Genomic DNA, 288,358 nt, shown 5'->3' on the forward strand with positions numbered 1-288,358 from the left:
ACTATTCCTCCCCCCACTGACACCAACAATGGAGCACTATTCCTCCCCCCACTGACACTAATGATGGAGCACTATTCCTCCCCCCACTGACACCAATGATGGAGCACTATTCCTCCCCCCACTGACACCAATGACGGGGCACTATTCCTCCCACTGACACCAATGATGGGGCACTATTCCTCCCACTGACACCAATGATGGGGCACGATTCTTCCCACTGACACCAATGATGGGGCACGATTCTTCCCACTGACACCAATGATGGGGCACGTTTCTTCCCAATGACAACAATGATGGGGCACTATTCCTCCCACTGACACTAATGATGGGGCACGATTCTTCCCACTGACACCAATGATGGGGCACTATTTCGCTCCATAAAACACACTTGGGGGGAAATGTCTGTGCATCTTATGGAGCGGCCGGCCCAGTATTCCCGCCACCGTTGTATGTCTGCAGTCTCTGGTCATCTCCTGTACTGTGTCCACATTTGTTCATAGTTTTTTGTTTTTTTTTTAAACTATAGTCCGGCCCTCCAACAGTCTGAGGGACAGTGAACTGACCCCCTGTTTAAAAAGTTTGAGGACCCCTGCATTACACCATAGGTTCCCTTTTAAACCTACAAATTTTAACGTTGCAAGTCAATAAGCCACCACCAGTATTCAAGGGGAAAATCTTTATTGTTCACCAACATTCTTTAGAAACAGTTTCGTTTTTGCATCTTCTACATTGAAAACATTCTCTCCTTTGCAGGCTAACTCCACACTGAAATAAACAGCAGTATCTATCACGCTCACATATATATCAGTGTAGATTTGTATTGCCTCCGATCCCACAAGGAAACAACATTTTAAGGAACAAAAAAAATTGATTTTTATCTTTACATTAAGTTAAACATATTTCACTTTATAAGTTTAGCACCATTTTCAACGTACAGTATTTAACAGTCTTCTGTGCATTTCTTGAGGAAGTCTGTTGAGGCAAATGTGACTTGAGTGATTTTTTTTTCCATTTTTTTTTTAAACAAAAATAATTTACTGTAATATTTGCTCAGATATGGTCATAGTAGGAAACCAACTGGGGTTATGTAAATATATATTTTGAAAACATTCTAGCCTATCAGATGTAAAATTAGAGCCTTGTATCATTAACTTGAAAACACATCTGTATTTTTATATATTAAAGCATAAGTAAAAATATCTGCATTTTTTTTTTAGGTTTTTCGTTTTCCTTTGTTTTTTTTTTTGTTTGTAAGCTTTTGTAATGTAGTGTGTTCCAAATAAAGAACTGTTTGAATGTTCTATAGATAAGGTGAGTATTAAAACCACGTTTAAACAAATGTTTTCTCTTTATGTTTGTCTATTGCAAAGTATATGATGAGTGGGGTAGCATAGTGATCATGTTGAATGCTCATTGTCTATAGGAGGTTAGTGATGTCTTGCTAGCAGCATTTCTATAGCATTTCTCTAAAATCTTACCATGTGAAAAAAATATATATTTGCAGCATACACAGTACATACAAAGTAGTACAGAAAATGATCACACACTCCTTACCTTGGCAAATCTCCTGAACAGTGCACTTTACTTCTAACTTATATTGCTATTTAAAATGTTACATAAGTGAATTTATTCTTTACGTAAAACCAGTACTGTGTTTTATGGACCAGTTAACTTTAGAATTGTCTGTGTCTTGTGTCCTTGACAAAGACTGTACCCAGAAGTACATGACAATCCAGTGATTTCACATGGATCCAAGGCTCAAGGATTGCGGTAACCTTTAAAGGCACTTTGCTAAAACGTAGGACATCCTGGCTGTATTCTTCACTAACTGGAGTTCCTGACTCAAAAAAGTATGCTGATAAGGACCTCTAACTTCTCTGATTTGCATACTTGACTAACAAAGTCTCTAGGGAACATGTTACAATAACAAGAAGGCAACAAGTATCTTTACGGAGAGGGCAGCAATGCTAAAATGTCAGCAATCATGGAGTTCAGAAGCCATTTTTGAGAAGTCTCGTTGTAAAAGTTTTGGTTGCCTTCTAGTTTTCCTGGTACTGCTGGGGCAGTGATAATGAGACTGCCATGCATGGCTCTATCACCCCAAGCTTCCAGGATCTTGTATCCCAGAAGATCAATACACTTAACGAGACTATCAATTCAGTTCTTACAGGAAATACAGGTGTTTTTGGAAAACCAAAGTATCAATTGTTAATATTTATAAATGATTAGACTATTGCAGTTCCCACTCGTAATAATTACATTATACAATTTAAAAACAAAATAGGATATGAAGTTAAGAGTCCCTTAAAGCCCAACTTGATGCATGGTGTTTTTTCATTTTTTTTAAACACGTAAAAAATTCTAGAACTCCTGTTTTAATATTCTCTTGCTTGATTTGCTGTTGCTAGCTTCATCTTCACATTGTAAGCAGCTTTTTTTTAGCAAATAGTTCTATTTTTAGATACTGCTGCACTATGTTTTATTCTATTTGATTTCACATGGCTTCTGAGTATTTTGCGACATTGCGGACGTGAGATGGTGTTGGGTTAAAGAGAGCCGTCCTTGGAGTTCCTACATACTAGGTTTTATGTGAATTTGGTAAGGTGCATGATCTGAAGGGTGAGGAGTATTGCGCACCAGGGTGAGGGTACACATTACATGGGTGAATGAATCACAAATATAATGTGGGTGTATTTATGTAGAGGCACTTATTTTATTGATATAAATGACTACACTATGAGTATTTTTCTTTTTGGGCAGTTCATTCGGTAAGTAGATCAACAAGTGAAGAACAGAGGAAGGATAATATGCATAAATGTAAGAATTGTTTGGATGATGGTAAGAGTAGAGGTGGTGGACACCAGAGTTTTTTCATGTGGTGGAGATAGGTTTGGCACAGTAGTATAATTTTTATGTGAGTATGATTATTTGGTTTATTAGTCAATTTACTAGAGGAGATTATACTGTATAAAATATATATATTTTTACATGGTGGGAGAGAGACACGTTGGAGTCAAATTGGATATCTACGTATAAGAGAAGACACAAGTGTATGGACTGAAGGGCTTAATTAGATTCATCATCTGGTTAGAGCATGGGGAGAATATAACAAGTTCAGCATGGAATTTTTCCTGTGAAAATTAACTTTTAAAAATTGTGGACAGCACTGAAAGCACTGGTATCCATATAATATATATGTTTTTAAACTCCCTGAGCAGCTGCCAAAAATGAACATCAGTCCCCAGCTTCACCGAAAAGGTGTCCATGACCCTCACCGATTCTGGTGTTCTACCTCCACTAACTTCCTTTGCTTTGCCATTCACAAAGCACAGGCTGTGATGAATCTACTGTTGTGCTTTGAATATGGAAAACAGAGGAGGCAGAAGCAAAACATTGGAACTGGTATCTGCCACTATCACCTTTCTGGTGCATCTGGGAGCCAGAAGTCCAGTTCCTGGTGTACTTTTCAAAAGCTGCTCAGTAAAGTGTAGGGACAGCTTATCAAATAAGAAAACACCAATTAAACAGATGTTATAGAAATTTTTAAAGGTTCCTGGAGTTGGGCTTTAGGGTCAGAGTAGAAAAAAACAGAAGCTGATATAGGTATCTATGATTGATGTATAGTTTGCAAAGACTGATAGGCAAGTGATTGTTCAATATTTGGGAATGTTTAATGGTCCATAAAGCACAGTAACATAGGTCTAATAAAAAAAGGATTCTACTTAACAAGTACATATACATTCTGTACAAACATACATTGCAGATCCCCATGTCACATTAACATCTAGGAAGTGTAAAAAACTGAGCATGAAAAAAACATAGCAATGTGGTCCAAAGCAGGCAGTAGGATGCTCACTTTCAGTACCATTCTGACCCCCCAAAAAAACCCCTGGAATCTTGTTATGGGCCACACCTCAATGTTTTCTTAATAATAAGCTACATTACCACGAGTTCACATGCCGTTCTAATACTGTGACTTTCTGCATTTTTTTTTGACCTGTGCACCTTTCAAGAAACAGAAAGCAAGCATAAGGGGATGCCTTATTTATTGATTTTTTTTTTAATTTTATGTCTAAAAATATATTTAAATGAAAAAGATCATCTATTTTAGCCATTCCATTGGTCCTATCGGATGTGAGCATTTTAGGAGCTCTGTAAATTTGAAAACAAAGGATTTATAAAGCACAATTTACTTTACTACATTCTGACAATATAACACAAATGACTGGAAGTTTTAGGATTGTGATCATGTCTCCTTTTTAAACTTCATAACTGGGAAATATAAGAAAATAACGTAAGCTTCTGTTCTTTCTAAAAACATCAGTGCATGTTTTACTCACTTCTGAGTTTGGTATGTCATTTGAAGAAAAGCGAGTAATGAATTGTTCATTAAGAGAAATACCTTCCTTTAATCCCCTCTTTTATATATATTAGAGCTGTTCAGCTCATCCTACTGCTTTAAAGTAGACCTATACTCATCAAGATGGACCAATTAAGAACAGAATGGCTGGACTACCTTTCCCGGATAAAGTTGTGCTCCAGACTTTCTCTGTTGGTCACATAACCAAAAGCCTGGACATGTGGTCAATTGGAAGGGGTCTACTTACCAAGATTTACACAACCTTCCCACATTCTGATCGAATCTAATGTGAAACTTGGTTGAAAACATTGATAAATAGATCTGGAAGATCAGCAAAACTAAATCTGATCTTACCTTTCTACACAAGGTAAATACTTAGACTTTTCATTATGAGCGCAGCACTGGATGATGCCTGAAGCAGAAAGTTTTCAAGGAAAGGCAAGTATTCGGGATCTGGAGTAATGTAATAATTTATTGTTTTACTATACATTTAACCATCCCAACATAAGTTAAATTTAGCATTTGAGAAATAGGCCATCTTTAAAACCAGCAAAGTCACTGATGCAGGCAAACTGACACCGACTTGGAAGATATATCTGAACACCAGGGGTCGGAGGCCTGGGAAAATTTCTTTGTGACAGATTCCTTTTAAAGAGGAACTCCAGTCAAAAAACAACACATTGTAATAAATATGCTGTATTAATACCTGGCTGCCTGTGTTTTTTGCATATATTAGTAGAAAAAAAATATTATTGCCTCTAACAAACCCCATTTAATGTCATTGCCACCAACTTTTGCTTGTTTGAATTTTAGACGCAGACTTTGAACACAGTGTTATTTGATTCAACAGTGGACATATTAACAATGAAATACTAGGTTTTCTGCTCAGCTGTAGCACTGATATTATTACTGGGCCTATTCAAATACACATTAAAATATATCAAATGCATTTAACAAAAATCTGAATAATGTATTGATAGTGTTTGCCATGATTGGAGTTCTGCTTTAATGACAATTTCTTGAGTCTGGGAATTGTTTCAAACATAAGTCCTCATTTCACATTTGCTGTTTTTCCCTGTATTCTATGTAGAGTAATTTTAAACTGTAGATTTGATGGATTAGTACTGGTGTCTGCTAGGATCCTCATGTGCAATATGTGCCAAGACGCTTTTCTATTAAAGAAGGCAGCACCAGTCCACAATGTCAAAAAACTCTTCACTCTGAATATAATGTGCATAGTAGGATAGAAGATGAAGCCTGGGTAAAGGATGGTCCACCTGCCAGTCTGTGTTAGTTGTCACCTCAGAGGCTTGGAACATATTTGGCAACATTTTTGCCACTGGTAGCAGAGGGTTTAAGGCAGTTATTACTGATATAAAAAAGTAAAAAGCCAAATTAATTTAAGAGTTTTTATCATTATTGCCATTCACATTGGATATAATAAATATCCGGAGAATGATGAGTGGACATACTGCCCAGCGTAGAGTCCAGATGCTTGATCGGAGGGCATTTGAATGTATACTTTATCCCCAAGCATCAGTGGGACCACTGCACTGCCTGAAGCTTGGTCTAGGTAGCCCTTCTTATATTCATCATATGTGTACATTAATGGTTCATTGTTCTTATAGAGTGCAACCCAAACGTTTGCTCCTTTGCAATGGACATGGTAAGAGAAGTAGTAGATACCAGGAATTTCACAAGTAAATATGCCAGTGTGTGGATTGTAGCCTTGTCTACCATTATACAGCAGTCTTTCAAATTTGATAGGTTCTCCTACTGGAGGGAAGGCAGTGGTCAGTTCAGCTGTGAATGCTGGCATTTCGTGAATAGGCACAGTGCCTCCCTTCTTTCCTGTGTAACCTTGATAGGATTTTACTCCATCAATTGCAGGCCCCATGTTTGGTAAATACTGTCCCATGCTTTGTGGTGTGGGTGGGATTTCTGCAGGAAGCCCGGGTGCACCCGGTGGCCCAGGAGGACCTGGCAATCCACGTTGTCCTGGAGGCCCTACTGGCCCTGGTTGTCCTGCAGGACCCTGGGCTCCTGGTATACCATTCTTCCCCATGCCAGGTAGACCAGGTGCCCCAGGTGCTCCTGGCTCTCCTTTTGGCCCTGGAAGTCCTGGAGGTCCAATTGGGCCACTTGGTCCTGCAAGACCAGGAATTCCAGTTGGTCCTTGCACACCTTGGTCACCAGGCATTCCAGCTTCTCCTTTGGGTCCAGGAAATCCAGGTTGACCTGGTGGTCCAGTTAAACCTTTGTGTCCAGGTTCTCCTTTTGGGCCTATTGGTCCTGGTAACCCTCTAAGTCCTTGAGGCCCCACCTCACCTGGAAATCCTTGTTTGCCTGGAAGCCCCTGAATTCCTGGTTCACCTTTTGGTCCTGTTGGTCCATCAGGGCCCCCATTGCCACGATCTCCTTTGGGTCCAGGAAAACCAGCAACACCTGGTGGTCCCATAGGCCCAGGCAGACCTGCAGGCCCTGGCTCACCTGGTTGGCCTCCTATACCTGGTTCACCTACATGACCTTTTTCACCTTTTGGTCCCATCGGTCCAGGTGCCCCACCAAATCCTCGGTCTCCTTTTATCCCAGGAAAACCTGGCTTACCAATTCCAGGAAGACCAGGAGCTCCAGGTAAACCAGGAAGTCCTTGGTCACCTTTCACACCTGGTAATCCAAGTTCACCTGGAAGACCATCTTGGCCTGGTTTTCCAACACCCGGAATTCCCGGTGGACCCTGAAGCCCAGGTGGACCAACTGGTCCTTCCTGCCCAGGTGGACCTTGTAGCCCAGGGTTTCCTTGATGCCCCTTTGGTCCAGGGAAGCCATTCATTCCTGGTTTACCAATGCCAGGAAGGCCAGATGGGCCTGGGGGTCCTTGCAGTCCAGGGGGGCCTTTGAGTCCAGGTAATCCAGGAACCCCAACTCCCTTATCTCCTTTTGGGCCTGCAATTCCGGGAAATCCTGGTGGTCCTTTAAATCCTGGCTCACCTTTCGGCCCTGCAAGCCCTGGTAAACCTGGTTCACCTGGTTTACCAATGCCTGATAAACCTGATGGCCCAGGAGCTCCCTGTGGTCCGGGCTGTCCTATTTGTCCATACTCTCCTTTAGGTCCCTGATCTCCCTTTGGACCTGCTATTCCAATGCCCCCTGGTTTTCCTGGCATGCCTGGCATTCCTGGCTTGCCCATACCTGGAAATCCAGGTGGGCCAGGCGGACCGGGGTTTCCTTTTGCTCCTGGCATTCCTTGTCCTGGAGGTCCAGCAGGTCCTGGTGGTCCTCTTGGTCCAGGTTCACCAGGTGTGCCTTGTTCTCCTCTTCTGGCAGATAATGGAAGTTCTGGTAAAATAAATAAAAATGTTATAATAGTCTGTAAAAAAAAAAAAAAAAAAGTGGTAATGGTATGGCCAAAAACAGTCAAAAAATATTTGTTTCTCTTCTTTACCTAAATGTAACTACCTTTAGTCTTAAGGTATGTGTACTTTGAACAAGTGCAACAGATGTACATTTACCAAGACTTAAATTACCAAAACAGTATTAAATCAAAATGGTTCTTTCAATACCAGTAATAAACATACACTCAGAAGGGAAAAAAATGTATGATATAGTCTTTTAGTGTTTCCTGTTGTCTACTGTTCTGTTTTTACCTAACAATCTAACTTGTTATCTTGAACTAACATCACTTAAAATCTCAACCATACCGACTGTTTTACACTTTGAAATCATTCTGGCACTTTTGAAAAATCAGAAATTTCTGATTCTATGTCAGCACCACCTGCTGGTGAAATCTGGCTTCTTCAGTCACATATAATGAAATTCCTTTAAATAGTAACGCAGTATATGACAGTCCTTTAAAGGAAGGGTATAGTGTTTTTGTGTGTTATCTTCAAGACTGGAAATGTAAAAAAAAAATATTGTCTATATTAAATTAGTTATGATGTGCTAACAAGATGCACAGTCTTCCCCCACTCCAGTTCTAAGCAAGCTGTACAAAGTTTCAATCAAACAAAGGCAGTCAGAAAGTGAGAAATTACAGCTGAGCTTTCTAATTACCCTTTGCAAACACTCTATTACAAAACCAGCCTGCAATTATTGTTTTTTTTTTTTTGTTTTTTTTTATAAATTTTATGCAAGAATTAAAAGCTAAGATACACAGTTTATATACAAGAAAACATGCAAAACAACCCAAAAACTGTAGAATAGGGTGGGACAGCTATCGTTAAGGAGAAGCCTGTGGGGTGACCTTTCTCGGCATCAGAAATCCCTATAGTTACTAATTCACCAGTCACTAATCTTAGTTACTAAGTAAATACTGCTTCAACAATGACTACTGTTCAGTTAATGAACTTGAATGAAAGTCACATCCAGTTAAAGCACCAAATTGTCTTGTTGCTTCCTAACTTTCAACTCCTACTTTCAGACAAAAGACAAAACCTAATGCAGAACCATGTTGAATCAATGTTTAACTTTTAACTTTTTTTTTTTTTTAATTAAGTGAAGGGAAGGGGAGTAAATTCCAAAAGGTCTTGCTTTTAGCATTTTGTGAGTGTTTCATTTTACTATGCATCAGTTGAATGGCTAAAAGGTCCAAATGACACTTTCATAAATAATGGACAAAAATACCAGCACCCAAATTGCTGTTTTGGAAGGGATGGCTTTTTACAGAAATTTGACACATTTTCCATGGTAATTGAATGTCAAGGTGAAACAATTTTATTTTTTTGATAAACAGGTAAAGATTAAGACTCCTTCTACACTACTAAAAATAAATATATATAAATATATTTCCATCATATTTTCATCACTAGTGAGTCACATTACTGCTGATATCTAGCAGATCACTGGAATTATATTGGATTACATGCAAGCAGGGCTTTGCTTTCACAGTCCTTCACGGCGGCTACCTTATGGACTTTCACTTCTGGATAGCCATTCCTTCTATACCCATTATAAGCCAACTGCCATTTATTCATACATTGCTGTTGACCCATGTGTCTACAAGGATCTGTTCATCATGCCCATTGTCCTGTGATGGTTACTAGCCTATTTTTAGCATTTATCAGGACAGTGTCCTTATTGTTGATCCATGGCATTCATTTATCAGGAATACACCTATGCCTTATTGCCATCTTTTTTTTCATGTTTGATTTATATTCAGCCATATGGTCATTCCAGTCTAGCTCCGATGGCAATTCAGTTGGGCCCCCGATATCCATATTTTTGAAGCTACATATGTGCAATTGTTAATGATTGGTATACAGCCATTTTACATTTTTCAATGTCAATTTCCCACCACAGTGGTGCACCCTGTTGTGTTTTTGCTGCTGGTGCAAAAGACCAGTGTGTCATTGACCTCATAGCATAACAGGATTTTAGGCCTGCTATAATGTCTCTCTATTTTATTTTTGTTTTAAGGTTGTTTTGTGTATTGTCTTTAATTGAGGTGATGGTTAATTGCAGTCCTTACTTAAAGTGTCTTTCATGTGCAATTTTGCTAATAAAGCATATTTTCAAGACTATTTGAGTATCGCATTGTCCTTTTTTATAACCGCTTTTTCATGTGAATTCTCCATTCACAATATTTTTGTTGCACCTTCTTCCATTGCTCCTGCGGTCCAGTTCTAATGTTCACATGCCCATTGTAGGTGCTTATGGCTGTGGACATGGATCAACATGGGCACCCTGACAAGTTTGCGGCTATGCAGTCCCATACACAAACTGCAAAGTACTGTGTGTTCTGACACCTTTCTATTGGAACTAGCATTAACTTTTCCAGCATCCTAAGCTACAGTAGCCCTTCTATTGCATTGGACTACACAGGCCAGCCTTCACTCCCCACAGGCATCAATGAGCCTTGGTTACCTATGATCCTGTCTCTGGTTTGCTGATTTTCTTTCCTTGGACCACTACAGACTGGGAACATCCCACAAGAGTTGTAGTTTTGGAGTTGCTCTGACTCGGTTGTCTAGTCATTACAATTTGGCCCTTAACAAGGGCTTGCCCATTTTTTTCTGCTTTCAACACATCAGCTTCAGAGACAACATGTTCACTTGCTGTCCTACATATCCCATTCACTTTCAGATGCTGTTGTAACAAGATAATTAATGTTATTCACTTTACCTGTTAGTGGCTATAATATTATAGCTGATCGGTGTATATTTAATATTTTTGCCTGTTACTGTTGAAGAATTTCCCTCACTTCTGTCTGGTAAAATATCCACAGGACAGGAAGTGAGGGGAAATCTCACTAACAGAATCCTGGATAGCAGTAAAAACTATTTTAAAAGATTAAATTGGACAGTCTGATGAAAAATGCTGGGGTATAGTGGCTTGGATAATCAGCAAACCATCTTCAAAATTACAGAACAAGTCCAATTAAAAGTGATTACCAACTGAGAATCTTCCTAGTGATTTCTTGGGGGAAAATATGAAGCAAATAAAGAAAAATTGGATTCCATGTGGTCAGGGGTTTATAAATATTGTAGGTGAAATTGGTTAAGATTAATTTTTAATACATTTCCTATAAAAAAGCCCTTTTGGAGTTTTACATATTTTTACATTTTACAGTTTTTAAATTTTTTTTCATTGTTTTTGGAACAGTGCATCACAGGGTAAACCGCGTACAAATCAGTATGGTCAAACTCCTCTATTAAAAATAATATGATAACACGAGGACAAAGCAGTCCACAAACTGTCATACTCTCTTACGCCTCCTAGCGGGGCTTAGTCATAGAGACAAGGAAGGAACAGGTGAATGTATAAAAACTATTTATTGAACTACTCCCACATCTTTTTTAAAGCTGTTGTTCTATTAAATTCCTCTATACATTAGTAAACAATATAAATCCCATTACAAAATTATAGACTGAACTCCAAGTATGCATAGCAAACTAGTTTACAGCAATGAAGAAAAAAAAATTTGCAACAAAATTACCTATAATAAGGTCATGAACGTTGTAAGCATTCTCCCAGCCATCATTAGTTATCACTGCTGAATTACCTCTGGCTGGAGGTCATTTTGTGTAGGCCTCTGGCAGTGCTCATCCTGTTCCTTGTTGCACAAAGGAGCAGATACTGATCTTGCTGATGGGTTAAGGACCTTCTAGGGCCCTGTCCAGCTCTCCTAGAGTAACTGCCTGTCTCCTGGATTCTCCTCCATGCTCTTGACACTGTGCTGGGAGACACAGCAAACCTCCTGGCAATGGCACATATTGATGTGCCATCCTGGAGGAGTTGGACTGCCTGTGCAACCTCTGGTCCAAGTATCGCCTCATGCTACCAGTAGTGACACTGACCCTAGCCAAATGCAAAACTAGTGAAAAAAGCAGTCAGAAAAGATGAGTAGCGAAAAATGTCATTGGCCTCTACCTGTAAAACCATTCCTGTTTTGGGGGTCGTCTCATTGTTGCCCATCTAGTGCACCTGTTAAATTCATTAACACAAAAGCAGCTGAAACTGATTAACAACCTCTCTGCTATTTAACTGACCAGATCAATATCCCAGGAGTTCCACTGACTTGATGCTATACTCTGATTAAAAAGTGTTCCTTTAATTTTTTCGAGCAGTGTATGTATGTATGTGTGTGTATCTGGATTTTTTATTTATTTAATATTACTAATGGTGGTAATCAGCGACTTATAATGGGGCTGTGATAGTGCGGCGAGAAATCTGACACTAACTGACGCTGGGGGGGGACTGACTAACTGCCACTGACATCTGCAGTGACACTAATACGGTGATTGGTGATAATACTATACACGATCACTATACTAATGACACTGGCTGGGAAGGGGTTAACATCTTGAATAATGAGGGCGTTAAATGTGCGCCCTACAATGTGTGATTTTTACTAAACATCTATGTTTCTTTACCCTGCTTTGCAGGTTTGGACACCTTTCCTGTTCAGTTTGGCCCAGCATTGAGGCTTGAGGCAGAGCAGGGGATTAAAAACTGCTGCAGGTATTTGCAAGATGCCTTTATACATCTGCACTTTTAATCTATGAGCTGCTTCTTTTACATAAACATAGAAGAGTTACAGCAGAAAAAAGGCCAACTGGTTGAGTCTGCCATTTTTTTTAATTGAACTTATTTTTTAACTAGAAAATCATTGATTGTTTTGCCTATGTTTGACCCAAGCATGTTTGAATCCACTTACTGTTGACTGACACCCTACCTCTGATGGAAGTCTATTCCAAGCATCAACTACTTTTTAGGGAATCTTTCTAAGATTAGTTTTGAACTTTCCTCTTGCTAGTTTCAGGTCATGTCCCCTTATTCTAGATCTTCTTAATCTAAGTCTGTTATTGAAACAACTGCCCTACTGAACATTATTCACACTTAGTGTATTTAAAATTTTCAATCTTTTCCCCCTTTACCTTCTTTCCCTTAAATTTGTACAGTTCCTGAAGTCTCTCCACATATGCTTTATCCCTCAGACCTTATGCCATTTTTGTTGCCCATCTCTGAACTTGTTTTATCTTATGAATATTTTTTTCTAAGTGAATTTTCCAGAACTGGAGACAGTATTCTAAGTGAATCTGCAATAAGTGCCCCCAAATCTTTTTCTACTGTAGTTTTAACCAAGATGGTGCCCCCAATATTCTATCCCTATCCTAAGGATTTTTTCCCTAGGTGCATTATTTTACATTTAGAAACACTGAACTGCAATTTCCACTGCTTTGACCAATCTTCCAGCCATGTCAAATCATATTCCATGTTACAGACACCTCCAGGGATATCAGCTCTATTACACACCTTTGTATCATCAGCAAAAATCCATGCCTTACCCACCAAACTTTCAGTTATTGACAGCGGCCGAGTGGCGGCAGCCTCTAGCAGCCCACTGGCCTGGATCTCTCAGGGTGCGGAGTCTAAGCCTCAGTCTGCTGGTTCACCAGAGCCCCTGATGGTGGGGATGGACTTGAAGCAGCCTGAGACCAGGTCGCGACCCCCAAGAAACACCAGCTGTGGTAGAGGCGGATGCCAATGTGAAGATGTATGCGTGGTCAGACAGGCCAGGTTGGCAACAGCGGAGCAGACAGTACAGAGCAGTAGGCAGAAGAATAACGGATCACGAGCCGGGTTCAGCAGCAGGAGGTCAGGCAATCAGGATCAGGCAGAGAATAGTCAGGACTAGCCAGGGGTCAGAGCAGGAGAAGACAGCAGTATCAGGAACAGGCTGGGTCGGCAACAAGGTAATCAGGAACACAGGATCAAACAGGAACACAGGTACAGGGAACAAGACCATAAGGCGACTTGGAGATGCACAGGGCTGGTTTAAATAGGGCTTCCTGTGCTCTCATTGGTACGGCTGCGATCGCTAGTGCGCATGCGTGGCCGCCGCCGCAATCGCCTAGGATTCAGTGCTCGCCAGCTAGGATGAGTCGGCAATCTGCGCATGCGCGCACCGCCGAGCGGCCGGGATCCCTGACAGTTATATCACTTACAAATAGATTAAATAGGACAGGACCTAGTACAGAGCCTTGGGGTACATCACTAGTTACTGGTCTCTGTTCTGATGAACCCCATTTACAACCACACTCTGGTATCTATCCTTTAGCCAGCTGTATATCCACTGAGCCACCCAAGGGTTAGGTCCTAGCTTGTACAACTTTATTGTATTAGATCATTATGTGGAGCTGTATCAAATGCTTTGCTGAAATCAAGATATGCAAATGTCCACAGCACCACCCTGGTCCAAAACTTTGATTTAGTAAAAAAATTAAATCAGATTCTGACATGATCCGCACTCAGTAAAGCCATGCTGCTTTGGCTGCGGCAAGTCATGTGTTTTTATGCGATCGATGGTCCTTTCTATTTGAAGTGATTCCATTAATTTTATAACAGGCGTTAAACTAATTGGCCAGTAACTGCCAACTTCTACCTTCCTGCCCTTCATGTGGATAGGTACAATATTAGATGTCTGCCAGTCATGGAGAACTTCTTCTATTAGAAGAGATTGTTTAAAAAGATCCATAAAAATTCCAACAAGTATTTTTCGAAGTTCTCTTAAAACTCAGGGATGAATGCCATCGGGACCCATTGTTTTATTAAGGCAGAACTCCGGGCAAGAACTTCTATACATGTACTTGTTGCAGATTTCCTACCTTCACTGAAAATGTCATCCATCTTCTGGTTCACTCAATAGTTGCTCTGAAATAGCCTATTTATTTTCAAATCAAACTGTTAATTTGCTTTGTTTTCCTGTTTGTAAGACCGGTAGCTGCTATTCCCCCAGCCACTGGTCTTAGCACATGGCTTCTGTAGTTCTTTCTCCAGGAAGCAGTGATGTAATTCAGCCCCACTTGCAGATACAATTGACATGTACAGGCCTAGTGTACCCACCCACATTCACTGCAATTCCCTGTGGATGATGGGCAATGTAGTTTCCTTTTACTGCAGAGAGAGAGGAGAGGATATAATGTAATCTCTGCTGTTACACCTCCCCTTTGGCAGAGCAGAGGCTGTTATCTTTTGAATTACAGAGATGAGGTCCTGAAAATTCAATTAGACTTTTCTCCTAAATGGTAAGGATTGTAAACATTTTATTAACGATTTAGTGTTTTGTGTAGGGGGGGTGAACTAACCGGTGATTTTTTTTTTTTTGCTGCCTATCCTGGAGTTATTCATTAAGCTTTAACTAAGCTAACTCCTCTGCTACCTCTATCTTTAGAAATCCTAAAAATTAACCTTCATTACTAGAACCAAGGTTTTTTTGCTTTAATTATATTTTAAATGCACTGAATAGTTAGTGGAAATTGGCAGAAAAGCAACAAAGGATCTCACAACAGTGTTTCTAGTTTAGACAGCACTTATGTCAAATAAATAATCTTTCTTTTCCTTGGTCACTCACCAAGAATAGCCATAACAATAGATGGCTACTTACTTAACTAATTTTTCTAAACAACCCAAGCTTGGTGACAAAAAGCCTCTGTTATCACATCTGTGTTCCTTGTTCGATACAGTAGGATTAGCTTCTTATTGACCTGGAGGAAAAGTGCCAACTCAGCTGGTCAGAACCTTTCATCTGGTCTCTGAGGCTCACAACCAACTATCAGCAGCTGACCCTAACTACTGAGTTGGTATATTTAGGGCTGTCTTAATGAATGGGAACCCCATGTACACTGGGGGCCCCATGATAATTTTTCTTTACATCGTAATTGCCAACTGTCCTGGATTTTCTGGGACAGTCATGCAGTTAAATAAGCTGTCATGGGAAGGCCATGTCCTGGGCAGTGTCCCAGAATCTGTACTGTGCCCTCCTGATTCCCCCCCATCCTCATACTGTGCCCTTCTGCCTCCTCCCTCTATTGTGCCCTTTGTGTTAATTAGTCTCTGATTTATGCCATGTTTTCTTTTTGTTTAAAATGTATTTTACTAATGTAAATATAAGGTACTAATAAGTATATATTTTAATACTATCAACTATTTATACTTTAATTCTTGAGAGTAAATGTGTAAATTGGGGCAAGCTGGTAGTGGCCCCAGGGCATTACTTTGCCCAGGGGCCCATGATGCTTTTAAGATGGCCCTGGGTATATTAGTTTCCCAAGCTCAACCTGTTGCTGAAGGAAAGAAAGTCGTTCAATTCCCCCATCAACACAGTCAGTGTTGATGGGGGAATCCCTCCCACTGTCCTATTGTATTCTGGAAGTGGGAGATTTCCCCGCCATCAGAATTTAATGTTCACTGCTGAAGGTTATAGCTGCTGGCAGTGATCACACAAAAAAAACCCAAACCACCGGCTGGTTGGACTGATGTCAACTGGTTGACTTCAGTTCAACCAGCTTGCCCATATATCAGTCGAAATTCAAGCCAGTTCCTGCTGAACCAGCCAAATTTCGATCTGTTAAATTGTCTGAATTCTACTGATTTGGTTAGATTTTGCAAACAGGTTATTAGAGGATTAGTCTACCCAAATCCAATATTTTAATAATTGGTAGATGCTGAATGATTGAGTGACCATTAACTTCCTGAATGACTTTGGAAGCAAGAACCATATACTAGACTTGTAAAGTCCTCCCATCCACATTGTTAGGAGGGAAGTCTTGCAGCTGCATGTGGACTTTCTTTTATTGATATTATGAAGAATGCAGCAGGAGATTACAAAGATGAATGGAAGACTGGGAAACTCTATGGAAACCTCACAGATCAAGTCATGAAAGTACCCATCAGACCATGGGGATCTACCCATAGCTGAAGTGTCAATGTTTGAAAGTTAAACAAACAAGCAGAAAAAGGGCACACTTGCAATACAGTCATCCTTACATAAGCATTTGTGACTGAGTTAGGAATTTCAGAAGTCAAATCCGTGTAAAAAAATCTGCTTGTCTGTTTATCCATCCATCTCATCAGCCTGTTGATCTGTCCTATTCCACCAGTCTTCAAATGGTTACTTCTAGTGCCATGGCATTGCCACTAAATTTTTCATTTTACATTTAAGGTAAAAAATAGGTAGTATTGCCCCCTCACCCCCCCTAATACTTACCTGAGGCCTCATTCGATCCAGCGCTGTGCCTGTCTGTAGCGGCTCTCTCTCTCTTCTCCCCACTCTCACAGGCTTGGCTGAGAGCAGCAAAAGCAATTGTGTCAGGGATCCCGGTGTCAGGGATCCCTGTCCTCGCCGCAGCAGACTGAGACTTAGACTCCCCGTCCTGGGAAATCCCGTACTGTGGACCACTAGAAATCCCATTGGGCGGAGCCTGACAAATTGTCTCCTGCTACTGTCAGTCAACTCCTGTGACGAGGGAGCAGGACCGGGCCATGATGTCTGTTTCTACATACACAGGCAGCGCAGCTCAGGATTGAATAATAAGCATGTTATATTTACCTGCTCTGTCCAATGCCATTGGACAGAGCAGGTAAATATAACATGCTTATTATTTTTTTTAAAGAAGACTTTACAATCACTTTAGCGTCAACTGACCTGACCTTAAATTTTTACCAAAAGCAGAGCAATACAAAGCAGCATGCTGATGCTCACAGGTGAGAGATCTGTATTGTTTACATATAGACCTCTCCCCTGTCAGTGTTCCTCGGCGATCGCCCGGAGGCCTGGGCAGGGCATTGTGCCTTTTACCTGGAAATGCAAAATCACGTAAAAAGTTTTGCCTTTAGTTATACTTTAAGGCCCTCTTCTGCTGATACACCTTGCATCAGTGTCATTCATCCTGCTTCTGCCCTGCATCCTGTACCCCGCTGCCTTCTATCTGCTCCCCTTGTTCCTGATCACATTCCTGGTTCCCCTCTTCCTTACATAACTGGTATTCTCTTCAACCTGTGCTCCTCACCTTGTATATATTCTACATATTGCTGTTTGTACTTAGACTTCCTGTTGCTTAGGCATTTTGGTTATATGGTTGTAGTTCATTTGTATTTTTATGTTTGCTGGTGTGTGAATGTCTTTTGTTTACTGTTAATAAATTTACTTTACTATGTACTGTATAGTCCGGTCTCATTTTCCTTGTGTAGCTAAGCAGATCTGGCCTTCTCAGCTGTTGATTCCTGACACTAAACTTGTTTCCTTACCTCTTGTTTTCACTGTCATGGTGGCTTCCATAATTAAAACATATCAAAACTCCACAAACAAAAAGGTAATATTTGCTCCTTTATGCTCTTGTAAATATGTCATTTAAAGTGTTTCGTTATACTGTATTTATTTTAAAGGTTACAAAATACTGTATTTTTTGCTCCATAAGACGCACCTAGGTTTTAGAGGAGGAAAACAAGAAAAAAAATATTCTGAAGCAATGGACTGCAGACATAGTACAGGAGATGACCAGAGACTGCAGACATATAGTACAGGAGATGACCAGAGCCTGCGGACATACTACAGGAGATGAGCAGAGACTGCAAACATAGTACAGGAGATGAGCAGAGACTGCAGACATAGTACATGAGATGACCAGAGACTGCAGGCATAGTACAGGGGATGACCAGAGACTGCAGACATATAGTACAGGAGATGACCAGAGCCTGCGGACATACTACAGGAGATGAGCAGAGACTGCAAACATAGTACAGGAGATGAGCAGAGACTGCAGACATAGTACATGAGATGACCAGAGACTGCAGGCATAGTACAGGGGATGACCAGAGACTGCAGACATATAGTACAGGAGATGACCAGAGCCTGCGGACATACTACAGGAGATGACCAGAGACTGCAGACATAGTACAGTAGATGACCAGAGACTGCGGGCATAGTACAGGAGATGACTAGAGACTGCGGGCATAGCACAGGGGATGACCAGAGACTGCGGACATAGCACAGGGGATGACCAGAGACTGCGGGCATAGCACAGGGGATGACCAGAGACTGCGGGCATAGCACAGGGGATGACCAGAGACTGCGGACACAGCACAGGAGATGACCAGAGACTGCGGACACAGCACAGGAGATGACCAGAGACTGCGGACACAGCACAGGAGATGACCAGAGACTGCGGACACAGTACAGGAGATGACCAGAGACTGCGGACATAGTACAGAAGATGACCAGAGACTGCAGACCTTTGGGGAGTGGAAGGGGGGGCGGGTACCCAAGTTTGACAGGTACCCACTCCCACTTCCATGGAGTTGTCCTCCCTCCCCGTCTTCTGGGACACTGACAGGTCCCAGAAGACTGCCGGACCAGTCACAAAGCGCAGCTCTTCTCATGCATGCACAGTGGGCACCCGGCTGTCACAGCTGGGTGCCCACACTAAAGATACTGGTGCCAGGGAAAAAAGATGGTGAGGACACCACTGGACCGAGGCGCAGGTTCTGCTGCACAGAAGAGCAGAGCATCTGACTACAGGACAACACCTATCTATGTTATGAAGAATAGGAAAATAATTCCATAGTGCTAGCTTTTTTCTTTTGTACTGGTAAAATATGATGCGTGAGCATTGTCACCCTTGGAGAGGAAGTGTATTATTGGTAGTATCACCAAGTGAAAATAAAGGAAAAAGAGCCTGAAAAAAGAAAACTAAAGAAAACCACTTCATATAAGGACTGACAAACTGCAGTATATTACATTTTTGTTTTTGGGTTTGGACATATTTTAGAGCTGAACTCCATGCTAGCTAACTATATATTAAGGCCTATGAAGTACATGCCACTTTGTGGACTTATCTCTTTTATTGACTTCTGGCATATTAACTGAGCGCCAGGAGTTGAGCTATCGCCATACTCCCAGAGCTCTGGCAGAAGATACTCTTTTCACATATGACAGCTGCTATGCCAACCCCACCCCTCTGCTGTCCAACCCCACCCTTCTGCTCTGAAACTTGATCTGCTAACCCCAGGCATTTACTTGGCAAGTACTTATTTACCTAAACTTCTTTCTGTTATCTGTTTGCTGTGCTGTTGTGTTCTGTATATATATATATATATATATATATATATATATATATATATATATATATATATATATATGTGTTACATCTTCTTTCTGTAAATATTTTTACTGCACCCTTTCGACCTTTTGGTAATAAATCTTACTTTCTAAAAGTGTTGAACTGTTTCTATAGCTCCTGAATGTAACTTACGAGTCCCTGCCGCTGAAGAACACTACTATGAGTATTTAATACAGTATTTCTGTATAACCGGTCTGTAGAGATAGCGGGATACTGACGGTTAACCAATCATCCTAGTGTATTGCTGAGTTTCCTCTTTCTCTGTATAAAAAGGAGGTGGTGGCAGTGTGAAGGGTTAATTGCGTAATTAACCTGAACCAGTAACAATCGCATTCAGGCTGCCGGTACGTCGATCGTTGCCCAATTAACTGGAACATCGGTGTGCAGGGTGCAGCTGGGTGTGGCATTGTTAGGCACGTGACAGCGCGGTTTTAGATTGGCTTGTCCTACGGTCACAAGTTTGGTGAGAAGGGCTGGGGTCTGATGCCACGTCCGTCACACCGTACTCCCGGTGCTCAGCACAAATGTAAGTTATAAATTAAATTAGGGAGGTGGCATGCACCTCGTTGGAGTTAACCCATTTTAAGCCAGCACATGTTAGAAAGTGGCTGAGTTCTTCGAATTCAGCTTCAAATGCCTTCTTTTTTATAATTTATGTATTATATATTTTATTAAATTTTATTGCAATACATAAATCAACCATATATAATTTATCCAAACACATACATTCCCAAAAAACAGCTTTAACCCCGTTACCACCCCCCCCCCCCGCTAATCCCTCCCCTCCCAATAAATTACCCCTGTCCAAGTAATTCTTACCATCTGTTTCCTTCCCTGTTTATCAACCTATATCTACAACCCTATTTTCTGTTATCTAGTGATTCAGTTTAATTCTCCAACTCTGTTTTAAATTACCAATTAATCCAATCCTTTCAAAATGTTTCCATTTTGTCTTCCTCCATATGGCGTAACTCTTTCATCCTATTTATATATTCGATCCTATCTATCCAGTCCCTCATTGTTGGAGGGTCCTGTACCTGCCAAAATGTAGGGATTAGACTTTTTGCCGCACTGATCAGATGGTATAATATACTATTTTATATTGTTTCACTGACATCTCTGACCCATAAAAAAAGGCACACTCACGGATCCTTCTGAATAGATGTCCCCAAAATATACTGTATATATTGAATTGTATCTTGCCAGAACACCTGTATTTTTGGACAATGCCACCATATATGTGCCATTGTTCTCCTTGCCCCACATCCCTTCCAACATAGTGGTGATATTTCTCCTCATTGTTTATGTGCCACACTCGGTTTACAATACCATCTGAATAAACATTTATAATTTATTTCAACTGTTTTCATATTCATCACCCCGTGCATTAACTTAAACATTTTAATCTTCTGTTGGTCATTTATTTTTTATTTATTTCAGGTATTTATATAGCGCCGTCAATTTACGCAGCGCTTTAGATATATATTATACAGTCACATCAGTCCCTAACCCTCGAGGGGTGTACAATCTAAGGTCCCTAATTTACATTCATACATACTAGGGCCAATTTAAACAGGATCCAATTAACCTACCAGCATGTCTTTGGAGTGTGGGAGGAAACCGGAGTACCCGGAGGAAACCCGCACAGAGAGAACATGCAAACTCCAGGCAGGTGGTGCTGTGGCTAAGATTTAAACCAACGACCCTAGTACTGCCAGGCTGAAGTGCTAACCATTTAGCCACTGTGCTGCCCCATTTTTGTACCCAATTCTCTTTCCCATTTGTCCAAGAATAATGGAGGTTCAGATCTCATCGGTTCAATTAGGTTCTTATAAATCCTAGAGGTTACATGTTTATATACTATCTTAGAACTCAACATTTTTTCAAATGGAAGCATGTCCTTCAGCATCCTCAGTGGTTGGGGGGAGCATTGAGACAAAATATCCTAATTGATAGTATCTCAATTCATCTAATGCAAAAAATAAATCTTTTTTACTCTTTAACGCTTGAAAAGTGCATAACTTCCCCTGATCTACTATATCCCTTAACTGTTCATTTCTATCTTTAAACATTTTCCCTGAGATATTATCTCTCCCTGGAGGAAAAAAACTGTGTCCACCAGCGGCATCAATAATGAATTGTACTTCCAACCCATTGACTTATGCAAATCATCCCAAATTCTCAACACCTCCTGTGTCAATGTGCTACTATTTTCATCTATAACCTGAAACTTTCTTGTAATCCAAATTATCCTCTCTAATTGTGTATTACTTGATATACCTTCCATTTTAACCCAACATTTCTCTTGTGAATTATGTGTCCAATCTATCACCCGTGACAATAACACCAACATGTAATACTTCATATTTGGCAGATTTAATCCTCCTTTCTCTTTTTTATAACAAAGTTTCGTACTTAATTCTTGGTTTCTTATTAGCCCATATGAACCTCAGCATCAGTTTTCTTATTATCCTAACAAAAGATCTGGGTAAATATATTGGGAGCATTTGAAACTTATACCGGATTTTTGGGACTATTACCATCTTGACTAGATTGATACGTCCAATCCACGAGACCCACCCCACTGAGAGTCTTCTCAACTCATCTTTAATTTCATTTATTAGTGGGATATAATTAACTTGATAAACGTCCTTTATTGAGGAGGTTAACTTTATTCCCCATCCGAAAATACAGAATTTTTGAAGGGAAATAGTTCAACTTATTCAGAAAATCTGTGAGGTAAATTTTCAAAGAGATCCTTCGAAATGTTTATTCTACTACTTTGAGCCCGCATTGGAAATACATAAAAATAAAGTTATTTATCACTTGATTAGTACGGCAAAGGGTCTGATTCCTAAGTTTTGGCAGGTGATTGAGGGACCAAAAATCGGGGATTGGATAGATAGAGTGGAGAGTATCTGGAGGATGGAGGAATTATGTTATATGGAAGATGGTAAAATGGGAAAATTTAGGAAAATATGGTGTAGTTGGATGAAATTTAAAACCTCCAAAATATACACAGAACTAATTGGAACAAGGGGGGAAATACAGAATATAGAATATAATATAGAAGTTAGAAATTTGCTACCTAATTTTATAAGATAAAGAGATACTGAGACAGAAGGGGAAAAAAGAAAAATTAGATGGAGAAGTGAGGAGGGGAGGGGGAGGGATGGGGGGGGAGGGAGAAGTAGGGTGCAATGGATAATACAGGTTTCATGTTATAATGTTATGTATATACATGTTTTTCTTTGTGTGATATCTTTTTTATAAAATAATCAAATAAAAATTTAAATTAAAAAAAAAAACCTTATTCCCAGGTACCCTAATTCTTTTTCCCTCCATGTAAATAGAAAATCTTCTTGCAGGATCAACATCTCTGCCTTTTGACATGTTAATATTTAAGATCTTAGATTTTGAGGGGTTTATTTTGAGATTTGATAACTTTTCATAGTGTTTTAATAATCACATTAAGTTAGGCAACATCAATCTAGGATTCACAATATAAAACAGCATATCATCTGCTTACGCTGCTACCTTATGTATTACTTCTATCTTAATTCCTGTAATATCTGTGCTCTTTCTTACCGACGCCAAAAGTGGTTCCAGGGATAATACAAATAGCAACGGGGATAATGGACATCTCTGTCTAGATCCATTATACATTCTAAAGGTCCCTGACAGGGACCCACTGACCTTAACTGCTGCTGAAGGGTCATTATAAACCCCTTTATCCACCTCACCATTTTTCCTACTGCCTCTAGCGTATTTATCATAAATCCTCAATCTACCCTATCGAAGGCTTTTTCTGCCTCAATTGATAGTATAATTGTTGGCTGCCTTCCTCTTTTTGCTTTTTGTTAGAGGATCAGTGTTCTTAAACGATTATCTCTCCCTTCCATTCCTGGGATAAATACCACTTGATCTAAATGTATCCTCTCCGGCATCAGCTCTTTCAACCTGGAAGCTAGTACTTTCACGAATAGTTTAGTATCAGTATTTAATAGTGATATAGGTCTAGAACTGGCGCATTATGAACTATCTTTCCCCTCTTTAAGAATAATTGTTATATATGCATGCAGTGATTCCTCTGTCATTTTCGTTCCCTCTCCCAACGCATTCATATATCTACAGAGTCTAGGGACCGATACCTCTTTAATTTCTTATAATACCCCACTGTATGTCCATCAGGACTAGGGCTCTTTCCTCCTGCCATACTCTTCAGGGCTGCTCATCCTGGGAAATTACTTGTTCTAGGAATGCTAATTTATCTTCTGCAATTCTTGGTAAGTCTGCTGCCTTTAAGAATTCTTGTCTTTTCCTCCTCTTTTCTTCCTCTGTTGCTTTTTGATTTATAGGGTTCACCTCATAAAGCCTACTATAAAACTTTTGAAACATATTAGCGATACCAGTGGTGGAGTATATCAATTCCCCGTCATCATTCTTAATTTATTTCTATATAATTTATTTATTTTCCTTCAATCTTTTCATCATATGTTTACCTGGTTTATTCCCCCACTGGTGTCTTTCCTTTCAAACTCTATTACAGACTGTCCTAGTTTCCTGTTCCAATATTTCCTTCAGATCTTCTCTTTTAAGGGTAATATTCCAGTGCAAATCTATATCCTGCTTTTTGCATGTGCTTGTTCTAGTTCATATAACTCTTCAATTACCCCCTTTAATTTCCTCTCACGATCTTTCTTCTTTTTTTTTTTTGTTCCTGAGGCAATGAAGTTTCCCCTCATATAGGCTTTATGTGCCTCCCATATTGTAGCCGCCGATAATTACTTGGTTTCATTCAGAGCAAAAAATTGCTCTAACTCTTCCCTTAACCTTTTCTCTATTTCGGGGTCTTGTATAAGTGTCTCGTTTTAGTCTCCACATAGCCCTCTTATTTCCCTCACCTCCCAAACGTGGTCTCACTGTGACAGGAGCAAGACAGACATAACCTCTTCCTCTTTCAGATTTAACCCGGGATTGTTAATACATAGTCCAATCGTGAATACAAGCTGTGCGCAGAAGAGAAGAAGGTTTAATCTCTTTCTCTGGGATGTTTTACTCTCCATGTGTCTATTAGTTGATTTTAATGTAACCACCTTTTCAATATTCTTACTTTTACTCCCTCCCTCTGTGCACTCGAAGACGCATCCATACATGGGTCCAAACAACAACTGAAATCTCCTGTCAAGATCAGACCCCCCCTTTTAAATTCCATAATTTTCACAAGCACATCTAGAAGGAATACTTCCGGATTTTTATCTGGGCAATAAATATTCACCAATGTCAACTTAAACCTAAGTACCGACCTTTTGGATCTACCAGTTTTTCCTCAACCTCAAAAACCTATATTTTTTGCAAATCCAATTGCAACTCCTTTAACCTCTTATTGGTGAATCCGCATAATGCCAGGTTGGAAGGTACCGTGAGCAAAATTTAACACTGGTATCATAAGATAGACGTGTCTCTTGTAAGAATACCGCATCTATAGCATGTTGGTGCACTTCCCTAAGTATCTGATGTCTTTTAGTCAGAGAATTTAGACCTTTCACATTATAAGTCATAATATTAATCAAACTCATATCTGTTGACTATTTCTCTTCAACTCTACATTTCCATTTACAGGTAGGGAAACAAATGCTATTTAACTCCTGGACAGCAACCCTACCAAAAATTCCTCCTCCCCACACCCCTCACTTCCCTCCCCTCCCCCCACCCAGCCCACCCATAAAAACCCCCTGGCCTATGTATTGCCCTGGAATCTGCCATGGGAATTCCCCACTCGTGACTCCTACATTGGGGTATGGCTCTGAGCATGCACACTTATCCTGACCCCCTTTTATCAACATGGGGGCTTCTCTTTTCTTTTGTTTTCCCTTTCTCCTTTCCTGTACTTTGTGACCTGATGATAAGCCTTCAGACGCCCCGCCATTACTAGAAAACCAGATGGAGAACATAGGGGAAGGCAAACGATGGGAGGAGAGAAAAAAAAAGGGGGAAACCATCTAAGTTGGCATAGGAGACCCAACTCCCCAGTCCAAAAGTCAATGCTACAAATTAGCTTCCCCTTCTTCACCCCTCCTCTTCTCCCCCCCCCCCCCAGACCCCACCTCCGGTTACCTTCTTCTTTTATTTACTTGTTGCCATGTCTCATTTCTTAACTCCATTCTCTCATTAGACCCCTCTGTCCACCCCACAATATCAACAATCTGCAGTTCCAATTTTTCAGAAAAGTCTTCGTTCTTCTGGAAATCTCAATCTTGCCGATTTCCCATCTTTCCACCAAATCAAGCACTCCGGGAACCCCCAGTTGTACTGAACTCTTTTCTCTATCATCTGATCTAATAACGGTTTCAACACTCTTCTTCTGGATAAAGTCTTGGAAGCTACATCCGCAAAAACCTACAAATTTGTTTCTCCGAATTATATTTCAGGAGTCTTATGTAATTTTTTCCATATTCTCTCTCTTTCCTCGTAATGATGGAAGCGGACAATCATATCTCTTGGACATTCTGATGTAATTCCTGGTGGACGTCTAATTCTATGCACTCACTCACTTTTTAAAGGGTCTGTGTCTGATCTTCCTATCAAGAGGTTAAACACACTCTATTTTTTTCTCGCAGGTCCTCTTCTCTTGTATTTTCTGGTAGATCCCGGATTATTTTTCCTCTCTCTGTTCTCTTGGTCCTCCAATTTGTATGCTAACTTTTCATCTCTTCTACTTGCATTTCCAATTTAATGGTCTACTACTTCTTCCACTCTTGTTAACATTTGTCCCAGGTCCTTATGAATCGCCACCATTTCATTTTTCATGGAACATTCCAGTTTTGCGAATACTTCCACCATCTCGATTTTTGTAGAAATTTGACATATAGCTCCCTGTTGATCCACTACATTTTGTTCTATTACATTGTCAGTATTTATAGATTAATTCATCAAATTTCCATCCTGCATTCCAAATGACAGTCTAGTTTGTTACCTGTCATACTTTCTACTTCTTTCCTGTTGTTTCTCAGGTCCTTATATGTCAATACAAGAAAAAAGTCCAGAGATACATTTCTTAATTGTACTCATATTTGCATTCAATTGTGGGGTTTTTACCCCTCCTCCTTTAGCGGATCTACTCTTCATATTGCTTGGGCTTATCTGCTGGTTATATGTTCACTGCTCACATATGATATTATCGCACCTATGTAAGGCCCCTCCTCCTAGTTGTTCACTGTCACATGTACAGTCCTGGATAACTTTAAGCGAATATGTGATATTATCACACTCCCTTGACCTCTGAGATCACCCATCACCTTACTCTTCTGACTGCCCAGTCCCACTTCTCATGCATACATGCATACATTTAACTTTTCACACAAACACAGCAATATTGGCATAAACGTCTTGTCGTTGCCCATGGCAACTCACCATCACTGACCGGACCTGGTTCACTGGCTCTGTTCCTGTATGCACTCTTCCATTTCTTCCAGAGTCTCTTGGCCCTGCATACAGAATCACCATGGGGAGGGGGGTCTGTGTGGAAATGCAATCTGTCCAAAGTGTCCTGTAATTACAGATGTCTCAGGGTCTCATGCTCGTTCAAATATGATCCGAGTCAGTGATCTCTCCTGGGATCCCTCTGTGCTCAATCCTACCTGGGGATTCCTCCTTCCTCCTCACTCCTCACTCCTCCACTGACAGGCACTCCAGGGTCCCAGTGTCCTCTCCACTGCTCTGCTCTTTAGGCAGGGCTCACCATCACTGTCGAGCACCTCTCCACCTCCACATCCACCACAGGTGTCCCTCTGGTGTCCCCCACCTCCTCAGCACAGTTTGAGAACCAGAACCGTGCCAACACCATGGGAACTTCTTCCCACTCCAGCCAGCAAGACCGAGCACACTCCAGGAGTAAGGGGCAGGCGCGCCACAAGAGACATTGAGGGTCCACCCACATCAACGGCCATCAGGATCAAGTAGGTCCAGTTGTGGGGTGTCTAGCGGTCCAATTAGACAGCTGCCATAATGCTGGCGTCTGGAGCGCTTTCACCTCACAAGCTCACGGCGCCATGTTCAGGCCCCTGCCCCCTCCATGAGCTTCAACTTCCTTCTGATGATGCCAGCTGCCTGACCATTTTGCCAACCTTTTGGCTTCCAAATACTGAGAGAAATTATGCAAATAAGGATTCAAAAAATATTAACCCCAAAGGATCAGTATAACAGCCAAGCAAGAAATAGATATTTTCAGAAGGCGTTCAGTAATGCCTGCACAGATAATTTTTTATAACATTTTCAATTATTTCATTAACTTAGTAATCACCGGGAGTACAATGCAATCACACTGTCTGAATTCTTGACTTGGTGGTGTGTTTATAGAGCTATTCATCCTTTGAAATTTCATATACATTTGTTCTGTGTGAATGCCAAAACAATTGAATGCGGCTAGGCCATTTTCTTTCCAGGTCGGAGGTTTTTATTTATATGAATAATCAACAATAGTAAATATTTATTTCCTAGGCACATCAGATCTATCTATTGGCCATAATGCTGTATTTTGCTGAATCACTCTATTCTCATGAATGAAGAACATCTGACCTGGAGAGAAAACAGCCTAGAAACGTTCAATTTTGTTGGTATTCACAAAGAATGAATGTCCTGTATATGCAGTTTCACAGGATGGATAGCTCCTTAACATAGAACTGGTCAAGAGCAGTTCATACATAAGCTGCAATGTCAGAGTGTAAACAGGTTAAATGCTCTTTTCACCAGTATATATTTCACCAGTTGTCAGTAAACTTCTGTATTAATAATAATAATTAACAGAATGCAAAAATATAAAGATGGGAAAAGAGAAGAATTACATCTATTTATTGAGTCATTTTCACCAAAGTTTAGATTTGCCCATTTATTAAAAGGCTCATGATGTTGGTTCCAAAAAGAAATGGTATATTTCCAATGCCGAACATTTTTTAGCCATAGTTATGTGTAATAAACTGTGGCCCAAGGGCACTGCTGCCAACCTCCCACAGCATTTTTTACTGATAAAACATGGAATATTTACTGACGGAGCACATTTTTTACTGACAATGACATTAAAAACTAAGACTATCACTGTTTAAACAGTAAAAACACAATATGGAAATATTGACAAGTAACTTGACTGGTTTACACTTACAACAGTCAACACAGCATGACAAATTATCAGCCCCTGATATTTATAGACAGTTGTAATGGGTGTAAAATTCACAGATTTTTACAAACTGTCCATAAGTTTACTGATGGTTGGCAACCCTGCCCAAGGGCTGTATGTGGCCCTTTACTTTCTCTTAACTAGCCCATAGGACACTTTCCCCCCCAATGACCCCACAGATGGGACACAATTCCTCCCGCTGAGACCATTATTGGGGCACTATTCTTCCCACTGACACCCAACGATGGGCACAATTCTATCCACTACAAATGGGTCACATTTCCTCCCACTGACACCATTGATGTGATATTCTTCCTACTGACACCAACAATAGGGCACTATTCCTTCCACTGACACCCAACAATGGGCCACAATTCCTCCTCTGTATTCCAACCATAGGGCACTATTCATTCCCCTGACACCAATGATGGGACACTATTTCTACTGATACCAAAATAGTTCACTGTTCCTTCCTTTCACACCAAGGATGGGTCATTATTCTTTTTCCAATTGACCCTGGAGAAAGAATAATGCCTTTGGTCATTTTGTACTCCTGACTACAAACCCTGGGGCATTTTTACTTCCACTCACCACTTAGCCACTAATGCTGGGGCATTTTCTACTTCTACTGGCCACAGTCTGGTCCCCTAAAGCCTTCAGGACAGGGAACTAACCCTTTACTTAGAACATTTGAGGACCTGTTAAGTACAGTGTTTTTAATGTGCTTTTGGCAACAAAGAACATAGTACATTGAATAGTAATAGAATAGTTATATTACCTCGTCCAATACCTTTGCCGTCTTTTCTTGGCATCATGTCTTTGCCAAACATTGGCATCTGAGGAATGTCCTTTCCATAATGTGGCATGTGTGCCTTCTCCTTTCCCATATGCCCAAGTGGTGTGCCATCTTTTCCTATTGGCATGTGATGCATCTGTTGTCCGAGCTGCTGGTACTGTGGTATCTGTGGAGGTAATGGCTTCATGCCATAGTAGGCACCTCCATTGCTGAAATTCAGGAGGCCAAACAAGATGACTGAAAGAAATGGGATCTTCTGTGCAGGACCCTGTTGTAGCGCCATTACCTAAAGAAACAGAAGAACACAAGTATAAGAAGATAGGGAGGGAAAAAAACATGATTCTAATAGAACTGCTGTTTACAGTACAGCTCCACCTTTGTAACAAATTTGATATGGTGAAGCAGGGTTATAAAATAGTATGGCTTCAAGAAAATGGCACACCAAGTGATGATCCTGTAATCAACTTTATTTTTCACAGCACAGTCCGCACTATTCGCTCCTATGCTTTCCACTTGAACAGCTTAATCTTTGCTTTATCATTAATTTTGTTTTAGTGAAGCATGTCAGAACAATAAAAAAAAAAATGTGTGAACAATAAAATAGATTGCTGGCTTGTGGTGTGCGATGTACATTTTCTTGAATCCTGTGTGCATGCGGATAGAATGAGCCAAAAGAAGGCCAAGATCTGAGGTAAGGGAGACTAAATAGTTGGGTGTCCGGAGTGGGGTCACTATATGTATTTCTGCTAGTAAAATATCAGACTTTGCACATAGTCTCCATCATCTTTTTTTTCTTTTTTTTTTTTTGTGATGTATGTAAATACTTCCAATTTTTTTTACATGTGAAAAAAGGATCATTCCATGAGCCTATGCTATAGTACCAAAGTATGGATACCATCAAGAAGACTAGTTGGGGTATGGTAAGCAAATAATCTTCTCTAATGTAAGTTGTGAGATATTCTATAGCTAATTTGAAGGAATTCTCAGGCCAAAAACAAATATGACCAATGTCACTTGGCACCCAATTTAAAGAGTATGTCAACCCAAAATGTAAGATTACTGGTATATGCCTGCTGTATTTGTATGAAAAAGTATCCTGTTCTCTTTGTACTATATTCTTGTCTTTATGTGAAATCCTGTCAGGAGCGTGTAAACGCTCCTGTACTCTGACAGCTGCTGGTTTTATTCTAGTATCCTGGTTTAAGCTATGATGCATCCCTGTCTGTCTGTTCACCTGCAAGGTGATTGATGTGGCCAGTCTCTGGGTGGACACCAAACCTGATTTAAGCCAGCCAAGCCTGTAGTCTCATGCTTGTGATACTGCTTTTGTTATATGTGTTCCAAGCTCCCTGTTTGTCTGCTCTGCTAATCGGATTTCCCTGTGTATGACCTCGGATTGGTGATTGACTACTCTCAGAACTCTGTCTGCCTTTCTACTACGGTTCTGACATTGAGTACCCTAAACCTTGCCTACCTTGTACCTAGACTTTCATTGAACCACTCTGCTTGTCTGCCAGCCGCAAGTACCTGTTTGCTGTGCTCAGTTCACACCTGCCTCGGCATGGTGGTCAGGCACTATAGCATTGTGTATAGGTCCTGGGGGCAACGGAGTACCGGTAGGCCTGTTACCCTTTGGGAAAGGGGGCTGCTATAGGTGAAGAACACAGAAGCTAGCTATAGTGCCTGACCACATGAGTCAGGGCTAAGCTTGACAAATCTCCGATGTTACTGCCAGTCCTACTGCTCTCCTATTAAAAACTGGCCACACTAGCCAGGAGAGCTTAGTATAGTCAGTTTTCTAGCTGTGCTGAGAACTAAACCTGCTGCCCTTTAGGGCTAGTTCACATTAAATGCAGTCCAGTGCGGTTTTCTTTCTGCATGCATACTGTATTCTATGTATTGGCAGACTGATCACACCAAAACCCTCAAACGACACAGTCGTGCCCTGGAGCGACTATGGCGCAAAACCAAATCCCAACAAGCCTTCACCCGATACAAATCTGCCTTCCACACCTACACCTCCTCCCTCCATACTGCCAAACAAGCCTACTTCCTGACCCTCATCAAGGCCCTCTCCTCCAATCCTCGCCGACTCTTCTCCACCTTCAACTCTCTACTCTCGCCACCCCCACCTCCACCCAGCACCTCACTCACTGCCCTTGAGATTGCCAATCACTTCAAAAACAAGATTGACACAATTCGCAAGGACATTGCCGCAACTCACACGCCTTCTCAACCCGTCCCCTCTCACACAGCTACCCCCTCATCCCCCCTCCCCCTCGACATAACCCACAGGGACTTCGTCGCTGCTCAAACTCCCTCCAACCCCCTTCCCCCTCACTCAGCTACCCCCTCTACACCCCTCTCCCACGGCCCCACCACTGCTCTGACCTCCTCTCCCACCCCACCCTACATTCCTCATACTGAAGCTCCCCCAACACTCCGCACCTTTGACCTTACTACCATCGAAGAAGTCTCCAAGATCCTCTCTGATGCCCGCCTCAACACCTGCCCCCTTGACCCTATCCCCACACAACTCCTACAACCTCCCTCCCCCTCCATCCTACGCTACCTCACCCACATCTTCAATCTCTCCCTCTCCTCCGGCACTTTCCCTTCCCCTCTGAAACATGCACACATCACCCCCATACTTAAAAAGCCCTCCCTGGACCCCAATGACCCGAACAACCTCAGACCCATCTCCCTGCTCCCATTTACATCTAAACTCCTCGAGCGCCTAGTCTACGCCCGCCTATGCTCTCACCTCAACGAGAACAACCTCCTTGATCCCCTACAGTCCGGCTTCCGTCCCCTACACTCCACCGAAACTGCCTTACTCAAACTCTCCAACGACCTGCTAACCGCCAAAGCTAATGGCCACTATTCAGTGCTCCTACTCCTTGACCTCTCTGCGGCCTTTGACACAGTCGACCACCCCCTCCTCCTCAAAAAACTACACTCCCTCGGCCTCAGAGATTCTGCTCTCTCCTGGCTCTCATCCTACCTGTCACAACGCTCTTTCAGCGTTACCTATAATGCCACCACCTCCCTCTCACTCCCCCTCTCTGTTGGGGTCCCTCAAGGCTCTATCCTCCGGCCCCTTCTCTTCTCCATCTACACCTCCTCCCTTGGCCAACTCATACACTCTCACGGCTTCAACTACCACCTCTATGCCGACGACACACAAATCTATCTCTCAACTACCCACCTCACCCCCTCGGTCTCCGCCCGAATCACACACCTGTTGAGCGACATATCAGACTGGATGTCGCTCCACTTCCTTAAACTGAACCTCTCCAAAACCGAGTTTATTGTCTTCCCTCCAGCCCGGACACCACCCCCCATTGACTTCTCCATCATGTCCAACAACGCCACCATCAAACCCGCCCCGCAGGCCAGAGTACTTGGTGTCATTTTGGACTCCAACCTATCCTTCCAGCCCCAAGTCCACTCTTTAACAAACTCGTGCAGACTCCACCTCCGCAACATCGCCAAAATCCGCACGTTCCTAACTCCAGAAACCACTAAACAGCTCATCCACTCCCTCATCATATCGCGACTCAACTACTGCAACTCCCTCCTCACTGGCCTGCCTCGCCGCTGGCTATCCCCGCTTCAGTCCATCCTGAATACGGCTGCCAGACTCATTCACCTTTCCAACCGCTCCGTGTCCGCCACCCCCCTCTGCCAATCCCTCCACTGGCTTCCGATTGCGCAACGGATCAAATTCAAAATCCTAACGCTGACGTACAAAGCTGTCCACCATACTGCCCCGAACTACATCACTGACCTAATATCCAAGTACCGCCCAGCACGCACACTCCGCTCCTCACAAGACCTCCTTCTCTCTAGTTCCCTGGTCTCCTCCTCCCATGCCCGCCTCCAGGACTTCTCCAGGGTGTCACCCATCCTCTGGAACTCCCTGCCCCAACCCATCAGATTATCACCTACTCTCCTCTCCTTTAGGCGCACCCTGAAAACCCATCTCTTCAGGGAAGCCTACCCCACCCCCTGCTAACTTGCCGACCTCCTCCACTCTTCCTACCACTCCATCCCCCACAGCTATCTCCTCCTGTGCCGCCATCCCCTCCCTCCTAGATTGTAAGCTTGAAAGAGCAGGGCCCTCGATCCCCTCATGTTTTGCATTGTATTGGTATTGTTCTGTCACATGTTCTGTCCCCCTTTGTAATGTACAGCGCTGAGCGAACTATTGGCGCTTTATAAATACTGTATAATAATAATAATAATAATATTGGCCTCGTCTGGACCCACTCACCCAGACTGTGTGGTCGCAGAGGTGGTGGGGTCAGCATGCTCCTGTCACCGATGAGCACCTTCCAGGTCCTCCCTAACCCCCCTCTCTATCCTTCTCCTCCTTCGAGGCCCACTGCATCCGGCTCTTCTCTCCCACCCCTCTGAGGATTGCAGTAATCTATCAGCCTCCTGGACCCGTATCCCGCTTCCTGGACGACTTTGCCGCCTGGCTTCCCTTCTTCCACTCCTCTGAGCTACCGACCATCATCCTTGGAGACTTCAATATCCCCATCAACGTCAATAACCTGGCTACTTCCCAACTCCTCCTCCTAACCTCCTCTTTCGCGCTCACACAGTGCACACAGTCCTCCACCCACTCCGACGGGAACACCCTGGACTTCGTTTTCTCCCACCTCTGTACCCTCCACAACTTCACTAACACCCCCTTCCCTCTCTCTGACCACCACCTCCTCACGTTCTCCGTCTCCCCATCCTCTAACTCCCCCCCCCCCCAAAGCATCAAACCATCACCAGCCGTAACCTCCGCAACCTGAACCTGGCCCCTCTCCACTCGGCAGCTGACCGTCTGTACGACAGTATCCTTCCACTGTCATGCCCTGACCTGGCCACTACTGCGTACAACGACTCACTGTCAGCTGCCCTAGACTCCCTGGCACCCCTAACCACACGTAACATCAGACCCGACCGCTTCAACCCTGGCAGAATGACCATACTAAATGTCTCAAATGACGCAGTCGCGCGCTGGAGCGATTATGGCGCAAAACCAGATCCCCTCGAGCATTCTCCCTCTACAAATCAGCCTTCCTCACCTACACCTCCTCCCTCCACGCCATTAAGCAAGCCTACTTCGTAACCCTCATTAACACCCTCTCCACCTGTCCTCGCCGGCTCTTCTCCACTTTCGACTCCCTGCTCTCTCCCACCCACCTCCACTCAGTACCTCACTCACCGCCTACAAGATTGCCAATCATTTCCAAAACAAGATTGACGCAATCCGTAAGGACATTGTCAATTCACAATCTAACTCAACTCTCCCTTCCTCACAAACGCACTGCCCCCCACTATACCTAACGTCCCGCACACTATAACCTCCCCAACACTCCGCTCCTTCAGCCCTGCTACCACTGAGGTCACTAAGGTCTTCTCAGAAGCCCGCCTCACCACTTGCCCCTTGGACCCTATCCCCTCACAACTCCTCCGGTCACCCCCCTCCTCATTCGCTCCCTCACCCACATCTTCAATATTTCCCTCTCTACTGGTGCATTCCCCTCCCCCCTAAAGCACGCGCACATCACCCCCATACTCAAAAAAACCCTCCCTGGACCCCTCCGACCTGAACAACTACACTCCACCAAAACCGTCCTACTTAAAATCACTAACGACCTGCTAACCGCCAAAGCTAATGGCCACTACTCAGTCCTCCTACTCCTCGACTTCTCCGCGGCCTTCAACACAGTCGACCACCCCCTCCTCCTTAATAAACTACACTCCCTTGGCATCAGGGACTCTGCTCTCTCCTGGTTCTCCTCTTACCTATCCCAACGCTCCTTCAGCATCACCTATAACGCTGCCACCTCCCCCTCTCTCCCCCTCTCTGTTGGGGTCCCCCAAGGCTCTGTCCTCGGATCCCTTCTCTTCTCCATCTACACCTCCTTCCTTGGCAAACGGATACACTCCCACGGCTTCAACTATCACCTCTATGCCGATGAGTCCCACTTCTGGTGAGTAGAAGTTTGAGAAAGAGACCTGTCTGGGTGCTGTACATGTGCTAGAAGCTGCCAAACAACCAGAATTGGACTGCAAACCTTGGGGAGTGGAGAGTGCAGACAAAATCCCCCCCAAGTGCACAGATGCTTCTTCATTGCCCAACCAGTAGACGGGGGTGAGGATGGTAAAAAGCAAGAGAAACTTTTTTCATGCCATTACCCATAAGGTGGGGAATCCATAACTTTGACATGGTAACTAAATCCAGTTGGGTATCAGCTTGCAGCAGATTTGCATACTCGAAGCAATAGAAGATGGATTTTACTTGGCTACTGTTGCAAGTTACCACAATTCCAACAATGACCTGAGCCTTCGTGAATATGTACCATATAGCTGAGAGCACTTTGTTTGCAGAATCCTGACTTTGGAATCCAAATATCCACCTGGGAGGAGAAAGACCTTTTTCTGCATCCTTAAAGGAGGGACCTACCTACTGTGACCAGACCAGCTTTGTTCCTTCTGGATTGAGGATCCATGGGCTTTTGACATATACTGCTTATATATACTGTATATCTTCTTTCTGGAGAGTGCGTATTTCTGCTACTTCCTCACGGATCACCAACATTGAATTTCCACTTGTCACCTGACATGTTTCTATGAACTGGACTTGCAGTGGACTTATTTTGGATTTATTATGAATATCTTCAGCGCTGTACTGTTTTTTATGTTATTCTGTATAAGTACTTATCGGTTGCTTAGAGTGCTCAGCTGCTGTTTAGGACCAGCGCTCACTGTTTTTTTCCTTTTAAATTTCCTAAACACCTTGTCGTGTGATCTCTTAGGAAGAGAAAGGTCAGAGTTCAGATTAGCCAATCCTTTGCTTCATTGGAGATCATGTTATCAAATGCCTAGGCAGTTATTGAGTAGAATATGGTGATTATAAACATGAAGTGTGCAACATAGAAGAAAAGTATTACAAGCCAAATTAAGGTTTAGGTCTAGTGGACACTTTTTGTTGTTCGTTTTCACACTTAAGGAATCCATTTTTGTAGTGGAGACAAGAAACATTTTTGTCCCAATGGGGACAGAATGCATAAATTAGTTCCCCTAAAACAAAGAGGAGGCTATGTGTTACGCTAGCTACAAAGAGTCTGTTAAGTCACCCTATACACCTTTTAAAACTACCACTACAAGTTAAAATCTGTAAAATCTCCTTTAGAACTACCAACAATGATGTAGTGCAAGTGCCTGAATGTATTGCATATTGGTTGTGTGGATTAGACACTATATTACATTAATACATTATTTTTGTAAACCTAAAGCTGACTATATACTGTAATTTATAATCTGAGTATGCTCTGTAAAATTGCTTAACTATAACACTTTCTATTCAATTTACATTCAATCAAGCATTACATGGTTATTGGTAGATCAAAAAGAGATTGTATGTGCAATCACACTGCTAAGTGTATAATCAGCTTTAATGTGATATTAGAGTGTTACTAAACCCAAGCCCTGCATTCTCTATATCTGGTCTCCCCCAGTACACAGAACATGGAAATACAATTATTTTAGTAAATGTAAACTGCTAAATACCTTTTCTCATCAGCAGTTAGAGTAGACTTGTGACTTATATCAGTGTCCAGCTGAGCACTGGTTAAAGCTTGTAAGAGGAGTTTTCTTTCTCCTTTTTTGAGGATGCAGGACCCCTGACCTCTGTCTGGACAGTGCTGATTGGCCCTGTGCTGATCACATGCACTCTTCCAAGTAAAAAAAAAACCCTCTAGCAATACACACCAAACTGAGCATGTGCAGAGTGTCTCCACCCGCTATGCCTTATCAGCAGATAAGAGGGGGACACTGGAAAAAGGGGAGGATCAGAGAATTTTTACACAATGCAGAGGATTAACCCCTTAGGTTCCACAGTGAGTATATCAAGTATGCTTTACTGCATATACAGACTGATTTTACTGTTGTGGATTTAGTGACACTTTAAACCCTAACAAGTTTTTTTAGCACTTAAGCAACTGATTGAATTGCCTACTAAGTATGCAGTGTTTAAGTTTAAGAAGGTACCATGGCTGCTGCACCAGGTTTCCTGTTTCAGGGGGGCTCCTTTCTGTTGTATCATCCTGTGGAGACACCCTTGCATGCAGAGACTAAAAAATGACACTTTTGTGTGTTTCCGCAAGAATGTTACTAAACCCTGACCCCTGCATCCACTATATCTGGTCTCCCGCAGTACACAGAACATGGAATTGCAATTATTTTAGTAAATATAAACTGCTAAATACCTTTTCTCATCAGCAGTATATAGCAGTCTTGTGGCTTCTGTGTCCAGTCGAGCACTAGCTAAAGATTGTAGGAGGAGTTTTCTTTCTGTTCTAGGAGGATGCAAAACGCCTGACCTCGTCTGGACAGCGCTGATTGGCCCTGTGCTGATCACATGCACTCTCCCAAGAAAAAAAAATACCTCTCTAGCAATACACACCAAACTGAACATGTGCTTGCCTACAGTTCAGTCTGGAGATAAGTGGTGGTCGCTTGAAGAAGGGAAGGAACAGAGAAAAAAGGCTCAAACAGCCTTTTTACACAATGCAGAGGATTAACCCCTTAGATTCCACACTGAGTATAACCAGCATGCTTTACTGCATATAAAGATTGATTTTACTGTTGTGGGTTTAGTAACACTTTAACAAATTATTTACTGGAGAAGGTATATTTTATTGTGTTAGGCTAAAAATGCTCAGGGTTTAACACTACTGATTATACTTACCTTGTTAAACGGACAAACCCAGAATAAAGAAAAGCAATTTGGAAAGGTTGGCCAGTGATGACTCTATTGTCCTGCTCCCCAAGAAATAAATGTATGTGTTGTATTATATAGGTGGAGAGAAATATGTGCTGACACATGAAAGGATCAAAGTTCAAGTTATGCCATAGTAAGGAAATGTGTACAATTAAATATTGGCAGCTTTCACTGACACCTTTCAGGCTGCAAAACATAACTCAAGGCCTTTGATGTTCTGCATTATAGCGGTCTACCCTTAAAAAAAAAAGCAAGTTCCTTTTGAATTGATCTAAAAAGCTAGGAATGCTTCCGTGCTGACCCGATGATAGCTCCCTCCAAAATCCCTTTTCTAAGACAGCTGTAATGAAGGCTATGATTAATGAAAGTGACAAGTGGAATATTTTCCGGGAACGATTCTTACAAAAGCTGTGTCCAGGGAACACTGCAGAACAGAAACTATGTGTAAGAATCACAAGTCTGCCATGTGTTCATGAGATTTCACTTCCACTCCCTGAACCTGAATGAGTTTTAATTGGAAGTAAAAAAGGTTTCTGCTTTTCTTGTACAAAGTGGGTTAAATATTATTATAAGTTAATGTTGCAAATCCTTCCTGGACTTAAATTCTGAGCCCAGATCATTTAGAATAACTTCCTGAATGTGCTCTTTTATTTAAAGTGGACCTGTCACCAGTAGAAAAAAATCTATTACAGGGCAGCATCACAGCAGCACCACATTAAGTCCCTTAATCCCAGCATGTTTCTTCGTTCCAAAAAATTGTGGCAAATATTGAGTGCATCTGGGATACTTTTCTGCTCACCAACAATTGCTATCATAGCCTTTTTGTCAACTTAAACCAATCTGGCCATTCTGCTCTTAACTTTCAACATATCTGTCTACAGATATGCTGCCTACTGGGTCATTCTTTGCACTACTCTGAGTAAACTGTAGAGACTGTGGTATGTTCACATCAGATGTGGTGGAAATATGTTGGGCAATTATTCCAGCACAGTCCCACCGGAACACAAGGCAAAATGCCTGTCTCCTATGTGGCCAGTTCCCCCCCCCCCCCCCCCGCATTGCAGTGGTGTGCAGGTTCAGTGAGCTAAAAAAAAATATGGCAGGTAGGCCTGGACTGGAACAAAAATAGGCATTTTCAACTGAGCAGCCCCAAGCCCGGGTGCCCTTCTCTTGAAGCCCAGTCGCAAGTGCAACCTTTGTGACCCTGGCAGTTTGGCCACTGGTGCCAGTAGGTTTTTTTTTTCTTTTTATCGTTTTATTGTATTTAATTTTTTTTACAAATTTAATTTTTTTTTGTTTTACAATTTTTTTTAGGAGCCCCATTGGGGAGCTTTGGTGAGATATCGGGTCTAAACAGATTGAGACAGTGAAAGGAGATTGTGGACACAGCTCTCAATCTCCATCTCTGCAGCCTCAGTAGTACAGAATGAATGGACAAAAATAGCTCTGTACAGCACAGAGCTTCCTGTTCATTCCAAAACTGAAGTATAGTAAGCACAGTTTACTATGCCTCAGTTATGAATGGACAAAGTCAGTGATCGGTACCGATCACTGACTGTCCATTCAGACAAGAAAGAGAGCACAGGGGTACCAGGAGAGAGGACGTGGGCCCGGGGAAACAGAAAGAAGATGGATAGGAGGGGCGGCGACACGGCAAATAGAGGAACTGATCTGTCCATTTCTCTCCTGCATCCGCTGAATGCCTGCAAGAGGGAGAGGAGGAGAATAGGGCATTCAGTGGTGACAGGAGGGAAATGGACAGATTGGTGCCTCTATATGCCACCCCTCCTATTCAGGAGGCCCCGTTGCACAGGGCACAGTGGCTGGTGTGAACAAACCCTGAGGTATGAAAATTCTAGGAGAGCAGAAATTACAGAAATACTCAAACCAATCCATATGACCCCAACAAAAATACCACGTTGTTTCCCATTCTGGTATGTGAAAAATATTAAGGCATTTGACCCATATCTGCACAGTTTTGTGCAGCGCTACTGCATGATTTCCTGATTACATAATTGTATGAGTAAGCAGTGTACGGGTGTTCCGAATAAACGGTTTAATCAGTGCCTTTGACCTACGTAAAGACAATACGTTGTAAGCTCATCTGTGGTAATGATGTAATTGGTCCTATGTGCACTGCAAAGTGTTCTCCAATATAATGGTGTTACATGAATGCAAGAAAAAGTAATGTCTTCACATTTCCTTGAGAGAGACAGTTCAAGTCAATCAGGGCATCAGTACAATAATCAGGGCAATCATAATCAATATTGCCACCATGTCACCATGAAAGGGAGTAGCCTATCTTTAGCTTATGACTCAGGAGGCTGATGAATTACTATAATTTAGGTTAAAACAAATATATATATATATATATATACACACATTGTTATCACACCTGCCTAAAACGTTTGCCTCTTGCACACTACTATGTTATATATATATATATATATATGTATATAACACATAGTAGTGTGCAAAAGGCAAACGTTTTAGGCAGGTGTGATAATGATGTGTATGTATGTATGTATGTATATATATATATATATATATATATATATATATATGTATATGTATATATATATATATATATATATATATATATATATATATATATACACACACACACACGCAGTTTATATACTATATTTCCAAAGTATTGTGACGCCTGCCTTTAAATACACATGAACTTTAATGGCATCCCAGTCTTAGTCCATAGGGTTCAATATTGAGTTGGCTAAAACAGCTTCAATTCTTCTAGGAAGGCTGTCCACAAAGTTTAGGAGTGTGTCTGTGGGAATGTTTGACCATTCTTCCAGAAGCGCAATTTTGAGGTCAGGCACTGATGTCAGATGAGAAGGCCTGGCTCGTAGTCTCCACTCTGCTTTATCCCAAAGCTGTTCTATCGGTTTGAGGTCAGGACTCTGTGCAGGCCAGTCAAGTTCCTCCACCCCAAACTCATTCATCCGTGTCTTTATGGACCTTGCTTTGTGCACTGGTGCGCAGTCATGTTGGAACAGGAAGGGGCCATCCCCAAACTGTTCCCACAAAGTTGGGAGCATGAAATTGTCCAAAATGTCTTGGTATGCTGATGCCTTAAGAGTTCCCTTTACTGGAACTAAGGGGCCAAGCCCAACCTCTGAAAATCAACCCCACACCATAATCCTCCCTCCACCAAACTTTACACTTGGCATAATGCAGTCAGGAAAGTACTGTACTGTTCTCCCGGCAACCGCCAAACCCAGACATGTCCATTGAATTGCCAGACACAGAAGCATGATTGGTCACTCCAGAGAACACATCTCCACTGCTCTAGAGTCCAGTGCTCTACACCACTGCATCCGATGCTTTGCATTGCACTTGGTGATATAAGGCTCGGATGCAGCTGCTTGGTCATTGAAACCCATTCTATGAAGCTCTCTATGTACTGTTGTTGTGCTAATCTGAAGGCCAAATGAAGTTTGGAGGTCTTTAGCTACTTACTCTGCAGGCAGTTGGCAACTTCTGCATACTGTGCACTCCAGCATGTGCTGACCCCGCTCTGTCACTTTACGTGGCCTACCACTTCGTGGCTGAGTTGCTGTTATTCCAAGTCGCTTCCACTTTGTTATAAGACCACTAACAGTTGACCGTGGAATATTTAGTAGCCAGGAAATGTCACAGATGGACTTATTGCACAGGTGGCAACCTATCACGGTACCACGCTTGAATTCACTGAGCTCCTGAGATTGACCCATTCTTTCACAAATGTTTGTAGAAGTCGTCTGCATTCCTAGGGGCTTGATTTTAAACACCTGTGGCTATGGAGGTGATTGGAACACCTGAATCCAATGATTTGGAGGCGTGCCCAATACTTTTGGCAATATAGTGTATATACAGTGTTTGTGTGTAAATAAATATATATATATATATATATATATATATATATATATATACACACATATAGTAGTGTGCAAAAGGCAAAAGTTTTAGGCAGGTGTGATAACAATGATGTAAATGAAGAATGCTTCAGAAAGTGTTAATAGTTTACTTTTGTCAATTAACCAAATGGAAAGTAAATGAATGGAAGAGAAATCCAAATCAAATCAATATTTGGTGTTACCACCCTGCACAGAGTGTTTAAGAGAACTCGGCAGGTAGGTTGCTCCAATCATCTTGGAGAACTAACCATAGATATTCTGTGGAAGTAGGCTACCTCATATCCTTCTGTCTTCTCATGTAATTCCAGACAGACTGAATGAATAATGGTGAGTGCAAATCAAAAAAGTATCGTGGACAGTACTCAATTATTTCTGCTTTCTGCAGTGAAATACTCAAGAACTGAGCAATATACAATGCAAGGTTGGTAATTACCACTAGGTGGCAGTATTAAACTAGTGAGTGATACCAATGCAAAAATCAGTATTCGGCCCAATGGAATGCCTGACTGTCATATTCACAATATTTGCCATCATTCACTTAATCTGCAACCATCCTCACCATCATTATTTATCTATACATTCATCCCTTTAAAATTAATTCATCAATATCTGGGTTTATTTTTATTTTAAATGTTGGCTTCTATAATTATCACTGTATTCTTTTAGCTGTGAATATAACTTTCCACACCCAGGTTCGCCCATTAAAGCAGAACTCCAGCCAACACATTTTTTTTTCCAGATTTGGCTAGAGTAGGGAAGAATTAGAATATCTGGCAGAAATATGTAGAATGCTGTGAAAACCTGACAGATGTTCTGACGCTGCCTTATTCTTTTCCAGATGATGTCTCAGTTGGAGGTTCACTTTGTGAAAATATTTTTACCTTTCATAGGCTTCAAATAGTTTACAGATGGAAACAGACTTCTGGAAATGGAAAAATGGGCTCATGTTGTCCCAAAGTCTGGGCCCAGGTATTGTGATATGGAAGTTGGGAGCCTGTTTAACCCTATGCAAACATCAGCCATCGGAAAGGTGGTGTTTGTATAGGATATTTGGAGATGCTCTACTAGGGGAAGTATATTCTGGTGAACCTTAAAAACTATAGACAGAGCTGAATAGAAGATATGTTATTTCATGCACATGGGACAGTTTCAATAGCTTGATGGCCTTTAGCACAGGAGATATGCACTAACCTCTTCAGCCCCAGCCACTGCATATGTACGTTTGCAGGGTGGCATGGCTGCGCAAAACCACGTTTTAAAACGTGGTTTTGCAAAACAGGTAGGGGGCGCCCTACCTGTCCCGCGGGTGTCAGCAGCGGGTCTCCGCCGCCCGTCATGGCCAGTCATTACCGGCCGTTTCCCCACGATTCGCGGTGATCGCTGACAGAGAGCTGGGCTGCATTGTTTATACACAGCCCTGCTATCTGTCAGTTCCCTGACAGCTCATGACAAGCTGAAGAGGGAGAGAAGAGTTACTCTCTCTCGATCAGCCTGTCCCCCTCCAGCACACTCCCCCGCCCCTAGTAAAACACTCCCCTCACACAGTAAACCCTAAAAATGTTAACCCCTTCCTCCCCAGTGCCATTAGTACAGTGTCAGTGGGTTTTGTTTTCACTGATCACTGTATTGGTGTCACTGAGGATGTCAGTGACCCCAAGTCAGTTCCCCCCCAGTGTCAAAATGTCTGCCGCAGTCCCGTAGTCCTGCCATAAGACGCTGATCGCCGCCATAAGTCGCTGATCGCCGCCATATGTCGCTGATCACCGCCATTATTAGTATAAAAAAATTTAAAATCGCAGTATCTTTCCCGCCATTTGTACACGCTATAACTTTCATGTAAACCAATTAATTTACACGTATTGGGATTTTTTTTAGCAGAGACATGTCGCAGAATGCATTTTGGATGAAATTTGTGACAAAATTTGATTTTTTAATTTTTTTTACTGGACATGTTTTATAGCAAAAAGTCCAAAATATTGTTTTTTTTTCTCAAAATTGTCAGTCTTTTTTTTTTATAGCGCAAAAAATTAAAACCGCACAGGCAATCAAATACCACCGAAAGAAAGCTCTATTTGTAGGAAAAAAAGGATGTAAATTTTATTTGGGTGCAGTGTTGCTTGACCGCGCAATTGTCAGTTAAAGTAACGCAGCGCTGTAACACAAACCTCTTCTGTAACTGCTTCCTGACCACCCTACAGCAGAAATACTGCTACAGGGCGGCATGGGTACGCAAAATCACATATATATATATATATATATATATATACGTGATTCGCGCTCCCGTGGTTTTCACACCCCTCCCAGATAGCGTCAGATTGCCCATCAGTACACCAATCATCACATTTAACCCCTTGATTGCCAGGAGCATGCTCATGTACAATAAACCTCCATTGCTAGTATAGTGTCTGAACGGGTCAATATCTTTGATCAGGTCAGCACTATACCAGCGTTCACATTAGTATAGCGTCCCCAAAAATGCAGCGTTAGCGGGATCAGCCCCTGCACCTGCCAACACCTGTGTTTAGCCCCTACGCTTACCCCCCCTTCTCCCCCAGCAAGTGCAGTGTCAGTAGGTCACTGTCACTTGATACATTGCACACAAAACCGCAGTTTTCGGAGAATCAGGCCTGATCTCTGTTAGCATTTGCTGGTAAATTTTGATGACTCATATGCAGCAGAGTGCCAGTACTAGTGCCGCTCTACCTTTTGGTGAACTGGCAAGTACCAGCGGTATAGTACATCTTGGTCTTTCACATACCTCCTTGATTTTTGGAGCTGTTTTTCACGGAATATCTGTATGCGTTGATTGTGGATCAAAGCAGTTTATATGCACAACAATTTATCGCCGCCAACCAAAATTCAAGCCTTGCCAGACCATTCGCATGGAAACTCATTGCGGTTTTCAAATTTACATTTTTTTGGGGCCTAACCCTCAACATGGGCATTACTAAAAGAAATGAATTGCAGTTGTATTGGTCCGCAGACCCGATTCATCATATGCCGTGTTCTCTGCTGCCATGGCCAGGCATAGATATGAGAGTATAATGTGTTTTATGCATTTCAGCGACAATACACTCTGTCATCCTCGGGGTAACCCTGAATTTGACCGGCTCCACAAAATTCAGCCCCCGCAAATCACCTTAACCTAAAATTTGCAGATGTCTATACTCCCCAGCAAAACATCTGCGTTGATGAGTCCCTCATTAATTTTTCTGGCCGCCTTGCATTCAAACAATTTCTCCCCTGCAAGTGTGCCAGATATGGGGTCAAGATGTAGAAGACCTGTGAGAGGACAACAGGCTATACTTATAAGTTTCGGATTTACGAGGGAAAAGATAGTCACGAGGAGCCCGCCCGGATGCCCAGACTATATGCTGAGCAGTGACAAGATAGTTTGGGACTTGGTGTCATCATTTCTCCATATGGGGTACCACTTATACGTGGACAATTTTTATTCAAGTGTGCCACTATTTAGACTTTTATTCAATCTTGGAATTGGCACTTGTGGCAAAGTGTGACCTAATGTGTGCCCACCATTAGAAGTGGGTGGATGCAGGGAGGTATATTCTAATGGTGGGCATACCACACACTTTTTCTGGCAGAGATTTCTTCTCATTTTTTCATTCAGTCCACAGGCTGCATACAAAAAAAAAAAAAAAAAAAAGAAGAACATAGCATATATACCCAACAAGGACCAGCGACGTACTGGTACATCACTGGATTTGAATGGTTATACCAGGATGATGCCTACAGCTGCAGGCATCATCCTGGTGTCATTTTTTTCAGCCGGTGATCGGCTTTCATGTAAAAGCAATCCTAGTGGCTAATTAGCTGCAAGATTGCTTTTACAAGCAGTGGAAGATTATGTCGCCCCTCCCCCGCTGCCTTCCCCGGCCTTCTCGGGCAGTCCCGTGCCATCAGGGGAACCTGAGAATGCAGCCGGTGTTTCTGCCAGCTGACCATAGAGCTGATTGGACACCAGAATGGTGCCAATTATCTCTATAGTCTAAGAATTCGGAAGCTACAAGCATTTCATCCCTTCAGTTTCGCAGGATATAAATAGCACCATTTGTAAATTGGGAAAGCATCTGATCACACCGATTTTGGTTTGATTAGATAATGTGAGGGCAGAGGAGATATCTAGAGTCTGATAGACCCCAGATTTCTCAAAAAAGAATATATGACAATGCCCATTGAAGTTATAGGGGATATTTGCATTCCCTTCTATAGCATTAAAAGTGATAAAAAAAAAAATGAAAAGGTACAGTGTAAAAATAATAAAAAAAAAATCAAAACTAAAAAAAAAAAAAAATTGCCCCTCCCATGCGCGCACACCTGTGTGCACAAGCCTTGACCCTGTGCCGTTATGTAAACAGCGGTCGCACTATGCATGTGAGGTATTGCCGTGAACGTCAGATTCACTAGGGTGTCTGCTTTAAAAAAATATATAATGTTTGGGGGTTTAAATTAATTTCCTAGCAAAAAATACTGATTTTTTTTCATGTGAACAAAAAGGCTTGGTCTTCAGGTGGTTAGAAGAATGAATGATGTGTGGCATAAACTTCTAATGCTGGGCATAAAACGCCCCCACCCCCCAAAATGACCCCTTTTTGGAAAGTAGTCACCCCAAACTATTTGCTGAGAGGAATGTTGAATCAATAGAAGAATTTATTTTTTTACCACAAGTTTTTGGAAAATGACAAAAATAAATATTTTTTTTACACAAAATTGTCACTTAAATGATTTACTGCTCACACATGCCATGGTTATATGTGGAATTACTCCCCAAAATACATTCTGCTACTTCTCCCGAGTATGGGGGTACCACATGTGAGAGACTTTTTGGCTGTCTAGGCAAGTACAGGACCCCAAAATCTAATAAGCACCTTCAGGCTTTTAAAGGGTTTTATTTCCTCATTACACTTCCAGACTACCTATCACAGTTTCGAAGGCCATGAAATGCCAGGATGCCTAACCCCCCCCCCCAAATTACCCCTTTTTGGAAAGTAGACGCCCCAAGGAATTTGATAAAAAGCACAGTAAGTATTTTGCAGATCTCATTTGTTGCCACAAGTTTTTGGAAAAGGAAGAAAAAAAAACAACATATTTTTTCTATTTTTTTTATATTTCAAAACCTTGTGAGAAAAAATTAGATCTGCAAAATACTCACCATGCCTCTTTTTAAATTCCTTGGGGTGTCTACTTTCCAGAAAGGGGTCATTTGGGGGGTTTGAGGCTATCCTGGCATGTCAGGGCCTTCAAAACTGTGATAGGTAGTGAGGAAGTGTAATAAGGAAGTTACGCACCTTCAGGCTTTCAAAGTGGTCATTGGATTTCAGGCTCCTGTATGTGGCTAGGCTCCCAAAAAGTCTCACACATGTGGTATCCCCATACTCAGTAGAAGTAGCAGAATGTTGTTTGGGGTGTAATTCCACATATACACATGGCTTGTGCGAGAAAGAAATCATTTAAATGACAACTTCGTGTAAAAAAAAAAAAAGAAAAAAGTTTTTGTCATTTTCCAGAAACTTGTGGAAAAAAATAAATCTTCCATGGACTCAATATGCCTCTCAGCAGATAGCTTAGGGTGTCTAAATTCCGAAAAGGGGTCATTTGAGGGTGTTTATACTATTCTGGTATTTTAGCACCTCAAGAAATGTGATGGGCAGTCAGAAAGTAAAAGCTGTGTAAATTCCATTATCTATACCATAGTTTGTAGACTCTATAACTTTCACAAAAAGCAATCAATATACACTTATTGGGATTTTTTTAACCAAAAACATGTGGCAGAATACAGTTTGGCCTAAATTTATGACGAAATTTTAGTTTTTTTAGATATTTTTTATGACCAAAATGAGAAAATATTTTTTTCAAAAAAAAATTTTTTTCTTCAAAAATTTTCTGGTTATAGCGCCAAAAATAAAAAGTGCACAGGTGATCAAATACCACCAAAAGAATGCTCTATTTGTGTTAAAAAAAAGGACATAAATTTCATTTATGTACTGTATTGCATGACCGCGCAATTGTCCGTTAACCATTAGCCGCCCGGCCTATAGCCGTTTGGCGGCGGCAAAAATGCTTCACCTTTCTGGGTGCACGCCATTTGGCGTGCTCCCGCACATGCGTGGTTGCAGAGCCGCGCAGCGGCGTGATCTGTCACCGGCCGTGTACCTCGGACACGGCATATGACAGATCTGAGTACCGGTACCATGTGACCTGCTGTGACCAATCACAGCATGTCACATGACAGTTGTATACAATGGATGGCTTCATTCATGCCATCCATTGTATACTAGTGCCTAGCTGTGAATGGTCACAGCAGGCCACATGCACATGTCATGTGATTAGCTGTGGTCAAATCACAGCTAAGCACAAAAAAAAACAAAAAAAAAACCTGAATGAATCAATTTCATTCTGGTAAATGCTTGCTTATAGCAAAGTAATTCTTTGCTATAAGCAAATTGTGTAAAAAAAAAAAATACTGATCACTTCCCCAAAGTAGTACAATGTTACTATGGTAACATTGTACTACTTTGGTCATAGTAAAATATGAAAAAAAAAATCGTAAAAAAAAAATGTAATAAAAAATAAAAAAAAAATAAAAATTAAAAAAAATATATATATACATTTTTTTTCATACTGTCACCAGTCAGTGTCCCTGTTCACCGCCATGCCAGTTATATGATGACGCTGTAGTGCACTGGTGACGGTATGTAAAAAAAAAAAAGTGAAAATACTTTTTTTAATTTTTTCATTTTCCGAAAAATTATGACAAAAAAAATACAACTTCAAAAAACGCGCCATTCCTCTTATGAAATACGTCAGGCTGTCTACTTTGCAAAAAGGGGTCATTTGGGGGATATCTGTACTGTTCTGACATTCTTGGATCTCAAGAAATTAGATTGGCTGTCAGTACTTCAGGATTGATCAATTTTCAGATCTATACCATAGTTTGTGAACTCTATAACTTTCCTACAAACTAAATAATACATCCTAATTTGGGTTATTTTCACCAAAGACGTAGCAGAATACATCTCGGCCTAAATTTATAAAGAACACTTATTTATTTACAAACTTTTATAACAGAAACAAAGAAAAACGTGTTTTTTTCCACATTTTCGGTCTTTTTTTGTTAATTTAGCAAAAAATAAAAACCCTAGCGGTGATTAAATACCACCAAAAGAAAGCTCTAGTTGTGTGAAGAAAATTATAAAATTTTAGTTTGGGTACAATGTTGTATGACCGCGCAATTGTCATTCAAAGTGTGAGAGCGCTGAAACCTGAAAAATGGCCTGGGCAGGAAGGTGTAAAATTGCCCGGTATTGAAATGGTTAAACTAGCGCAGCGCTGTATAGCAAAAATTTTTCGTAAATTGCAGTATCTATACCATAGTTTGTAGACGCTATAACTTTCACACAAAGCAATCAATATACACTTATTGGGATTTTTTTTACCAAAAACATGTAGCAGAATACATTTTGGCCTAAATTTATAACCAACTTTGAGTTTACTATATATTTTTTATAGCTGAAAGTAAAAAATATCGTTTTTCTTCAAAATATTTGGTCTTTTTTTGTTTATAGCGTGAAAAATAAAAAGCGCACAGGTGATCAAATACCACTGAAAGAAAGCTCTATTTGTGTGAAAAAAAGGAAGTAAATTTTGTTTAGGTGCAGAATTGCATGACCGCGCAATTATCAGTTGAATTCGTGCAGCGCCAAGTAGCAAAAAGAGGCCTGGTCATTAAGGGGGGTAAATCCTCAGGAGCTCAAGTGGCTAAGAAAACGTCAGCAAAGTTTCCAGGGTATATCTCCTATGTCTTGCCCTTCTCCCCCACCACCTCTCCTCGGCAGTCACAATGACAGAAAACTACCCCAGAGCTTAGTAAATGAGGTAAAGCTTCACTTTGCAAGGAATACCCAATCACGTACAAGGAATATTTTTTAAAAACAGCATTTTTGCTTGCACATGATTGGATGATGAAAGTCAGCAGAGCTTCTGCTCACTAAGCTCTGGAGCAATTGCACTTGTAAGGTGCACAGTCTACTTGCCTTTAGTAAATCAATCCTAATGTCTTGTTTCATTGCTTTTACTATTGCATGTCTTGTATATATAGAACAAAAAATGTGGCCTGTTGATGTGCATATGACATTTGTGAAAGCAACATTACAAGTAATTTGATTTATATATAATATTTTTCTATTTAAACTCCTAATCCGCCCTAATACAACCCAACATTTCCCCCCCTCTTTATTATCTTTTGGTTATTTTTTCATTTTTATTTTTTTAACCAATAGCATTTAAACCTTTTCGATCTCATTCTTTTGTTATTTTTTCAGAATCGCAAAAAAGCGCAAATTGAAAAAAAGAGGCGCTTTTATATTTGCAAAAAACTTTGCCATGCTTTGTTCCAGGAATAACAATGTGTCATTTTAAACAGGGGAAACTTTAGGACAAAATGCATATGTTTTATTTACAGTAACACTACTCCTTTTTTTTTCTTTTTTAACCACTTGCCCTCCTAAGGATTTACCCCCCTTCCTGACCAGGCCATTTTTTGAGTTACGACGCTGCATTACTTTAACTGTCAATTCTGCAGTCATGCAATACTGCACCCAATTTAAATTTTCATCCTTTTTTTCCCCACAAATTGAGCTTTCTTTCGGTGGTATTTGATCGCCTGTGCGTTTTTTATTTTTTGCGCTATAAAAAAAAAGACCAACAAATTTGAGAAAAAAACTATACTTTTGGCTTTCTGCCATTAAACATGTCCAGTAAAACAATTTAAAAATGTAAAAAATCTAATTTCATCATACATTTATGCCAAAATGTATTCTGCTACATGTCTTTGCTAAAAAAAAAATCCCAATACATTGGTTTATGTGAAAGTTATAGTGATTACAAATATATATATACTGGGATTTTTGTTTTTTTTTTACTAGTAATGGCGGCAATCAGAGACTTATAGCAGGACTGCGGAGGACATTCTGAAACTGGGGGGAACTGACTTTGGTGTCACCGACATCTCCAGTGACACCAATACAGTGATCAGTGCTAAAAAAAAAAAAAAAAAGCACTGACACTGTACTAATGGCACTGGGCAGAAGGGGTTAACATGAGGGGCTATCAAAGGGTTAACTGTGTGTAGGAAGTGTTTTACTAGGGGGCAGTGTCAGTGTGCTTCACTGTAATCACATTGTTTTGGATGGCTGTGCTGTGCACCCGGTGTGCCCGAGCTGACAGGGAGAACTGTTAGTAAACAAAACAGTTCTCCTCCCCATCGGAGATCGTCGGAAATCACCATGCGCTGGCAAGTAATCACCGTCTGGGACCCGGTGATTGACAGCCGTGGCCTTCTACCTGGAAATGCAAAATCACGTATATCTCCGTGATTTTGTGCACCCATGCCACCCTGTAGCATTATTTCTGCTATAGGGCAGTCGGGAAGCGGTTAAACTCTGATCCAGATAGAAAACAAATCCCATGTTTTTGGTTTTTTTACTGTTTTTTTTTTTAAGAGATAGAATGCACAGAAAGGAAACAAAATACAATGTTACCAAAAGAAGGCCTTGTGTGTCCCCCTAAAAAACAATGTTAGTTATTTTAGGTTATGACAAAGTTAAAGCCAAATAAAAACAGACCAAATAGCAAAGTATTAATCTAGTCCACAATGAGTATGTTCAAGCCGAAGTGGCTAGAGAAAACCTTTTCACTTTACTGGTGGCCTCACACAGCTTCTGCCTATAAACAATATAGATTTTGAAGTGAGAAAATGAAGAATTGACACTGAAGAATCAACACGTTTCACCCAATTGAAAACTTCTTCAGGATCCACTTTCGTTCTATGATTTATGGTAATGTAGCTGATAAATGACAATTCATAATTAATATAGAGTTCACATAACAAAAAATAAAAATGCTAAAATCATCCATAACAATTCCTATTAATTGTGAATTTTGTAATTTATCAGATACAATATTACCATAACTCATAGAACGAAGTGGATCCTGAAGAAGCGTTCATTTGGACGAAACGCGTCAATTCTTTGTCCTCTCACTTCAAAATCTGTATTTTTTTGTAGCTGGAATGGATTGTTTGTACAATATATAATTTTGAGATTCCATTTTAACCTGTATCAATAAATATTGCTTTTATGTAAAATATTTTGGATTTGAATGTGGTAAATACAGCACCTTTCATAAGGCAAGTTTCACATAATGTGCTAGCATGCGATGCATACTAGCACATTATGCCTTTGTCTTGCAGGGTTTTTTTTTAAATAAAGGTCGTGGTTTACTACTGCTTTAAGCCTCTCACATCCCCTTAAATGCTCTGACTTGTACAACCATGAATTGCCTATTACTAAATACTAAGTTATTACGAATTATTCAATATAAAGAGCGAAGTGAAAGCTTAGCAATCCATTTATTGAAAGTTGAAATCTAATTGGGTGCTCTGGGTTACTACACTTTGCTTTAACCCATACTTAAAAAGGGTGAAAGTTAAAGAAAACACATTTGTCTCCTTTGTGGCTGTGCACCCGCCTCCTACATAGACATCTCAGATGTTGACCACAAGTGTTCAACAAAACACGATTAATACCAGAACAACACATATATCAATTGCACCAACAGAGTCCTTCAGGAAATTCACAACCTATAAATAATTCTCAATAAACAAAACTTTCAGACTGTAATTTCCTATAGGTTACTGGTTACTTTTTTTTTCTCTAGAAACTTTTAGCAGTTTTGGTTAGGTAGCCGGAAGAAGCCAGACAAGGCTGTCTCTGGTGGAACACAATGAGGATATGTGCAGTGACAGAAATTTACTGACAGATGAAGAGAGGAACCGGGAATATGCGACTTGTATCAGCTAGCTGCCATTTCTCTCACGTCTGCTGTTTGTGTGCTATAAAATACTATTCAGGCAAAAATGTCACACATGCGCAACCTTATATGCCCCTCTTAGAGGAACAGATAGATACGCAGCTAAAGACAAATAGATAGATAAAATAGTGTAGACATTTTTTTTCTACCTAGAAGACAGCAATCTTAGGATACTGGACTGCTGCCACATCTACTTGTAGGAAAGTGACAAATCAGTCATCAGGCTCAGTTTGAACTTCCGCATTCCCAGTTGCCCCAGGTTTAGCCGTGTAACCTGAAATGTCATTCCAATTTGATTTTGGTTAGCTTGACAGGTGTCTTTTCAGAGTGCTCTGCAACCACATTTTGCAGCAGGTTATGTCATCCTACCATGCCAACTAGAGAGTTGAGGAAGCAAGTCCAGCGGAGGACACCTGCTCAATTTGTCTCCTGGCAGACAGACAGTGAGGCATAAGTGTAATATATTTTTATTATATAGGAGTTAATGACGTTAAAAATAGAAATATGTCCATAAAATTCATATGAACATCACTCTTCAGCTGTTTTAGAAGATAAAAATACCTACAGAAGCAGATAGGTATGTGTCAGGAGACAGGTGCGACTCCCCATTAATTGTATCCCCAGAGAAGTTCTAAAACAACCATGCTGCAATGTAGACTGTACTAAATACAAGATACAGTGGTCATTATCTTTTCATGAAACAATAGTTTGTTTTTTCTACTTCACTGTCCCTTATGGCTCTTCACATTAAGCAAAGCTGAAGCTGGAAGCTGACCCAAGGATTTTCTGGCACATGCTGCTTTGGTCACCAATAGTGCCACATTCTGATTTAAGCACAGGGGATACCTTAAAAAAAGTCAGAAATGACGAAACGCATCGGAGCATGGCTTGGCGGAAATAGGAAGTGACTTAACAGGAAGTGATGCCATACTGATGCAAATCATTGTAGTAAGACCTAGACAGTCCTGAAGTGTGGTGGCATGGGAATTCACATGTAGCATTTATGGTTTATATGTTCCATATGATACATTTAATGCCAAGAATGTATCTGGTGAGCCTAATTGGTATGGAATAAATTTGGGATTTTATATATACTTCACTATTAAAGAGATTTACTTTTTATGTGATATCCAATATACTTATCCTTACAATTTCCACACGTAGTTATAGATCCAAAAACAAGGAACCAACTGCCGAGTACCTCATTGTCTAAATACTGTGAAAAAGATTGATTCCATTATACTGGAAATAGTGCAAAGCTCCAACAATGAAGGAATGGCTCACTAAAGTTCAAGATACTATGGATGCTGAGGAAAGGATATATAATGAGCAGGACTGTTATGAATAGTTCAAAAAGTCTTGGGCTACGTGGATTAATTTTACTACAATTGTCAAGAAAATTACCTGTGGGTCTTAAGCAGTATATTGCTCATTAAATGGGAATCACATTTTGATATTTGGTACTAGCTCCAGGATGTGTGATGACAGGAGGGTGGCTCTTTGTGTTTCTTTTTTTTAATCTTCTGTCTGTCAGGGGTCTCTAAACTTTCCAAACAAAGGGCCAGTTTACTGTCCTTCAGACTTTAGGGGGACTGGATTGTGGCCAGTGGGGGTTGAAAAAGTCTCAAGCCCAACATTAGTGAGAGCAAACAAGGTCTCAGGTGTGGTGTTCAGTTGTATAGTGCCTGTGGTCAGTAGGAGGAGGAGTAGTGCCCCATCATTGCTATAACTGGAATGAATATTGGCTAATCATTGATGTTAGTGGATGGAAAGGGCCCCATCATTGATATTAGTGGGAAGAATAGTGTCCCATTGTTGGTGTTAGTTGGGGGAATTATGCCCTACTTTTGGTGTCAGTGTTAAGAATAGTGCCGCAAGGGCTGGATAAAGGCCAGCAAAGTGCCACATCCAGCCCTCAGGCCGCAGTTTGGAGACCACTGGTCTATGTAATGGTAATTACGGTATGTTTCTATGCTCCAGATGAGAGAGGACTGCTACTTGGCTTGGCATTTCTTCTATACAATGCTGTAATAAGAAATATGTGGTTATATGCCATGATGTGATTTATGTGTGCCAGACTACATTGAGTGCTCACTGTATGGCACCCATTTCTTTTTCTCTTTATAACCCAACAAAAAACATATATTCAAAAACACAAAAACAAAAGATGTCCTAACCATCCCCCCACTGTATGTCTACTTACTCACTTCTACTGTACAAGAAACAGAGAGGTCAAAAGGCAAAGCTTAACAATGTGATTATGCTTGTAATAGCGCACAATATCAATGACTGCTGTGGTCAGACATCAAGGACCTAAAGCAGTGGGATCTTTACATTGAAGCTCCAGATGTACTGTGAGTTTGACAAGCTGGATTCCCCCAACAGTGATTTTTCTGTAATTGTTGTTTATACTTTTCTACGTATTTTTTTTGGTTGTAAGCCAGCCCCCATCTCCAGATCTGCAGAATATTCATGCCAGCTATAGCAATCTGATCTATATCACAGTAATTAAAAGTATTCATGTATGTTAATGAAATCGGAGCTTACTGTACCAAAACATTCCAGTTCTCTCTGCTGAACACAAACCACCTTCATTATAGAATACTTTAGCAAATGACACTTGTGGTTTCCTGCAAGGGTATACACAAACCATAAGAAGAAGACCAAAACTGTGCATTGAATTTGTAAAAAGTGAAAACCCTGTAAGAGAATGAGGTCCATAAACACTAGAAACTCTCTGGTTGCTTTCTTTATTAATCCTGTGGTATTAAAGTAATGTTTCTTCTGGTTTATAGTCATCGCAGAAGTTCTGGGTAATGAAGTGAAGAGTGCTTAAGAGAGGCTATTAAATGTTGTTGAGAAAGTTCATGTGTAGATATTGAGATTTTCTGCATAGAGCTTAGTGTTACTAAACCCAGGACCCTGTATCCACTATATCTGATCTCCCACAGTACACACAACATGGAAGTGCAATTATTTTAGTATATATAAATATAAACTGCTAAATACCTTTTCTCATCAGCAGTTAGAGCAGTCTTGTGACTTCTATCAGTGTCCAGCAGAGCACTGGTAAAAGCTTGTAGGAGGAGTTTTCATTCTCCTGTAGGAGGATGCAAGACCCCTGACCTCTGACTGGAGAGTGCTGATTGGCCCTGTGCTGATCACATGCATTCTCCCAAGAAAAAAAAAAACACTCTAGCAATACACACCAAACTGATCATGTGCAAATTGCCCCTTAGCCTCTGTTCTATCAGGAGATATTTAGGAGACACTGAGAGAAGGGGAGGATCAGAGAAAACAGGATCAAACATCCTTTTTACACAAGGTGGAGGATTAACCCCTTAGGTTCCACAGTGAGTATAACAAGCATGATTTACTGCATATACAGACTGATTTTACTGTTGTGAGTTTACAAACACTTTAATGGGTCAAAATTGGTTGAACTAGTATAAAGCCATCATCCATATATCTTATATGAGCTTACTTTAAGGAGAAATTATTTTTAGGCAAAAAGATGTTAGTACTGTATATGCCCTTGATGGGTCTATGCTTAAAAAGGAAGTTTCATAAGTACTTGTTTTGAAGTTTAAAGTGAAACCGTTTTGTTGAGAAAAGGGAAAAAACTCCTACAGGTAATCAGTATACATTGTAAGGATTTCAGCAAACTTTATGGCAGCTATTGACTTAAAATGGTATTAAACCCAAAATCAAAAACATAATATATTACAGCTTACCAATCATTAGATGTGGTGGCTGCACCAGTTTTCTTTTTTAGACCTTTTTTCTTCTGTTTTGACCTGGTGATCTGGCCAGTGACACACTTCCTGTCTTAAGCTAGACACATGGAAATTCGAATTTCAATCCATTTCTTGGTAGGCTGGTTGTATTGAAGTCAATCTGTTGACTGGCTTTAGTACAACCAGCTCGTATCTGCCGGGAATGATCATTGTATTCTGACAGTAGGAAAACCTCCAGCTGTCAGAACACAACAGCACAGAAGGAGGGGTTCCCCCATTAACACTGACTGTGTTGATGGGGGAATCAAGCAATTTTCTTTCCTTCAACCTGTGGTTGATGAAAACAGCATAATCTATGGCCACCCTTAAAGTGCCTACACTTTGGATGAAGGAGCACAGAGACACCTTTGGACAGCAGCATTGTTAGTTGGGAGAAGAGGAATGTTAGGTGCGCTAGCAGATTTAGATACATTAAACAAATTAAAGATTTTTTAAGCAGTTACAGCAACAGTTTTGTTCCTTATGTGATGAAAATTTTACATGTATAAATAAAACTGATCATTGTAAGAACCCCTGTCAGTGGTAATGGTTTGTCTGAACCCCCTAACTGCTACATCTGCAAGAAAGCGTGTTCTGTTGAAAAATACCAGACTTACTGACTGGATCACCAGTTGAAAAAAAAAAAGAAAAAGCCTGAAAAAAAAACGAATGTAGCCAGCACATCTAAGAACTGATAAGCTGCAATATAATAAATGTTTGTATTTGGGTTTAATACCACTTTAAGCACTACCACATCATTTCTCAAACTGCATAGTGGGTCTGACTTCATTTTCACCACTTGAGCAGTTTCAATGCTGCAATAAGAAAAAGACTATCAACATAATTTTTTCCCTATTTAAAAAAAAAAAAGTATCTCAGCACAAATTGAGCCCTTTTTGAAGGGAATTTCTGTAACCTGACTACAGAAACTGCGCTTTTTTTGGAAAGTAATAAACCAGTTACAGGTAATGACATTTCTTCAGGGGAATTCTGCTAGATGGCTATAGTAGCTCTAGAACATAATTTACTTTTCTTTGCCAGTTTTAGAAAATTATATGTGACTGAAGTTTTTTATGTAAAGGTGGTTTTTAACAGAAAACGCTTATATATACACAGTATCTCACAGAAGTGAGTACACCCCTCACATTTTTGTAAATATTTTTTCATGTGACAACACTGAAGAAATGACACTTTGCTACAATGTAAAGTAGTGAGTGTACAGCTTGTATAACAGTGTAAATTTGCTGTCCCCTCAAAATAACTCAACACACAGCCATTAATGTCTAAACTGCTGGCAACAAAAGTGAGTACACCCCTAAGTGAAAATGAGCAAATTTGGCCCAATTAGCCCTTTTCCCTCCCCGGTGTCATGTGACTCATTAGTGTTACAAGGTCTCAGGTGTGAATAGGGAGCAGGTGTGTTAAATTTGGTGTTATCATTCTCACTCTCTCATACTGGTCACTGGAAGTTTAACATGGCTCCTCATGGCAAAGAACTCTCTGAGGATCTGAAAGAAAGAATTGTTGCCCTACATAAAGATGGCCTAGGCTATAAAAAGATTGCCAAGACCCTGAAACTGAGCTGCAGCATGGTGGCCAAGACCATACAGCAGTTTAACAGGACAGGTTCCACTCAGAACAGTCCTCGCCATGGTCGACTAAAGAGGTTGAGTGCACGTGCTCGGCGTCATATCCAGAGGTTGTCTTTGGGAAATAGACTTATGAGTGCTGCCAGCATTGCTGCAGAGGTTGAAGGGGTGGGGGGGTCAGCCTGTCAGTGCTCCGCATATGCCGCACACTGCATAAAATTGGTCTGCATGGCTGTCGTCCTAGAAGGAAGCCTCTTCTAAAGATGATGCACAAGAAAGCCCACAAACAGTTTGCTGAAGACAAGCAGACTAAGGACATGGATTACTGGAACCATGTCCTGTGGTCTGATGACACCAAGATAAACTGATTTGGTTCAGATGGTGTTAAGCATGTGTGAAGCAGAGCCTGATCCCCTCCCTTCGGAGATTGGGCACAGGGCAGAATTCCAACATGATAATGATCCCAAACACACCTCCAAGACGACCACTGCCTTGCTAAAGCTGAGGGTAAAGGTGATGGACTGGCCAAGCATGTCTCTAGACCTAAACCCTATTGAGCATCTGTGGGGCATCCTCAAATGGAAGGTGGAGGAGCGCAAGGTCTCTAACATCCACCAGCTCTGTGATGTCGTCATGGAAGAGAGGAAGAGGACTCCAGTGACAACCTGTGCAGCTCTTGTGAACCCCATGCCCAAGAGGGTTAAGGCAGTGATGGAAAATAATAGTGACCACATAAAATATTGACACTTTGGGCCCAATTTGGACATTTTCACTTAGGGGTGTACTCACTTTTGTTGCCAACAGTTTAGATATCAATGGCTGTGTGTTGAGTTATTTTGATGGGACAGCAAATTTACACTGTTATACAAGCTGTACATTCACTACTTTACACTGTAGCAAAGTGTCATTTCTTCAGTGTTGTCACATGAAAAGATATAATAAAATATTTGCAAAAATGTGAGGGGTGTGCTCACTTCTGCGAGATACTGTATATACAGTGAGGAACAGAAGTATTTGAACACCCTGTGATTTTGCAAGTTCTCCCACTTAGAAATCATGGAGGGGTCTGAAATTCACATTGTAGGTGCATTCCCACTCCGAGAGACAGAATTTAAAAAAAAAATTTCAGGAAATTACATTGTATGATTTTTAAAGGTTTTATTTGTCTTGCACTGCTGAACATAAGTATTTGAACACCTGAGAAAATCAGTGTTAATAATTGGTACAGAAGCCTTTGTTTGCACTTTCAGAGGTCAAACGTTTCCTGTAGTTCTTGACCAGGTTTGCACACACTGCAACAGGGATTTTGGCCCACTCCTCCACACAAATCTCTAGATCTGTCAGGTTTCGGGGTTATCGCTGAGCAACATGGAGTTTCAGCTCCCTCCAAAGATGTTCTATTGGATTTAGGTCTGGAGACTGGCTAGGCCACTCCAGAACCTTGATATGCTTCTTACGGAGCCACTCCTTGGTTATCCTGGCTGTGTGCTTCGGGTCGTTGTCATGTTGGAAGACCCAACCACGACCCATCTTCAATGCTCTGACTGAGGGAAGGAGGTTGTTGCTCAAAATCTCACAATAAATGGCCCCATTCATCCTCTCCTTAATACAGTGCAGTCGTCCTGTCCCCTTCGCAGAAAAGCACCCCCAAAGCATGATGTTACCACCCCCATGCTTCACAGTAGGGATGGTGTTCTTGGGATGCAACTCATCCTTTTTCCTCCAAACACGACGGGTGAAGTTTGGACCAAAAAAGTTCTATTTTGGTCTCATCTGACCACATGACTTTCTCCCATGCCTCCTCCAGATCATCCAGATGGTCATTGGCAAACTTCAGACAGGCCTGGACATTATTATTATACAATATTTATATAGTGCTAAAAGGTTTGCTCAGCACTGTACATTATAGTGGGTGACAGAACATGAGACCATACAGTAACAAAACAAAACTCGAGGGGTTCAAGGGCCCTGCTCTTTCGAGCTTACAATCTAGGAGGGAGGGGATAATGGTACAGGAGGAAGTGGCTGTGGGGGATGGAGTGGTAGGAGGAGTGGAGGAGATCGGCTGTTAGGTGAGGGTGGGGTAGGCTTCCCTGAAGAGATGGGTTTTCAGGGTGCGCCTAAAGGTGAGGAGGGTAGGTGACAGTCTGATGGATTGGGGTAGTGAGTTCCAGAGGATGGGGGAAGTCCTAGAGAAGTCCTGCAGTCGGGTGTGGGAGGTGGAGACCAGGGAGCTAGAAAGTAGGAGGTCTTGTGAGGAGCGAAGATTACGGGTAGGGTGGTATTTGGGTATCAGGTCGGTGAGGTAGTTTGGGGCAGCGGTATGAGTGGCTTTGTATGTCTGTGTTAGTAGTTTGAATTTAATGCGTTGGGCAATTGGGAGCCAGTGGAGGGAATGACAGAGGGGGGTGGCAGAAGCGGAGCGGTTGGTAAGGTGGATGAGTCTGGCCGCTGAGTGCAGGATAGACTGAAGCGGGGATAGTCTGTGATGAGGTAGGCCGATGAGAAGGGAGTTGCAGTAGTCCAAACGTGAGATAATAAGGGAGTGAACGAGTTGTTTAGTAGTGTCTGGGGTTAGGAATGTACATAATTTGAAGATGTTGCGGAGGTGGAGCCTGCATGAGTTTGCCAGCGATTGGACATGGGGTTGGTAGGACAGGTTTGAGTCTAGAGTGACACCTAGGACTTTGGCTTGCGGGGTGGGACTGATGGTGGCATTGTTGGTCGTGATGGAGAGGGTGGGGGGAAAATCAGGAGCTCGGTTTTGGAAAGGTTTAACTTGAGGAAATGGAGTGACATCCAGTCTGATATGTCGTTCAGTAGGTGGGTGATACGGGCGCACACTGAAGGGGTGAGGCGAGGGGTGGAGAGGTAAATTTGCGTGTCATCGGCGTAGAGGTGATAGTTGAAGCCGTGGGAGTGTATCAGTTTGCCGAGGGAGGAGGTGTAGATGGAGAAAAGAAGGGGCCCGAGGACAGAGCCTTGGGGGACCCCAACAGAGAGGGGTAGAGAGGGAGGTGGTAGCGTTATAGGTAATGCTGAAGGAGCGTTGCAATAGATAGGAGGAGAGCCAGGAGAAAGCGGAGTCTCTGATGTCGAGGGAGTGTAGTTTATTAAGGAGAAGGGGGTGATCAACTGTGTCGAAGGCCGCGGAAAGGTCGAGGAGTAAGAGGACTGAGTAGTGGCCATTAGTTTTGACAGTTAGCAGGTCATTGGTGATTTTGAGTAGGGTGGTTTCGGTGCAGTGTAGGGGACGGAAGCCAGACTGCAGTGGATTGAGGAGGTTGTTGTCAGTGAGTTGGGCACTTAGGCGATTGTAGACTAAGCGCTCAAGGAGCTTGGAAGTAAATGGTAGCAGGGAGATGGGTCTAAGGTTGTTCAGATCGGTGGGGTCAAGGGAGGGTTTCTTGAGTATGGGGGTGATGTGCGCATGCTTTAGGGGGGAGGAGAATGCACCAGTAGAGAGGGAGAGATTGAAGATGTGCGTGAGGGAGCGTAGGATGGAGGAGGAGGGTGACCGGAGCAGTTGTGTGGGGACAGGGTCAACGGGGCAAGTGGTGAGGCGGGCTTCTGAGAAGACCTTGGTGACCTCCTCAGTGGTAGCAAGGCTGAAGGAGCGGAGTGTTGGGGAGGTTATAGTGTGTGGGATGTTAGGTGTGGCGGGGGTAGGGCGGTTGCGAGGCCTGGACATGTGATGACTTGAGCAGAGGAACCTTCTGTGCAATGCATGATTTGAAACCATGACGGCGTGGTGTACTACGGACAGTGACCTTTGAAACTGTGGTCCCAGCTCTCCTCATGTCATTAACCAGCTCCTCCCTTGCAGTTCTGGGCTGATTCCTTACCTTTCTTATCATCAGTGATACCTTACGAGGTGAGATCTTGCATGGAGCCCCAGTCCGAGGGAGACTGACAGTTGTCTTTAGCCTCTTCCATTTTCTAACAATTGCTCCAACAGTTGATCTATTTTCACCAAGCTGCTTGGCAATTGCCCCGTAGCCCTTTCCAGCCTTGTGGAGGTCCACAATTTTGTCTCTTTTGACAGCTTTTTGGTCTTGCCCAATTGTACCTTTGGTCTGACTGACTGTGGGGTGGACAGGTGTCTTTAAAGAGCTCAGACAGGTGCTACTAAGTTAGATTAATGAGTGGAGTAGAGGTGGAGTTTTTAAAGGCACAGTAACAGGTCTTTGAGAGCCAGAATTCTTGCTGTTTTTTAGGTGTTCAAATACTTATGTTCAGCAGTGCAAGACAAATGCATTCTTTAAAAATCATACAATGTGATTTCCTCAATTTTTTTTTAAATTCTGTCTCTCAGAGTGGGAATGCACCTACAATGTGAATTTCAGACCCCTCCATGATTTCTAAGTAGGAGAACCTGCAAAATCACAGGGTGTTCAAATACTTCTGTTCCTCACTGTATACTCACCGGCTACTTTATTAAGTAACCTTGCTAGCGCCAAGAAAATATCACCCACAGCATTACATCACCAGTCTGAACTGTTGATACAAGGCAGGATGGAGCCATGCTTTCATGTTGCTTACTCCACGTTCTGACCCTACCAAATGAATGTCGCATCTCAAACTAGTTTGCCCATTCTCCTCTGACATCAACAAGGCATTTTCATCCACATATTTTCTCTTTTTCAGACCATGCTCTGTAAACCGTAGAGATGGCTGTGAGTGAACATCCCAGTAGATCAGCAATTTTTTAAATACTAAGACCAGCCTGTCTGGCACCAACAACCATGCCACATTCAAAGTCACTTAAATCCCCTTTCTTCCCCATTCTGATGTTCAGTTTGAACTTCAGCAAGTCATCTTCACCACGTATAGAGGCCTAAATACATTTCGTTGCTGCCATGTGAATGGCTGATTAGCAATTTGTGTTACCAAGTAATTGAACAGATAATAGCAGCAGTTAGATATATCTATTATGTTTGGGGCTTTTTTTGACATTTTTTAGAAACACAAGCATGACATACCTGGTATATAGCTGCAATTATATTGGGGTTGATTTACTAAAGCGCTTTGTTGGTGAATTGGCGCACACCCGTGCACAACCGTCTATTTGTTGACGCGTGCTTTAGTAAATCTTTTCTCCTTCTAAAAGTAGACGCAACTGCGAATTTACTAAATGGGCACAAAACTTAGCGGCCATCTAATTGAGTTCACCTCCAAGAGCCAGGTGCACAGTAAAGAAAAATCTTTTTAATAATATGATCTCAAGCAATTTATACTTCCTATACATATGTTGAAAATTTCAAAGAATAGTTTAAAGAATTCTAAATTTGTCTTTATAAAGTGATATATTTAAAAAAAATCCAAACAGGCATTGACTTCACCTAGTTCAAATGTCTCAGTAGTGACATGATTCAGCATGACCAGACTAGGAAACCTAAAAAGGGCCTTCACACTGTTGTGTTTCGGGATGTGTTATACTAAATGCCTTTGTTTGAAAGCCAGGAAATATCATTCAAGAGCATGAGCCTGTTTTTGCAAAAGCGCAATTAATAACCACTTGCCTCTAGATTTACCCCCCTTCATGACCAGGCCATTGTTTGCGCTACAGCACTGCTTTACTTTAACTGACAATTGCGTGGTCATGCAACGTTGTACATAAATAAAATGTATGCATTTTGTTTTCCATAAATCGAGCTTTCTTTTGGTGGCATTTGATCACCACCACTGCCTTTTTTAATTTTTTTTGTGCTATAAACAAATAAAAAGCCCAACAATATTGAAAAAAAAACAATATTTTTTTACTTTCTGCTCTAAAATATATAAAAATCAAATTTCATTATAAATGTATGCCAATGTGTATTCTGCTACATATTTTTGGTTAAAAAAAATCATAATAACCTTACATTGGTTTCTGCAAAACTTATAGCAGGGGTTAAACATCTAGGGTGATCAAAGGGTTAATTGTGTGCCTAGCTTTGTGTTTTGTGTACTGTGTGATTATATGTGCTGCTTTTCAGGGACCACAGGATCAATCACTTCCCCCTGTCAGAATGGAGCTCTGCCTTGTTTACATAGGCAGAGCTCCTTTCTGTGTCTCTGGCTGACGATCAGTGGTGCCGGAGGACATCCATTAGCTGGCACCCACTGATCGGTTTCTGCTGTCAGCAATCACAGTAGAAATGGCCGACCCCCTAGGCAGAAGAAGTACATAATCATGTTTATATACATACACTTACACAGTATATCTGCTATGGGGCAGTTCTGAAGTGGATAAACAGGCTAATATATATATATATATATATATATATATATATATAAAAATGTTAGCCTGTTTATCCACTTCAGAACTGCCCCATAGCAGATATACTGTGCAAGTGTATGTATGTAAACATATATATATATATATATATATATACACACACACACACACACACATTTATTTAACAGTATACGTCAATACTTGTAATTAAAGAACTGTTACTATGCAAAGAAACAGCAACATAGATATGCTTACAACTTTTTATTTAGCTGGGTTTTTTTTGCTTCTTACAATACAATATTTATCTTTTCTCGTTTTTTTTAATTAATGCTAGTACTGTGTTTTTTTGGTTTTTGGAGCATATATTCTCTGCAGTATATATACTTATGTAGGTGTATATTTTGAGATATATAATGGTAAAACTAAATGGTAAAAAAACTTTACTTAGTGTTCAGCATCTAACAAAAATCTAAATCAAAATTCCCACAACTGTCTTCATGAACCAGACACAATACCAGTGCTGAAGCAAAATTTAAAGGAATACAAATGTTGCGCCGTGTTACTAAATTCAATGTGTGTTGGTTATATTTATCCTAATACAAAGGATCATAATGTTATTCAAAAATAAGTTATATGTGTCCCAACATCATAAATACACATAAAAATGATATATATAAAAAAATAGAGGGGTGACACCACTATTCCACAGTGACACACCAATAAAGGAACATATTTCAATTCATAAATCAATAAACATAATGGGAGGTCCACCACCTATATGTAAATGTCCAGATAAAATAAGTAGTTATGTGTAGGAGGAATGTCAATAAGCAGCCTTGTGAATTCCACACCAACACCAATTGCAGCTTCTTACCAAGCAGTAAGACCCATAGGTGGTCATATAGCAGCATGTTGTCAGTAATCATTCATCACCATCCTTGGAACCTTATAGCAGATCACAGCAATAGGTTGTTCAATGGCACTCAGGAACTCCAGAGTACATCAGCAGGGATTCACTGTTTGCATCTCCACTCACCCATGTACATTACGCCATGTAAGAGATAAGCAGGCATTCCATACACGTCATAGTGCAACCCGCAGATTTTGTGTAATAAATATCATTCATCTACTCACACAAGTACAAGGATAAATCACATGGCTTAATGTACATGGCGGAGCAGAGGTGAAAACCGTGAATCCTTGCTTTATGTTTTTTTTCTTGCATGTGTCACTTTGGAATAGTGGCATCACCCACTAAATTGTTTTTAATTTTTAGCTTTTTGTTTGGATAATATTATGATTTTTTGTATTGGGATACATATAGCCAACACACATCTGATTTAATAAGACAGTGCCACATTGTATTCCATTTGAGATATATTGCTTGTTACACTGAGCACTCCCAGGGACTTAGGGCTGGTTCTCACCACAGAGATGAAGTCTACATGCATGTGACAGCACAGTGGTTAGCACTTCTACCTAGCAGCACTAGGGTCATTGATTTGAATCCCAACCATAGCACTACCTGCTTTGAGGTTTGCATGTTCTCCCTGTGCTTGTGTGTGTTTTTCCCACACTCCAAAGACATGCTGGTAGTTGATTTGGCTCCTGTCTAAATTGTCCTTAGTATATGAGGGTGCGTTAGGGACTTTAGACTGTAAGCTCCTTGAAGAGAGGGACTGCTGTGAATGTACAATATATACACTCACCAGCCTCTTTACTAGATACACCTGTTCAATTGCTTGGTAACACACATTGCTAATCAGCCAATCACATTACAGCGACTCAATGCATTTAGGCATCTAGACATGGTGAAGACCACTTTCTGAAGTTCAAACTGAGCATCAAAATGGGGAAGAAAGGGGATTTAAATTACTTTAAAACTGGCATGGTTGTTGGTGCCAGACAGGCTGGTGTGAGTATTTAAAAAACTGCTGATCTACTGGGATTTTCACCCACAACCATCTCTAGGGTTTACAGATAATGGTCCGAAAAAGAGAAAATATCCAGTGATCGTCAGTTGTGTGGATGAAAATGCCTTGCTGATGTCAAAAGCCAGAGTAGAATGGGCAGACTGGTTTAAGATGATAGAAAGGCAGCAGAAACTCAAATAACCACTCGTTACAACCAAAGTATGCAGAATACCATCTCTGAACGCACAAGACGTCAAACCTTGAAACAGATGGGCTGCAGCAGCAGTAGACCACACCGGGTGTCAGCTAAGAACAGAAACAGAGGCTACAATCCGAACAGGCTCACCAAAATTGGACAATGGAAGATTGGAAAAATGTTGCCTGGTCTGATGAGTCTCGATTTCAGCTGCGACATTCAGATGGTAGGGTCAGAATTTGGTGTAAACAACATGAAAGCATGGATCCATCCTGCCTTGTATCAAGGGTTCAGGCTGGTGATGTAATGGTATGGGGGAGATTTTCTTGGCACACTTTGGCTCTTTAGTACCAACTGAGCATCGTTTAAATTCCACGGCCTACCGGAGTGTTGTTGCTGACCATGTCCATCCCTTCATGGCTACAGTGTACTCATCTTCTGATGGCTACTTCCAGCAGGATAATGCACCATGTCACAAAGCTCAAATCATCTCAAACTGGTTCCTTGAACATGACGAGTTGACTGTACTCCAATGGCCTCCACAGTCACCAGATCTCAATCCAATGGAGCACCTTTGGGATGTGGTGGAAAGGGAGATTTGCATCATGGATGTGCAGCCGACAAATCTGCAGAAACTGCAGACGTTATCATGTCAATATGGATCAAAATCTCTGAGGAATGTTTCCAACAACTTGTTGAATCTATGCCATGAAGAATTAAGGCACTTCTGAAGGCAAAAGGGGGTCCAACCCGGTACTAGCAAGGTGTACCTAATAAAATGGCCGGTGAGTGTATGTAAAGCACTGTGTAGGTTCACAGTGCTATATAAGTACCTGAACTAATAAAAGTGCATGTTTTTATGTGTTAGTGATTTTGGGGGGAAGCTTCACTTATTTTTATTTTTTGGCCATGGGGTTCCCCTTCAAATCCATGGCAGACTGAAGGGCCCATGCTCTTTTGGTACATGTTGGCTATGCTGTTTTCATTCTGCTATCATTGGGGATGAGTCTCTGGTTGTTATAATGCCAGCAGGTACCAGCTCCTAACAACCCACAGAATTTGCAGGCAGTAATGCATGTCAGTGCGTTTAGGAGGTGCCTGGCCATATCCCAGTGTAGGTCCATGCAGAACACATTCATCATGTTCTCATTTGGTGGGCTGCACAAGAACACGCTGCACTGGGGGGAACTAGAGTCATTGGAGTAGATGGGAAATACTGGACATGTGTTTGGATGACAAATGTGCTTGTCAGCAATTTGGGAGAAGCAGCCCTCACATATGTGAGATTTCCTGCTCCTCGCCCAAAGACTTACAACTTGTATTTGTTTTTTTTTGTAGCACTGATAGGGACTTGGACATTTGACATTTTCTCATTTTCTGTCACACTGCTCAGGTACCTATGCTTAGATAACTGTAGCTTTCTTTCTGTGCATGCTAATGGACTTAGATCTTTGGCCTCCAGTCTGTGAATTGATGCCCATAGCCAAAGGCTGACACAGTTGGAAAAAGTATTTGTGCCTGCTAATCAGGTATAAGCATTCGAGGCATACATGGAGAGAGAGATCGAATGACACTGTTGGGCATGTCCTTCATTGGGTGATCGTAGGCGTTTGGCGCGCTAACAATACAACCTATGTTATATAGAGGACAGCAGTAGTGGGGTTTGCTTGGCCTGAGAAGAGGCCAAATTATTTGGCTTTTTAAACATTTTTTTGGGGATATTGTGTATAATGACTAACACCCCACTAAGGCTGTTTGATGTTTGTTTTGTGTGTTTGCTATAATTGCATTTTTTCCCTCAAAAGTGGATTTTTGTGGGCATGGCTTCAATTTTGTGTGTATTTTTCCAGTCTAACCATGCGTTTATTGTTTGTGAGCATCTTCTGACCCCTGTTACTAACAAATGTTAATTGTTCTACTCTTACAACCAGTGGTTTATGTAGGTTTTTTGCTGCTCTAGGCAACTAAAAAATCGCCCCCCCACCTGACAACGACCAACGCCACCCCTGTGGAGGAGAGAGCCTGAGACATTGACTAACAACACCCCTGCCCCCACCCTCACCCAAGAGAGCCTTCACACTACTATTGCTCCCCATACACTACCTTCCCCACCCAGCGTGAGAGAGAAAGACACTCGCCTTCACAGCTCCGGACATCCTCGGGAGTCAGGCTCTGCATATACCATCAAGCAGCCCGCAGCCTCTCTTGGATCCCAGCTGATCCCCATGCCACGTGTGTCCCTTCTTCAGTCCCTTCTTCCAGGGGGCAACACGGCGCCCCTGAAAAATGCTGCCCTAGGCAAATGCCTTGTTTGCCTTGTGGTAAATACGCCCCTGCTTACAACCCCTATCTTTGTGTTATGATCCGCCGGTGGTGCCTCAGGCTGCCAACTGGCGGACCTACTCAGAGCGTGGGGTCTAAGCCCGGGCTGTGCTTTCACCAGGGCCCCTGATGGTGGGGATGGACTTAAAACAGTCCCGGGCCAGGTCACGACCTCCGAGCAGGCCCCCCAGCGGCCGAGGAGACCTTTGGGGACAGGTACCGGGAGAGCCAGATGTGAAGTGGCTAACGGCCCTAGCAGGGTAACAACTGATCGTGAGCCCGTGAGGCAAGCGGGGTACAGGATCGGTAGGCCAAGAGTAGTCGGGTCACACGCAGGGTCAGCAGGGGGTATCAATCCGTAGAATGGTCAGGGCAATCCGGGTCAAACGCAGGAGCAGGCAGAATAGTCAGGGTCAATCCAGGTCAAAACGCAGGGGCAGGCAGAATAGTCAGGGTCAATCCGGGTCAATCACAGGGGCAGGCAGCGTAGTCAGGGTCAATCAGGGTCTCAGGCAGGTACAGGAACTTCAGGATCACAGGAAGACCTTGCGGCAACTTGTGACAGTGCAGGGCATCTTTAAATAGTGCGCCCTGCACTGTCATTGGCCGGCTAGGACGCGCCCCCGGCTGTCATTGGACGCCTGAGGCGCGCCCGCGGCTCCTACTGCGCATGCGCGGCGTCCTGTCAGCCGCGGCTCGCCGGGCCCTGGTGCCTGTGTCCCGGCGCGATCTGCCGCCACCGCGCATGCGCGAGGGACGGAGCCGCGATCGCGGCTCCTTGGGCCGTGATCCCTGACATTGCCCCCCCCCAATGGGCACCCTCCGGGAGCCCCACTGATCTCTCCACCGCGGGTGAGCACGAAAAAACTCCCGGATGAGCCTGGGCGCGTGAACGTTCCGGGCGGGTTCCCATGAGTTCTCCTCAGGACCATACCCCTTCCATTTTATCAGGAACTGCGTCTGGCCTCCCCTCCTTCGGCAACTGAGGACAGTCTCCACTTCATATTCCTCCTGGTCACCTATGGTGACTGCCTCGGGAGGTCTAGATTCACGGTCCGGGAAGGGATCCGGTCTAGATGGCTTCAGGAGGGACACATGGAACACAGGATGTATCCTGAGTGTCTGCGGAAGCTCGAGCTCGTAGGCCACCCTGTTGATGACTCGTTTTACAGGAAACGGGCCAATGTACTTGGGTCCCAGCTTCCTTGAAGGGCACAGCATCTTCAAATTGGTTGTTGCTAGCCAAACCCGATCTCCTGGTCGAAGCAGTAATTCTCCTCTTCTCTTACCGTCGAATGCTCGTTTACTGTCCTCTTGGGCTTTAGCGATGGCTTCCTGAATTGTCTTGTTATTGACTGAAAGGAATTCCAAGACGTCTTGAGATGCCGGTACCGGATTCTCAGGCATAAGGTCAGGGAGGAATGTGGGATGATACCCGTAATTGGCATAGAACGGGGATTGACCCGTAGCTGAATGACTCGAGTTATTGTACGAGAATTCCGCGGAAGGCAGCAACGACAGCCAGTCATCCTGGAGGTAAGACGTGTAGCACCGCAAGTATTGTTCCATCGTCTGGTTGGTCCTCTCAGTTTGGCCGTTGGTCTGTGGATGGTAGGCGGATGAAAGCGATAGCTTGATTCCCAGCGATTTACATAAGGCTTTCCAGAATCTGGAGGTGAATTGGACCCCCCGATCGGACACTATATCTTCGGGAACCCCATGAAGCCTCACCACTTCCTTGATGAAGATCCGTGCCGTTTCTGGTGCTGATGGGGTCTTCTCCAAGGGCACGAAATGTGCCATCTTTGAAAAGCGGTCGACGACCACCATTATTGCAGTGTAGCCCTGGGATGGTGGAAGTTCGACCACGAAATCCATGGCTATCATCTGCCAGGACCGCTTGGGTATGGGCAATGGACGTAACAGTCCCCATGCCCTAGTTCTGGAGGGCTTGTTCCTTTGACAGGTGGGACAGGTTCGGACGTAATGCTCACAATCCTTGATCATGTCTGGCCACCAGAACGAGCGCCGTAATAGATCCAGAGTTTTCGTTACCCCGAAGTGGCCCGCCATGGGATGGTCGTGGCAGTGCCCCAGGACCAAGGTTCGCACTTCTTCTGGGACCATGATCCGGTTTTCCTTCCAAAACAGCCCCCCCTGGCTCTGGAGGGGTGACCCAGACGGAACTGGTGATCCTACGGAAGCATCGAGAAGCCGGGAGCGAAGTTCCGTTTGTAGAGCGAGGAAACTCCCAGAAGGCAAGATGGTGTCCGGCAGCACAGCGTCGTCGGGGTCCTCGAACATGCGGGACAGAGCGTCTGGTTTAGTGTTCTTAGACCCGGGTCGGTACGTTATATGGAATGAGAATCGAGAAAAGAAAAGGGCCCATCTTGCTTGGCGAGGTCTCAGTCGTTTCGCCGTTCTTAAATATTCAAGGTTTTTGTGATCTGTGAATATTAGAATTGGGTGCGTGGCTCCCTCCAATAAATACCTCCATTCTTCAAGAGCAGTCTTTATGGCCAGAAGCTCCCGATCTCCAATGTCATAGTTACGTTCCGCTGGTGTCAACTTCCTGGAGAAGAACGCCACGGGGTGCAGTAGTTCCTTGGTACCATTCCTTTGGGATAACACCGCTCCTACCGCATTTTCGGAGGCGTCCACTTCCAAAACATATGGGAGGGAAGAATCTGGATGGCAGAGAATGGGAGCAGAGGTGAACAATTCTTTGAGTCTTTCAAATGCCGTCTGCGCTTCGGGAGTCCACTTAAAGCGGACCCCTAGTTTCGTCAGTTGTGTGATTGGGGAGACCAGACCGGAGAAGTTCCTAATAAACTTCCTGTAAAAGTTAGAGAACCCAATGAAGCGCTGTACCCCTTTTTTGTCGGCGGGTATTGGCCAATCCAAGATCGCCGTGACCTTCTGGGGATCCATCGCGACCCCCGCGGAAGAGAGAACCAGTCCCAAGAACGTTATCTCGTGCTGTTCAAAACAGCATTTTTCTGCCTTCGCGTATAGCCCGTGTAGACGCAACCGTTCTAGTACCCGTATTACGTGACCCCGATGAACCTCCCGTGAGGGGGAAAAAATTAGGATGTCATCCAAGTAGACCACCACGAAAATGTCGAGAAAATCACGAAAAACATCGTTGATAAAGTGCTGAAAGGTCGCCGGAGCATTACAGAGCCCGAACGGCATCACCAAATATTCATAGTGGCCGAATCTCGTACGGAATGCCGTCTTCCACTCATCCCCTTCCCTGATACGGACTAGGTTATAGGCCCCCCGCAGGTCTAATTTAGTAAATATCGTTGCGGATCTCAATCTCTGGAGGAGCTCGGGGACTAGGGGCAAAGCATAACGATTTTTTACTGTTATTTTGTTCAGGTCACGGTAGTCAATGCAAGGCCGTAACGATTTGTCTTTCTTCTCTACGAAGAATAATCCGGCCCCGGCTGGGGATGTGGATGGACGAATAAATCCCTTCCGTAGGTTTTCGTCAATATAATCCCTCAGCACACCCGATTCTGTTTCGGACAAGGGGAAGATACGGCCGAATGAGATTTCAGATCCGGGTAGGAGGTCTATGGGGCAGTCGTAGGAACGGTGCGGAGGGAGAACATCTGCTCCTCGCTTACTAAAGACGTCTAAGAAGTCGTGGTAGGCCGGAGGAATAACCTGGGATAGATTGGTGTCGCCATCCAAGCACAGGAGGAACCGGGGCACTATGGGTCCTGTGACGTGGCAGTGACTCAAACAATAAGGGGAGCGAAATTGAATTGTCCCCCTTTCCCAGTCAATCTGGGGGTTATGGGCCCTCAGCCAAGGGAGCCCCAGAATGACTGGAAAAAGGGGGGATGCGATGGCATCCAGGCGGAGGAACTCCTGGTGATGGTCTGCCATTGTGGTGAAAATGGGTGGTGTCTCCTGGTCCACCACCCCTGATTTTATACGGGACCCATCTGCCAAGAAGATGTTGAACCCCCTTTCTTTGGTCTGGAGTGGGATCTTTTGCCGGTGGGCAAAGGTCAGGTCGATGAAGCAACTACAGGCTCCTGAGTCAACGATTGCGGTCACCGACAATGTTCCTCCGGGGAGCTGCAAAGACACAGGAATGGCCAGGTAACTCGACTGATCATCCCTTCCTGCCGGTAAAGTAAGAGAAACGGGCGTGGACTTACTCATTTTAGCAGGACACGAGCGCACCTGATGACCAGCTTCCCCGCAGTACAGACATAGGTTCCGTGATAGTCTCCTCTGACGTTCCTCGACCGATAAGTGGGAACGGGCCAATCCCAGTTGCATGGGTTCCGGGTTGTCCCCTGTTTCCGTGCTTCGCGGATGGTTCCCTGGGGTTGGAGCTGTATCTCTGGACGGAATCCATGCCACCCTTTGACCCTGGCTGCTCCTTTCCAGCCGACGTTCCCTTAGTCTACGGTCAATTTGTATGGCCAATTCGATCAGTTTTTCCAGGGTGTCAGGTAGACCTACTCGTGCGAGTTCGTCTTTGAGAGACTCAGACAGCCCGATGCGGAACTGGTGACATAAGGCCGCATCGTTCCATCTGGTGTCTCCCATGCAACGTCTAAAGTCGGCCGCATATTCCTCGGCTGCCCGGCGGCCCTGCCGCAGTGAGTATAGGGTAGTCTCTGCGGATGCAGCCCGCTGAGGGTCGTCATACAAGACGGCCATGGCCCGAAAGAACTCGGTCACGGAGTCAAGATGTGGGTCGTGCCCCTCCATCAGACGATGAGCCCAATCCTGGGGCTCATCCTGCAGGAGAGAGACTATAAACCCCACCTTGATGGACTCGGTGGTGAACGTGCGGGGCTGTAAGTCAAAGTACAGGGTACACGCACTTCGGAAGGCTCGGAAGCGGTTCCGGTCACCACGGAATCGCTCTGGCAGGGGAACGCGGGGTTCGGGAGCTAGGGGTGTGGCAACCGCTCCGGATCCCGGGTTAGCGGGAGGTTCTGCAGGTGGAGGACTCTGCGCAGGGGGAGTCAGGGGAGCTAATGAATCCATGCGGTCCTCCAGTCGGGCGCAGCGACTGTGGAAGTTCTGGAAAGCTTGGGTCAAGGTTGCCAGGTGCTGACAAATATCCTCTAGGGACGCCGGTACACTTCCTGGCTCTGTCACGGCCGCAAGGTACTGTTATGATCCGCCGGTGGTGCCTCAGGCTGCCAACTGGCGGACCTACTCAGAGCGTGGGGTCTAAGCCCGGGCTGTGCTTTCACCAGGGCCCCTGATGGTGGGGATGGACTTAAAACAGTCCCGGGCCAGGTCACGACCTCCGAGCAGGCCCCCCAGCGGCCGAGGAGACCTTTGGGGACAGGTACCGGGAGAGCCAGATGTGAAGTGGCTAACGGCCCTAGCAGGGTAACAACTGATCGTGAGCCCGTGAGGCAAGCGGGGTACAGGATCGGTAGGCCAAGAGTAGTCGGGTCACACGCAGGGTCAGCAGGGGGTATCAATCCGTAGAATGGTCAGGGCAATCCGGGTCAAACGCAGGAGCAGGCAGAATAGTCAGGGTCAATCCAGGTCAAAACGCAGGGGCAGGCAGAATAGTCAGGGTCAATCCGGGTCAATCACAGGGGCAGGCAGCGTAGTCAGGGTCAATCAGGGTCTCAGGCAGGTACAGGAACTTCAGGATCACAGGAAGACCTTGCGGCAACTTGTGACAGTGCAGGGCATCTTTAAATAGTGCGCCCTGCACTGTCATTGGCCGGCTAGGACGCGCCCCCGGCTGTCATTGGACGCCTGAGGCGCGCCCGCGGCTCCTACTGCGCATGCGCGGCGTCCTGTCAGCCGCGGCTCGCCGGGCCCTGGTGCCTGTGTCCCGGCGCGATCTGCCGCCACCGCGCATGCGCGAGGGACGGAGCCGCGATCGCGGCTCCATGGGCCGTGATCCCTGACACTTTGATATAGTTTGCTTACTCATGTAGACAGAAATTAGGCTTTCTGCTTACCATAATCAGAAATGTAAGTTTGTGGGAACCAGGGGGTTGTAGTTTGTTAGTATGCTGCATTTCTTTTAATACCCTGTTTTGTTTTTGAGAAACTTGCACCTAACAAACTGATGGGGGTGGGGTGTTTATTTATTTATTTTAGGTACTTATATAGCGCCGTCAATTTACGCAGTGCTTTACATATAAATTGTACATTCACATCAGTCCCTAACCCTCAAGGGGCATACAATCTAAGGTCCCTAACTCACATTCACATACAAGGGCCAATTTTAGACAGGATCCAATTAACCTACCAGCATGTCTTTGAAGTACGGGAGGAAACCGGAGTACCCGGAGGAAACCCACGCAGGCACAAGGAGAACATGCAAACTCCAGGCAGGAGGTGCCGTGGCTGGGGTGTTGAGATCTGTTGTATTTTTAAAATATGTTACCTAGTTAATATTAGCCTTATTTTGTTCCCTGCTGTACACTGTGAAAGTTAAGTTGTGATCCCTTTTAGATTGTAAGCTTTTATGAGCAGGGCCCTTCTAACCTATTGTAATGTGATATTCAAATTGTAGCACTACAAATACAGCAGATTCTTTTTACACAAGAAAATGAATGTACCTAATTGTGTTGCTGTTGTCAAAATGTACAATATTGATCTATTTCTGTATTAGTTGCATTAGCCACTTTCCCTCCAGAGGATTTTCCCCCCTTCCTGACTAGGCCATTTTTTGCGATATGGCGCTGTGTTACTTTAACTGACAATTGAGCGGTCATGCAATGCTGCACCCAAATGAAATTTACATCCTTTTATTCCCACAAATAGAGATTTCTTTTGGTGGTATTTGATCACTTCTGCATTTTTTATTGTTGCGCTATAAACAAAAAAAACCTGACAGTTTTGAAAAAAAAACCTCTAGATGTTTGCCTTTTTGCTATTAAACATGTCCAGTAAAAAAAATGTAAAAATCTAATTTTATCATAAATTCAGGCCAAAACGTATTCCGCTACATGTCTTGTGAAAAAAAATTTAAATACATGTAAATTAACCGCTTCCCCGATATACTGCTACAGTGCGGCAGGGGTGCGCAAATTCACATATATATAGTGATTTTGCTTTTCCGGGTAGGGGTCGAACCCTACCCATGCCGCCATTCACAGCTGCAGCTGTCAGTCATCGGGTCCTGGCTTGTTGGCTTGGGCACGCTGCTCTGGATGGCTGAAGCACCAACACACCGCCCCCTAGTAAAATAGCTAACCCTTTGATTGCCCCTCATGTTAACCCCTTCCTCCCCAGTGTCAGTGCTTTTTTTTTTTTTTTTTAGCACTGATCACTGTATTGGTGTCACTGGGGATGTCAGTGACACCAAGTCAGTTCCCCCAGTGTCAGAAAGTCCGCCACAGTCCCGCTGTCCCACTATAAGTCGCTGATCGCTGCCATTACTAGTAGAAAAAAAAATTCCAGTATCTATACCGCCATTTATAAACGCTATAACGTTCATGTTAAATATTTAAAAAAATTTTTACTAGACATGTTTAACCACTTCAAGTCCGGACACTTTTACCCCCTTCCTGTCCAGGCCAATTTTCAGTTTTCAGCACTGTCACACTTTGAATGACAATTGCGCGGTCAACACTGTACCCATATTAAATTTTTGGCATTTTTTTAGACAGATAAAACTTTTAGTTTTGGGATTTTTTTTTTTTTGCTATATAAATGAAAAAGTCCAAATGTTTTGAAAAAAAGTGTTTTTCTTATAACATTTTGCAAATAAATAATCTTTCTTCATAAATATTGCCCAAAATTTATTCAGCTATCTTTTTAGTAAAAAATAACCCAAATTAGTTTATAACCAATAACTATAATTTTGCTAAATTTTTTTTTTTTTTTTATATTCTTTATTTTTATTTTTTTAACATAATGTCACCCTAGCAGTACAGTGTCACGATAGTGACACTGTACAACTTGTGGGGGGTGATGAAGATTTTTTTTTGTACATGTAAAGGCTTTAAAAGCAATCATTTCTCCTTTTCTCTGGCTGCATTCTTGCAGCCATTGAGAAATACTGTGAGAGCTGCGATTGGTCACCCCTTGTCACATGGTACAAGGCTGTTGTGAACAGCCCTGTACCATGTCACCTCTGTGATCATTCACAGATTTCACAAGTATTAAGCAATGATGTCAGAATTGACATCTTGCTTACTACTCTTCATGTGATCACTGATTGGCCAATCAGTGATCACATATCCGGGACCTCACACACAGGTCCCGTACAGCAATCGGTGTTCTGCTGTGTCCGGAGGAGCGCTCCCAGGCTGAAAATACGGGCACCGTTTATAAACGGTAACCCGCTCCTGCGCTGCTCCAATCCGGCCGTTTATGTACATGGGGCGGATGGGAAGTGGTTAATAGCAAAAAGTAAAAAATATTGTTTTTTTTCCTCAAAGTTGTCGATCTTTTTTTTTTCTATAGTGTAAAAAAATAAAACCGCACAGGTGATCAAATACCACTGAAAGAAAGCTCAAGTCGTGGAAAAAAAGCACATAAATTTCATTTGGGTGCAGCTTTGCATGATCGCGCAATTGTCAGTTAAAGTAACAGCACCGTGATGCAAAAAATGGCCTGGTCAGGAATGGGGGTAAATCCTCAGGTGAGCAAGTGGTTAATTATTTTATGTGAAAGTTATAGTGTTTACAAATAGCGGGTTTTTTTTTTAACTAGTAATGGCGGTGATCAGCAACCGGGATTGCTGGAGGGAAGTTACTTGGTATCACTGACATCTCCAGTGACACTAATACAGTGGCCAGTGCTAATAAAAAGTGCTATGCAGAGCCATACAAATCAGTGTGCAGGAGCTGACAGCAGAGAGATCTGTGTTGTTTATACACAGACCTTTCCTCCTCCGTCAGTGATACTCAGCGATCGCCTGGTGATGGTGGGGAATCACCGGCTGGGACTCGACGATTGACAGCTGAGGCCGCACATGGCGGCGCGGCTAGGTCGCGACCCTTACCCGGAACTGCAAAGTCACATATATATATATATATATATATATATATATATATATATATATATATATATATATGTGATTTTGCACACCCGTGCCACACTATAGCAGTATTTCTGCTATAGGGCGGCATGGAAGCAGAAAACCCCTATTTCCTCAAGTGGAATGTATTGTTAACATCCATACAAATAATAGTCTACAAAATAAACATTTTATTCTGCACATGTGCAAGGTGTTAAATAAAAATAAAAACACTCCCAAAATAACCTTGAACAGCTCCAAAGCTGAACTTCAGGCACCATTAAATCCAGCTGGGGGATAGGTAGAGTGATTTACATGTCCACCTGGGCCTTCGGTTTTTTTTTTAAATTCACTAGTTGCAATCTGAGGAACACCAATCAATTTGTTAAAGTCACATAGTTTTCATAATGTATTGTTCGCAAATGAAAATCTAAGACATAAGAACAAAGGTCCGTTCCTTGGCCAAAAGTAAATACCCAGCAGCTGGAAATAAGAGACAAACTCAAAAATGCAGGGACACTAAACAGAGGAGGGGAAAAGTAATGGGGGTGAAGGTGGGGGGGGGATGGGGGGGTGTAGGGGAAAGGAAGACACAATCAGGCAAGGCAAACCAGACATAACAAAGACCATTTGCTTCGGCTAAAGGCACACTATGGCAGCTGGAGACAGGTGAAAATGAGCAAACTTAAACACACAGACACAAAAAAAAGACAGGATGGCATATTAAGTGTTGTTAAGGTAAGAAAGATGTGGTTATAATATAACATTGAGAGGCATCTGTTAGGTAACAACATGGTAAGCTTGCCATACCAAAATGCTGAACAGAAACATGAAAACAAGAAGTAAGACCCTGGAATGCCAACAAGCTCCAAACACAGAGAATTAATAATTGCCATAGACCTACAATTTACAGTTTAATTGGCATACATGCATGCTCTATTGCACTCATTTATTTGCGCCAATGACCACTTCTGCCTCACTTCTTGCAATCATGGCTGAAGAGGAGAAGGCGCTGCTGATGGGGATGGCTATGTTTGCCAGAGCCTTCTGCAAAGCAGAGAGGAGGCACACAACCAAGCTGGTGCTCTGGGCATGGAAAGCATGCGGGAATCTGATGTCCGTTGCAGGTTTCGCTTTGGAAAAGTAGCAATTATGCACCTCTATGAGCTCATCCCTACTCTCAAGGAGCTTAGAATTTAAGGTCCCTAACTGACATTTATACATACACATACTAGGACCAATTAACCTACCAGCATGTCTTTGGAGGATGGGAGGAAACCCACACAGGCACAGAGAGAACATGCAAACTCCAGGCAGGTGCTGGGATTTCAGCCGATGACCCTAGTGTTAGGCAGAAGAGCTAACTACTAAGCCACTATGCTGCCCATACTGTTAACAAGAATATATAGTAGTACCATTAGTCAAGAATTAAGATATATAATTATGAGTAGATATTATAAGAAAATTTGAATTAGACATTAAACATTATTTGCTATATAACAGATATAACTGTAATTTTTGGATATATATTTAACATTAGAAAATAGTTTGCATTACTCTGTAATACTCATTAAAAAATGATTTTTTTTGCAGAATATGTAAAAACCACTACAAAACAGGAAAGAGAATTAATAATAGAATTAGCATCAAAAGAAGCCAAACAACAAATCACAACTGCCACTTGTTTCTTTTTACACACAAAAGAGATCGTTGCTAAATCCTGAACTCTTGCGCCCCCTAGGAATCACATTTAGCATTGCTTATTATGTAAATGTGAATATGCCAATACGACATTTAATAATAATTGTTCGCCTATTTGATGGCACTTTTCCACTCACCACGGCAAGGTCTTAATTGTCTCAACTAGGTGTAATTAGGTGTCTAATGTCTATTGCTTCACCTTATTCTTAGTAAATCATCCCCATTCTGTCTGCCATATTTCTAACACAGAACTGAAGACATCAGAAAGCATTTGGTTGCTGTCAGCAATGCCATCACTTTTATTGCTTATATTTATAAACAACATTAAAATTAAAGTAGATAAGAATAGCAAAATTAACAATTTTGCAAGTTAGGTAAACCCACAACATTTCAATCAACAAACCCAAAAACCAAAAAGCACAGTCCTAATTTACTGATACTTGATTGATAGCATTAGTCTGCTAGCTGGACTGGGTTCTTTTCCTTGGACCTAGATGCTTCAGACTAGACCAAAGAGCCTGTGATGGACAGCAGCCTTGTATATTGACTAGTTGCACAGAGTAAGGTAAAGTCAACTTTGATGCAACAACATTGGGGTTGATTTACTAACGGCAAATAGACTGTATTTTGCAAGTGCAGTTCCTCCAGAGCTTAGTAAATGAGGTAAAGCTTTGATTTACAAAAAGTACCCAATCACATGTAGGGAAAATTAAAAAAAAACAACAGCATTTTTGCTGGCACATGACTGGACGCCAACAGAGCTCCCCTCTTTTACCAAGCTCTGGAACAACTGCACTTTGCAAAGTGCAGTCTATTTGCCTTTTAGTAAATCAACTCCATTAAGTCAGCTTCCTAAGGCCCCATACTATGAAGGGTTTCCATTAATATTAACATTTACAATTCCTAATCTGTACCGCATGATCACCTCAGACTCCACAATGCAATAAGCCATAATGGGTTACAGTACCCACAGATGAGGATTCTGACTTGTCATTTAGGAATAGTCAGTCACTCAAAAGAGAAAGATGAAAATATCCAACTGTTCTCCTGTTTGATATTTTCTTCTGCTTATCAGCTTTAGTGTTGACAACTTCTAATCATTCCTTGGGTTTCCATGATTGTGCTGATGTGACTTACACTGTGTGATGGTTATGGGTAGGTTTGAGGTGCTCTTAGGCTGGTTACTAAACAAATTAAGCCATTGTGTGCTGTGATAATCACTCACATGGCTAATCCATTTCTGTTGATATCAAATGACAGGATGCAGAAGATGTACAGTATCTACTAAAATATGACTGCTTACTATCTCCTTGAAATTTAGACTTGGAAGTGTAGCTAGGATTTCAAACTTCTGGAATGTGGTTAAATCTGTATATAGACAAAACTTATGAAAGCATAAGTGAAGTTTAAGGTCAGTGCTTGCTGAAAATAACTAAAAGGTAAGCCCATGTTGAAGAGGCCTACTTAATCTTTCCAAACTGTGCAGGACATGCACAGCATTCAGTTCAGGTTGTCATACTTCCATGGATGAAGGAGATAGGATCTGTGCTAGGATGGTTTGTACTGAGTAACGACTGTCCTGTGAAGAACTGCTTCTCTATGCTATCGCACATCTGTAGTCCATACACAGTATGATCTCTCTACCACTCAGGTTACCAGAGTACATTGATTCTTATCACCAGGGATGGTCCCTCTATATATTTGCATTCTGCTTTAAAAAAACTCAAAACAAATTATATAAAAAAAAACCCATTCCCACATCCATGTGTGCCAGCCCCGCTAGACGTAAAAGGGTTGGTATCCCTGGAGGTGTCTGTAACATGGAACATGATTTGGCATTGCTGGAAGATTGGTCAAAGAAGTGGAACTTGCAGTTCAATGTTTCTAAATGTAAAATAATGCACCTAGGGAAAAAGAATTCCCTGAGAAAGTATAACATTGGGGGTAAATTGTTGGCCAGCACTACAGAGGAAAAGGACTTGGGGGTACTTATTTCAGGAGACTGCAAAATGAGCAGTGTGGCCGGGCAGTGGGGAAAGCAAATAGAATTCTAGGATGCATCACTAGAGGGGTCACCAGCAGGAGGAAGGAGGTCCTGATTCCCCTATACAGATCTTTAGTTAGACCTCATTTAGAATACTGTGTCCAGTTCTAGAGACCTCACTTACAAAAAAGATATTGATAAGACAGGACAAGTCTAGAGGGATCAAAAATACTGCAAATAATATCCTTAACTAAAAAACTAATGGGGTTTTGAAGGTACCATACCACAAAATTGATATAGTCCAAATGTTATAACAATCACCACTTTATTGATTAAAGAACCACAATTGTGGTGATGGAAAATAGCATGTGAACACATGCATTACTCTTCAAAAACATAAAATGCTTATAACAAACATTTTTGGCAAACATCATTACAAAATCTGGCCTTTGAGAGCATAAATATCATAATTAGCATAATCATTCCAAGTTGATACTTTGATTCTCCAACACGTTTCACAGGATGCAGCCTGCTTCTTTAGGGAGACAAAGTAAATAATTCTGAAATTGCACAACATGTGCCAAAAGAAATAAACAGCCATATGTATATAGCATATTGGAATCATAAAAAATATAACTAACATAGTCTCTGTTAGTATTTACCTATTGGTAACATCAATGACTCTATGGAAAGCCAATGAAAAAGCATGAGCATTATGTCCAAGCACTAATGGAAGAGGTCCCTCAATCAAGAGTGTCGATGTCCGCTAGCTAAATAAAGTTACCCATCCATAGTAGAAAGCTGAAAAATCATCAAAAAATCAAGATGTTTAAGGTGTCCCAGGGCATTACAAACTACACCCCTACTTCCAGAAATAGTTGTATATCCAGACCCTAAAAGTGGGAAAAGGGGAGGCAAAGTTTTTCTTTCCTTTTTTTCTTCTTTCTTGGGGAAAATTTGGGTCAAATGTAGGATGTTCTGCCAAATTGAATTCATGAATTGAAGTTTATATTTTAATATGAAGTTGACAGTTTTGGGGATATAACATACATCTTGTTCCCCTTTCATTGGTCTGGATATACAACTATTTTGGGGAGTAGGGGTGTAGTTTGTAATGCCCTGGGACACCTTAAACATCTTGATATTTTGATGATTTTTCAGCTTCCTACTATGGATGGGTACCTTTATTTAACTGGCGGACATCAACACTCTTGATTGAGGGACCTCTTCCATTTGTGTTTGGACCTAATGCTCATGCTTTTTCTTTGGCCTTCTATAGAGTCATTGATGTTACCAATGGGTAAATACTAACAAAGTCTATGTCAGTTATATTTTTTATGATTCCAATATGCTATATACTTATGTCTCATATTTAACTTTTTTTTCATGTGGCCTATTTTGCGCAATTTCAGAAATATATACTTTGTCTCCCTGAAGAAGCGGACTGCGTCCCGTGAAACATGTTGGAGAAACAAACAAAGTATCAACTTGGAATGATTATGCTAATTATAATATTTATGCTCTCAAAGGCCAGATTTTGTAATGCTGTTTATCAATTATGTTTGTTAGAATCATTTTATGCTTTTTAAGAGTAATGTATGTGTTCACAGGCTATTTTTCTTCACCACAATTGTGGTTCTTTTATCAATAAAGTGGTAACTGTTATAACATTTGTAAAACATCAATTTTGTGGTTTGGTACCTTCAAAACCCCATTAGTTTTTTAGTTAGGGATATTATTTGCAGTGTCTTATCAGTAAGGGGTGTGGCACCAGTAAATCCTATTAGCAAGGAATAGGAGACTCTAGCATGGGGCTCCATCTCCAGCTTTCTTTCCTTCATTAATAGAGATATCAAAAATAGTGAAAGGTCTGGGGGATAAAACATATCGAGAGCGACTTCAGGAACCTAGATTGGTAGTAAACTCAAAAAATAATTTTGCTTCCTGCTGGGTTCACGGGCTGTGGCCACTTGATTAGCCAAGCTGGGATGACGGCAGTCTCAGCTGCAGCACACAGCTCTGAAGGAACGGCACGGGTATGCTGTTCCTTCAGACGCATGCACCAGTGATTTCACCTGCTGCTGTTCGCTAGAATCTCTCCTAAATGGTGCACGTTTTGGAGATATTCATTTTACTTACAGGTAATCTTTTGTATAACCTTACCTGTAGGTAAAAATAAAAAATTAGAGTTTACTACCACTTTAACATGTACAGTCAGGAGAACAGAAGGGAAAGGAGAGACATGATTGAAAACTTTCAACACATCAAAGGGGGTGAATAAGGTTCAGGAGGGGAGTATTTTCAACATGAAAGCAAAATCAAGAACACGGGGACATGACCTCAAACTAACTGGAGGAAAGTTCAAAACTAATCTCAGAGAGCATTATTTTACTGAAAGAGTAGTTGATGCTTGGAATAGACTTCCAGCAAAGGTAGTGAGCCAGTCAACAGTAAATAGCTTCAAACATGCCTGGGACAAGCATAGATCTATACAGAAAAAAAAAGGCAGACTCGATGGTCCACTTGGTCTTTTTCTGCCGGCACTTTTCAATGTTTCTAGGTTTCTAAATGCTGCACTGGCTCTGTACAGGCTGAGTATTGTTAAAAAAAGGCCTTCTGCTAACAGGAATATGGGGTGATGTTTAGTTATTTGCAGAACATAAGGGATATATTGCAGCCCTCAACTTGTCTGGAAGAATTGTTCTAGTTTTTTAAAAATACTATACTGCTGAGTCAGACATGTGTAAAGCAATATAATCATACATTGGATGGGAAACTTCAAAATATACAAAGGTGAGCATTACCCAATCCTGCCTTTCTGTAAAAAGATATAATAATCATGATATATCATCAGTCAATTGAGGATGAGGCTTGAAAGATTTTTGTCCTAGTTGGGTTTTCCTGCCAATAGCTTTAGAATTTGTGGCATATGCATGGTCATATGATATGGATTTATATGTTATATGTAGATACTGTATCTATCCAGTAAAGGAGTATTTGGTGGGTGGATTCTACAGACACATCTGATTTCCATCTATAGCCAGCTTTTAGCTCATGACCTCCCACTGGGCATGCTGTGGCCTTCCTATGTCTCCAGTACTTCACACAGACCTTCAGATTCCATTATTTCCAGTCTATTCTTCCCTCTCTCTGTATGTCACTGTATACTCAGGGCTATTGTCCATGGGAATGTAACCCAAAATAAATACAGCTATAAACTTAGGAATGGGTCCCTGGATTGAGGAATGCAGCATTTACCTTGCCCTAGAAAAGTAAACTTTACAGTGTGTGTTGAAAGAGTAGCGGGAATGTGAAAATTCTTCGAGTTCACATGAGTCTGGAGACAAACCATCTCCATCATGTGCTCAAGACATTTATGGTGCCTGTCCTCTTTCTTTCAAAGTCACACATTTACTAATAGGACAAGTATGTGGATGCTGTGTTTATATAACACCCTCAGATGTGCGGGAGAGAGAAGATATTCCATGCACATTTAATAAAAACAAAGACAACTTACATGTCTGATATTTGTGTTATGAATCAGGGGCACCGCTATAAAGCCCTATTTGTGTAAGTCTGCACGTGTATATTGTAATTCTTACCAGGAAAAGTTTATATTTATGTTCTTTAAAAATATTGTCAGTGTTATGGCTGAAAGTATTCAGGCACATTAACAGCGGCAGATGAGACGACTTACAGGGGAACAGTTGGGTTGGGAATGCTCAGCTGAGCAAATAGCCATGGAAATCCTGTGAGATTCTATAATAATTGTATCTCAACATCAGAATCAGGCCTGCTTGTGAAGATCAGGCTTGGTTCATGTAAATGGTGTAGGCCTTTTTTCTACACAGGCAGGGCCAGTGCTACCACTAGGCAAACTAGGCAGCCGCCTAAGGCACACATCCGCCACAGCTGCTGGTTTCCCTACTCTATGCCATGGTCGGATCTAGGAGTGTACTGGGATGGGCTTTGGGGGAGACTGGGGTAAGGTGGGAGGATTTTATGCTGGGAAGGGTAATTTGGAGGGGATTTAGCTTGAGAAGGGATTTGGAGGAATTTGTCCTAGGTGGGGGGATTAAAGAAAAAGGAGTGCTGCTGGGAGGGGGAATTTGTGCTAGGAAAGGGGATTGGTGGGGGATTTGCGTTAGGAGAGAGGATTGGGGGGGGAATTTGTGCTAGGAGAGAGGATGGGGGAGATTTGGGGGGGTGCTAGAGGGGAGGACTGGAGGGAGATTTGTGCTAGCAGGGGGGGATTGGGGGGTGTGCTAGGAGGGGAGGTTTTGGGGGGGAATTTGCGGTAGGAGAGGGGATTGAGAGGAAATTTTTCCTAGAAGGGATGGGGGGATTTATATTAGTAGGGTTTTTTTTGGGGGGGAGAGCGGGAATTTTGCTAGGAGGCAGGATTGGGAGGGAATGTGCTAGGAGGGGGGGAATTTGTGCTAGGATAGGAGATTTGGGTGGGGAGAAAGGATTCATGCTGGGAAGGGTCATTTGGAGGGGTTTATGCTAGGAGGTGGGATTGGGGGGATTTATGCTAGGAGGGGGGATTTTGGGGAAAGGATTTGTGCTGGGGTGGAAAATTTGAGGGGAAAGAGGACGTGTGCTAAGAGGGGTGAAGTAGAACTATAGGTGAAGTTTTTTGTTTTGTTTTTTTGGGGGGGGGGGGGGCTGGTCTTGCCTAGGGCACAAATTAGTTTAGCACCGGCCCTTTTACAGCCAATCACGATATGTGGTATCACTGCAAAGATATAACAGAATTTGCTAAAGGAAGCAACAGGCTGTGTGTTTTAAGCACAGTGCTAAAACTGGTCTACCAAGCAAGAGACTGAAGAGAAGGGGGACATGATCACGTTACCAGTACTGCAAAGAGTCTTGTGTGTCCTCTCATCTTCAGTTCTGCTCAGGGGCGGACTGACAACTCATGGGGCCCCCGGGCAATATGGGATCATGGGGCCCGTGTCCTTGCCCAAACTTAAAAAAGCCTATGAAAAGGTACCAGGGGCATCTCATGGGGCCCCTTACTAACCCCGGGCCCCTGGGCAGTGCCCGAGTTTCCAAATGGTGAGTCCGTCCCTGGTTCTACTTCTCAAATTATCTGCCTGTGGTGGCCAAACATGTAAAAAAAATAAAGAAACCATTTGTTTGGAATCACATCCCACTGTAGTACATCCCTGTTCTGAACACATTTTACTGCAATCAGACTTCAGTCTTCTGCAATGTACCACTGCCAATCTGCAACAGCTGAAGAATGTGTAGAAGTGGGAAATGATATGGGGCCATGTGATCTCTCATCAACTGCCAACTGGAATCGGTCACATAATCTCTCATTAAATATCACTTCTAATTAGAGTTCTAATTAGTGTTCATTGGACTCCACTCTAACATATATAATTTGTATATATTTAAATATCTCTGACATATTAGGAGCACTACATAGCATGCACAGATTCATTCACATCAGTCACTGTTATCCATAAGAGCTCAGAATCTAATATCCAGTCTAGGAGAAATCATTGATAAACCTATCATTATGTTGCAGGAGTATGGAACACCCAGGGGACACGCATGCAGACACTGGGAGAACATAGATGAACAGATGACATTAGGAGAACATAGGTGACATTTGAGCACAGAATCCGGAGCTGCAAGTCAAGCTCACTAAACACTAATCAGAAGCCAGGAAAATGAATTTCTCATTCTTGCATCCAGGCAACAATAGTAGTTCTGTAGGCTCACTATATCCTGCTCTTGAAATTGCCTCACTGCATTTAACAGACATCTGCATAAAGCTCTAGTCCAAATTAGAGGCAGACTTGTTAATAAAATATAGTATTCCTTATTTGGTCCATAGATGGGCTTTATTTCAGTGGGAACGCAGGAGAACTTAGTTTCGGCACCTCCAGCACTGAATGTATGTAATGGCCAAGGGTGAAGGGTCCTGGAGGGTCTTTTGTTGCTGGTTGCTGGGGGATCTATCATCACTAAGGGGAATTTATTGTTGCAGGGGTGGTCTATTGCTGAATGAGGAAAGAACAAACAGAGGGCTCACAGGCCTAGTGCATTACCATAAAAAATGTTTAATAAGAAATAAAGTAGGTGTTGTATTCACAAATGACAATAAAGTCAAGGTACGTCATAAAAGAACAGCTGAGTCAACACCGCGCTGAGTAACAGTCCGCAATAGGGAGTGTAGACATCCAATAGACTGACGCGTTTCGAGGACTTGCCTCTTCCTCAGAGCCATCTATTGTTGCTGGTGGGAGACCTAATATTGCTGGGGGAGGGGGTCTTATGTTGCTGGGGGATCAACTGTTGTTGGAAAGTATCAACTATTAAGGGAGGGGTCTATTGTTGCTAGCTGCTGGAGATTCTATTGATGCTGGCTGCTGGGAGATCTATTGTTGCTTGCGGGGATCTATTGTTGCTAGGGTGGATCTATTGTTACAGGGTGTTTATTTTGTTGGGTGTGTGGGGGGTCTACTTTTCCTGGGAGTGTATTCTGCTGTGGGGGGGTCTATTGTTGCTGGGGGTAATCTATTGTTTCAAAGGAGTCTACTGTTCCTGGGGGGTCTGCAATTGCTGGGGGGTCTATTGTATCTGGGGAGATTTATTGTTGGGGGGGGGGCTGTTGTTGCTGGGGGTCTATTGTTGCTGGCTGCAGGGGATCTATTTTACTACTTTTCTTGTTATCATTAACAAATTCCATACAAGTTACTTAACACCAAAAAATTATACTTGCTTCTGTATCTTTTTAAAGGGGCAGTACTGGGAGGGGGTGAAAACAAGGGATCATGCTCAGAAGTGGGTAGAGAGAAAAGACAAGGGGGTGACTTGGAAAGGGAGGGTGCTTGCACCTATTCTCTGAGAAAAATAGCCCTGGTCTTTAGAATTAAATTGGTAGTTTGGCATGTCTAAAGGAATGCCATGGATTCTGTTTCTTAATATAACCCCAGAAATGATCATGCAGAAAACACCGAACCTCCCAATATTACGTATTTACCATAAACCTTTATGTCCAGACATAGCTGGAGAACCTTGATGTTTTTCTCCAACAAAACCTGATATCCCCTTGAAGTTCTCTGAAGTATGGGATGTGTGCCTTTCCAGAAAACCAATAGTGGCAGTACAGATAATACATTTATATGTGGAAGGTTTTGGCTCATTCATGTGTCTCTTCTGCAAATTCCCAGAAACATTACAGGATGATGCCTGTCCACTGCACAGCCCCATATTTGCAGCCAAGTCACTCCTATATGTCACAGTATAATCCCAATATCATCTTCCCACTATTCTTTAATAGGAAAATAGGTAGACGCTACCAATGACACGTGTGTTTCCCTTAAATGTAGCAGCTGCTGAAGATGGAGGAAAATCAGAAGTTCAAAACCAATCAGAAATATGATAACAGTGGGTACTTTAGCTGGAGCTACAATGCTACAATGTGATTTGCGAGAATCAGGACAAAGGTCTGCTAGGGACCAGTATTCTACAATTATTGGTTTAATGAAACACATTCAACTCTGAGCTAACGTTGAAGACGCTCGCAGAACAAAAGGCCTAAATTGTGATGACTTGGATGCATTATAAAACCAACAATCTAGCTTTCATCAGTATTCAGTAATGCATAGCAAATGCTACATTGAGTGCTGGTGTACTGCATGTGTACAATAAGGGGTCTATTTATAAAAAATATTGCTGGGTGAATGTCTCAGCATTCACACAGCCTTTGTGAACAATCTCCTTAATGTGTCTAATTTGTTATTTCCTATGATTGTCAGCTCCATCCAGTGGCCATAGGTCATTTTCTTCAATAGCTCAGTCAGGAAACTCTGCATTATGGCCTCTAGTTTAAGCTAATAAGAAATAAAGATATTTAGACACATTATGGGGAATATTCATGAAGACTGTGTGAATACTGAGGCATTGACAATTTATTATAAATAGACCCCACAGCATACACTGAACACAGGAAGTGTGGACAGGACATGGGACAGTTCTGAATTTCTGTCATGATCAATAGCTTTATTTTGTGCATATTGCAGAGATATTTCAGATATAGAAAAAAAAACTTTTAATGGTATAATTATAAAAGAAAAGGAGAAAGGAAAGCAAATAAGAGAAATTGTCAGGGTTTCCATAGGTGTAGGGATGTATTTATAAAAAATGTGCATAGCTGTTTGTCCATTGAAACTGCATGTTAATTAAATCTGTGAGAATGGGGAAAAAATGAATGTTCTCATGCTATATGCTCTACAATAATTGTAATATTTATATATATATATATATATATATATATATATATTAGATTGTAAGCTCCAAGGAGCAGGGCCCTCCTTTCCCTCTTGTATTGAACTGTATTGTCTCCCGTTATATTGTAAACCGCTGAGTAAACTGTTGGCACTATATAAATCCTGTATAATAACAATTCAAATGTGTGAGTTCAGGAAATACCTCCTTATGGCCACTAGATGGCTCTGAGGAGCATACATATTTCCTAATATAGTCAGCATCATCTTGTGACCATAATGTGGTATGGCCACTGGATGGCGCTGACTGTCATAAGAAAATAAGTATGCTCCTGAGCACCATCTAGTGGTCACAATGCCATTTTATACATTCACACATTTGAATTGCAAATAATGCAGTTAACATTAAGATTTGGGATGTATGCACTCTAAAGGATGAACACTTAGAAACACTTGGAGAACTCATGAAGGAAAAAAAAAACTCTGCATCTATTTCTAGGTATAAGTATGATCTGCTTGTAGCCCTTCAGCAGTTGAAGAATGGCCAGATATGTTGGGACTTTCAGATCCCACATCAAGTGGTCTTTTCTATTTTTCTGATTTACTTATTATGTTCAGTTAGTTGCCAGCATTGTTAAAAACAAATCCAGCTGCAGAAGCAGCTGTAAGCATACAGTCTTTTCTCAAAGAGTCAGCAATGCAAGAGTTAAATATTTCAGTAATGTCACAATTTTCTCTTCCAACATATCTTCTAGTGAAGGAACCATCTGTACAATGAGGACGTTGTCTGCCGAAAAGGCATCCAAGCTATCCATTATCTTAGATTACCTATTTATGTCTGGATTCTGGGAGTCATATTGGAATAATGATGATCAGCATAAAACATTTATTTTTTGCATTTTCCCACACAGATTCCATAGTCAGTCAGGGCTATATACTGTATATGTACCATATGGCAATGGAAGGCCACTGTCAAGGGCAGCAGAGTAACGGGGAGGGGAAGTCGGCACCAAGCCTCAGAATGCACAAACTATGATCTTCTTTTTGTTTCCCTTTATTGGTCAATCTTTGGATGTTTTTAGGTACATTTAACAAGAGAGCTTTAGAGGTAAAGGGGTGGGTTTTTGAAGAGTCAGAAGACTCACTAGAGCTCAAGAAACATGAAACCCTCTTTTCTTTCTCTTGTTTGCTGGTTTGTACAGTTATAAAAGCTGTAAAAGACAGCATGCAACATGCTTTCTCAAAAAGCACATTCTAGAGTTCATCTTTACTAACATAGTCACAATGACGCAAGGCCCCAGATCAGCCCCAGTTCCCTAAAAAAACACAAAAACAAGGAAGCTGGCTTTACATGCCCCATATTTCAAGGATCACAACTTTCAGACCTTTCCAGGTTCTGGTATGTTCAGAAAAATGCCAGTAAATGTCCTTCTTGTAAACACTTTTTGTGAAACCCGCCAACCCAAACCAATCCATGCATGCCTGTATATCTTCACAATAAATCTTACGGATGAGCAAGACAAACAAGGGAATGAAGTGGTCTCATTTTGCTGAATTTTGTTGAACAACTCCTTCTCTGCACCATACAAAACACAGGGGTTTTACATTTATATCTGCTGCAGCTAGTGATTCCACGAAGGACGGGACAAGGTGTGGGAGGAAGGGGCAACTGCCCTCGGTACATTGGCTTTTCGCAATGATGGGGGCACTGCTGGGCATACAAAAAGCTTGCACGTCATGATGGGGGGGGCGCAGTTTGGCATCTTTGCCCTGGGCACTGGATAACCTTGTCTCAGCACTGGATTCCACCAGGAGGGGGAGGAGGTTAGGTGGGAAGACTTCATGTAATGACCTGCTAAGCCTCACGTGGGTCTATGCTGATACAGGAAGGAGGGCCTGCCCCTGAATGCCAGTGACAGAAGGCAATCCTTTCTGAAATATCATGGAGGTAGGTGAACAACTGAGCCACCGAACGAGCAGGCCAAGCCTTGTAATTGACAATCAAGTGAGCAGTCAATCAGAGTTTATGTCAGGAGTCCTGTATTAGTAGAGAGTAGGAGCCTACAGGAGGATTCTTAAGTGGGCCAATATGAGCCTGTGCATGTGCCATCTGAAAATGTTGTGGGTGTCACTGAAAACGACATTGTGTGCCTGTCCTGGCACTCATGCCTTAGGTTGCCTATCCCTGCTCTAAATGTTTGGAATTGCCACCACAGTGGCTAAGTGGTTAGCACTTCTGCCTAGCAGCATTAGGGTGGTTGGTGTGAATTTCAGCCATAACACCTGCCTGGAGGTAAGGCTTTAATAAGGCTTGCCTGTAGGTACTGTAAAATCTCCTAATCATCATCATTATTATACAGTATTTATAAAGCGCCAACAGTTCGCTCAGTGCTGTACATTACAAAGGGGGACAGAACATGTGACAGAACAGTAACAATACAATGCGATACACGAGGGGTTCGAGGGCCCTGCTCCTTGGAGCTTACAATCTAGGAGACCTATCTATGCACCACTTAGGATATATTTACTATAGAAGCGCTGGTGATGTCACTGGTGCATGCGCACTGCGCTCTCAATGACAGCGTGGTGTCCATTGAGAGAGCCGTCCCACGGCCAAAACTCCTTTTGCGCACACATGGGAGTGACGACATTGCAGCACGGCCAATCAGATGCCTGCAGCTCGCAAACCCGGAAAGAAGACAGGGTGAAGATGGAAGCTTCGGGCAGCCATGACAGGGCTCTGCTGGAGGGCTTCGTTTTCAGGTAAGTCTTTCATAATGTGCTAGTATACGATTCTCTTAACTTGATTTTTAAGAATGTTTTTGGTCGGTTTACGACTGCTTTAAAATGACCATATTAAGATGTGCCACTGTTTCAAAATTAATAATTATAAACTTTTAACATGCATAATAAGCAATATAGAAAGATTAATAAAGTTTTTTTGACCCTCCAGAACACATGATGGCGCAAGAACTGCAAATTATTAAAATCTTCCAGGTAGTCACATGGCTGAATTGTTCACAATCGTGTTATCTAGGGCCTTTGCTGATCAAGGTAGATAGAAGGCTTAGGGCGCATCAGTGAGAGAAAACTGGAAGAAGGTTTAAGTCACTCCTGGAATTCTTAGAAGTGCACAGCTAATTACCGAAAAATGAATTATGGATTATGGGCCAGTTCACACTATAGAAACGCAGTCCATATGCGTTTCGGATGCATTTTTGACATGTTTTTGATACGTTTTTGACGTGTTCCAGTGCATTTTTTATGCATTCCAGTTAATGGTTCCCCCTCTCTTTTTCTTCAATTTAAATAGGGACGTGTGTTCCAGTGCGATTTGGTGTGTTCCAGCGTGTTCTGGTGCATTTTTAGTACAGTTGCGTGCAGAAAAGATGCAGCATGTTCTACTATTTTTCTGCACCCGGAACGTGCTGGAACTGCAAGAACTGATGTGAACGATGACATTGACAACCATATAACCTACTTTCTGTGCATTTTGGATGAAGAAAAAACACAACTGAAAGGCATGTAGTGTAAACCAGGTCTAATACCACACAGGAAGCTTTAGTAAATGCTCAATGCCTAAATGTAGTGCATATGTTCAGCCTGGTATGTGTATTGCGGTGACAAGTTCACTTTATGGACCTGTGTGATATTATTTGTGAATTGACCTCATTGTAACATTCATATATAATTAGAAGGCTTACGTTGATGTTTCTGGATGTTGACGAAAGTGCTCTTTGCTTTTCATATAAATGTACAGTACAAGTGTCTGTTTTGACAGTCAGCACCTGGAATGAACAAGATATGGTTAATCAGACCCTTTATGTTGCATAAGATGATCCAAGAAGATAAATTATGCAGTCCATGCACTGTAGTAGGCCTACCATACACAAGGTTATTAAATAAATCAGATAAAAAAAGCAATTATGTGCAAGATGCAGTACACAATGGCATTCAATCAGAATTCAGCGCCATGCAGCCGAATCAGAAAGGTGATCTCTGATTGGTTACTGTACATCATCTCTGCTTTATATCACGGAATAAGCGCGAAGATGAAACCAGCCAGAGAATTTTCGGTCCCCTACATAACAGTGTCATTGTTGTGGCAAATGATCAGATCATATTCAAGGCAAACATAATTTTTTTTTATTTAAAGTAATCTGCCAACTGATATATATTTGGGCACTTTTGTTGCACCAAATCTGTTGCTAAAATTATTTCTGCATTTTCCAGTGCAGGCTTAACACTTGGACAAATCTACCTATTGTGTTGTGCTTCCATAAATAAAATAAAGTGCATGTGCTTGACAGAAATAATTAATTTATAATGCAAATAAATAAAGTAAATAAATAACCTGCAGAAGTCCCAAATTCATATATACCCAATCAAGACGTTCATATATATATACAAATAAAGTGCTGAAACAAAAATCTGAGTGTAGAGAGTAAATAAATCTATAAAACAGTCCCAAAATCATGTGTAAACCCAATCAGAAAATTGCTATACAGTATATAAAGTGCTGAAGTAAAATACAAGTGAAGAAAGTGCATTCATAAGCCATAGGAATCTAAGTGATCCTATAATTCAGCAGACTTTTCACCACCGTGAGCACCAACACATAATCCAGGGCCGCTTACCAGAATTTCAGACCTCAAAGTATGAGAGGTCTGACCACATGTAGGGAAAAATCCCAAAATAGATGGATGATCACTTCCTGACCAAGTAAGCACTCCCTTAAAGGGATGGATGGAAACAAAGTAACGCTTCAACCGGATGGATAGATGAATGGGAAGTGTGCCTCCGCAACCTCCACCACTGCATATCGCTTACACCGCCATCCATATCAATCCACCACAAATCAAGCCAGCAATTGGTCACAATGGAATAAAACATGAAAGAGGAAGAAGAGCTCTCATGGTGCAGTATAAAAGTACAGGTTTATTAAAAGCTAGACATCTGCTCACATATAACAATACGATCACAGCATATCAAACAGATTACATTCATCGTCTCGGGGGACATGATGACATCACCATTGTACCTGATGCGTTTTGTCCAAATGGACATCATCACTGGGGCAATGGAGCCCCAGTGGCGACATCCATTTGAATAAAATGCACTTTAGCACTTTATGTATATGAATTTTCTGATTGACTTACACATGATTTTGGGATTTTTTTTATTGATTTATTTACTGTCTACCCTATGATTTTTGTTTCAGCACTTTATTGGTATATATATATATATATATATATATATATATATATATATGTATGAACTTCTTGATTGGACTTGTATATGAATTTTACAGTTTAATTTATTTATTTGCATTATATATCAATTTCTGTCAAGCACATGCACTTTATTTCGTTTGTGGCATCGCAACATAATTGGTAGATATATTTAATGTATCAGGTGTGGTGATATAGTGAGTGCTGCTGTGAGCAATTCTATTTATTTTTGATAGTTGCTCCAGTGAGACTTTAGCACAAGAATTGTATTATTTTTAACGCTTGGACACCCATTGCATTCAATAGATTTCCTGCCAACGTGCTGCTTTACTGTGCTTTGGAATCAAGTGCTGCATGGACCCTTTTGAGAACATTAACCTGTTGTTTATCATTGAAGTAATTTCAAATATAGTCTTTCAAAAACACCACCTAACATATAAAACATGCGTTGTAACATGCACACTGTTGTGATGGAGTCTTGGTTATTGACTGCTGTGCTCCTGACATGGAGAGAACATTACTTCTGGTAGCTCCCTGAAGGATCACCTTCCCAATGCTGATCTACTGCTAAAAGTACAAGTTGCTTGGCTGTCATACTGACACTCTAGCTTTCAATTTCATAGTCAATGACCAGGAACACATATGCAGATAGTTCTAATTTAAAGCATTACTAAGCCCAAAAGCAAAAAATATACAGTATTATATTGTACTTTACCAGTCCTTAAAAAGGCTTTCTTTATTTGCACCTGGTGATCCTGCCAGTAAATCTGTTATTTTTCAGTTTCCTTTAACAGACCAAGCTGTCCAGCAAAAAGGGTTGAGACAAACTATTGAACACTTACAAGAGTGCTTACAATGGTTGGCTTTTATTCAGTTATGTAAAGCATTTTTCCAAAAAGGAAAAAAAATACTGTTGCTGTAAGGGCTTTAAAAATGTTAGCTTGAGTTCAGCTTTGTTAGTCAAGTGACGTCCAAACAAATTTGTTAGTGCATCTTAAACTACCCTTTCCACAGGTTGATGCTACTGTCTAAGGGTGTTTCCATTGCTCTTCAACACATTAGAGATAGCCTAAGACAGGAAATATTTTAATGGCTGAAGCACCAGGTAAAAATAAAGCCTAAAAAAAGAAAACGAATACAGTCACCACACTAACCGCTTGCCCGGCGCCCTATAGCAGAGATACTGCTACAGGGCTGCGCAAAACCACATATGTATGTGATTTGCATTACCGGACACAGCACACAGTTAACCCTTTGATTGCCCCAGATTTTAAGCCCTTCCTGCTCAGTGTCATTAGTACAGTGTCAAAGCTTTTTATTAGCACTGATCACTGTATTAGTGTCACTGAGGATGTCAGTGGCAGTTAATCCGTTCCCCCACAGTGTCAGAATGCCCGCCGCAGTCCCATTATAAGTCGCTGATCGCCGTCATTGCTAGTAATAACAAAAAAAAATTCCGGTATCTATACCGCCATTTGTAAACGTAAACCAATTCATCTACAAGTATTGGGGTTTTTTTTTTAGACATGTAGCATAATAAATTTTGCCATAAATTTATGATGAAAATTGATTTTTTTTACTGGATATGTTTAATAGCAAAAAGTCAAAAATATTGGTTTTTTTTTTCAAAATTGTCACACTTTTTTTGTTTATAACGGAAAAATAAAAAAACGCAGACACGATCAAATACCACCGAAAGAAAGATCAATCTGTGGGAAAACAAGAACATAAAATTTAATTTGGCTGCAGCGTTGCATGACTGTGCAATTGTCAGTTAAAGTAACGCAGCATCGTGTCACAAAAATAGCCTGGTCAGGAAGGGGGGTAAATCCTCTGTAGGGTAAGTGGTTAAAGAACTCGTAAGATGCATTATATTGTATTTTTGCTTTTGGGATTAGAGATATCTAAATTTTAGCTTTATTTGACTGCATGATTTTGCTGAGCCAGTGACTTGGAGAGTAACCAGGAACAGCCAGATAACTAGCATTTTCACAATGGGGTCAGCAACAGCAACCCTACTATTTCTCTTCTGACAGGAGACAGGTTTCTTCTTGGTTCAATCACAGGAATGGGGTCTGGATATATATATATATATTACAGTATGTGTGTGTGTATTTATGTATTTTAGCTTTTCATTTCCCTGTGTGCCTGGTACTCCCTTTATATTGAAAAAATGTGTAGGTGTGACCAGAAAAATTCAATATACTACCTTTTTTAGCTATTTCTTGTTCCACCAGTCAGAGTCTGTCATTATCATTTGGAACTCCTGAGATTCCCAAGTCCAAATATATTTAAACTGTGTCCGCTTATACAGTGGATACCCTTACAACCTTCTGATGTCGAGTATTCAGATGTGCAGGATCATGTGTATGCTGCAGGAAATTGAACAGATTAGAGGCATTTAATGGAACAGCAAAGCTAAAACAGGTCTATGAATACTCAAAGTTCCTGTTTTAAGCACAGAACAGCAGTTTAATAGACATTAGTGCAATATAACATTGTTAAATCTTTGCTACAAAGCAGATCCAGAGATAAAGGAAAACTGATTTCTGCCCTTCTGAAATGCTTGCATAATACATATGTATAGCAATGTAAAAATACCAGACATTATCCTGGCTATAGCTAACAAAAGCGAAACTACAGGCAGATAAAAAAAAACAAAGTGATTCTAAAGGTGCATTTTTATTATTATTTTTAAAATTAAATTATTATTAAACGTCATATATTTTACCTACTCTGTGCAAAGGTTTTGTACAGAGCTGCCCCAATCCTCCTCTTCTGGGGTCCCCGCTGGTGCTGCTGGCTCCTCCTCCTTTCTAATTCGATTGCTGATTGCTATGGGGGCATTTGTGCAGGCTCGCTCCCAAGCAGGGCTATGTGTGTCCATTGACTCTTCACAGGATTTGATTGACAGCAGCAGCCAATGGCTCCTGCTGTTGTCTCCATGTCCGCGGAGAAGAGAAAGCTCTTGGGCACAGCACTGATCAAGATCAGGTTCAGGTAAGTATTTAGGGGGCTGGGGGAGACTGATCACAGAAGGTTTTTTTTTTTACATTTTTTACGGTAAAAAATCTTCTGCCATTACAGCCATTAAAGTGTTACTAAACCAAGGACCCTGCATTCACTATATCTGGTCTCCTACAGTACACAGAACAAGGAAATACAATTATTTTAGTAAATATAAACTGCTAAATACCTTTTCTCATCAGCGGTATATAAAGGTCTTGTGACTTCTATCAGTGTCCGGCCGAGCACTAGTTAATCTTGTAGGAGGAGTTTTCATTCTCCTCTGACTGTCCTATGAGACTGCGTAACCCCTGACCCTCTGTCTGGACCCTGTGCTGATCACATGCGCCCTCCCAAAGAAAAAAAAACTTCTCTAGCCATATACACCAAACTGAGCACGTGCAGAGTGACTCCTAGAGCGACAGTAAAAGAAGAAAAATGGATAACCAGCCATTTTACAAAATGTGGAGGATTAACCCCTTAGGTTCCACAGTGAGTATAACAAGAATGCATTACTGCATATACAGACTGATTTTACTGTTGTGGGTTTAGTAACACTTTATTGTAATAATGTAGTTATGCATTTAGTTAGAAAAAAAAAACGTGAATTTTAAAAGCTATGAGTGTTAAAATCAATATTTTATTTGCCAATTCCCACACTCAGACTGGGGGAGGGGTGGGCAGCACTAAAAACCAATCAGGTATGCTATAGTATATGCAGACAGGAGAAGAGAGCAGAGGGATGGCCTCATCAGTCTACTCCTTCTCCATCCCTATACAATCACAGGTTGGGGGCAGGAAGGGGACTAACCTGTATTACTTAAATGCTTTAGAGAAAAATGTGGTCACCAACCTGACTCTGCCATCTAGAGTGATGGATGAACAGAAATCCTTTAACAAGTCAGATAGCTCCAATGTATGCAAAGAACTATGTACAACTGTGCATAGCTGTTTTCCTGGAGTTCAGTTTTAACTTTCCATCTGACTGAGGTCTAAATGTAAATTAACAGATTTAAAACTATAAGATACATTAATGAGTTAATCAGTGAAACAGTATTACTATCATTATCACAATTCATGTTTGTAATATATGAAATACTAATAAAAATCACAGCGTCTAACTTATACACTCACCGGCCACTTTATTAGGCACACCTGTTCAATTTCTTAGTAACACAAATTGCTAATCAGCCAATCACATGGCAGCAACTCAATGCATTTCGGCATCTAGATGTGGTGAAGATGACTTGCTGAAGTTCAAACCGAGCATCAGAATGGGGAAGAAAGGGGATTTAAGTGATTTTGAACGTGGCATGGTTGTTGGTGCCAGAGGGGCTGATCTGAGTATTTCAAACACTGCTGATCTACTATACATACAACCATCTCTAGGGTTTACAGAGAATGGTCCGAAAAAGAGAAAATATCCAGTGAGTGGCAGATGTGTGGATGAAAATGCATTGTTGATGTCAAAGGTCAGAAGGAGGAGGAAGAGAATGGGCAGACTGGTTCGAGATGATAGGCAGCAGTAGCTCTAATAATCACTCGTTACAACCAAAGTATGCAGAATACCATCTCTGAATGCACAACACATTGAACCTTGAAGCAGATGGGCTGCAGCAGCAGAAGACCACTCCGGGTGCCACTCCTGTCAGCTTAGAACAGGAAACAAAGGCTACAATCCACACAGGCTCCCCAAAATTGGACAAAAGAAGATTGGAAAAACGTTGCCTGGTCTGATGAGTCTCAATTTCCCTAGAGATGGTTGTGCATGAAAATCCCAGTAGATCAACAGTTTTTGAAATACTTAGACCAGCCCGTTTGACACCACCAACCATGCCACGGTCGAAGTTACTTAAATCCCCTTTCTTCCCCATTCTGATGCTTTGTTTGGTCTAGTTTTCATCACGTCCAGATGCCTAAATGCATTGAGTTGCTGCCATGTGATTGGCTGATTAGCAGTTTGCATTACCAAGCAATTGAACAGGTGTACCTAATAAAGTGGCTTGTGAGTGTATTTGTTCTATTCTAGCCATAGATGGATAGATATCTTCCTGTCCATAGAATCAGAACCTGCTGTTGTCTCTCCTGCAGCTCAGCCTACAGATTGAAATGAAGCATGGGCTGATCCATACCACTTTTCCCTCTTCTGATCGAGGACAGGATAAACTAGGATGCATAGAAACTGTCACACCGAACGTTGGAATCAGGGTATGTGGCCATTTATCTTAGGCTTGGATATGATAATCGCTTACTGCGGATCTGGATTAAAGTACACTAACCTTAGTAGAAGATTACTTTAGTATAAAGCATTGCATCTAGCAATAATCACAACAAAAACAATAACAATACAAATGGCAGAGATAACCTTTTGTGAAATTGTGTCCCTTTAAGTCTGTGTTGAATTATTGCCTCTACCCCTTTCAAGAAATCTACTTCCGCCTGAATTAATACTCTTAAAATATCTGCAAATCTACCACAGTAGCTGCTTATGAAACAATAACACCTTTTATTTCACAGGGAATTAGGTAACCATTTACTTCAGCAGTCTGGCAGAGCACTTAAATCTGACAGTTTGTGCAAAATCCACTGCAAATGCCTAGAACGTCTGGAATTAAAAAGCCTGATCTTTAACTAAAGTGTTCTGTTTGCATCAATATTAGGAGTCTCAACCTCTAATAATATGTACAGTACTTAATCCAAGCATTGCTGTCAGCACTCAATGTTTTCTTAAAGTGGCAGATATGTCTTTGCTTACAGCATTTAAAGGACAAGGAAAGGATAACTGTATAATCATATAAAAAGGCAACACAGCTGTAATAAAATAAGTTCCTCTAAAGCCCCAGTGCACAACCTGCAGCTGGATGGTGGGGAGTGCTGACTGTGCAGAGATAAATGACGGAGTGTGTTTAGTATGTAGAGGTCAACAGCGGGGTGTCCTGAGTGCCTAGATGTACATGGTGAGTGTATAGGTGTGCATGATGAGGTCTGCTGAATGTATAGAGGTGAGCACTGGGTGCTAAGTGTATAGGTGGGCATGATGGGGTGTGCTGAGTATAAAGGGATGAATGGTGGGAAGTGCTGAGTGTATAGAGGTGAACACTGGGTGCCAAGTGTATAGGTGGGCATGACGGGGTGTGCTGAGTATATAGGGTTGAATGGTGGGAAGTGCTGAGTGTACAAGGTGAATGGGGGGTTGCTGAGCGTATAGGGGTGAACACTGGGTGCTAAGGGTATAGGTGTGCATGGAGAAATGTGCTGAGTGTATAGGAGTGAACAGTGAGTGTACTGAGTGTATCAAGGTATGTGGAGGGGTATGTTGAGTGCATGGAGGAGCATGTTACGGTGTGCTGAGTGCTTGGAGGAGCATGGTGGGGTGGGCTGAGTGCATAGAGGAGCATGGTGGGGTGTGCTGAGTGTAGAGAGGAGCATGGTGGGGTGTGCTGAGTGTAGAGAGGAGCATGGTGGGGTGTGCTGAGTGTATAGAGGAGCATTGTGAGGTGTGCTGAGTGTATAGAGGAGCATGGTGGGGTGTGCTGAGTGTATAGAGGAGCATGGTGGGGAGTGCTGACTGTATAGCGGAGCATGGTGGGGTGTGCTGAGTGTATAGAGGAGCATGGTGGGGAGTGCTGACGGTATAGAGGAGCATGGTGGGGAGTGCTGAGTGCATAGAGGAGCACGGTGGGGTGGGCTGAGTGTATGGAGGAGCATGGTGGGGAGTGCTGACTGTATAGAGGAGCATGGTGGGGTGTGCTGAGTGCATAGAGGAGCATGGTGGGGTGTGCTGAGTGCATAGAGGAGCACGGTGGGGTGGGCTGAGTGTATAGAGGAGCATGGTGGGGAGTGCTGACTGTATAGAGGAGCATGGTGGGGTGTGCTGAGTGCATAGATGAGCATGGTGGGGTGTGCTAAGTGCATAGAGGAGCACGGTGGGGTGGGCTGAGTGCATAGAGGAGCATGGTGGGGAGTGCTGACTGTATAGCGGAGCATGGTGGGGTGTGCTGAGTGTATAGAGGAGCATAGTGGGGTGTGCTGAGTGTATAGCGGCGCATGGTGGGGTGTGCTGAGTGTATAGCGGAGCATGGTGGGAAGTGCTGAGTGTATAGGAGTGGATAGTGGAGTCTGATGAGTGTATGTAGGTGTACAGTGGGGTGTGATGACAGTACAGGGGTGAACAGTGGGGTGTTCTGAGTGTACAGGGGTGCATGATGGTGTGGCTGAGTTTACAGAGGTGCATGATGGAGTGTGCTGAGTGTACAGGGTGCATGATGGGGTGTACAGGGGTGCATGATGGTGTGGCTGAGTTTACAGAGGTGTATGATGGAGTGTGTTGAGTGTACAGGAGTGCATGATGGGGTGCACTGAGTGTACAGGGGTGCATGATGGGGTGCACTGAGTGTACAGGGGTGCATGATGGTGTGGCTGCGTTTACAGGGGTGCATGATGGAGTGTGTTGAGTGTACAGGGGTGCATGATGGGGTGCACTGAGTGTACAGGGGTGCATGATGGTGTGGCTGAGTTTACAGGGGTGCATGATGGAGTGTGTTGAGTGTACAGGGGTGCATGATGGGGTGCACTGAGTGTACAGGGGTGCATAATGGTATGGCTGCGTTTACAGGGGTGCATGATGGAGTGTGTTGAGTGTACAGGGGTGCATGATGGGGTGCACACTGAATGTGCAGGGGTGCATGATGGGGTGCACACTGAGTGTACAGGGGTGCATGATGGGGTGTGTTGAGTGTACAAGGGTGCATGATGAGGTGCACACTGAGTGTACATGGGTGCGTGATGGGGTGTGCTGAATGTACAGGGGTGCATGATGGGGTGTGCTGAGTGCACAGAATGACTGGGTGTGCAGAGTGTATAGGAATGCATAGTGGGGTGTGTTGAGTATATAGAAATGAATGGCGAGGTGTGCTGAGTGTAATGGGAGAATGGCGAGGAGTCCTTTTCATACATTGTGTCATTTTCCAGACTCCTCCACTGGGGTGCTTAGTGTGGTGTGCTAAGTGTATGGAGCTGCATTGTGGGGTGTGCTGTATGTATAGGCATGAATGGTGTGGGTATTGCTAAGTGTAGTGAGGGAAAGGTGAGCGTTTCTCCCTCTATACTGTGTTTTTTGCGTGAAATAACTGCAGACTGCCCAGTTCTGTATACTGCTCTACTCTGAATGCCGCGATCTATTTAATACACTCCAACCCACTAATGATCACAGTCTTTCATTTTGATAACCAGAAAACATGCATTTCACTGGCGTGCCCAAATTTCTTCATTCAATGAACGGGCAGAGTTTTTCTAACCATTCACAGGAAAATAACTTGGAACCTCCAATGACTGTCATTTAAGCTATAAGGCCTCATGCACACTGTGACATAAAACATTGCAACATTTTATTCTCTAGGGTCTCTGATAAAAATATGCATATAATGTTTGGGGGTTTTGGGAGTAATTTTTTAGCAAAAAAATGATGATTTTTACATGTGGGAGAGAAATGCCAGATTGGCCCGGATGGGAAGTGGGTAAAATACCTGTAAAAGCTCATGTGTCCAGGCACATAGGTGTTTACAGGCATATAAGAAGAGGTGCATTCGCAGGCTGAAAAAAACATCACCAGCACAGTCAGGAGAGGAACATTTGAACAGGAAAAATGCTTGACGTTTGAGTGTTAATGCAGTCTAATGGCCAAAATAGATTGATATTCTGACCAACGGAATGCATTAATACTCAATGCGCTTGATGCTCCTAAACGCGTCTAAGCACTTGTCCAATGCATGTTTTTAGGTGCAATTTTCATAAGCTTTTTCCCTGCATGGAGTAAAGGTGTTCAGATGGTCTGAACAAACGTCCAGTGTGCATGAGGCCTAAGTTCTATGAGGCCTAAGTTCTGTGAACCCAGCAGATGCAGTAAATGAAAATTCTGCCAATTACTGTTGGTCTGATGCAATGAGACTTCTGTGCTCAGCACAAGGGGGGTGATTAACAACATCAAAAAAAAAAAAAAAAGAGACAGACATAACAAACTTACAAACAAATTTGACTGCACCTCCTAATCGTATTTATTACATTGGGCTGATACGTAAATTTGGCTTTAATCCTTCCCAGTATCCCGCAAAGCATCCTAGGAGTTACAGATAAACACATGTTAGCAGGACACAGGTTGTCTATGAAAGATCTAGTCTAGTTCTGCAGTATTTCAAGACAGGAATGTACACATGATCCATGTTTGCCTGTTTGGAAAACCTTACTTCCCCTGATGAATTGCACAAAAATGTAGAAAACATGAAAAAGTGAGTCATTTAGATATCTATCCATCAAATAAGCTCCCGAGTAATATCTGACCTTAATTTCTGTTGGCGAAGACTGAGACCAGACTGGCTGATCACCAGACTCGGAGCTAAGAATTCTGACATCAGGGTTACAGATGTTCATAAATACCACCAAATGTTTGAAACACCAAAATGCTGAAAATCAATGACGATAATCCGAGACAAGCTAATCAGTTCGATCCTGTCTTTAATTACTGGGCTGGATTTTTCTCTGTCTCTTTGGACTATTAATCCAAATCTGACTTATTTTGACTGCTCCAGTTGTACATGTGCATAAACAAGGTTTGAACTCTATGTAAGAAAACAGATTAAAGTGTTGGGAAGAGAGAATAGCAATTTTCGGCTTTGAAAAATAAACAGAGATTTCACCAGTAATGATGTCGACGATTTGGCCGAGGGCTAAGCCGGCTTGGAGATGGGAAAAACGTGTCTTAAAACAGGATGATGTCGTATTCTCTGAAATGTTTTCATAATTGGATCTGCTGGTCCCTGGAGAAATGCACAGTATGTAGCACCGAGCAACACAAGCCAATGACACCCTTGTCTAGTTTATTTCTATTTATTCAAGCTCCTGGCCAGTAAAACCCAAAAGTCAGGTTATGTCTGGAAACTCTCCAGGAGTTTTGCGTCTGGTTGAGCTCCAGTAAATAATAAAGTAGTATTCCAGAAATGACAGTAATGCTACCCAGAATTGTAGGGTAAATAAAAGCTGGACTCTATACAAATATAAAAGACACATTAATGTAGATTTTTATTAATAAACATTTACATGCATTTTTTTATGCAACTAAAGTAAGTATTTTAATCCCACAGAAAGAAAAACTATTGTCAGAGGTTTAAAATGCTTGTTAAATCCCACAGGGGTACTCGGTCCTGTTCAATTCTGTGCAGTGGTTTTCAAGTAAAAGGCCATTTTTCTTACTGTCAGTGCTGGCTGTAACTTCACCCCAGACTGAATGGGCATACCGGTTGGGTAGGTACAGTCAGCACTGGAGCCACCCCCTCTCTTCTTTCTGCAGCCCTTTGGATCGTCTGCCATCTCCTCTGGGCATGACAGAGTTTGACTGCTTCCCGACCGCCCTATAGCTGAAATACTGCTACAGGGCGGCATGGGTGTACAAAATCATGTATATATATGTGATTTCGCATTTACGGTTAGGGGGCGCACGCGCCCCACACGCGCCGCCATTTTCGGGTGTGGATGTCAATCACTGGGTCCCGGACGGTGATTACTCGCCGGCACCCGATGATTGCCGAGCATCTCTGACAGGGAGGAGAACTGTTTGCAAACAATACAGTTCTCTCCCCTGTCAGCTCCTGCACACTGCTTTGGATGGAGGTGTACAGCACAGCCATGCAAAGCAGTATGCTTATAGTGAAGCACACACACAGCACACAGTTAACCCTTTCATCGCCTCATATGTTAACCCCTTCCTGCCCAGTGCCATTAGTACAGTGTCAGTGCTTTTTTTTTTACCACTGATCACTGTATTGGTGTCACTGGGGATGTCAGGGACACCAAGTCAGTTCCCTCCAGTGTCAGAATGCCCAATGCAGTCCTGCTATAAGTCGCTGATCTCTGCCATTACTAGTAAAAATAAAAAATCACAGTATATATACCGCCATTTGTAAACACTGTAACTTTCACGTAAACCAATTAATTTACACGTATTGGGATTTGTTTTTAGCAAAGACATGGAGCAGAATACATTTTGGCTTACATTTATAACAACGAAATTTGATTTTTTTTTTTTTTTTTACTGGACATGTTTAATAGCAAAATGTCAAAAATATTGTTTTTTTCTCGAAATTGTTGGTCTTTTTTTTTTTAGCGTAAAAAATTAAAAAAACAACACAGAGGCGATCAAATACCATCGAAAGAAAGCTCAATTCGTGGGAAAAAAGGACATAAATTACATTTAGGTGCACCTTTGCATGACCGCGCAATTGTCAGTTAAAGTACCGTAGCGCCATAACACAAAAAATGGCCTGGTCAGGGAGGGGGGTAAATCCTCTGGAGGCCAAGTGGTTAAACAAAGCAGTCCCACACAAACCCTACCTCTTCCTGTACTATGTCCCTATGACAGCTTCATAGTAGTAAACAAATTTCTGTGTACTAAAGAGAAAAACTGAGCCGAGATCCATCTGCCCTCCACTAAAAACCTCCACGTGGTATAACCTCAGATTCTGCGCTGTGCTCATTCTCTTGCTGAAATACGCTTGTATTTCAGCAAGAGAATGAGCACAGCGCAGAATCTGAAGTTATACCACGTGGAGGTTTTTAGTCAATGTGAGGGCAACTCTGGGCTAAATCAAGATTAAAAACAGAAGATGTTTAGGATATAAAGGTGAAAATCCAAACAGCTCTCTCTGAGAGCATCACCTTCCACAATGGCTGGATGAACCAAGGGGATTTTTGACGCCTGTACTGAACCCTGGGAATTATTGATCACGGTGAGACGGAGGAGAATATAGAGTGCGATCTGACCAGAACCCTATTGACCGAGATGTTTTGAAGAACATATATCTCTCTACATGCGTATTTTATACGCACTTCTGGTGAGTGCGCAATCTATCTGTTTTAAGGACCCCTACCTCTGAATTGCAACATATCCCTCACAGTAATTGATATGGGAATTTGGACTTTTGTGCACTGAATAGTGAACTGTATTCTACTTTGCATTTTCTGTTTCTTTTTCACATTTGCCTATACCTTTAGGGCATTTATATTGAGCACTTAGTTTACGGTACCTTAATCCTAGCGCTGCACCGATCTCTCTCTTCTTTTATAATGTAGTAGCTTGCTTGTGTTGGTGAAGGCTTGTGTTTTTGTGAATGGCAGCGTTCCTCTCCAGCGGCTGTAATTCACAACATAAGCTTTCTATACATAAACTTTCTGCTACCCCGTATTGTCTAATAGCAGTGATTGGGAAGAGAGGCAAGTTATCTGACCTCACACCCACTACATAAGTTTCAATTGGACCAAAAGTGCCTAGCGACACTTTGTTAGTTTCAGCATCTTTCAATCCCCTATATAGCATCACTGAGAAGGAACAAGTAGAAAAGAGAAGAGATTAGAGTGAGCAGAGAAATTACCTCACCAATCTCCTGCTGCTCCTTCACTGTTCAGTAAGCAGACTGTCACAGCAGATGACACCATTGTACTGCTCTAATGTAACTGTGTGTTGGGGTTGTGTAAGGGTAGGTGTAGAACGTAACGGATAGAAATGCAAATCATTTGGCGAGTAGAGCAGCTCCTTTATATTTATTCAATCTGTTTATTTAGCTAATTGTCTGGAGTTAAACTTTGCCAATTATTGGAGCATGTTTGGTGAAAAAAATTACTCTCTTGGATTGTTGTCATTGTTGACACTGAACAGGCAGGATGACTTTAGCACCATACATACAGCATATTGTGTAATTGTGCTGTATTTTGTAGCACTTTGTAAGATTTGGCTATGTGATTGTTCAACCAAAAAGTTAAATATGCACACCCTATGACAGCTTCATAGTAGTAAACAAACCTCTGTGTACTAAAGAGAAAAACGAATCCATCTACCCTCCGCCAAGTCAGGTTTGAAAGCCTGGTTGTTAGTTGTATGGAGGGCCATAGATAGTGATCCTCATGATTACAAGCAATTGAAATCATGCAACTAGAGGTGCTTCTACAGAGGTTTTCTAGAGAGAATAGAGGAAAAGCCCTTTGTAGGAGCCACTGATTAGGATGGGTCCTCTGTTCTTTGCCTCAACCTTTTCAAAAAAACCTAAGCTTCTCTAACACACAAAGTTGAGTGTACAAACATTGAATATCAATGGAAATAGTTGAAGGTAACACCAGTTACTCAGTACTACCCAGTAGTAGTACTAGATCAAAGAAAACAGGCACCAAACCAGGTAGTAAAGGCAAACCTCATAGATTGTCACCCAATATGGTTGGTAACTAGGCAATCATAACATGGATTCACAATGGTAAAAACACAATTTAGCATACAAAGTGATTAACAGTAGGGAGTAGGCATAGGATGACATTGAGCTGTAGTAAAGTTTCATCTATCAAGTGCTGGAACTATGCCAGAGCACATTTATCCAGAGATGCTAGTCCTAAACCAACTGTCTATGCACTGTCCAAAAGAAAAGGAAAATGAAAGCGGAGGGGTAAGGGGAACAAAAGAGTGCTTGAATACAAATTATTATGGAATCGGCAGTCCTTTGCGATGCTCTTCTTCTGGCTATCACTGGGGTCCTTTAAGAGAACTGACGCACTTAACGAAGGTCCCAGTTACCTGCATGCAGTGTAGATGCATTGGATACGCAGGTAGCTCCACAACCATCATTTTTGGGGCAGTATTTTGGTTGGCTGTATCAATCCGAACCTTCTGATTGTCAAAACTCAGTAATGCTTTGTCTATAATTGAATATGTTAGCTTGTAGCATCCCTGCAACTAGCGGGCTTCTTTAGGATGAATATGCAACCAGAAAAATCCAAGTTATATATTTTAAAACATTGGGTGGAAGGTGATCTGTTGGAACAATTTTATCAACACATTGATGACTTCCACCACTTCTATTCACATTTAAAGTATATCCAAATCCCAAGTCTTTTTTAGTTTTAGAAAGAGTAGGGAAGAGTTGAACACCTGTCAGCTTTGCTTTTATACTTTTGTTTCTTGTGTCCCATTGGGTGATTTCCCTTCACTTCATGTCTTGTGCACGCAACAGGAAATGAGAAAATGTCTGCAAAGTTAGAAAAAAAACTCTCATTGCTGGATTGTCCCCACTGAAAAACCTTCCCTCACTTTCTTTTCTAATGACAACTCAGATTTTGGTATATGGAAAAGGTTTCTATTTTATGACAATTTCATTCTTTCAAAAGCAGAGGCCATTGATGCTTATATACCCTGGCCAAATTTGGTAGGGTCAGAATGCATCAGCTGACTGCATTTTATCAGTTTTACAATGGGGCTAAAGGACTAAGAATGTGCATAGGTGGGCATTCCTGCTTTTCTGCTGCAATGCTAATTGTTGTTCTCACAGTACAAGTCATTGTGCTTGAATAAAAGGCATACTCCACTCAGAGATTTACTAAAATGGGTGCACACAGAATCTGGTGCAGCTGTGCATAGTGGCCAATCAGTTTCAAGGTTTTATTGTCAAAGCTTAATTGAACAAGCTGAAGATAGAAGCTTATTGGCTACCATACACAGCTGCACCAGTTTCTGAGTGCTCCAGGTTTAGTAAATCCCCCTTATAGTATAGAATGCAGCTCTCACCTGCAATTCAATGATGCCAAGCACATGCATTTGAAGAGCTTTACGCTTCACTCCCATATATAGAAAATAGCTCCTGGACAGCCTGAGGTGCAACCTGGCGGTGTCGGATGGACCGAAACATGATATCCCAGAGGTGTTCGATTGGATTTAGGTCAGGAAAGAATGGGGGACATTCAGTGGTATCAATTCCTTTATCCTCCGGGAACTGCCTGTATACTCTCTCCACATGAGGCCGGCCATTGCGGTGCACCAGGAGGAATCCCGGACCCACTGCACCAGCGTAGGGTCTGACAATGGGTCCAAGGATTTATCCCGATACCTAATGGCAGTTAGGGTGCCATTATCTAGCCTGTAGAGATCTGTGTATCCCTCCATGGATATGCCTCCCCAGACCATCAGTGACCCACCACCAAAACGGTCTTGCTGAACGATGTTATAGGCAGCATAACATTCTCTACGCTTCTCCAGACCCTTTCACGTCTGTCACATGTGCTCAGGGTGAACCTGCTCTCATCTGTGAAAAGCACAGGGCGCCAGTGGCAGACCTGCCAATTCTGGTGTTCAGTGGCAAATGCTAATCAAGCTCTATGGTGCCAGGCAGTGAGCACAGGGCCCACTAGAGGACGTCCGGTTCTCGGGCCACCCTCATGTAGTCTCTTTCTGATTGTTTGGTCAGAGACATTCACACCAGTGGCCTGCTGGAGGTCCTTTTGTAGGGTGCTGGCAGTGCTCATCCTGTTCCTCTTTGCACAAAGGAGCAGATACCAGTCCTGCTGATGGGTTATAAGGACATTCTATGGCCCTGTCCAGATCTCCTAGAGCGGGTGTCGGCAACCCGCGGCTCCGGAGCCACATGCGGCTCTTTTTCACCTCTCCTGCAGCTCCGGAGCACACTGCCCACCAGGTGACAGGCAATAGGGTCGGCAAGCCGCGGCTCTTTTAATGCAGCTCTTCTGTGTGCCGGGCGCCCGCTGGCAAACATTGGCTGTCAGGATGTAGGCGGGGCAGCGTGACGAACTCCTCTCCTTTCACAGTCCGCCCTGAAGACCAGAACGGCGCGGGAACACAGCGAGAGGAACGCGTGGAGCAAAGGTAAGTGAATTGACACAGGGGGGACTTGGCTTACTACTTGCTACTTACTTACTACTACTATATGAGGGATGAATTAATATGGGGGATGAATTACTATGGGGGATGAATTACTATATGGGGGATGAATTACTATATGGGGAATGAATTACTATATGGGGGATGAATTACTATGGGGGATGAATTACTATAGGGGGGATGAATTACTATATGGGGGATGAATTACTATATGGGGGATGAATTACTATATGGGGGATGAATTACTATATGGCGGATGTATTTTCAGTTTTAAAAATGTTTCTCTCAAAATAAATTTCAATCGTGGTTTTGGCGAGATTTGGCTCAGTTGAAAAAAAAGGTTGCCCACCACTGACCTAAGGCTATGATTGTGATTATGACGATACACTGTGGCCCTGATTAACCCTTTGCTTACTGGGCCCTTAAACCCCCTTCATGACCAGAGCGCTTTTTGCAATATATGCAGTGTCGGATTTGTTTTAAATGTTGCAATGGTTTTGCGGCTCCCAGTCTTTTTTTCCCTCTCGGAAACGGGTCCAAGTGGCTCTTTATGTCTTAAAGGTTGCAGACCCCTGTCCTAGAGTAACTGCCTGTCTCCTGGCATCTCCTCCATGCTCTTGAGACTGTGCTGGGAGACACAGCAAACCTTCTGGCAATGGCTTGTATTGATGTGCCGTCCTGGAGGAGTTGGACTACCTCTGTAGGGTCCAGGTATCTCCTCATGGTACCAGTAGTGACACTGACCCTAGCCAAATGCAAAACTAGTGAAAAACAGTCAGAAAAGATGAGTATGGAAAAAAAAAGTCGGTGGCCTCCACCTGTAAAACCATTCCTGTTTTGGGGGTCATCTCATTATTGTGCATCAGTTGTTAATTTCATTAACACCAAAGCAGCTGAAACTGATTAACAAACCCCTCTGCTACTTAACTGACCAGATCAATATCCCAGGAGTTTATTTGACTTGAGGCTATACTCTGATTAAAAAGTGTTCCTTTAATTTCTTTGAGCAGTGTATATATGAATATATATATATATATATATATATATATATATATATATATATATATATATATAAAATAAATGATCAATCTAGTCATCAAGGTGTTACTATTTAGACAGGATTTTACAGTATGTCTAGTTCAACTTTGTATCCTAGGTGGCAATGGTTCCCAAAATACACTGGCCACATTCCCAACACAGGACTGGATCAAAGTCCAAGCTAAATGCTCTGATCCAATTTCCATTGGAGTATGGAAATAAAGAACATCTTACTGGAGGCTTACAGAAGATTAAGGGCCACGAAAACGAATAATTGGGCTTTTCTTAAATATGAAACAGAAGAAAAATGTGGATGGAAATCTAGTAACAAAACATACTAATATTAATGCAGCAATATTTTTTTATGGCAAGTCATGAACCTAAAATGAAGAAATTAATGTCCTAGTTGGCCAACTCATGCACCTGGAAGACATGATGATCATGAGACAGCATCCCACCAGCGTAAATAAGATTTTATTATGGCAACTCTTTCTAATGGAGAACAGCACTGAAAGTTGGAACAATGATTTGGTGAGCATCCACATTCCAATAGATCAACCAACTGTCAGAAAACACACCCTCAGACCGAATAACAATTCTTGATTTAGTATGTGGTAGGCTTAGTTAAGATTTATATTAAAAATACAAAGTCAGGCTGCACCATTCACCAATCCCTGTTGTAAGCTTCAGCTAAAGTAGTTTTGGGGTTTTTCCTCTTCTACCCATACAGTTGGATGGGAACATTGTGGAGTCCCACTGAAAAGTTTAAGTAAACCTATAGATGTGTTTAGTACACTGACACTTCAGGGCATAAACAGGCACCAACAACTATCAGCACAAAGCACCCAGGACCCATATAGTATCTCTCTCTCTCTCTCTCTCTCTCTCTCTACATACATACACACATATCAAGCGTAGGCGAGCGCTGGAATTATAAAGCAGCTAGCACCAAGGTATAGGTAACAACTCCTTATGGATAAATATATAGAAAGTGCAGCACTAAAATAAGTAAATGATATTATAGTGAAAATAAAGTGCAAAGTCAATCTGACATATAGCGGGGAAAAAAAAATTGATCAGAGGAACAGTCAAGTACAGCATATAAAAATCAAATATATAAAAAATGTCCAATAAATCATTCAATAAATTTGAAACAGTAAAGTGCACCCGAGCCGCACTTGCTGACGTCACGCCGCTGTTGCCGAAGGTCAGAACGGCGGCCATCTTGGTACTGCATTTACCTTCATTCTTACTTGTTTCCACGTGGATTGTCTTTTATTCATTATTTAAAAAAATACTACACTATATACTACTTTTGGCTCCTGTGGGGAGCTATTCCTCATAGGAGAGGGTCCACCTGCGTTTTTTGCCCTTGGCTGAGTATCCCTTACAGAGGCTTCATTGCTGTTACCTGTACCCAGATGAGATGTGCTTACATGTTGTTTACTGGTAGATGTCTGGTGAGTGTACATCTGACAGAGGTGGTGGATTCCCTACTGGATCACTTCACAATATTTCCTTACGGACTCTTTGTAGCTCTTACCCCACTGATATTTTATGGACTTTATATAGTCTCACTTTTGTGCTGCACTTTACTGTTTCACATTTATTGAATGATTTATTGAACTTTTTTTAAATATTTGATTTTTATATGCTGCACTTGACTGTTCCGCTGATCTTTTTTTTTTTTTTTCGCTATATGTCAGATTGACTTTGCACTTTATTTTCACTATAATATTATTTACTTATTTTAGCGCTGCACTTTCTATAATATATATATATATATATATATACACACACACACACACACACACACTATATTGCCAAAAGTATTGGGATGCCTGCCTTTAGACGCACATGAACTTTAATGGCACCCCAGTCTTAGTCCGTAGGGTTCAATATTGAGTTGGCCCACCCTTTGCAGTTATAACAGCTTCAACTCTTCTGCAAAGGCTGTCCACAAGCACATTTTTTGAGGTCAGGCACTGATGTCAAACGAGAAGACCTGGCTCACACTCTCCGCTCCAATTCATCCCAAAGGTGTTCTATCAGGTTGAGGTCAGGACTCTGCAGGCCAGTCAAGTTCCTTCACCCCAAACCTGCTCATTCATATCTTTATGGGCCTTGCTTTGTGCACTGGTGCGCGGTCATGTTGGAACAGGAAGGGGCCATCCCCAAACTGTTCCCTACAAAGTTGGGAGCATGAAATTGTCCAAAATGTCTTGGTATGCTGATGCTTTAGAAGTTCCCTTCATTGGAAGTAAGGGGCCAAGCCCAACCCCTGGAAAATGACCCCACACCATAATCCCCCCCTCCAAACTTTACACTTGGCACAATGCAGTCAAGCAAGTACCGTTCTCCTGGCAACCACCAAACTGAGACATGTCCATCAGATTGCCAGACAGAGAAGCGTGATTGGTCACTCCAGAGAACACGTCTCCACTGCTCTAGAGTCCAGTGGCGGCGTGCTTTACACCATGCCATCCTACACTTTGCATTGCACTTGATGATGTAAGGCTTGGATGCAGCTGCTCGGCCATGGAAACCCATTCTATGAAGCTCTCTATGCACTGTTGTTGTGCTAATCTGAAGGCCACATGAAGTTTGGAGGTTTTTAACTATTGACTCTGCAGACAGTTGGTGACTTCTGTGCACTGTGCACTTCACCATGCGCTGACCCCGCTCTGTCATTTACGTGGCCAACCACTTCGTTCCTGAGTTGTTGTTGTTCCCAGTTGCTTCCACTTTGTTATAATACCACTAACAACTGATCGTGGAATATTTAGTAGTAAGGAAATTTCTTGGATGCACTTATTGCACAGGTGGCAACCTATCACAGTACCGTGCTTGAATTCACTGAGCTCCTGAGAGCGACCCATTCTTTCACAAATGTTTGTAGAAGCAGTCTGCATGCCTAGGGGCTTGTTTTTATAAACCTGTGGCCATGGAGGTGATTGGAACACCTGAATCCAATGATTTGGCAATATAGTGTGTGTGTATATATATATATATATATATATATATATATATATATTGTATATATAGTGCAAATCCTGAACAACAGTTACACATTAGGGAAATCATTAAGCTGCTCATAAACCTAGCAGAGCAGTGGCAGTGCAAGCTTGTCAAATGGCTGGATTACCAGAATGTACATTTAGGTAGGTGAAATGGGGAGAAGGGAGGTGAACCAAACACATCCAGTGACAATTGTCCAATACCTGTATTGAACTTGATGTTGCTTTTTACTTAGCACTTTTTACACTGTAGCTTGGTCCTTGAAAATACTGATTATAAGGAGTTTCAGAGGCCAATGGATTTCCATTCCTGGATCTGGCACAGCCTACCTGCTAAGTGGATCTAATTTTCATCCTGGAATTCAACTTCTCCTTATGGCTGGTCTGCTAACCAAATTTCAAAGGTTTGTGCTATGCTTATATTTTCAATTAGAGCCTTGAAAATACATACCAGTGTGTTCAATGATTCCAGAATCAACACTGTAGGTGGCAATAAACAAGTAATAAATGTATAAACAAATGAGAGCTAATATCTATGAGCACAAAAAAGTGCTTGCCTGCATATACTGTACCTATCAAGCCCATGCATCTGTCATTTCTTTGACATTTGAAATTGGCTACAGCAATGTCTTCAAATACTGCATTTCTAAACATTTCCTCAAGTATTGTTGCTTGCAAAACTGAAGTCTGGTCCCTCCCCTACCAGTTGTTGCATTTTTATTGGTCAGAAAGGCCATCTATCATAATGATTGGATTGGGTAATCATGCAAGAGGCAGTGGGTAGTCTTTACAAGCATATGGAATTTTCATGTTACATCACCCTGGGAAGTCCCCATGATGCTTGAGTAGACATTATTACCACACTTTACTGTAAAACAATAGTATCTGTACCTCAAATCCTGCTTCAGATTTAAGTTTTATACAATTTTCTGGGAATTTTGTGACTGTTCTCTGGCCAGTGATGTGCTGCACTCACGTAATGGTGTCAGCTCCGTTCTCTGTAACACTGTACTGTGAGTGCGGTTCACCACAGACATACACTCCTTGGGGGTGGGTCCATAATGCCCTGGGAATCATTTAACATGGAAGAGCAGGACAGAGCAGAATGGGGGGCGGGGGCAGCACTGAAGAGGAGGTGAGTATTGAAATGAAGTCTGTTTTTCTTTCACAGGGACTGACCTATACAATTTAAAAAAACATTTTAAAATCTTTAAGAAATTTTTAAACACAAACAAAAGTCAGAAAGTCTTTTTGGTTTAGCTTTCAGCAATGTTCTAACTTGGGCCTGCAGAAAGATGTGGGTGGCCAGCAGTAGAGATACAGAGGATGACAGCAGAGGGTACAAGTGGATGAGGCTTTTGTTGTGATAATGTGTCCCCACACTCCAGGACTAGCAAGGGAAGGATGAGAAATACCCATACAAAACAATGAAATCGCACAGAAATTCCCAGATCTACAGCTTGGCTTGGTCAACTACATGAAACAGGGAAGCATTTGGCTGTCAGACTCCTCATACATTTTCTGGTCATATCTTTGGTGTTGGCTGAAGTACAACTTGAACTATTACTGGTCTGAATGCTTTTTCATGGTGACATATTCAATTTAAGGGTCAATCCAGTGTCACCATAGGAAGAGAAGACCATTTTACTATGCTTCATCTGTAAAAAGAAAGCTGTCTGAATCTACATGAATGAAACTTACATAACTTTGCCCACCCTGTCCATTTATTATTGGTCAAAATAAGTATGTTTTTATTAATTAGTATTAATACTGCATGATTACTCACAATCACTATATGAAAGATGGCAATAAAAGTGGACTTCGCCACCTACCACTGTAAAAATTCCCTGCTAACAGTAGGTGTAAAAGAATTTATACATACCCCTGTCTTCTGCATAGCCAGGAATGATGTCCTTCTTCTGGGAAGATTCCTGGGGAATGCAGTCCAGACAGGGTTAACTGAGTATGAATCTATCTTTTTTTTTTTCGGTACCCCTTACATCTACTGACATCAGATTATTTTTTTCAGGGGAGGGAGCTACTACAGTAAATGCAGTTTACAGCAGCAAGGCCTGCTGTAAACATTCAGTAAGTTCACCCATTGTTTGCACAATAAGTGCATTTTTTTACTTTTGCATCCAGCCAATATAACAACTCATATTTGACATGTTCTTGAATTCCTAAAGTAAATGTTTCAAATTTAGTAAACATTCCTTGGACAGATCATTGTTGCATTTCCAAATCTTCTACAATTAAATTTGTTAATGTTTATTGAATATCTCAATATTTGATCTCTAATCCCTAGATTATCTGAACACATATCAAATACTAACAGAATCTAAACAACTGAGAATGCCAGCCACATATGCTCAATAGGATAAAGGAACCATAAGAGAAAACCAATGGGGGGGACCAGATGGTCAATAGTTAGCAAGACTCTTTAATCGTTTAGGACCTAGATTCTAGGTTCCTTTGTTAAGAGACTATAGCAGACCCCAAGGCTCCATGCACACTGGGATTAAAATCAGTTCCCTTGCCAGAAAAACAAACGCTGATATAGAGAATTTTGTACACAATTTAGGTGACGCTAGGAGAGTTTAGTCATTTTTGTGCCAGAAAGCTCCAATCAAAAAACACAAACCAGAAGGGTTTTTCTCCTGTCCCTAAACGTTGAACTTAAAGTGATACTAAACCCAGGACCCTGCATCCAGTGCTAAAAGAGAAGCAAAAAAGGCATCATCCACAGTGCTCCTTATAAATTCATCCTGGTGTTACACATAAAGGCTCAGGCAGACCCTGATGTTGTGACATCATCACACACGAGGAAGCTTTACCGATCGGGTCCAAAGTATTTTTTTGTACAGCACTTTTATTCAAAATACACGTGAGTGCATATTGCCGATTTAATAAAGCTTTTAGTTACCGAATTTACACTATTTGGAGCATTTAGCATTTTTAGTCCCTGTACGTCTGGAAGACCTTACAGGAATCCTTATATGAATGGTGGCATTCCATAGGCATGTTGACATCAAGAAATTGCTGTGAATTATGTGCATTTTGACTACTCAATAATTTTGCAGTCATAGTCCTTCTGGTAAGCCTTTATGTGTGACACTAGGGTGATGTGGAATTTATAAGGAGAAGCACCATGGATCATCATTCTTTTTATTTATGTTTTGGCACTGAATTTTCTATTTTAAATATTTTTGCACCATATTTGTTCACACTGATATCTAGATTTATTTAGAATAGGACATCGCTTATTTTTATATTGCCCAAAAAGCTGTAATTGCAGGATAGCTAAAGGGATATAGCATGGGGGAATGTGCATATATTGCAGAAATGTACTTCATATGTTTTTGGGGGTTTGTTTTGCCCCTACATAGGGGTTCTCACTTTTTACTAGAAATGGCAGGACAGTGGTCAACTAATGGTAGTAACATCATAAGAAGTATTAAATGTGTAAGAAAACAAAGACATATGTGCAGCTGTATGTTGAAGTACCCCCACGAGTCTCTAATATAGTCAAGCTGGCCATGCATATTAGTGGGGCAACAACAACGAATACAAACCTGAGCTCAAACTGTTTTGTGCTTGGCCACTCTTCAAAACTGTATCTACCACTGCAACTTACCAATCACAATGATTGCTCTTAACAAGTGGATACATGTCATACACAATGATGTCATCCAACGATCAACAATCCAACATAATGAATGCATTCCTAAAAATATGTCATCTCTGAAGAAAAGAGCATTTTCCATGCCGCCATGTATTAGTATGCAGAGCATGGCTCTCCCTCTACCAGTATGATACAGTAAATCAGCACTAAGCTCTCTGCCCGCTTCACTCAGGTCTTTCATTTCCCCTTGTCCTCCCTGCAGTTATAAAGGAACCATGTCAAGTGACAAAGCAGTGGGCACAATTCTGCGCATTAATCTGTTTTCTAGGAGTCATTAGGGACTTGTCAACAGAAGAAACTCCCTTCTGTTACAGTCTACACTGCATTTCTGGGGTCTTTAGTTTAGGGGGGTCTGGTCTGGGCATGGAGAAGCATGGTGCTGTATGGATGCCAGGAAAAACTTGACAAAATCACAAAATCCCTTTAGTATTATTTTTCTCATGAAAACAAATCTAGAAGTGATGAGCTGCCAAAATAAGAAAGTAACATTATTTCTGCAAGCAACTGGCATTCCAATGACAATACCTACATTTCTGAAAAACATAAATGATAGAGGAAATAAAGAATGTTTGACATTTTTCCTGTTATTAGTAAAGGTTTTAGACTGTTCCTATTAGTATTTATATGAAGGACTGTCCATGCAGACTATGTAATGGAACTGCAAGTACAATGATGATTGGGTTCTCAGTTTCTTTCTTCTCTTCCTCTAACATAATAGAAGGCTTTAAAGAATAGGGTTAATTCTAATCAAACCTCCCAAAGAGGTCCCTGAGTGTACCTCAAATGAAGCTACCCAACAACTGGTGATGCACTTCCAAGGTCAGGTTATGCCTGTAATAAAGGCTGGAATTAAAACCGATGGGTTTCCAAAATCCCACCAACCCACAAATAATATGAAATGAGTAAACAGCTGGTTGGGATGTGTTCTGACATATTAATAAAAGAAAAAGTAAGCTCATGAGATAGGTACATACATCTGTTTTTAACATATGTCTACAAAACCTGTATTCAAACAATGTTATGGAAACTACACTACAGGGTATGGCAAGATGATACATTTCACACAAAGAGTTTACAGTTTAAAGATAAAGGTTATACTATCCGTAGGATAATGTTTTCTATGCTTTTAGTTAATATGATCAAGTTCCCTCCGGTGCTTACATTTTTCTTTCAAGCTGGTGGGCAAGCAGCTCATACAAAGCAATGGCCCTGTTCTCATTCACAAAAAATTTGCAGCAGGAAAGGATCATTATCTTACTTCCGGCATACTTCTGATAAATCAGTATTGCTGGACCTTGGCTTTCTTAGCTTCAAAGTGGCTCTTGAAGGTGAAAAGAAGGGTATGGGTCATTGCTGCAGATAGCAAAGGCAAAAACAGATTCACAGTATGCATCTTCTTATCTTACATCCAAATTATTTATTTGTTTAACAACATATCCATAGTTTTGTCACTTCTGTCTTGTATGACAATATGGCCATACATTTGTCAATGCCATTCCATATGTAGAAGCCCTATTTAAGACTCCCATGGTATGGTTTTGGTTGCTAATCTGGCATTTCCAAAAGGGCAACAGTGTGAGGTCTTGTGAGCTGATCAGCTTCAGATGACCTAGTTGTAATTAAACAGTAACTTTCACTACAGTCTATACACATTGCATTGTGTTCTCAATACCGTCACCTGTTGCGAATGCAGTTCTATTATCATATAAAAGCGAACTGGTGACATTTAGTCTATGAAGTGGCCTTTTCAATGGAAGAAATCAGGAAGAATAAAATAGTCCACTCTAGGGCAATGTGAACGTCTATAGAGAAGGTTAGTGATACATGCACCCCTATATATTTAGCTGCACTGGAACCTATGATTCTATAAGTTATTTAAACAAATGGATTGCAATCCTGACATGAAAAGAATACACTCACGTATTTGTAATGGCATTTGCAAGCCTATATATAAAATTGCTTCCAAAAAGACACCTTTTCCTGATGGTTGACATTCTTATTCACTTTGAACAGCTTGTAATGCATGAACTGTTTAGGTTTTTTCAGGACCAGAGTGTAGATGCACATTTACTGTTATGGTTATAATAGAGAATAATTTTTTTGAAGGCTAATTAGACATACTGTGCCCACAAGCATTTCTCCTAAATGTCCATATTTTCCTAAAAATTAGCATAATGGACATGATTTTTTTTTACAACCTCAATTCCAAAAAACTTGGTACACAGTGTAAAATTTACATAAAATGGAACCCAATGATTTACAAATCTCATCAACCCATATTTTATTCACAATAGAAAGTAGGAAATGTATCAAATGTTTAAACTGACAAAATGTACTATTTTAAGAAAGAAATAAGGTAACTTTAAAAATTGATGGCAACAACATGTCTCAAAAAAGTTGGGGCAGGGCAAAAAAAAGCTGTCAAATAAGTTGTACTAACAAGGAAGAGCTGGAAGCAAGGAATAACTAGTTAGGTCAATTGGCAACAGGTCAGTGGCATGATTGGGTATACAAAGAGCATCTTGAAGAGTCAGAATGTCTCAGAAGTAAAGATGGGCAGGGGTTCACCAAACTGTGAAAAGCTGCATATAACAATTGGCAAACAATTTCAGAATAATGTTGAACTAAAAAGTGCAAAGACTTTAAATATATAATCATGTACAGTACATATGATCAAAAGATTCAGAGAATCTGGAGAAATCTCTGTCCGCAAAAGGACAAGGCCCTCAGATGGTCCTCAGATGGCACTACTTTAAAAACAGGCATGCTCCTGTGATGGACATCACTTCACGGGCTCAGGAATACTTCAAAAAATCACTGTCTGTGAACTCAGCTCGCTGTGTTATCCAAAAATGCAAGGTAAAGCTCTACCATTCAAAGAAGAAGCCATAGCTTAACATGATCAAGAAATGCCACGGTCTTCTCTTGGCCAAAGCTAATTTAAAATGGTCTGTTGCAAAGTGTCCTATGGTCAGATGAATCGAAATTTGACATTCGTTTTAGCAACCATGGGTGCTGGACTAAAGAGTCTCCTCTTGGGCTTGTTATCAGCATTCGATCCAAAAGCTGGCATCTCTGATGGCATGGGGGTGCATTAGTCCGTATGTAATGGGCAGCTTGCACATCTATAAAGGCACCATCAATACTAAAAGTATATCTAGGATTTGGAGCAGCATATGCTCCCATCCAGATGATTTCTTTTTCAGGGAAGGCCTTGCATATTTCAGCAGGACAATGTTACATACTGCATCTATGACAACAGCATGGCTTCATAGTAGAAGAGTCTGGGTGCTTAACTGACCTGCCTGCAATCCGGACCTTTCACCAACTGAAAATATTTGGCACATATTGAAACAAAACAATATGACAAAGAAGAGTCAGGACTGTTCAGCAGTTAGAATCGTTTATCAGGCAAGAATAGGACAACATTCCTCTCCCAAAACTCCAGCAACAGGTCTCCTCAATTCGCAGATATTTACAGTGTTGTTTAAAAGCAGAGATGCTACATTGTGGTAAACATGGCCCTGCCCCAACGTTTTTGAAACGCGTTGCTGCCATCAATTTCAAAATTACCTTATTTTTTTCTTAAAATGGTACATTTGCTCTGTTTAAACATTTGATAAATAAATATGTTTTCTATTGTGAATCAAATTTTGGCATATATTTTTTTGCATTTTAACACATTGGGAACTATGAAACAGCACTAAACAGAATCAATTCAAAGTCTGAGATTTTTTTCACTATATGTATATTAAACACAATAACTAAGAAGCTATTAATATGGGGGCTGATTAAAGAGTTTTAGGTCCTTTTATTGCCCTTGACATGAGCATTATTTTCTTTTAATCAATATTGGAGTATGATCACTCTCAATCCCAAACACACACACACACACACACACACACATATACATATACATATATATATATATATATATATATATATGTGGTGGTGGGAGTGTCATGGTCTGGGGCTGCATGGATGCTGCCGGCACTGGGGAGCTACGGTTCAGTGAAGGAACCATGAATGCCAACATGTACTGTGACATACTGAAGCAGAACATGATCCCCTCCCTTTTGGGCTGCAGGGTGGTATTCCAACATGATAACAACCCCAAACACACCTCCAAGATGACCACTGCCTTGCTAAAGAAGCTGAGGGTAAAGGTGATGGACTGGCCAAGCATGTCTCTAGACCTAAACCCTATTGAGCATCTGTGGGGCATCCTCAAATGGAAGGTGGAGGAGTTCATCATGGAGGAGTGGAAGAGAACTCCAGTGGCAACCTATGAAGCTCTGGTGAACTCCATGCCCAAGAGGATTAAGGCAGTGCTGGAAAATAATGGTGGACACACAAAATATTGACACTTTGGGCCCAATTTGGACATTTTCACTTAGGGGTGTACTCACCTTTTTCCAGCGGTTTAAACATTAAATGGCTGTGTGTTGAGGTATTTTGAGGGGACAGCAAATTTACACCGTCATACAAGCTGTACACTCACTACTTTACATTGTAGCAAAATGTCATTTCTTCAGTGTTGTCACATGAAAAGATATAATAAAATATTTACAAAAATGTGAGGGGTGTACTCACGTCTGTGAGATACTGTATATATATATATTGTGATATGGAGTGATTAGCTCAGTGTGGTAAACGCATGTGTAGTAAGTACATGTCAGTTAAACTGTAGTTAGGGCTTTCTGAACCAGTTTTATTAGGCAAAGCATAAAGAAAAATTTAATGAGGATTCCCACGCAGGGGGTTTCAGTTTCACAAAGCAAACAGTCAACAAAAATGCCGAGGCACTAGGTTCTCTTGTCAGCCTCATTGCTCCTCTTATATCTGGTCTTCCAGACCACCGACTCTTCAGACTCACACAGCGTTTAGTTATAACACCTCGCTTCATGGGCCCAGTCCTGGCCTCTAGATAGGGCTTCTCCCGATACACTCTCAATCCTTTGAGATTTAGGTTCCCTCAGCCCCAATGACTCACCTAGTTGTCCCAGCCTTCCCAGTCCCAGACCCTCTTTTGGTCTCCCAAACTCACATAGCTGCCTCAACTCTCTGAGTACCATGGACATAGAACCCCTCCAACAAAGAGCACAGTCTCTTGAATAGAGCACCTTGGTCTCCAGACAAGGTCACACACCTGTCTTCACACAACGCCTCTCTCTGCAAATGGGAGCCCTGAGCTATGCTCTGGCTTGGCTTATAAGACCCTGCACACCTGTGTACTCCCATAGCATGCAGACTTAAAGCAAATCCCAGACACAGGATTGAAGGCTTCGTCCCTTTCAAGACAGTTTGATGCCTTCAAGCTCAAGGCTCCAATCTGGGATTACAATAATGCCTAAAAACAGAGCTTTATCTGCTCACAATAAAGGCTCCAGAGCTTCTCAAATTGTAACTTTAGGAAATGGATATAGAAATTACACAGGATTCTCAAGCTTGCATCGTGACAGGGTCTTTTGTTTCCCTTGATGGCGAATTACAAATTCTAGCACAACCATTAAAACAGTTCAGAACCATTAGAGTGCATATTGCAGTATAGACAATCTGATTCTTTCCAGTATTGGCCTATGTCATGATATAAAACAGAAATCAAGGAAGCCTACACTGTGTCACACCAAGTCTACTACAAAGACTTATTAAACATAGTAATAGAAGACATATGTCATGGAACAAGAAGAAAGATATTTGTTTAGCCCGGCACTTACTTCCAACATATCAATTCATCACCATGGCTGAAACACTGAAATATTTTGCTATGATCAATGAGGCAACATGTGCATAATAAATGTAATATTAGCTAAATTGTGTAAGTAGTTCAACCCATCAGAGTCATTGTTCCTTCAAGGGAACTGTTACATTTTAGGACTGACTACAGGGCTGGAATACAAATCCTGCCTGCAATATTTCTAACTGATACTAAGCCACAGCTCATAACGAGAAAAATTGGTACTTTTGTGTTTAAAGGACAACTGATGTTAAAAATATTCTATGCGGTTTACACAAACAATGGTAGTATTATTTCAATTAAATCAAATCTTCATTATAGCCCTTTAAAAGTTCTAAGAACAGAGCTGTATATGCATAAAAAAGAATGCCATGTAAAAAAAAAAAAAAAAAAAAAAAAAAAAAAAAAAAAAATCACAAAAATAAAAAAAGTCCATACTATTTAATTATGTTTATTAAAAGGTTATAATAAAGAGGCTAAGGACCAAAGCCATCACTGAAGGATAATATTAGTCCAAGACTACTGATTGTCGAGATATGTTGCAACATGTCTGTTATTCTTTCTTCATATTTACGGTATACACAGACCAAGCTTCCTTGTGCGACCTCAGAAAGACCTTATCACCAGAACTAAGAATGTCTTATAAATTAAGAGAATTAACTCAATTAGAGATTTCAATTGACTTATATAAAATGCAAAATTATGCAGCTCAAAAAAAATAAAAAAAAGAATGCAACACTTCCAGATATGTGGCCAATATTAACCCCAAGGATCAAGTGGAATATCCAAGGGGACAATAAATTATCTTGGGTTAAAAACATGCCAGTAAACATCTGGGGTATCAGTAGTTGGTTGATAAGTGATAGAACGTTGATTGGCGGAAATAATTCTTTAGACGTCTCTGTAGAGCTTAACCTCAGTCCCTAGTCTTGAAGATGAGGTGGCTAGCAGCCAGAGAGTGCTAGCCAGGGTTGAATGGTAAGTCGCTAGAGAGCCCCTGTCATCTGTGTGTTATTACTGGCCTTATTTATCAGTGTGCTCAAACTTTGTTGGACAGCCAGTAAGTATACCCACCCTACACTCTATTGCAGAACTAGTGAACACACCCATCTCAAACTCTGTTGGAGTGCCAGTTAGTAAATCAACCTTAAGCTCTGTTGGAGAGCTAGTGGGTACACCCACCACAAAGAGACTTGGAGAGCCAGTGAGTATACTAACCTCAAAATTTGTTGGGGTCCAGAGAGTACACCCATCTCAGACTCTATTTGAATGCCAATGAGTAGATGCACCTCAAACAGTGTTGAAGAGCCACTGGGAAGCCAGTGAGTACATCTATAGCGATAGACACAGTGCTGATTGTCTACTGGGAAGCCAGTGAGTACATCTATAGCGATAGGCACAGTGCTGATTGTCTACTGGGAAGCCAGTGAGTACATCTATAGCGATAGGCACAGTGCTGATTGTCTACTGGGAAGCCAGTGAGTACATCTATAGCGATAGGCACAGTGCTGATTGTCTACTGGGAAGCCAGTGAGTACATCTATAGCGATAGGCACAGTGCTGATTGTCTACTGGGAAGCCAGTGAGTACATCTATAGCGATAGATACAGTGCTGATTGTCTACTGGGAAGCCAGTGAGTACATCTATAGCGATAGATACAGTGCTGATTGTCTACTGGGAAGCCAGTGAGTACATCTATAGCGATAGATACAGTGCTGATTGTCTACTTGGAAGCCAGTGAGTACATCTTTAGCGATAGACACAGTGCTGATTATCTACTGGGAAGCCAGTGAGTACATCTATAGCGATAGATACAGTGCTGATTGTCTACTGGGAAGCCAGTGAGTACATCTGTTAGGCACAGTGCTGATTGTAACAACTAAAATGGCAGATGCCAATACCAAAAAGAAGAGTCAAAGGAAGGAAGTATACACAAGATTATTATTATTTGTATCACTATTATGAATTAGAGTAGTATTTATTATATTAATATGATATTATTACTGTTTGGGGGTCAATGAACAATCTGATATTTATTGGAATGGTTGATAAGCTAAAGAGTTGAAGGACTCTTTCTGTCCTGGCAGCAACATCACTCTGCCCTGACATACTGTAGGCATTTAACTAGTAAGCTAGATATGTCAGGCAAAGAGCTCTCCGGCTTGCAGTTGGGAAGAGGTGCAATAGTATGTTGCTATGTGCTGTTATTGTAATGTTTCGTTTTTCACAATTAAAAGTTTACTTTATGTATAGACAAAGAAACAACAATGTAATTGGCATATACAATAATGTACAGCTGCTTAGATTTTAGGAAAGAAATCAGTCAAAGATTCTTCTCTCGCTGTATGTATCCCTGGTTTACAAGGTACAGTTGCAAGAAAAAGTATGTGAACCCCTTGGGATTACGTGGAGTTTTGCATGAATTGGGCATAAAATGTGCTCTGAACGTCATATAAATCACAACAATAGAAGAACACAGTCTGCTGAACATAATACTACACAAACATTAGATGTTGCCATGGTTTAATTGCACATAACATGTAAACATTCACAGTGCAGGGAGGAAAAAGTATGTGAACCTTTGGACTTAATAACTGGTTGACCCTCCTTTGGCAGCAATAACCTCAACCAAACATTTCCTGTAGTTGCAGATCAGACCTGCACAATGATCTGGAGAAATTTTGGACAACTCTTCTTCACAAAACTGTTTCAGTGTAGCAATATTCTTGGGATGTCTGGTGTGAATCGCTCACTTAAGGTCATGCCACAACATTTCAATCCGGTTGAAGTCAGGACTCTGCTTTGGGTCATTGTCCTGTTGCATCACCCATCCTCTGCAGAGCTTCAGTTGGCAGACAGATGGTCGTACGTTTTCCTGCAAAATGTCTTGATAAACTCTGGAATTCATTTTCCCATCAATGACAACAAACCGTCCAGGCCCTGAGGCAGCAAAGCAGCCCCAAACCATGATGCTCCCTCTGCCATGTTTTACAGCGGGGATGAGGTTTTGATGTTGGTGTGCTGTGCCTTTTTTTCTCCACACATAGTGTTGTGTGTTCTTCCCAAACAACTCAATCTTGGTTTCATCTGTCCACAGTATATTTTGCCAGTAGTACTGTGGAACATCCAGGTGCTCTTTTGCAAACTTCAAACGAGCTGCAATATTCTTTTTGGACAGCAATGGCTTCCTCCGTTGTGTCCTCCCATGTACTCCATTCTTGTTTAATGTTTTCCTTATTGTAGATGTGTCAACAAAAATGTTAGCATGTGCCAGAGATTTCTGTAGGTCTTTAGCTGACACTCTGGGATTCTTTTTTACTTCATGCAGCATTCTGCGCTGTGCTCTTGCAGTCATTTTTACAGGACGACCACGCCTAGGGAGAGTAGCAACAGTGCTAAACTTTCTCCATTTGTAGACAGCCTGTCTTACCGCGGACACATGAACATCAAGGCTTTTGGAGATACTTTTGTAACCCTTTCCAGCTTCATGCAAGTCAACAATTCTTGATTGTAGGTCTTCTGAGAGCTCTTTTCTGCGAGGCATGGTTCACATCAGACAGTGCTTCTTGAAACCAGTAAACCCAAAACAGGTGTGTGTTTTTTAAGGGCAGGACAGCTGTCAGCAACACATACAAAATCATCCCACTGATTGGAGTCAAGGTTGGCTCACTCCTGGCTCCAATTAGCTCTGGGAGAAGTCATTAAGCTAGGGCCTCACATACTTTTTCCTCCCTGCATGGTGAATGCTTACATGTTATGTGCAATTAAACCATGGCAACATCGAATGTTTGTGTAGTATTATGTTCAGCAGACTGTGTTCTTCTATTGTTGTAACTTAGATGACGTTCAGAGCACATTTTATGCCCAATTCATGCAAAACTCCACGTAATCCCAAGGGGTTCACATACTTTTTCTTGCAACTGTATGTACCCCACACCAACCATTCAGGAATCATTTTTAAACTGCACCTGTTACAATAATTTCAAGGCAAATGCTGCACTTTGCACATTATCATTGATCTGATTTATTAAATGCCCAATTTTCTTTAAGAATTGATACATGACGAGTGTACAGAACATAAAAGAAATTCATAAATTGTGACATTGCACAGCATCACATTTGTTGACAGCCGGCATGAGCAATGTTATAAATCAAGCTGAGAATGTTTATGTTCTACTATCAAAGGGAACCTCTTAATTCCCAGACACAATGAATTTACGCCATACAGACTTCAATAAAAACTTGCTTTCAATAGATTTATTGACACTGAATTCCATGGACACAGTGAAACGTGAGGACAGATGTGTGTTTACGTATGATAATAAATAGCAGATTACAACTTCTTGTTCTCCTTATTCTCTGATCTAATAGCATATATTTATCTTTTTTAATCTTTCTCTCATGCCTGCTTACTCAACACAATAGTTTCAAAATGTAGTTAAAGTGGACCTAAAGTACAGACTTGACACTGACAAATCTGAAATGTCTCCTGGTCCATTCAGTTGCTGTTTGGCTACTGAATGGGCCAGAAACCAGGAACCAGGAGGGACTCCCCTGAAGCAAACATGGCAGCAGCAAGGTGGGAAAGAAGACCTAAACATAACATGCTTTTTCCTATTGGTTGAATTAGATGGACTTGCTATGTAACTATAATATTTGACTGTACGTCTACCTTAAATGGAATACAATTTCAATTCCCTTGAGACCGTGATACCAATCTATAGGTTCAAATCTGGAATGTCCCCTTCTGTGAGAGCATTAGATTTGCAGAACAAAATCAGTAATGTGCAACTCTGCATGCTGCTAATTTTCAGGCTGTTGTAAATTAGAAAAATGAGTCATAGAGTTTTTGTCAAGTTACCAAGGCAGCTTTCAGTCCCTGTTCCAATCAGAAGTTAGAGGCGAATCATGTGATCACTGTGAGAGCCAATCATAGTGATCATATGATTAGGAAGCCCACCTCTGGCTCCTGGGATTAACCACTTCAAGGGCTGGCAAAAAAGGGTTAAAGAGAAGTATGGAATTTCGTATTTTTTTTAAAATCATACTTACCTAGGTGGATTCAGCATTGTTGTGATGCTGCATCTGTCCCCCGCTGGCTGTAATGGCGATAACTCAGCAATCAGCGGTCATACAATTGCTGAGTTATCACCCTTACAGCCAGCAGGGGACAGATGGTCTGAGCAGAGAGCAGGACTGTCAGTCACCGCTGTCTGCTCTGCCCCCCCCCCCCAATGCTCACTGGAGCAGTGGGCTGTGGAGGGGGAGGGAGTGGCTGGCTCAGGCCCTCAATGGATCATTGACAGGCTGAGCTAGGTGCCGCTCCAGACTCTGGGGGGGATCCTGACTTTACAGTTCGGATCTTTCCCCAACCTGGACCGGCTGAACGATGTCAACCGACAGTAGACTTCAGCCTGCTGTCCGAAGAAAACGGGTCACAGGAGTGCAGAACGGGAAGCTTGTAACCACAGCTAAGAGACCCACGTAGGGAAGAGGCAGCAGATTGAGGCAGTTTGCTAAAGTGAGGAGTCAGGTAAGTAATACAGCCACTTCTTCAATGCCCTAGACTTAACAAGCATTTAACCCTTGCATTGTAAAAGAAGTAGGGAGCACTATGAGGGCATTTTTGTTTTTTGTGCCTGTTGGACTTCATTACTAATTACACAAAATAAACTTTAAGGAACATATGATACTGCTCAAAATACTTGAAAAATGTTACAGCATTTCAGTTCTTTCTAAAAAAACAAGTGTGAAAGTTAGAAAGAGCCTGGGTGTCAGGAAGATACTTGCCATAGTTCGGCTGAAGACTCTGGACATACATGGCAGTGCAGACGCCCGTTCTGCTGTGCATAGTCATGCGCATTTGCGCTCGTGCATGTGCATTCGTGCACCCGCGACTACCCACTGTTAATGTTGGAGCCAATGAGACTATTTAAACCCAGCAATACTTTTAGCCTGTGCTGTCTGATCTGCAGCTCCCCCCCATATTCCTGTGTCTGTTCCTGTGAGTGATACCTGTGATTGACCCAGGCTGCAGTGCTCTTGTGGTTGCTGTTCCACCTTCAGTGGCCCTCGAGCCGGAGCTATACGAGAGGCCTTTCTCTGCCATCAGGGTCACAAGCAAGGTATGTGGCTCTGGGGAACTAGAATGTTCCACAGTTTACTATCCTTTCTTAGTTTGAAATACATTTTAAATACCATCTGTACCCCTCTGTGGAGGAGATTATGCTTCTCTTCCTTTCTATTCGATGGGTGTCAGAGAGAACAGGAAGTGAAGGGAAAGTTCCCCTAGAAGGACACCAACACAGTGGGCATGGTAAAAACCACCTGTCATGTTTTGTCCCAGTGGTGGCCAAAGTCACTAAAGGGCTCCAGTGTGAAAACAACTTTTGGACTCTGCATCAACTAGTGCCCAAGAACAAACTCATGGCTCACATGTATTATAACTAATGACCTAAGTTGCAGAGAGCATTGTGCAGCTGCAGAGTTGGAACAGTCATTGGCACATTCATATATACAGTATATGTATCAATTACCTTACACATAGTTGAGAATGTTGGTAATATCTTCATTAAAAAACACAATTCTTTAATACATTTTCTTTTAAAGGATGAACCAACCCTAAAGGCTTACAATAATTATTACATGATATGCTTTTCAAATTGAAGATACGGTACGTTTGTAGCACCCTCCTAGATAGGTGCTAGTTGTAGTTAGTTAGATTTAGTTTGTATTTTGATAGGTACATTTAGTTGTTACACTGTAGACCGTGTGGATGTACAGTAATTGTTGCTAGGTAAAAGCATAACTTGCATACTGTAATCAGTGTTGCTGTGTTCTGCTAGTTAGGTCTGCTCAGTTTGCTCAAGCTGCAGCCAGCCTGATGACTCCCTCTGCTTCCAAAAAGCTTGAGAAGTTTCTGGATAATAAGTGTGGAGCTATGTAGATGTCAGCATGAATATTGATGCAGCCCCATGCTATCCCAGAGAGACAGGCTTTGAAGGCATGCTGGGTAACTCTATTTATTCAGCGCGCACACTGAGTTCTGCGTCTTTCCTGTATAGGATTGTTCCAGCCTTAGAGAGGGCATGTTGCTTTCTTAGGTAACTACTGCAGTGTGGCCTCAGGTGGGAGACCTGAGGGACTGAATACTGAGACCTGGGTTCTACTAAAACTGACTGAGGGGCTGTCTACTGGAGATCTGGTCTGATATCACAGAGGAAGGCATCTGGCTGCTCTTGGGCCTTGTGAGTACAGTTACCGCTAAAGGATCTTAGAAACTGTGTGCTACTTAACTCCCCACTGGTGCTGGAGTCAGCTGTGGGTCTAGGCTAAAGGGTACACTGGCTGGTGTTCGGAAGAGCTTTGTCCACTTAATCCCCCTACCTAAAAGGACTATGCTCAAGCTTACTGCTTTTGGAGTATCCCACCAATTACTCTCAACCCTATCCAAGTTCAACAAAAAAAAAAAAAAAAACAAGACTAGAGTGGTCATTAAAGAAACGTGAATGAGCCTATCTGCCAGGTTGCAGGGCGAAGATTTTGGTTGAAGACCTGGACAGTATTCCTGTGGCTACTATGGGAGTAGTGCTACACTTTGATAAGGCCTTTTCTGCTCAGTAGAACAGCTCAACCAGGGCTCCTTTCTCCAAAAGTTGTTAGGTGTGCCTTGAGCTGATTGACCTCCCATATGATGGTGCCTGCATTAATCTGGATCCAATTCTACATGGTAGAGCCAGCGGCATGACAACAATTATTTTCTTAGCTGTCCATAGGGCTGGCATTCTGACCACCTCTGTAAGAGGGATACTTTTCAAACTGGCCAACACTGTAAGAATGTAAGGGCATTCTTCCCCTTGACAGCAATTGGTTAATTTTGGCAACTATTTCAAGGGTTCCTCTGGGGTAAAAATGTTGAGAAAGGCTGGTGTAAAGACATGTCTTCTACCACACAGGTGTCATTCTTTAATTCAATAAAGGATATTGTAAGAGGTATTCAAACATGGAGAGATGGAGAGATGGAGAGATGCCAAAGGGCATCAAGTCAGGGTTTTCAGGTCATAGGAGGTGAAGGAGAAGAAAATGAGCAGTGCAGCTACATTGGCAATCAGGTCTTTTAATCTAACTGATAATTGTTCTCCTTATAGTGAACTGCCAGTAGCCACCTGCTACACCCATGGCCATCCTCAGATGATCATACTATTATAATACAACAGCACCCAGTAGGCAAGCAAATAAATTCATTCACCCCTGCAAGACATCACAGCCATGCCCCGACCTAACCTTTCTCTACTGCAGTTACAGCAAAACAGTTTGGTCCAGGAACAACCCAAGCCTGTGGTTGGACCTCAAAGGAAAAGCATCTCCCTAGTGAGGGCATCCCAGTGTTCCCTCCTCCTATTAGCATGTTTTCTGTGTGAACATCACAATTTTTTTTGCATTCCGTTTTTATTAGAATTTTTCAAATGTTTACACAGAAGAATCAAATGAACAAATACAAAAATAATACAAAAAGGAAAAAAGTCAAAACACACATCAACTTTAGGCATTCCAAGGATATAGGGTATCAGTATGCTGGGTCCTCATGACAAGGAAGGTCTAATATAGCAGGTTTTTAAATATATTAATACTGTAACTGGATTAAATATGTGTTTTTTTTATAGCTACCTATAGTAACTTCATGTTTCTGCCACGTTAAATAGTTTTTTTGGATCAAACTTCCATAAATGAACTTTTTAATGTGATAGAAAAGATGGAGTTGGACTTTAACCTTTAGGAACAAAAATGTATCATTTTCCTCTGCTGGTCTTATTTCCTTCCATGTGATTGAATTTGGGCGGCACAGTGGCTTAGTGGTTAGCACTTCCCCCTGGCGGTACTAGGGTTGTTGGTTCAAATCCCAACCATGGCACCACCTGCCTGGAGTTTGCATGTTCTCCCTGTGCCTGCGTGGGTTTCCCACGGGTACTCCGGTTTTCTCCCACACTCCAAAGACATGCAGGAAGGTTAATTGGCTCCTGTCTAAATTGGCCCTAGTATGTGTATGTATGAATGTGAGTTAGGGATCTTAGATTGTACGCCCCTTGAGGGTTAGGGACTGATGTGAATGTACAATATATGTGTAAAGCACTGCGTAAATTGACGGCGCTATATAAGTACCTGAAATAAATTTGAAGCCTCCATGTGATGGCACTGACCAATCAGAATCCATCTGAGCTGTCCTGGCAGCGTAGGGTAGAGAAGAGAGAGCAACAAATATTTCACATCCTCAAACCGGTGCACTGCCGGCAGAGGTCCGGTGTTAGGTCACCTTTACATTTTTTCTGTAAATGGGAACTAACACTTAAAGTGAAGCCAACAAAAGGTTTAGTCTAAAACCCCTGTGCACAGTATGCATATGAAGCTGACTTTAGATTGAGATGGTTGCTTAGATTGAGATGCATACTCACGAAAATAAATGTATACAGGTGTTATATGACACTAAATCTCAATCCAGTGCAGGAATAATTGCGCTGGCAAGCTGATGCATTTTGGGGGGGACACTCTCCTCTTTAGTGTTATTTGTCTCAATCCAGAGCATTGTCATTTTTCCTTACTGTTCTTACCAAGAGGTAAAAAAGGTGGGAGCCCCAGCACACAGTATGTGATTGACAGCCTCAGCTCTGTTCCTGTGTGCTTTGTGAAGGGGGGTTGTCCATTCCCTCCAATCAGCTCTCACTGAGCACCTCCGAGTATAGCTTCAGAGTACCAAAAATAAGGTCCTTAGGTTGCAATCAAATCTGAGCACAGCAATTTTCAGACATTTTTATGTTAACATTTTTGCAAGCTTATATTAGCAATTAGAGAGTGTACTACAAGCGTTTTACATGTGTATTCAAGCTTCAGTTAATTGATGTTAGGCAATGGAAAGCACTAGGGGGAAGAGACCAGTTCTTACAGGCTCAAAAATGGCGGAAATGCGCCTGAAATAAATTGTTCGAAAAGTCTTGGATTTAGTGTTTCCATTAAAGTCTATGGGTGCATAAATTCCCAACTCTGGCTCAGCCTGCATTCACACTTAGCATATTGTAACATATATGTGCATTTTTTGCACATTATTTCAGGGCAGTCGATGCACTTGAAAGCACAAAAACCATGAGTACACTGCGCTGCACCTGGGCTAGAACTCACAGTGGGGCAGTGTGAAGCATTCTTAAAGTATACCTGTGCCCACCCTGGAAACATCTACTATATGTTTACATCAGAGGACTGGCAGACTGCCAAGATTTTGCTGCAATATAAAGTAATAGAAAAAGAGGTAATATTTCAATACTTTTAATTTTGAGCTTTGATGATTAATATTTCCATAAATCCTATAGCTACAGAGCTGAATAATGGCTTTTAAGTGCTTTTACTGTTAGTACTGAATATGTAAATACCTTAGCATGCATAGTCTGGACACAGGTTCACTTTAACTGCATGGTGACACTGTTAGGTTTGGCTTGGGCATCTAAGCTTCAATACCCTCTTGTCACAAAAGGATTCATGCAGAAGCAGAGCAGGAAAAGCTATAACAGCATCCCGTTAACAAAAAAAAAATTTTAGACATGAACATGACTGTGGAATAGGAGTACCAAAGGGAAGTATGTTTCTTTTCTACAAAATGTTTATTTTTTTTGTGAAATTATAACCGTTATATGTTATTTAGCTATTTTATATACAAATTAAGCACAGGGTAGTTCTTTAGACCAGAACTTCAGTCAACAATCAAAACCGCAGGATTTCAGATATTTACCCTACATATAGCCCTACCTTACCCTTAAAGGCATCCTTCATGCATTGAGATTCCTCAGAAATATCAGCCATGACACAATGCCACCTGCTTTGCTATTACTAAATTTCTTTTTCCTTAATTAGCCCTCCTCCCCCACACCTTGAATGGATAAACAGGGTCCACAGCACACTGATAAGGTCAGTACTTTGCTCTGTTAACATGTTTGTAGGATTTGACTGACAGCACTGTGCAAAGCAATAGAGTCCCGACTGGCTTACATGCACTCCTAGCACTATGCAGTGGTTACAAGAAGCTAATATAGAGACAAATTTAGTTACTTATACTAGCTCTATTCAAAATACATTTACAGGATATGTTCACTTTTGTAAAACAAAATAATGAATGCACATCTTTTTGTAGAAAAAATGTGCATTTATCATTTATTTTATTAGGAGCTTGTAAAGCATTGCACCAAAGATCAGCAATCTGCTGATGGTGCAAACTCAGGCTCCTGCAGACTGTCAGTGTAGCTGTCTTCCTGTATCTTGTACGGGTAGGCAGTTACTGAATGACAGGAAGCATCAAAGAACTACCAAGAGCACTCATCAGCGCTCTGGTAGTTCATTGAGAAGTACAATTTTTTTTATTTGTGACAACGGGTGCAGGGAAAAGATCCCCAGCTCACTGTCACAACAAGAGATTGGGGGGGGGGGTTGCTGCAACAGCAACATGTTACATGTTACACTCTGAATACGTGTGTAACGTGTAAGAAAATGTGAGCCTATTCTATAAAACTAAAGTTTAGGCATGGCAATTTACATAATTACATTGGCCTTGCTTGGACCAATGTAAGTATGTGTGTGCTATACCTTTGGGATCACCATGGAAATTGGAAACCACTGCAGTAGACACCAGACCTACACTGATTCCACTGGCTTCCGGGTCCTATGCTTATTGGCTGCTCTTCTGCATTGTGATCACAAAAGTTCTCTTGCTAGGTAGAGACGCCATTCAGGGAACATTTTGCACTTGATTTCAAAGTATTTTCTGATTGGACAAGGTGGAGAGGCAGGTGGTGATGTCATGATCTCATGATGTCATGATTTCCACCTGAGAAAATGCAAAGGGTTTTCTGAATGGTGTCTGTGCTGAGCAAGCAATATTCCATGTTCACTATGCAGCAGGGCAGCTGCTCGGCATGGGACCCAGGAGGTAGTGTAGATTAAAGCGGAGTTCCAGTGAAAATAAAATAAAAATAAAAATCAGCAGCTACAAAAACTGTAGCTGCTGACTTTTAAAAAATGGACACTTACCTGTCCCTTGATCCCGCAGTGTCCTCCCTCGCAGCCCATTTCACTAGCCGCCCTGTGTTCCCTGTGCCAGCATCTTCAGTGTGGGCACCCGGCTGTGACAGCTTGCGGCTTCACAGCCAGCTGCTCACTACGCATGCGCGAGAAGCGCTGCGCTTTTGAATGGTCCCGTAGTCTTCTGAGGACCGGTCACATGTCCCAAAAGACTACGGGAAGGGAGGGGGGAGGACAACTTCTGCTTCTGATCACCTAGGCGATTGCAGCAGAAGTGTGAGAGAGGGTACCTCTCAATTTCGGGTACCCGCTCCCCCCGCTCACTCCCCAAAGGTGCCAATCCCTAACGGGGAGTGGAGTACAAGTCCTTAAAGCGGAACTTCCCCTTTTGGGTGGAGCTATGCGTTAATGTAGAACCTACTAAAGTGATTTCCAGCTTCTAGAGTGATCCCACAGGTATGGCATATACATACTTACAGTCCAAGCTGCTATACATAAACTTAAGTTTTGTTTTTTTTAATACATACCTGTAATAAATTATATATTTGCTTCTAGGATTACAGCTTTTACTGGCTTACAACTCACAACGGCCCTCTCCACTTCCCACTAGTGCTGCACAGTGGATTGCAGAAAGGCAATGCAAAGATAAATTCAGGTACTTGTACTAGCTGTATTTATATCACATTTCATTTTTTTCATAAATACCTAACTGGATCAAGTGATGTATTTGTTTATTTTCCCTCAGGTTTATTTTGATTTATTTATGAAATAGGGAAAATTACGGTTTTCTTACCTAATATGTTAGTAATACCTATTATAGGTGGACTTTTTAATAGCTGCCTATTTTTAGCATTAAACAAATATTATTCTAGACAGTTTAGCGAATAAAATCTTTTCTTAATGTAAGGAAAAGAACAGTTAGTGATCCTGGCATCTGACATAAGATCTGGGACAATGCTTTCACTTCTCACGTAAGAGAAACTATGGACTTGTGGTTGAGAAAGGTTCCAAATTCACACACATGGCAGATGTAGGAGCTTAACTGCAAAATTCCAGAGGAAATTGACTCCCCAGACAGTACATCTGCTGGAAGACCACACCAGAGTTTCAAATTCTGCACCTCTGAAAATAGGGCTTTGACAAGGGCGTTATCTAGGAAGAACGCTTTATGAGGATGAGCTGCAAGGTTACATGTTATTTGCCTAGGTCAGAGGGGCTGAGTAACTTATTACAAATCCTTAGGAAATAAGAAAACATGATAAATACTACTGGACTTAATACTACTGGAAAGTGCTGCAAGGAGCCTTGATGTGTGAAGAGCATTAACCCATAGCAATATCCAGATTTCTGATTGCTCTATTCAGATGACCAGAATTATTATGATAAACTGCCTATGAATAGCTGCACTCTGTTCAATGCTCTTTGCCGTAAAAATGATTATAAATAGTCTTTAAATATATCACTGAAAATGTTTTGTTATATCTGTTCAAGTAAGGCTAGCCAATCATGCTTAGATTTCTGTTGTTCGGCCCCATAAGTTGTAGGAAAAAAAAACTATTTTGATTCCCCCATCCACACCAAAGAGTATGAATGGAGGGATCTCCCCTGCTGGTTATTGCATTCAGACAGCCAGTTGCATAATTACCTAAATGTATTTGATTGGATGCAGTCACTGGTCAGCCGACACTGGTCCACATTTTTCACCTGGGCTCCTTTGACCTGAAAACTGCCTTTTGTCAAGCAAGGTGGTGCTGACAGGACTACCCATGTCTTGAATTTTGGCTGAATCAACAGAAATCAGCCACAACTTTAAGCCATGTAAGGTGGCGAAAATAATTATTTGATCCCCTGCAGATTTTGTAAGTTTGCCCACTTACAAAGAAATGAAGGGTCTATAATTTTTATCATAGGTGTATTTTAAATGATAGAGACAGACTATCAACTGAAAAGCAAGAAAAAAATGTATACAAATGTTATAAATTGAGTTGCAGTTCAGTGAGTAAAAAAATATTTGATCCTCTACCAACCAATAATAATTCTGGCTCCCACAGACTGGCTATGTGCTCATGTGGTACACAGATTAGTCCTGTCAATATAAGAAGGTGCTCCTAAAGGCAACTCGTTATGTGTATAAAAGACACCTGTTTACAGAATCTTTTTCTTCCATTCAAACCTCACCATCACTATGGGCAAGACCAAAAAGCTGTCAAAAGACATCAGGAACAAGATTGGAATGGGCTACAAGACATCAGCAAGAAGCCTGGTGAGAAGGAGACAACTGTTGGAGTGATTATTTGCAAATGGAAGAAATACAAAATAACCATCATTCGCCCTCGGTCTGGAACTCCATGCAAGATTTCGCCTCATGGGGTAAGGATAATCATGAGAAAAGTGAGGGATCAGCCCAGAGCTACACAGGAGGAGCTTGTGAATGATCTCAAGGCAGTTGGGACCACAGTCACCAATCAAATCACTGGTAACACAATATGCCACCATGGATTTAAATCCTGCAGCACCCCCAAGGTCCCCCCCCCCCCTAAGAAGGCACATGTACAGGCCCATCTGAAGTTTGCCAATGAACATCTAAATGATTCAGAGAAGGATTGGGAGAAAGTGCTGTGGTCAGATGAGACCAAAATTGAGCTCTTTGGCATTAACTCGACTCACCGTATATGGAGGAAGAAAAATGATGACTATGACCACAAGAACACCATTCCTACAGTCAAGCATGGAGGTGGAAACATTATGCTTTGGGGCTGTTTCTTTATAAAAAGGCACAGGCTGACTTTGCCACATTGAGGGGCCAATGGACGGGGCCATGTATTGTAAAATCTTGGATGAGAATTTTCTTCCTTCAGTCAGAACATTGAAGGTAGGTTGTGGATAGGTCTTCCAGCATGACAATGACCCAATACTGCCAAAGCAACAAAGGAATGGCTCAGGAAGAAACACATTACAGTCATGAAGTGGCCTAGCCAGTCTCAAGACCTTAATCCTATAGAAAATGTATGGAGGGAGCTGAAACTTCGAGTTGCCAAGTGACAGCTAAGAAACCTTAAGGATTTAGAGAAGATCTTTTAAGAAGAGTTGACCAAAATCCCTCCTGAGATGATGTGTGCAAACCTGATAACCAACTACAAGAAACGTCTTCCCTTTGTGCTTGCAAACAAGAGTTTCTCCACCAAGTACAAAGTCATGTTTTGCTTGGGGATCAAATACTTATTTTACTAACTGAACTGCAACTCAGTTTATAACATTTGTATCATGTCTTTTTTCTGGATTTTCGGTTGATATTCTGTCTCTATCATTTAAAATACACCTATTGATAAAAATTATAGACCCTTAATTTCTTTGCAAGTGGGCAAACTTACAAAATCTGCAGGGGATCAAATAATTATTTTCCCCACTGTATGGGCAGCTTATATACAAAAAAACATTGATAATATTAGAAATTGTCAGCTGACAACTGTGGCAACCTGTGTTCTCTCCTGTCTGTCTCCAACCCCCCATCCCCCCCTATATTATATAGGGGGGTGTCTGTAGGCCTGTTCTGTTTTTAATTAAGCAGAGAGAGTGTTGTCTTCCTTGGACAAGATGTATGTTACTAAAGGAATCTCCAGGTGTAGCTAAAGGGAAAAAAAACCAAATGCAAACGCTACATCTGAGGCTTGGAAATATTCAATATATTACAATTGTGTTTGGTTTAGATACACATAATACCTAAAAGTAATATCTAAAAGGTGCTTCACAGTCATACAGGCATATTTTCTTACAACTCACCTGTTATACTGGTGTTATACCTGTTATACTGTTTTCACCTGGCATCAATCTTCAACTCCTGCTTGCACTGCTATATGAATGTAATGCCTAAATTTGATGGGTAAATCCATAGGAAATGGTCAATTCCAGCCACATTTGTCTACCTGGATGAGATCACGTTCCTTAGCTATCTGCCAGCATTCGCCCCCTTTTTATTGGGGGTATTATGAAAAAAATGCATAGTCCTGTGCAGGGATTGAAAACTGGCCTAAGGATGTTTGGTTATTAGACTGCAATGAACATTTAAAAGCAACGGTTCCAATCAACATAAGAAGGGTCGTATTATAAAAAAGGGTTATAGAGAATTGCAGCTACCATTAATGAATGAGAAATCAAGATACTGGTGAATGGTGGTGATTGTCTTTTACTCAGCTTAACAATGACAGTGAATGTGACTCATAAATGCAACAAATCATAGAAAAGCACTAAATCAATCATTCACAATTATTTTATATGACTCTTAGCCACTGAAACTGTAGTTCTAGCACTTCCAAGCTCAAGTATAAGGCCATCACAATCATCCTTACACATACCGTAACATGAATGGGAGTTTACCTGGCACAAAAGAATGTGACAATAGACCAGATAACTCTGGCTACAACATATTATACAACACTCAGGTAAATTATTATTATTATACAGGATTTATATAGCGCCAACAGTTTGCTCAGGGCTTTACAATATAACGGGAGACAATACAGCAACAATACAGTTCAATACAAGAGGGACTTCCTGACTTTAAAGCAGATGTAATATTTCCTGACTAGAGTTCATAATTCATCCATTGATGGTTGCTGGCTCTATCTTGTCCCCTCTTGCATCTCTTTCTCACCTATCGCTGTTCCAACCAAAAGTAGGGTGCTGTAGGTAGGAGGTATCAGGTTTTTAACTTGCATGGACAAGGCACAGGTTCAATTAAACTCCTAGCGGGTGTGTGATACATTTACAGAAGCAACAAGTTTACTTTACAGACTTTTTTTTAATTTTCTTAAAGAAAGAACATTCTGCCCAGTGTGGAGTCTACCCAGTCAGAATCCCAACTCTCAATTATTCCTCGTGTCAAAAAGTAACTCAGAGGCTATTTATGTACTCTCATCCTTGGCTTTCCTCATGAAGACATGACTACAGCCCTGGAAACCAAGTCTATTTTTTCTTGTGCTTGATAAACAAATAATTTTTTGGAATCAAGAATTGTGACCCAGAACATGTTTATAGATCAGAAGTTCTGACACCACTTAGACTTTTAGGCTCTAGCATTTGCAACAGGCTAGAGGTGGCCTGTATGCCTTAGTTTTGGAAGCTGGTGGCACACTGGAACATTTGAACTGATCATGTGATTATAATAGTTGGATCCTTGACGTGACAATGCACAGAATATTGACAGAAAAGCAGCAGGAAGAGATCAATACACATTGCTCAATTCTTGTAATTATTATTATACAGGATTTATATAGCGCCAACAGTTTCCGCAGCGCTTTACAATATAAGGGAGACAGTACAATTACAATACATTTCAGTACAGAAGGAATGTGAGGGCCCTGCTCGTGGAGCTTACAATCTAAAGGAAGGGGAAGGTGATACAAAAGGTGATAGCTGCAGGGGATGATCTGGCGGAGGTGATTAAAGTACAGTTCTTAGGTGGAGGTGGGGTAGGCTTCCCTGAAGAAGTGAGTTTTCAAAGATCGCCTACAGGCAGACAGGGTGGGGGCTGACTGGACATGCTATGGTAGGGAGTTCAGGAGAATGGGAGAGGCTCTGGAGAAGTCCTGGAGGCGAGCGTGAGAGGAGGTGATGAGGGAGCTAGAGAGGAGGATATCATGGAACTATGTAATATACATAGTTGACTGATATTTTCTTTCACAGAAGTTTAGGCTCAACGATCTATCACCTTAACACCAGTGATAGTTGATCTGGGAAACATCAGACCGCTCTAGGGTATTAGGAGAATTTCTTTCCACTGTTGGAGCAAATTGGACCATGCAGTGTCCCTCTGGATGAACTGTGGGTACAGGGTCCTGTTTATGGAGGTTTTCAGGTTTTGGTGGAACTTGCTGGACTTGTGTCTTTTTTTTTTAGCTTGATTTGTTACTATGTTACTTAAAATCATCACTATTACATAAACGTATCATATAACCTCGAGCTTATTATTGAAAAGGTAATAATTTTTATGCAACCTTAAATGTTGTATTTATCTGATTTACAAGAGGAAATACTGAAGATTGGTAATTTGTGGAATCTTTCCGAGTGTGCATGATATTGATATCTACACAAATATGTAGACTCCCTTTTTTGGGAGTATAGAAGATATTTTTTTCTCAGAAAGGCTTTATCAGAGATCAGAGATATGTTTAACTTAGCTTAAATCCTTCAAATATAATCAAAGAAATTATTCACATCTCCAGTCATGACTGCTTTAAATGTTGTAAATCAAATACGTTTTTGAACCCTTTAAAGGATCATCTTTTTAAAAGAAAAATTAATGCACATTTTTGTGCAGGTAAAATAATGTGCATGTATAATTTTTTTTTTTACTGGGAGCCTGTGAAGCATTGCACCCACGATCAGCGGGGGCCAGTGTAATCGTAACGTTACATGTTACACTGTGAATATGGGTGTAACATGTAATATCTTACAAAAGGTGAACATATCCTTTAATAATTCAAGCTACGAAGCTGTAGTAACAGAAAAGATGTCAAATCAGAAGCAGTGCATTTGACAAACCTATCCAAAAGGTACAAATAATGTGAATATAAAGCAAGAACTTTATTTTTGTTTTGGATAAAATTGTTGGGATTTAAACCACTGTGGTTTTTTTTTTATTGCTGCCCATGTCCTTGTTTGAGAGATTAAGGGCCTCATGTACACATGAACTCCCTTCGACTTGTAGCTCTCCTGGCAGCAAACAAAATTGGCAAACGTGGCAAAAACACGTGTGGTACAACGTTTAGCGCTTGGACGTTTATTCATTTGATTGGCCAGATTATTTTCCATTGACATGAATAAACGCCTCAAAATTTTTGGCCAAACTGTTCCTCTCCTGAACGTGATTCTTCTGCGTTCAGGAGAGGAATGTTTAACTGCTCCTAAACTCTGCTGATCCTAAACTCTGGTAAAAGCCCATGTGTACATGGACACATAGTCTTTTATTGAGTTAAGTTCAGGGGATTTGGCAAAAAACACTAAAAGCTCCTAAGTTTACGCTTAGGAGCAGCAGTGTACGTGAGGCCTAACTCTCTCTATTTATCCTGGCAAGAACTGGTATTGATAGCACTGATGGTGAAAGACAACCCACAACTTTGGGTTGTCACCAAAACAAGAAAAGAAGGGAAATCTTCCACTGGACAAACTTGTTCTGATGACAGCTCTCTAAGTGAGGATATCCCTTGCTTTAAAGAGATTTCCTTTTACTTTCTGTTGTGTCTGCAGGACAGGAAGTGAAAGGAAATTTCTCCAATTGTATACAGATGGTAAAAAAAAAAAATCCTCTTCATCCCACCCAATGTTCTGAGCCAGAAGGAATTTAGGCATCTTTACTGTAGTGCATATACACCAGTGCTCCACTACAGAGAGTAATAGAAAGTCTATCTCCCAGTGCTAAACAAAGAGACAGACCTTGCAGTTTATGTATGCTACAGAAGACGTCTATGGTTCACAATAAAGAAGGATTCCAGACACAGTATAACTTGACATTGGTCCAGCATGTACCTACCATACCTGGATGATGCCCCTGGAGGCTGGAAATCACTATGCCTGTGATCTCCACTTGCTTCTGAGTCCTGTGCGGAACAGCTGGCCTGTTTGCTTTGTAAACACAAGACGTGACATCACATCTCCACTTTGTCCAATCAGAAAACACTTTGCAATCATTTAGAAAATGCAAAGCATTCTTTGAATGGTGCCCATGCTGACCGGCCAACTTCCTGTATTCATAATACATCAGATACCAGTAGTAAGTAGAGATTGGTCCAAGCTGGACCAATGTATCCATGTTTAAAATACACTATATTGCCAAAAGTATTGGGATGCCTGCCTTTACACGCACATGAACTGGCATCTCAGTCTTAGTCTGTAGGGTTCAATATGGAGTTGGCCCATCCTTTGCAGCTATAACAGCTTCAACTCTTCTGGGAAGGCTGTTCACAAGGTTTAGGAGTGTGTCTATAGGAATGTTTGACCATTCTTTCAGAAGCACATTTGTGAGGTCAAGCACTGATGTTGGACGAGAAGGCCTGGCTTCCAGTCTCTGCTCTAATTCATCCCAAAAGTGTTCTATCTGGTTGAGGTCAAAACTCTGCGAAGGCCAGTCAAGTTCCTCCACCTCAAACTTGCTCATCCATGTCTGTATAGACCTTGCTTTGTGCACTGATGAGCAGTCATGTTAGTACAGGAAGAGGCCATCCCCAAACTGTTCCCACAAAGTTGGGAGCATGAAATTGTCCAAAATGTCTCGGTATGCTAATGCCTTAAGAGTTATCTTCACTGGAACTAAGGGGCCAAGCCAAATCCCTGAAAAACAACACCACACCATAAGCACCCCTCCACCAAATTTTACACTTGGCACAATGCAGTCAAGCAAGTACCGTTCTCCTGGTAACCGCCAAACCCAGACACGGCCATCAGACTGCCAGACAGAGAAGCATGATTCGTCACTACAGAGAACACGTCTCCACTGCTCTAGAGTCCAGTGGCGGCGTGCTTAACACCACTGCTTCCAATGCTTTGCATTGCACTTGGTGATGTAAGGCTTGGATGCAGCTGCTCGGCCATGGAAACCCATTCCATGAAGCTTTCTATGCATTGTTGTGCTAATCTGAAGGCCACATGAAGTTTGGAGGTCTTTAGTTATTGACTCTGCAGACATTTGGTGACTTCTGTGCACTGTGTTTTTCAGCATGAGCTGACCCCGCTCTGTCATGTGACGTGGCCTACCACTTTATGGCTGAGTTGCAGTTGTTCCCAGTTGCTTCCACTTTGTTATAATACCACTAACAGTTGACTGTGCAATATTTAGTAGCAAGGAAATTTCACGGATGGACTTATTTCACAGGTGGAAACCTATCATGGTACCACGCTTGGATACGCTGAGCTCCTGAGAGCAACCCATTCTTTCACAAATGTTTGTAGAAGCAGTCTGCATGCCTTGGTGCTTTATTGTATACACCTGTGGCCATGGAGGTGATTGGAACACCTGAATCTAATGATTTGGAGGGGTGACAATACTTTTTGCAATATAGTATATCTATACTTGGAATTCCTCTTTAACCAATGTCATTCTTAAGTACCTGTACCTATTCTCCGCTCTGGTAAAACAATTCATTCCATACAAATTCACAGAACTTACATTTTTTTTATACTACACTGTACAAAATAATTCAACATAATCGGATTTTGACAATCTTTGTGAATAAAGGTTTTGTGCTTGAGATGCTTTAGAATAAATTCCTTATTTAAAGCCAAACTCTAGCCAAAGCTTATATAGTATTATTGGAGAGGGGGAACTATTGCTTTGTCCCCTTTAGAGGGATTTACTGGGAGTGATGGGATGTTTCTCTGAAGAGGAGAGAGACAGCAACAAAAGATATTTTATTCTGTAGTATGGAGAGGTTAGAATAACTGTTTTTATTCTGCACTGTATATTCCTGAACAGTTCTCTCTTTTGTGTCCTGTAACACCAAGACAGAGGGAGAATCCCCCAAAGGTGGGTACAGTAATAAAAACTTACCGGGAGTTCTGACTCCTACCTATTCTATTAAAAGAAAAAGGATGTGTCTGGAATTGGGTTTTCATTTTTTGTTAAAGTGCCATTGTAAGCTTCATCTAAGAGACTATCCTCTCTGTGGTTGGTATGGTTGCGTTTGCTTATCTATCTATCTATCTATCTATCTAAGGAGATTTTACTTTTTCAAACCCTTCACTCTATACTTGGAGTTTTAATTCAATTTCTTGGGTAATGGATGTGCCACACGTTACTATTTGTCTGCTCAATCAGAGTTTATAATACTTACTTTTTATTAATTATCAAAATAAAATCTTCATTAAAAACACTTTTGATATATTATGTTTTTATACACATTTTCTTTTTCACCCCTATTACCAATTAGGAGGAAGACACCTTCTATTTCTATATTGAGATCTTACTCCTAAACCACACCATCCCCCTCTCACTAAAAAATACATCAGCATAAAGCTCTGAATGCTAATGGGAAATCTTATTATATTAAGTTAGGTAAACAAATATATTTTTGCTGCTACATACAGTGGTTTCTTACTTCCTGGTTTCTTGAGGCACTGGTGATGTAACCATGACCTCACAGCTGCATCCTGGAAAGTTCCTGTCACATGTTCCAGGAGGCAGATTCAGCGCTCTAAGCAGAGTTCCAGGAAGTAAAATAAGATGGATTAATCTGCCCTTAGTTAAAATGGCCACAATGAAAAGAATGGGGAGGAAATGAAAACAATTATGCAAGCAATAACAAGGATGTCATTACAGTATCTATTTGTTAGTAGATTGTCATTACTAAACATTTCTAAAGGTGCCTTTGTTGTATTTTCTATGAAGTTCCTCCTTAGGGCTGGCCATATATGGAGTGAATTTTGGCTGGTTCCTGAGGGTGGCCCTGTCGGCTGCCTTCTGCCTGAGATCCTTGAATTGAAGAACCTGGGTGGTAAATTGTCGACCAAGCAGTGGCTGCATCCAATCAGATGCAGGCAATGTTCAGATATTTTGACAACTGGTGAAGCTGATTGTCAAAATACAAATGTATTTTGTTTAGTTTTGCCCATCCATGCTGTGTAGCGCCACGTAAATCTATGATAAAATGGCAATCTTTACTTCCCAAGAAATCGCTGTAAAAAATCCTTATCTTTCAACATCTAGTTTTCAAACCTCATCTCATTTTCTTTAATTTTTTTCCCATCTCTCTATTTTCTTTCAACATTTGTATCAATTTAAAGATTCTTCTGGATATTTCACAATCTTTCTTCCCTTATTTCTGTATTTCCATTTTCCTTTAGAATTTCATTTGCTCTATACTGCCTTCTTATATCTGTAATACATTGCCTACTCTAAATCAATTTTAATTTCTCCTTCTTTCTGAAGCTCAAAACCCAAACACCCAACAATCTGTGACAAAAAAAAGTGACATGTGGGAAGCCAGCCTCATTTTCCACCATAGGAGAGCAGACATTGCTGTCCCTCAATGGTCACCTGAACCATTAGTTCCTCAAAATCAGCAGCAAACATACTATACTCCTCAATACAAGAAAAACATGTCGGTAGCATGCTGCCAGTCCAAAAAAAGAATGCCGGTACATGCTGTCCTGCAACAGGCTAAGGATTTTTGGCTTGAAATATCTAAAACAGGAGTTGACCTTACACCAGTGTACAGTATCAGAAATGTGCTATTGTTGGCAAGGCAAAAGAGCCTAAATGCCATCAGCGGACATATTTTACATATAGTGTAATAGCATAGCTTGACAAGCAGAAAGGAGCACTCAAGAAATGGGAAATAATATATAAAGCTTTGGAAAAACACAGCCGTCTGATATAACCTTTATAGTAAAACTGAGCTAACAAAGGGGTCACTACGGGTCTAAAAACCGCCAGACTTTAAATCACAGAGTATAATGATACAAAGCAGAGACGAGAAGCCCAGAAATGTTATACTGTATGAAACGGCCACAGAAACAAATTTGGAGCCAAGCACAGCTTTCATTGCCTCTAGGCCTTATCTTCCAGAGTGCAGTGTTAATTTACAGTGTGCTGGAGCAAAGTTAACTTTTATTGTCTGACAAGGGTTGTAATCCAACGGGACATTCACTACTGCTTCTTAAAACTCTGGAAACAATATTTAATTATAGTTGTACAGCTGATACTGCTCTAAAACACAAAATGTAGATTCCCAGAAGACTAGTCACTCTGGGCTGTGTAGGTGAATTCCTTTTCTGACACATTCAGAATTTATTCAGATTAAAGGCATTTCTATTGTGTGAGCTTAGTGAAGTACATTAGATCAACAGAACTTCACATAATGTTGCAATATCCAAAACTAAACACTGCAATATAAAAAAATACATGGATAATGCAAAAGACAAAAGCAGTTAACTGGCAATTTATATGTATATCACATGGTAATTACTTCACATAGTTTGGATAATTTATAGTCACACAGAATATAGTATTTACAGGGTTTTTTGGACATATACAAGATCACCTTGAAATGATTCATAACGCTATGGTGTGCTAATGCTTTAAACATTGTATACATAGAAGCTGCCATATAGTTTTTACATAGAAGCTGCCATATTAACTCATCATATACTCAAGCTCTTTTTTCTGCTCTGCAGTGGTCATGCTCTAGGTGCACCTGCAGATATGTGTAGCTCATATCTTATCTCAACAGTTGTTAAACAGGAAGGCTGAGTGATGATGAGGTAAAGACACAGCTCCTACTAGTGGATAATTAACAATACGCTCAATTCATTAGGGTTTACATAAGAAAAAGGATTTTTATGTTTGGCCATGTGACTATTATTTTCAGATTTAATTGGCTGGAAATACACATTTTTATGTATTTTTTTTAAAGGATTCTTATTCTGGTGAGTTAGCTTTGTAAATTGAGCCTAATGCCTGTATTTAGTACAATAAAAAACATATGAGAGAGCAAGCATGTAAAATGTAAAAGTTAGACAAATTGGATTTTTGTACTTACAGTAAAATCTTTTACTTGGGGTCCATTGAGGCACACAGGAAGTCTTTTGCCTTATGGGTATACTGCTACCTATGGGAGGATTGGCAAACAAAAAAACTGCAAGCCAGACCAGGATAACCCATCCTACTACCAACATGCTTCCGTTTTGTAGCAAAGCAGTACTGAGAGCTTGATCATAACCACCACAGAGGGGTGGTCAATACAGCTCCTAAAGGATCTTATGCTGAAAGCTAGCATTAGATGAGGATAGCAGATTCACCTGGTAGAATTTAGAGTACATGTGAACTGCAGACCAGGTTGCAGCCTTGCAAACCTGGGAAACAGTTCTTTGACTCTGAAAAGCCCAAGAAACCTCATAGTTCTAATATAGTGTGTCTTGACAGGAAAGTGTGATAGCCGATCCCTGAGACCATAATCTTTTGCTGGTGGAACGATGCACCCTTACATGGTCCATCTCAGATACCTGGTTACAAAAAGGGTATCAGTCTTCCCGAAAGAAACAGTAGCTGAGACACAGCCCAAACAACGGAGATAATTTTTCTTTTTGTGGAATGAAGCCAGACAGAGGGACAGATGAACTAGGTCCTGGTTAAGGTGAAAGGCAGAATCTACCTCAGGCAAGAAGGAAGTCAGGGCCTCAACATATTCCCCAAAAATTAAGTCAGGGCCTCAACACCATTTTTTCACTGTGAAAAACCAAAAAAGGGTTCCTTGCAGGAAAAAGCCACCAGTTCAGACATTTGCCTCACAGAGGTGATGTTCACCAGAAAAAACCACCTTCTAGGTGAGAGCAGAGAGAGGAAAGTGTCCTAAGTAGAACTCAGTGCCCCAAAAGTCGCTCCAAGCCTATCCTCCCAACAGCCTCTAGTCCAGTGGAGTCCAGATGCAGCTAAGCCATGCTAAGGACGACCATGCCGAATAGCTGCAATTGCCGAAGATGGCTCCATCAGCAATGTAAAGAAGAATGTTGACTGAAGAAAAACGTGCTAGCAAAAATTTAGTCTTTATCACATTGGAGCTGCAGAAAATATGTTTATTGTCCTAGGAAATTAATCACACCTTACTGTTCATTCCCTTCTGTATGCTGTACACATACAGTAGGGTGTAATTCCATCCACATGTCAAAACCGCCTAATACCACATTTCACCAGCAGGTGACACTGCAGGCAAAGTATGAAATTATAACCTCCTGTTTTTTGAGAAAACATGACACTGCAGTTTTTGTGATCTCTCCATATTGTCAAGAGCAATCACAGTAAGTGCAATAATAACAGTCCTTGAATTTCCTCTTCAAGTATACAATGTAGAATTCCATTCAAAAGGATTAGAAAGTATTAGGTTGTTGTCTATAGTGACCATTCAGATTACTTTTTCATATTCCCCAAAAATTAAGTCAGGGCCTCAACACCATTTTTTCACTGTGAAAAACCAAAAAAGGGTTCCTTGCAGGAAAAAGCCACCAGTTCAGACATTTGCCTCGCAGAGGTGATGTTCACCAGAAAAAAACACCTTCTAGGTGAGAGCAGAGAGAGTAATGTCTCTAATGGGTTCAAATGGCACACAGAGTGCCTGCCAGCAGTCTTACCACGTCAGCATATCACATACACCTGGGTCAGTCTGGAGCAATGAGGGTCACCGGGATGCCCTCCATCTCAATCCTGCAAGGCAGACAAGAAGGACGGTTGAGAGCAGGATAAGCATAGATCAGGGTGTACTTAGTTCATGGAGCCACCAGAGCATTGCACTGCTTTCACTAGAGGATCCCTGTACCTGAAGACAAACTTTCCAGCTTGTTCAACATAGAGGCCAGGAAATCGACATATGGCATCCTTGTTTGTAACATCTCTAGGTGCAGAGACCATTCCCCCAGCTCCAGGCGCTGTCAGCTGAGCTGTCCATCTGCCAATTGTCTATACCTGGGATGTATACAGTATGGTGGATAGGGTAGGAACATGAAGTTCTGCCCAAGACAGGATCTGATTTACCTTGCTTGCCTCGACAATACCTCTGGTTACTCCCTGATGGTTGATGTATGCTACTGATGTGGTGTTGCCTAATTGAATCTTGAAAGTGACCTCCCAGAGGATGTTTCAATGCTTCGGGAACAGCCAAATCACCGGAAGTACTGCAATGTTGTTTGGAGACAAATGACCAAGTCCCCTATAGTGACACAGTGCATACGGCTCCTCCCCTGACTGACATCTGTCATTAAGATTTTCCAAATGATGGGAAAAGGAGCCAGCTTCCTGAACCACCGTGTCAGAGACAATCCTGCCCTTGGTGCCAAACAAATCAGTCTGCTCATTGACTTGATTGACTTGTCCCTGGGAAAATGAGACTGCCTGGAAAAAGGCGATCCTCATGTCCAAGACTCTCATGCAAAAGCAGAGAGTTAGACAAATCCTGAAATGGAGAGCTTGAATGATCGGAGATTCTGAAGTCTCTAATGCTGAAGAAACATTTTGATCTGAGCTGTGTTCAGGACTATACTCAGATACTCCAAACAATGAGTATCCCTGGGATACCTTTGACATCCACGTTTTGAAGATGTAACCAGTCCAAATGTCTGCAAAGGTTAACAACCCCCCCCCCCCCACTCTGGAAAGTGTGGGTGCAACTTCATGCAGACCTTGAGCCACAGACCTTGTGGCAGGACTGTGTGCCAAGTTTGCGGGGTCTTGATGTAGGAGTGGACAAATGAAAGAGATGTTCTTTAAAAGATAATGGGGGAAGACTGGGCAGTGTGCTCCTTAAGCTTCTTCTGCTCAGGAAAATAGGTGCTCTTGCCAACAGTGTCATCCTTCATAGTAGTATCAATAACTGATCAAAAGCCAAGAGGCATAAAAGTTTCTTAGATGCAGGCTCCACAGTTTAGTTCTTTCATCAAAAAGCCCTACGCATGATGTATTGATAGAACATCCGAGACATGAGGTGGGAAACTTCCAGTATTACAGCCAAAATGAAAATCTACAGCCATTTGCTCTACACATTTTATAATCAGGGGATCAATTGTAGCAGTGGCGAGATCTTTAAGGGATTTTGACTATTCAGCCATAGTTTGTCAAGGTAAAGTCTCTGCCTGGATGTGGTAAAGAGTAGGGCCAATCAGCGAGAACAGAATTTTAGAGAGGACTTCAAACTGCTTATCAGCTGGGTCCATAAAGACAGATGCATCCTCCACTGGTATGCTAGTTACCTTATTAAGGTGGAATACGGCCTAATCCTCAGTGAGAATAGACCATTTTTGCACAAAATTCTCCCCAAAAGGGCATATGGATAATAATCATTTGGGGATAGCAAACAGCTTGCCAGGGAGTTCCCGGTCTCAATAGAGAAAGAGTTGAAAAAGCTGGTGAAATGGATGCAAAGACTTTGCGGTCTTAGCAGCTTTAAGGACCCAAAATTTTAAACAGCACTGGTAGGAGCAACATGGGGGTTTGCATAGCATTGCCAAGAGCCAAAACAATCTATTTTATTAGGGAGTGATAGCAGCAGACTGCGACCCCTCAGGGGCAAACTTAGTCAAATTAGGGAATAAGAATCAAACTCCAATGGATTTGAAGCTGCTAAGGTTGAATGCATATCAGAGATTCTGCAGGGTAAGAAACAGCGACATGCTTGTGGTCTCTTGAAGTGAGCAAATAGCTGGGTAATTTTGGCCATAAAGTAATAAAAACATCATTTGAAAGGGCAGAGGAACAACCACACCCAAAAGAACTACAGTATATAAGACTCCGATAAGCAACATGCATGCAGACATCAGCACCATCAGTAGGCATGCTGCAAACAGTGCTAGAGTCAATAGTAGCATGACTGTCATTGGCACCCACTACAGCAGGACTACCCCCCCCCCATGTTTAGAAGCAGACATTTTGCAGTCACATGGTGGTAATGCAACATAAGGCTCAGGGTATAAGGCAAGGCCTCAAGTACTCCCAAAACACAGGCAGCTGGTAGCAAATGATGCTCAGATGGCTAGAGGTGATCAAAGTCAGTGTAGGTGGGTAGAAGAGAGAGATCAAACATTAGAGTCCTACTTGGATCTTGAAACCTGGAGCAGCAGCAGGGAGATGCTTCCTCAACACTCAAGAAAGAGAGCTTGGAGAGCACGTAGGACATTTTTCCCAGTGGTTAATGTGAGTGTCAGACTGACCTACTCACACAGTGAGTATTCAGAAACCGGGCAAGCACTGAGGAAATGCCAGTGGCTCTGCATCTGGAATTCGCTCAACAGCTAAACTTTTATCAGAAGGGAGTCTGGAAAGTGTCCTAAGTATAACTCAGTGCCCCAAAAGTCACTCCAAGCCTATCCTCCCAACAGCCTCTAATCCAGTGGAGTCCAGATGCAGCTAAGCCATGCTAAGGACGACCATGCCGAATAGCTGCAATTGCCAAAGATGGCTCCATCAGCAATGTAAAGAAGAATGTTGACTGAAGAAAAACGTACTAGCAAAAAATTAGTCTTTATCACATTGGAGCTGCAGAAAATATGTTTATTGTCCTAGGAAATTAATCACACCTTACTGTTCCATCCCTTCTGTATGCTGTACACATACAGTAGGGTGTAATTCCATCCACATGTCAAAACCGCCTAATACCACATTTCACCAGCAGGTGACACTGCAGGCAAACTATGAAATTATAACCTCCTGTTTTTTGAGAAAACATGATGCTGCAGTTTTTGTGATCTCTCGTTATTGTCAAAAGCAATCACAGTACGTGCAATAATAACAGTCCCTGAATTTCCTCTTCAAGTATACAGTGTATAATTCCATTCAAAAGGATTAGAAAGTATTAGGTTGTTGTCTATAGTGACCATTCAGATTACTTTTTCATATTCCCCAAAAATTTAAGATTTTGCTTTGGTTCCCATGTCCTTTCCTTCATTCTTACTTTTATACACACACACACACACACACACATATATATATATATATATATATATATATATACACACACACACACATACAGACATACATACATGTCCCTCCTTTTGTGTAATTACATAAACAAACAAAAAAGTGTAATTAGTTTTGCTAGAAACATTTTGTAAATATACATTTCAAAAAGAATATTATCCAAAATGTTATTGTTCATAGAAAGACATTTGTTACATTAATATTTATAAATTTGACACTAGAACAACCAGGACAACTCAAACCACCAGCATATTATATGGTCAGCCTACCTACAAACAATAAGAAAAGAGACACATGCTTTTGAACAATAAAAGTGTTCAATATTTCCTAGATTGTAAGCTCGAAAGAGCAGGGCCCTCGAACCCCTCGTGTATCACATTGTATTGTTTTCGTACTGTCACATGTTCTGTCTCCCTTTGTAATGTACAGCGCTGAGCGAACTGTAGGCGCTTTATAAATACTGTATAATAATAATATTATAAAGAATTATAAACAAACCAAAATACTATGGAGGGGATCAGGATTCTGGTGATTTTAAGAAAAAATTACAGTTGTGTACTCAAACAATAAAGTCATGCACAACAGTCTGGGGAAAAAGGGAGTAGAGGTTGAGGAACGTGGAATATTCATTATTCACCAAACTATGGAATAGAATGGTTAGGGTTCCCTGTCCACACAAAAGTTAGTGTCTCAGTCAAGGCTACTCAAAAATTTATTTGTCAACTCTGAAGGGATTCTTCTATAGGATTAGAAAATTAGACCTCCAATGATATCTTTGCAGTATACAGGTATAAGGGTTCCCAGTCCATAAAAATATGGTATCCCAGTCAAAGAGTATGTGAAAGCTCATTTGTCAACTCTGAAGGAATGTTTAGTTTGTTACGCAAGATTCTGCTACTTTCTAAAGCAGGTAAATATGTACATTTGGCAAATGTAACTCAAGGATACACCAACTAGTATCTGAAACAGCAAATAATAGAGTGGAAAATGGATGTAAAAGAGGGATAGATGCTTTGTTATATTATAGCTAGAAAAGGAGGAGGAATGCATGGACCTCCGGCCTCAAAACAATGATTCCAGGAGAGGGTATCTTTAAGCACAGGAAAGGTCTGTCTGGTGAGCATGTAAAGATGTGATATTTATGCAAGGTGGGTTAGTGTTAGGGTTGCAGGGAGGTGAGTGTGGGAGTTAAATGGAAGTTAGGTTTAGGCTTACAGGGATGTTTGGTGTGAGGATTACAAGAGGTGTTAGGGTGAGCAGGCTTTTGGATAGGACAATGCCTTCTGCATCAGGAACTCTGCTCCAAAAACTATCACCTCTGATCTTCTGCCAATGATGTACCTCATGAGCTCCATCAAAGCATAACACTATGTCCCTCTTTTTACCCCATGTACAAACTGCCGCACTTCAGGTAAATAACTATAAATGTTGCTTGGTCTATTCATACTCACCACAATCAAACCAAAGTAAATTCATTGACTGCATGGACAGTTTGGATCAATTTTTGCATCGTCAAGAAGCCACCCGCCTCAAAGCTGGTTTTCCATTTATTTGATGCTTAAAGGATTTCACATAGATATGGGTGAATGCTGGTAGAGCAAATCAAATACTCTCCCCATTCAGGATAAAATACCAAAAAAGGGAGTACCTTCACAATAGTTTCTAGATCTTAAAAAAATGCCAAGAGCAATAGCAGCCGATGGTAGGAAATCTGGCAGCTCAGGTGCCGAGAACCAACCTCTGGTCACTCCAACAGATAAAATAAACCAATGGCTGATCCAACCCATAGGCATTTACTGAGATAATGGTTTTGGATGAAATTACTCCCAAAAAAGAAAACCAATTGCTTCTATACAACTAGTTCACATTGTTTTTACCAAGCACAAGAAAGGACAATCAGAGATGTCTGTTTCCCATTGGAGTGGCAATATTTAAAGTTAACAGAACATTAATAACAGATGCATGGGTGAATGAGGGATATGTTACAGTAGCTGAAATCTCATTTAACATCCATGCAATGCAAGAGCTTCCAGTAGATATTGTAGCAAATTTCCTTTGTATTATTATTTTGTGGGCGATTTTCAATGCTGTGGTGCCCCAAAGCAAAATATTGCTATGGTTTTGTTTTAATGTCAGCGGCTGGTTATTATAAAAAAAAAGCTCTATAGAAATGTAAATTATAATAAAAGACAGAAGTTTAACCAAATATACTGCCAGACCTCCAAAAAAAATCAGTTTAGAAAAATCACAAGAGTTCATACAAGAAATGAAAGGACAGCCTGATAACATCAAAATGGAAACATTGTTCTGTTTTTTTTCAGAGATCCTTATATTTGAGACACAGCCAGTAAAAATTATAACACACTGTATGCCAGGGGTGCAGTTGGGTAAGGTTGTAATAAGCACTACAGTTATTTCTGCGTAATAATAATTTTTTGATTGCACGGGGGTGGCTTTTAGTGAGATTTCTATTTATGCACAGCATAATCATTTAGAGAACTTTTCCTATAGCAAGGACTACCTAGTAAAACAGATATATGTTTTTGACCAGCCCCACCTCGAAGGAGGATCTATCTAAGGTGTTCTTTTCTAAAACTAAGATCAGTGGCGATCCTGAGGATCATTGCTGATCTCAGATCATTAGTGGTTTAGGAAACAGAGATGATCAATGGTGAACATGTTCTCTGCTGATCGTCTCAGCACACAGATTCTGTCACTGATAGAAACGGACAGTTTATGAAGGAGTGATGTCAGCCCTTCACTGGCGATCTGTGTGAAAATTCTCCTTCCCAGATTCTCCAGCCCAGAGGTGGAGAATCGGGGAGAGAAGAGTGAATCCCGGGAGAACTGAGGAGGAAGGAGCAAGATTATGGACTTCCTTCTTCCTCAATTAGAGTCCCCAAGACAGTGGAAAAGCCCCCCTGCCTTTCACAACCCCCAATGGGGTAGAGCAAGGGGTGTGTGTGTGCAGTGTAGTGAGGTACTGAGTGGTCTCCTCTGAGAAAAGCCGCAAATGAAGCAGCGGTAATTTACCGCTTCTTAGTCAACTGTATGTTTGACTGATCTCTTACTGTAATCTCATGAAATTACAGTAACAGCAGCCATTTTCTAGAGTTCAAAGCATTTGTAGATCGCTTCTCTCCTCATTAGTAGAAGCGATCCACACCACTTCATGAACAGGCATTCAGAGGAGAACTGTCTCCTCTGAGAAATCCAGAGAACTGAGCAGAGGTCATTTACCGCTGCATGATAAACGGACACCTAAACCATTTCTATTTTCTGTAAAGAATCTATATTGAAAGATATAATTCATATTGCCATTAAAAGATTCTCAGATCTCATGCATCATTTTGCACCGCAGGTTCAAAAATGAAATAACAAATGCATATTGCTGTCTTGGACAACACAGATAGTATTAGAGTTCTATCAAAAGCACAGAAAGAAGAGGTCATGATTCAGGCAATGGAAAAGGTTTGGAAGAGTTAAAACCCTTTTTTTGTTGTACCGCTAGGTAGGTTTCCCATTATTTCATCTCCAGGAGATTAGATGAAATCTCCCCAAAGAGACTCTTCTATCCGTCCACCAATGGGGAATTTTCATCTTAGACAGCAGTCACATAACATTTATCCCCATTGGATGATTAACTTTCACCTCTTTCCTCTGATGACAACTGTAATTTTTTTTATTTTCTCTCACTTCCTGCCATGTCAATGGTCTACAGGATGAATAGAGAAGGTAAATCTTCTCACTGGAAGCACAGACAGCAATAAAAACCTTACTTACGTACTTACTTTATCCAAAACAAACAAAAAACTAAATGTAACGCCTTGTGCTTGGGTCTGGCTCAAACCAGCGAAGGATATGTTGTATTTATCTGTGAAGAAGAGGGAATATTCACTTCAACCAACAAGATTTCAAGTGATTGCAAGTGTCCATCATAAATCTGTATGGCCTAACTATGGCAAGAGATTCTTCAACTGGTTACAGATATTAGACCGCATGGCAAGCCTTATTAATGAAGACATTTATTCTACTTCAGCATAAAATAACAGGATAGTAAGTTTACAATAAAATAAATGTCTAGGATTATGTAGGCTTAGTGCAGGATGTATACCACTTCTACTGGAAACAGCCATTGTAAAAGAAGAATGTTCTATGGGTATTGACCCAGTAAAGCATCCTTGGAGTCTTTTACTGGGTTCATATTTTACTCTTTTTTAAATTCTACCCCCTGACATAGTGCTGCTTTTTACCAATAATATACCTTGGCTAGAATGAAAAAAAAATATTAAATGCTTTTTTTTTTTTATGGGGAACTGAAAATCCTTTAATAGATAAGTCTTTATAGTACCGCCACATTGATGCTTGTTAGTTTTCATTTGCCAGCCTATATGAGTGAAAAAAGGCAATGACAGAACAGACAACTTAATTTACTAACTATGCCAAAGTCAACCACACAAGTAGCTTGTTGATGTACTCTTTAGATGCATGGCATCACAGCTGTAAAAACTTAAGAAAGGACAATGACAAATGTTAAAATTACAGAACTTCTTTCATAACTAAGAATTCATTAACAAGACCAATCAACAGAACAGAATCATGAAATTGAAATACCCAGGACATGCTAACATTGTGTAATATTGAACAAAGATCTAGCTACAGGAATCCATCACATGATCTGGTGCCCATCATATATTAAAATAGTCCATAAAAACTAAAAAATGGCACAGCGCATTCGTTTTCACATCCCATCCCAGCTGAGGCCTTTACACATTTCAAGCTGTCCTATAGGATTACGGCACCATGGAACAACCAATTGAAACCTAATATTTTTGTTTTAAGAAGATTGATCCTTAAGCATATCTTAGGTAACCAAATGGTGAGTTCTATGTAACTGGGTTTCTAGTGATGTCTACCTGTTGCTACGATTGTGGCATGATCTCACTCACTGTGTTGGATTCTTCATTTTACATTATGAAGGTTCCAACAGAAGAAGTGAAGTCAGGCAAACATCAAGCTTGTGGGACTCCACTGGAGCCTGGGACAGTTGCTGAGCATTTCCACCCACTGGCATCTCATGGAAGGCCTGATTAGTAATATATGGTTTACACCCAACTAAAGCCGGCCATACACTAGTAGAATTTTTTCCAAAATGTTTCATTTTCAGGAGGTTCATTTGACTTTCTAATCGTTAATGTTGTCAAATCAGTGTTCGTGTTGGACCACAGTAACAAGAAATCTTGAAGGACTGGATGGAAAACTTTTCACAAATGAATACATTTCTAACCGTGAATGTGATTTTCTTCCGGGAAAGTCCATTTGTTCCAAACTTGAACATTAAAGACAAACAAAATTATTTTCAAATGACATTTGCCATTGACAATTGCCAATGACATTTAATGTACTGAGAATTTTTGGACACATTTTTGTATGAATGTTTGTTCAAAATGAAGAATTTGTTCAAAATTCTTTAGTGTATGGCCAGCTTAAGTTCTAGAAAGTGTTCGTTACCCAAAAAAAGACTGCAAGATGATTGATAGTTACATAGAACTCCTTTCAATGCCTTCAAGGAAATAATAACTTCTGCCAAACAAATTTGCCCTCATCCATTCAAACAGGGAATCATAGGAAATAAACTAAACAGATTTTAATGGCAAAAATCCTTTCATTCTGTTAGAAAACAACATTTAAGAAAATAGCACATATCCAGGTAATGAATAACACATTGACATGCAGTATTTGAAAATGAAGATCTGTCCAAATGTGCTGCTGAGGATAGAATAGTTCCTTTATTTTACATGGTAATTTAATTGCAGTTTTTGGTCTGAGAAAAGAAAAACTTAAATTAAGTATGTAAAAATCTTCTTAGAGATTGTTTAAATTACGTACAGCAGTGTTGTATGCCTGGAATCTAGCTGTGTCATAAAATGGGTAGTTCACGGATTTGCACTTTTGTACTAACTGTGCACCAAGCAGTTGTGTGCACAAACGCACTGCAGTCGCAGTTTGCTTTTCATTAATTTGCTAACCCTAAGCTGCTAAAAGCTCATTTTGATTGGTTGCCAGGGATTACTGCACACCATTGCTTTCACTACACTAATAAAGAAAGAATATTATTACAATGTATTATTGTACAAGACATACAGCCAGATGTGCAGCCACCAACTGAGACCAAAAAGTCATTCTATCTCAGCCATACTTGAATAAAAGGCAGAAAACATATATCCTACTGGCTGCTATTGGTTACCGCAAGTCATTTGAATTATGATACTTTATATATATAAAGCTTCAATAGAATATATTCCAAGCGAAGCTGAAAGCAGCAACCCCTGTTGATTATTTTTCATTGTACATAACAGGTTCTCTTGTCCAAGATTAAAGCGTACCTAAACCCAAGAACAAAAACTGAGAGTCCTACAGCTTCCCTGTCTTTACATATGGTGGCTGCATTGGTTTTCTTTTTTCACACTTTTTTCCCTTTATTTTAACTTGGTAATCTTGCCACTGATACACTTCTGGTCCTAGGGTGACAACTGTACTGAGCAGCATTGTTACCCTAGGACAGGGAGTGTGTTGAGACTACATAATAATGTGTTAGGGCTATGTAAACCCTCCCTCTCTTCTCCAAAACAGGGGAGGTGTTTTGTAGTCCACAGAGCTAGCAGGGAGCCATTGTTCCCTACATGATAACAGTCTAGAGAGCACAGGGCTCATTTTGACTTGCAGTTTGGGGGTGGGTGGGCGCATTATAAACACGTGGGTAAACCGCATTTTTTATGTTACCTAACTGCCCACCTTAAGCTGCAAAGGCAGTGGATTGGATGGGGGTGTTCACATTCCACGGTTTTGGTGCTTTACTTGGTGACCACGACAAAAATTATCGCTCCTGTGCTGTCTTCGGCCAGCAGTACTGCTGAATGCAACCAATTTAAGTAAATGGGGATGTGCCACAATAAACATGGCGGCAGCGCTCTGGCACAGCACAATGGTAAAACAGGCGGTAAGCAAGTGTCATATCACCTTCTCATTGTCTGTCAAATGCCTCTGAAGAGCGTTCTGAATGCGGATCAGAGGAGCGACAATTTAGCTGCAGATCTAAATGTAGTATAAGTTATCAGCTCATTAAATTTCTGGTTAAAAGAACAGCGACTTTTTTGCACTCATTGAACAGATATAATAAAATACTTTCAATCAGATATTTAACAGACCATAAGAGAACAAACAACATAAATCTAATGCTGCACTTTGCATACACTTTCATTTTTAAAGGGGTAATTCTATACACAACGGGTATTTCAGTTATGAGTGGACCCCAGCTGGAAGAATCATGCAGTGGCTTTTTTCCAAGACAGAGATCTGGCTTTCAGTGTATCCCCCTCCCCATCATGGAGTCTCAGTCCTCTTGCAGCAGCAGTAGCAGTGCTGCTACTACATTTTCCCCAACACCATGTCAGTAGGCTAAAAATTAAGGATGAGAGGTCTTAGTGCTTCTAATGTATTCTCCAAATGAAGAATTCCAAATGAGAGTCAGATCATTGGTAAAGGCTGAGATAGATGGGCAGAGCTGGGAACTCAATGATTTTACTTCTAAAATCACAGACAGCTATTTAAAGTGTATGTAAACTCTAATAATGCATTCCTCCCTTTTGGTCTGTTACATATACCACTGAAAGTGTTTCTGTTTGACAAGTGCATACAAAAAGTAGCAGAAATCTTGTGACCTAATAACTTCCTGTACTCTGCCTCTGGACTGTTATCAGTTAATATTGCTTCCAGCTATCTCGGTGGACTTCAAAATACCTCCCATGTTATGGAGCTGAGAGAAAGGTGTAATGTAGTCTTAACACACTCCTTGTCCTAGGGTGACAACGCTGCTCAGTACAGTTGTCACCCTTGACTAGGAAGTGAGTTCACGGTAGGATTGCCAGTTTAAAATAAGGGGAAAAAAGTGTGAAAAAAGAAAACGAATGCAGCCACCACATCTAAGGACCGGTAAGCTGCAGAACTATCCATTTTTGCTTTTTACCTTAGATTTGCATTCATTTAACTCATCATCAGGGCTGGACAGCTTCACAAAAGGGTTTCTGTAATGACTAAGGACAAGTTTATTCTTAAGAAAAAAATGTTTGTTTTAATTTTTTTTGTTTTAAAATGTGATGGTTCATTAGGCTAGGTTCACACCTATGCAGTTTGCTTTTGATCCGTTTCTGCAGTGTGATTTGTGTTTTTGACGCATTTTTCATTTTTTTTTTCTTGTTGCTAGACAGATTTAAAATGCAAAACACATCAGAAACGCGACAAAAACGCAGCAAAAACACACTACATTCTTTTCTTTTATGCAGCGTTGACATTGTAATCTATAAAACCAGAAATGCAACTTTTTGTGTTCAAAAAAGTCCCTGACCCTTTCCAAAAAACGCATCGGATGAAAATGCGGAGATGTGAACGTGTCCCATAGGAAATCATGTTAAACTGACTGTAGTGCATTTCTGCAAAACGCTGCAGAAGACGCTTCACTTTGAACCTAGGGTTACACAAGAAGACCAAAACATAGGAGATATGTGACCATCTGCCTTTCCTCTGTATTGAGTGCAAGTGAGCCCAATGCTCCCAGCCTCCAGCACTGTCCAGGGAAGTCTCAGTACACCTGCTGAACGTCTGTGCGGGAACACAAAGTGCAGAATGTCACATCCCCTCCCTGCACCTTCTTAGCACTGATGTGTCATTTACAATCTGCAAACAATGCAGCTGCCCTCTCCCTACTCATACCTGCTAAAACTCATTTTTAACTCTTCCCATCATCTGACTACACCTCTACCAATCAGATCTGAGAAATAAATGAAATAGGCAGAGATCTGATTTCACTCTATCAAGGAGAAAACAAAAACTTTAAAACAAAGTAATTGGAATAGGCACTGCAGCAGCAGCTGATCTGTCTGGTCTGTATGGACAGGTGGCCATTATTTTTTTAGGCTGGTCTAAAGTCTAAGAAATAAAGCATGCCATCTTCTTACCTTGGTTATACAAGATCCAAGGGAAAGGTATGATGCCGACATGTGACAGTGAGGGACTGAGAAAGTGCTCTGATCAGCTGCTGTTAACATTCTCTTGGCTTTTATCTGCAGGTGGGAGGGGCTGTCCCCTGGAGTAGGTGGGCTGTCAGTGCAGCAGACAGACAGGCAGCAGGCACACTCAGTCCCCCCAGCCCCTCTGCACTGTGTGTTTTCCAGGGAGCTAGTCAGGAGGGGAACGGAAAGGCAATTGTGCTTTAGAACAGGCTTACATTATAAAAGAAAAATGCAAATGGAACAAGACGTATGCAAAATTCATCCAAACCCCATGGAACATTTTGAATTGATGTTTAAAACATGAGAATGTATAGTATACACCAGTACCAGAGCAGAAGCATCATTCAGTGCCACATAGGACAATATTTAGGTTACTAACTCCATGGGATATGAAGAAAGTAGTCATAAACGCTCTTTTGTTTTAGCTTAACACACAGAGCACATAAACTTTCACCAGTAAACTATTCGTTAAAATTCTTACCCCAGCACTTGTAGTTTAAACTTTTATCTGCTGCTGGCTCCTGCTTTCTCAGTGCTGCTTCCCTAAACTTCAAGTCTTCACAGAAAAGAGTTAATAGTGGACAGTGCTGTCAGAAGCTAGTGTGTCAGGTTGGAAAAGGGAGGGCGGAGGAGGGAGGAGCAGGGGAGTGTCTTTCCATCCTAGGCTATGGGGCTGTGGGTTTCTTTTGATGCACATGGTGTAGACCAGTGTTTCTCTGCCTTTTTTCAGTCAAGGCACCCTCTAAAACTATGGACAGTCTTGAGGCACCCTCTAAAACTATGGACAGTCTTGAGGCACACTCTAAAATTATGGACAGTCTTGAGGCACCCTCTAAAACTATGGACAGTCTAGAGGCACCCTCTAAAACTATGGACAGTCTTGAGGCACCCTCTAAAATTATGGACAGTCTTGAGGCACCCTCTAAAACTATGGACAGTCTAGAGGCACCCTCTAAAACTATGGACAGTCTTGAGGCACCCTCTAAAACTATGGACAGTCTTGAGGCACACTCTAAAATTATGGACAGTCTTGAGGCGCCCTCTAAAATTATGGACAGTCTAGAGGCGCCCTCTAAAACTTTGGACAGTCTTGAGGCACCCTCTAAAATTATGGACAGTCTTGAGGCACCCTCTAAAATTATGGAAAGTCTTGAGGCACCCTCTAAAACTATGGATAGTCTTGAGGCACCCTCTAAAATTATGGACAGTCTTCAGGCACCCTCTAAAATTATGGACAGTCTAGAGGCACATTCTAAAACTTAGGACAGTCTTGAGGCACCCTCTAAAACTATGGACAGTCTTGAGGCACCGTCTAACATTATGGACAGTCTTGAGGCACCCTCTTAAATTATGGACAGTCCCGAGGCGCTCTCTAAAATTATGGACAGTCTAGAGGCACCCTCTAAAACTATGGACAGTCTTGAGGCACCCTCTAAAACTATGGACAGTCTTGAGCCACCCTCTAAAATTATGGACAGTCTAGAGGCACATTCTAAAACTATGGACAGTCTAGAGGCACCCTCTAAAATTATGGACAGTCTTGAGGAACCCTCTAAAACTGTGGACAGTCTTGAGGCACCTCTAAAACTATGGACAGTCTTGAGGCACCCTCTAAAATTATGGACAGTCTAGAGGCACATTCTAAAACTATGGACAGTCTTGAGGCACCCTCTAAAATTATGGACAGTCTAGAGGCACCCTCTAAAACTATGGACAGTCTTGAGGCACCCTATAAAATTATGGACAGTCTTGAGGCACCCTCTAAAATTATGGACAGTCTAGAGGCACCCTCTAAAACTATGGACAGTCTCGAGGCACCCTCTAAAATTATGGAAAATCTTGAGGCACCCTCTAAAATTATGGACAGTCTTGAGACACCCTCTAAAATTACGGACAGTCTTGAGGCACCCTCTAAAATTATGGACAGTCTTGAGGCACCCTCTAAAATTATGGACAGTCTTAAGGCACCCCATTCTAAAATGTAAAAACTATTCTAATAGTTTTATATAACGCAGCAACATCCACACATGGCCTCCCAATGCTAGAGGTAATTTATTCTTCCAAATAAAATACATTCATGCATGCTGGTCCTGAATAGTATTACAGTGTTTTTCTCCATCACTGAGGTAATGTGACCCCAGCACTGACGGAGAGGGGCAGGAGAGGGTCAAACAAGGATGCTGTGCAGGCAACTGACATCCTCCTTATCAGCTGAAGCTGTCATTGGTTGTCAAGAGGTCGGTGGATAGGAGGTTGTAATGGTGCATAATAAAAACCTGTGGCTTTGTGTAACTAAAAGGCAGGATTGTTCCACCCGCTGGCTTGTATACAAGTTTTGTGCAACTTTTAGACATTTTGCCAAGGCACCCCTGAAGAAACCTCAAAGCACCCCAAGGTGCCTGGGCACTCTGGTTGAGAAAGGCTGGTGTAGACTCTAGTCCTTGCATGCAAGGGTGCCTCCATGGGAAGCTGCAAAAGAAAGGAGCCACCCTGAAACAGGAAACCTGAGGTAGTGACCATGGCACCAACTTAAACTGAAACCTAAGCACGGATCAAAAGATAAATAAACTGCACATGCTACTGAGCGATTATGGCTACTTTCACACTGATTATCAGAAAAAATGCATATGCATTTTTGTCGCGTTTTTACAGCGTTTGCGGTGCGTTTTTTTAAAGGACATGGGACTCAAAAAAAGCACAAAAATACAATGCAGATTCAACTTTGATGGGCTGTACCACATTTTCTATTGATTTCAGTAAGGGAGATATATTTTTGGTGTAGTTTTTTTACTGCACCAAACCTGTACCAAAAATGCAGCCAGCAGGACTATGAAAAACGCGCAGGACCTGCAACAGATTAGTGTGAAGAAAAGTGGAAGGAAAACAGATCAGTGTGAAAGCAGCCTAAATCATCTGTGAACAAACTATCTGCCTAAATCATCTGTGAACAGGGGTGGACTGACCATTTGGAAATTCGGGCACTGCCCGAGGCCTGGGGACAGTAGGGGGCCCCATGAGATGCCCCTGGTACCTTTTTCATAGGCTTTTTTGAGTTTGGACAAGGACACAGGGGCCCCATGATCCCCTATTGCCTGGGGGCCCCATGAGTTGTCAGTCCGCCCCAGTCTGTGAATAAACAATCTGCCTAAATCATCTGTGAATAAACTATCTGCCTAAATCATCTGCTGAAAGTGCTTACAACTGAGCGTTTAATGTCACTTTAAGCTTAACTCCGGGCACAAAAACCTCATTCATTTAAAAAAAATCCTCAATAGCCACAAATGATATAAATCCACTGTGTGTGAACCGGACAAACCAAGATATTACCTTGTAAAAGTAGTGGTGACAGCATCACTGAGCTGTACACAGCCTGTGCAGAGAGAGGAGCTGTGGGAGGGACCCAAGACCTAAGACAACATACCTAAAGGGGTTGATTTACTAAAGACAAATGGGCTGTTCACATTGCAAGGGAATTTTTTTCTTAGCTTAGTAGATGTGGTGAAAATTCACTTTGCAAAGAATACCCAATCATGTGCAAAGATGACTTAAAAAACTATATTTTTGATTGCAGATGGAAGTCAGCAGATCTTCACCTCGTTCACTGAGCTATGGGAAAATTCCCTTGCAAAGTGAACAGTCTATTTGCCTTTAGCAAATCAATGTCTTTTGGTATGTTGTCGTCGGTATACATTAGGGAATGCATTATTGGAGGGGAGCAGGATCTATTGGCCATCCTTGAATATTGCTCCTGTAATGCCAGGTGTAAGCAGGGAGGCTAGCCCACAGGGACAGGTGATGGCTCTATTGTATAATCTATGTCACAGCCTGTGGAAATCATCTATTAAAGGGTTGTCTGACCCCCACCTGCATCGGGCTGTGCTCTGGATGGTTTGCTGCACACAGTGCAAAGTGTATGAATAGGGAATGTTCCTTATAGAGATGCTTTATAACAAATGGCGCTTGGAGGCTCATAAAAGCCATTAACGCAAGCCCTAAGGGACCCCTACATGTTATGTGTTCTCATACTGTACATCCATGGACTGATTCATTTTTATTTAAAGTTGTGCTCCAGTCAGAACTGAAAATGAAGACATTTGATGTACACAAACTACCTACTTTTGAGGTCTGAATCTGGAGATCCTGGAATGCAGGAAGCTGTCATGTATAACAGTGGTAGTAACACCGTTATTATCCATGACGTTCATCTTCCACCATACAGGGAAATGTTACATTTATCCCTAGTGCTGGACAATAGCTAAGTTACTGAGTTCTCTTGGAAATTGTTCTTTAACCTCTTGGCGCCGGCCATACGCAAATGTGCGGCCTCCCGGAACCTGGGCCTTGACGCCGAGCGCCCGCACATTTATGTGCAATTAAGAAAAACATATGTCCTGAGAGCACGTGCCCTGCACACTCCCAGCACACATGTCCGGTACGCACGGAAAGGTCCCGATTTCCTCTTTCGATCGGGACCTTTCCTGATCACGTGACCGCTGTGATGGCGAATCACGGTGGTCACATGACCTTAAAACCCCGCTTCTGAAACCCTAAAGGGCCGGTAGGCACTAGCGCCAAGGGGTTAACCAGTATGCTGTTTTTCCGTTTTCAGTATGCCTAACTAAATCTTCAACATACAAAGAGAGAGAGGACACAACCACCCTAGTGTAATACCGTTTTTTTGTAATAAAGGTTAAAAATTTTTTGATTGCACTCACATTTTCACATAGGTATCAAGCATGTCTGCATGTTAAGCGATCCATTGTGTGGTCCCTGTAGAATTTGAAGCCTCTGGGTGATCCACTGCCGACTGCAAGCAAGCGAGGGCTGCGCTGGAGACACAGTGACAGACTGTTGGTGTCCCTCCCCACTGCTCATGCGCCCGGTCCAGCCGGTCTGTAGATGGCTAGTAACCCTGAGGGAGGGCAGATCTCAATCTAGGAGCACACATCACGACTACGTCATGGATGCTATGATGAAGGGTTTTCGGAGACATAGCCTCCTTTGTCAAGTCACCTAATTATACCTTCTAAAGACCAACATTTTTGATAAAGGGTGTGAAGGACAGAGTATTGCTGTTTTTTCTATACAAAATTGTGATGGGAGTGACTTTTGGGGGTGGGGGGACCCCTGTCTTAGCTCCCCATATCCCTATTATGTGTAAGTCACCCTGTGCCTGTTAGGGGTACAGGGTGGAATGTTCTAATATTGGTGTGGGGGTTGTTCATTGTTCACTGCCACGTGGTGCATCTCATTGTTCTATTGTGTGTCTTGCTTGGGAGCAAACTATTATGGGATGTATTGTTTCCGGCAGCCCTTTCCCCTGATGGGAGGACCTGCTGATGTGTTTCCTGTCTGGGTGTGTATTTCCCCGCCCTGTATATATATCTTGTATCTATGTTAAAATAAAGCAGTCTATTTCCTGTTTGGTCAGCGGTGGTGTCCGTGGATCTGTGTTCAGACAGGGAAGCAAGAGTATAACGGAAATACCCAAGTGCAGTCGGGGTCCGGTTCAGTTACAAAAATGAAATGTGAACACATCACAGGTGAATGAGGAGGAAGACCAGGTATGTTCCTGACATCAAAATCTTGGGGATGTTACACTGATGTAGTTGCCCTGTGAACCCCAACTACTGTACTAGTTTTCTATAACAAGCAAACCAATACTGAACTGTCAAAAATTTTCACTAAGAGGCTTATGTGCACTGTAAATTCTAAAACTGAATTTAAACTTAAAGTGTTACTAAACCCAGGACCCTGCATTCACTATATCTGGTCTCCCACAGAACATGGAAATGCAATTATTTTAGTAAATATAAACTGCTAAATACCTTTTCTTATCAGCAGTATACAGTATAACAGTCTTGTGACTTCTATCAGTGTCCAGCTGAGCACTGGTTAAAGTTTGTAGGAGGAGTTTTCTCTAGGAAGACGCAGAACCCCTGACCTCTTTCTGAGCAGTGCTGATAGATCCTGTGCTGGTCACATGCATTCTCCCAAGATTAAAAATAAAAACCTCTCTAGCAATACACACCAAACTGAGCATGTGCAGTGTCTCCACACAATCTGTCTTATCAGAAGATGAGAGAATGACACTGGAAGAATGGTAGGATCAGAGAAGAAAGGATCAAACAGCATTTTTACACAATGCAGAGGATTAATCCCTCAGGTTCCACAGTGACTATAACAAGCATGCTATACTGCATATATAGACTGATTTTACTGTTGTGGGTTTAGTAACACTTTAATTTCATAAATGAATGTGCCAGTCTTTATGAGAATGATTTAGGGTAAGCGCTCAAATTAAAAAAAATTTAAGTTTACCATCCATGCCCTAAAAGAGGCACTCGACACCCAATACCAAGCACTCCACTATACAACAGCATGCTTCCTAATATCTACACTGCACAATGCACCCCAATACACCCATCACATACACCAGGGTTCTCCAAACTTTTTAAACAAAAGGCTAGTTAACTGTCTTTCAGACATTAGGGGCCAGTGAGAGTAGAAAATTCCCTGGAGGGTATAAGAATGCCTTTGGTGGTCTGTGAGAAAAAAAAATTACATAGCATGTGTGTACAGTAGGAGGAATAGTGACCCATCACTGGTATTAGTGGAAGGAATAGTGCCCCAGCCTTAGTTTTGGAGGGAGGAATCGTGCCCTATTATTGGTGTTAATGGAGGAATAGTGCTCCATCATTGGTGTCAGTGGACGCAATAATGCCCCATCATTGGTATCAGTGGAAGTAATTGTGCCTCATCGTGGATGTTAGTGGAAGGAATAGTGCCCCATCGCGGATGTTAGTGGAAGGAATAGTGCCCCATCACTGTTGCTAATAGGAGGAATAGTGTCACATCATTGGTGTCATTGGGAGGAATAGTGCCCCATAATTGGTATCAGTGGAAGGAATAGCACCATATTGTTGGTCTCAGTTGGAGGAATTATGTCTAACTGTTGGTGCCAGTGGAAGGAATGGTGCCTCATCATTGGAGTCAGTAGGAGGGATAGTGTCACATATCAGTGGAAAGAATAGAGCCCCAAGGATAAAGACAAGAAAATGGCTGCATCTAACCAGAGGCCACAAGGGAGGAGACCACTGGCTTACATCCATATAATATTGACATGTTACACTCATCTTCGAGCTCCTATGTTTGGTTCAGTAGGTTTCAGTTCAGCAGTCTTCATTCTTCCCGGGCTCCTCACTGACCCACTTCATTATATATTCCTGCAATGCCTGCTATAAACACACAAGGTTCATTTTGATGCATTCTTTCATTTGTGGACTGTAATGCATCAGCAAGCATTTACAAAATAAATTTTAATTAAGGTAAATTTTTGGATAAACTTTAAAATGTTTAATTCAGCTTTTTTGATGCTTTTAAAAGCTGTGGCACCAGTGTGCTCCAATTATGCAATAAAACCTTCTTACCTTCCTGCTCCAAACATCTCCTTAATGTCCACTGAGCCAAGCATTCACAACTCAGTGTACATTCTCTACATTCCTTGCTGCTGGGATGAACTAACTCCTATGTATATATGTGGGAGTTAAGTCATCCTGGCACAGCTTATTATTATTATACAGTATTTATAAAGCGCCAACAGTTCTTATGAAAATGACTGAAGATGACAAGCCTGGAAGAGGCCATGCCCATGAGGAAGCTTTCAAATATTGCATTGTTGGGAAGGAGGTGAGTATTGGAGCCTTTAGCTCCACTTTAAAGAATATTTAAAGACAATACTTTTGTTTCATTTTGGGTCAAGGGTTGCACTTTCTGTCCCACTCCCAGAACAAAATTGAATCAGGCTGAGCACTGCTCAACCATTTACAGAAAGCCTTGTATGGCATCAATGAATGCAGGTCTTAATCTGATTGGCTGACCCACATGGAAGAAAACTATATTTGAAATATATTTTAAAAATATATCCCAAATATATTGCAAAATATATGAAAAAATATTTAAAAAAATACATTTCAATTATACTGTATGTCTTTAAAAATACAAATCTACATATGTACAATCTACATATGTAAAAATATATGTTAAAATTACTTTTTTATATGTTAAAAAAAACTGAAGATTATTTTAAATATATTCTTCAGATTTTTTTTAACCTATAAAAAAGTTATTTTAACATATAGTTTTACATATATTTGTAAATGCATTCCAAAAATGAAGATTTGCATTTTTAAAGACATGCAGTATATTAGAAATGTATTTTTAAAAATATTTTTCATATATTTTGTAATAAAAACCACATTTCAACATACAGTGTATATATATATATATATATATATATATATATATATATTTTTTTTTTTAAATATATTGAATATGGCCAAAATTGTAGCATTTCAAATATATGTCAATATATTTGGGAAGAATATTTTTCAAATATATTTCAAATATATTTTTCTTCCATATGGGGAGGTAGAGAGGTAGGTGGATGATGTCACCAGATCCATCTCAACCAATCAGAGGTAGCATTGTATTCATTGATGAAATGTAAAGCTTCCTGTAAATGGTGGAGTAACACTAAGACTGACTCAATTGTGTTCCGGGAGCAGAAGGGGAAGTCTCCATCCCACTGCTGGAACACAGTGTTGTATAATGTATGTAGCCAAAGCTACAGACAGTTCATACAGCACTCCCAGCAGATGCATCTGTGATAGAAGCAACACGTTTGTTTTGATCAACTTGGTCCGAACAAACTATTTTAAAGTCACAAGAAGGCTATAACCATTCTATAGTCCATACAAAAAAAATTACAAAGCATTTTGGCTATACATGCACTTTATTGAGAATCCTGGAAGTAGCATTAAATTAGCATTAAATTAGCTTTTAACAAAATGAAGCTTGCTAACAATTCTAATCATTAGACAGCACTCCAAATAAAAAAAACCTGTATAAAACACTCTCAGAAAGGAGTTCCTTAGGATGTCAGAAAGCTGGATGAAGCTTGTTAAATGCTTGATGAAGTTCATGCTTTGTTTTCAGGCTAACATTTCTAAGCCAAGATTATACAAAGCAAGTGTATTTAGGGCCTTAATGTGAAATAGCTGCTGGTAATACAAAAACACATGTAAAATCGTCTATACCGATACAGAAAATAGGGAGAAGAATAAAGCTACAATGATTGACTGAGTTGTCCTTTTACTTCATTTTTGCCAAGACTGTTTTGGGAAAACGTTAACTCCACTTTAATTGTAACATAATTACCATAAATCACCTTCAGACAGTTAAAGTTGAACTCCAGGTACAAAAAAGTTTCATTGAAATGAATTACTCAGTAGCCACTAAGGAAATGAATCCACTTTGTGTGCACTAAATGCCTTTTGAAAACCCAGATATTGCCTTGTACTACAGGCTGCTTGCAGAAAACTAGAGGAAGGGGGTGGAGAAGAGACCAGTCAACCTGCACTAGGAGAGAGAGCAGCAGTGACCTATCTTTATTACAGGAAGCTCCTGTGCTAAGGTAAGATTTCATAATAAATTAATGCACAGATCTGGAAGAAATACACAAAGCATACCAAGATTCAAGTTCATTGAGTACATTTAAATCAGCAAACATCTGACACTGTGTGAAGTATAATCATTTGTAAGCTATTAAACACAATATGGATATGAGGAACACAAGAACATGTACTGTATATTGCTTTACAAATCTTTTGGCAGGTAAATTAGATTATATACAATATACTGTAAATGTCTCAACTGGGGCACAATAACAAGGGCAGCAGAGGTCACATATGAGACTAAGCCCCTGCTCATAAGGGCCTCTTTGTCACCCCTTTGCCCTGTGGTGGTATGAAGCTTTAGGATTACCATTGTATGTGGTGTCTACAAAGCTGTGAATTTCTCTGTCCAATGAACGAAATCTTGGCACAGAATGATCTCCCACTCAGACATATTTATTAGCACAGAATGTATTGTTCATTGCACGGCAGGCCAACTGGCACCCCCTGCGTTCCGCATCATGTGATATGAGTAACACGATGCACAGTGCCAAGGGCTAAAAGTCCTGGCAGTCCAATGCAATGCTGACCAATAGTGAGTGAGTAGGGGAGAACTACTGGGAAACTCCATTCCAATGTATCCCAGAGACGTGCTATGCTAAATATACAGTATACCGTTTATTTAAGTAGTACCACTGCCCTAAATACATAGGTCTGCATAACTTTATATCTTTCATTGGGGCCCCGCAGTTCGAAGCTACGTTACTGGTTTCAGTAGTGTGCTTAGATGTTGCTTTCACGTTTTTATTCAATTGAGCATGTACCTGCATTATATCAGAAGATATTTCAGAATATCAGATATATTAGAAGTGTAACATTTTTAGCAAGACTGGGTCTTATAAAAGATGTTTAATATAGTGCCTTAGACAAGCAACTGCATGCTTTCTGTTGTAAACTACAAATCGCTATATGCATTTCTTATATTGGATAACTGAATGGTTCTGATTATGAAGGTAATGTACAGTAGAAGAGGGTTCACTAATGGCTAGCTTTTTGAGACACACAACAGCACAGCACATGGTCTCACACTACAGGGAAACTCTAGAACTGTAAGAATGTGCGATTTCTCCCAGAACTGAAGTTATATGGACAGTCATGTCAATAAGCATTTTTTGGAAAGCAGGATTTCATTAAATACACAGTGCAGCTCGGAACACTTGAAAAGAACACTTAAATAACTATATTGGAAGATTTTCAATTACATTCATATTGTGATTTCAAATAAAAATGTTTCCAAAAGATGGAAATTCCATTAGTGGTGTGCACATTCTAACCCAAGACTGAAATGCTCTTGATGCTGTGGGAATATAGTACATTTACTGTATATTATATGACATCGATATGGAGTTATTTTACAATTATGTCTTTTGCTGTAAAGATTTTTTAATTTTAGATGGATTTTAGGTTAGCTGGGTGTTATGCTTTCCCAGAGTGCATTACCTAACACTGCATGTCATGACTCTGATCTGGTTTGGTGATGACAGCAACAGACTAGGGTTGCACAATCTGTGTCAGTATGGCTATTTGTGACCTACACCAAGATAGCATGTCACAGTGTAACAACACAGAAACACAATTGAAAGACAGCTGTAGCCTCATGAAAGGAAGTGTCTAATCATGGACCTTCATGGCTGGTTCACTAGGTATTCTTTGAATAAAAGCTGCATGAAACCTGCTCCTGGACCAGGTTCCCTTACTACTGCTAGGTCACCTTCTTCTCTATTATATTCTTCTTAACTCACATCCTAATTATTCCCTCTCCATCTTCCCCTCTGCTCTAAAACTTGCACTGGTCACTTCCATACTTAAGAAAACCCTTACTTGACCCCACCAGTTTGAACTCTTTAAGATTGAACGTCTCCTTGATCCTGTTTACTTCCAAAATTCTTGAACACCTTGTCTACAACCATCTGAGCTGCTACCTCACTATTAACAATCTTCTTGATCCATTACAGTCTGGCTTCTGCCTGCAACACTCCACTACAACTGCCCTACTAAAGCTCATTAACAAAATACTAACCACTAAAACCAATGGCCACTTCTCCATACTCGGAAATCTTTCTTCAGCCTTTGATACAGAAGACCACCTGCTCCTCTTCAAAAAAACTCTCACTCCCCTATGAGACTCCGCTGTTTCTTGGTTTGTCTCCTACTTATCTCAGCACACCATAAGTGTCACCTACAACTCTTCCTCTCCATTTCCTCTTTCTGTAGGAGTTATCCAAGTAGCTGTCCTTCTATTTTCGGTCTACATCTCTGTCCTGGGTCAGTGTATAACTTCCCACAGCTTCCAATAATATCTCTACACTAACAACACCCAAATTCAATTACTTCTCTAACCCTCTACTTCTCAGCTCAACCCTTCACATCACTAACTAACTAATATTTATACAGTATATGGATATCAAATCACTTCTTCAAACTCGTAATCCAACTTTTCCATTGAGATCATTAGCACAATTGCAGTCCGTTCACACATGTTAGGGTGCTATGTGTAGTCCTGTACCCAACCTTTCCTTCAGGCCACATATCCAATTACTGTCTTACTGTTTTACCTCCATAACATTTCCAAAATTCACTTCTTATTGAAAACTATACCATGAAGATACTAGGTAACTCCCTGGTTATCTCTCGCCTCAACTATTACAATTCTCTTTCATTGATATATCTTTAAACATGCTATTACTTTATTACTTCTTCAGTCAATCCCGAATGCTGCTGCCAGTCTCATCCACCTTACCAACTATACCTCCATTGGCTTCCCCTAGCCCAACATAAAAATTGTTAAAATGTATCAATATATAAAGCCATACACAATTACATCACCATCATCATCTCAAAAAACTATCCAAACTGTCTACTCCACTTCTCCCAGGACCTATTCTCTCTAGCCTCCTCCCATCACTTCCTCCCATTCTTGCCTCCAAGACTTCTCCAGAGCCTCTCCCATCTCTTGAACTCCCTTCCCCAAACTGTCTGGCTATCTCCTACTTTGGCCCCCTTCCAATTATCCCTTAGGCAATCGCCAGGGAAGTCTATTCCTACCTCCTGTTTGTTTTTCTCTATCAGTTCACCTCTCACAGTTATTACATTTTGTAGCACCTGGCCCTTCCTTTTTGGATTGTAAGCTCTCATGGCAGGGCATTCCTAATCTTCTTCTTGTATTAAATTGTATGGTAACTGTACTTTTTCCCTATATTTTGTAAAGTGTTGCACAAACTGTTGGCGCTATATAAATCCTGTATAATATTTAGGGAAATTGGAAACATATTTTAAAATTGCAGAAACATTTTAAAGTTTGTAAGAAATTTTAGTGGTTGGATTTAGATTTACTAGACAAGAACACAGGTATATACTGGAAAATATAACTGTCACTATAGCTAAGTAGCTAATGATGGCACCCTGTTTTTCTTGCTTCTGCATCAGTAACTAACTTATAATGACATAAGTTAGATCAAACAAAAAGTCAGTTTTCACTACCAAGGTAGTTAAAGCTGCATTGAGCCTTTGCAGGTGAAATTGTGAAAACCGACTTTTTTGATTGATCTGTGGAATGCCATTATATGTCGATTACTGATGCAGAGGTTGGGACATTTGGGTCTTGCTGGTTTATTTATCCAATAAATATATTCACTTCTGATGGAACACATTTTCATTGAATATTATTAAAAGCTCTTTGACTTAAATCTACTCATAATGTATGTTTAGTGAGCCTTTTCCAGAACACAGAAAATGCATTTAATTAACTGGAACAGAGTGGGTCTACATTTGAATGAATTTGCACACATTCCACTAGACTGGCAGCCATGACAAGGGCTAAGCTTTGCAGGTCCTAGGTTATCTTCCCCTGTCAATAGCCCTATTGAATTATAAACTAACAGGCTATTCTTGTGGTGAGGGCATTTACATTTTCCCTCACTATGATGGATGCCATTCATTTAGTTTTCAGGACAGATTGACTGCAATCTGCAGTAGTTTGTGACATTGCTGTTGTTTTCTCATCTGGTTTTGCTTATTTTCATTGGACTGCTAGTTTACCGGTAAAATAAATGTGCTTTCTTAGAGGTTTACTGAGAAAACATACAAACAATTCAATTAGCAAAAGGAGAAGGGGACACTTGACGTGAACCGCATGCTTGAATAAAACACACTCTTATAGGTACAAGCCATATACACATGTGTGGCACCTAAAATGGAAAAGCTCTTAAAGTTTTCCTCAGAAGATATAATAGGTAGTCATAGTAAATTACCAGATTCCTGGTATTCTAGTTGATTTTGCAGTCAATTGGAACAATTGACTACTGTCCGTGATACTTTTTTTATTTGCACTAACATACAGGACAAGCTTTTGGGTATGTCCCCTTCTTCAAGGTCCAAGCAGTACTCAGTACTGCTTGGACCTTGAAGAAGGGGACATACCCTGAAAGCTTGTCCTGAAAATTGTATGTTAGTGAAAATAAAAAAAGTATCTTGGACAGTACTCAATTGTTTCTGTCGCAAGTGCACAATTGACAGCAGTCAATTGGAAAACACAGACAAAATTCCACTCATTGTGACCTGGTTTACTAAAGAACCTAAAGCACCATTAAAACCACAAACATACATTTACTATTTTGCAGCTTACCAATCCTTAGAAGTTGTGACTGCATTCATTTTCTATTTCCAGGCTTTTTTACCTTTATTCTCATTTGGGTGTCCCCACTCTGGATGGAGGAGCACCATGGACACCCTTAGACAACAGCATGTTCACCTTGTGGAGAGGGTGGTGTTAGATGCACTAGCAGAGTTTGATGGACTTGACTAACAAATGAAAGCCAAACTCTGGCTAATTACAGCAATATTATTTTCCTTTTGGGATAAAAGTGTTATATAAATGAATACAAGGTGTTAATTGTGTTGTCTCAACTTTCTAACTGCCACTTTTGCCGGATAGCTTGGTCCAGTAAAGGAAGTTGAAAAATAGCAGACTTATTGGCAGGATCAACTGGTGAAAATAAAGGAGAAAAAATTAAAAAAGAAATCTGATGCCATTTAAAGTGGTAGTAAACATCAAAAAAGAAAACAAAAAAAAAAAAATCTCCCTGCAAGTTAAGAGTATAATGTGCTAGTATGCATTACATACTAGCACATTATGAAAGACTTACCTGAAAATGAACCCCTCCAATGGTCACCGCTGACAGGGCTTCCATCTTTACCAGGTCTTCCTTTTGGGTTCATGGGCTGCTTGAATGGCCGAGCTGCAATGATGTCACTTCCATGCATGTGTGGGAGTCACGGCCGTGGCATGGATCTCTCAATGGACGACATGCCGTCCATTGAGAGTGTAGTGCGCATGCGCAGGTGACATCACCAGCATTGCTAAAGTAAATATCTCTAAATAGTGCACGGTTAGGAGATAGTTGCTGTACCTACAGGTACGCCTTATTACACGTTTACCTAAATGGAGAATTTACTACTGCTTTAAGGGCCAGTACACACTACATGTGTTTCAGTTGGTTTTTTCTGCATCTAAAATGCACAGAAAGTAGGTTATATGGTTGTCAATGTCATAGTTTACATCAGTGCTTGCAGTTCCAGTGTGTTCCAGTTGCAGAAAAAAAAGTAGAACATGCTGCATTTTTTCTGCACAAAACTGTACTGGAACGTGGTAAAACGCATCAAAAATGCACTGGGGTGCACACATCCCTATTTAAATTGAAGAAAAAGAGAAGGGAAAAAAACTAACTGATATGTATCAAAAACACACTGGAATGCATGAAAAGCGCACCGGAACATGCCAAAAACATGTCAAAAACTTGCATGCAAAAACGCATCCGGAACGCATCTGGACTGTGTTTCTATAGTGTGCACCGGCCCTTAGGATTGGTAATAATAATTTTTCACACTACTGTGCTGCATTAATGTGCATTGTTGCACTGCCAAAAATGCAGTGTGCACCTCTTCGATGTGTTTTGGTGTGTTAGGTAACCCATTCAAAATAATGGTCTGCTTTAACTCAACACACATTAATGGGCAGTAGTGTGAATGGACCCTAAAACTGGGCCCATGCAGGACAATTATTTAACAATTTCAACCTATTTCAATCAGCTTTTGGTCGCAAACACAACTGAACAGATCAGATACTGACACTTTTAATTGTCTCATTATTTTGATAGAAACTGTTGGTGGTAGGTTGTCTCCATCCATTTGATTGTTTTTGCAATTTCCTGAACAACGCATCATAAGAGTTAGTTAGTGCTCCATTAACCACTTGACCTCCGGAAGATTTACCCCCCCCCCACTTCCTGACAGGCCATTTTTTGCGATACAGCGCTGCGTTACTTTAACTAACAATTGCGCGGTCATGCAACCCTGTACATAGATGAAATTTAGGCCAAGATGTATTTTGTTACTTATTTTTAGTTAAAAGAATCCCAATAAGTGTATATTGATTGGTTTGCGCAAAAGTTATAGCGTCTACAAACTATGTGACATATACTGGAATTTTATTTATTTATTTATTTATTTATTTATTTATTTATTACTAGTAATAGTGGTGATCAGCAACTTATAGCGGGACTACGATATTGTGGTGGAAATTTTTATATTAATTGACACTTTGTGGGAACCAATGACACTAATGCAGTGATCAGTGCTAAAAATATGCACTGGTCACTGAACTAATGACACTGGTTGGAAAGTAGTTAACATCTAGGGCAATCAATGGGTTAAATGTGTGCTTAGCTATGTGTTTGGTGTACACTAGGTGGCGTTGTTACTACAGGAAGTGAAGGATCATGTTCTCAGCCTTTCAGGGTCAAGGTCCTTCAATTCACCACCTGTCAGAACAGAGCTCTGCCTTGTTTACATAGGCAGAGCTCTGTTCTTTCTCCTGCCCAACAATTGTTCCGTTCGCCGGGATTTGAAGATCGGCTTCTGCTGTGAGCATTTACAGCAGAAGCAAGCCACCACCAGAGTGCGCATGCCCCTATGGCAGAAGTGCAAAATCACATATACTGTATATGTGATTTTGCACAGGAGGACCACCCTGTAGCAGTTAAACTGCTATAGGGCAGCCCACAAGTGGTTAAAGAATATTCAAGTGTAAATATACTAATATAATTAAATTAAATTTAATCCATTTGGGACCACAGTACAACTTTTTAAGCTCAAATGCAAAATGTCAATCGACATGAGAAAGGTAAAATAAAGTATATGTAAAGGGGAAAAGGGAACTCTACAATGCATGCACATTTCCCCGTGTGTTATCTCTTTAAACATTCTGCAAGTACAAAAAAGATCCAGAAATATACGAGAGGCATTCAAGTCAAACCAGAACTTTTAATTTTACAGGTCTAAAAAGAGACGCTAGCGTGGCGGTACTACATGCAGTAGTAAGTGGCAAGTGTGTCCTATTACTGATAGGCAATGAACAAGTTGCAGGCCAGTCCAGAGACTATTAATCAAGATGGCATACAACAGTGTTAGTGCGTGTGTAGCACTATCCTCATAAGGGCCGCTGTGTAGTGGGTACCCCTAAGCCTCTCCCTACACAGCCACATAAAAGGTGTTTCTCACATAGTCTTGCATACAAAGACAATGTCCAGTCTATGGGCCTGGTTTTATTGCTTTATTCAGGGAAATCAACTTGGATAGGGAAACAGGGATTATGGGATGCCCAGTTTGGCTTGAATCAATGGAAGGGGGACACCATGCCCCATGGGCATGATCTACTATCTCATCATGTGACGTCATCTGAATGAAAGGAATGTATTTGTTAATTTCGTTATAACTTTTTTCAGATTCGTTGACATTCGTTCTTGTCCATTTGGAGATTCGTATACATCCGAATCTCCAAAAATGAAATATTTGTCCAAAAAACAAATTGAAACTAAACACATATGTCCAATAACCACATATTTCAGTGTTTGGGTTTATATGTACTTTAATTACAATAAGCTCAGAGTTGGCTTATTGAATATATTCATTCTGCATAGGTCAGCTTGCAAAACTGCAAAAGCAGGAATTCCTTCAGGAAAGTTGTAAGACTGATTGCCATGCTTTTCCTTGAACAAGTCAGCACATGGTACTCAATAGTTTCAAATTAATATAAAGTATTAATGTCAGGATAGCATGTTTCACCATGTAACAAGTGTGTCATGATTAGCCAGGCTACTTTGTACCGTAATAATATACAGCTGTACAAACAAACATATTTTTCATGGGCTTCAGTGATTTGTAGAAATACGGGCCCTTGCAAAGCCATAAAGAGATCTTATATTTTCCAAAGTGGTAGCTTTTCTCCATGTTAAAGATTGTTTAAGACTTTCTGTTTATTTAGGATAACTATTTTTACAAAGGTCCTTTTATGCTGGGGATAATCTCAGCCTTCTGTCTGGTTGCACATTGATTCATTATATTTATGTACAGTAAATGTATTATTTTAGTCTAGACTGTTTTTTGTCACTTTTTTTTAAGACTAAGTTCACACTCTTTAGAATAGCTTATAATGATTTTACGGCTGTTACTTCTTATCCATTCCTTTTAGTAATGCATGTAGTTAAAGGAAAGCTTAAAGCCCCACTCTGGGTTCAATGTATGGTGACTTCATTAGTTTTCTACATTCTTGTTCCCAGGTAGATTTGATATGGCTTTAACTTTGCTGGTTGTTGTACCTCATAATTTACCTCCCCAACCTTTTCTATGACCTCAAATGGCTCCTAGCCAGGAAGTTACTCTCAACTGTGGGTATTAGCACCGCCAGCGGTCCCGCTGGTGACCTTATCTTTCATCTGGGATATATGTTCCACCGCTTTCTAATATGGAAAAGATTTTCACTCCCAGGTGTTTTTTACCAGGTCAAGAAACTCCCTGTGGGCTTAGACTCAAACAAGAAAAACCCAGTGGAAGCTTAATGTACTTCTCTGAAGGCAAACATGACTGAGAGTAAGCAGTCCCAATCCTTTCCATCTTTTTTGTACCACCATTTTGAGCATGGATATTAAGGTCTTACTGAACCTTTCGATCAGCCTGCCTCTCTGCGGGTGATAGACTGAGGTATGCAATTGCTTAATTTGGAACACCTTGCATAGGTCTGGCATGACATGGGGTGCTTTGGTCCTTCAAGATTTCCTGAGGGAACCCCATCCTTGAGAACATGTTGAACAACTCAATAGCAATTGCCTTGGAAGAGATTTTCTTCAAAGGGACCGCCTCTGGATACCTTGTGACATATTTGAGTATCACTAGGATGTATTGGTGTCACTGAGCCGATTTCACTAAGGGGTCTACAAGATCCATCGCAATACACTCAAATGGTACCTCAATATTGGGCAGAGGCACCAAGGGGTTTCCTAAAATGCAATACTGGTGCAGTTAACTGACAAGTGGGACATGAATTACAATATCACTTCACCTCTGCCGTAACTGCAGACCAGTAGAACCAGTCTGTTATCTCTGCCTCTGTTTTCTCAGCCCTACGTTATTTCTCAATGCTTCATTAGGAGTTAGGTTGAGCACCATGCATCTAAAAGGCTGAGGGACTAGTAACTAGTCACTTCGGTGACTCAGTATAGCAAATCACTACTAACCGCAAAGTGTCCCAGGGTTCCTCAAATAAAGGACAGCCATGCCCCATGATGATATTGTTTATTAGGTGGGTACCATCACAACCTCCTGGGTAACTGTGCAACATGCAACTGTTAGTGTCACTGGTACAAGTGGGTTTTCTTTAATGTCCCCGTGTATACATACTACTTGCAGGATCTTAGATACTGGGCCTACTCTCCTAGCTACCCCAGTATGAACAATGGTTACCATACTACCTGAGTCCAGAAGAGCCCAGACATGAAGTTGGTTACCCAGAGGTCATGCTCAAACCAAGATCTTCACCAATATACCAGTCTCATACCAGTGTTTAGGGTTTCCTGTCTGTTTTGGGGTACAGCAAAAGGTAGCAGGAGCTCAGCAAACACGGCCTCAGCTACCAGACAGTTCACACTTGCCCATTGCTGTAAACCATTCTACTCACATGTGCAAACACCTGCTGGCTGTTTCCTATTTCTTTTACTTCCTTTACCCTTTACTTACCAATCCAGTACATCTGATTGGTGCTATACAGGGTTTCTGACTGGCCGATTTCAAGAAAAATCCAACTGCATTTAAAACATAATGATTTAAAGACTGAATACATAATTGTATTGATTTTTAGTATCTGCCTGGAGATTTGCTTTAAAAGATGAGTTTACCCAGGTAGAAGACAGCATAACCTCTACCTGTGAGCACGCTTCCCAGCTGGGGTGTGTGCATCTTTAGACACACACAGAGTGCCCCGCCCTGGCATAGCACTTGATAAATAGAGAGCTCAGGTAAGTGTTTGGGGATGGGGGGAGTAGCTAGTGGAAGTTTTTTTTGCCTTAATGCAGAAAATGCTATAAGGTGAAAATTATTTTATGTTTAAAACCACTTTAATGGTTCTGTAATCTATTTGTCAAGAAATTGTTTCTTACTGTGTAACATCCTCTGTGAGCTCCCAAACCTTTCCTTTTCCACACAGCCTTAGGCTAGTATTTATCAAGTAAATAGGAGGCAGAAGAGAGTACCTTACAGAATGGGTATCATTACGCTCTATTACACATTTACATTGAATATTTTTTTTAAACAAACTTTAGTGTGCAGCACCGATACTCTGCTCTCCCATAGTGTGGAATATGCATGCTTCTACACCCCAAGCCTGCAATGCAATGTCCCATAACTAACCTGTTAGCAAACCAGTGCATTGTCAGGTGAGAGGGATGTGTTAGAATACATTCCTAATTTGTGATGTCATGTGTTTCATTATCTGATTCTTACTGTCATTAATTTAAAGGATAAGTTCACCTTTTTACAAAAAATAATAGTTGAACTTTTTTTTGCAGGTAAAAAAATGTGCATTTATTATTTTTGTTTCTGGAGCTTCTAAAGCATTGCACCAGCGATCAGAAGATTGCTGGTGCCATGCAGGTCTCCTGCAGACCTGTCAGTGTATCTGTGTGCTCGTACATCCCGTACGGGAAAGCAGATACTTACTGATAGGAAGGCTCAATGAACTACCACAGCACTGTGTTAGTTCATTGAGAACTACAGGCCGACAGCCGTTAAGACTGCAGTGTTCTCATTCACAGAATACTGTTACGCAAAGCCCCGCTCAACACATTTTTTAAAAATTGAGACAGCTATTGGGGGGGAAGAACTCCCACTAGCTGTCACAACGGCGATCAAGGGTATGAGGGGGGTGGTCCATTCATAACATGTAACATGTTAAACCCTGAATATGGGAATATGGGTATAACATGTTACAAAAGGTAAACTTATCCTTTGATATATGTCAGAATTTATATTTTTAACAGTATTGTTGTTGTAGACATTTTACTTTTTCTACTACTGGAAATAATGATTAATACTATATGCTTTCTATGTCATTTGGCATTGGCTGTTGTCAGGTGTGGGAGAACACTGTATTCCAACATAATGCCATTCCTCCATCATTTGTATAGTGTGTGCCAGTCTGTGGTCTACCACCATGATTACCACTGTGTCCCACAACCTCTCCCATGTCTAAGCAAATCATTTCAGGTTGGCCTGGCAGAATGCTATGTTTTTTCAGAGGCCTGCTTTTCACATAAGGTTCATTGTAAGGAATTATTCCTGAAAATCTTTTGGACTTTTCAGTATTTTCAGACATCCTAAAATGTGTCCAAATGTTCCAGACTCTCCTGTTTTATAAATGGAATCATTAAGAACCACCCATGAGATACCATCTTGTGGTATATCATATTTAAATATAGGGAACATACTTTCAAATAGTTTAAACACAATGGCCTGGTTTAGGAAGCCTTTAAGTAGTGGCTGCAATGCAAAGTCTCGGTCTACAAACCAAAGCTAATGTTTATGGTTCAGCCTCAGTCACATTAGAGATGTTCCTGGCATGTTACATATTTGCAGTCTTCATGACTCACTGTACCCAGTAGTATAATATCAATTCTGTCACACACTGTTGTGACTGTCCCCATTGGTAAATCTTCAAAGTGACACTAAACTTTGGTGTAAAAAAATATATATTCAAGTAAGTATACTTAAAATATAACTAAAGACAAAACTGTATTTTTCGTTTTGGACAGAGTTGAGAGAGATTAGAACCCCTATCAGTTTTTATTACTGTCTGTGTTGGAGATTCACCCTCTCTATTTGTATTGTTACTGTTTTCTCTGAAAGTGAAATCCCAAATTTTAGGTTGACATTAAAACAGTAATAGAAACTAGGGAAGTCTTCCAATAGCAATACTTGTTCTGGTGACCCTGACACCTCAGAATTCGATCACTTTAGATGAATGTCCTCTCAGTTCCAGTTTTGACTATGGAACAGGACAGGAAGTGAAGGGAAATCTCTCCAATGAGATTCAGATAGGCAGAAAACAAAACTGACTGGGGTTATAACTCTCCCTTACTCTAACGTAAACAAAAAAAGTTACACTTTAAATAAAGTACCTTTTATTGTTTCCAGTCCCCTTCAAATATCCAAATTCCTCTTTTTTTTATAGGAACATGGCTAAGCTTTCTTGCTCACTCTGGAGATGGTCTATGGACTAAGGGATTTGTAGTCTGCATAGAGAAGAGTATATGACTGCAAACAACATGCATTGCTCATTTCAAACAAATGGAAATTAAAGTGATTGTAAAGCCTGAAGGTTTTTTTTTACCTTCACGCATTCCATGCATGAGGGTAAAAATCTTTTAGTATACCACTCCCCCTACAGCCCAATACTTACCCAATCCGGTGATGTGCACAAGAGCGTCTGCTGTCCTGGCACTCTGCCTCCTCATTGGCTCAGAGACAGCAGCGGGAGCCATTCGCTGCCACTGCTGCCAATCACAGCCAGTGAGGAGGGAGGGGGGATGGGGCTGAGCCCTGCTCTGTGTGTCTTATGGACATACAGAGCGGGACTCATGAGTGAAATTGCAGGATTGCACCCAAAGCAAGCTGCTTGCTCTGGGTGTGCTCGGCAGGGGTGAGGGGCCAGGAGCTCCAGCAGGGGACCCGAAAAGGAGAGGATTGGGGCTGCTCTGTGCAAAACCATTGTAAGGAAAGTATAACATGTTTGTTATTTTTTAAAAAAAAACCTATAATATCACTTAAGGGGAAAAGGAGAGATTTGGTAGCTCAGAGAGGATGATAAACTGAAGCAGAAAAACACAATAACACAAAAACACAAGAAGCCAGACCAAAACACAAAAGGGTTTATTTGCTAAAGCTTGTTCACTAAGAATCTTGTGCACTTCTACATGGAAACCAATCGGCTTCCAGGTTTTATTGCTAAATCTTAATTGAGCAAGCTGAGGTTAGAAGCTGATTGGCTACCATGCACAGCTGCACGAGATTATGACTGAACCAGCTTTAGTAAATCTCCTCCAAAATGTCTGCATGTCTCATTACCTTTACAAATTCAAATAAATGGGGACTTTATTCCTCATTTTAGAACAGTGGGCAGAGCCATGCAGCTCATCCCTTTTACACCAAGGCAGTTGTACATCCAGAATTCTGGGATAAAAATACTGCATCATTTTAAAGTGATTTATTCTAACTTTCATAGTGCTGCTTCAAGCTTGTTGATCATCATCAGTGCAGTATGAAAGACTAATGCAGGCCATAGATGGGTCGAAAATCAGCCGATTTTTCTTTAAAAAAACCGAAAAATCGGTTGTTCAAGTGGCCGACGTTACCAGCAACGGTAAAAAAAATCGGCCAATTTTCATCCCGTCTACAGCCGGCAAAAAGTGTCCCTGCAGAGAGCTCCGCTATTTCTTTGACAGTTCTTTGACATTTATAGCGGTTGCAACAATGTATCTATTTGTATCCATTTCAGATACAGATGTTTTTTAAATGTCAAGGAACTGTCAAAGAAATAGCGGAGCTCTCTGCAGGGACACTTTTTGCCGGACTGGAATTCCTCTTCTTCTTCATCCTCTTCTTCTACTTCCTCTTCTTCCTCTTCTTCTTCCTCTTCTTCTTCTTCATCCTCTTCTTCATCCTCTTCTTCCTCTTCTTCTTTATCCTCTTCTTCATCCTCTTCTTCTTCATCCTCTTCTTCTTCTTCATCCTCTTCTTCTTCATCCTCTTCTTCTTCCTATTCTTCTTCTTCCTCCTCTTCTTCTTCTTCCTCTTCTTCATCCTGTTCTTCATCCTCTTCTTCTTCTTCTTCATCCTCTTCTTCTTCTTCATCCTCTTCTTCATCCTCTTCTTCTTCCTCTTCTTCTTCCTCTTCTTCATCCTCTTCTTCTTTTTTCTTCTTCTTTTTGTCTTCCTCTTGCAGGTCACTGCTCATGTGAAGATTTTTTTTATCGGTAAAAAGATCGGCCGATTTGCCCATCATTGCCGCGAAAATCGGCCGATTTTTTTCCAACTGTACCGATTAAAAAAATCTGCCAAAATACTGAAAAACGGCCGAACAATTAGCCCACTAACGATCCGAAAATCTGCCGATTTTATTTTCGGCTAAAAAATCGGCCGATTTTCTACCCATCTATGGCCTGCATTAGAGTGTTATAAAGCCTTAGCAACAGGTGATATTAAATACAATAACTGCACATTCTGGCATTAAAGCCATACTACATATACAGAGATTGACATTCAGTTTCAAAACCTGAGCTCTTGCATGCCTCCCTTAAATTCATTAGACTCAGAGAGGCTCAGGGATGCAGGGGCCATATTCTGAGCATGGATATCACCGTAGTAAAGCCTTAAAGTGTTAGTGAACCCACATCATTGAAAACTATATTGCATGCTGTTCATACTCAGACACTATGGGATTCATTTTCTGTATTCTGCAAAAAACCTGGTTGATCCTGCTGTTCTGTATCTCCCCCTCCTGGCAATGTCCCCAATGCAGTTGGGATTTTACACAGCAGTGGTGGCAGCTACTGCTCATGCTCAGTTTTCAGTGAGTTTCTATTCTGAGCATTTCCTCCATATCACATCTGAGAAGCCCATGTGACTATAGAGTCACACATTTGGGCGTACACACAATGGTATGAAAACCCAAGCCCTCCCTCCTCTTCCATGCCCACTAACCAGCTAAACACAATGGGGGGGGGCGGGGGACATGACACAGGCTAGTGGGACATGACACAGCCTGTGACTGGCAGAAATTCCACACCCTGGTATTGCCAAAAATATTAAATATTTGATTTCAAATATATATTTTATGACATTTTAAAATAAGTTTATTGATATTAATTATTTATTTTTACTCTGTATCCTAAAGGCTGTTTTTTTTTTTAACGTGATCAGTAGCAGAGGACTAGAAGCTCTTCCTGCCACTGTTTCCCTGCAGTCAGGCTGCAAAGCTTAAATCCAGGTTTTTCTTTTTATAGTTATATTGGTCCAGTAAGGAGCAATGTAAATGCACATATTCCATACCTGGCCGATCCTTGTGGAAGCAATGAATTATTGTAGTAGTCACTGCTACTTCTGGGTCCTGTAACATTACTGCCCCACATCTCCACCTCGTGCTCTCAGGGAATGCTTTTCATTCATTTAGACTTAGAGTGACTCAAAAGAAAGATCTGACATCAACCTTTAATTCAGCATGTTATGGTGAGGACCAGGGGCGTCCCTAAGCAGGTGCTGGGGGTGCGCTCCGCACCGTGTGACACCTACCACAGATTGAGCATAATGGATCGGAGTCCGATCCATTGTGCTCCCCAATCCGCAGATCCGATCCATCCTGCGGGGATCATCGGCATGCAACCTATATGGGGTGACACCAGACCCACTCTACGAAAAGGTAAGTTGTAAAGCAAGCTGACGATCTTCGCAGGATGGATCGGATCTGCGGATTAAGGAGCATAATGGATTGGACTCCAAATCCATTATGCTCAGTCCGCAGATCCAATCCATCCTGCTGGGATTGTCGGCTTGCTTTACAACTTACCTTTTCGTGGAGCGGGTCCAGTGTCACCCCGTGCGGTAGGTGTCACACGGTGCGGCGCGCACCCCCAGCACCTGCCTAGGGACGCCCCTGGTCCTCACCATAACATGCAGAATCTGCGCCTGAAAGGATAACTCTTTCAATTATTTCTAGCCTACTCATATTACCCTGAATTCAAAAAATTGCAGCGCTTGAGTGTATAATACAGGGAATTAACATGAATAGCAGATTTAAACATTCATATTTCAACATGCACCAGATCCCACACTCTTAAATTGTTGTAAACAGTAATCAGATAAGTAATGAAGATCTATCCGACTAGTCAAGGTGCCTATAGTGATGGGGATGTTAAAGTCATAAGTTCTGTGATGTATCCAAACAAATCCGTGACTTCCGTGATAGGGGAATAACTGTATAATGCACTAACCAGATAGCGCAAGTAAATGCGCATTGGAGTATAATGACCTACTCCTGGTCACAGCCAGATGGTCCTCAGCGTGAAGCCCTCAGGAACACCAGTGCACCACTCTTGCCGTCTCCTACCACCAGGGGGAGTGCGCCTCTTTACAGTAACACGAAATCACTTTATATCCTCTATCGCCAGGATTGGTGTGCTTTCATATCAGGAGATCATCTCAGGGGCTCAGCAATAAGACCCAAAAGAAAGAAATCTTGATAGTGTAGTATTTTTATTCAAAGGTAAAAAGTAAGTAATACACTTACATGGTAATGTCCAACATTGCCACGAAACGCGTTAGAGATAAGGACACCTCTCATACCATTGATCATCTACTTGTTTCATGCATCTGACTGTCGGCCATCTTTTTGGATTCTATGCATCAGCTTTTGTTGGACATTACCATGTAAGTGTATTACTTACTTTTTACCTTTGAATAAAAATACTACACTATCAAGATTTCTTTCTTTTGGGTCTTATTGCTGAGCCCCTGAGATGATCTCCTGATATGAAAGCACACCAATCCTGGCGATAGAGGATATAAAGTGATTTCGTGTTACTGTAAAGAGGCGCACTCCCCCTGGTGGTAGGAGACGGCAAGAGTGGTGCACTGGTGTTCCTGAGGGCTTCACGCTGAGGAGCATCTGGCTGTGACCAGGAGTAGGTCATTATACTCCAATGTGCATTTACTTGCGCTATCTGGTTAGTGCATTATACAGTTATTCCCCTATCACGGAAGTCACGGATTTGTTTGGATACATCACAGAACTTATGACTTTAACATCCCCATCACTATAGGCACCTTGACTAGTCGGATAGATCTTCATTACTTATCTGATTACTGTTTACAACAATTTAAGAGTGTGGGATCTGGTGCATGTTGAAATATGAATGTTTAAATCTGCTATTCATGTTAATTCCCTGTATTATACACTCAAGCGCTGCAATTTTTTGTATTTGACTTTTGATGAAGGGGGTATACGAGGTTTACCTTTATGCTAGCAGCTTGAATCCTGTCATATCCAGCGCTCGTTCCTCTCTTCATATATTATATTACCCTGAATGATCTTGAAGTCTGCACATTTACTTTCTTGAATTCTGTGACATGTATTCGCTATGCTCTGTTAGTAAGCACTGTTGTGTCACACATTTCACAGAGCCTGCCTTCCGAACTACAGAGCTGCTGAGAGGAGGAGTTTCAGGAGGCGGAGTCTTACAGGATTCACATTCTACAGGCAGCAATGTACCATGGGATATTAAATTAAATTATATGCTGTGAATATACAACTCCTTTAGGTTACGTTCACACTTGCTAAAAATACTAGCGCTGACAGCAACACAAAGCAACACACCTGCTGCGTTAAAAAATGCACTGTGGATACCCTCACCTCTCCACCTGCTTTTAAAGTAAAATTATTCATCTTCAAGATCCTCAAACATCCCAACAAAGACAAGGACAGACAGGCAGCCTTTTTAGCGATCCTGGCTATGGCGATTCATCTCCAGCGGTAAAATCACCCATCTAACATCAACCTTTAATCAGTCTTCCTTCTTTAATAAATCAAGGAGCTACACACAATATGAATCCAAGTTAATTAATGCCCTGGAGCAGAATTTTAATGCTCAAATCCAAGAAAAGCTGCTATTTCAGTCTTTGGTATAAGATCATTTTTTCTTGCTAAATATTTTTTTTTTTTTTATAGTTTTCCATCAGTACAGGTATCAAAGATATGCTGAGTCATGTTAAAGAATGTACAAACTGATAGCAATTAACAGCACATTTGAAGAACATGAAAGCTCAAGTTCAGTAGGGGTTAGTAATGAAAATCTTACCAAGAGTTGGTGCTCTCTGGTGAAAGTACTGGGCAGAACGTTCTCTACCATTTTTTAGTGATCACTGTAGAATTGGGTACTGAGGACAATCTAGGGGCTGTTCCAGTGGTGGATTTATATAAGAGGAGCTATGGATCCTTGTTGGCCCCAGATGCAATAAGGTTATGCCGTGACTTATATGCTTGCCATTAATATCTGGATATGTACCGTCTGACTAATTGAGTGAGCCTTAAGACTCTGACCCTAGATTGACCCAGGTCTTTACAAATACTTACACAAGCAGTATTCCATCTGGTTGTGTGCCGTAATCTATGGGTGGACTTCTCCCTTTCTTTCCCCCCTTTATTTGCCATGCCATATTCTTCCAAACCACAGATGCATCTGATTCTTCACACGGTTTAGCTATTCAGCACCCAAAGAAGCTCCTGAAGAAGCGTTTTCCATGAAACATGCCGAGCAATCTCTAGCAAGAAAAAACTATATGCTACCTTAAGCCAGCAGGCATGGGAATATGTAAATATATATATCGTGGTCTACTAAGGGTGTTTATTATGCGTCGTCACTGCTCACTGATTTCAGTGTTTTTAAATGCATATTAATAAAGGTGGAATTTAATTTTATATACTGTACCTGTAGTTTTGTGCCTATAAAGGCCATGGATTTGGTTAAGTAGTTGTATTGCTCTTAAGTGGTACATGGCACATTTTATAAACTCTTTCTGGGTCTTTGCATTACCACGCGGCACATACCCGTAGGTTCTCTTTATCACATTTGCCAGGTGTTACATCAGCAATGTTTTAGTCCAAGCATTACATAATATCCCAATGTAGATAAATGGACAGGGTATATTGGGCAAAGGGATTGAGAAATGAGGAGAGAGGAAAGGGGCTAGGGAGAGGCCAAGAGCGTACCTTATTTTAAAGATACATTTGTTTAGTAGATAGCTGCAGTATTGAACTTACCTAGAGTCCAGCTGTCATGCGCTGCTGGCGTGACCATTTCTCTGAACCTGCGCTGCTCTGTAAGGGGCCACCTTGAGCCAGAATTATATGAATCATTAGGACCATATTAGAGGAATTCATTAACACACGTTCAAAGAAAAGAAGGCACTGTAGGGTAGATATACAGTATATATGCCACAACGGTAAAATGGTTGAGAAACCTGGCTTAGAAACATCTGCTGTTTGTTCACATTAGAGGGCTGGCTGCTAAGATTTGTTTTCATAGGTAAAATCTGTGTTAATTCTTTTGAAAATACATTTCTCCACAATACCTAGAAATACGGAGATGGATGAGGGCCTGTTTTAAAGTGCTTACATTGTTTGCTCAGAATATTTAAATACTTTAGTGTGCATTATATAGGCACATGTTCACTTTAAATTGCATGTATGCAGCTAAAGGAGCATTGCCTGCAGGTCCTTTTATTTACATTGCTTTCTTAGTTCTATCTACTTGAAGCGTATCTGAACGCAAAAAGTGAAGATTTTTTTATGTCATAGAGAACATTTAGAAATGTTAACTGCACCTCAGGGACCTGAAATATGTACTGTTTGTTTTGAATTCCTCCTGAAAAATAGCACTTCCTGGTACTTGAGGGTGGCTCGACACGCCTGTGCCCATAACGTAATAGCTGTAATTTTGCAGTGTAATAATGCACTGTTGCCTATGACTGCTAGTCTCAGATTTATTGGAACAAGATTTGGTGATGCTTATTACTGTACTCTGTCAAGATGTCCACCTCCACACAGAGAGGCAGTGCAGAACAAGGCATGGTAAGTCATGTGGAAAGTTTGGTAGCAGGAAGACCACAGGCAATACTGATAACTAGTCCCTTGCTCTCTGCCTGCCTCTTTGGGCACAGCTTTCATAGTTCAGTTCCTCTTTAAATGTTCATATTCTGTCCACTTTCATAGGGACTAGCTTAAGATATATTTAGACTGTAGGTTCATGACAAATATCCCACTTCTGTTTCCAATACCTTGGAATAGCAGAGGTTACTTGCAATTTGAAAAAAAGTATTAGGTTTTATAACAGCAGATGCAGAGTCTAAAAAAATATTACCAGGCTCTGTTTTATGGTCTTTTTTGGATCAATAAATCTTCTGTTCTTATTGGCCTTAAAACTTGAAAGATGCTATTCTTCTCTGTGGACAGTGAAATCCTTTGTGGGAACAGTTTGGGGATGACCCCTTCCTGTTCCAACATGACTGCGCACCAGTGTACAAAGCAAGGTCCATAAAGACATGGATGAGTGAATTTGGGATGGAGGAACTTGACTGGCCTGCACAGAGTCCTGACCTCAACCCAATAGAACACCTTTGGGATGAATTAGAGCAGACACTGCAACCCAGGCCTTCTCGTCCGACATCAGTGCCTGACCTCACAAATGAGCTTCTGGAAGAATGGTCAAACATTCCCATAGACACCCTCCTAAACCATGTGGACAGCCTTCCCAGAAGAGTTGAAGCTGTTATAGCTGCAAAGGGTGGGCCAACTCAATATTGAACCCTATGGAATAAGACTGGGATGCCATTAAAGTTCATGTGCGTGTAAAAGCAGGTGTCCCAATACTTTTGCCAATATAGTGTTTATATACAGTAAATTCCTGTTTCATGTACTGAGGCATGAGGTGTTTGTTTACACCTTGAGCATTAGGTTTCGTTTAGGCCTTGATGGAACAATGGCTTGTAGACAGGTGCAGTTTACTCTCCCCTCTGTAGGTGGTGCTGTGCTGCTGGTCGTTGTACAGAGGGAATGGAGAATGAGAGGAACTTTGTGCACCTGAAGCCTTTATAGGTGTCACCAGAGGAGAAGTGGCCCAACTGGATGCTACAACACTTCAGTGTCCTTCTTTAGTGAGGACAATGCTAATAAATAGCCCGGCCCCACTGTAGTTGGCATGCATTTTGCAAAGTGGATAATGTAGGGACAGGATCCACTCAGGGAAAGGTTCCTGTTGAGAAGTGGCAGAATAGGGATATCGCTGCTGGCTATGCTATCTCTGGGACTCTAGAGCGATACAATCGTCTCCACCCTATTACTCAAACATAGGAAAAGAAAGGAGACCAGTGAAACTGCTTCCGCACTATTGCAAAAGATCTATAAGACTACTCAATGAACCACAGCCCTCACGTGATCAGAAGCATATGAGTATAACCATTACAATAATGAGCTTGGGATGATGCATTAGTATGCATTAGACTCAGTCTATATATGCCATACTTTATAGAACTTAACCAGGCAGCCTCAAGACTCATATGTTACTTTGTATAGGGGGATGGAGGCATTTACTAGGGACTTCCAGAAGATGGTATCTCCGGCATCTTCAATTTCAGCACTATGGCCTTTCTTGCATTATATAGGAGGAGGCCAAGGGTGGTACTCGGCTAAAAGCCAATTGACTCACCAATCTGAGCAAGCAGACCTTCACAGTCAATGGTATGGGCACAGTCAGTAGTGTATTTAGGTTTTGTGCTGCCCTAGGCAACACAAAAATCGTCTGCCTCCACAGACACTGACCAACATCACCCCCCCCTTCCCCCTCCCGCGGAGAGAACCTGACAATGCTGACATTGACCAACAACACCCCTGCCCCCCACTCGGGAGAGCCTTCTACTACCCCCCCCGGTGATAGAGAAAAAGACACTCATCTGCACAGCTCCCCAGGAACGAGAGTCAGGCTCTACATAGACCATCAAGCAGCCTGCAGGCTCTCTCAGATCCCACCTGGTTCCCATTGCAAAGCGTGTCCCTTCTTTCATCCCTTCTTCTGGGGCGAGGTGCTGCCCCCCTGAAAGTTGCCACCCTAGGCAAGTGCCTTGTTTGCCTTGTGGGAAATACACCCCTGGGCACAGTAGTCAGCTCAGAGACAAATTTCGTAACTTCATCCCAAAATCTATGAATCTGAGAGCAGGTCCAAAACAAGTGTATGAAGTCAGCATCTGGGTACATTTCCAGTGATGGGGGTAGGCCCCCGTATAAATTATTTTTAAATGCTGAGGTGTATAATATGTCCTGTGTAATATCTTAAACTGTATAATCCTATCCTTAACTGCTACCAATTGCTGAAATGGGTATTCCCAGATATCCTCCCAGTCCTCCGTATCAATTTGTGGAAAGTAAACCTGCCACTTAGCATGCAGACTCTCCAAACCAATATGTATGGAAGGTAGTAAGGCTTTATATATCTGAGAAAGAGATTAAATCAAGGGATCTTCCTGCAGTAGGGATTCCATGTGAGACCTGTGAAGGACCAGGCATGTCGAACCCAAACTGAGAGGAGAAGGAATGTCGTATCTGAAGGTAGTGAAAAAAGTGGTTGTTAGTTAGACCAAACTTCAGCTTCAGAGCATCAAAGGACCTAAGGGTGCCCCCTTCACATATGTGCTCCAGGGTCTTGATTCCATGGTAGGCCCACACCCTAGCATCAGGTATTGACTGGAATTCAGGAAGTCGTGGATTGAGCCATAAAGGAGTATCAGGAGACCAGGTGTCAGTGGTGTGAGATTGTCTAGTACCCATTGCCATGCTCTAACACAGTCCTCATAGACAGAGCAAGTAAGAATGGAGCCCTAGTGCCTCTATATAGGAGGTTTCTCAGTGCTTCATATGACCCAAAATAAGCCACCTCCAACACTACTGATGAGTTAGAATAGTCTGAAACCAACCAGTTGTGGGCATAAGTGAGCATGGCCGCTATTTATTATTATTATACAGTATTTATAAAGCGCCAATAGTTCACTCAGCGCTGTACATTACAAAGGGGGACAGAACATGTGACAGAACAATACCAATACAATGCAAAACATGAGGGGATCGAGGGCCCTGCTCTTTCGAGCTTACAATCTAGAAGGGATGGGATAGTGGTACAGGAGGAGATAGCTGTGGGGGATGGAGTGGTAGGAAGAGTGGAGGAGGTCAGCAAGTTAGCAGGGGGTGAGGTAGGCTTCCCTGAAGAGATGGGTTTTCAGGGTGCGCCTAAAGGAGAGGAGAGTAGGTGATAATCTGATGGGTTGGGGCAGGGAGTTCCAGAGGATGGGTGACACCCTGGAGAAGTCCTGGAGGCGGGCATGGGAGGAGGAGACCAGGGAGCTAGAGAGAAGGAGGTCTTGTGAGGAGCGGAGTGTGCGTGCTGGGTGGTACTTGGATATTAGGTCAGTGATGTAGTTCGGGGCAGTATGGTGGACAGCTTTGTACGTCAGTGTTAGGATTTTAAATTTGATCCGTTGCGCAATCGGAAGCCAGTGGAGGGATTGGCAGAGGGGGGTGGCGGAAACGGAGCGTTTGGAAAGGTGAATGAGTCTGGCAGCCGTATTCAGGATCGACTGAAGCGGGGATAGCCAGTGGCGAGGCAGGCCAGTGAGGAGGGAGTTGCAGTAGTCGAGTCGTGATATGATGAGGGAGTGGATGAGCTGTTTAGTGGTTTCTGGGGTTAGGAACGTGCGGATTTTGGCGATGTTGCGGAGGTGGAGTCTGCACGAGTTTGTTAAAGATTGGACTTGGGGCTGGAAGGATAGGTTGGAGTCCAGAATGACACCAAGTACTCTGGCCTGCAGAGCGGGTTTGATATTGGCGTTGTTGGATGTGATGTAGAAGTCAATGGGGGGTGGGGTTCGGGCTGGGGGGAAGACAAGGAGCTCGGTTTTGGAGAGATTCAGTTTAAGGAAGTGGAGCGACATCCATTCTGATATGTCGCTCAGTAGGTGTGTGATTTGGGCAGAGACCGAGGGGGTGAGGTGGGGGGTTGAGAGATAGATTTGTGTGTCGTCGGCATAGAGGTGGTAGTTGAAGCCGTGAGAGTGTATGAGTTGGCCAAGGGAGGAGGTGTAGATGGAGAAGAGAAGGGGCCCAAGGACAGAGCCTTGAGGGACCCCAACAGAGAGGGGGAGTGAGGGGGAGGTGGTAGCATTATAGGTAACGCTGAAAGAGCGTTGTGACAGGTAGGATGAGAGCCAGGAGAGAGCAGAATCTCTGAGGCCGAGGGAGTGTAGTATTTTGAGGAGGAGGGGGTGGTCAACTGTGTCGAAGGCCGCAGAGAGGTCAAGGAGTAGGAGCACTGAATAGTGGCCATTAGCTTTGGCGGTTAGAAGGTCGTTGGAGAGTTTGAGTAAGGCGGTTTCGGTGGAGTGTAGGGGGCGGAAGCCAGACTGTAGGGGATCGAGGAGGTTGTTGTCGTTGAGGTGAGAGCATAGGCGGATGTAGACGAGGCGCTCGAGGAGTTTAGATGTAAGTGGGAGCAGGGAGATGGGTCTGAGGTTGTTCGGGTCATTGGGGTCCAGGGAGGGCTTTTTAAGTATGGGGGTGATGTGTGCATGCTTCAGTGGGGAGGGGAAAGTGCTAGAGGAGAGGGAGAGATTAAAGATGTGGGTGAGGGAGCGTAGGATGGAGGGGGAGGGAGGTCGTAGGAATTGTGAGGGGATAGGGTCGAGGGGGCAGGTGGTGAGGCGGGCATCAGAGAGGATCTTGGAGACTTCCTCGATGGTAGTAACGTCAAAGGTGCGGAGTGTTGGGGGAGCTTCAGTATGAGGAATGTAGGGTGGGGTGGGAGAGGAGGTCAGAGCAGTGGTGAGGCCGTGGGAGAGGGGTGAAGAGGGGGTAGCTAAGTGAGGGGGAAGGGGGTTGGAGGGAGTTTGAGCAGCGACGAAGTCCCTGCGGGTAATGTCGAGGGGGAGGGGGGATGATGGGGTAGCTGTGTGAGAGGGGACGGGTTGAGAGGGCGTGTGAGTTGCGGCAATGTCCTTGCGAATTGTGTCAATCTTGTTTTTGAAGTGATTGGCAATATCAAGGGCGGTGAGTGAGGTGCTGGGTGGAGGTGGGGGTGGAGAGAGTAGAGAGTTGAAGGTGGAGAAGAGTCGGCGAGGATTGGAGGAGAGGGCCTTGATGAGGGTCAGGAAGTAGGCTTGTTTGGCTGCGTGGAGGGAGGAGGTGTAGGTGCGGAAGGCAGATTTGTAGCAGGTGAAAGCTTGTTGGGATTTTGTTTTGCGCCATAGTCGCTCCAGGGCACGACTGCGTCGTTTGAGGGTTTTGGTGTGATCAGTCTGCCAGGGCTGGAGCGGTCGGAGTCTGATGTTGCGTGTGGTTAAAGGCGCTAGTGAGTCAAGGGCTGCTGACAGCGCGTTGTTGTAGGCAATCATAGCCAAGTCGGGGCAGGACAGGGGGAGGATGCGGTCATGGAGTTGATCAGCTGCAGAGTGGAGGGGGGCAGGGTTAAGGTTGCGGAGGTTACGGCTGGTAGTAGTGTGACATTTGGAGGGGTAGGTGTTGGAGGACGAGGAGATAGAGAAGGTGATCAGGTTGTGGTCAGAGAGAGGGAAGGGGGTGTTAGTGAGGTTGTGGGGAGCGCAGCGGTTGGAGAAGACAAGATCAAGGATATTACCGTCGGAGTGGGTGGTGGATTGTATGCACTGTGCAAGTGCAAAGGAGGAGGTTAGGTGGAGGAGACGGGCTGTGTCCTGGTTGTCAAGGTTGACAGGGATGTTGAAATCCCCAAGAATGATGGTGGGTAGCTCAGAGGAGAGGAAGAAGGGTAGCCAGGAGGAGAAGTCTTCCAGGAAGCGGGGTATGGATCCAGGAGGCCGGTATATCACAGCAATCTTCAGGGGGGTTGGGGAGAATAGTCGGATGCAGTGGGCCTCGAAGGAGGAGAAGGATAGGGAGGGGGGGTTTGGGAGGACTCGGAAGGTGCTCTGCGGTGACAGGAGCAGACCAACCCCACCACCTTTACGACCGTTAGGTCTGGGTGAGTGGGTCCAGGTGAGACCTCCATAGGAGAGTGCAGCAGGGGAGGTAGAGTCAGTGGGCTGGATCCAGGTTTCCGTGATCGCCAGGAGGATGAGGGAGCGGGAAACAAAGAGGTCGTGGATGGCGGTAAGCTTGTTGCACACCGATCGGGCGTTCAGGAGTGCACATGAAAACGGGGGGGAGATTTTAGGGAGCAGGGGGACAGATACTAGGTTGCGGTAGGACAAGGAGGCGGGAGGGTGTTGTGCGGGTGAGGGAGGTGGTGGAGGGCCAGGATTTGGGGAGATGTCTCCCGCGGCTAGGAGGAGGAGAAGGGTGAGAAAGGTGGCATGGGAGCGGGATGTGCAGGAGCGTGAGAAACTCCTAGTGGAGGTGTTCGGGTCAGTGGGAGAGTGGAATAATAGGAGGAGGTGGTGGGTGCCATAGAGGGGCGAAGGAAGCAGTGAGGACACAATATACAAATGTTTAGGAGGAGCAGAGGGATATAGTGAATGGATTTTGGGAATGGAGGAGAGGAAAATGAGGAGTAGAAGAGGCATTTTGGGGGTGATGAGGGCAGTAGTAGGGAGATGAAAGCAATGAGGGGGAGATGTGAAAGTTTTGGGGTGGAGCAGAGGGGTAAAGAAGTGAGATCTTGGGAACAGAGGATAGTCGTATGAAGAGGAGTGTATTATATAAAGGTACACAGAGTGGGACTCAGGCATGTAAGAGATGTTTCCCAGGGTGTTTGCTTGCAGTCTGTCCAGCATGCAGTAGAGTTTCTTGCTGTTGTTGTGTCTTTCTCCTATGAAATAGGTCTGAAAGTCCGGACAAACCCCTTGTGACCAGGGCCTACATAGGGTCACCTTGCTAAATCTTGGGGCATCCGACTTCCAAAGAAAGGACAAAATTAAGGAATCAAGTTTCCTAAAGAAGGCTTTCGGTGTCCAGGTGGGTGAGTGGCGCAGAGCATATAAGTGTCAGGGGGAGGTTGTCCCATGTCCTCAATTGGAGTTTGGTAGAGGATAAGAGGGGGTGTAGATTTAATTTGATGTATTCAGTCACATCCGGAGAGACAGTAATACCAAGATAATGTAGGGAGGTAGTCCAGGGCAAAAGAAGGGACACATCAGCCAACATCCGGTGATCTCCAAGAAATACTGAAGGGGGAGAGACCTGTGTATAAACAACACAGATCTCTCCCCTGTCAGCTCCTGCACATTGCTTTCATGGCTCTGCATATTAGAGCCATACAAAGCAGTGTGCTTACAGTGAAACACAGCACACTTAGTAAAACACACACAGCACACAGTTAACCCTTTGAGTGCCCAACATGTTAACCCCTTCCTTCCTAGTGCCATTAGAACAGTGTCAGTGACACCAAGTCAGTTCCTCCCAGTGCCAGAATGCCCACTGCAATCCCACAGTCCCACTATAAGTCGTTGATCGTTGCCATTACTAGTAAACAAAAAAAATGTGCATTATATATATCGTCATTTGTAAATGCTATAACTTTCACGTAAACCAATTCATTTAAATGTATTGGGATTTGTTTTTAGCAAAGACATGTAGCAGAATAGATTTTGGCCTAAATTTAAGACGAAATTTGATTTTTAATTTTTTTTACTGGACATGTTTAAAAGCAAAAAGTCAAAAATATTGTTTTTTTTCTCAAAATTGTCGGGGTTTTTTTGTATATAGCGCAAAAAATACAAACCACACAGGTGATCAAATACCACTGAAAGAAAGCTCAATTTGTGGGGAAAAAATGATGTACATTTCATTTGAGTGCAGCATTGCATGACCGAGCAATTGTCAGTTAAAGTAATGCAGGACAGTATCACAAAAAATGGCCTGGTCAGGATGGGGGGTAAATCCTCAGGAGGGCAAATGGTTAAAGGGATTTCCTGCTAGCAATGTAACTGTGTTCCCATAACCAATGTACATTAAAGAAAAAGGAATCGATTGCTGCACCTCTCAATCAAATACATCAATCCAATATACAATCCTATGAATAATAAGTGTGCTGTTCAAAATACTAGAAGTGAATATATGCATAAAATATTATCAGTGAATGTTCATATATAAATCATGAATATCTTCTTTTATTTGCATATAATATCTCAGTGAGTTCCACATCTTGCGATACTTCACATCACTACACTCCACCTTTAGCCTGGGTTCACATATATGCGGTGCAGTATGTCACATGTGATTCGCACAGGAACCGCAACGCATTCCTGTGCAAATCACATGCGATTTGTGTACGGTGCAATTGGAGCCAAACATTATATATGGCTCTAATGGCTCTAATCGCACCACACCTGCACCAAAAAGGTGCAGGACCCTTTTTTGGGTCCACACTAGAATCGGATCGCATGGGTATTCACACCTATTCTGTCCGATTCTGTACATCGCACCGCATTTTGCGGACTGCTTTCGAGGTGTTGTTAACTTAACATATACGGTTCGCATGAATGGGGTGCAATTCTGATGCGGTGCAGAATTTGCACTGAAACCACTGTGAATTCCGCACACCATCAGTGTGAACCAGGGCTCAGTGATACTCCACACCAGACATATGTAGTGATGCCCGCCACCATTCACCACTGTTCTCACCTCCAAGATTTTTCCCTTGTTTAGGACTCCTTCCAATACCTTTTCCGTTGATGCGACTCAGATGTTTAGTCAAGAGATGTTTAAACATACGACTCATATGTATCCATACGTGACGGTCTGGCCCTTTAAATCACAATCCCTTCTTTTATATTATACTTGCATGAAGCAAAAAATGGTATTCATATTGTAATATGTACACATCAAATATAGGTTTATTATAAAAACGCACTTACAAGTGAAGTAAAACACAGGCTCTCATATAAGACAACGGGGCCGCGGCTCCCGTGTCACTTCCGGTTCCAATAACACTGACTCTCGGCACTGCCTAGACGCGTTCCGTCACATCACATGACTTCTTCAGTAGGAATATATCAAAGTCAAAGGTATTGTTCAAGAACCTCTGCGCATGTACGGTGTACATCCTAAAACTGAGCTCCTGGCAAGGCTGGAGTAGTTGTTATGTAGAGCATCATCCACTCTACCATTCTCTCTAATTAAAATATGAAAATTAGAAACAGTATTTGATTTATTTCTGTATTACAAAGTTGCTGTTACATGATGCTTCGAGAGTACAATGCGTTATTTGAAGAACAGCTCTATGAACAGGGATAATTAGCAATAGTGCAGTGATACACCCATGGGCGGACTGACAACTCATGGGGCCCCCGGGCAATAGGGGATCATGGTGCCCCTTTTTCCTTGCCCACACTCAAAGCACACCCAAAAAAGCCTATAAATAGGTACCAGGGACCTTTCATGGGGCCCCCTACTGACCCCGGGCCCTTGGGCAGGGCCCGAGTGCTCGAATGGTCAGTCCGCCCCTGGATACACCTAGCTCCTGATGTCTCCTGCGGGTGTGGTATCTTTGAGAAGTGATAGAGTTTGTGTTTGGGCAGAAAAACTGCTTTTGCTTTGTATAGACATTATAGTGCAGAAATCCTAATATTCCAACGTTTTTCATATCTATTCTACCTCCTTAACCCCTGTAAACTATCATGTGTGATAGATTTTGGATGTTACATCCTGTTGATATGTTAGAAACAGATGGAAGGCACTTTTTTTTGTTTTGCTTCTGGAACGTAACGCAATTGCCAAATTTAGATTTCATTTCAGCAAATTTAGTGGTTTAAAAGCACACAGTGGAAATGTATGTAGTCCAAATGGTGAAATCACTGCTCTGTAAATGAGAATTAATTTATTTATAAACAAGGACATTCTAATAAAAAGAACAAGCTGGTTGAAGACTTTGATTTATGAGTGGTGTTTACACAAGTTTTGTCAAGTAACCAAAGCTACCAATACATTTCTGAAACAAGATGGAACCATGTTTGCAAGCAGAGGTTAGTGCCCATTTCAGTGCAAGTCCCTCTTCTTGGTGAATTTGGCAGTAAGTGTTAGCCTGTCTTATATAAGCTAGGGTTGGAGGAGCTTGGGGAAAAGGGTGATGGGAAATGGCTGCACCTGGTATACTGATATGTAAGCCTATAGCCTCTGGAAATGAGCCCTTCAGGGTAGGCCCAAAGCAGACTCATTTGGAGAACCCATCTATGGATGACCTGCACTGAGGGCAGAGGAAGAGTTTGGAGGTTATCCTAAGTTTGTGTTGGACATGCAAAATATGAATTTCAGGTCTGGCACTGTAGAGATGAAGGTCGTTATATAAAAAACTGTTCATTATGACTTTGCCACAGTACAATTATTAAAAGGCTGCATGTGTGGAAATTCCTTATTTCTGGAAGAGGGCTTTAGGCCAGGAGAATGTGAGTGACCAAAAATGGTGGTATTTCTTCTTGTTACAGGTGTGCATAACCTAATCCGGTCCTGTTGCAGGGAGTTGGTAGGAGGTGCATTTAGCTAGCATGGCCATTGGGGCTGATTTCTTGTTTAGCTACAAAAAACCCCTAAAAGTCATATTAAATGAATCAATGGTCGTGTGCTGCACTGGGTTCTGGCGTTCCATGTTCTTCCCTGCAGAGGAGAAGGTTCCGTCTTGGGGTATCCACGTCACTGCCTTGGTGATGTGGATACTTCCTATTGGCTATCATGCAGCATGAAGATTTCATGAAAAGGGGAGTAGTTAATGCAGGCACAGACCTCAGCACTGGACCCGCCGGTCGGGAACATCTAGAAGAGCTGATATAGGCAAGTAACATTTAATTTCGGGAGATATTTTATGTTTAAAAAACTTGTAGGGGAAGGAGGATAGCATATGGTTGCAGATGGGGAGATTATTCTGTATGAGCAGGCATTATTAGATTGTAAAGTTCTATTAATATAGTATGTTTTAGGTTCTAGGAGCTTGCTTTCAGGAGGAGGGCCAATTTATCTTTCATTGTTTTTGTCTTGAAAACATTTACAATGATTCCCTTCTTCATTCTTATGGCATATTATTCTATAACCTGAGCACTAGTTGTGTCAATGCATATGTCCACATTCACCATCTTTTGACTTTTGAATAAAAATTTTGCAAACATTTTCTTTCTAAGGCTACATTCACACTAGCGTTGTGTGCAGGCGGCAGAGAGGCGTTTGGGAAGTGTTTTTACTGCTTCCCAAACGCCTCTGCCAATTTTGCACATTACAGCACATGGTGCTGTTCTAACGGGAGCGTTTGCGTTGCGTCGCGTCGCATTGCGGCATAACGGACACCTCTGGTCGAGTCAGGAGGCGTTGAAGCCTCCTATTCTAGTCTATGGTGTCGCTCCGCAAACGCCTGGCCGGCGTTTTCGGTGCGGTTGCGATGCGGTTGCGGGGCGTTTGCGCAGCGGTAACACCATTCAAACTGCATTATAGGCGTTTGTGGGGCATTTTTAACGCTCGGCAAATGCCTAGCAACTGCTGCTAAACCAAGCATGCGACATTTGCGGAGCGTTTGCCGAGCGTTAAAAAACGCTCCGCAAACGTCACACCAATGCTTGCCAAACGCTATAGGGGCGTTTGGCAAGCGTTGGTAAAACAGCCAAGTGTGAACGCGCTCTTAGGGAAACAATGTTTACCTTTAAGAGGCTGGTTGTGGTAAGACATGGTATATGGTTTTCATGGGCCTAGACCCATTTCTTCCAGCAATTGCTTCAACTTGTTCTTTAGTGGTACTTGTGTTCCTGCAGATGAATGCAGCTTTGTTTAATGTAACATCGGTATCAGCAAAGAGCTCTTCCAGTTAGCAATTCTGGGCAGAATTTTATCTTTAAGCATAACTGAGTTCTGTACGTGATTTTGTTTATTGCACTAACAGTTCATTTTTCAGTATACGCTTTTGAGAGATCCACATCCTTATCTGGTACAAGCAGTACTAACAGAAAAATAAATAGAATCCTCCAAAATCCTGTAAAAAATCTGAAAGTGAACTTTTAGGGCAAATAAAGAATGCATCACACACAGTATTCAACTATATTGCACTTGAACAGCTTCAATGACCTTATGCAACTTTAAGCATGAGATTCCTAACGTCACTTCTTAGCATTACCTTTAGCGTCAGCTCAGTCAGAAATGTATCTATGCTGTGTACTGTGTACAGTATATCTTCTTAAATTGCGTACAATGAACTTGTAAGTTGGTTGCAGATGTGCGAATGCAGGGTTAAGGCAGAACTCCAGGAATTACAGCCCTTTTTTAAAATGTGCTGATTTATGGGGGGTTAAGGGAGTACAGCCATTGCTATACCCCTGGTACTCTGAAAGGGGAGATGCGCTTTTCTACACAGTAGATGTTCTGCCCAGCCTTCACATTCACAGAATACTTTGAATTTGGTTAATGACTTATGTAGAGACATCTATGATTGGGTAAAAGAAGACGAGGGGAGGGCAAATCAGCTGCAAGATTTGAGACCCAAAGGTCTGAAGTTGGAGCTCAGTAAAAATATATAAATAGTAAACAAAATAGATAAGTTCATGAGGTGGCATAAGCCACGTTGGACTTAACACCTTATAATCCAGCATACTTTGAAAAGTGCTGCAATTCCTGTAGTTCTTCTTTAAAGGGAAAATATAATGGGTTTGGTCAATTTTATTTTACATTTTTTTCTTAGGTTTGTATGTTTTTAAATGCATTTTTTCTTTATAGATTTAATAAAAATAAGCCTTTAATACAGTAAGTGCTTGAGATACAGGTGTCACAGAAAATTAGTGGTGCACCGAAAAATGAAAATTTTGGTACTGAAACCGAAAATTCAAAATGCACTTGGCCGAAAACCGAAACCGAAATGCGCACTTTAAACTTTTTAAAACAAATGTATTTAATGGTTTTTATTTTGTTTGTTTTTTTGCACTGTCCCTTTAAAAAAAAATGTAATCACTTGTATTCTTATCACAAGAAATGCATACATCCCTTGTGATAGAAATAATTAGTGACAGGTCTTCTTTATGGAGAGATATGGGGTCAATAAGACCCCACATCTCTCCTCTGCAATGTAAAGCGTTGGATAAAAAAAAAGCATTGATCTAGTGCTTTAAAAAAAAACAATGGCCGGAAAGGGAAGTGCCATCACTCCGGTCCTCCAAGGGCATAGAGATAAGTGGTGGCCATCTTTCCTTCACTCATCTCTATGCCCAGCACCTGGATTGATGGTTTCTCAGGTAAGGCTGAGAACTACTGAGAGGTGGCGGCGGTCAACAGCGGTCAACAGCCGAAAGGGGTGTTTTCGACTGCAACATTTCGGCCACCAAAATTTTGGTGCATCCCTACAGAAAATTATGTTTTTTTCAACAGAACAGCAAAAGCTGTTTTTTTAGACTCTCTCTAGCTAAAATTATAGCACACCTGTAATTATTGGCTTTGATAAGTATATGGGTACATCTCCTAACTTATTTAGGTGACACCTTCAAAAGTGGAACAAGTTAAATAATTACAAGTGGAGTCACAGTTTTGACATTACAACATCAACAAATGTAGCATAACAGTTCACTTTCCCTTTTCTAGCTAAAATAACTGTGTGACATAAATGTACAGACTTGAGTAGCTGAAATGTGACCTGTAGCAATATGTAATCGTAAATTTAGTTAATTCCTTGTCATTAAAGATGTGTTCAGAATTAAGGCATATGGTCACCCAATAGCATCTGAAAAAAGACAGAGCTTCCTCAGGCTGGAAGTGACAACTGGGTGCTAATAAGATTTTGTCACCTATATGTAATCAGACTTTGCCACCTTCCTGAAGTTAAAAAGAGGAATGCAGACGTTTCGGCTTCATGATACCAGGGGGGCTCCGATGTGTCTGGGGAGCCCTGGCAAATATATACAAATCAAAGGAGTAGATTTCCTCTCTCATAAAAGCTAAAATATTAGTTGCAGAGAGATGAAAATACTTCCTTCATCGGCATGTAAAAACGGTATTTGTGGCCTATGTAGAATGCCAGAAAAATTCAGGAAATGGTTATGTGGTGCTGGATCGCGATAGCTGAACAGTGATTGGTACTGTCATGATCTGACTGATGCGCTGGTGTCGGAAATTCAATCCCCGACTTGGTGATTCAAACTGTTCCTGGTCCAATTGGCTTTGGACAGTTCAGCACCCAGAACAGCCTGTGGGCGGGTACAGGAACACCCCCAGAGTCAATTGGCCAAGAACTAATGCCCCGCCTACATCCATATCCCCATAAATTGAGGACCCTGACATTGGGACATTGTGATTCGCATGGAGCTGGTTCGATCGACTAACGGATTAGGGACTTTTTCTGACTTGCTCCAGTTGCAGGGTAAATCTTGGTAAAAGTTTTATTTCTGTTTTATTCCCTTTTATTTTATAGTGAATAGTCAATTGTGTGTCTTCTTGTATTTTTTGTATTTTCTGTAACTTTTTATACTTTGTACATATTTTATGCACTGCCCACTTTCTGGATATTAAAACTTAAAATTAATAAGTGACTTCTGGGTATTTAAGCATGGGCCCATATCTCCGGAGAGATTAGATTGTATTGTAGGTTAGTGTCTTTATATGCTCGGTCAAGCTCATTGCCAATCTGTATGCAATTGCCCTGCATGTTGGCAGATTGCGTGCAGATTGTAAAGGTAACAGATCTGCCAGACGGAGATCTGTGTGTGTGTGGTGTCCCAACAGACCGTTCTATGAATAAACTGTTGGGTGGTGGCAAGTTACCGTTTGTGGTGTGTCTGGTGTGGGGGTGTGTGGACAGTGGAAGAATGGTTAACATCTGGGTTTTGGCTTGTAGGATAGCTGGAGGAACCCTAGAAGGGTGTGTGACTGCTAAGCTGCTCCTCAACTCTAATTAGTGCACCAGATTGTATGTAAGATTTGTATCTGCCAGTGTGGGGTCGACCAGCTGGATTGGAGTGGAGTTTCCCTCCGGTGGTGGCCAAGAGGTAGTGTGGGCTGTGAAAGTATATCGTGTCTGGTCTTATATACTTTAGATATTAGAAGTTAAGTCCCCCTTATTCCCTCTTGCCCCAAGTCACGGCCGTACGTGCGTGCCTCGGTTAGCTAGTTGCTGTGGGCATGGCGTGTGGTTGAACATGTGACAAACTTGTCTGTTTGTTGGTAGGCTCATGAGTCTGCAATGGGGCCCTGAACAATTGTACAGAAATAGGTTCCTTTTTGAATGCAAGTAGTAAATTAGGTATGGACACTTTAAGGTGCTACACATCGGAGAAATAACAGGTGTACAATCCCTTTTGGATATATCACCTTAACGAAAGCCTCTTCCAAGACACTTTATTTTATTCAGAATACACTATTGTAAAGCAATTGTCTGTATTTAACCGTTGTATATAGCTAAAAATTATTGTGCATATAGCACTTGTCCCCATTAAAACCACTTTCCTAACTTCCTAGCATACCCAGTCCCAACTTTCTGTGATAACAATGTGGGACATATTTTAGCACAATGTATGTAGGAGAAGGAAACATCCTTGCCACCCCCTATTATGCAGACTATGAAGTATTGACGCACAAAAAATTATTGGTTAAAGCCACAAGTGTTTTTTCCCCCTCCTAGTTTTAAAAAGTGTCTTTTAAAATAAGATATACAATAATTAAGAGGTTGGATGAATAGTTTAGCGTAGTAGAACACTTTTGGTAGTTAAGTATTCTATTTTGTTACAGTGGTCTACACTGTACACCTTACCAAAAAGAGGCACAACTGAGGAGGAAAGATGAACAAAGGGATTTGGTCCCAACAGAGTCACAGTCCCTCCAATTCAGGGATAACTGGGATCTATGCCCTAGCTGTATCCCAAAATACAATATCGACATGCACATGGCACCATGTCAAATGTGTGGGTGCTGAAATCTGACTTGGGGGTATAGACAAAATATGCATACTAAGGGCTTGTTTACACTTGGGGGCACTAAAAACATGCTGCTGAGGCATTTTTACCACTCCCTCTTAAGCTGCAATGGCAACGGCCAGGGTGTACACATGCTGCGTTCGCAATGCAGCGTCCTGGCCGCGGCAGGCATTTGAGAAGGCACAGAGCCTCATTCTGTCCACCTCATTCTGCATGGTGTTAGGCACAATTGTTAGACTGCTATGGCTAGAGAAATAGTGTGTGTCATTTCCTTTATTGCATAAAAAGATAAATGAAGCAGAATTATGCTTTATAATTTGCATGGTCAACTGTTTCTGTGGGAAGCTTTGATAAATTAGTTCAAAGTTTTACATTGCCAGGCAAATACTTCCTACATTAATAAATTGGTCTCATGAATATCTGGCACCCAACAAAAATGCCGGACATATTTTACAGAAATTCTATTTGTTATCCACTGCCAAAGGATTGGCTTCCATTAAAGTCATGCATTCTTTTTGACTTTAAGAATGAAATCTCTACGGTATCAAATTAAAACCATGCCAAGCTGCACCGACTTGGCTTTATAGTTAAAATTAATCTCTTTCTGCAAATCACAGTGTGGGTAATTTTCCGTGGTAAATAAGCAGGCCTGTTATATTTCAGTGTCTACCAGATCATATTTCTGATCTCAGTCTGAAAATACAGCAGTGCATAGGTAAGGTTAAACTCCAACCTTTAGCCAAGTTCAATAATTTGCACAAGGTAGTGAAGTAACTTTGCATATGTTTTTAAATATATTTAAATCTCTAATGTCTTACTAAAACTAAAATATCAGCAATGTGTTAACTAATAATTTAGGCTTTAAATTATCAAGTGCACATCAAAAAATGAAAACAAGCAACTGGTTGCCATGTTCAACAATGTAACTTTTGAAACCTGCCAGCTCCTAGTTCTAACCTGGGCTGTAGCCTAAAATCACATTACCTGTTTTTTTTGTTACTGCTTCATAAAAATTCTAAAACTGAATTAGTGAAATGCATTTCCTGAAAGGTAATGGTACTCCAGGCTTCCTCTGGATGCTAGTCTAATGAACAGTGTTGAAAACCTGGCCAATGGGGAGTCAGAACCAGCAGAACCAGCTGATTTGTAAGCTGATGGGTATTGTTCAACTGAGATACGGCTTGTGATGGAGTTGTCTAAGCTGTGCAAGTATGTTCTAGGAACATGTTCTAGCAACTGGAGGTCCACAGGCAGCATGCAGAGTAGCAGTGGGATACAACACATGCTGCTATTAGTCTTTACTAATACTTTACTGGAGTTTGCTCAAAAGCTTTGTCAACTTTCAGGTCTGCCTAGTACCTAAATATGACCCTGTCTATTGTCTTTAGGTCACAGTAGAATAAAGCATTGATATTGTCACCTTTAAGTGTTTAACAGATACCATCATGTTTACCCCATCTTTTTTGTTTTAGGTCACTCACAGGCTTTTTCAAGCCTCCTGATTCAGCGATGGAGGGGTGAAGATCTCAATATCAGTGCCTCTCATTCTTTCAGTGGGCTTTCAGTGAACATCAGCCAACTTACCTTTTACAGATCTTCCTCTTAACTCTACACACCAAAACCTTTTTTTTTAAGGAAGAGCGATGTTGACATTAGGGAGAGATACATGCCATGTGTTCCCACCTTGGAGCTGTTCTCCCAGAATTAGCCAATGGCAATCTGCAGCAAGCTGCTTTCTTTCCACAGGTACCAATCCCAGAGGACAGAGCAGAGACGTTTTCCAGAAACACTGGGCATAATTTGCTCTCAACAAAAATGTAATCCACTTTATGTCTATGACCAGTTTTAAAGAATATGTAAACCCAACATTTCATATTATATACTGTATAAATGTATAATATATACCTGCTGTACCATGTACTTGGAAAAGTATCCTGTTTTCTTTGTATTGCTTCCTTTGTCTGAAATACCTGATGTTCCTGCCAGACTCTTTCCTATCAAAAACTGACTACACTAGGCATGAAAGCACAGTTTGCTCAGTTCTGCTCTCTTCCAATGATCAGACTTGTGCTGACATCCCCCCCCCCCCTCACAGTCATTCACTAGGATGACCAGTGCACTGCTGTTTCTCCTCCCCTAGCTCTAAGCTCCTTATGCAGTTGTGATCATAGGGTATGTGATCACTTATAAAAAAGGGAAAATAAGTATTTATAATGTCTTTTTTAAACAGTATGTATACATAAATGTTTTGCCTTTCATTTCTATTTTAAACTGAATGGGTTGTTTTACAAGCAGTGGCGTCACTAGGGTTTCTGTCACCTGGTGCGGTGAAACATGGTGTAATCCCCCCTGCATCCCACCCCGGTGCTAGCCTTCCACAGTGATCCCATAACCTCCCCACTAGTCTCCCACAGTGCACAGCAGCCATCTCTATGAAGTAACCAGGGGCGTTTTACGAAAACAGTGGGCCTGTGTGCAAGATCATAATTTGGTGCCCTAATACGAGACAAAGCAACGTACAGAACACGGCCGCAAAATTTTGTGTGTGGTTTTCAGGGGCTCTAGAAAGTGCCTGCTGCTTACATAATACAGTAAAGATGCTCAGTGGTTGAGGAGAAAAATGCTTTGTGAGGCCGTTCAGCTCCCAATCAGCTCCTTTCTGACAGGGTTGCCAAAGCCCCCCCCCCCACCCCAACTTTTTTGTTTACACTGAGAAAGCATAGAAAATCTTGCGACCACACATTTTATACTGAGAACCTGAAATATGACAGCAACTCCTATCATAAACTTAGAGGGGAAGGAGGAATAGAGACAGAAGAGGGGAGGGGGGAGGGAGGGAGGAGAGATAGGAATATGAAGGATAGAGAAAAATGGGGGAGATTGAAAAGCAGAGAAATGGAAGAAGGAATGAGAGAGGGGGGAGTGGGGGGAGAGGAGTGAGAGAGAGAAGGGGGTAAGAGAGAGAGGGGGTGAGAGAGAAGGAGTGAGAGAGAGGGAGGTGAGGGGGAGAGAAAGAGGAGTGAGAGAGAGAGGGGGGTGAGAGAGGATTGAGAGGGGGTGGTGAGAGATAAGGGGGTGAAAGGAGGGTTAGAGAGAAGGAGTGAGAGAAATGGAGGGGGTAGAGGAATCTGGATGGGAATGGAACTGACCTGAATGTTTTGTTGGAATCGGGATCTAGATAGGATGGCAGCAGCCCTGTGGGGAAGATGCTGTGGGTCAAGTGCCATCAATTGTATGCAGCAGACAATGCCTGGATTGCTGCAACTACTGACTTGTTATACCATGACCATAGAAAAGGTTAGAAATTATGAAAAATGGGTTGCGCTGTGTGTGAGAGGCATATGCAGGTAACTGTAGGCCAATGTCACTTCAAAAAAAATATTGGTACAATTTGTGATGAGATCTCTGCTGCACAGATATCTCCCCCACTTAACACTCCAGGTCCACAGGTACAAACATTACTTGCCTCATTCAACCCCACTTCTATACATAAGGTAGCTATACTTGTTTCTAACATCCACCTAACCACCTGCCTCCTGGACACTGTTCCCTCAGTCCTACACTCTCTAACTATATATAATATGCACTAGTCAACCCCATACTTGAAAAGCCCTCATTGGACCCCACCAATCTTAACAATGTACTCCCCACCTCCATGCTCCCCTTTTCTTCCAAACTACTAAAATGTCTTGTCAACAACCGACTGAGCAACCATCTCACTGAGAATAACCTTCTTTGATCCCCTTCAGTCTGGATTTCACCCTCAACACTCTACAGAAACTGCTCTCCTAAAATTCACATGAATCTACCAACTGCTAAATCCAGTGGACACTATTCTGTACTCCTACTCCTGGACTTCTCAGCTGCCTTTGACACAGTGGACCACCCCCTCCTCCAAAAACTCCACTGCTTCGGTCTCTGTGACTGTACTCTTCTTGGATCTCATCCTACCTATCCCATGGCACCTTCAGCATAACTTACAATTTTTCTTCCCTCTCTCCTCTTCCTTTCTCCATTGGGGTCCCAATGTTCTGTTCTTGGACATTTCCTATTCTCGATCTATACCTCCTCCCTGGGTCAGTTTGTAGCCTCCCATGGCTTCCAATAAAATTTCTAAGTTGATGACACCCAAGTCTATCTCTCTTCCCCTCTCCCCCACATGCCTCTTCCCCTGAATTCTCTGTCAATAGCGATAGCAAAACAATCAATCTGTCCCCGAATACCAAGGTACTAGCTGTTATCCTGTACTCTGAACTATCCTTTCGGCCCTACATCCACTCACTATCCAAAGCTTGCCTTCTCAATCTACGCAACATCTCCAAAATACCCCCTGCCTAACCAATGATACCACAAAGCTTCTAATTCACTCCCTGATCATCTCTTGACTCAACTACTGCAACTTTCTCCTCATTGGCTTACCTTTACATAGGCTAGCCCCTCTTCATTCCATCATGAAGGCTGCTACCAGGCTCATCTACCATACCAACCGTTCAATGTCTGTTGCTCCTCTCTGCCAATCCCTCCAGTGGTGGCCACTCACCCAATGATTTAAATTCAAAATACTAATAACAACTTATCAAGCCATCCTCAACTCCGCACCTAGCTACATCACTAACTTAGTTTCAAAATACCAACCTAATTGTTCTCTTCGTTCCGCTCAAGACCTCCTGCTTTCTAGCTCCCTTGCACCTCATAGAAACATAGAAAAGTGAAAACAGAAAAAGAGGGTTTTTTTTAGCCTCTCCCATCCTATGGAACTCTCTGTCCCAGTCTGTCCTACTATTTCCTACTCTGTCCACTTTTAGATGATCCCAGAACACCCTTCTCTTCATAGAGTCTTAACCTGCTTCCCACCTAACACATGTACTTTTATATTCTCCATCAGCTCATCCCCACAGTTATTAACTTTTGGATCTCTTGACCCTCCCTCGTAGATTGTAAGCTCTAATGAGCAGGGCCCTCTGATTCCTCCTGTATTGACTTTTATTGTAACTGTACTGTCTACCTACCCTCATGTTGTAAAGCGCTGCGCAAACTGTTGGCACTATAAATCCTGTATCATAATAATAATAACGTATGCAATAAAATTAGTTTAAATGAAAGAGGAGTAAGGACACTGATACAGAAAGAAAATGAAATTGCTTTTAAAGCTGTGTTCCAGTCTGGAATACCCCATTAGTGTATTTTGACATCAAGGAAGTCTCCCCACTGTCAGAATACAATAGCTCATCAATTGTGTGAATGGAGGAATTGAGGCAGTTTTTTTTGTTCAACCCACTAGTTGAACAAAAAAAAAAACACCTGTCCCATCCATGGACAGCATAAATCACATGATGTGCTGTGTCCAGAGTCATCTAAACATTCTAAGTAAAGGGCCAGTTTACAGTCCTTCAGACTTTAGGGGGCAGGATTGTGGCCAATGGGAGTAGAAAATACAATGGCATAAGTGGAAGCAAGCATTGCCTCATGTGCGGTGCTCAGTGGGAGTAAAACAATTGCATTGCACCTGTGGTCAAGAGGAGGAGGAACAGTGCTCCATTATTACTATTAGTTGGAGGAATAGTGTTCAATCATTGATATCAATGGGAGGGACAGTGTCTCATCTTTGGTATCAATGGGAGGGATAGTGCCCCACTGTTATTGTCAGTGGCAGGCATTATGCCCTACTGTCAGTGTACAGTTGGAGGAATAGCGTCTCATAGCATGGGGAGGAAAAATTCCTCAAGGCCAGGTTAAAGGCAAGCAAAGTGCTGCATCTAGACCACAGGCTGCAGTTTGGAGATCTAAATTCTAGAGTATACTGCAGAGTTCTTTGGGCATCCATGTTTTTGTCAGAGGCAGGCTTCTCCTAAGTCTTGAAGACTGCATAAGCATGATGACATCACAACTAGGGGACTAGTAGCGGGATTTTTCCTTGTCCTGATTAACACTGACACAGGAATCCAGCATCAAAGCAGAGAGCAATACAATTCTGACTCTTCCCCACTGAAAAAAAGGTTTTTCTATTGTCTATTGAGAGAAATGGATTGATGATGTACAGTATAAGCAACATAGTGTTATACTGTTGCGTACAGGAGAAATGGCAGTAGGCACATAGAAACTAAAAGCCAGCTCCTGTATCCCCCCCACCTAACACTTTGCCTGATATGCTTAGTAGAATGAATGTCTCCTTCCTTTCTGGCAGAATTTTACCTTGAATTGAAAGATTTCTACCATCAACTGCTACTGGCAGATTTATGCCAAATACTTAAAATCCTAACGGTCTCTCCAGTTAACAAAAGAAGAAGTATGTCAACACTAGCGTTGTAACAGTCCCCCTGACCCTGTTTCTGAAGCTTCATTTTTTGGCCCAGTTACAACAGGACTCGGTTTTTCAGGTCATGCCAATATACCTGGTGATTGCTTGTGCAGTTACAGCAACAAGAGCTGTAGTAGTGTTCATTTGTTCCCATTTTCTGAAAACGTGATGTGAATGACTAGTGAAGGTCTTGGCTATGCTTGTATGTTTTTTTCCTGAGATGTTATCTGTTGTTTATACCACAATAGCAAATGGGCACTATGTATGGTGGACATAAATTATACTTCCTGGGCTTGACTTTACTTTCCCTTGGTTTGACAAGGTGGATAGTCTCTTTCTATGTGTGGGGATTCCATCATTTTTAATTTATGCTGGGGTAATGTGTAAATTAATGCTGACAAGGCCTATGCTTTTAATCACACTGGAAGAACCCTAATGAAGTGGTGTTTTTGGATTGTCCTCCTGACTTTTATTAGAATAAAGTTGTATCTGGGCCTCTTAGCAGGGGTGTGATGCTTCAATTTCCATCTTCTACTCTGGAACCAAAGTATTTACATCAGCATCAATATTTTAAGATAGCAATAGCAGTTCTTTTCATTAAAAATAACCCATATATCTTGGGCATCCCCATAGCAGGTGTCGCTCACAAACTTAGCATGGTTGCAGATAACGTTATCCATCTTACATGCTACCAACCATCTTATCACCCTTCCAAATTTATTTCCCTTACTGCCAAAATTCATAGCTGTCTACAGCCTTAAGGTCAACACAGCCAAGTCTAAAGCTCTTAATATTTCCTTGTCTCAATCTATCAATCTATGGTTGAACATCTTAGTCAATGCTTTGATTTTCCATGTGTCCCCACTGCTTTTCCTTATTTAGTTATCTTACTCACCAATTCATAGGACACCCTGTATGTTGTTAATTATCCTTTAATATATAATCTAATGTCATTTTTAGCAGCTTTGGACACATTTGTTGCTGGATAATAGCAGCATTGATATAATTTTAACACTTTATTATCCATGTTTTCTTGTAGGAATGTCTGCGTGATATATCCCTTACTACCATATGACTTTTTTGTGATCTGTCATCTGACTATAAAAATTAAGAAAAATGTATTTAACCAAAAGAGAGCAATAACAAGATAACCTAATGGGTCAAGCACTATTTTTCCACGTCTCTCAAGTACTTGAATTTTTGCAGTTGAGACTTCATGACACAGCACAGTATGGACCTAGAGTTTGCAGTATGTTTCTCTTCACTGCAGTGTTCTAAATATTTGTATTGTGTATGATTCTCTTGTGTTGTAAAATTCAACCATCCAATGCTGTCAATCCCACTGCCTCTGTAGGCCCAGACTTCCAGCAGCTTATTGCAGGTATGTATAATCAATTGTACTGCCCTCCAAAATACAAGTGTACAAATGCTGAGAGGAACACTGTATGTGCGGTCACCTGCGGGAGAGGGGCAGCATGGAGTTCTTTACTCCTTAACACATTGCTTATTCACAGGTTGTACACATGGTTCGATTACAGCAGGCTGAGTTATTTTGGCAGCAAGTTAATATTTTTAATGTATATTAACAGTCATTGAAAAAAATGGTGCTTTCTGTGCTTCTTACAGATCCCAGTTCATGTTGCCTGTGGTGGCAGTCTTTTCTGATCTATCATTTTTACTTCTTGGGTATTTATTGTTGCTGTATTGTCTCCCGATATATTGTAAAATGCTGAGCAAACTGTTGGCACTATATAAATCCTGTATAATAATAATAATAATAATAATAATAATAACTACCTCAGCTTTGCCAAGCTAGGGATCAATGACACAGATTGATGCTTTCCTATCCTGCATTGAAACATTCCTTTTGTTCCTCCAAGTCAGATTCCACTTTATAGGTCAGTCTTTTCCACTCCCTCTTGGATTTCTTGGACCCTTCACAGTCACCCAAATGCTCAAAGCCTGTGGCTAAATCTGCCTCAGCATGAAGGTGCACCCCCACAAGCTCCATCACAGGTGAGAGTTCATCTAATGGCCTTCATTAACATTTGGAAAGCTCACAGACCTTAGCATTACTAAAGGGGTATTCTTAAGCCAACACAGGAAGTGTGTTGAGTTTCACCTCTGTCCTCTATTTTGATTTTTTGCTTTGAGCCTTCCCTAGTCTCTGCAATATTGGACTTTCTTTCTTTTAGTCATTCAAGGATTGTTGGAACAAGAAGTTATTCCCAGTTTTCTGCCCATTGAAATTCAAACTTGTTTACAGTTCAAAACCCCAAAGAAGCCCTTCACCTTATGTTGGATTTAAAGTTACATTCAAGCTTTGTATTTCTTTTTATTAAAATAACAAACATATCATAGTTACCGGCTCTGTGCAAGGTTTTGCACAAAGCAGCTTTGATCCAACTTTTCTCAGGTACCCTGCCGCCACTCCTGGCTCTTCAGGAAGTGCCCCCATGGAAAGCCGCTTTTCATGGGGGCACCCATGTCTGCTTTCTCCTGAGCTGCCCTGCCTGCATCTATTGACACAGAGCGGGTGGTTCCACCCCGCCCTTATTTGCTTGACACAGCATTTGATTGACAACAGCGGGAGTCTATCAATCTGCCCAGGGAGGAAGGAGACAGCGTTGAGAGCCAGAGCTTTACTGCACATTACTGGATTGGATTGGGCTCATGTAAATATTAGGGGGGCTGGGGGGGGGGGATTTTGTAGCACAGAAGGTTTTTCACCTTAAAGAATAGAATGCATTAAGGTGAAAAACCTTAAGGCTTTACAACCACTTTAAAGGCTTTCAATACTTTAGTTTGTCTTCAAAAGCTTCTGATGGATTCTTTTTGGCCAGTTATTGCTTCTCATTACTGTGGAGACTTCTTAGCATCAGTCGACATGTAAGATGCATGGAGATATTTACCTTTCTATATTTTTTTCAGATCACCAGCAATTTATTTGCCTTGCCATAGGCGACAACTGCTATCAATTTGTGACCCTTCACTTCAGTTTTGCTTTTGCACCTAGAGTGTTCACTAAATTACTTGCACTAGTTCTGGGTCTTATTCATCTCAGAGGTATTTCAGTCATTGCATTTCTGGACAAGATGCTGCACAAACAGACCTTTTTTGACTTTGGACTCCAATCAGTCTGTAGATCTTGGCAGACCCATAGCTTGTAGTACTTGGACCTTCTCCTTGATAATTTTCAGGCCAAAGACTTCCTACCCCAGAAATTGACATATCTATAGAGTCAGGTTTGGAAACTACAATCACAATGTCGATCATCCCTTTAGTCTGCATGTGAGTGCTAGGACTGATGAAACCCACCTCTGGAGCCATTTGCCCAATTCTACTATAGAGCATGCTCACGGTGTGGGACAAGTCCAGTCTTTGTCTGTTATTATTGTTTTAATTATACAGAATTTATTTAGCGCCAACAGTTTAAGGAAGACAGTATAGCCACAAAACTATTCAATACATGAGAGTTAGGAGGGCTCTGCTCATGAGAGCCTAAATAATTCAGCCCTTCCCAGCTATATCCCAAAAACATTAGGCTGCAGTTTGATTTTAAAGTATGTGTAATCTTGCAAAGTGCAAAACACACCTGTGGATTTTGACAAAAATTTCGGGAACTGATACATTTCTGTGCTGCCTGCCTGTGCACAAGGAGGGATATGGAGGTGAGGAAGTGGGGGATCAGAAGTCTGTGTTTTTGTAATGCATCAGAGATGAAGTAAGCATGTCCCCCATGATGTCACCAAATGCCATCATCAATTAAATGGAACCTTACCAAAAGTTTAGACCTCAATGTCATTAGAGATCTAACAGCACTTGAAATGAACTCCCTCACAGAGCTAAAATATGGAACTCTGCTAGTCAGTTTATTAAATTGCCTTATCCTCTGATGGCATCATACAATGAATAGGAGAAACCGCTCCTTTTGTGCAGCTACAACTTATATTTATTATAATATAGACAAGGAGTCAAACTCATAGATTAAAAGTGCAAACAAGTCAAAAAGCCAAACAGTCAAAGTCCTCTCACAGAATACAGAATAACAAATAATGAATAACACAAAAGTTAGCATTATTAAATCCAGAGAAACTCATCCACATGTTCGCAGTCAAGTTCAGAATGTACAATGCAGAATTCCTAAGCTTAAAATATTTTCTTTCCCAAGTGTTGAAAACAAATGTACATGTCACATTTAAGTATTACAGATGTTCTTTTTTATCTAAGTCAAATTAATGAACTAATACTACTTTTTAGTCTTTACCACAAATCCTTCTGCTACTCCCAGTGTGCACATTTGTAAAGAACTCTTGGCAACATCATGTGTTGAGGGTGTCTGTGGTCCTGAGATCCTCCTTTTCTAGGAAAAACATTCTTATCGTATATATACAGTCGTCGCAACACCCACCCAAAAGCCATTCTAAATGTTTATGGAAGTCATTATGTAATGGGGTGATAAACATAACAAATATATTTATTGCTGATTATTTAATCTAAATGTCTGTTTCAGCACTCTAGTGTCACTTGATAGGCCTCACATTTCCATCATTACCTCTTTAATTTTGTGCCCTTAAAGGGAAAATGGTGCATTTTCAGTCAGTACACATTTTTGTGATATTTTCTGCTCTAGAGTTCCTTGTTTACTTTTATTACAAAGAGCTGTAGATGCTTTTTTATTGTCTCTAATGTTCATGTCTGAGTAATAGCTAGTATAATCCAGATAGCTACTTGAGCAGCAACCATCTTGTTAGAAGAGCTGCCAGATCTTGTAGAGTGACTTTATTGTTTCTGAGTTGAGCCCCATGAGACTGGGCTGGATGCCTGAGTGGCAGCACTGTCACATGTGAGGATGGATGTGAAGTACCAAGAATGACACTTCAGTTTCCAGAGGTAAGTGGAGGGGAAGGGAGTGAAGAGAATGAGACCCTAAGCCAGTGGTCTCCAAACTGCGGCCTGGGAGCTGGACCAGATGTGGCCCTTTATCTGGCCCTTGGGGCTCTATTCCTCCCACTGATACCAACGATGGGTCACTATCCCTCTCAATGACAACATCAATGGGGTACTACCCCTCTCACTGACACCAGTTAGGGGCACTATTCCTCCCACTGACACCAATGATAGCAGTGTTTACTCTCACTGACACCAGGTCATTTTCTACTCCCAAAGGCCACAGCCCAGCCCTCCAAATGTCTGAAGGACGGTAAACTGGCCCTTTGTTCAGAAAGTTTGCAGACCTTTGCTCTAAGCAGTTGCAGGGACTGGCAGTAAAAAAAACTTTAGCTTTCACCCTGCGTGGGCAAATCACTTTGCTTTAATGTCAAATCCTAGTATAATTTTAAAAGGTTTGGTATAGTTAGGTTTGAACTCCTACAGACCTTTCATATCAAAATAGGTAAGAAAAAAGGAGCACTTGGTCTCCACCAATTAATTTCCATGTTATAGAAGCCTTTGTGAAGCTTGTGCAACATATGGTTAACCATATGTGATAGTCTAGTAACCACAACAAGTGTCAGGACCTTGATCTGAACCCAGGACCTCTGCTGTGTATGGATACGTCTCTTTTTTCTGAGCATCCTGGAATGCTAGACAGCTCCCTTGACAATTCCTTGAATGATGCTGCCTTGAATCTTGTTTGTCTTGAACCTTGAACTCTTTGCTTCTGCAATGAACTTCCTGATTTAAGCCACGTCTCTTCACTTCCTGTTTGCCAGGTTATTGTGCTGTTTTCAGCCAATATCTTGTCACTCCTGCTGCCATTCATATCTTCGCTACCACTCATTACTGACCCTTGGCTTGTTCCTTGACTATGCTTCTGTTTGATCCCAACTTGCAACCACTAATTATTGACCTTTGGCTTGTTTACTGACTACGCTTCTGCTTATCACTACCTCCTATATCTGCTACTGGACCCCGGGTTGCTCCCCTCCTGGTGGTGCAATCCTTAGTACTGCAACCTAGTACCAACGCACAGCAAAACATATCTCCACCATCACGAACTCTGGTGAATATTGGTTAGCACTTACACTCCGCACCTCAGGTGAGCCTGTGTCATTTTCCAGGGTGACCTACTTCTGCCTCTGTATAGCAGAGAAATAAACAGCAGCTTGTTTCCCTAGTAAAACACACACAGCACATTATGTAAAATAGCACACAGTTAACCCTTTGATTGCCCCAGATGCTAACCCCTTCCTGCCCAGTTTCATTAGTATAGTGTCAGTGCTTTTTATTAGCACTGATCACTGTATTAGTGTCATTAGGATGTCAGTGGCAGTTAGTAAGTTCCCACGCAGTGTCAGAATGCTGCCTCAGTCCCGCAGTCTTGCTATAAGTCACTGATCGCCGTCATTACTAGTATAAAAAAAAGAAAAGTTCCAGTATATATACCGCCATTTGTAGGTGCTATAACTTTCAAGTAAACCAATTAATTTACATGTATTGGGATTTTTTTTAGCAAAGACATGTAGCAGAACACATTTTGGCCTAATTTTAGGACGAAATTAGATTTTTCAACTTTTTTTACTGGATATGTTTTATAGCAAAAAGTCAAAAATATTGCTTTTTTTCAAAACTGTCAGCCTTTTTTTGTTTATAGTGCAAAAAATAAAAAAAATGCACAGGTGATCAAATACCACTGAAAGAAAGCTCTATTTGTGGGAAAAAAGGACACAAATTTAATTTATGTACAGAGCAGCATGACCGTGCAATTGTCAGTTAAAATAACGCAGCACCCTATTGTAAAAAATGGCCTAGTCAGAAAGGGGGGGGGGGGGTAAATCCTCTGAAGGGCAAATAGTTAAAGGACAACTGTACTTTAGGTATTCATTCCTCATTTATTTATTTGAAAAAGATTTAAATCTGTTTCCCCGCAGCTGAGAACAAGTTTCTAATCAAGTTAAGTTATGTATGGAAGGTTAAACAATTTTATGAAAGTGCTGTTATATCACGATATATATATGGTAAATAATTGGTTTGTTGGCTGAGTAAATGTTGTAACATTAGCGCAACAGTCACAAATAATACCCACAATGTTTATAATATGTGTGAAATGGCAGTTTCTCTTTTTAGCCTCTTGCAGGGCAAACATAACATTCACTAACACTCAATCCTAAGAGAAAAAAAGCCTTAAAGTGTCATTAAACCCAGGCTATGAAAAACTCTCATTACATACTACCTAACGGAGTGTGGAAACTCACAAAGCCTCTAAAGAATTCATTTGTGTAGAGTGAAATTTTTCTGGTTGACCCTACCTTAGGTTGTCCCTCCCATCTTCCCTGTGTCCCCATTGCAGGCTGATATTGTGTAGACTAGCTGGTGTCATCTATTGAGCATACTCAATTTCAATTCCCTTTTAAGCTATTGATTTCCTCCTTTTTCTTATCTGAGCAGCCCATGTGACCAGGGGCAGACTGACCATTTGGAAACTTGGACACTGCCCGAGGCCCGGGGTCAGTAGGGGGCCCCATGAGATGCCCCTGGTACCTTTTTCATAGGCTTTTTTGAGTTTGGGCAAGGACACAGGGGCCCCATGATCCCCTATTGCCCGGGGGCCCCATGAGTTGTCAGTCTGCCCCTGCCCCTAACAGTGTTACTTGGTGATCGCCGGGTGCTGGTGGGGAATCTCTGGCTGAGACTCGGTGATTGGCATCTGTAGCTGCCAATATGCACGCGCCCCCTACCCAGAAATGCAAATCACATATATAGATATTCAATAGATAATATATCAATTGTCCACCTGCAAAAATCCTATAGACAATTATAGTTCATGTTTATTCACCTTTTTCTGTGCAGCTCTCTTAGCTGTCAGACAGCAGGATGTACCAAAATGACAGTTTGTATATTTCTTCTGTGAGATTATGGAACAAGAGTTTAAGAAGTATGCTCTCCAAACCATTTACAATGCAAATAGATTATCTGCTAATTACCTGCAGAGTGTACAGAAGAGAAGACAAAACAAAAAAGATCTGTAACACTTGGAAACTATGGACCTATGTAAAGTGTTCATGATGGGCAATGAAGGAGAATTGGTGAAATACTATTCACCAATCCCCTTTCTGAGGAGTGAACTTGGAAACGTTTGGCTCTGAGCGTCTCTGGGTTCAGAGTTGTCGAATCTTCACAGTTCTGGCCAGGAAAAGAAGCAGATCAAGTCCAGTTTTTGCTTGATATGCTAGGGCAAAGAGAAGAGAGACATCAGGGGTCTCATAAAGCTTGGATGCCTCAGTAAGGAGAACCTGTCACCCAACAAATGCTATCCTTACACATCTTTGTCCACCTTCCTTTACCATCCTCCATGCCTGTGTCCCCTTCTTTTGCCACTTCTTTGCCTTTACCATCTTCCTTTATCACCATCCATGCTTGCACTCCCCCTTCCTTTACCAACTATTGGGCCTCGGCCCCCCATCTTTCACCATGCACCGCATTTGCACCTGCTTCTCTCACTACCCACCTTTCCTATGCCCCTCTTTCCTTACCATCCTTTGTGCCTCCTGCCACTGCATCTGCAACCTCCCCCTTCCCCCACACTGATGCTCTCACCACCCCAATTTTGTCAGTTCTAGCATGTGCATATTTTTGCTATATATTATAAAATTTGTATTTTTTAAATATTCTGATCTACTCAAAGGTATTATTTTGACAGTTTTTTTCCTAAAGCTCCTTTATATTCATTCCTAACTATTGCATCAGATCACCTGTTTTATTGTATTCCTTCCTGTTCCTTTCCAGACTTCCCAGATTTCGTATGAATTTGCACATAAATGTTATTAAACACCTCTTTAACTATAAACCATTTAATTAAAATTATTTTAAAGACCATCAGGACTATGTTATAACTAGAGATGAGCGAATCGAACCAGGCGAACCGGAATTCGATACGAATTTCAGGAAAAATTCGCGTCGAATCCGAATATTTGCCTACTTCGGGTGCGCGAATCGGATTTTTCCCGATCAGCCGGCAAAAGTGTCCCTGCAGAGTGCTCCGCTATTTCTGACATTTCTCTGACAGTTCCTTCACATGTACAGCGGTTGAAACATTGTATCTATTAGTTTCCATTTAGGATACAGATGTTTCAACCGCTGTACATGTGAAGAAGCTGTCAGAGAACTGTCAGAAATAGAGGAACTCTGCACATACACTTTTTGCCGGTTTGGAATTCTTATTTTCATCCTACTTCTTCTTCTTCTTCTTCATCCTCATCCTCAGAAGAAGAAGAAGAGGATGAGGATGAGGAGGATGAAGAAGAAGAAGAAGAAGAAGAAGTAGGATGAAAATAAGAAGAATTCCAAGCCGGCAAAAAGTGTATCTGCAGAGCTCCTCTATTCTGCAGATACACTTAGAGGAGCTCTGCAGATACACTTAGAGGAGCTCTGCAGATACACTTTTTGAAGAAGAGGATGAGGATGAGGATGAAGAAGAAGAAGTATGATGAAAATAAGAATAATTCCAAGCCGGCAAAAAGTGTATCTGCAGAGCTCCTCTAAGTGTATCTGCAGAATAGAGGAGCTCTGCAGATACACTTTTTGCCGGCTTGGAATTATTCTTATTTTCATCCTACTTCTTCTTCTTCTTCCTCTTCATCCTCATCCTCATCCTCTTCTTCTTCTTCTGAGGATGAGGATGAAGAAGAAGAAGAAGAAGTAGGATGAAAATAAGAATAATTCCAAGCCGGCAAAAAGTGTATCTGCAGAGCTCCTCTATTCTGCAGATACACTTAGAGGAGCTCTGCAGATACACTTAGAGGAGCTCTGCAGATACACTTTTTGCTGGCTTGGAATTAATCTTATTTTCATCCTACTTCTTCTTCTTCTTCTTCTTCTTCTTCTTCATCCTCATCCTCATCCTCAGAAGAAGAAGAAGAGGATGAGGATGAAGAAGAAGAAGAAGAAGTAGGATGAAAATAAGAATAATTCCAAGCCGGCAAAAAGTGTATCTGCAGAGCTCCTCTATTCTGCAGATACACTTAGAGGAGCTCTGCAGATACACTTAGAGGAGCTCTGCAGATACACTTTTTGCCGGCTTGGAATTAATCTTATTTTCATCCTACTTCTTCTTCTTCTTCTTCATCCTCATCCTCATCCTCAGAAGAAGAAGAAGAGGATGAGGATGAAGAAGAAGAAGAAGAAGTAGGATGAAAATAAGAATAATTCCAAGCCGGCAAAAAGTGTATCTGCAGAGCTCCTCTATTCTGCAGATACACTTAGAGGAGCTTTGCAGATACACTTAGAGGAGCTCTGCAGATACACTTTTTGCCGGCTTGGAATTAATCTTATTTTCATCCTACTTCTTCTTCTTCTTCTTCTTCATCCTCATCCTCATCCTCAGAAGAAGAAGAAGAGGATGAGGATGAAGAAGAAGAAGAAGAAGTAGGATGAAAATAAGAATAATTCCAAGCCGGCAAAAAGTGTATCTGCAGAGCTCCTCTATTCTGCAGATACACTTAGAGGAGCTTTGCAGATACACTTAGAGGAGCTCTGCAGAAACACTTTTTGCCGGCTTGGAATTAATCTTATTTTCATCCTACTTCTTCTTCTTCTTCATCCTCATCCTCAGAAGAAGAAGAAGAGGATGAGGATGAGGATGAAGAAGAAGAAGAAGTAGCATGAAAATAAGAATAATTCCAAGCCGGCAAAAAGTGTATCTGCAGAGCTCCTCTATTCTGCAGATACACTTAGAGGAGCTCTGCAGATACACTTAGAGGAGCTCTGCAGATACACTTTTTGCCGGCTTGGAATTAATCTTATTTTCATCCTACTTCTTCTTCTTCTTCTTCATCCTCATCCTCATCCTCAGAAGAAGAAGAAGAGGATGAGGATGAGGATGAAGAAGAAGAAGAAGAAGAAGTAGGATGAAAATAAGAATAATTCCAAGTCGGCAAAAAGTGTATCTGCAGAGCTCCTCTATTCTGCAGATACACTTAGAGGAGCTCTGCAGATACACTTAGAGGAGCTCTGCAGATACACTTTTTGCCGGCTTGGAATTAATCTTATTTTCATCCTACTTCTTCTTCTTCTTCTTCTTCTTCATCCTCATCCTCAGAAGAAGAAGAAGAGGATGAGGATGAAGAAGAAGAAGAAGTAGGATGAAAATAAGAATAATTCCAAGCCGGCAAAAAGTGTATCTGCAGAGCTCCACTATTCTGCAGATACACTTAGAGGAGCTCTGCAGATACACTTTTTGCCGGCTTGGAATTAATCTTATTTTCATCCTACTTCTTCTTCTTCTTCTTCTTCATCCTCATCCTCATCCTCAGAAGAAGAAGAAGAGGATGAGGATGAAGAAGAAGTAGGATGAAAATAAGAATAATTCCAAGCCGGCAAAAAGTGTATCTGCAGAGCTCCTCTATTCTGCAGATACACTTAGAGGAGCTCTGCAGATACACTTAGAGGAGCTCTGCAGATACACTTTTTGCCGGCTTGGAATTAATCTTATTTTCATCCTACTTCTTCTTCTTCTTCTTCTTCATCCTCATCCTCATCCTCAGAAGAAGAAGAAGAGGATGAGGATGAAGAAGAAGAAGAAGAAGAAGTAGGATGAAAATAAGAATAATTCCAAGCCGGCAAAAAGTGTATCTGCAGAGCTCCTCTAAGTGTATCTGCAGAGCTCCGCTATTTCTGACAGTTCTGTGACATTCACTCCATACAGCGGTTGAAACATTGTATCTATTTGTTTCCATAAATGGATCCATTTATGGAAACAAATAGATACAATGTTTCAACCGCTGTATGGAGTGAATGTCCCAGAACTGTCAGAAATAGGCTATTTCTGACAGTTCTGGGACACTCACTCCATACAGCGGTTGAAACATTGTATCTATTTGTTTCCATAAATGGATCCATTTATGGAAACAAATAGATACAATGTTTCAACCGCTGTATGGAGTGAATGTCCCAGAACTGTCAGAAATAGGCTATTTCTGACAGTTCTGGGACACTCACTCCATACAGCGGTTGAAACATTGTATCTATTTGTTTCCATAAATGGATCCATTTATGGAAACAAATAGATACAATGTTTCAACCGCTGTATGGAGTGAATGTCCCAGAACTGTCAGAAATAGGCTATTTCTGACAGTTCTGTGACATTCACTCCATACAGCGGTTGAAACCGCTGTATGGAGTGAATGTCACAGAACTGTCAGAAATAGCCTATTTCTGACAGTTCTGGGACATTCATTTCACTCCATACAGCGGTTGAAACCGCTGTATGGAGCGAATGTCACAGAACTGTCAGAAATAGCCTATTTCTGACAGTTCTGTGACATTCACTCCATACAGCGGTTGAAACCGCTGTATGGAGTGAATGTCACAGAACTGTCAGAAATAGACAGAAACTGTCACAGAACTGTCCTTCTTCTCATCCTTCTCCTTCTTCTCATCCTTCTTCTCATCCTTCTCCTTCTTCTCATCCTTCTCCTTCTTCTCATCCTTCTCCTTCTCCTTCTTCTCATCCTTCTCCTTCTTCTCATCCTTCTTCTTCTCATCCTTCTCCTTCTTCTCATCCTTCTTCTCATCCTTCTCCTTCTCCTTCTTCTCATCCTTCTCCTTCTTCTCATCCTTCTCCTTCTTCTCATCCTTCTCCTTCTTCTCATCCTTCTCCTTCTCCTTCTTCTCATCCTTCTCCTTCTCCTTCTTCTCATCCTTCTCCTTCTCCTTCTTCTCATCCTTCTCCTTCTTCTCATCCTTCTTCTCATCCTTCTCCTTCTTCTCATCCTTCTCCTTCTTCTCATCCTTCTCCTTCTTCTCATCCTTCTTCTCATCCTTCTCCTTCTTCTCATCCTTCTTCTCATCCTTCTTCTCATCCTTCTCCTTCTTCTCATCCTTCTCCTTCTTCTCATCCTTCTCCTTCTTCTCATCCTTCTCCTTCTTCTCATCCTTCTCCTTCTCCATCTTCTCATCCTTCTCCTTCTTCTCATCCTTCTCCTTCTCCTTCTTCTCATCCTTCTCCTTCTTCTCATCCTTCTCCTTCTTCTCATCCTTCTCCTTCTCCTTCTTCTCATCCTTCTCCTTCTTCTCATCCTTCTCCTTCTCCTTCTTCTCATCCTTCTCCTTCTCCTTCCTCATCTCCAAGGGCATTTAAATTAAAGGTACAGTGTTATGCACTAATTTAAAGGCTCTCTGAAGCCTAGAAACCCTTTTTATAAGTTAACTTCGTAGCGAATTAATTCGCATCGAATCGAATTTCTTCCTGAAATTCAGCGAATCAGCCGAATCGAATTTTTGAATAATTCGCTCATCTCTAGTTATAACTTTAATAATTGCAAGGATGCATCCGTCTGCTTCTGCAATGTGTTTTAGGCGCTGTGGCCGGGTGGGGTCTATGTATCACATTTGGTGGCAGTGTCCACTTGCAATGAGATTTTGGATTTGCATGTTTAACTCAGTAAATTCAGTGACGGGAGTAAATTTACGCAGATCCCCGGAGACAGCGCTCTTTCATAAATTCCCTTATAATGTTCCCAAGAAATCCCATAAGCCAATCTCTTACATGTTTTTGGCAACAAGAATCACCATAGCTAGACATTGGAAGCAATCGGCTATTTCACTTGCTTATGTTAAACAGAAACTAAATTGGATTATGGTTAATGACAAGCTCACCTGTATCCTGCACAATACTTCAAAGAAATTTCATAGCATTTGGAACCCATAGATTCAATACATATCTGTGCCTTAATATCTCCCATCTTGACCCTCTATTCCACGCTTTTCTTTGCTTTCTCTTTTCCTTTCTCCTGTTCTGTATTGCTTTTTATATATTGACGAGGCGAAAGACACCTGCTCTCATTTTGGTTGTACTAAACGTTTTGCCTTAAACCGTCAGTTGTTCATGGTACACCTTGTTGTTCCTAGTGCCTTATGTTTGTATGTATGATGGTATGCTGTTTGCTTGTACTACCTGTTGTTGTTGTAAAAATTACTTAATAAAAACCATTGGAAATTAAAAAGGCTTTTTAGATTTTGCTTCTATTCAGAAGCATGAGTAATCTTTAGTGCTATCTGCGCTTTAAAGAGAATCAATCTGTGGCTAGATATTCAAGTACATTCCTAAGTAAATCCATTGCATTGTAACATGGTAGCTTCTAGTTGTCTATTGTAAACAAAGAGAAGGTGCACTTTTTACTTACATCAGAAGGCTGGGAGGCTGTCAACTGACTGCTGGAAGAGGGAACAGAGTAAGTTAAAGCTGAAGAAAAATAAATAGAACCCAACTATAGTGCCTCTGTTATCAACTTTGGGGATGAATTGCTCCTCAGTGCCTGCAGTTACTAAGATCAGTGGGGACTTGTTTTAAAGATAATTTTCTGGTTTTCCTGTCCCGTAAATGTTGCCAAGGTTCTAAGATATTGTAGAAAAATATTGCTTTGCTTGATGCACTGAACAACAATCCGCTGGAAACTGCATTTCCCCTGCCTAGTACTTCATGATGGACAGATCGTTAGTGAATTAAAGAATCTAACTCAGCAGTGTAGTGATTTGAATAAAAATGGTCAGCTCTCACTGTAAAAGGAGGAAAGTTACAAAAGTACAACATACGAAGTTTAGATTTCACGTGATTGTAAAGGTCACTTTTTCTTAGCTACCCATGTGCAAGAACTCTTTATGTCTTAGTGAAAGTGGAACTTTAAACTTTAATGTTACTCTAGCAGTTGTTTTACTTTTAAAAGCCACCCTGAAAATGAAGATGAAGAATACTTACAGTGAGGAACAGAAGTATTTGAACACCCTGCAATTTTGCAAGTTCTCCCACTTAGAAATCATAGAGGGGTCTGAAATTCAGATTGTAGGTGCATTCCCACTCTGAGAGACAGAATTTTAAAAAAAATTCAGGAAATCACATTGTATGATTTTTAAAGAATTTATTTGTCTTGCACTGCTGAACATAAGTATTTGAACACCTAAGAAACAGCAAGAATTCTGGCTCTCAAAGACCTGTTACTGTGCCTTTAAAAAGTCCACCTCTACACCACTCATTAATCTAACTTAGTAGCACCTGTCTGAGCTCTTTAAAGACACCTGTCCACCCCACAGTCAGTCAGACGCCAAGTACTACCATGGGCAAGATCAAAGAGCTGTCAAAAGACACCAGAGACAAAATTGTGGACCTCCACAAGGCTGGAAAGGGCTACGGGGCATTGCCAAGCAGCTTGGTGAAAATAGATCAACTGTTGGAACAATTGTTAGAAAATGGAAGAGGCTAAAGACGACTGTCAGTCTCCCTCGGACTGGGGCTCCATGCAAGATCTCACCTCGTGGGGTATCACTGATGATAAGAAAGGTGAGGAATCAGCCCAGAACTACAAGGAGCTGGTCAATGACATGAAGAGAGCTGGGACCACAGTTTCAAAGGTCACTGTCGGTAGAACACTACGCCGTCATGGTTACAAATCATGCATTGCACGGAAGGTTCCCCTGCTCTAGTCATCACATGTCCAGGCCCGTCTGAAGTTTGCCAATGATCATCTGGATGATCCAGAGGAGGCATGGGAGAAAGTCATGTGGTCACAGGAGACCAAAGTAGAACTTTTTGGTCTAAACTTCACTCATCGTGTTTGGGGGAAAAAGAAGGATGAGTTGCATTACAAGAACACCATCCCTACTGTGAAGCATGGGGGTGGTAACATCATGCTTTGGGGGTGCTTTTCTGCAAAGGGACAGGACGACTGCACTGTATTAAGGAGAGAATGAATGGGGCCATTTATTGTGAGATTTTGAGCAACAACTTCCTTCCCTCAGTCAGAGCATTGAAGATGGGTCGTGGCTGGGTCTTCCAACATGACAACGACCCGAAGCACACAGCCAGGATAACCAAGGAGTGGCTCCGTAAGAAGCATATCAAGGTTCTGGAGTGGCCTAGCCAGTCACCAGACATAAATCCAATAGAACATCTTTGGAGGGAGCTGAAACTCCATGTTGCTCAGCGACAGCCTGAAACCTGTCAGATCTAGAGGAAATCTGTATGGAGGAGTGGGCCAAAATCCCTGTTGCAGTGTGTGCAAACCTGGTCAAGAACTACAGGAAACGTTTGACCTCTGTAATTGCAAACAAAGGCTTCTGTACCAAATATTAACACTGATTTTCTCAGGTGTTCAAATACTTATGTTCAGCAGTGCAAGACAAATTCTTTAAAAATCATACAATGTGATTTCCTGAATTTTTTTTTAAATTCTGTCTCTCAGAATGGGAATGCGCCTACAATGTGAATTTCAGACCCCTCCATGATTTCTAAGTGGGAGAACTTGCAAAATCACAGGGTGTTCAAATACTTCTGTTCCTCACTGTACCACTTTGGCAGGTGATGACTACAGTCCTTGCGTTCTTGAAGACATATGAAGCCAGAAGAATCTTCTGCATCCCACTAACATGCAGGTGTGTCAAATGCCTGGTCCTCCATTGCACCCTATGGTTCAATCCAACTAGCTTGGGTCACTACAGGATAAAGGTGGGATGGGCAGACTGAACCACAGCAAGCAGCAGGGGACTAGACATCCAGATGCAGAAGATTAGTGGGGATTATGTACTGTAGTTCTTCAAGAGAGCAAAGACAGGAGTCATCACCAACAGAGATAAGTGTTCTTTATCTTCTTAAGCAGGGTGGATTTTTTTTAAAGATGAGATGATTTTTCATTTCTATCTAGCAGATGGTTGAAAGTCATAAGTTTATCCTGTAGGGTCTCAGATAGTACTGTTTGCACAGAAAAGGAAGCCCTGTCAGACAGCAGGCCGCATTGAATAGAGGAGATCATGAGAAAACCTAGGCATCCTGGAGATTTATTTCAGCTGAACCTTTAGGGTTAGATACATATTTGCACATTTTTGATGGATTGTACTACTGTGGTTTTGGTAAATGGTCAAATTCTTTCTTTTCTGAAATGTTTTGTGGATTTTAGGTTTAGCAAAAGATAGATGTACAGATATACAATTACAACATGTCCCGCCAGCACTAATCTTTCACTCTGTACTTGCAGCGTCGTATGTTTTTGTATGCATTTACATCATGAGGGTGCCACGGGCGATATATACTATGTACTTATGTATTGTACATGTGTTTGTTATGTATTTATGTGGAATGCAGAAACCTATGTGGGTATGTAGCATGATGCTGGCTTGACAACTTAGTTCTCAGGAGCATGTGACACAGCAACATGTACCATCTGAGCTATAGGAATTCTCCTGTTCCAGGTGCTTTGCATAAAATTGTCCAGTAATTCTCCCTGGTGTGACATACCACCTTAGTGTTACTGAACCCACAACAGTAAAATCAGCCTGTATATGCAGTAAAGCATGCTTGTTATACTCACTGTGGAACCTAAGGGGTTAATCCTCTGCAATATGTAAAAAGGATGTTTGAACCTGACTTCTCTGATCTTCCCCTTTTTCCAGTGCCCCCCTCTTATCTCCTGATAAGACATATCATGTGGAGACACTCTTTTTTTTTCTTGGAAGAGTGCATGTGATCAGCACAGGGCTGGTCAACACAGGGCCAATCAGCACTATCCAGTCAGAGGTCAGGGGTCCTGCATCCTCCTAAAGCAGAAAGAAAACTCCTCCTACAAGCATTAACCAGTGCTCTGCTGAACACTAGATAGAAGATACAAGACTGCTCCAACTGATGATGAGAAAAGGTATTTAGCAGTTTATATTTACTAAAATAATTAAATTTCCATGTTCTGTGTACTGTGGGAAACCAGATATAGTGAATGCAGGGTCCTGGGCTTAGTAACACTTTAACCATTAGCCTACAGGGCACTTATACCCCCTTCCTGCCCAGGCCAATTTCCAGCTTTCAGCACTGTCACACTTTGAATGACAATTGCGCGGTCATGCAACACTGTACCCATATTAATTTTTTATCATTTTTTTGAGACAGATAGAGCTTTCTTTTGGTGGTATTTAATCACCTCTGGCATTTTTACTTTTTCTTAAACAAACCAAAAACCACTGAAAAGTTTGAAAAAAAAAGTTTTTTCTTAGTTTTTGTTATACAACTTTGTAAATAAGTGATTTTTCTCCTTCACTGATGTGCGCTAATGAGGCTGAAGTGATGGGCACTGATAGGCTGTGCTGATGGACACTGATAGGTGGCACTGATGAGGAGGCACTGGTAGGTGGCACTGATGGGCATTAACAGGCATCACTGATGGGCACTGAAAGGCAGCACTGATATATGACACTGATATATGGCACTGATAGGCGGCACTGACTGGCACTGATAGCCGGCACTGACTGGCACTGTTAGGCGGCACTGACTGGCACTGATAGGCGACACCGACTGGCACTGATAGGTGGCACTGATTGGCAGTACTGATATGTGGCACTGATTGGCATTGATAAGTGGCACTGACTGGCACTGATGGGTGACATTGAAAGGCAGCTCAGATGGGCACTGATATGTGGCATTGATGTGCACTGGTATGCACTGATATGTGGCATTGATGTGGCACTGATGGGCACTGGCACGTGGCACTGATGGGCACTGGCACGTGGCACTGTTGAGCACTGACAGGTGGCACTTCTGGGGCCACACTGATCATCAGGGCACACTGATCATCAGTGCCCTGATGATCAGTGTACATGTCCCCTCCACGGAAAGCTGATTACAGGCTCTGCTCTCCTCTCCTCTCGAGCTGTCAGCGTGACAGCTCGAGAGGAAAGAAATGCCGATAACCGGCATTTCCGTGTTTACATGTGATCAGCTGTGATTGGACACAGCTGATCACATGACCGAGTCGACATCTTCGGCTCTTTCCGTGATCAGCTGTGTCCGAGGGACACAGCGCACCGGCGATTGCCGCTCTGCGCGCTCCCTGAGCCGCGCATGCGCAGTGAGAATGGGAGGACGTCATATGATGTCCTATCAGAACGAGAGAACCACCTTGCGCCCGTCATTGTACTATAGGGCGGGCGGAAGGTGGTTAAATTATACTCTTAATACATTTAATCTGTCAATGCACAACAACCAAAATATAGCATTCAACATTTAAGGTGCATCCAGTGCTCCGGGAAATGACCAGCACTAAGAACTACACTGTCTTTGCCTGGATTAACCTTTGAGCGTGTTTTCAGACTTGAGCATTTTTGTTTTAGCCAATGCAAAGCTAATCCTAGGTGCATAGGTTTTAGGCACAAAATCGTTCAAATAACAAGCATTATGCACAATTTTTTTTTTCAAGAACTCCTTTTGAAGTTTACTGGGGCCAAAGTGTGCTCATGTCCCAAAGATGGACTGGCTCAGGACCTCAAAGTGCAAATGTTCAACATGATACACACCTAGTGTTATTCTGTATCTCTGGGTAGATTCGTTTTAGGTTCTCATTTTTAAAGATCACATAATTACAAAACCAATATAAGGTTTTGCTAACCTTTTAATAAATTCATTACATGTTTAACATTACTGTCCACAAAGGTGTTTTACACGCCATGTTTTGATGCTAAGCTTTGCTAAACACTGCTTGCACTGTATGAGTTTACATCAGCTGAAACAGGTTGGCGAATGTAAAGTCAAGCTTCGTGCTTCAGTCAAGAATAGTAATGTATGCATTAATGAACATCAATACTTTTGAAAAGACTGGTTTAAAGTGTATGTCAGTGCAAACATATTTATTCTTTTTTTTTAAGTTTTGGATTAAGTAGAGAAGGATTAGACTCCTTGTCAGATTTCTATTGCCATATGCTTGGGAGATGTCCTCCTCCCCTATTTGTTCTGGTGACCTTCTTCAGAGCAACTGATGAGAAAAAATCCTCCAGTGGGTCTCTAAAATAGGAATGCCATTCACAGGAGATTTCTGCTAATTTTCTGTTGCTTCTCCAGGACAGAACGTGAAGGAGAAATTTCCCCTTCAGGACACAGACAGCAAAACATAAGTTGATATGGTTGATAGCGGTCATAACCCTTCCATAATCTAAAACTAAACAATCCAATTTAATCGCTTGCCATCCGCACTATAGCAGAAGTACTGCTACAGGGCAGCACTGCTGTGCAAAATCACGTGTACAGTATATACATGAATTACATTTCCAGGTAGGGGGTGCGAGCACACGCGCCGCCGTACCCGCGCCACTATTGGTGGCTGGGTATGTCAGTCACCAGGTCCCGGATGGTGATTCCCTGCCAGTACTTGGTGATCATTGGCAAAGCTGACAGGGGAGAGACCTGTGTGTAAACAACACAGGTATCTCTCCTGTCAGCATGGACATGATGCTTGGTATCTCTCTGCGCAGCATACAATGTAAAACACACACAGCACTCAGTTAACCCTTTGCTCGCCCCAGATGTTAACCCCGTCCTGCCCACTGCACAAATACATGGTGGTAGGTTAACTGGCTCCTGTCTAAATTGGCCCTAGTATGTGTGTGTATGAATGTAAGTTTGGGGGTCCTTATATTGTATGCCCCTTGAAGGTTATTCACTGATGTGAATGTACAATATATACGTAAAGCTCTGAGAAAATTGACGGCGCTATATAAGTACCTGAAATAAATAAAATAATAAAAAATAAATTAGTACAGTGTCAGTGCTTTTTATTAACACTGAACTGATAACTGTATTAGTGTCACTGGAGATGTCAGTAGAAGTTAGTCAGTTCCCACCCAGTGTCAGAATGCCTGTCGCAGTCCCGCTATAAGTTGCTGATCGCTGCCATTACTAGTATAAAAAATATAAAATAACATTTCCAGTATATATACCACCATTTTTAGACACTATAACTTTCACATAAACCAATTAATATACAATTATTGGGATTTTTTTTTCAGCAAAGACATAGCCCCATGTAGCAGAATACATTTTGGCCTAAATTTATGAAGAAATTAGATTTTTTAAAATATTTTATTGGATATGTTTTATAGCAAAAAGTCAAAAATATTGTTTTTTTTTTCAAAATTGTCAGTATTTTTTTGTTTATAGCACAAACAATAAAAAATGCAGAGGTGATCAAATACCACCAAAAGAAAGTTCTATTTGTGAGAAAAAAATATGACATAAATTTCATTTATGTACAGCATTGCATGACCGCGCAATTGTCAGTTAAAGTAACGCAGCGCCGTATTGCACAAGATGGCCTGGAAGGGGGTAAATCCTCTGTAGGGCAAGTGGTTAATAAACATGCAAAAGGGATACAGCAGTGTTTTAACATGCAGGCTAGTTTGAACCTAGCCTGTGTGTGTGTGTGTGTGTATATATATATATATATATATATATATATATATATATATATACACAGTGCTCAGCATACATGAGTACACCCAACAGATTTGTCAGAGAACCTTTACTTTCCTTTGAGAATCAACATTTTCTATGGGACACTATACTACAAATTACTCCCACAAATGTGAGCCGTTTATTGCAAACAAGATTTGTTAATTTGCACACACAAAAAATATTTTTTCCTAACAAATTCATTCAGAACCAAGTTGCAAAAATGAATACACCCCAATGAAAGTCTTAGAAGCAAAGCTAAATTTTAGACAACAAAATCCTAATCAACAAGAAGTAAACTATAGGTGAGTCTAATTATTCATTAAACAGGTATCCAGTAGACAATTGATTATAAAATTGCGTTACTTAACAAAGAAAACCCCTTCCCATTTCATGCTGTTAGTAATGGCACCACATTGAAGAGAAATGTCACAAGGCCTGGGAAAGAAAATAATTTCTTTACACAAGAAAGGTGGAGGCTACAAGAAGATCAGCAAAGCTTTACTTATCAATCAGAATACTGTAGCAAAAGTGATAAAAAAAATTAAAAAAGATGGAACTGCAACCATTTCACAGAGATGTCCAGACTGTCCACAGAAGTTAACACCTTGACAGGAGTGTCTTCTGTTGAGATGGGTTGAAGAAAATTGTTCAAAAAGTTCACTGTAGTCAGCTAAAGAAGTAGAAAGCCAAACTGGGGTGATTGTTTCCATGACACAATATGGCGTACACTGCAGAGGAATGGCATGCATGAGTGTCGTCTACGAAGGTGGCATCTCAGAAAGCCCATGCACAAAAGAGCCCACCTAGAATTTGTCCCACGCTGAAAAAGAAGACTACTGGAACTCTGTACTCTGGAGTGATGAGACCAAGATAAAATTTTTGGAACTGATTGCTTCAAAACTGTATGGTGTTGCAAAAGTGAGGAGTACAAAGAAAAATGCATGGTGCCTACAGTGAAACATGGTGGTGGAAGGATCCTTTTGTGGGGCTGCATGAGTGCTGCTGGTGTCGGGGAGCTGCATTTCATTGATGGTATCATGAATTCCCAGATGTACTGCTCTATATTGAAAGAGAAGATGCTATCATCACTCTGTGTCCTTGGTCGTCATGCACTTTTCCAACATGACAATCATCCAAAACACACATCTAAGGCCACTGTTGCATTTCTGAAGAAGGACAGAGTGAAAGTGATTCAGTGGCCAAGTATGTCTCCTGAGCTGAACCCAATCAAGTTGAGTATCACTCTCCATCCAGTATCCAGGCTCTAAAAGAGGTAATTCTTGAAGAATGGAACAAGATAGATGTTGCAATATGTCAGCAACTTGTTCATTCCATGCCTAGAAGACTTGGTGCTGTCCTTACAAATCATGGAGGTCATACAAAATACTAGATGTAGTAGTTTTTGCTGTGGGGTGTATTTGTTTTAGCATCAACTATTTTCACTATTTTTTAATCTATATTATTAACCTTACTTTCATGTAATGAGCTAAACAAATGTTCTATAAAACTGAGTTTTGTCAAAATTTGGGAAATTGTTCATGTGTTCATTGAGATATTGATTAAAATCTTACTTTTTAAAAGGGATGTGCTAATTTATGCTGAGCACTGTGTATATATATATATATATATATATATATATATATATATGTGTATATATCCATGTCAGAAAGGGAACTTATGCTGGCCATAGACAGAGCGAAATTCGACCAGTTGAGCAGTGGTTGTCCAAATTTCAATCAGTGTTTGGCCATCCCTGTTAAACAGAAGTGATCAGATTGACTTATGTTGAACGAACAAGCCGGTAAACGTTTGACGATCAGCGAATGCAGCCCCTGTCAGAATACAATGTACCACTTGTGTGGATGGAGGAATCTATTACTGCACTTTTTTTTCCAATTTGTACTGCATAAAATTGTTGGTGCTATAAAAATGCCTGTAGTAATAAATAGTCCAAACATAAATTGGCCTGGCACAGGGGGGATTGCTGCTTGGCTGCAGCTGTTGATCAGTATATATTGAAAACTGGCTGCCACTGTGAGAATACAGTGTCCCGGCATGGGGGCATGCCTCCATCCACTTCACTTGTGTGCAGGGGCGGACTGACCATTTGGAAACTCGGGTACTGCCCAACGGCCCGGGGTCAGTAGGGGGCCCCATGAGATGCCCCTGGTACCTTTTTCATAGGCTTTTTTGAGTTTGAGCAAGGCCCCATGAGTTGTCAGTCCGCCCCTGCTTGTATGGATGGAGGAATCTGTTACTGGTTTTTTTTGCTCAGTGTTGCATAAAATTGTTGGTGCTATAAAAATTCCTGTAATAAATAAATAGTTTCTATCAGGGGCGGACTGACAACTTATGGGGCCCCCTGGCAATAGGGGATCATGGGGCCCCTGTGTCCTTGCCCAAACTCAAAAAAGCCTATGAAAAAGGCACCAGGTGCATCTCATGGGGCCCTCTACTGACCCCGGCCCTTGGGCAGTGCCCGAGTTTCCAAATGGTCAGTCCGCCCCTGGTTCCTATATAAATTGGCCCTAGTATATGTATGTGTATGTTTTTGTCTGTATGCATGTAAAAAAAAAACAACTTAATTTGTAAGCTCCTTGATGGCAGGGGCTAATGTGAATGTACATTATAAAAAACATTGAAATTGTTGGTGCTATATAAATGCCAAAAATAATAATAATAATAAAAGCCTACCTAACTGTTGAAACTATGAAAAATGTAGGTTGGTATTGTTACTACAATGAGCTTCAAGTTCACATTTTAGAAGAGCATTTACAATGCATGTCAGTACTTTGTTGTTCCAATTTAGTAAAGCTGCCACGACAGTACTGTAGTCCTTGTAGTACTGCAGTCCTTGGAAAACAGCGTGGTCCATGCACAGTACAGGGTGTATGTAGGGCAAGCATTCACTGTTGTATTGTGAACCTTGTGTAGGAGAGAAATGGCCTTTGTTTCGTCATGTGAACAGTTTGCCTTTCTAAACAGGAGAAAGTGTGGAATTCTGCAATAAAGGAAAACACTATTGATGTTTGGGAAACTTTCTCCTCAATCCAATTACTTAAAATGTAAATAACATTTGTTTTCTACCTTTGTGGAATTTTCATGAGTGATTCGGTAGGGGTCTTCTATAAACATGCACTTAGGTGCAAATATTTCAGTATTCCCATAGTAACCAATCTAACCTGATCTCAGTTTCTAATTTAAATAGATCAGATAAAAAAGTGTATTCTTTGCTGATTGTTGAGACTGCAATTAAAGAATTCCACCTAGTCCATGTTACATTTCATCGGTTAATGCAGCTAAAACATTCTCAGGATTCTAGTCAGTACTTCATTCCGGATAAATAAATGTTGTGGAAGATGTGTCCCAAAAATAAAGTAATAGTTCAAAGAACTAATCAGCATTGTCTGTAGTTTCAATCCTGCTGATCTTTTTGGCTCGTCCTGCATTGTACAGTATCTCTATATGGAGGTGGCCATCTTGACAGAGGCAGGGTCTTGCTTCCTCATGTCAGACCCCATCAAGCAGCAATAGCAGGAGATGTTCAGAAAGAACAGATCCACAAAATGAATTAACCAAGAAGCACAGGGATTCTGTCCCTGTGGCGTTTTGTTCAATAAGAAGAACAAGGAGCAGCACTGTATTGATTTAACAACATTTTACTCCACATTTTGTGAAACTGGGGCCCAGAGGCAGCAGTGCTTTACATAATTTTTACACTGCTGATATACAACTATGAGACTCAAGGCAAAGGAGTGCCTAGGCACAGGAGGTCCACTACTATTTTTCACGAGGAATTTAGGATAAAAGGCACCCCAGACAGATACAAATGCACCAATGAATAATCATTAATACACCATTATATATTTTTTGCACACAATGTGAATACCTGAATATGACTTAGTCCCAGGCTCTTACAGTCTCTGTAAAGCAGAGCTCAGAATGGGAGAAGAAAAGCAGTGCATGATGCACACTGATAATTGAAGAGAGTGTAGGTGTAGTCTGTATTGCCTATTGCAGGTGGCGCTCAGCAATGCAGATGAAGGAGAAAGTTGAGAGGAACTTGGTGCCTCTTAGATTTCCTTGGTCACATGGGACAGATTGGATACTGGTGCCCCATATGACTGGCAGCCATCTTGGGTCAGGCAGAGTCTAGTTAGAACTCCTGAGTTTGGCACAATTTATGCGAATGGCTAGTGTAAGGGATAGATCCCCTGTCTGTAAGGGACAGTGATTAGAGGCAGGGAAAAGTTCCAGAGGACTAGGGACTTAGTCTACCTCTGTCAGGAAGCCTCCCCCTTTGGGTGTGGACCAGCCAGGCCGCATTCCATTCCTCATGGCAGATGCTGTTGGCATCCTCCATTCTTCATACCACTGGTTCCATCGCTGTTGCAGTTGTAAGTGGCTTCGGATGGGTGTGCTTCCCCACTGGGCCTGTTTGTCTTGCTGAACTTTCCTACAATATATTGTTATTGTTTACTTGGACTCTGTGTGTTCACTGCCTATCATACAACGCTGCAGCTAGCTCACATGCTGCATCCCATCACATGATGGTGGTGGGGAGGGGATTTGTAAGTAAAAGTAAAACTGCTGCAAAAACATTATGTCGCCACTCCTGCCAGACAGGGCTGTGCTTTGTGACAGATCTCTGTAAATCTCAGGACTGTTCCAACATGTTAGGTAAAACAGCTCTCATGGACACATATCATCTATGTATTTATCTGGATATCTGGAGCTCAGATTTTATCAAGAAATATATTATATGTGTAGTGCCCTGCTAAAGCTGGAGTACCACTAGTTTAAAATTTGTGGGTAGCTAGGCTGTAGCTCAGATATTGTTTTCTGCATTTGTTGAGTTCCCCTTAAGTTCAGAATATTGTTTTGCTTTGCTTAGTCTGCCTAGTCTTTGCTTCCCAGACTTTGCGTGGTGAGGAGGTTGACTATGAAGGTCTCATCAGCCTCAGAACCCAGTCCAAGGAAAATGGGAAACAGGCTTATGCTAGAGACTGGACTATAGGAAGGTGGCTAGAAAAAGTGAGCACCTTCAGAAAGCTTGCTCAGTCAAATGCAGGTCTCAGTTCAAGGGCACACATTAAAGAATTGCTGGTCTCAGCCTGAAGGCACACTCTTGGTCCATGGGAAGGTTGGAAGTTATTTCTTTGTTTGAGCTGAGGGATTCTTGTTGCTGTTTGAGAATCAATAAACCCTATCCTGTTCTCCTTTAGACTATGAACCAATAAAACCAGCAAGAAAATATTGACATATTGAGTGGATACTTTGGGGAAGCAGTAGGTCAGTGCACCAACAGTAAGGCTAGGAAGTCCAAAATAATCCATAGCTTCTATATAATTTTTAGAATTAATCAATGCCAGAATAGGCAAATGTTATGACTTACAACTGATCTTTGCTAAATTGGCAAAGCATAATAAATCCTTGGATGTGGATGTGAAATGCAAATACATTCTTCTTGAGGTTTGACCATTCCTGATGGTGTGATCCAGAACATTTGTGTATGACCAGTCTGGAAAGCTGCTGTCTATTGTTTCTGTGTATTCAGCCAAGATCCCTCCACGCACAGTGAAGATAAAGAGAATATTACTGTCTCTCATATAAACCTTTATACTAAAACAGGCTGTTGTTTGCATGCGGACACTTCTAGCACACAACATGTAGTGCCAGGTTGTAAAGCAGCTTCACGGTGTGGCCATGCTAAAAATACCACTGATGACAACCAGCTGTGTAGCCCAGCATTGTTTCCCTAATTGGTTACATAAACATATTTCCTTCATTATAAATGGCTGTGTAGATGGGTTTATAGGCGGCTGCCACAGTGTACTGGAAATGGAATTTGAGCATGATTTGTCTGAACATACAGACTTTCTGATGACATGCCGAGAGCCTTGGACTGGCCCACCAGAGGACCAGAGGATCCTCTGGTAGACCTTTGCTGCAGTAATAAAAACATTTGGTGTTCTGGAGTTCTCTGCATTCCAGCAATCCTGCATGCAACTGTATTCTCTTGCTCTATTGGTAACAATGATCTACTGAGATTTAAATTCTACTTTTGGCACTGGTAGGGGGAACATCATGGGAAAAAGGGAGCAGCACAGGTGCGGGTACTGAGGTAAGCAAATTCGCTGAACAATGATGCCTTCTTATATAACGTTTCTGCAGCCAACACACATTTGCACAAAAACCACGACTGACCTTGCCACCAAAAAAGTTCAATTTACTCTTGTGCGCCACACTGTGGTAATAGCACTCATATTTTTGTGTCATATTTTTCTTTTTCATCACTGCAAGATACCCCTCCTAATTATTTTTACATGTTGGCAACTATTGTTTAATTTTGCACACACTTACACCAACTACAAATTACATTTTCACGCACACTAACACCAATAATAGAAATTATTGTTTTGCACTTGCTGACCAACAATGTAAGGGACACTGTTACATACTTCTGACATTGCGCTCTGTACACTATTTTGTATGTTACATAATCATGACCCATATGTCAACAGTTTCTAGTTACTAGATCTTCTTCGACTGTTTTAACAAAATTCTAAAAAGTTTTAACAAAGTTCTACTTTATCTTAGGTTCAGACAAAGCCTAAGATCTCTTTTTTATTCTGTGTACTGAAAAGCATATGTAGTAGAATTGTTTAATTTTGACATTCTTTTATTATGTGGGCATCTTGTAACAGACTTTTGTACAAGTGAACAGTCTATGACAGTCTTTTGTGACAAGTACATAATCTCTGTTCTCTGCAACATTTAAATATGAACTGCAAGTATGTCAATTATCCTGCTACTTCAAAACTGAATGAAAGCCTTTATGATAAAAACAATATTTTCCTAATACTAGTCCTATTTTTCTATACAGAATTAGAAAAAGCCAAATGAGTTAAACCATGCCTATTTGGTTCATACTGGGCCTTCTTTCTCATTTCCTCTGGTGAGCCCAGGTCCCCAGTCTAATGCATTCCAGACAGGTCTACAATTGGGTGCTCCCAGCTGCTTTATTTGTGCCATGCCCCATAATTGCAGATTTCTTGTGGTGAAACACTTCTGTAAGTCTTATCTGATAATTTAATGTATCTCCAAATACTTGCATAGGACAAGCATGTGAGAGTAATAAAGAAAGCCAGTTTTCTGACTCCTGAAAACTGTTCTACCTTTAGCCCCTGGCCTACACTTCGACCTGATGCCAGCATTGACTGCAAACCTGGAATAATAAAAGTATATAAGATCTATGTGTAAGGAGTTAAGATGACCTTGCATATTACTATTCAAACACAAGATTCCTATTAAAACTAGATGGTTAATATTGCTACTGAAATAATAATGGCTGTAGTGTGCTTGTAGGATCATTTTCAATTTGAAATGAAATGCGCATATTGTGTAATTTTTTTTATTTATATATTTGACAGTTATTCTCCTCTCTGAAGAGGAGTGACAGGGGTATGACCAAGGATCTATTGTTTTATGACTAGTGATTACCATCTTTTTTTTTTTGCAGTCTCCCTTATTCTCCTGGATAGAAAATTAACAGATATCATTCTGTGGCTTTACAGTGTTTTGTTTCAGTTAGAGCACATCTCTACACTTTCCTTATTTGTAACAAATTAAAGATAAAATTTGAGATAGATTGAGATAAGTGTATTCCACAGACATAATGTACCATATAAGTAATAGGTGAGTGTGGATCAAAGGAAAAGGAAAAGGAGACCAAGGGAAAGAGATCCCTTGAGTCAACAGGTCCCAATGAGGACAAACTGCGGCTTGCATGAAAAAACAACAATTCAACCATTTATTGCAGAATAAAAATAGCAAACATGTAAAAACCATACTAAATAAGACCTCACCACCACCAACAGAGAAAAATGAAGGATGCAGATGACGTGGTCATCCAAGGTGACACCACACGCTGAGAAGTCCCGGCACCTCAGTTGGAATACAATGCCATAGGCGATCATGCACTATATGGATGTAAAGATAACAGAAGAGCCAAAAGTGAATATGAGTGTGGACCAAAACCTTTGCTGAATGACTCTATAAATAGAATGTTTTCAGTCTGAATTATTTTCTATGCTTTTCTGCTGTATTCAGGGTTTCAAAATTTAAAGTGAGCTTGTTGAATTCCCCACTCTTAAACTCCTTATAAAATCAGTCAGCCTTTGTTGCCCTTAAAAGGGAAGCTGAACCAATCAGAATGCACTGCAATGTTTGCTTGTTCATGCCCTTGAAAATGGACAGGAGGCCAGAGCCTATACTGCAGATGTTTATTCATGCAATATGGGGATTGAAGAGAATACTGCAGTGAAGAATAAGATGGAGCTGAAGAGCAGAGGGATCCAAAAAGCGCACCAGAGGAGTTCTTAGCATTGGAAACTGAGCACAAATGGACCATATAATGAGACAAGGTCTAAGCAAGACATGGAACAAACCCAGCTGCCTATTTGAACCCCATAGATTTACCCCCCTAACGAAATCTCCTTGTGGAGGTCCCTGGTGAAGATTGGGTAATCCTTTAATTAATGCATTGGAGAACCTATACCTATCGTTGGTAATACAAAGCAGTTTCCAAATCCCCAGGTTCAGCCAGCTGCATCTTGACAATTATAGTGAAGGCTCTTTTGCTTACAAATTTATTTTATTAAAATTCAAATTATTTTACCAATTCATAACTTTATTCTGCTCTATTCCTCATTGCCACATAATTGGGATGATTTACTCTAGTTGTGTAGTATATCTACCCAAATATCTTTTTAGCATTCATAATGGTGCTGATCAGAGTAGAATATATTACATTTAGTACCTTGCTCTGGTTAGTAACATTTTTGCCAAGTTTTGAATTGATACACTTTTGGTAACATCTGGCTTTAAACCCTCTAAAGTTATCTTGTGCATATTTGACTTCTTTCATTAGTCATTGTGCATTATCTTGGTTGACAATAATGTTAAGTTTTTTTTTCCTTCCCAAAACTTTGCACAGAATATTACCATGCCCTGTCTGGTCAAGGGAGTCATTATCATGTCATATACTATGAGGATGCTTTGAATCTCACTGCATGCTTTTGTGATTTTTTTTTTAAATAACTACTATTAGATTTTATATCTAATGGTAGCTGAATTAATTTTCCAGTGTAAAAAGTACACAGTAGTAGTACACATCACTGTTCACCTGTACTCGTCTGCCAGTAACCATTTCTCGCATTCCAAGACGACGAAGAACTGTTTTCCACAGTATTTGGCCTGCATATCCCAGTGTGTGGTAATGGAGAAATGAAGTCATTTTGATGCTTAATTTGATTTTACAGAATCTCTGAAACTCAGACTATGGGGGTTATTTACCCCCATAGAAACCAATCAGCTTCCAGGTTTTATTGCCAAAGCCTGATTGAACAAGCTGAAGTTAGAAGCTGATTGGTTTCTAGGCAGAACTGCACCAGATTTTTCACCCTCCAGGTTTAGTAAATCTCTCCCTATGTATATTGTCTTCAGTGAACAATACGTGTGGCAGGAATGAAGCCTGTGGTAGGAATAAAAAACTTTTTTTTAAGAATTATTGAACTTGGCATGGGCAGTCAACCTAAAGCTATGAATAAATGAAGTGACTGAGGTGTCCACAAAAATGTAGGAATTGCTAGGAAAACAGCCAAATCTCTTTAATAACTTTAAGGAACACATACTGTAGATTTCCTTTTAGTCTCAGGCACCTTTTGTGTTTGCCAAACCAGTCCTCTTGCAGTTGTAGCTCTACAAATGCTTTTCTTCTATGGTAAGAATATCATTAGAATAAGAATATTATGAGCTCAATTTTGGAAATATTGAGTTTGAGGAAGTGGTGTGACATCCATACTAATATGTCAGTTAGTAAATTAGTGATGCGGAAGGAGACTGAAGGGGTGAGCTGAGTAGAAATAAAGATTTAGGTATACTCATAGTATACTATATTAAGTAATGACCTGCGCTAGGATTACAACTTTGTGTGCAAAATAACTAATACTTGCTACTATTATTTATTTTAACCAATGTGCTATACTATACCTGGCTGCTGCTTCTACATAGGGTTCTGACCTGCTGCCTGTTAAATCATAAAAAAAACACTATAGTCATACACATATGAATCAAACTCCATTGTGCTATACAATATAAATAAATTAAAGTGCTTCTTGAAACATTCTTGTTGTGCTCCCCAGTCCAAGAAAAATCCATATAATGTGCCCAATATCACAACATAAGTTCCAGGTGCACATTAATCTGTTAATAGCAAAAACAGTCTTTTAGTGTGAAAACGTGCCGCTCTTCTTAATAGAGTTCTTAGTGCTCCCCAACGATGGTCCCACTTACTCACCAACTTATATGGACTGTTAGTGTTACGTATAACTGTCTATCATGCTTATGGAAGTTCACCTGGGACTTGTACTCCTCCTTGGTGTCTGTTTCCTTTCCCAATTCACAGGTAACTGCTCAGCAGTCACAGTAAGATACTCCTCATACAACAGTGCAATAGAGGGAAAAGGTGGGTACGCATAGTGAAATTCTGTTTATTTTAATATTAAAAACAATTTGTATTCCACTCACATAAATTATAGATTTCCAAGCAAAGAATTGCCGAACCAGAAGTAGCACACCGGCCGGATGTGACGTCACCAAAGGCTCCTATCTGACATGTTTCACCCCTCCCACTGGGCGTACTCAGAGAGCTTGATTTATATTTGTATAGTGGTTTATTTATGATTTAAGAGGCTGCACTTCCTCATATTAATATCATCCTCATAATATAGTATTAGAAAACACGGGAGTCTATCAGCTAACCAAGGAAGCAAGTGCATATAGAGAATAGAGGAGACCAAAGACAGAGTTCTGGGGGACCCCTACAGAAAGAGGAAGATGAGAGGAAGAGTCTTGAAAACCAAGGGAATTAAATCTTTTCAGGAGGAACAGGTCAACAGCTGTAATCAAAGGCATCAGTCAGATGTGTAAGGAGTAGTGGCCATTAACTGTAACAGTTAGTAAGATGTTAGCGGGTTTGAGAAGCATAGTTTTTTGTGAAGTGTTGTGGGCAAAAGCCAGACTACAAAAGGTTAGGAAGGTTGTTAGACAAGGTGTTATAAAAGTTTGGAGGTAAATGAGTGAAAGGAAAAGGATCTTAAAGCAGAAGTAAACTGCAAAAAAAAAAATTGGGCCCCAGCAGGATAATGTCATATTGTCTTAGTATGCACTGCTAGCACATTATGAAAGACTAACCTTTCACCACTGCTGCGGCTTCCATCTTCACCTGATCTTCTTTCTAGGTTTACGAGCTTTGACTGTTTGAACAAGCGCACGGGAGTCACAGCCATGGAACAGAGCTGTGAGTGGACGTCAGCGGCTGATACTAAAGTAAATATCTTCTAAACAGTGCATGTTTAGGATATGAAAAAAACAGTGCAAATCAACACCCTGCCTCAATCAATAATTTATAGTGAAAAAATCAATAAAGGTGACCCTCAAAACATGTTATTCAAAGAAATGTCAAAATCCATAAAAAAGTACATAAGAAAAAGTCCTTTCTCCCCAAACAAATGGTGAAAAAATCAAATGTCCAAAACGAGATAGTGCTTCCACCAATCACCAGTGAAAAAAACAATATCAATCGCACTCACCAGATGAAGGTGAGTAATACACCTTTTAGGATGTATAGGGATCCTATGCCCCCTCTAAGCCTTCAGGACTCCTTTCCACCATGTAGAACTTGGGGTATTTCTTCCACTCACTCCTGCCTTATCCTCTCATCAAACTCCACAGCAGTGCAAGGAAAAGAAATGTATAATAATGTAATACTGCTAATACCTGATGTATTGTTAGAAAAATATTGCCAGACCACTCACATTTATCAGATGAATAAAAAGCATAATTTTATTGCCTCCATAGGCTCACATAGATTCCACTGCTTCCACACCTTATTGCAGAGACCTCACAGCCTGGTTCAGCAAGGGATGACAGGATGCAAATCCAAACAAGTCAAAATTTCCGCTTGGAATGCACCGCTCAGTGTGCGTTCCACTCACTGGAAGTGACATGGGACGTCAGAGCGGCAGACTGGAAGTGCGTCAACGCGTTTCGCCCCACCCACAGGGCATTCTCAAGACCTTAAGTTGTCATAAATTGTATCTATCTAAGAGGGGTAGTCAAAAAATGGTCGCACCTTTATACATAAATATATATCTTAAAAAAAGGTTCAGAAACTTTTTGAAGAACCCTCATAGTTTTTGAAAGACTGTGAATGTATTGCACAGTGACTGAGCTTGTGGTTGGAGGCAGTGAGGGAGAAAGCAGAGAGTGATGCTGGCCAGAGACGGAGCGTTTTTTCTTTCCTGCAGCCACAGTAAATGTTGATGGGGGAATCTCTCCCACAGAGCCATTGTGTTCTCCCGGAGGGGGGACCCATCCCTGCCAGTAGAACACAGTGATTACTGATAGCAGCTATAATAGCCGCTAGCAATAATAGCAGGTAAAATCCCACAGGCTGGTTGTACCCAAGTTGATCAATCGAACCGTCTATGGTTGGCTTTAAAGGAAGAAAAGAACTGAGGAGGACTGGATGAGAGGGTATCATTGAAAGTGGTGAAATAGATCTGTTTGGCAACACAGAGGGAGGAATTTGTACAAGGTGAAGTCATGTAGAGGATTTAGTTTTTTTCCACACTCACTCAAGAACATGTCCAGGTGAGACTTCTAGTGTTGTCTGTTTGATGAAATTGTAGTGGTCAGGATCTAATTATGTGTATAGTGGGGCATGCAAGTGTGTCCAGAGAGGTTGAGAGCCAAGGTTGCATACAGAATTGACTGGGTCAGGGCATACAGAGCTGAGATTTTGTTGTAGAGGTACAGCATTCTGTAGCAGAATAGGGAAGAGAAAGATGGTGGGTAACTGTTGGCTGGTTGGAGAGATAGGGGGCTGAAGACAGGGAGAAAATTAAACTGATAAGGTTGTAATCACAGAAAGGGGAAGGGGTGTTGAAAAAGTTGCAAAGAATGCAGAGGTGGGGGGAATACAAGGTCAAGAGTGGTGTTCATTGTGTTTGGTCAAAAGATGAGGCTAAGTTGAGAAGTTGAGCGATAGCCTAGATGTTAGCATTAGCTGGGATGTTAAAGGCAGAGAGAGAAAGTAGGGTAATTCAACAGAGAGGTAGTGAAGTAAGCATGATACCAATCCTTAAGGAATTTGAAGGAAAGGCAGAAATTTTCCAGTGAAACCCCTGACTCCGCACCTACTTCCCATGTCCTCATACACTGCTATATTCCATGCATACTAAAACTTGTAGGCCACACAAAAAGCCTGCTCAAACTTTATCAGAGTGCAGTCACTGCTGTAGTCCAAGCAGATTCAGAGGGAGTGCAGGGAGACAATGCTGCAGTGATTCCACAGCTTTTCCAGTAGCATTGTATTTTGACTTTTGACTCTAGTTAAACTTCTGAACATGCACATTTCTAGGATTTCAAAGCTTGCTAAATTCTACAAACACTGAATTAATATTAAAGTGTATCTAAACCCAAGAAAAAAAAATCAAATATTTTGCGGCTTACTAGTTCTTTATATGTGGTGGTTGCACTAGTTTTAATATTTTAGGCTTTTTAACTTTGCTTTCACCTGGTACTACTGGAAATAACACACTTCCTGTCCTAAGGACACAATTCTCACTTGCCTTATTGTAAATATGAAAGAGAAGGATCAGCAAGTATTTTCTTTATACTTATATAACAGATATAAAAACAATGCTTTAGTCAACACAGCAAATAGGAAAAGCCCATTGTTAGGGTTTACATACATTTTAAATATTGTATGCCATTTTTAAAGGTTTAATTAATCTCTGTGTGAAAGGCAGCAAAAAAGGTATCAGTGAGCACAATTGTTAACATCTCACCTGCATTTTCATGGGTGAGCAAATGGGGTTCCAGATCACCAAATGAACAACATTAGAAGTAGCAGAGTCACCTGGTCAACTAAAGCTATACCAAAATAAAAACCAGAAACCTTGGGTAGGTATGAAATCTACCTTCACTTTTGCGTGAAGTGCTCAAGACTTCAAGAAGAAGGTAGTATTTGGTATTGGAGTGTAGGTAACAATAATGAATTCACACCTCATAAAACCTACCTGTCTAATATCACTGTTTCAACCTGAAGCGTAGTCAGTGATGTGTTTCTTTAGAAGTCTGAAGTAAAAAAAATGGCAGCCGCACCCCAGTCAAGTGCAGCTATTTACTAAACATCAGTAAACAGCAATTCAGTCTTTCAGGGCTATTAAAGGACTGTCTGTGCTGTATATGACATTTCGCTTGCTAAATTTTCTTGTTTATTTACCCTCCTATTTTCATGTGTGATGGAACCTTTTAAATTGAGACCGTGTTTCAAATGTGAGCTCAGTCTGTATAAAAATAAGCAAAGTGTGGTTCCATGCAGCTTGTTAAAAGAGGCAACAAGGTTGTGAATCTTATATTCATTCTAGGTTCACTTTAAAATTTTAAAGAAAAATAAATTTTAGGATACTGTGTAGGACTGATTCCCTTTTCAACTTCAGGAGGTGATTGGATCCTAGGCACAGGTTGGGCTTTCTCACTCAGTACTCTTTTCTTTAGAGCACAGCTGACATTTATTACCCATAATCCATTTTTGCATTTTGTCCATGCCTTTATCTTACCAGTAGATTCCAAAATATGTTAAACCCAATTTAAAAAGGCCAAGCCGTACATTTAAACCTCAGAAGGATAGCTCACTTGTACATACTGTATAGAACTAAGAAGTTACTGGGAATTTTACCAAAGATAATACTTAGTGACCTGAGGCTACCTGCCATTTATTTATAAGCATATCCTTTTACTGAGGCTGTACTTGATTCAGTTAAAACTAGACCAGTGACAAACAGATCCCGAGTTCAGTTGGGACCATGAGCCTGGATTCATACTTTTGTGTAGAAGTAACATGAGTAAACCTCTTTACTGTAGCATGCAAACCATGCACCTAGGGTTGCCACCTCATCCCTTTAAAACCCCATCTCTTCAAAACCGAACCATTACACAGGTTCTGTACCTGATTAAGGTGGTAATTAAACTCACTTTCTTTTTAAAGGGATAAGGTGACCCTAATGGTGCCTTAATTCATACTCCCAGTGTACCACAAGGAACATAGCTTTTACGGCACCTTAATGCACAGCTGTGACCCATCTATGGATTATGGTGCACTAGAAATAAAAAAAGGTGCAGGTGAGTTAAAAGATCAATTGCAGTGCTTAAACAGCCTATTCATAATTTACTGGCTGCTTTACTACATTGCACGTTAAAACACAACACAATGCCCATTGACATTCATGCAGTAACGCACCACAAAGATTTGCATCCAGCCTATAGGTTTGTAGTGTATGCTGTTCCTGCTGTCTTAGATACTTTTTGCTAGTCATACTGCTGGCAATTTTGGTGGGTTTCACCCACTGACAAGTCCTTTTGGATCATGTTAGAGGAGAATATTTATTGTTTGACTTGAACATCTACTTGTTAGGCCCTTTTACATGAGTGGACCGATCGGGTCCGCCTATCTGTTTTTCAAGCAGACCCGTTCAGATTACCCATTGTTCTGTATGGGGAGACGGATGTAAATAGACATGTGTCCTTCATCCAATCTGGTCCGCCAAAATCAGACGGATGGGGATATGATCACCATCCATCTAGCAGATCAGATTGGATGACAGTCGGATGTAAACGATTTACATCCAACCACCCCATAGAGAACAGCGGCCTGTATCAGTTTCCACTCTGCACAAGTGACAAGTAGAGCAGACACGGACCTGTCATCCACCTGCTCAGTAGGGATCAGCTGACAGATCCCCTGATGAGCAAGTGGATCCGCTTGATGGAGTCTACCCCATGTGAAAGAGGACTTAGACTAAAGTCCTACCACTAATGATAGTCATTCAAGGCTAAACACCTGCCCCCCCCCAATCCCCTTTAGCTAATTTAAAAAATAAAAAAACTATTTAAATGTCCCATTTACGAATAGCAATTTAAGCAGCCAAAAAGTCAGAACCTGGAAGGAAGACAAGGTGTAAACGGAAGCTCCAGGGACCTGCAGGATCAGTGACAGTGCTGGAAGGTACATTATCACAGTTAAAGGATAAAGTTCACCTTTTCTAACATGTTACATGTTACACTCATATTCAGGGTGTAACAAATTAGTACTGCAGCTGCCCCTACATCCCCCGATCCGATCTTCTCCCCATGTCTGCTGACACTATTCAAAACTTGTACTCTGCCCACCCAGCTGCATCACTCATTCACAGGACACCTGCATAGCTCCCATGATCTGCTGATCGTGGGTGCAATGCTTTACAGGCTCTTTTTGGGAAATTGTGAACGTATCCCTTAAGTTTGTCATAATGTGCAAATATGGCATAATTCACCTGGGGGCCCATATAGTAAAAAAAAAAGACTTTACTACCCCTTTAGGTGCACCAATGTGAACAAGTCCTTACAGTCTGCTCTGTTTATGCTGATTAAATTGAGTTTTATTGTGTGTGAAGATGTATTATTGAAAACAATGTGAAGATGAATTTGGAATACTGTTTTAAAATGATGAACAATTAAAATAACTAAATACAACTGACTTACTTCGCAAAGGGAGGATAGCTAATATTCAGTCTAGGACCTGATACTAGGTTTGGCAAGAATGTACAGGTATATACACCAATCAGCCATAACTCTATGACCACTGAGAGTAAAGTGAATAAAATTGATTATCTCGTTAAAACAGCACCAGAAAGTGGGTGAGATATATTAGGCAGCAAGTAAACATATTGTCCCTGAATCTGATGTGTTGAAAGCAAAAAAAAATGGGCATCACAATTTGTTGTGTACGGGACTGCGTAGCCACAGACCAGTCACAGTGCCCATGTTAACCCATGTCCACAACCAAAAGCACTCAGAATGGGCACATGAGCATCAGCACTGGACCACGAAGCAATGGAAGAAGGTGGCCTGGTGTTATGATGTTTTCTTTTACATGTGGATGGCCAAATTTGTGTGCATCACATACCTGGGGAAGAGATGGCAGCAGAATACAGCATGGGAAGAAGACAAGCTGGTGGTGGCAGTGTGATAGTTTGGGCAATGTTCTGCTGGGAAACCTTGGGTCCAGTCATTCATATGGATGTTACTTGACACATACTACTTACCTAATATTGTTGCTGACCAAGTGCAGCTCTTCATGGAAACAATATTCCTTGATGGCAGTGGCCTCTTTCAGCTGCAAAAATGGTACAAAAATGGTTTGAGGAACACAATAATGAGTTTGAGGGATTGACTTGGCCTCCAAATTCTCTAGATTTCATTCCATTTGAGCATCTGTGAGATGCGTTGGAAAAACAAGTCCGATCCATAGAGGCTCCACTTCTCAACACACAGGACTTAAAGGATCTGCTAATGTCAGATACCACAGCATACCTTCAGAGGTTTAGTGGAGTCCACGTCTTGACAGGTCAGGGCTGTTTTGGCTTCAAAAAGGACTGTTATGGTGACAAAAGTAGGACCTACGTACTATTAGGTGGTTGGTCATAAAGTTATGGATGATTGGTGTTTATTATTCCGCTCATCCCGAGGAGTAAAGCACTTTGGAGCACAGAGCAGTTTTCTCCACTTCTAGTGTAGAGGTGAGTAAATTCATTTGATTGTTTGGCACAGAGGTGTTTAAATATCCCTAACACACTATTAATACATTATGTTATATGAATTAAACAAGGTATTATAAATAATACAAAATTTATATGTCAGACTGTGTTCACATCCTTCACTCCATTACAGCACAGATTATGAATAGCATACAAGCAGAAGATCCTTTTTGACCAATGAAGAAGAGAAATAGTTGAATACAGTAATAAAATTTCAAATCATCACATGATTGGGTGGCAGATGTATGGGGACATTATAAGACTGAATTTGTTCTCAGAGACAGGGCGTAATGGAGTTATTTAATGTTTACTGAAGGAGAAAAATATTAAAGTACAACATGACTGTGCAGTGATTGCATGTAATAGTCACTTCTTATTTGGGACTGCCTTCTGGAATGTCTTCATAAACATCTTTCACATATGTTTAGATCATTTAGGTGACCATGGATACTACACAATTATATGTAGAACTGACCTCTGCCGCCCTAGAATATAGCAAAATATCAAAGTCTGCCTTACTCTAAAACTTCACATTTTTCCATTTATTTCTTCAAAATATATATGTATCCCACATGCAAGCCTTCAAACACATCCCTCCACAAGCTATAGAACACTATATATATATATATATATATATATATATATATATATGTATATATATATAAAATAGTATATCTATATATATAGATATATATATACAGTATCTCACAGGAGTGAGTACACGCCTCACATTTTTGTAAACATTTTATTCTATCTTTTCATGTGATAACACTGAAGAAATGACACTTTGCTACAATGTAAAGTAGTGAGTGTACAGCTTTTATAACAGTGTAAATTTGCTGTCCCCTCAAAATAACTCAACACACAGCCATTAATGTCTAAAGCGCTGGCAACATAAGTAAGTACACCCCTAAGTGAAAGTGTCCACATTGGGCCCAATTAGCCATTTTCCCTCCCCGGTGTCATTTGACTCGTTCGTGTTACAAGGTCTCAAGTTTGAATGGGGAGCAAGTGTGTTAAATGTGGTGTTATCGCTCTCACTCTCTCATACTGGTCACTGTAAGTTCAACATGGCACCTCATGGCAAAGACCTCTGAGGATCTGAAAAAAAGAATTGTTGCTCTACATAAAGATGGCCTAGGCTATAAGAAGATTGCCAAGACCCTGAAACTGAGCTGCAGCACAGTAGCCAAGACCATACAGCGGTTTAACAGGACAGGTTCCACTCAGGACAGGCCTCGCCATGGTCGACCAAAGAAGTTGAGTGCATGTGCTCAGCGTCATACCTAGAGGTTGTTTTGGAAAATAGACTTATGAATGCTGCCAGCATTGCTGCAGAGATTGAAGGGGTGGGGGTCAGCCTGTCAGTGCTCGGACCATACGCCACACACTGCATCAAATTGGTCTGCATGGCTGTCGTCCCAGAAGGAAGCCTTTTCTAAAGATGATACACAAGAAAGCCCGGAAACAGTTTGCTGAAGACAAGCAGACTAAGGACATGGATTACTGGAACCATGTCCTGTGGTCTGATGAGACCAAGATAAACTTATTTGGTTCAGATGGTGTCAAGCGTTTTGTGGCGGCAACCAGGTGAGGAGTACAAAGACAAGTGTGTCTTGCTTACAGTCAAGCATGGTGGTGGGAGTGTCATGGTCTGGGGCTGCATAAGTGCTGCCGGCACTAGGGAGCTACAGTTCATTGGGGGAACCATGAATGCCAACATGTACTATGACATACTGAAGCAGAGCCTGATCCCCTCCCTTCAGGGATTGGGCCACAGGGCAGTATTCCAACATGATAACGACCCCAAACACACCTCCAAGACGACCACCGCTTTGTTAAAGAAGCTGAGGGTAATGGTGATGGACTGGCCAAGCATGTCTCCAGACCTAAACCCTATTGAGCAGCTGTGGGGCATCCTCAAAACGGAAGGTGGAGGAGCACAAGGTCTCTAACATCCACCAGCTCTGTGATGTCGTCATGGAGGAGTGGAAGAGGACTCCAGTGGCAACCTGTGAAGCTCTGGTGAACTCCATGCCCAAGAGGGTTAAGGCAGTGCTGGAAAATAATGGTGGCCACACAAAATATTGACACTTTGGGCCCAATTTGGACATTTTCACTTAGGGATGTAGTTGCCAGCGGTTTAAACATTAATGGCTGTGTGTTGAGTTATTTTGAGGGGACAGCAAATTTACACTGTTTTACAAGCTGTACACTTACTACTTTACATTGTAGCAAAGTGTCATTTCTTCAGTGTTGTCACATGAAAAGATATAATAAAATGTTTACAAAAATGTGAGGGGTGAACTCACTTCTGTAAGATACTGTAAATCTGTATAGGAATGTAGCTGTAGCTGTAGCTAGAACTCCTGAATTAACTGTTGAATTCTTTTAACACTCAGCACAGTGAAAAATTCTATACTGAGTATATAATATGTAATAATAGAACCTAAATTGTCCTTTTGCTCTGTCCAGGAAGGAGACACGAAGAGGAACTATTGCTATTTGTGGAATTTGTTGGAAGGAAAGAAATCTTCATACATGACATACCTTCCAGACCTCCATGAAGTCAAATACCCTTATTAACTGATAACCATACAAAGGAGCTAATGCACCTTTTTTCATATAAATTACAATGCCAATACATATCCTTCCATACTTAGTTCTACTATAGCCCATGACATAGACAGTGAATCTCTAGGGCTTGTTTATGAAAAATGGAGCAACAGTAGCACTGATCATTACAGATACCATTCAGGAGCAAAACTTGTACTAATTCCCACATAAACCAAACAAATGACTTGATTTACTAAAGATAATCAATAATAGTTCCCGTTTAAGAGTACCACAAAATGCTGTACTCACTAACCTAACCAATAAACATTTTTTGCTTAAAGGGTCTTTTTCTCTTATGAGCATGTATGGTCACTAAGATTACCCTAGACATGGTGGATGAAGCACTTTTAAAAATGATTGGAATGCGATTTTTAACACTATCATAGAATAATTAGAATATTGTGCACAAACAAACTACAGGCAAACCTTTTTTGTTGTAGTTTTGGATAGTGGAGTGGAGAGGGATTAGAACTCCTGCCAGGTTTTTGTTGTTGTCTGTGCCATCATTAGGGAGATTCAGCATCTCTAGTTGTCCAATTTATCATTATTAGAGATGAGCGAATCGAACCAGGCGAAGTGGAATTCGATTCGAATTTCAGGAAAAATTTGATTCGCGTCGAATCCGAATATTAGCCTACTTCGGGTGCGCGAATCGGATTTTTCCCGATCAGCCGGCAAAAGTGTCCCTGCAGAGAGCTCCGCTATTTCTGACAGTTCTCTGACAGTTCCTTCACATGTACAGCGGTTGAAACATTGTATCTATTTGTTTCCATTTAGGATACAGATGTTTTTATTCGGAAACAGATACAATGTTTCAACCGCTGTAAATGTGAAAGTCAGAGAACTGTCAGAAATAGAGGAGCTCTGCAGATACACTTAGCGGAGCTCTGCAGATACACTTTTTGCCGGTTTGGAATTCTTCTTATTTTCATCCTACTTCTTCTTCTTCTTCTTCTTCATCCTCATCCTCAGAAGAAGAAGAAGAGGATGAGGATGAAGAAGAAGAAGAAGAAAAAGTAGGATGAAAATAAGAAGAATTCCAAGCCGGCAAAAAGTGTATCTGCAGAGCTCCTCTAAGTGTATCTGCAGAATAGAGGAGCTCTGCAGATACACTTTTTGCCGGCTTGGAATTCTTCTTATTTTCATCCTACTTCTTCTTCTTCTTCTTCCTCTTCATCCTCATCCTCATCCTCTTCTTCTTCTTCTGAGGATGAGGACGAAGAAGAAGAAGAAGAAGTAGGATGAAAATAAGAAGAATTCCAAGCCGGCAAAAAGTGTATCTGCAGAGCTCCTCTAAGTGTATCTGCAGAATAGAGGAGCTCTGCAGATACACTTTTTGCCGGCTTGGAATTCTTCTTATTTTCATCCTACTTCTTCTTCTTCTTCTTCTTCTTCCTCTTCATCCTCATCCTCTTCTTCTGAGGATGAGGATGAAGAAGAAGAAGAAGAAGAAGAAGAAGTAGGATGAAAATAAGAAGAATTCCAAGCCGGCAAAAAGTGTATCTGCAGAGCTCCTCTAAGTGTATCTGCAGAATAGAGGAGCTCTGCAGATACACTTTTTGCCGGCTTGGAATTCTTCTTATTTTCATCCTACTTCTTCTTCTTCTTCCTCTTCATTCTCATCCTCATCCTCTTCTTCTTCTTCTGAGGATGAGGATGAAGAAGAAGAAGAAGAAGAAGTAGGATGAAAATAAGAAGAATTCCAAGCCGGCAAAAAGTGTATCTGCAGAGCTCCTCTAAGTGTATCTGCAGAATAGAGGAGCTCTGCAGATACACTTTTTGCCGGCTTGGAATTCTTCTTATTTTCATCCTACTTCTTCTTCTTCTTCTTCTTCTTCCTCTTCATCCTCATCCTCTTCTTCTTCTTCTGAGGATGAGGATGAAGAAGAAGAAGAAGAAGTAGGATGAAAATAAGAAGAATTCCAAGCCGGCAAAAAGTGTATCTGCAGAGCTCCTCTATTCTGCAGATACACTTAGAGGAGCTCTGCAGATACACTTTTTGCCGGCTTGGAATTCTTCTTATTTTCATCCTACTTCTTCTTCTTCTTCTTCATCCTCATCCTCAGAAGAAGAAGAAGAGGATGAGGATGAGGATGAAGAAGAAGAAGAAGTAGGATGAAAATAAGAAGAATTCCAAGCCGGCAAAAAGTGTATCTGCAGAGCTCCGCTAAGTGTATCTGCAGAGCTCCGCTATTTCTGACAGTTCTGTGACATTCCCTCCATACAGCGGTTGAAACATTGTATCTATTTGTTTCCATTTATGGAAACAAATAGATACATCCTTCTCCTTCTCCTTCTTCTCATCCTTCTCCTTCTTCTCATCCTTCTCCTTCTCCATCTTCTCATCCTTCTCCTTCTCCTTCTTCTCATCCTTCTCCTTCTCCTTCTCCTTCTTCTCATCCTTCTCCTTCTTCTCATCCTTCTCCTTCTCCTTCTTCTCATCCTTCTCCTTCTCCTTCTTCTCATCCTTCTCCTTCTCCTTCTTCTCATCCTTCTCCTTCTCCTTCTTCTCATCCTTCTCCTTCTCCTTCCTCATCTCCAAGGGCATTTAAATTAAAGGTACAGTGTTCTGCACTAATTTAAAGGCTCTCTGAAGCCTAGAAACCCTTTTAATAAGTTAAATTCGTAGCGAATTAATTCGCATCGAATCGAATTTCTTCCTCAAATTCGGCGAATCAGCCGAATCGAATTTTTGAATAATTCGCTCATCTCTAATCATTATCATCAAAACTGAAAGTAAATTAAAATCCAAAATTTTGGGTTGCCTTGCAGGAGAAAATATTTTTTCCTTTTTTTCCCAGTTTACTACTGTTTTAAGTGCACATTTTGATGAACTGTATACTTTTTTGTTTAACCTCCCTAGCAGTCTGATTATGGTGTCCGCTTATGAACCAGCAGTAATAGATCGCTGCTCAGTTCTCCGGCATTCTCAGAGAACACAGTTCTCCTGTGAATGCTGTTTATGAAGCATATGTAGATTAGTTCTCCAAACGAAGGGAGAACGGTCTACAAATGCTGTAAAACGGCTGATTTTACTATAATCTCGCAAGATTACAGTAAAAGATCAGTTTACTAAACAGATGTAAATTATCGCTGCTTAGTTTGCGGTCCCTCCGATTCTCCAGCTCTGGGCTGGAGAATCTGGAGGGAGAACACAGATCTCCAGTGAAGGGCTGAACATGTTCTCCTGAGTGTTATAAACTGTGAATGACCAGAGAATAGCTGCGATCCTCTGAATCACAGCTATTCTCTGTGTCATAAAAGGACACCTATGTCAGTATTTCTGTCCTCAAAGTGGTACATTTTTTTGCATGGAAATATGTTGTTTTTTTATTGTAGGCCTGTAATTCTTAGATATAACTCACTGAAATCTGTCCGAAACAAGAGTCTAGTAAACTTCCCGGGTATGATAAAATTTGAAACACAAAATCATAAATGATCATATAATAAATAATCATAAAAAATAATAATATAATAATAATATATTTAATTAAATAATGTACTCAAACCAAAACAATGAAATTTGAAATAGAGCACCAAGTTCGATCATCGCTGAGATCAGTCGCAGAATCGTTTTTAGTGTCTGATGACGAATTTCCCCACGAATCATTATCACTCAATTCTGCAAGTGGTTCTAATTTACTATCGCTGTTCTCTAGCTGCTCTAAAACCGCTTTTGACCTAAAGGGACACTTTTTGGACGCCATGGATGTTTCTCAGTTTCCAGGCAGAAAGAACAGTAAAAATGCAGGCAGGGCACAGGACAAAGCACTAGGGACAAAATGTATGTGAAATGGTTTGATACACTAATGGAATACTATCAGATTTTTGTGTATTGAGGGAATGTCACATTTTGACATTTTTGAATTTCCCACCAGTTCCGTCCCCCGTACATCCCAACGATCGCAGGGAACGGAACCCGGAAGACAGATGATGGCATCGGCCGGAGGACATGGCCGGGGACTCTGCAGGGGGGGACATTGCAGGAGCGCAGGACAAGGTAAGTGCTGTAAGGATCCCTGAGCAACGCTGCAGGGTAATCCCAACTGTAGCTCGGGGTTACCGCTTCTGGTACTGAAAGTTAACCCCGAGCTACAATTGGGAATACCGCCAGGGGGGTTAATTACATATTTATTATAGTTTTCATCCATGATATGAGATTTTTTTAATGTATTTATTACAGGTATTTATATAGCACTGTCAATTTATGCAGCACTTTACATATATATATTGTACAATCACATCAGTCCCTGCCCTCAAGGAGCTTACAATCTATGGTGCCTAGCTCACATTCATATTTACTAGGGCCAATTTAGACAGGACCCAATTAACCTACTAGCATGTCTTTGGAGTGTGGGAGGAAACCAGAGTACTCAGAGGAAACCCAAGAATTCAAGAGAACGTTTATATTATGTGCTAGTTGCTAATTGTTGGTATTATATGGCTGCACATAATTATGTTGGGTATTTAATATTCATTAGATTGGCACACACAATTATTTAGTGTAGGTAGTTATTCATTTTTATTATGATGGGTATTTAATATTTATTGCTTAGGTTAGTGAGCACCATATTTTGTGGTACTCATTTTTTGGTATATTCTTGTGGTATAGATGCAGCATTTCTATAGTCATTAGATCTTTTGGGTGATTGGTCCAAGTTTTTACTAATAATTAAGAGTTTCACTATTACTCCACTTTTCTTTGGTCCAACATTTGCTTATCAACCTGAACTGGGCACTTCTTTAAAGCAAATCTTTTAACTGGGCTCTTCTTTTAAGCAAATCTTTTAGCTGCAGCAATAAAGCTGCAGAAAATGTTTATCAATAAAATTATTTCTTTATTGCCCCTCAAACAACAGTTTAGTGTCCTTCACCTCCCTCAACCAGAGTGTCAAATATACCTATACTAGTAGACTTCTATAATATGTCCAAGAGTTAGCAACAGTGAGAGAAGTAGTCCCATGGCAGGAGGAGCCAGTAGTGCTTTCTGCCAAACTTTAAAATGATAACATAGTATAGTTTCTCTAAAAAAAAATTGGACTTTATTATTAGATTATGGACAAGAAAACTTAATAAAGGATTAGACTTTGCATTTTAAACAAGCCTCAAGACAAGGGTTTGCATATTTGACTTAAAGCCAAATGAAGCTCTTTATATTCATTACTAATTTATATTTTTTATTATTATTATTATTATTATTATTATACAGTATTTATATAGCGCCAATAGTTTGCTCAGCGCTGTACATTATAGTGGGAGACAGTACAGTAACAATACAATGAGATACACGAGGGGTTCGAGGGCCTGCTCCTTGGAGCTTACAATGTAGGAGGGAGGGGAGAGTGGTACAGGAGGAAATATTTACTTCTTATATTGATGTACAGATACTGTATACTTAGTACATTATGATTATCCTCATACTATAGGTGACATGCTATTAAATACTGCTGAGTTTAATGTGCAAGCAGTTGGGATATCTGGATAATGTATTCAGGACAGCAGGTATGCCAAAGATCAACTTACAGAGATGTGTCTTTGGTTCAAAATTTTCCAAAGGAACTGTTTGCAAGTAGTTTGTATGTTCCCTGTGAGCTTCCTTTGATTTACTCCCAAAATACAAAACACTGGCAAGTTAATTGGCTTCCACCCAAACTTGCCTTACCACGTGTGTGCCTGCAGTAGAGACGTTAGACTGATGTGAATAGCTCAATGTTCTCTGAAATGTGCTTTGGAATATATCTGTGCTATAATATATGTATTGAGTAAGATAAATAAATGGTATATGCATTTTAGTAGCCATGGTGCAATACATGAAACTGAGTAACTATTCTGTATTCCTAAAAATAAGGTGCAATGTGTATCATGTCCTGTATGTGGAACCTTGGTAAACAGAGGTTTGAAGTCATTGCCCCACAGCATCTAGTCATGTATGATTTTGTAAAACATCACAGGTTGGGAATCCTATCTTTATATTCTTTTATCACATTACCTGCTTGGAATTTGTGTATTTCATCTGTGTTTGCATATTTTTCCTCCAGATGCTCTGGTTTCTTCCCACAGTACAAAGCTGTACTGTTAGGAGAGAATCTAATGTCTTTTGTATCAATTTTCTTTGTTTGTGTTAAGACTATTATTGTTTCATTCTTTAGTCAGTTAATTATAAAATATTTATTATGAATATTTCATATTTACAATTGTCAGGCAGTAGGTGGAGCTCTAAGCCCCTTTTCACATTTTTAATATTCTGATCTTAACAGAAAGAACTGTTGTTTACAAAGCTCAATACTTGAAGCTGAAATTTAAGCTTAAAGTCATGAAGTCAAAGTAAAGTCAAAATAAAAAAAGAGTGAAAAAACCTACTTCTGCCTCTTTGGAGAAACCATCTGCTTACTCTGCAAAACCAGGGTACTTTTGTATTAAATGTTTATTTGTTACATCTGTTATATACAGTAAATAGTAAAAACAATATAAAACATTTATTTAAAAACCTTTCACTGGTTTCAGGACGAACATTGCTGAATTGTGCGCTGTAGGGCTATGACAACAGTGTCATTGGATTGTATCTCAAGGGCATGGCATAAAAGATCACTGTATTTTGCTTTGCCTTGTAGAATTGATCAGCACTATTGAAATAAATATATATACTCTGGTGTTTTGAGGAACATTGAGAACCCTGACACTGAGGTTTATTTAAAGTATATCCTAAGCCAAAAAAATTAAATATTAATATGTATATACAGTTGCAAGAAAAAGTATGTGAACCCCCTGGGATTACGTGGAGTTTTGCATGAATTGGGCATAAAATGTGCTCTGAACGTCATCTAAGTCACAACAATAGAAGAACACAGTCTGCTGAACATAATACTACACAAACATTAGATGTTGCCATGGTTTAATTGCACATAACATGTAAACATTCACAGTGCAGGGAGGAAAAAGTATGTGAGGCCCTAGCTTAATGACTTCTCCCAGAGCTAATTGGAGCCAGGAGTGAGCCAACCTTGACTCCAATCAGTGTGATGATATTGGATGTGTTGCTGACAGCTCTACTGCCCTTAAAAAACACACACCTGTTTTGGGTTTACTGGTTTCAAGAAGCACTGTCTGATGTGAACCATGCCTCTCAGAAAAGCGCTCTCAGAAGACCTACGATCAAGAATTGTTGACTTGCATGAAGCTGGAAAGGGTTACAAAAGTATCTCCAAAAGCCTTGATGTTCATGTGTCCACGATAAGACAGACTGTCTACAAATGGAGAAAGTTTAGCACTGTTGCTACTCTCCCTAGGCGTGGTCATCCTGTAAAAATGACTGCAAGAGCACAGCGCAGAATGCTGCATGAGGTAAAGAAGAATCCCAGAGTGTCAGCTAAAGACCTACAGAAATCTCTGGCACATGCTAACATTTTTGTTGACACATCTACAATAAGGAAAACATTAAACAAGAATGGAGTGCATGGGAGGACACCACGGAGGAAGCCATTGCTGTCCAAAAAGAATATTGCAGCACGTTTGAAGTTTGCAAAAGAGCACCTGGATGTTCCACAGCACTACTGGCAAAATATACTGTGGACAGATGACACCAAGATTGAGTTGTTTGGGAAGAACACACAACACAATGTGTGGAGAAAAAAAGGCACAGAACACCAACATCAAAACCTCATCCCCACTGTGAAACATGGCGGAGGGAGCATCATGGTTTGGGGCTGCTTTGCTGCCTCAGGGCCTGGATGGATTGTTGTCATTGATGGGAAAATAAATTCCAGAGTTTATCAAGACATTTTGCAGGAAAACGTACGACCATCTGTCCGCCAACTGAAGCTCGGCAGAGGATGGGTGATGCAACAGGACAATGACCCAAAGCATACAAGTAATTCAACAAAACAATGGCTGCAACAGCACAGAATACGCCTTCTGGAGTGGCCCAGTCAGAGCCCTGACCTCAACCCAATTGAAATGCTGTGGCATGACCTTAAGAGAGCGATTCACACCAGACATCCCAAGAATATTGCTACACTGAAACAGTTTTGTGAAGAGGAGTGGTCCAAAATGACTCCAGATCGTTGTGCAGGTCTGATCTGCAACTACAGGAAACGTTTGGTTGAGGTTATTGCTGCCAAAGGAGGGTCAACCAGTTATTAAGTCCAAAGGTTCACATACTTTTTCCTCCCTGCACTGTGAATGTTTACATGTTATGTGCAATTAAACCATGGCAACATCTAATGTTTGTGTAGTATTATGTTCAGCAGACTGTGTTCTTCTATTGTTGTGACTTAGATGACGTTCAGAGCACATTTTATGCCCAATTCATGCAAAACTCCACGTAATCCCAAGGGGTTCACATACTTTTTCTTGCAACTGTATATATATATATATATATATATATATATATATAACTTTCAAATAAAACTTCAAAATAAAACTCCACATTAAGCTAATTTGGAGGTGAGAGGAAGTGATGTGCGCAGCATGGCTTGCGCAGCACCTCATTGGCTGGATTCCTCTTCTTCATGTATTGGCTGAAGTTTGCAGGAGACATCTTCATCTGCAGCTAACATTATCCAGTCATGTCTGAGGACAGTGACATCAGGATCCAGAATTGACGTTTTACAGGAAGGGGAGATCAGTAAGCAGGTGTTCTCTGATCTCCCTTCCTTCTACAGGTGGCACCCACCATGCAGGCCTCAGATCCACTGATGGGAGCATGGAGCCTTGGAAGCATGGCTGCAAAGGTACCGCCACCATAGTTTAGCAGCGGGGGGTTTTACACAACACCCCTCCACTATTGCCATACTATAGTGGAAGCGCCTTTGCAGCATAATGGGAAGTGGTTGGGGGACAGTAAAAGTGTGGCTCAGCAGCACATTTTTAATGTCCCTCAAACACAAGTGTAAATAAGAACTAACAGGAAGCATCTCACTGTGCTTATGTGATCATTATCATTATGATGATGATGATGATCATGATCACACAGTACAGACGGTGCTGTATGTCTGTCTGTATACAGTGCACGGCTGTATCTCTGTCCGTGCCTCAGAAAACAGAAATTGTGAGCTTGCCTGTGCACCGAGTTCCCATTGCTGCCTGTGCCCTTGGCCAGCTCTCTGTTTAATCACCTCCTGCTGCCTGGCTACAGCCTCATCTTCCACTCTCCACAGCAGAGGAAGGGATAATCACTCTGCCAGTCAAAGAATCACTCTGCCGTGAGCAGCCGCGGCGGCCGCCACTGGTCGGCATTGTAGAACACAGCACGGTTGAAATTTGAAAAGAGTCCCTCTCTGCTCCTCGCCTCCTGAGCCCCTCTGGTGAACTGATGGGGCCCAGGAATAATATAAATAATGTTACAGCAGGGCCGGCTGTACTGCCCTATTGGCTGCCTAGTATGCCTAGTGGTAGCACCAGCCCAAGCTGTCCCACATCAAGTCTAGGTCCAAGAATTGAGCTATCAAATGACCACTGATCATTTAATTATTGTTCTTCTCGAAATGGAGTGCATTGGCTGCCAGTCAATGTTCTCTGCTCTGTCCCTCCAACACTCACTGGACCACCGGGCTAGGGAGGGTGCAGGGCAGCTAGCTATGATCAGGACCCTTTCAGAGTCTGGAGTGACTCTGCCATGTCAACTGATGATGGGCAATAGTCGGCTATCAGCTGATTCTGGGTCACAAGAGAGCAAAAGTAAGTACACTCCTGTTACCCACAGGAAAAGTATGTCCAAAAAAACTTTGGCCATACTTTTCTTTTAACTAAATAATGTGAACCTGTATGGTCACCCAGAAGAACCAGATTAAGTTATTTATTCATAAACAAGAAAAATATGTTAACTTCAACATGGCAATTAATAATATTTGTTAATCACCATTGGAATAACTGCTCACGTATAAGTCTATATTAGTGCATCTAGCAGGATTTGCTTGCTGATTGTTCAATTCCTGTCTGTATCTGTAAAACAAAATGAAAAAAAATAAGTGTCTGAACACATTGCCAAAGAGATTCCAAGAATGCAGCAGCAGCAGACATCCTGGGAAACAGTACAGTTATCTCACCACCATCCATCCATTTATTGAATGTCCTCACTTTATGCCAGTTCTCAGAGATAAGAAATAAATCATGCTGAGTGCAATATCTCATATGTTGATCTGTTATAATTTTTATGTTTTCTGCAGGCCATTTTCTTGCTGTTTAAGCCTTACTCCTGGACCAGAATAAAGTAAAGTAATTTATTCTGCAGCCTGATCAAAACTGAACTCCAGCCAACAATTTGTTTAATGATAGAACTGGGATGGGTTGAAACCTCTGTTTAGCTTTTATTATGGCCTGTGTTCCAGTTAGGGATTTCTCCTTAGTTTCTGTGAAAATGTATTTTCTGTGACAGGAAGTGAGTGAGAAATCTCGAAATCAGGAACACAACAATATCAAAACATTAATTTTTTGAGTATACTGGGGAAGGCTAGACTCTCCAGCAGCTATTTATTGTGGCCCAATTCAAAATTTCCCTGGAAGGTGGAATTAATGCTTTTCTCTCCAACAGGATCACAGACAATAAAAAAATAGAAGATAGGTTGGGGGGGGTGCATGGTCCAGCAATGGTGGTGTCACTTAGGCTGAGCTTTGTACCAACTCACAAAGGGGATCCCATAAATTAGCAAGTACTGCATATTACCAGATGCCCAAATGCCAACAAAACAGTGCATAAAAAGGATTCCCTCGGCCTTGATATCAGCACAAAAAAGAAAAACAGTACATAAAAGTGATTCTCTCAGATATCACCTACTTCTATCACAGGTTAGGTAATGCAAAAAAAGTAAAACACTATGTTTAAAGTGACACTAAAGCTTTTTTCTTTTTAAATAGCAAACATGTCTATACTTACCTGCTCTGTGCAGTGTTTTTGCACAGAGCAGCCCTGGTCCTCTTTTTTTGGGTCCTTGTTGGCGCTCCTGGCTACTCCCCCTTAAGCAGTGCCCCCAGGGAAAGCCGCTCACCCTGGATGGCACTGCTACCTGCTCATCCTTGAGCCCTGCTCTATGCATCCATAAGACACATAGACACGTGGCTTGGGCCCACCCCCCTGCTCTCTGCTCATTCGCTCACTGGCTGTGATTGACTCAACCAATGAGGAGTAAGAGTTCCCACACAGTAGAGGTTGGTGAGAAAGTTGCTGGATCGGATGGGTTGAGTTAAGTATTTAGGGGGGCTAGGGGGTGCGCTGAACACAGAAGGTTTTTGAACTTCATGCATAGAATACACTAAGGTAAAAAACCTTGAGCCTTTAGAACCACTTTAAGGGAAAATACCAATTATTCTCCACCGCAATGATGCTGGACTTTAGGGCTGGTCATAATTTCATGGATTTGAAGTATGCTGAGGAATACTGCATCAGCCAGATACTTAAACAATTTCCAGTACACATGGACAGAGTATTTATATTACCCTCTCTTCTGGCATAATTGCTCATAAAACTGTTCCTCTTCTATTAAGTATTGAACCAAGACATCAAGAATTAATCTCTTTCAACCTGATTTCCTCTTTGCAATTTCCTGTTATTATTAGGGGTTCTTTGGCTGCCAGTTCATAACCCCACTATAGACTGGCAGGCCTGGAATCTTACCTTTTCATAAGACCACCATCAAGTACATTGATGTTATTGGAGCTACATCCACTTATCTTGAAAATTGTCTCTTCATTACCAAGATTTTAAGGATGTATGTGATAAGAAAAAACACAGGCTAATTATGACCACATCGAGCTTATGATTGTCCTATAGAACTTTTGCCACGGGGTCCAATCCCATCCTCTTTAAGAACCAGTTTTAGGGACTGTGTACAGCAAATCTGGTAAAAGGTTTCATCCACCCTTCAATGTTCCCTGTTGGTGTACCTTTATTCTTTGTTTGTTGAAAATAAAGATGGGACCCTTTGCCCTTGCATTGAATAAAGGGATTTAGATGATATTACAGTAAAAAATCACTACCCACTCTCTTTAATCCCTGAGTGGTTTGAGAGATTTAAAACAGCTAAAAGTTTCACTAATTTGATCTTTGGGGTGCATATAATAATTTTTGTATTTGAGCTGGATATGAGTGAGATATTTCATTCAGTTCAGGATTTGTGCATTGTGAATCCTTAGTAATGACTTTTGGACTTTGTAATGCACCTGCTACCCTCCAACATTTAAAAAATTATGATGTTGATGACATTCTCACTCATCATTTCAAATAATGTACAGGAGCACCAGGACCATGTTTGCATGATTCTAAAGAGGAAACAGCAACATCAACTACATTAAATTGGAGAGATGTGAATTTGAACAGACCCCTATACAGTTTTTGGGTTTTATCATCTTGCCCAAAAGGTTGAACAAGGTTTCCAGTTAGATTTTGCCTATCTTTGATTGGCCTACTCTCAAAAATACAAAAGATGTGTAAAGATTTCTAGTATTCACATATTTTGAGGTAGAAACAGCCTTCTTGCACTTGAAAATCATTTTCTCTACTGTACCTGTGCTGGTTCATCCGAAGAACTACCCTTTATAGTAGAAATAAATACCTCACCTGCAGCCATTGGAACAGTTTTCTCTCAGAAAATTGGTGAGGGAAAAGTTATTACATCAATGTGTATACTACTTGGGCAGCAGAGTGGAAATATGACATCAGAAACAAACAAACAATAACAGAGGCTTTTACTGAATAGTAACATCTCCTTGAGCGCAACTCGCATCCAATAACTGTCCTCACTTACCATAAAAATCTTGAATTTATCAAGTCAGCAAAAAGACTTTTTGCAAGACACGCAAGGCAGACTCTTTTTTTTCAAGGTTTTTAAGATGTAAGAATCGGAAAGGAGCAGCCTTTTCAGGAATTGCAGCGACTCTTCTAAAGACATGGAACCAGTTGGCACTATCATACAAGAAAAACACTTTCTGGGAGTAATGTTCCCTACAAATCTATTCACTAAAATCCAATAAACCTAAGATGGCTATGCATTTCATAAACAACCCACCAGAAAATATCCATTTGGACTTTCATGATAGTTACTGGATTTTTGGGAAAAGACTGTATATCCCTGAAGACATATGACCTAGGTGCCACAATTGATGCATGATCCAAAATATGCTACCCAGGAATTGGACAGTATACCTCTTTGCCCTTTCCTTTTGTTGGCCTATTTATACAAAACATGTACAGGAATATGTTCTGGATTATGTGAGAACTGTGCATACAGTAAGATACCACATTCCCTCCCTGTTAGTCTAGTACAACCTCTCCCTGTACAAAATCGGCCAGGGGGAGTTTGTTTTCATGGATTTTATTTTTGATCTACCTCCATGAAAATAATTTGCAACTGTCCTGGTAATAGTAGATCATCTAACAAAGGTGGCTCATTGTTTGCCCATCGTTTGTCTTCCTACAGCTGAAGACATAAATTTAAGATACATGTATCTTAAAATTTAAGATACATTTATAAACCTCACGGTCTCCATAAAAGATAGTATCTGATCAAAAAGTTCATTTGGAGATTGAAGTCAATCTGTCAACTGCTTTTCATACATAATCTACACCCTGTTCCAAATTATTATGTAAATTCTATTTAAGTGTCACAAAGATTAAATATTTTATTTTTCAGTTTAACTCATGGATGGCATTGTGTGTCAGGGCTCTTTTGATCACTGAAAACAATCTCAGACACCTGTGATAATTAGATTGGCAGGTGAGCCCAATTTAAGGAAAAACTACTAAAGGAGGGTGTTCCACATTATTAAGCAGAGCAGCATTTTCAAGCAATATGGGGAAGAAAAAGGATCTCTCTGCTGCCGAAAAGAGTGAAATAGTTCAATGCCTTGGACGAGGTATGAAAACATTAGATATTTCATGTAAACTTAAGCGTGATCATCGCACTATTAAGAGATTTGTGGCTGAGTCAGAGCACAGACGGGTTCGTGCAGATTTAGGCACATTGAGGAAGATTTCTGCCAGATCCATGCATCAGATCAAGAGAACAGCTGCTAAAATACCATTACATAGCAGCAAACAGATATTTGAAGCTGCTGGTGCCTCTAGAGTCCCACGGACATCAAGGTGTAGAGTCCTCCAGAGTCTTGCAACTGTGCATAAACCTTCTATTCGGCCACCACTAACCAATGCTCACAAGCAGAAACGGCTGCATTGGGCAGAACAATACATGAAGACTAATTTTCAAACAGTCCTGTTCACTGATGAGTGCCGTGCAACCCTGGATGGTCCAGATGGATGGAGTAGTGGATGGTTGGTGGACGGCCACCCTGTTCCAAAAAGGCTGCGACGTCAGCAAGGCGGTGGTGGAATCATGTTTTGGGCCGGAACAGAGCTGGTCGGCTCCTTTAGGGTCCCTGAAGGTGTAAATATGACCTCTGCAAAGTATGTGGAGTTTATGACTGACCACTTTCTTCCCTGGTACAGAAGGAAGAACTATGCTTTCCGTAATAAAATCATCTTCATGCATGACAATGCACCATCTCATGCTGCAAAGAATACCTCTGCATCAATGGCTGCTATGAGGATAAAAGGAGAGAAATTCATGGTGTGGCCTCCATCCTCCCCTGACCTCAATCCTATTGAGAAGCTTTGGAGAATCCTCAAGCAAAAGATTTATGCGGGTGGGAGACAGTTTACATCCAAACAGCAGCTCTGGGAGGCAATTCTGACATCTTGCAAACATATTCAAGCAGAATCTTTCCAAAAACTCACAAGTTCAATGGATGCAAGACTTGTGAAGCTGCTATCAAATAAGGGGTCCTATGTTAAAATGTAACGTGACCTGTTAAAATGTTTAAAAAGTTAAAATGTTGTTAAAAGTTTGATTGAAATAGCTTTTAATTTTAGTAAATATGCTGCAAACACAACAAATGACAATATTCAGTTCTTTACAACCTATAAAGTGTTTTGAAACGTATTGTGCGTAATAATTTGGAACAGTGCATTGTAAGTTTTTTATGTTTAAAAAAAATCCTGTTATCATTAGGAGGTTTGTTCAATAAAATTTGAATTGTACTCTTAATAGTTGATAACATGAGAATTATGCTGTCTGTTATTTACATCAATTATTTAGGTAAATTAGAAAAATATCATTTGCATAATAATTTGGAACAGGGTGTAATGGTCAAAAAGAAAGGACAAATCAAACATTAAAGCAATCTTTTAATTGTTTCATCTGCCATCTCCAGGATGACAGGGTTGAATAGTTACCATTAGCACAATTTGCAGAATATTCCTACCATAGTTCTATTTTTTCAGAGCCAATCTTATGCCAATTATGGACTTCATCCACATTTTATTTCTGAACCTCCAGCAAATGTGTATCTGCCAACTATGAATAAAAGATTGTCTGTTTTACAAAAGAATCAAGAATCACAAAAAAAAGACATTACATAAAGCTTGAGAATCAAATAAGCAGATAGCAGGCAGGCACAGATGAACCATTGCTTTTTATTTGATAGGTGATAAGGTTTGGTCATCCAGAAAACATTTGCAGCTTAAAACGTATTTTCACTTTTGCATCCAAATTGGGATAACACCTACTTTATATTTGTTACATATGCCCATTAATGATAGTTTAAAAAAAATAAATTGCTGATTACCTTTTTAATTGCTTTTTACTTACTTCAAAATCCTTACATGCTGTCCTTGCTTTGTAATGTTTAGGAGGGGGCTGTGGAGTAATGTTTCACATAGTTAACTCTGTATGTACTGTCTTTGCAGTTCTATATCAACTAGATTTAAACACTGTCTGCCCTAACAAAGGGTTCGAAATGCAGAAACTGTCTTCCTGCTATTCCTGTTAATACAGTCTATGTAGGGGCAAAGCCACTGTGAGATTCTCCAGGAATTCCTAGAATCCGACATGACACCTTCTCCTTGGAAACATCTATGTTGTAAACTAAGAATCTAAAGAAATATTGAAAAAAATGTAGGCATGTCATGTGAATGGGAAAATGTTACAAGCATTTAATGTTTTTTTTTTTTTTGGAATTTCACTGCAAAAAGGTGGAGATACCCTTTAAACTACCTTCTCCAAAATTTGGCCCTAGGTTCATAGATTGTTTTGAAGTAATTACACAAATTAACCCCATGGTGTAGAAACTCAGATTACCTCCTTCAATAAGGATCCATGTTTTTCATGAGACCCTTTAAAACCCTTTAGAAAGAACCCCTTTCCAGGATGTGCATTCCCTCCAGCCAGTTCAAGTACAAGAAGAGGAAGAATTAATTCTGGAGAAAATCGCTATGAGCTGATTCACACATGTGCGGTGCGGATTGAAGCTCAGGTTTCACAACTAATTGATACAGTAGTTGTTTACAGCAGGTTCAGGACATGATTAACTCTCGATCTATCTTGTTCACACATATGCGGTTTAGAAATGGTTCCCATAGGTCAATAGCCTGTAATCCACACCTAAACTGGACATGACTCTTTTTTTAAACTGCACTGAATCCGTGACGCCAGTGCAGCAGACATATGTGAACAGGCACCATAGAAGGCAATGTTTTTTCACATGTCATGCGGATTGGATGCGGTTTAAACCACATCAAATCCGCATATATGTGAATCTGCATTAATTTGCATATGCATTGTGGTAAGCTAAAGTATCTAATGGCAAGGTTGGCAAGGTTATGGTCCAGAAGAGGATTCATTCCCCAGTTTAATTTGAGATTTCCATGAAGGATATCCTGATAAGCAAAAAAAGACTGTCCACTGGACATTCCTTGGGAAAGAGTTGCCAGATGCTGAACACTGGTCTTCCACACACTTGAGCATGACTTTTCTGTACTGTTAGTGCAGCCTTTGCTTTAACAATTGGAATTGTCATAGTTCTATAGAACAGAATTCTAGTTGCAATGAGTCTTCCCTGCATCTGATGTGATCAGCCAAGGTGATTGTCCATTTTGTTTAAGTCCTGTTTCCTGTTTTTTTGTCAGAATATTATGTTCCACTCATAATCCTACCTACTGTCTTGTGTCATCTCTATTGATACTTTTAACTGACCTTGGTTTATGAGCCCAATGCTGGTTCTCTGCTGCCTGCACCGACCCTGACTTATGATACTATGGCATTGAACTGTACTATATATATTGTGGAAAAACTAAAAATAGAATAAAAAAAGTGAGAAGATCCTTTCCCTTGGTAGATCCAATCTGCTGTGATGACCGACTGTTTCAACACTTTCTGAGATACTGAGCTGGAAATAGTATTACGATCAAAGTACAGGGCACAGTAGTGATGGAGGGACTGTTGGAAGGATCCACATTGCCTGGTGGAAGTCCAGGAATCTGACACTCCTGAAAATGTGTAGGATGAAGCAGGGGCGTATTTACAATAGGCATGAGTGCATGTGATTAGCACAGGGCCAATTAGAGCTGTCCAGACAGAGGGTCGGGGACTCTGCAGCCTCATAGGACAATAAGGGGAGAATGAAAACTCCTCCTACAAGCTTTAACCATTGCTCTGCTGTACACTGATAGAGGTCACAAGACAGCTCTAACTGCTGATGAGAAAAGGTATTTAGCAGTTTATATTTACTAAAATAATTACATTTCCATGTTCTGTGTACTTTGGGAGACCAGATATAGCGAATGCAGGGTCCTGGGTTTAGTGACACTTTAAGCTTTCACAATAACACCTGGAAGCTTATTGGTTCTATGAAGAGCTGCACCAAATTTTGCACCATGCAGTTTTAGTAAATAACCCCCATAGTTTTAAAAATGCAACCCACATGGAAAAATGAACAATAGCTCCAGAGATATAAGCAGCTGAAATTACATTCAAATTCACTTACTATTGTAGAAGTGGTGATGGCTCCCCACTGATGTGTCAACACATCAATTTAAAGTGTAAGTACAGAGGACTGGAAAGTGAGATGTGAATAGACCCATTTGAATTTTACAATGAAAGTCAATAATTACATATTACTTTATCTGCATGTATCACTGTATATACTGATTGTTTTGACCTGCTGTTTTAATTGAATGAAAAATCTTGTGGGATATTAAAGAGGGCTCCCAAAATTCACAAGCACCTTTTGACACTTGGGTTTAAATACAGTACTTTACAGATGAATTACAGAGATTTTGAAATCTGAAGCATCACTGGGAAAAGTGTTAGAAGCTGGAGAAGGCTGAACACATGCTTTGTGTAGTAGAAGAAGCTCGGAGGACGGAATCTGTGCATGCTTTAGGAAGCAGACAGCATGTTTTCCCTTTATGACAAGAGCTGCTCACTTAAAGTGTAATTATGGACAAAATAAAAAGATGACATATATTGAAGGATGTAGTGTGGTCCTAGTCCTTTCTATAACAGTCTATTATAACAAAAAAAGTCTATTATATGATGAACATTGTATGTTATAACAAAACAATGTCACAGTAGAAACTCAACAAAACCAAAACTGTTGTGCTCATGATAATAACAGACTGTATCATATATATCATTTTTTAGCCATTGTTCCACTTTAAAGTAGAACTAAAGGCAAAAACGTTCCTTTTTTTATTTTGGATGTAAGGAGTAAGGGAACGTTATGACCCGTCAGTTTTTTTTTCTGTTTCCCATTGGAGACTTTATCCTTTACTTCCTGTCCCATAGCCAAAAAAGGAAGTGAGAAGAAATCCCTCCAAAGTAAAGGAATCCCTAAATGTAACCAGAACCACAAGAACTCGTGTCTCCATTGGAAGATTTCCCCTGTATTACTGTTCTGGGGACAACCCAAAATTTTGGATTTTCTTTCAATTAAATTTTAAGTGAAAATGATAAATATGACAACTAGAGAGGGTGAACCTCCCTAATGGGGACATAGACAACAGTAAATCCTGACAGGTGTTCTAATCCCTCTCCACTCTGTCCAAAACTAAAAAAAGTTTTGCCTTTAGTTAAACTTTAAAGCTCAACTCCAGACAAACTATCCCTTGCAGTGGGGCTGTGCCTGCACTGTAAGTGTTAATTGTTCATTTATGTCTAGGTGAACAGCAAAAGGAGATTTACTTATCCGATCCTCTGCTCCTTCCTGCTGTTAGACCAGTCCCCGCAGTGTTTCACCCCCATGTTCAATCGGTCTAGGGCCCTGACGTCATCAAGACCAGAGCAGGGTCCATAGCCGTATAATGGATATGAGTGCACTGAGGGACAGTCCACTGCCGAATCATGGAGAAGCACCACCTGCTTGGGGAGCAGAAGGTCAGTTAAAGGGTAAGTTCACCTCTGGGAACATGTTACATGTTCCACCTGTTTTTAGGGTAGAACATGTAACATGTTCCCATAGCAGCAGCCGCCGCTGCCTCCGCCCCCCCTCCCTCTGACAGATAGACTTCTCCCCATACAATCTGTCAAATCTGAAAACAGCTCGGCTGTACAGGGCTCCGCCAACACGGCTGCATCATTCATTCATGGACTTCCGTGGATGAATGAACTGCAAGTCCCAACAGCCTTAGCTGCTGTCGGCTTGTAGTATTCATTGAACTACCATGGCGCCGTGGAGATTTGTATTTTTAAAGACATACAGTACATTTGAAATGTATTTTTAAAAATATTTTTCATATATTTTGTAATAAAAATGCATTTCAACATGCAGTATATATATATATATATATATATATTTATTGAAATATATTTTAAAATATATTGCATATGGCCAAAATTGTAGTATTTCAAATGTATGGCAATATATTTGGGAAGAATAGTTTTAAAATATATTTCAAATATATTTTTCTTCCATATGGGAGTTGTTACTACAAGACTGTTGCATGCACAGTCTTCTATTACAGTTTGTACATTTATGTGCAAAGACATTCCTTACCATGATGCCAAAATATTAGGGAAGTCATCTTGTAAGAATGTGTTCATTTAGGCACTCTGTATTAGCTCTATGTTTGGATTTATAAAATCTGAAACTCATGATGTTTTAGGATTTGCTACAATTGACAAATAAGGCAATTTTGCTGCATCTTTTACAGATTAAACAGCATTTAATGCATGGACTGCTCCACAGCTCCAAACAGGGTGGTGGCTAAATATATATTATTTGAAATATATCTGTTCCCATGAGCGTAAGCTACAGAGATCCTAAAATAGAGAAGTTAACAGAACAAAAGCTGGATACAGTTGTGACAAATCTTAAAGAGACACTGTCATTCTGCCCATTCAGAGCAAAGTGACAGTGTCTGCTGAGGGGCCACCATCCAGCAAGTTCTACTTATTCATTCATGCTCTCCCACTGCATCCGCACTGCAGAAGTCCACCTTCGGTAAGCTCCAGTGTTAGATGGTCTCAGTGCTTACCTGGTTTGATGATGAAACTGCTCCTACGGGTGCACTCAGTGTTCAGGCCTGGCAATTGCATTCTCAGGCCTGAGCACTGTTAGGTAGGGGGTCACATTCTCCCCTATACTCAAAATCCCTATTCGATTAGATCAACAGAGCACAGAGTGAGACTTCGACTGAGTTGGGGTAGGGGGTGTGGGGGTGTAGTATATATAACTTGCTGAGGGGATGGGTTATTAGCAGACGCTACTGCCATTTAGATCTGAACTTGAAAAGTGAAAATCGCAAAAGGTACGGTGAATAATGTTGAAATAAATGTGTTTTAATATTGGTGCCTTGTTAATAATTATATACTGTGGAGGGACAGAATGCAACACAGAGGGAAGTGACTGGGGGAATTAGCTGGCGGAATTAGGCCACCAGCAGTCCATGAGAGAGAAGAGAGTTGGAGAGGAGTAACTTGGGTATTGGACATTTATCAGATGTCATATTGATGAGTCAACCACTTTTACTCTCAGAACTCTACAACATAAAGTCTATTCATCCTGTAGTCCATGATAACAACTAGAGGGCTATATAGCCTCTTAACACTGAAATTCGGCACAGATAACAAAAAAGCTCTGAATTTCTCATAAAATCAGCTAGTATTTTTTACACTAAAACAGATTTAAAGTGGTTGTAAATGTTGAAGGTGTGTGCTGCTCCCCCCCACAGCCTCCACCAATACTTACCTGAGCCCTGTCTCGATCACACAATGTGCACAGGAGCCTCGCATGTCCCAGGTCTCTCTCTCCTCACTGGCTGAGACAGCATCGGGAGCCATTTGTTCCCACTGTTGTCAATCACAGCCAGTGAGCCAATGAGGAGAGAGTGGTGACAGGGCCGAGCCACAGCTCTGGGTGTCCGAGGAGCAAGCACCAGAGCACGTACAATAGCTTGCTATTGGGGGCACTGGTTAAGGGGGAGGAGCTAGGAGCACTGGCGGGGGACCCGAGAAGAAGAGAATCAGGGCTGCTCTGTGCAAAACCACTGCACAGAGCAGGTAAATATGATATGTTTAAAAAAATCCAAACCTTTTAGATCACTTTAAAATGTTTCTATGGTCAAAATATAAAATCATATATTACTTTCTACTGTAGACTACTCCTAGTAATCTGAATGATTTTTAAGTTTGTAACCTTTTTGTGAAGATCCTCACACATTACTTTACTGTGAGTAGGCACTGCTGTGTCACACATTTCATAGGTTCTGCCTTCTAAACTGTAGACAGGCTGAGGAGTTTCAGGAGGAAGAATCAGCACAGCTTACAGAGAGCAAGGTACCATGAGATATGTAGTCTTTAGAAATTGAAAGTAAACAGCAGAGTAGAAGCTGCAAAGCATGCAGGAAATCCAGGAAATTTTGAAAAGAGATGGCCAGCGGACAAGAAGCACTCACAGCATGAAAGGAATTTTTACAAGTAAGCCTATATTGGATTGTCAAATTTAACTATTGTTTGTATGAATGCTGATGTTACAAAATTAAATACTGTGACCATAAAACTACTTTACCAACATGCTTGCAATAATACATTTAAAAGAGAAATTCAGGATTTAAGAAAAACAATCATACTCAAGTAGTTGGATGCAGCATCAATCTCTTGCTGCATTTATTTCCTGCTGCCTCTACACCAAGAACTGAGCAATCAAAGACTGCTGATAACTCAGTTCTCAGTTTTCAGTGAGCAGAGAGCCAGTGACTACCACCAGCTCTCTGCTCCGTTAATTCCTGCAGTAGGGAGGGGGGACCACTGCAAGGCTAAAGATTTTTCATCCACAGAGATCAGTTGTAAAGCATGATGTCGGGAGTTCAGCTTTAAAATCAACATTTTGGCTGACTAACAGAGATCAGTTTAGTTTAGGCAATCCTGTGACAGTAAAGAAACTTGTAAAAAAAAGAACCAAATTTGCCTTTCCATATAATTTTTAATATGATCAGCACAACACTTCTGCACATATGGCAGTGCCTAGGTACCCACTGTTTTATCATCACAGGAGCTTTTTAGAAGTTTGACATTGTTCTGCTTCTGATCACTGGATTGCACTGATTATGTCATCAAGGGCAGGATCTGGAATATGGAGGCTACAGAATATCTACTTTAGGTGTTAGATCATTCACATCTGACTTGTCTCACACTATTTAAAGGATAAAGTTGCAGCAGTCTGGGTCCACTTTAATTGGATATGAGAACAGCACACCTTAGACAGCTTATGTTCAAGTCTCAGATGACGCAGCCCAATCCCATTTTGCAGGTAATTTACTTCCCTTTATATCACGAAGCAGATGGCAAAAATAGCAGAAAAATCGTCTTCAAACAATGTTAACAATATAACAGATCAACAAATAAGATACTGAACTCAGCATGGTTTATTTATGTTATATCTGAGAACTGGCATAAAGTGAGGACATTTAATAAGCTGACAGACAGTGGTGAGATAACTGTACTGTTTCCCAGGATGTCTGCTGCTTCTGCATTCTTGGAATCGTTTTTGGCAGTGTTACGTAATTCAGACTCTCACTTTCAAAGATACAGTTAGTGCTTTACCGAGCTAGACTTTTAAATCCCAGTCATGGTGTAGAGCAATGGTGGTCAACTTTCTTAATATAAATGTATAAAGGGTGTGGCGCTCAAGCAATAATCAACACAATAAAATGTAATAAAATATAAGTAAGAACTAAATAAAATCCATAAAGTGACTTATGACAAAGTGCCAACATATAAAGTGACTTCAGTGATATCATATATTCCATCACTGTAAAAGTGACTCCTGGTGATCAATAATGATGAACATAGATAGTCCAAATGTGAGTATGAGAGATCGAAATGTCTCCAGTGATAGGTGCTCCGTTCAAACCAAATGGTGAGGTGACTGGTATATATGATAAGGCTGTGCACTCACCAGATGCACAGTGAATCTGCGCATTTAGAGACAATGCTCCTGTGGGGGACGCTCCAAGCTCCCGTAATAAATTGGTCTGGTCAGGTGTTCCTCTTACTGTTCTCCTCAGCTGGCAATGTGGCCATTACTTCCTCCTCACCAGGGCTCTGTGGGTTGTTGATGACTCACAAAGAGCCCAGGATAGTCATCTATTGCTTACTGATTGCAGTTAGTAGTAGATCACTATTAGAAGGGATCTGGTCTGCACTGATAAGATCTAGACCTATGTAGGAAATGGTAAAAACGCATTAACACCACTTAATATGGGTGTACTGCATGGATCAGAAGATGGAGCCAAAACCTTGCGTCCAACCAGAAGTAGATCACCGGAAATGATGTACCGACGCGTTGCGTCACACCCTTGTGACTCTCTCAGGGTATACCCAGTCATGGTGTAGAGCAATGGTGGTCAACTTTCTTAATATGGTGACCTCAAGTGCAACCCTCAACATCGTCAAGGGCCACACATAGAATTCAGTGAATATTCATTGTCAGAGACAGTGGAAAAAGACTAATGGCATGATACAAAAGATGGTCAGAGACTGCAGACAGGATACAAGAGATGTTCAGAGACTTCAGACATGAAACGGGATGGTCAGAGACTATGGATAGAATACAAGAGATGGTCAGAGACTGTGGACATGTAAACTTAAAAAGAAATAGACAGCATTATGGAAAAGAAGAATATTTATGCAGCTAGCAAGAAATGGCAGTATACAAACCCCTATAATATAATTGTAAAAGCAAAAATGCAATGCCTAAGTGATCAAATTAAGTGTAACAATCTTATCATCAACATCCAAAATAAGCAATATATTGTGACCAAGACATCTAACAAAATTGTGTCTGTAACCCCTAGGAGCCAGTGCCTCCTGGCCATTTAAAGGGTTTGTGATGCTAGGAGGCGGGACAGGGTTTAGGGTCATGTGACCACCATGATAAACGGTCACAGCAATCACATGATCGGAAAGGTCCCAATCGCAAGTAGTGATTGGGATCGTTCCATGGGGGGGCAGTAAATGTGCTGGAAGTACGCAGGACGCGCACTCTTGGCACATGTTTGTTTACTTTTGGTACGCAAATATGCGGCTGCACAGTGTCAAAGCCCAGCCACCAAGAGGACACATATTTGCATACTGTCGGCATGAACAGGTTAAAAGGTGCATAAAAAGTCCCACGAACATGTGACTCTCCTTAATAGTTAATAGTAACTCCAACAGTTGCCCATATATTCATCCAGCAGTCCAAATGTGTCACCTCGTGCTACTCTAAACCACCATGTTTGCACATAGTGTTTACCAATGAATGGATAGAAGTTGACTTTTGGAATAAATTACTACACTATATACCTCTTTCTGTGGCTCTGGTGTAGTAAGCATTACTCCAAGGCTGATATATCGGTGGAGTTGGTGGCCCCATGTGTGAGAGGAGGATTGCAATACGGATGGATTCCCATACTGTGATCCCTCATCTATGCTAAAGTGCTATCTGCTACCTCTTTGTTGCAGCTCAATAGTTGGTGAGTGTGCAAAGGTGGTGGTTTGGAGTAGCACGTGGTAACACATTTGGACTGCTGGATGAATATATGGGTAGCTACTGGGAAGTTACTATTCACTATTAAGAAGAGTCGCATGTTTGTTTTGTATGCACTTTTGAAAGACGTGATTCTGTTAGATGTCTTTGTCACAATATATTACATACCTTGGTTTTGAAGATAAGATTGTTACACTTGACTTGATCACTTACGCACTACATTTTTGTTATTACAATCATACAAGAGCTGAGCAGAGACTGCAGACATGATATAAGAGATGGTTAGAGACTGCAGACATTGTACAGGAGATGGTCAGAAACTGGCAACATGATAAAAGAGATGGTCAAGTACTGTGGACAATGTGCAAAAGATGGTCTGAGACTGCGTTCGTATTATATGAGATGGTCAGGTACTGCGGACAAGGAGCAAAAGACATGATCAGGTACTGTGGACATGCTAGAAATGGTCAGAGACTGCAGATATGACACAAGAGATGGTCAAAGACTGCTATCATGCTGCAGGAAAATGTTAGAGACTGGGAACATGTTTCAAGAGACAGTCATAGACTGGAGACTTAGACTGATATAAATCATTACTATAACAGGGCAACAGGGAAACACAAATTGGTGTATGCAGGGAGATTGAGGCCTGCGCAAAAAGTACGAAAAGGCCACATGTGGCCCCTGGGCTTCAGGTTGGTCACCAGGGGTGTAGTGTCTTGGTAATTTTAATTTGTGTGACTGCAATTTAACCTCTGCTATGTTGTGATTTTTTCCATTAAAGGGTTTGTTCATGATCTCAGAGGGGAGTCTTCAAATCACAGATCCACTATGTCTAATTGGCTAACCAGAGTCCACAATTACAAGCATCCTGAAAATTTGTAGTCAGGTGCTGCAGTCTCTGTTGCAGTACTGTATATGTAGTGCTACCCTCTTGAGGACCGCTGTATTTCGGGATCCCCCTAAGCTCTGCACAGCCAGGCAACATGCATTTTCTACACTTGCATCCACAGTCAGTGAACTGTACGTGAACTTGGTTTTTGTTATTTTATTGGGGGAAATAACTTGGCTAGGGTAATAGGGAGTATGGGATGTCTAATTGTACTATATCAATGCACGGGGACAACTTCCTTCCTATTTACAGAAACAGATCCAGGACTGTTCTTTTCCTTGAAAGCCATCAGTCTTTGTGGATCAGTAGCAACTGTCCATTATGGGCTAGGGACTCTCAGCTCCCTTGAAAGTTAGCACAATAGCTTTGCCTACACTATTCTAGTAGCACACTAGAGGGTACTACATATATGATGTCTCAAGATTATTTTGGATATTTTAAACTGGCCACACACCTTACAATGTGATGGTACAATCTCCTTTAACTTAACCAAAACTATGCAGTGTGATGACCTACCTAAACAACTGAATACTGGTAAATATCATAAGTTAAATATACAATCCTATGGAAAGATTTTTCACAAAAATAATAATCTGGTGACATGTTCTCGTTAAGACCAATGTCCACGTTTGTTTCTTGTTCTTGCTCAATGTAGAAGATTTGTTTTTGAGCTACATTGTTCAATGAAGACAAAAACAGCAAAAGTATGCATTTTGTAATTTGAAATAAATATTTGAAGAACATTAGTCTAAACTGATCATTCAAATTAGGAGACTCTATTGTGGACTGATTGTTGGAGGGAGAACTTCTTTTGTTTTCAAATTTCCCTCCCCCCCCCCCCCCTTGATTTGAATAGACCTGGGAACCTTCAGAAATAGACTGCTTTTTATTCATAAAGCAAAGATGTAAATCAATTTCACATATATAAGGGGTGGGTGAAACCAAGTCAGGACAAGTTATTTCCAATGTGCATTACAGCACCTGTTCAGTTCAGCAAGTCACTTAAAGCAAAGCAGATGAAAAATTCATTTCTTGGCTTGGTTCATATAGACAGTCGCCTGAAAGAATTCAAGCAGAAAGTCTATTCCGTGGTTTTCTTCGTTTATTGAAAGGACTAATATGGAAATCACAAAACTCCAAGATCTAGCACCGGAAGTTCCTGACATTGCAATCACTATCACTCTGTCCGCTAAACTCAGCTCTTACCATGCCAAGGTATCAAGAATTCCAACTATGCACTTTGAAAAGCTTCTCTCTCCAATGGAATTTTGTAACTTCTGATCTAACAGAGACTCTGGGAAGGGGGGAGAAGGAGATCAATAAAAACTGTATTTCACCCAATAACAATATCCACCATGTATTATTTGCTTGCAGAATTTACAATGTGATGCACTGTGTAAATACGGCAAGTATGATCTGTCGTGTCTCAATAGGCTGGGAAACAAAAGCTGAATTGAGGTCATATCAGACCAAAATATAATATGTGAAACAAGCTGTGTTTTCTTTACCTACCTGTGAGTTCTTTGGAATGCTTGGAAAGAGCTTTTCAGTGACCTTAGAATACTTTTAAGTGGCATGTAAAGGCCTTAAGTAAGCAGCTATAGGGCCCATACGAAAAATGACTGCTCTAATCTTTTCATTTTATGGGACCACAAAAAAGGACAAGGTCCTTTTTAAAACAAGACAAGGCAAAATGTGAAAGGCAGTAACTCATAGAACCAGAAAGAATTGATCTTTCTATGTTCTAACTGCACTTAGATGTTCAAATTGTGCCTATTTTGGGTAACATATTAAAATGCTAATTCACATACACAGCAAAATGAAAAACCCTGTTTCATCTCTAATTTGGAACTTTGGAATCTGTTTGCCATGGATAACATAAAATATTATTGTTTGCACAGTGTGTTTATATATATATATATATATATATTTATATACTGAACAGGATGCCCTTCTGTGGACTCCGATTTCTTAGCTAGTAATGCATACTTCAAATGCAGGCTAAGGGGAATTCTAATTGCCTTGAGCCAGGTAGTGTTTAATTATCCAATGCTGTGGTATCCTCTGTGATCATTAAACAGGTGCTAGGCCCAGCCTTAGAGTATGACAGTTGACCTAAGTGCATGCATCAATCTAGAGATGGTGATGGCCATTGTTCCATACGACTTAGATGGGTACGAGTGAAAGGGAATGCCAGGGTTCTCACGTTTGTGCATACTGTCCAACCCATGTTAGACCAGGCAATCATAGTTCCTATTGGTTTGTACTACTGTTTAGGGAGTTAATGTCAGAGTGAGGGCTATATATAGGGTTTATGATAAACATGCACTTGGCCTTTAAATTGTATGTATAGCCCAAACTGTTTTTTTTTTCAGATTTGGGTAGGATAGGGAATGATTAAAAGTCCTGTCTGGTTTGTATTGTTGTCTTGATCACCATCCTCTCTATTTGCTCTGAGAAGCATTGTTAGGGAGACAAAAAGTGATAGGAAATTCAGATTTTAGAGCTGTCATCAGAACAAGAGACGAGGGTAAATCTTCCATTGGACACCTGTTTCTCTCAAAATGTCTAGATTTATGAGATAAATCTCTAACTTCATAGAGATTTCCTATGAAGGCATATTCCACTTATCCACGTTTTTGTAAAATAGGAAATGCACCCATATTTCAAAAAGAAAAAATGTTCACGTGCTAATTTTTTTCAACTTTGCCTGCAAAGCATTGCAACTGTGATCACAGGTTCAATGCACAGGCTCTTAAACAAATTCCACTAGCCCTAGGTTTGTACAGAGGTTTGGACCCTCAGTTATTGAACTGGAGGAAGTAATCAATGGACTACAGGTGCAGTGAATTTGCCTAGTTGGCAATTGGGACCTGTAGTTATAGCATTCATAGGATGCAGCTGTGTAGGTGACTCCATTTGAGCCACACACAGCCACTCAGAATTAAACAAAATATACAGATTGATGCCGGGAGAAGAACCCAGAAATTCATGGAGACAGTTTGAGGATGGGGGTTATGGGATGACACTATGTTCCATGTTACACCCTAAATATGTAATGACCTGTAGGGTCTTCAGAACAGGAAGTAAGGGAACTCTCCTGAATGAGACAAACAGCAAAAAATAAACTGACAGGGGTTTTTACTTTCTCTATCAAAATCTAAAAAATACAATTGTGCTCATGCATACACTTAAACTAATTCTGTGGCTGATCTCAATGGAGTCCTCCTGCTTTTCTTTCAGTGATCAGTCATGGGCAACTCATGCTTTCTCACCACTCAATGTACAACTTACAAAGAACATGAGGACCACATGTTCTGTACTCATCCAGGTGGTCTGGAACACAGAATGTACGAAAAATAGGTCAAGATGTTTCCTCAGTACCATAATTTGCAAATCTAAAAGGTCAGAGCGGCAGACTTTTCTGTCCTACAAAGCATTCCGAAGAACACATCTTCCAGACATATAGTATGTATCAGAGCAGAAACACAAACATACTTAGAACAAATAATCCTATTTACTTTTGTCTATTTACTTCAAAAATATGTCTTGTGCCTGGGTTTTAAAGTAAGCAGTTAAAGCTCAGGATTCTCACTGTGCTGTCAGGTTAGAAGGAACCAACTCCTACATCTCCAACCTATCACTTCGGTGATGTGACAGCTTGTAACATTCCTGTGACCCCTTTCATTTCTTGTCAAGTAATTAAATGTCCTTACCGCACACAGCTGTGTTTGATGATCAGAGAAAACAAATAACAATGAAAGAATAAACAGCTCAGTGTTGTCTACACGATAGTGACCCTAGTAGCACCACAGAAGATCTTAATTGTCTCTTGGATGGTTATAAAACGGCAGCCACATTGCATGTGCTGATGAACAATATCATATCTCTCCATTGAGTTCAGCAATAGTAACGGAAAACTTAGGCCCAGCTCCAGTTTTCTAACACATTTGATATTGTTTATCAGGGTAGCTTTTATTGCCTTGTTTTGTGAATTAGAGCTTTTCAGCTCTGTGATCCCATCACTGATAGTTCTAAATTTAAATCAGCAGTATTTATTATTATACAGGATTATTATTATTATACAGGATTTACATAGAGCCAACAGTTTGCACAGCACTTTACAAAATGAATAAACTCTCTACCTTAACTTGTACCTACAGGTAAGCTTACAATCAGGCTTACTTGTAGGCAGTGGCATATCTGCCATGGGGCAAACAAAGCGTTTGCCTTGGGCGGCATTTTTCAGGGGGGGCAACACTGCTCCCAGACAGAAGGGAATAGTGGCTGTTCAGGCGGAGGGGCGGTTTCAGCTTAGCTGGGCTGGGCTTGGACGAGGGTGGGCCTTGGCTGTGTTCCGTCGGGGGGTGGTCTTTGGCTCTACTTAGGTGGGAGGCGGGCCTCGGCTGTGCTGGAGCAGGGGCCATTTCTTGGCTGTGCTCGGGCAGGGGGGCGGGGCTTCAGAAAGAAAGGAAAAGAAAAGACAGGTTTGTTTGAAAGAGATTTGTAGAAATTGTTTTAGCCTTCAATCAGAAATTCTGAACTAGTGGAACTGCTGAGAATCTCAGCAGATCTCTCCATAGCAAGAAAGCATCTCCAGCATCCTCCTAGATGTGCATTCTTCTAGCTCACAAAATGTCCCTAATTTGTCATGCCTAATCACAATATGGCCTTATCAGAATGTAAACTTTACTACTGCTCGGGCGGGGGGGGGGCGGTGTTTGGCTGCGATTGGGCAGGGCAACGGGTTTTCAGCTGTGCTTGGCTGACCATCTCATGTATCCTATCTACAGGCTCTGACCATCTCCTGTATCCTGTCTGCAGTTTCTGACCATCATCTGTAGTATGTCTGCAGTCTCTGACTGTCTCCTGCATCATGATCGTAGTCTCTGATCGTCTCCTGTATCATGTGCGCAGTCTTTGACTGTCTCCTGTAGTATTTCCTCAGTCTCTGACCGTCTCCTATATTGTGTCCACAGTCTCTGACCATCTCCTGTATCCTGTCTGCAGTCTCTGACCATCTCCTGTAGTATGTCTGCAGTCTCTGACCGTCTCCTGTATCCTGTTCACAGTCTCTGACCATCTCATGTAGTATGTCCACAGTCTCTGACTGTCTCCTGTATCGTGTCTGCAGTCTCTGACCGTCTCCTGTATCATTTCTGCAGTCCCTGACTGTCTCTTGTATCATGTCCGCAGTCTCTGACCGTCCTCTTTATCGTGTCTGCAGTATCTAACCTTCTCCTGTATCATGTCCACAGTTTATGAACATCTCCATTATCATGTCCGCATTCTCTGACCTTTTCCTGTATCATGTCCAGTCTCTGACCTTCTCCTGTATCATGTCCGCAGTCTCTGACCTTCTCCTGTATCATGTTTGCAGTCTCTGACCCTCTGCTGTATCATGTCTGCAGTCTCTGACCATCTCCTGTGGTATCTCTGCAGTCTCTGACTGTCTCCTGTATCATGTTCTCAGTGTATGACCAACTCTTGAGGTGGACCTCTAAAAAGAAGGTGTGGAGCCTAAAGAGGAAGGGGCAGAGTTTACAGATGACGCAGTGGATCTTAAACAGGAATAGGTGGGACAAATTTAGATGGGGGTGCCCGATTTTAGTCTTGCCTAAGGCAGCACAAAACCAAAATACACCATTGCTTGTAGGTACAATGAATATATCCTAAATGTGCGCTATTTAGTAGACATTCACATCTGCCATAGCTTATGATGTCACCCGTGCCTGCACAGTGACGCTCTAAATTCAGGGCACACAATATGCCGTGGAATGCAGAGTGTCGTCTGACGTCATTAAGGCTCTGGCCGTTTAAATAGCCAGAAGCCGCAAACCTGGAAGAAAGATGGGGTGAATGTGAAAGCCCTGGCAGAAGTGACTGGGCTTCATTTGAAAGGTAAGCATGTCATAATGTGCTAGTATGGGCATATTGGCACACTATGGTATAGCGTTGCGGGGGACCACATTTTTTTTTATTCCTGGCTTGTTTACTACCGCTTTAAGGTTAGAAACCTTTTGCAGGGATACATCAGGCAACAAGTGAAGTAAGTATGCTGCTTTAAGGGTTTATGTATTGTAAAAAGGCAGGTTAGGGTCAAGAGAAAGAAAAAAATATTTGTAAATGCTCATATATTAATACCAAGGTATTGCAAAGCATGTAAGAAACATGAAAGAGAGACTAAAACTCCACCTGCTGTGGAGTTTGTATAAATACAAATTATTTATATGCAATATTTCATATTTAAAGTATAACTAAAGGCCCCTATATGGCAGTTTAAATAGAAAATCCAGTTACTA

At 41.3% G+C, this 288,358-nt stretch overlaps 1 protein-coding gene across 1 annotated transcript; it reads right to left on the minus strand.

Moving 5' to 3' along the window:
* Positions 1-661: 661 nt before the first annotated feature.
* COL8A1 (collagen type VIII alpha 1 chain) lies at positions 662-163,285 on the minus strand. The gene is made up of 5 exons (XM_089682951.1): positions 163,178-163,285; positions 97,686-97,848; positions 93,950-94,033; positions 29,709-30,012; positions 662-7,699 (listed from the first exon to the last, which is right to left on the minus strand). The coding sequence occupies exons 4-5, from the start codon at positions 30,007-30,009 to the stop codon at positions 5,787-5,789; spliced, it is 2,214 nt and encodes a 737-aa protein (XP_089539077.1). The 5' UTR covers positions 30,010-30,012; positions 93,950-94,033; positions 97,686-97,848; positions 163,178-163,285; the 3' UTR covers positions 662-5,786.
* Between the last annotated feature and the right edge of the window lie 125,073 nt (positions 163,286-288,358).

Source organism: Staurois parvus, unplaced genomic scaffold (genome assembly GCF_062004578.1).
Source record: "Staurois parvus isolate SC_StPar_1 unplaced genomic scaffold, SC_StPar_1.0 ptg000299l, whole genome shotgun sequence".
Taxonomy (NCBI): Eukaryota; Metazoa; Chordata; class Amphibia; order Anura; family Ranidae; genus Staurois; species Staurois parvus.

Bases quoted from the DNA above. Each gene is read 5' to 3' on its own strand.
- COL8A1 (XM_089682951.1), bottom strand. From the start codon at position 30,009: ATGGCGCTACAACAGGGTCCTGCACAGAAGATCCCATTTCTTTCAGTC. The intron at 7,700-29,708 runs GTAATATAACTA...TTATTTTACCAG, and splicing joins CGGCAAAGGTATTGGACGAG to AACTTCCATTATCTGCCAGA.